Source organism: Brachypodium distachyon, chromosome 1, assembly GCF_000005505.3.
Source record: "Brachypodium distachyon strain Bd21 chromosome 1, Brachypodium_distachyon_v3.0, whole genome shotgun sequence".
NCBI lineage: Eukaryota > Viridiplantae > Streptophyta > Magnoliopsida > Poales > Poaceae > Brachypodium > Brachypodium distachyon.
In genome coordinates, this window is record NC_016131.3 from 5,254,862 (window position 1) to 5,496,297 (window position 241,436).

Below are 241,436 nucleotides of genomic sequence, written 5' to 3' on the forward strand. Positions count from 1 at the left end.
TATTCATAAAAAACGTTTAGATACATGTAATATTTCGACAAGAATTATGAAATGGATGGAGTAGAACACACACGCACACGAAAAAAAATGTTTCAGTAGAACAGGTCTGCTGTTTGATACTCCGTATTTTGGAGTATCAAATCAAATCTAGTCTTCGACTGAGATTGTGTTCCGCACGTGTAAGAACGAAATCCACGTATCTATGCAGCCAGAAGGTGAAAGCAACCACAATTAGAAAAGCCGGGCAACCCACTTGATTTTGTATCACCGTTTCAGGCCAAACATCAAACCCACGCTTACTGAACATACTGACCACATTCAGTCGTCACAGCGATTGATCAATGGTTAGTTGAGTGAAAACCGAAAAATAAATAAAGAAGAAGAAGAAGATCAACTAATCCTTTTGTAACAGGTATTTCAGGCTCACTTCTTCTGGATGCTCCATGCCCCAATCATGCCTGCCAAGCGAGATGTCCAGGTTCGGTGCACAAGTGTCGTCCGCAAGCAATTCGAAACTTGCGAGGGATGGAGATGAGCTTGGAGGGCTCGTAGAGATCGCCTCAATGCTCCCATGTACGCCCATCGGCAGGCGACAGGTTACCTCTTCTCGAACTGCCTATTCATGATAAAGTGCACATGAAAAATATTAGTACTACTTACATTACATGCATTGTTTCTCTTTCTGAAGGAATATGCACACGAATGAATAATGCTATGTCTTCCGTCCTAAAATAAGTGACATGGTTTATACAAATCCAAATCACTTGTTCTGTGACAGAGGGAGTATATTATATCGTAGTACGTGTGCTGAGTAGTACTGTTCCATGGCCTACATAAATAGCTAGCTTGTACTGCAAAGTCCATTGAAGTTCAACAGAAGTGATGTATGTCATATGTGGCCTGGTGGAATTAACAGGAGTACTGTATTCTTCTCATTTATGCCTGTGATCTCATAGAAGATGTGTACCTGAGTATCTTGAAGCACTGCAGAGAAATTAAGTTTCTGACACCGGTGCAATGAATCAACAATCACAACGCCCTTTTCGAGTACCCCTGGTGCGAGGTCAGTCCTCCTGTACTCAAGAAATTAAGAGAGTCCTTATCATTTACTGCAGGGTGCTAATATAAATGAGATCGACAATTTAATCCATGATCGGAAACGCAGGGTATGCCATACCAGTACTATTGCAGGAAGATTAAAACCTACAGCAAGCAAAAACAACACTAGAGGCCTGAGTTTGTGAAAAAACTATGTCTACCTCCGGGTCACACAAAGTCATTTCAGATAGAGCAGACTCAAGAAAAAAAAAGATTCAGACTCACTTAACAGTAATTTAACTTACAGAGTGCACTCACTTTGGTTTTTTCACCTACGGAAATGCTCGTTTATCCACCGAACTTCGTAAAATAGGTCCAATATTATCCAAAATCGGTCAGAGCCTTGCCAAACATGACAAGTTTTGGACCTCTTTACCAAATTCAGTAGGCTAGATGGCTTAAGAATTGGATTTCATGGAAAAGAAGAATATTTTGATTTGGACACTCACTTCGGTTATTCCACTCTGAAAATGCTCATATATCCATTGGACTTGGTAATTAAAATAGGTCACATTTTGCCCATGTGAAAATCCTAATCAGCGTGCCCTCCTCACTTTGTCTCCCAAACTAAAGGATGCCAAACAGTTTATTGGACCTCTTTACCAAGAAATATGTTAATATTTGGGGACCAAAGTGAGTGCGTCGCAGAAGTCGAGTGGCCAAGAACGAGTTTGATTTACTCTCTTTCAAACATTAGTATATATGTTTCAAAATAAAACTTTTAAAGGCTACTAATTTACGGAAGAATATATTTTTTAAATAGAACGAAATACACATCATGCATAAAAAAACATATTTATGGCACATCCAGTCATTTCAGTATTATAGATGTTGGTATTTCCTCTTCTATACTTATGGTCAATTTTTTCCAACTATCATAGATTCTTAATCAACCTACATTTTGACAAAGAAAAAGCTAGTAACACATACCCATCACTGCATGCAAGTCAATTATTTTTGCGAGTAAATAACTAGTTGTCCTTCACATGATAGTATAAGTACACGCTTAATCATTATTGCAGACAATGCACCATCACGCTTCCATATCTCCTTGTTGCCTTGCTCGATGGATCAGCACGTACTGTTTAATCTTGTGATCACGTGCACAGTAACGGCCTTGGGGCGTTGCCCCGCATATGGGGACACATGCTTGCCCTCATTTGTCCCTACGCCCAACCTACATGCCGTTCGATCGAGCCACGGTTCGCACGGACAACCTGCTGGAATACAGACGACTTTACCTTAGCTAAGCTTAACCGATCCATGCATGCATGCATGCATGAGCAGACTGACCAAAAACCAGCGCTTGTAATTGCAGGATCTCCTTTAGAATTAATCATGATCGCGTCGACGACCAGAAGCCCGGAGAGATCGACCGGCCGGCCGGAAGAGCGGATCATGGCAGAGAGCATGCAAGTGGACAAGGGGAAGCGTACTGCATGGGAGCGTGGCGACACGCGGAAGAGGGTCGGCAGGGGGAGACATAGGCGATACAGCGGAAACACTAGTTGTCGCGCGGCTTCAGAAAAAGAAATGGGGGAAAAAAAATGAACCAGTCGTCGGGCAGTGCGTGTCTGGCCGGCCTGTCATCACCCGCTATAGTAGTACGTACTGTGCTCTGGATTTTATCAGCAAGGGAAGTGGGAGAGCTGAAGAAAAACTGCATGCAGGATCAGGTGAGATGTACTCCAATAAAGGTAGGTGGCCATTTTTCGTCTAGGAATTATTGGCGAGCTAGCTAGCTCCAGAGATTGGACGACCGATCGACCCTGTGCGTTTCGTACTGGGAAAAACATTTGGTGAGTACTTTTTCTTTACTTATTCGAAAATATTGGGAGTTTGTTCTAGGAAAAACAACGTCATAGAGAATTAGAGGGTATTGCACTATACTGTCAGTACTCAGATGCGCTCTAAAATTTACATGATACTGCTATCAAAGCTCCTTTAGCTAGAGCTTCTTCTTTTTTTTACCCGCGAAAAATATATATACTGGAGAGTAGCATATTTTAGAGTCGGTTTAACTATAAATGCAGTATCACTGCTCTGAATTTTATCAGTAACGGAGTGGGGGAGCTGAAGAAACAGGATCAGTTGATATAATAAGGAGGCCATTTTCTTGTAAACTTAAACGGTTTTTATCACTGACGTGGAAGTTTGGACAAAAAACTTGTCATAAAGACAAATGTTGACCATTGACCAATGTTATGTCATCTGCGTGCCTATAGTCAGTTCAGCACTTAGAAAGCCCCACTCCAAATAGGAAATACGATGCTAAATAGGTTTTTAAATCATTAGGATCTAACTTCACCATTAGAGGAGCTAGTCAAAGAGAGTGAGGTATTTCAAGTCTTCGCTGACTGGGAAGTTGAGTTGGCATTGGTCAGTGGTCAACATTTTGCAATGATGCAAGTTTTCATGAAACCACATAAGTTGGAGGAAGGGATGAAACTTTACGACATTAACATTTTTGATGGGCTAGGTTTCCCTGATTATAGAGTTGGGGGGCCAAAACTACACTTTTGTGATAGTTGAGAGATGACAAAAATATTTTCTCCACTGATAAAACAGCTAGGATAAATTATTATGTTTTGAACTCGATCATTTTCTATTGAGAGGGATATCAACCCATTTTATTCTGACGCCAATGTGAGATTTATGTATTGGGAAGCTGACTAAATGTAAGAAAGCAAATAATTCTACTCATATTCCAGGTCAGTTGCTAATACACTTGGACAGATAATCCCTTCTGTCGTTTCTACAAAAAATTGTTTAATGGGAACCATTGCACGTTTTTCATGGATGCTGTGTTGTCGTAAATTTTGCAGGAAATGCTCAAACATGTAAGCACATTTCATGCACATGATGTCCTTTTCCTGTTGTCACTTGTCAGTAGCTATATATATAGGTTTGTCATTGTAAAAACATGGAGAGAGAGAGAGAGAGAGAACTAGTGTGCCAAGCTAGAGTGCAAAAACCACATTACTGCTACTGCGCGAGAGAAATAACCTTTCAATGTATGAAAATGAAACTAAGAACTGTGCCCAGAATGATGGTTTTATGCACTTTTGAAAAATGCATTAATTTCAAGTGCAGTGTGCAAGGACGAAAGCATGTATGCATACATATCAAGGTTAACTCGGATGAAACCTCGTGCATACGTATTAATTTGACTACTGACGTACTCGTATATAGCTCTACTGTAAAAAAATAAATATGTTCTAATTAGAATCAGGAATGGGGTGTGTAATGCCCACGGAGAAAAAGCAACGGGACAGATCAATAAGTGTTGGATGAGGCCGACGCCAGCCCGACATACCTCGGGGGGATGATCGGTGGAGGAGGAGGCGATGGTACGAGTGCCGCCAGTGGAGCAGCTGCTGACGCACAGAGGAAACGAGCAGCTGAACTAGTCGTCGCGGCAGGCGGCGCAGAGGCCGCTGCTCCAGGCAGTACGCTGCAGATCATCCCAGCAGCCATGTCGATGTCACACGGCAGTATCGCTGCTGCCACCCCACCACCTCCTCCTCTTCCTCCTCCTCCTCCTCCTGCTGCGTCCATAGCCATCTCAATTCCTGTCGCCGTCCTCTGCTGCTGCTGCTGAAGCTGCGCCTCGCCTGCGAAACGGGCCCTTCATTCGATCTACGGTCATGGAATTAATAGGACACGGGCGTCTCCATCTGCTTCGTACTTTGGAATGGAGGATGAGATTTCGGGGGAATTAAAGATGCATGTGTACTCGTACCTGTGGCGATGGGCGGCGATCTGTCTGTGCCCTTCACTGTCCTATACATCTGCAGATTATCAAACCCAAGGAAACTGACAAATCAGGTGCATGCTTGTGTTACACGATGTGATTATTTTAGATACGTACTCAAGCATATGCGGAGGTGGTGTGAAAGTGAAATCGAGCAGTAGTACTGGATTAGCAATTGCTAGCGAGCTATAGATGCCGTTTGTTTGTCACGTAGTACTTGACCAGGATTCGCGCCAGAGACAAAGTACATTTGTAGCTACCAATAGTAAGAACACACACCCCCGCAAAGGTGGTGAAAAGAAAAACAAAAAAAGATTCGCCATGTTTTTTCTTCCCCTTGTTGCATGGGCGTGGTAGCTTCTTCCTCTTCTCTTTTTAACCCTTTCTTTCCTACACGGCTACACACGCGCGTTCGTACCTGCAGGTGGCTCTTGACGTGCGCCAGCGTCAGATCCTTGACGTTCATCAGCTCCAGCACCGACTTGGGCGTCGCTCCTGCCGAGATCGAGTTGAGCAGCCATCGGCTAATGCGACTCAGTCAACTTGGACAAAACTAAAAGAAGAGGATAATATATAGCGCTATACAAACATGATCGAGCTCACGGCAAAGGGGTTTTGCTTACTCTCATGGCCTCCGAGGAGCTGCACGGCGTGCATGAAGCGCGCGTGGAGCGCCGTGGTCCACCGCATCCGCGGCGCCCGGACGCTCCTCTTCGAGCTGCCGCCCGCCCTGGCCGCGCCCGCGCGCTTGAAAGACGCCCCCTGCAAGTGGTGGCCATGGCGGCCGCCTGCGTCGGCGGGCACCGTGGAAGACGTCGTCCCGAGCCCCAGGCTCAGGCCCGGGGGCTCGGCGCCGGAGCCGGAGCCGGGGCTAGGGTTTGCAAAGAACCCCACCTCGCCGCTTCCTTCTGCGTTTGGTTCCGCCAGCTGCGGTGGCTTCGCGGCGGTCGCGGGCGGGTCAGATAAGGACGTCATCGCCGACGAGACGGCCGGCGGACTTATCCGGAGGGAGAGATTTGGCAGGCTCCTTTGCAACATTGCAAGACGAAACTGTGGGGGGGACTAGCTGAAGTTACAGTTCAACGATCAAATGGAAGACTACAAATTAAAGGTAGCCACGACCGGGTCAATCTTGCTACTACTCTCCGAATCAAACGATCACTGCATATGATTCTTGACAGACGTGGAAGAGGATGAGTTATAGCTAGAGCGGTGGTGGTTACTTCTAGGTGATCGAGGAAGAAGAAGAGGAAAGAAGAGAGCTAGAGGAGAGGGGGAGATCGAAAAGGATATGTGGCAAAAAAGGCAGCGGGGACAGTGGAACAGTCACTGAGAAAGAGAGAGGTGTTGGGGTGCAGTGGTGGATTTGAGCAAGGTGGCAGCAGCGGTGAAAAGGAGTGTGCGTGAGTGACAAGAGGGGGAAAGGAGAGGCTTGGAGCCGGAGCCTGGGGTGTAGTGATGAGAGGGGGAGAAAAAGATGTGGTGATTAGGTCATGAGTGGTTTATGATTTGGCCCCTTGGGAATGCTGCTTAAAGAGAGGAGAGGAGTGTGTATGGGAACTTTAGAGGGCAGGGTGTATTGGCCGAAGGTACTGGTACTTGAAGGCCATAATTGAGGTACAGTTGCTGTTGCTGGTCTATTCATGTGCAAGCTGACAAGTAAACGTATATACTATACATGTATCTGAAATGCGTGGTCGATCTAAACGTTCAAAACCTACAACTAGTTTATCTGTACGACAGTACAATTTCAGATGCATAAATTTCGTCAGTTGTTTTATACAGTATTCAATTCGTTCCAAATACTCCATCATCATGTTAATTGTGTGATAAGCATAACCATAGTAAGTAGTTTTGGATACAAATACAACGATATCAATTATATGTCGCATAAATTATGGCCATTTAACAAACTAATTGTTGGTCAAAGCTATGGCCAAAGGAAACGGAATACATCTTATATTTTGGAACAGGAGGAGAGGATGCAAATGCTTGCCTACATTAAAAAAGAGAGTGGCGTTCATGATGTATAGCAAGACCATATAAGTTGGACCAAAATTACTTTGTAGTTTGAACGCATATATATATATATAAATGCCGAGAAAATGTACATGTGAGCGAGTGGTTGAGCTTAACATTGCATCTTAAAAAATCACCAGACCAAAGATGTGCATCATATTAGAATATGTCCAACTGCAAAACGAACAAGCAAAAATATGATCCAGTGTGTCCTATAATAAAAGACAACTGCTTTTATTTGCATTAGTTGTTAAAAAATAACTTGAATATTATAACATGGTTCATACATCTATGTGCATGTTTAGTTCAAAACCACATCTTGCCAAAATGTGTCACAAGTGTGGCAGAAGATTGCTAGGCTAGCTACTATCTGGCTCATTGCCACAATGTACTCATAACAGCTTGTCCCACCTGTCATAGGTTCATGCTTTTGTCAAACTTAATTGTGGCAAGCAATTTCGTCTAGCCACACTTTTTATCGCTTGCCACAATTTAATAAAAAAGGTGTGGCAGGGTATGTGACTCTGAACAAATCGTTAGTTGGCATATGAATGCCTGAACTCTATACTTAAGCTAGAATTTTCCCTTGCATGTACAAAATCCACTCTAAGAAATGATATGGTGTGTCTTAATTTCGAATTATTGGAAACAATATGGGTGAATAAACATAAGGAACCCCACCAAGATGGACATGAGTTTCATAGGAGACACCTGCTCACGTAGTTAATTGCAGTTGTTACCAACTCCAACTCTCCAAGAGTGAGCGAGCGAAACTCTATGAATTCAACGATTTATGATTACGGAATGCTACCATCCTAGTACCACTACCAAATATTTTACGACTAGTCTCTAACACAATGATGTAGCTCAGATCTTTAGAGACTACTTCCTCCGTTCCTAAAACAACGACAAGTATTTAGAAAAGTACATATCTCGCACTTGGGGTCGACGCATAGAGATGGTTTCTGACTGGGCGAGTGGCCCGGCCAATATGAAACATGGTAGGGACTTCCTCACAATCCAAGCCAGCCAGGTCTACTAGCTGGGTTTGCTGCAAAGCTAGCTAGCTTTTGATCCGAAGGGCAGCAGAGGTCTGCGGGCAGGGGCAGGACCAACGGGGGGCGCGTGAGATAGGGCTGACAGCCTCTTTGGAGGTGCACGTTTTCAGCAAAGCAGAGGTATAACGCCCCCCAAGCGGGGGCGCCCGGGATCTTTCCATATTCATGAAAGGATGAAAGGGTTTTGCGTTATGCGACGACGATGGAAGACGTTGCAGGTCGCAATGAATGCAGCGGAATGTGACAACACGGTATGGGCCGGGCGTGCACTAGCTAGCAGCTAGCTGTGGTACGAGAGACCGATGAGAGAGTGAGAGTGACATGAGTGTTGAATCCACGAGGATATATGGCAGGATGTTCAGGACATGATCGATCGACTGTAAAGGTGACCAGAATCGGAGCTGCTAGGTAGCTAGCCTTGACTCCTCTCGAGCTAATTCACAGGATCGTGCGTCTAAGTCGTGTCCTCTGTGATCCATGATATGATAATGATCAAATGAAGTACATATATATTGCAATTGCACATTCTTTAATTACATGTTTACCCTGCAAAAGTACAGCCAGCTAGCTGTGGTTCGACACTCAGAACAAGCGTGGAATTTAACCCTGCAATTATCATCCGGTTCAATTTTGGCCGAATCAGCACGCACGTGTGTTCGTCACGTGACCCCGGACGGTCTCGGGGAGGGACTAATCGATAGATTAGTGCCTATCGAGCTCCGAGGAGCAGTACTAGGCCGGCCACCAGGACGGCCAGGGGGGCAAAAGTACGAACCCTATAACATTCCGATCTCGTCGTCTTCGGCTCTTCCCACGACACAATCTTAAATCTAATCCCCGGAATCAACCAAAGCCTCGAAAAGGAGCGGCACCCATGCGTGAGATGGCAACAAAAACTCCCGCGGCAAAGGGTAAAGGCAAGCTAGCGGAGCGTACGGCGGTTTCGACCGAGCACTGCTTGTCATGTTAGCGGCTGGGGAGATGCGAACAAGGGAGAAGAACTTCTCGAGGCGCACTAAACTATTCTGAACCCCTGGCCGGCTTGTTTACGTACGCTAAACTGATCTCTGCAGGTCAGCGGCTAACGCGGCGGGTTCCTCGCGAAACAAGCATGCATATATGCGCGACTTTGCTCGATCCGGCTCGCTTATTCCCATGCATGCATGCGAGGAGAGAATTAATGGGTGTGTACGTATACGTGCGTGCTGATCGATATGATCTTAATTGGCCTGGGGCTGCGTTGGGTTTGGTGATTTCCTGGTCCGGTTTTGGGTTGTTTATAATCTTTGTTGGGGGAGTTGGTAGCTAGCCCGGTCGGTCGGTCGGTCGGTCGGTCTGTCTGTCTGTCTTTGTTCCTGTACTCCATTGTTGCTGCGGTCTTTTAATTACGGTAACAGTCTTCATTTGTGATCGATCTATAATTAACTCTTTCATTTGTGATCGATACGTACAGTACATAACTTTCTCTTTCTCCCTCACGAGCTCTGCCTGGTAGATGGGGATGAGACCAGGACATGATGTCTGTACGTATGTGGCACAGGCATCATGCTTTCTCCTCTTAAAAAAAATCGCCAATGGGTCTACATCGATCTAGTTACTGCAGGGATCAACATGTCCGGAGCAAACGGCATTATTCCCATGTCTTAGCTAGCTTAGACCAAACGTCCCGCCACTGAAAAGCACGACACGGAATTCGCGGGGCCAATGAGATGAGACTGGCCGGCTAGCTGCGCGCTTAACAGCGAAATTAGCTTTATCCATGGGAAGAAGCTAGCGTGTACCCGCGCGCGGGCGCAGGGTCGACACTATACAGCATGTCATGTCATACGCGAATTGAACCCTGATGTGCTACTACTATATACGTACAGGGCGTGGGAGGACGACGACGACCTCTGCCCACGTCTAAATCGCCAATAGCTTGTGTCGGGCATGCAGTTAATTGGCAGTCCACCAAAGCCAGCCCGTGTCTCTAGTGTGGTGGGAGGCTCAAAATCAGAGAGGAAACAGTTTCGCATGACTGAACAATTGTTGTGCGCTCCTGCGTACATTGATTCGACATTAATTAATACTTCACAAATTTGTCCAAAATATGCATGTATCTATGTCAAAAAATGTTTAAATACATTAATAAAAATTCAGACGGAGGAAGTAACTCACGTGAGAGAGTTTTTAGCAGCTGATACGTGCGCGTCCAATGCCTTGCGTGCAACTTTGCACCTCCATCATTCCATGCATGTACAGACGTGCTATAGCTACCCCTGTGTGTCTGTCCCTATAGAATATTTCTCCGCATGCATTGACATCGATCGAACACGTACGTACGAACATACAGTGTACAATCACATCGTTGGATGCGCTTGTCGCACGCTTCCAATATTCCATGCACGGAGTCGGTTAACCCAGCACGGCGCGCGTCCTAGCTGCGTCGTGTTTGTCTATACATGATGTCGTCTTCGTCTCCGAGCCCGGCCGCGCGCGCGTGTGCAGTGCAGAACGTACTCGATGGATGGTCGACCGATGGCGTGTGTGGACCTGGGAACATTGTGGTCTCCCTGACCGAGTCCTTCCTTTTCCTTTCTTTCTTCCAAAGGCGTCAGTGGCCGTAGTGGTCGGTGCTGCGCAGTGTGGGCACCGATGGATCGACCCAGACGGACGTGGTCCGGCCGCGTAAAGCTGCCGCGCCGCGGGCATGTGCACCACCACGCTTCGGCGCATGGATGCATGATTGATCGACCCAGCCCGGCCTTGCTAAGCTACAGAATAGGGCCCAGCGTGGCCCACCTTAATTCGCGCCGTTGCCCAACACGGCTGGCGCCTGGCCGTATCCCGCGCGTCGCGGAAGCGTCCAAGGCCGGCGCGGCCCCCCCACCCCCCAGTCCGGCTGGGTATGCCCCCTTTCCGCATGCCTTTTTCCGCGCGATTATTGCCCTACCTTTTGCCGGCTCCTCCCAGCGCGTTCGTATTTGATACTCCGGACTGGAGCTGCAAAATTTTGACCCTTTGACCATTCTTAGTTCAATCAAATTTTTGAAAAACTAGTTCATTTGTTTGAACTAAGAAGGGTCAAAGGGTATCCTGAGGGTCAAAAATTTGCAGCTCTACCCTGTCTTGCAGTTGGTTGCGGTGGGCGGGTGCTCGATTGATTGACTGATGGGGGTGATCGATCGATGGGCGGATCGCGAGCGGCTACTGACACAGGGTTTTGGTTACCGAACGGTAATTTTGATTACCCCCCGGTAACAGCTTTATCACCCCCCCTCCCCCACGGTAAATGGTGTCACCGTGCAATTCCTAGATGGTCGCCCAATTGCATGGGGAGGTCACAATCGCATCGGGAGGTCACAGGTTTGATCCCCTTGGCACCGGTTTTTTTTCGCAATGGCCGCCCAATCGCACGGGGAGGTCACAGGTTCGATCCCCCAGGCACCATTTTTTTGCGAACTCGGGACTTGGCAGAGCAGCGTAGCGTCCCATGGAGCCTTGCCGTTGAGGTAGAAGAGCGGTTGTGATAAACAGACAACTCAGATTCTATGCATTTCTACAAATAATATTTGAATTCAAATACTCCGATCGATATTACTTGTCCCAAATTTGCTCAAATATGGATGTATCTATGTGTAAAAAGTGTCTAGATACATGTAAAATTTCGACAAGTAATTCCGGCCGGAGGGCATATTTAATTTATATTTTCCCGGTAACCATTCGGTAAATTATTGGTTACCGTGGTAACCGCGTTTACCGGTCTCCCCCGGTAAAAATACTCAGCTCGGTAGCCAAAACCTTGCTACTGATATCCATGGCGAACTCCTCGCTTCTGTTCCCTCTCCCCTAGCTACCCACCTGACCGTTTACCCGTGCCTGCAGGTTGTTGATCTATCGACCGATATGAAATCTAGAAGCGCAGAAGGCCATCTTGAGCGTAGTAGACGCTTCTTTAGATGTTCATTATGGAGAGAGAATGGATGTCGGATCACCTTACGTCTCTTGCGCAAATGTCCCTGGTCTCCCTGCCTTCAGCGCAAACTACTCTCTTCGGACGCTTGGATTGTTAGAAAAACGGCGGAAACACACCTAAGCGTCTATTGACTCCACTATTCTCTCCGGCATGTTATATTCAAGTGTCGCCTGACTTTTAGTTAAATATCAGTTTATTGTTGAGCTATTGGGTCTAGTTTGTGTTTTAAGATTCGGGATGAAACGATGGAGGGGAGCAATATGGATGGCACAATTCTAATCCAATGGATCGATCTAGTATAGCCGATTGAGATTAAGCCTTTTGCTTAAAAATCAGGCGCCCGAGATATCGCCACACCCCTATACTCTTGGGTTTGCTATCCAATGCCTACAACCCAAATGCTTGACATTGTTCATTGAAAAATTTCTCTATCCGTTAAGAAAGTCCTAGGTTTGTTCTAAGCCAAATTTCTCAAATTATGACCAAATTTATAGAAAAATCTACCAACAACCACAACTCTAAATTAGTTTTATTAAATACATCATGATGTATTTTATAGTTTATTCACTTAATATTATAGATCTTAGTACATTTTTCTATAAATTTGATTAAATTCTTAAAAGTTTAACTTAGAACAAAGTTAAGACTTTTTATATTTAGAAACAGAGGTAATATTACATTTAAATTTTTCATCAAACATAAAAGAAGGTAACGAACTCTTAGAAGACTTTTGTATGCTTTTTTACAGTAGGTTGCATTTGTCATCTTAGTCTCGGTTTAGAGTTGCCGAATTGCAGTACACACGTGTAGACTCACCGGGCGCTGCACCAACGCTTGTCGCGTGGAGAATGTGGGCTTGTTTGGTTTGAGGCCCAATCTGCCCCATCAAATTTTTGACAAATATTGACATGACCAAAACAAGGGCATGACTAATATTTTGGCAAATATGTGTTGTTTGGTTTGCATCCAAATTTTTTGGGGCATTCTTTTAGGTTTGCAACTAACTTTGTGCTCAAACATTTAACTTGATCTATTTCTCGGTTCACGAGGCAGTAAACAAGATTTAGAGGTAAATCATGGATTAAAAATAAACAAAAATGAAAAAGATGCTGGACTTTTCCACCACTGGATTGAGAAGAGAGAGAAGGTGTAGATATCGATGCTATGCTTCCATGAATAGCCAGAAAACGGAAGAAAAAAAAGGAATAAAAAAACGCTGGGGCCCAGTAAAGATTAGAGGTTGAACAGCGTTGCCAATTCGTTGGCGAGAGTTTTCGCCGCCCTCGTTTCACCGACGCTCTCGCTGGAATAGCGCCGGCACGCCCGCGACGGGCTGGCCAAGCCAATTTTTTGGCCTCAATCCAAATAGCAACCAAGTACTGTGGGCAAACCAATTTTTTGGTATGGCTCATTTTGGTTGCAAACCAAACAGAACCCAGTGGTCTAACATACACCGTTTAAACTTTTTTTTTTCCGGAAGTACGTTTCACTTAGGCCCATCTGCCTATCGGCAATTTAGGCCCATGTTTCTATCGATAAGGGCAAAGCCCAGTAAGGCAGTAACCAGTCCACGTGGCCCGATATTTTTACTCGGCTCGATCGGATCCAACTCCAGCCCAAGTACCGACCTGCATATAGAAACGGACGCGCAGGAGCGGCATCGGGCAATTCGAGACATCCCGTAGCTCAGACGCCGGAGACGACGACTGCGAGGAAGAGATGACGGTATTCCACTTCCTGAACTGCGCCATCCTCACCTTCGGGCCGCACGCCGTCTACTACTCCGCCACCCCTCTGTAAGCGAACTCCCCCATCTCCCTCTATCTTCCTATGCACACGAGATCCGTGTCCCGAACGCGTTAGATCTGAGGCTGTTAAGCGGTCCAGTGTTTGCCTGGTTTCGTGATCTGGGTACGGTGGGAGGAGGAACGGCTGACGCTGTCTGTTCTATGTGTGATTTGGCTTGTGGGACTGGAATGGCGTTTAGGCCAGTGCAGTTCCAGCGAATTTTGCTCATCTGAGTTGGATCCGCAGGGGACTGGTTTAGCGTGTGGCAGCGGCGAATGTTTACTGAACTTTTCATTGTGTGCGATTTGGCTTGTGGGACTGGAATGGCGTTTTGGCAGTGTAGTTCCAGCGAATTTAGCTCATCTGAGTTGGATCGCAGGGAACTGGTTTAGCGTGCGGCAGCGGATGTTTACTGAATTTTTCGTTGGGTTTTGGGGATTTATGAGTGAACTATATTCTTCGAATTGTCTGATCAGCTTAGTCATAATTAGTGTGGTATGTGTATACCTGAGTGGCTGAGTGTCAAGTAAGTTAAGAGCATAGCTCCACTGCGTAAGTTGGAGGGGAAGATGATATGGTATAAGATTTGCCTGTGAGCTGTACTTTGAAAGCATGAAGTGCTGCATGCCTGCAAGTAGGCAACTTGAATCTCGTCAAGAACTTGATGTTAGTGAAACAGGACAATGTATGCTGATTATATCCATGTGCTCAATAAAAGATGACCTTTATGAATATATAACTTTATTTAAGTATGCAGGGTGATTTTGGTATAACACAAATCACGCTAATTGTGACTAAGCCAATCAGATTAAATTCAGACAGCATAATTCACCAACAAAATCACCAAATCAATGAAAAATGCAATATACATATCCAAATGATAGGGGTAACTTAAGTAGGCAAGTGATTTGGTAACATTGCTTGTTCCTTCTAGCATGTTCATTTTTTCCCCCAGCAGGTCTTATCTCGCGCAACAGTTGTGTCCAGTTCAAATAAAACCAATTTGTGCTTGAGTTGGGATCTATTCAAGCATTGTGCATGTATCCCTGGAACATATGAATTAGCTCTATGAATTCTGGAGCCTAGTTTGATCTGAATAGCTAGCTACTTATTTGACCCGTGAGATGACTGAGTACATCTACAGGTTTAATTAGGACATTTATAGTTTACTTTCCCTCAACTCCAATTTTGTCCACCTGTAGCTAAATTACTATTGGTGACGCTTTGCATACATCTGTTGTGTTTTTTTCTTGCAAGTGTTACAACTTCATACTTCCATATACATGGAGGCTAATCTATTGCTACCTGACCTTTTCTTAATTTGATTTTTTTTCCTCTGATAGAGGTACTAATTCTGTACAAAGGGCAAGTTAGGATTACCGTCTGGAACAAGTCTCTGCCTTTAGTTCTTTGGGATGGATTTAGAAGGCCCTTTCTGCTTTCTGGACAAGCTAGCTAGTATACACCTGAGATATTTTTGCTCTTACTTCCACTTTTTGTTACAAAACTCCAAATATATGCAACTAGAATATGCACGCATTCTATTTAAACACCTTTGCATAGCTCCAAAGTTTGCATTCTACCTTATTTAAGAAAATACAAACCACCAATATCACCCACTTGAGAACGATCCCTTGGCATAATGGTTAAGGGAACAACTCTAGTAGCACTCCTCAGGTCCTGAGTTCAACTCCCCATGGGAGCGAATTTCAGGCTGGGGTTGAAAAATCCCCGTCTGTTCCACACCTTAAGCACAGACCTAAGGCCCGCCCAGTCTCACATGGGCTTGTTTGCCCTCCTTGCCGTTTAGCCAGTGCTTCTATGTCAACCACCAATCTAAAGCACTTCCCACTAATGATGCAAATGGTTACCATGGATCTGTGTAGGCAGGATATGGTGCAGGCATTCAGCATGGACATGGATGGTTACACAACAGTGGACATGTGGGAGCCAATGTGTTTCCTGTGGCAACTGTGTTGCATGCAGGTCCAGGACATGATGCCATACTACTCTGGTGCCAGCTACCAGATGTTGCTCAACATGTATCAGGATGTTAGTGCATACTATGACGGAGTTGAGGAACAGCAGATGATAGTGATGGAGGAGATGATGGACAGCATGTACCAACCTACTTTCATCTCTTCCCATGTGGTGGTGGTTGATGAAACAATGGACTATATAAGTCACACATACTATGATGTGTGATTTTTTAGAAATAGCAATCAGCAATAAAGGCAAAAATAAGAACCATCGAATAAGAAATTGATCAGCTGTCCTATGCTATCCAATGTTCTGTCTTCTATCCGGTTGTTTGCAACGATGTTTTTTACAATATAACATGTATCATCTCTACAGGAAATTAAGACTTTATTTCCACTTGTTCTCAGCTTCTTGTAGAGATGATACATCTTATATTTCATTCCATGCGGGTTTGGAACTTGTGCAAAGAATATATTTAGTCTGCTGTGGGGCATTCATTTCATTTCAGGCTGGTTTCTCACAGGTTCGAGCTGTATCCTAGTTCCCACATGTTATTTTCACACCGTAGCATCATACCTTCTCTTTAAACCAGCTCTACATTGAAGCACTTAGTAGTATGTGCTAAAATTAACCTACTAATAGATAGTGCAAGGATGAAATCACACATTAATAATATCCTTGAGTTATTGCCATGGACGTACATCTCTATAGGGGACGCAGCCCTCGGTATCCAAATACGGCGATGTCAAATTAGTATCTTCTAGATTAGTTAGGCAAGAGATTAGATATGAATATTAAGATATAGTTTGTTAGGAAAGTAGAGATTAGTTTCTTGGATGTCCAGTTGAGTCTTCCGTATAAGGATAAATCAATCTAGTTATCCCGTCCACTTCCTCCCTGCCCTTGAGGTGTGGCTACCTTCATGGAGCTGCGGCGCCTCTTGGGTCCAGCATAGTTTGTGACAATTTGGTATCACAGTAGTCGATCTCCACTGCGCATTATGCCATTGAGTTCTCTCCTTTCACCAAGATTGAAGCACATGACAAGATTCAAGCTACATTTGACAAGCTACAAGAAAGCCGTTTCTCCAAGTTTGAAGGTACGCTTGAAAGTTACAAGCAATCTATGAGCAGCAAAAAGCCCCTTGGCCACCCAACAGCAGGGAAGAAGCGTCTCTCAGGGCCGGCGGCAGGGAGGCGATGTCACTCGGCACAGGCAAAATGCAGTGATACGTACGGAAGCAACATGGAGGTTCCTGGCCCCAGGCGCAAGGGAGAATCCACTTCCAAAAGCAGCAGGCAGGGGCATCGGTGTGTCCTGTGCTGCCCAACAATGACGGCCATGTCCAACCATCAGCTTGGGGCCTTGGAATTCAGCTGTGCAGAGGTGGTCCTGAGATTTAGGGCCCCCGTGCGAACTCCAAACATGGGCCTAGCGACTCTACTGGGCCCAACAGATGTATACGGTAGCTATATATACATATACACTGCGTCGAGGCCCCTATTTAGGCTGGACCCCAGGCTGTCGGCCCTCTTGCCCTGGCCCAGGGCCGGCTCTGCAACCATGGCCTCGAGCTGCTAAAAAGGTGTGTGATGTCATGGGTGTACCTATAGGGGGCGCAACCCTAGGTGTCCAGATACGGGACGATATCACATTGGTACCTTCTAAATTAGTTAGGCAAGATTTTTTTTCCTCACGATCACATGATCGGATTCCACTATCAACAGATAACGGAATACAGAGTTCAACTTAGTTAGGCAAGATATTAGATACGAATACTAAGATATGGTTTTTAGGAAAGTAGAGATTAGTTTCTTGGATGTCATGTTGAATCTTCCCTATAAAAGGGTCCCCTGTAATCGTTATGAGGCAGTCAAGTATAAATCAATCTAGATCCCGTCCACTCCCTCCCCTCCCTCCCCTCCCTTGAGGTGCGGCTACCTTCATGGAGCTGACATGCCCCTTGGGTCCGGGGTTACCCCGTACAAGACCTAGAGCCATTAGCCCTCCTATTGTGAACCTAGTTCATGACAGTAATACTATATTAGCCCTCCTATATTGTTATAACAATGTGGTGCCCCTCTAGGCTGTGTCATGTTGGGCCTCATGATAGAAGCTGGTCTGGGGCATCCGCTATCTTGTCCATATCGCAAGGCTCACATCACTATACCTGATTTGCGACACCACGCACAGGGCTTAGCAGGCACGCAGGGAGAAGTAATGGGCCCAGGAAGGAAAAGCTGGGTCGCGCCCGGGCAGGAGGGAAAAGGAGTCGCGCACCTTCTCCCTTGAACGTGTAAGCCGAGCAGGAGAGAGAGAGAGGATTTGGGAAACCCAGTTGTCGGCGGCGCCTTCTCCCGCTGCTCCGAGGTGCGGCATCTTCTGCTGCTCCGAGCTGCGGCGCCTCAAGATCTGTGTGAGTGCGCCGACTCTGGCCTCATCAGCAGCAGATATTCCTCTTCCACCTCCCTGCCAGCATCTCCTCGAGCTTGTGCTCTTATGTTTGCAGCTTTGCCACCTTCCTGAGTTGATCTGTTCTGTATTGTCTATTCTCTCTCTCTCTCTCTCTCCCCTTCAATTGATGCATCGTTCAGGCAGAGAATGGTGTTTTGAAGAAAGAAAGAGATGATGTTCATCCGAGAAGGCACGGGTGACGGGATTAGACTAGTATAGTGAGGAAGAGTTCGCAGGCTGTGCTTTTGCATCGTGCTCTTCTTTTATGTTTTCTTTTCTTTTTTCCATTTTGTGTGAGGCTGAGAATTTCTGTGGTTGTTTTCTATGTATGTGCACAGGGTTATACTAGGCTAAGTTGTGTGTTGTGACTTAATTTGGTAGCGAGTGTGTCTGTGTGTGCTGTGATTAATCTGCCATCATACTAAGTTGGTGTCGTGATTTAATTTGCCTGCCATACAAAGTTAGTATGTCTATGAAGTCGTCTCGACACACGCAATAAGTGTTATAATGTTGTGAAAGGGGGGTTGGTCCCTTTTGTGCTACTTTGATTGTGGTTGTTGCAAAGTGACTGGTAATAAGTTGAGTGAAAATAAATACGAAGTAGGTGGTATTGATAATAAGAGAGTTTGAAGATGGTCAGTTGTAGGAGATGCTAAAGTGGCGTTGTTTGTGTGCATGATTACATGGAGCTTGGTCTTTCATCTAGGGTTGGGGGTGGTTGCAGATTGTTTATTACATCAAGGAGGGTTGGCCTCAGATGCTGAGCAAGAACTGAAAGTAGCTGAAATTTTAAATTTTTGGATAAAAATCTTAATCTACATTTCTATGTCAAGAGATTCCTCGGGCTGCACTTATCCAAATATTTTTTTGCAGGTCAGAGTATGACACGATTGGCACTAGTGTAAAAGCAGCTGTTGTTTATCTTGGAGCAGCACTTGTAAAGGTCAGTAAGTCTTTCGGGATTATTTTGCAAAACATAGTGGTAAAATTGACAAGTGCGGTGATTCACAGGCTCAAACCATCTGCCATTCATTGATCTGCCATTGATAGATAAACTTGTTGTTTGATTGAGTACTTGATTTAGACAATTATGTTCTTTGGAATAGCCTTCCAGTTACTCTTTTACTTTATCAACATGCATGTACCAGTTTTAAGAGCAAAGTGATTACTAGTATGTGGAGAAAGAATGCTCAATCTCATCAATAGTTACAGGTTCTCCAATAGCTTGTTACAAACATTGTTACCAAAATTGAGAAAAGGTATGTTGGTGTACGAGAGGATGTACACCACGAAGCATGCTTTTTTAGTAACAACCAATAATGATTTTTCCAATTGATCATTTGCTTGTTATAGTGCCAAGGTACAAGAGCCAGATTGTTTACTCCTAGGTTAACAATCACACTCTTCCTCTCCCCCCTCAATTCCACATCACCCAAAATCATACGTGGCACAAGTTTAGGAACATGACGTGGACTTTTAAGAATTTGAGATGCTCTGGTTGTTTAATGACATATTGACATGCAGCAGGTTACTTTTTTTCTTTAGTTTGTGAAAAATCCTATGAGTCATTGAAAGGTTGCCAAATGTCCTATTATCTCATTATACATGGTTTACTTGTCATCTTTCCCGTTATACAGTCTAATTTTTTTTCCTTACATCATCGAGTTGAAGATCTATCATCCGATATTTTCAGCTTAGCTTTATTTGTTATTCTTATTCCTTTTACTTATGTTAACAATATTCTGTATATTCCTTCGGCATATTGCACAGCTATAGTTTTCTGCACTTATTTCTAACCAGTTGCTATGAGCTCAGCTACATAAAATAGATTTGTGGGATTGCTAACAATTCCTATTTTACGCCGGCAGCTTGTGTGTTTGGCAACATTGCTCAAAGTACCTGATGCGAATGATAGCTTTGATCCCTATCAGGTACATTTTCTGCACATTTTCAAACAAAATATGCTTGGAGCCACGTTTGTCAGTGCTCATATGCTTGGAGCCACGTTTCTCAGTGCTCATCTAATCTACCAATTATTTTCTATCTGCAGGAATTAATGAAAATCCTAATTGGGTTTATAGATGTTGCTGGCCTTTATTTTGCTTTGACACAGCTGACCCACAGAAACATCTCCCAGAACCACAAGTTCCAGGCTGTTGGCCTTGGTGAGTACATATTTGTCCTTGCCCACTTTGTGACCTAATGCTTTTAACTGAACTTTGTTTTGTCAATTGTCATATTTGAACCCATGTTGTCATGTTTGCTTCGATCTTATTTTTCATTTCCATTCTGTATGTTAACCTGCTTTACTGCACTTTCAAATTGTTAGTTTTCCCTTCCATACTGTGTGCTAATACCTGGTCAGCGTTTTTCTATACGAAATGAACTAGCAGGGTGACCCGCACATTTAGGTGGCCATTCTGTACATATTGATGTGCGTGCTATTTTAAATTTTGACACAGCCTCCAGACACCACTTTGACCATGAATATTTGATTGTATGACAGCATAATAATTGATAGTATTGAGGAAAAAAAATCCATGACAGATAAAATGATGCTTTCATTACTTGTCCAGTCTAAATGTTCTTTTGTGTGTACCAAAGTTAGAAAAGCTTCACTACACACATTCTTCTCAATCTATGCTTTTATGCTTCATTGTGGATAGGTAATTAGAAACCAAAGAAGGAACACATCAGGCGTTTCTTCTAGATCTTGTAGAGCATTTTCAAGAATTAAATCTGCGTATTGAAGGTTCTATGTTATTCTATTAGTTCCATGTCATGCATCTAATGCCTTCATACATCGTCATCTTACTCTTACTTCTTATGTCTCCTGTCCATCTAATGCAATGTATCCGTTGGTGTATACTCATCAAAAGTTGCTAAAACATTCTCTCTCTGTAACTCTTGTCAGAGCTTGTCTGTTTCAGATCGTTCCCATGTTGTTTGCATATTTGGTTGTGCAAGTATTTTAGCTCCACTGAAGTTTGTTTTCGTGTTCATGGTTTTGCCATTCATACAATTGAAAGAACAGTAACATGCTTTTTTTGGTTACTGGTATTGTTTCTCAGGAAATCGAATGTTTTTCAAACTGTTATAAATTGGATTCTATCTGCTTAATTTATAATAAGGAAATGGTGCTATACTTTGACCTATTTCCATCTGCAATAGAACTATACTTGACTATCATTAATGTATTGGATATTTTGGGGTTTCAGGCTGGGCTTTTGCTGACTCAGTTCTGCACCGGCTGGCACCTCTCTGGATTGGGGCAAGAGGACTTGAATTTACTTGGGAGTACATATTTCAAGGACTTGAAGCAAATGCCAATCTTGTAAGTTACTCAATGTAATGTTTAAAACATAATGTCAGGTTCCTTGTTTTGGTTACCATGATCCCAGAAGACTCGCTTTTGTACTTCTGCAGGTGATGACCCTCTCCCTTGCTGCATTAGGATCCTTGATGTGGCTAAGGAAGAACAAACCTAGGACATTAATTCCAATAATTTATGCATGTGCCCTGCTTCTGGCAACAATGCCATCTATCACCAGGTTATTCCTTTCTATCAAACTGCAGTATTCCTCAAAAGTAAAAAAGAAGAAGTTGTCTGCATATTTTCATGTTATTCTTTCCTACTAAGTACTCCCTCCATCCCTATTTAGAGGTTGTTTTAGCAAAAACTCTAATACAAAGCGGCAGTTAAAGCACTGGAAAGTAGAGTTAATGCCGTCCTGAAACACTCCGTTTTAGTAAAGCACGCAAATCAGCCAACATGCCTTAATTAGCTGCATGAAACGAATCAGCACATCCTGCATTCCTACCCAGCGCTGCATGCAACGAATCAGCACATCCTGCATTCCTACCCAGTGCTGCATGCAGTTTCTTTGAGCCTGAGGAGGAATTTATGCGCTGGGAGAGCTGTGGAGCTTTTCCACGCAACACTGAGATGACACTTAATCTGGGAAAAAAAATAGAAAACCTAAAACGACCTCTAAATTAGGATGGAGGGAGTATAATGTCAGCTTGAGAAACAGTTCTTGGTAAATCTACAACCATCCTGTTAAGTTTAATGTCGGCGCAGTTCTCCTATGGAAATTTCAGACAAGTTGTCACGGAACCTTTTATTTTTGTCCCTTTTGAACCACTGAAATTTTACTGCACACACCATTGGAACTTGAGTAATATTATTTGGGATGTAGTATTTCCTCTTGTTTGCCAAGTTGCCAGGACAGGTTCTTTTATGAATTATCTCACACAGGCTTACTTAGAGCATCTCCACTCGTCCCCCCCATAAATCGTCCGGCGCATGGCCATATGGGGGGTGCCGGCGCAAGCAATTCGTTTGGGGTGAAGCCGGCACACCCAGCCGCACCCCCCAAACGTCGGCCCCCCAAATTTGGTTTGTCTCACAAACAGTGGTGGCCTGTGCTGCTTTTCAGCTTTAGCCGGCGCCCCCGCTAGCCCCCCTGTGAGTAGGGAGTGGCCTGGGGGCGCCGGCTACTTTTTGGATTTAGGGGGGTGGGGTGGGTGGGTTTGTCAGCACCGGCGTCCCCATTTGGCGTTTGAGGGGCCTTTAGGGGGGCCGGCTGGAGATGCTCTTATGTTGCAACTTTTTGGTGTAGAGGATCATTCTACACTCATCCTAATAAGTGCAGTGTCGGCACAATTTTCCTGGCCATGGAAAGTTCTTAGTTACAAGTTGTACTGGAACCTATTCTTTTAGTCCGTGTGAACCATTGAAATTTGAGAGTAGACACACAAACGTTTAAAGATATCCAAAGAAAAAGCTTTTTCTTTTGCTGCACAATAGCATAGATACGGAATATCACGAACCATCGGAAGTAGTATCTCCTCTTGTTGCCAAGTTATTGTGACAGGTTCTTCGATACTACACAGGCTTACTTTTGTTGCAACTTTTTTGGTGACGTTGTACTAGAAGATTTTGATATCATATGATTTGTACTCGTTTTCACCTGGAATATCGTTCTGTCTTCATCACCATTTGGTTTGATTGTTTATTTGCTGCACTAGGGCTCATGTTCTTCGATTTTCCTGTTTTCTTTTTCACGTGGCTAAACATGGTAAACAATATTGCAGTTACTTGAGGAGATCATTAGAGTGGCAGACTCCCAAGGTGGTTGGATTCGAGCTATTTTCCTCACTGGTTATGGCTTTCATCAGCTGGCAGCTGTTCTCGGCTTGTCAGAGACCTATGTAACGACGTGCAAAAGTGCAGGAAAATTTACCGAAGATTTTATGCTCCTGAGATGCCTTGTTGTAATTTGGCAAAACCATAGGTGTGCGATGACAATTCTTGGGGAGGTGCAACTTCAGAACAATTTACTTAGAATTATTTCTTTGTCGGCTATTTAGTGCAGAAACACATGATCCTATGAGCGCTACTGTAACAGATGTTCTTGTAGTGATTGAGCAAAAAACGTAGTACCTTCTCCCCTCTTGCACATCAAATTCTGCCCAATGACATTGCACCATCTAGACTGAAGCTAAGACATTCGCTTATGTCGTCAGATTGTAAAAATGCATCCTTGCATATATGCACCGTTATACGAACTATTGACTGATTGTCTTGCAAAACCATTTTCCTTCGAAGTGAATTCTCCTAAAGAAGAACTAGACAGCCTGTGAACAATTGAGAGACAGACTGCAGAACTTGCCTCCAAAATGTGTCTCCAAGGTATTCATCAATTGTCATTGATACAAAACCAAAGTAAATAGCATACATCACGTTTATATATCACGACTTACGGCGCCAACAGCTGAGAGTGGCTGGGCGAGGGTCTATTCATCTCACTCCTCCGACTCCTCGTAGGCTGCCTCCGCCCGGAGCAGCACGAACCCGACGGCAACGCCGACGAGCGTGAGCAAGTTCATGACGACGGCGATCCTGAAGATCTCCCCGGCGGCGTTGCACTGCGCCCCGAACGTGCCCCCGCGCCTCTTCCCGGCGGGGCTCAGGGACGCGACGATCCTGGCAAACTTGTAGTCGGCGCTCTTGCGCACGCCCAGCATGGTCACCTTGTTGAGCCCCTTGAGGCCGCTGTAGGCGTTCATGCCTTCCACGTACGTCACGCCGGACCTCTTCTTCGCCGCCGCCGGGGCGGTCAGCTGCGGGAGCGTGGCCACGGAGAGGGACGCCATTAAACTCGCCTGAACCTGCAACTTCACAAAGACGAGCGAGAATTTGTATGATCAGCAACAATGCGTGGTGAATTGAGATCGGATATGGGAATGTGGCATGGTTACTCACCTCTTGTGGTTCTTGAGTTCCTGGCGCTGGGAAGAGTGTGGCCAGCTGTGGTGCTGCTATACGAGTGGGTCAGATCAGGAGGAGGGAAGAAGGGAGTGGTTTTGTACGGGAGATCGGGGGAGGATAAGGTGCGGAAGGGAATGGACGGTGGCGGGAGGGGAGTTTATCCTTGCTAAAGGTCCAATTGGTGGCCAGATGGATCCTCATTGGCCAGAGGTGGTCCACAAGTAGACGTTCAGCTCCGTGTTGTTTCGAGAGGTGTATCGTGGAGTGCACACGCTGGCCTAGTAGCAGTACAATTTACTTCCGTCTGTACTGCTTTTTTCTTCCAGGAACATTGTACTTTTACTTTTGTGGTAGTACTATGCTAGGCGGAGCTAGCCTAAAACTATAGCCTGGACACTTAAACTTAATCTTCAGGGTTACTGTCATCTAAAGCTATTACATGTCTTTGATTCTATTTGGATGAGCCGCTGGGGAGCCCGGGCACATGCCCGTGGTGCCCCCACGGTGGATCCGTCGTCTATGCAAAAAGAATTGGTGTGTTACCGATTAGCGTCGTTAAGCAAAGGACTATTGCTCTACGATTCTTATGAAATACATTACTCCCTGGGTCATCGGGTACTCGGGCAGTGAAAGTTAGGCACCCCGAGTGACAGCTATGGTCATGCCGGGGACAGGACGATTGCAGAGAACCGATCACCCAAGCAGACAAGAATGCAGAAGTGAAAATACATCGGATTTGTGGGTTGCCGGTAGCCATTGCCATTAGGACTATCGTACCACTGTTGCATTTCTATCTCATATATCCATTGTTGGCCGTATTGTGTTGTTAGTACCTTACTTTGGTAGGCAGGAAATATGTTCCGCGCATCGTCTCATGATGACCCTGAGTTTTTTTTGGGACATGCCCAGGCTCCGGTGCCGAGACTCAAGGAGATCACATCAAGATCTAGTAGTAAGGGGACTCCTAGACAGTTGTAGTCCTCCTGGAAGCATCCAAATCTTGTGAATTTTCACCGGAGAAGTTTGTGAAGGTTTGGAGATCACCCCCAAAATCAACCACACGGTGATTGAGCTGCTACAGATCTAAAATGTTTCGCGAAGCTTAGGGAGAAGAAGGTGAGCCATATCAAGGCTATTCAGGTCACCTTTGTGAAGCTCGCACCTCTCCGACAATGATTAGCTTTCCCAAAGAAGTGAACATCAGAATAAAACTTCATCTCCATGTGCCTCGATTATTTCTATATCCAAGTTTTTTTTTACTTTTGTGCTTATATTTTGATTTACCTTTGCTTATTCATTGTATCATCTTTGTTTTTTTTTCACCTAGTTGCATTTAGAGAACCTTTATTTCCGTTGTGCGTAATTTGCAAAAGAAGTTCAAATTTATATGGAAAAGAAGTGAAAATTTTACTCACAAAAAAAGGAGAAATGAAAACTTATAGTTTCCTATTCACCCACCCGCTCTAGTCAACCATACTGATCCTGCAAACACACAACATGTTTACACCTTGTATACTCCAAACTATCTATTGTGTTACACCCCAAGCTTAACAATCTTGTACTTTACAAATGCGTGCTAGATATTATAGGCTCTAGAACACTATACTTAGGTATTTAGATACAAGGATATTGTGAATAAAAATATGCAAACACCATACTCCATTGATAATGAAAAATTATTGGTGGTGGATTTTGATGAGGGTTAGGGTAAATTCATTGTAACAAAACAATTCATTAAATGTCTCAAACTATCAACTAATATTGAAGTTAAATATGTTTTTTGTTGAGCAAAAAAGATATGCATTGATAAATAGTAGAACTATAATACAAAAATCGATCACTTATCATACTTATTATGACATCTACGTGGTTAATTATGATGAATGTAATAAAAAAGAAATGTATTAAATAATATATGTAACAAATAGATGTGTACAATGAACAAATGAGTTATGAAAAAGTTAAAAATAAAATAAAAATAAGTCAAAACTAGTGGAGATAACTTGGTCAATCCACACAAATGGTAGATCTAGAAAAAATAAGTTTATATGATGGTTCTACTAGCATAACGTCGATGACGGAAATAATTTTCATCTTCAACGTTGTTGTGGTTACATGACAACAAAATCACCAACATGGTTAACGTTCATCGACATATTTCCAACATAGTCATTGTAATCGACCATACCAACCACATTTGTATCTATTGTACCGGAATCTGTAACTACAGTTTCAATGATGTCGGCATTCGTGTTGTCATCGCTTTATTAGCTGATGCGACGAGTTTTTGACGATGATGAGTTTGTCATGCTGATTCTCACCATGGCTGCCAATAGCTTAGTGCAAAGTGAACAATTTATTGCATGCCTTGCATTTTAACACTTTTAGTTGATCTAGGCAAATTGTAACCTTTATCGCTTTATGGATGCCTAAGAGCAAAATATATTCTTATTTATGGTCCAACCAAAAATACAACATCGAGATATGAATTTGCTACATGAAAAATCTGTAGAGTAATTAGAGAAAGAAAACGAAGAGATCCGTAATATTATGAATATAAATTTGAGAGGAATAAGATAAATATCACTTTCATTTAAGGATTAGAAAAATCATATGAGTCAAAGTGATGTAAAAATCCCAAATATGAAAGTATTTATTATCTCCTCTCATTAGGATTAGAAAAATCATATGACTCCCAATGTCCACTCTCTATTAGGATTAATATGGATAATGTTATCACATATTTTGGGATTAGCTAATTTAATACGAAGTGAGAAATGAAATGAGGAGATTGTTTTTCTAATAAATTTGTAACAACTCACCGTCTTAACAGACTACTATACTATTTTTCGAATTTCAAATATATGCTTTATAGCGTCATTGAGGTGTAATGGATCAAATTTTCCATGTTTGCTAAGATAATTTTTTTATATGATTTGAATAATTTCACGTCACGTCTTTAGTACATTGTTAGTGCTTTTGGTTGTAGTCAAATATTTTTCTTTGAAGCATTCGTCTTAAACTCACCAAAGCAAACCTATTGAATATTGATTATCTATCAATGTTGGAAACCAACTATACAAAGTGAAGTTTGTTTTCTTGCCCCATTGTTATTAGTTCATTCTATCTATCCCCTAACCTCGGTCGTGTCAAATTGTTGTGGAATGGTTATGAAGGGGTCTAGAGGCGCCAAGAATAGGCAGGTCAAATTGATTCAAGAATAACTCGAGGAAGATCGTTGAGTTAGTAGATTTAGGATAATAAAGATCACTTTTTTACTTCTAGTTTGATTTTAGCATGTTGCTAAATTGGATAAAATTATCGTGATTAGCGTTGCTACAAGCAAAGTTTTCTCATTTATGTTTTTGCGCATGAATTGGACCCAATTAAATAAAAGAAAAATAGCAAGTGAGTTTTCATAGAAAACAGCGTCAACGAGCAGAAGATGGGCCACGCAGACCAATCAAAGGGGTGGCGTGCCATGGGACCCACCTGGCTCAGCTTTTTTGCCGCCCTTCGACCTATTATCCTCTCCAGAAGTAAATCTAGGGAGGGGGGGGGGTTTAAGAAACCCCATTTTATAGAAGCCACGTCTCCTCCAAGCTACGGTCAAGATTTGGAGGCCTATCAGATCTCCTCTCCAACGAGCAGAGGGGAATTTCTACCACCATCAACCATGCCTTCCTCCATCTCCATGCCATCATCTCCCCCTCTCATGTGGTGGGTAACCCACTTAAAGTGTCCCTTGTGGGTTTGGATGTGTGATGGAAAACGGTAAGGAACCATTTTATTGAGTATTGTGATAGTTAGGTCCCAAGAAGATTTGTGTGGATATGCTTGGTGACCCCTCAAAAGAAAGGATAAAGTTGGTTTTCTTTACGTACTCTCTATTTGATATGGTGAAAACAATTTGAATCATGGGGAAGATGTAATATGTATTATGAATGGCTATGAAGAATGGACAAAGCAAAGCTTGAGCATCGACCCAAATCTTATACCATGTAGCTTAGGCCAAAGAAAGCACTAGCCCCGGACATTGCTTAAATCCATATTTGTGAGTCAAATTGTTTCGAGGCTCAATTTGAGAGTCGGCTATTTAAGCTATTTTACCCTTTTCCTCACTTGTCTCCCTAACTTATTTTGTTTGTATAAGACTGTATATACTGATAAAAAGAAATGAAAGAAGGTCAAATAGCACATGTCCTCCTAGCTTGTTTTGTGTGTAAGAGACCGCATAGTCAATATACAGGTAAAAGGAAACGGAAGAGTTAAATATATGCCCTTCAGTCCGTCGATCTTCACGTTGCAAAATCAAACAGGGGCTATAGGTCTTGTGACCTAAAGCTTTCCCTAAAAAAAAAGTCCAACAGGGTTCATCTAAGAAAGAAAATCCGACAGGGTTGACTAGAAAACTAAAACTAGAAATCCGGACGTCTGCCTTTTCGCTTTTGTCATGGTTTGGTGCCACAGTACGTCCAAGCCAGTCCGCTAGCCGTCTGTTTCTGAATCCTGTGGCCTGCTCCCATCTGGTTACCGCGAGCAGCAGTCATCAGATCAGATCTCCCCAGCCGTTGCCTGCGTGCGTGGGCTCCGGTACGTAGCGGCACGGCCAAATAGCTACAGCGCCTGGAGCCAGGGCCAAATAGTTTTCCTGTTTCCCGCTGCCCCCTGCACTGTCGATTCGTCGCTCCCGCGAGGCACCGCATAGCCCTCGATTGATCCAAATCATCCAGGCAAAGAAAGGAGCCACGAGTGGCTCGGGTCGCTGCTGCTGTCAAACCGCGCTGGATTTCCACTCGGGGCAGCGTAGGGAGGGGGTTGTTGACATGACCCCAACGGCAGCGGGAGAGAGGCGAAAGAGTCATGGAGTGGAATTAAGTGCGCGTGTGAAAGTGTTTGATTCGTGACCGGACGGACTATCGGACTGGCCCTTTTGAGCCTTTGACCGGATAGGTGTTACGCCAGAAGAAGAAAAAAAGGTAGATTACTTCGTGAGCAGATCAGCAGAACAGGTGGGATTTCAGCTGAGTTGCACAATGTTTTACATGTAACTCGTATTCTGAAGTTTGCCTGGGTCTCCAGGTTAGCTTACCAGTTTAGTGTTCATGCTGTAAAAACGATTTGGGGACCATTCATGGATAAGCAGCTGTAGAATCTCAAGATCAACAGATGAACTAGAAACTTATCCTGTTGGCTTTCAACCACACATTCCAGTCAGAACAACCATACATACATTCCGAATCTGCAGGTAATCATTGGAGGCCGGCCACCAAAGTGCCAAACACATCTTCTGCTTGGTAATAACTGGAACCCAGCTTCGCCGAGCCGGAAACGGTGTCTTTAATCAGATGCTGAGTAAGTGCGCAACGCTGTACACCAAAACCTACCAGCTTAACGACCCCGTCGATAAGCTTTTCAAGTGACCACCACTAGAAAACTTGCTAGAACAGCAACAAGCAAAAGCCACGCTGGGAGGCAGGCCGTTCTGGTCAGCAGGATCCAGCTTATAACAGGACATGAGTATCCTAGTTGGTAGTTTAGTGCAAGCAGTAGAGCTAAAGGTAGGAACACAGAAGCAGTTGGAATGAAAACACTGTAGCTAGTAGCCTGAATATTACTTGTAGTGCCTGGGTGCTCATGCACAGGATCACTGTTTATAGCTCAGACTATCATGTACCAATGGATTCGCCACAACTTATCAGATACAACATGAAGACCTCATTGACCACTAAGTCACATTGATAAAAAGATGATAACGGGACAGAAAATGATTTCAAGTTCGACCAGAGAACTGAAAAAAAGGCTGAATCACCTATCATCATGATATTCATGATGCAAGAATCGTACATGCAAACATACTTCATGGCTAATGGAGCCACTTTACAAAACAAGTACATGGAAATGATGCTCATCAAATAATTAGGTGATACATGTGAATCTGGAACAAAATCTACAAGCAAAAAAGTCGCATGCCTAAAAAAGGGGGAAAAGAAGAATGAAGAAATATACCAGCCGCACCACCAAGTATTGCCCCTTTATGCCAAGTGGAGACATTTTGGGTTATAAAAGCTACAAGCAAAAGCGCTTGATATCTCTTCTTCTACCCTCCTCACAATCTTACACTGGCGCCACCACCTTCTCTTTTTGTATTTATAAAATTGCTGCAATAGACACAACTGACTTCTCTAACTGCTGCAAAAGCCACAACAGAAATCCTCTATACTATCTTTCTGCATCCTCAGGAATTGATGATAGCCTCTCTTGCTCAAGAAATGACGAGTCCAGAAATTTTGCAACAAATGCCCACAACCTGTAGACATCCTCAAAGTTCGTAAGGAACCCAAGGGAAGCAGTAACCACTTCAATCCCAACTAAAGCATTTTTGCTATTTTTCTTCTCATGGCGGCTGTTTGATGTAGGCCGACAAAGGGAAGAACTGAGCCCCACATCAACCACCCCATGTTTCTGGTTATCCATGATGCGTATATGACTGAGAAAACCGACGCCCACAGAGAGCCCTTCTTTCTCTGCTAGTTTCTGAACCATTTCAGGATTTATCAGTGAAGTTCCGGTGTTGCAGTCCTTTATATTGAATGCAACTGCCGCCCCTCGTTCATATTTGATCTTCGGGCCATAGATATAAACAAGGGGTACCCCGTCACCGTCTCCTGAATCAGGCAGCCGAAGCTGTAGTAGTGAGGTCACCAACCAATTGATCAGGTAACGCAACCTTAGTGTGGTCTTACTAAGACCCAGCATGTTCACATGATCAAGATGCCTGCAGATAATTTCAGGTTCTTTCCTTCCATCCTGAATCTCATCATAGTCACTGTATGCATCATCATCGTCATCTTCGGCCACTGCATATCCAGATGTCTCTCCAGCATCTGCATTGCGACACAGCCTGCTATCCTCCATGCTGAATGATACCTTGCGCCCCATACTTGACACTTCTGCTTCTTCCACTCCAATGAGCCTGCCACCATTGAATCTGCTATTGGGTACCTCCCTCCTTCCCAGGAGACGGAAATCTCCCTCTGTTTCCCTTCTAATGGCACTATCTTTAGCTTCTACTTGGCTTTCTGAGCAAATCTCCGATGTGGAGCCATTCCCATTGGCAGCACAACCCCCAAAAACAGATACCGAACTGCCTTCTGTGGGGCCATTGGCACAAGAGAACTTTACAAACCTCCTGTTTTCTTTACCTTCTTGATATTCTTCAATTTCACTGACCTTGCCATTGTGTGAACAATCTTCCTCTGAGATTTCCTTCACATGATCTAGCTCTTGTGACACCGACCTCACAGCTGCATCGAAGGATACTACATGGTTATCATAAATAGGGCTCCTTGCCAGTTTGGATGGCACCTTTGGCGATGTCTTCCTGGCATTCTTCTTACCAGAAAACCAGGACGCTGGCAATGGAGATCCCAATTTCCCCTTGCTTGACTGTTCCGAATGGTCTGAACCAAGTGGACTGTGGCCCAAATCAACCCAGAAAGAGCTCTCGGATAACTCATCCTCGCTGAACACTGGGCTCTTCATGACCTCCCCAACAGAAACACTCTCATTCTCCTCATAAATCGTGCTGGAAGCATCCCTATCTGAGCTGTCCTGGTCCATTTCGCATTCAATCACCTCCCTGACCTGAGCTGATGAATATGCGCCCGAGAATGCAGGTAATTGGGATGCATGGTGACTGTCCGATGCTGACTCCTCTTCGATAGGAATGATCATATCATCCTCAAGGCCATCCGTGACACCATCAAACCCATCAACCGAATCACTCAAATACTGCGGAAAGACCGGCACAATTCGCACCATCCCTGCTCCAGTCCCACCATGCGGGCTCTGCAAGGATGACATCACTGACTTCTTGATCAGCAAGCAACCAAAACCCGTCGGATCAGCTCCAAACACCCTATAAAACGATGTGATGATGAAGTCTGGCCGGAACAAGGACAGCCCAAGCGAGTCCATGTCCTTAGGCCCCAATGCCCCAGCATCCAGCAGGACATGCCAGTGATTCTGCTGCGCCAATGCCATCCACTGATACGAGTACTTTGCCCCTGTCACCCTCGACTGCACTGGGAACACGAACAGCCCAGTAGCGGAGTCCTTCTTGCGTCGCCGCTTCTTGGTGGATATCTGTTTTCGGAGCTCGGTGGAACAGATCTTGAGGGTGGGCCACTTGAACCAGGCGGAGTAGGCCTTTGCCCCTTTGTCCCGCGCAGACTGCGCCATCCAATTCACGGACTGGGACTCGTGGTCGAACATGGTGAGCAGCCGCTTGTTGGTTCCAAAGGGATAGCACTCGGCGAGCAGCCGGAACGCCGAGCCACGGCTGACCGTGAAGACAAGGCAGTACTCTGACTCTGGGATGTTGAGGTAGTCCATGATGCGATTTTTGATATCGTGCTCGGCGGTGCCCTTCTCAGCGCCGCCGTAAAGGGCGTGGTTGCTGAGGTTGGCGGTGATCTCCGAGAGCGTAAACGACACGGAGGAGTCGGCAAGGTTGCAGCTTTGGAGGTAGGAGAAGAGTCCAAAGCCGCAGTAGTCAAGGCATACCTTGTCCAGGTGCGGGTACTCGTCGGCGCGGAGGCGGTCCACGTCCCCCGAGGACGAGTACTTGGGGTACATGGAGAGGAACGTCGCGAGCGCCTCCGCGAGCGCCGGGAGCGCGTCCGACGACAGGAACGCGCGCTCGGCAGCCACCGCCGTAGCGCGCAGGAACTCGCGCTGCGCGTTCAGCCGCGCCAGCGACCGCGACCGCCCCACGGAACCCCCTTCCTCCCCGCCGTCTCCGCCGTCGAGGAGCGCGGCGTCGCGGGACTTGGTAAGGCACCCGTCCTCGGACGCCTCCTCTAGCGCCTCCCGCAGCTTGCTCTCCTGCAGCCTCCGCCCGCTGCCCGACCCCGCCCCCGGCCCCGCCGGCGGCGGCCGCGGCGGCCGGTGCTTCTTGTCCAGGAGCAGCGCCGCGCAGTGGGACAGCGGCTTCCACAGCGAGAGATGCATGGCTGGCCGCGAAGAAGAGACTTCTACACCATCCGATTCGCCCTCGCCCGCCGCGCGAATTCTCGGGATCAAATCAAAACGAACCCCTGATCGAATTCGCCGCGGAGCAGAATTCCTTCTAGGGTTTCGGCGGATCGGCGGCGCCGAACGATTCGGAGTAGCAGCGCGTGCCCGTACGAAATCTAGATCAAGGAATGGTTCCTTCCAGCAGAGCAACGGGGGAGAGAGAGGGGGGAAGGGGAGGAGTGAGGGGGAGGAAGAGGAGAGGAGGGGAGGAGTTAATTGGAACACACCAACTCGCCTGCGCGGAATTAAAAGCACGGGTCCATCCATCCATAGCATTAATGGCGATTCCATATTTTCTTGCTGTATTTTTGCAAAGTTTCGGTTTTTATTAATACACACAATTTATATCACAAATTTTCCTAAATCTTTTTTAAATGTAGACCTATGCAATCTTTACTGTAGTTATTACTCCCACTGGAAATCTGCATTTCAGCCCCGTTAGTATGATTTTGTTTACTTTTAACAAAAAATAGAGGCCATTGCATCCATACCCCTACTAATATTCTTTTTTGACATTAGGTGTCTACTAATATTGACAGTGTTGAATACTACTATTCTATACTGAGTAATATGGTTTGAATAATGAAAGGTTTGGTTTGGAGAGAAAGATGGAGTGGAAATATGAAGGCTCGTGGTCATTGACTTCTTCCCTGAGATATTCTTCATGGGGGAGAGGGATCTTTCACTGTAGTCCTTTGCAAATGCAGGTTTTACCATACGGCCTTGGTTCAGACAAGTCCACTTTCAGCAACCCAGGTGCATCTCCAAATGTTTCCCGATCTAATTGCGATGGTGATTGAAACTCCGCCATAACCCCCACATGCTAATTTTCAGACCAAATGATTAATGATGCCTACATTAATTTTCCTTCCTCGGGACCGTACAGGTTATGAAAAATAATCTCCACCCATAATATATGGCTTGTTACTCCTAGCTATTGTCTTTACGTACTATTCCCATTTTTCTAATGTATGTATAAACAAAGAAGAAAACGAGCATAATAAGGACCAATACACTAAAATTTTGAAAAGAAATGTGGGCACAAGTCCAATAAAATAGGTGAGGAAGTAGCTAGCCAACCAATAATATAACTTTGTTCTAGTCTGGAAGAAGAGTTCCTCGTGGTAACACGGGATCATCGACATGTGGGGGCCCACAAGTCAGTGACTCTATGTTACCCCACCGCACATTAGAGGATCATGATCCTTGCTAATCGGTAATGACAATTTGAATTTTGTAATTGAATCCATAAAATATGTGCAAATATAAGATGCGGAGAGTACATAGATTTGCGTGAGAGTACACAGATTTGCATGCAGTATTTTTTTTGCGTCTATTTATTTGAGCGATTTGTAGGAGTTCTGAATTTTTATTCGGTAGAAAACAATAATTACCTAATTAAAGCATACATCCTGATCTCTACGCTTATTTTGGTACAGTAGCATTGTGATTTATCGACTTACGTTACATCTAGCGATACATCATGATCTCTACGCTTATTTTGGTACGGTGGTATTATATTTATCGACTTACGTTACATCTAGTGATACATCCTGATCTCTCTACGCTTATTTTGGTACGATGTCATTGTGATTTATGGACTTGTGTTACATCTAGTGGTACATCCCGATCTCTACGTTTATTTTGGTACGGTGGCATTGTGATTTATCGACTTACGTTACATCTAGTGATACATCCTGATCTCTACGCTTATTTTGGTACGGTGAAATTGTGATTTATCGACCTATGTTACATCTAGGGATACATCTTGATCTCTACGCTTATTTTGGTACGGTGGCATTGTGATTTATCGACCTACGTTACATCTAGCGATACATCATGATCTATACGCTTATTTTGGTACGGTGGCATTGTCATTTATTGACTTACATCTAGTGACATATATCCTGATCTACATGCTTCTTTTGGTACTGTGACATTGTTGATTTGTTGATACATCCAGGGATGCCACATAAAGAGTTCAAACTCTCAGCCGTTGTATACTAGATGCACATAGCCCAACTTTTTTTATCACGGTTTTATTTTATTGAGATAAGTTTATAATCTTGAACGAGCCGGCGAGTTTAAATTACCCCTGGACTCCAATACCGATTAGAACACAAACTCCAGTTGTCCATACTGCTTAAGTTACCCCCTTGACTCGGCCATAAGTTGGTTTTTGCATAGCAGCTGTAGGTTTGACCGAGTCAGCTAATGTTGCCAAGTCTAGAAAAATCTCAAAAAAGGCAGAAACTCAAAATTTCTGTTTACAATCTGCTATTGAAATTCAGCTTCATTAGGAAAAAGGATCGGTATAAAATAACGTATTTTGTTCGTGGCTCAAATTTTGAATTAAAAACAGAAGCTACTAAAAATAAAATCATAACCATTGTCATGTGTAAAAGTGTTCAAAATTGATCTCATTCTAGCAAAGGATTGATAGAAAATGACATAATTTATTCATGGCTCAAATTTCAAACTGAAAACCTGAAGTCATTTGAAAAAATTATAAAAAATCATAAATGTGTACATTGAGTAAATTGTTCAAACTTCATCTCATCCCAGCAAAGGGTTGACTAGAAAATGATGTATCTTGTTCACGGCTCAAATTTCAAAAAACAATTACAGAAACCATAATTGTTGTCATGAGCCTATTGTAAAATTTCAGTGCATTTCAAGTAAGGATTGAGGAGAAAATAACTTGTGTGAAAATTCCAGCGCATTTTGCATGTATGATGTGGGAGTCAACTCAGTCAAAACATGTTAGTAAGTGAAAACCAGTTTTTGGTTGGGTCGGAATAGTTAGAGGTTGGAGCTCTTCAAGGGTCGTATCATGGACTCGACAGGGTTTAATCACAGACATATCTCTATTTTCTTTTTTTTCTTGTTAATACCCTCTCCGTATCATATTAAGCAGCGACTTTATATTACATATATCTAAACTAGATATGTTTAGATTTGAGCAAATTTGAGTCATTTAACGATACGGCATCACAGCACGTGACCAGCCATGCAACTGCAAACTATCCCAGCACTAACATTACAGAGATAATTATCTCAACGATACTTGTCAGAAAGGTCGACCTGGTTGTCGTGCTCCTGGCTAAATACGAGGGCGTCTCGTTCTGGGCTCCGGAACCACGACCTCGACGAGATCGATCGGAGCCACAGAGGCAGCAGTAATAATACTAATTATCAACCAACTTGCCATCATGGAGTCGTACTCTTACACCGGTGGCGGCGATTAGGGGCTTAATTAGGACTGATGAACTGGGGTTAGCGTCGCGACGCACGCCAACCATGCATCAGGCGATCTCCATTATTTTTCTTTGCAGCAAATAAGCGTTGTAAGTACATTTGTACATGACAGCAACGTGCGTCCCCCGAAACGGAGTAGCGTGTTCGTGCGAGGGGCAGGGAGGGGTGATCAGTTCTGTTCAGCGGCTTTCTCCGTGTTTCTTGCAATGGCAGCGCAGCAAAAGCGGCTCCGTTATTTTACGGTTGCAGTCAGCTTTATGTGCAAGCATCCAAAATCATGCTTTTCTGCTCGTGCGTAGATAACGTTGTTAACCTGTACTATGTTAGTACGGTAATACCAAACTAGCAGAATGTCATGATTATCAATTGTTCTTCTTGGAAGTTGAGCTAGGAGTAGTTGAAATTTAGTAGTACCATCCAAAAGTCTGTCTCAGTTGCTGAATTGTGACGTGTCATATATATATATATTTTTAAGAGATACACATGAAAAAAAAGAAAGGAAAATTTAGCTACACAAACAATAGAATAGAAAAAAGACTGGCCGCAGCAAACGGCACTTTGAGAGTCTACCGTAATGTGCGACAAAGTCCAATTGCATTCGTGGTCTTCCAAAGTAATTCTATCTCTACACTTAGCCCATAGCTCGCTTCTTCCATGATATCGACTCCCTTACTTATTTATTTCTAGTTTCGCAGACGATGCATGCATACATATTTCTGCAATTTTAATGATGCCAGGAGGCTAATTTTTTTTTAAAAGGAGGATAGAAGGCCAAAACTATGTATGTGAATTCCAGAAAAGATAAAAGTATATTTTCCGTATCTCAAATGTCACAAAACTAAGTATAGTTTTAGAAGCTCACATACAAAATTGAGGAATAGTCTGCCAACTGTCGGTGCCCTGTTATACTCTCTCGGATGTTTGTAGCATTTTTCCTCACCCAAACTTAAGCTACTACGTATCTGACATGATCCTTTTTTCTCTTGAACTACCGCAACATCTAACCAGTTGGCCCGAGACTTAAAACCCGCACGCTTTCTCACTTGCTTGTGCATCATGACACACATATTCACACATAGGGAACACATGTTTGACCATTGTCTTGAAAATCCACTATCTCTAGCTTGCTCGTTGACAAGACAGATGGTGTGGCGTTGGCCAACTGTCAACATTTTGCCACGGTAGCAAGTTTTTGTATAAACTTGTCATGTCAATGGTTTTTTTGTCCAAGCTTGTCACCGTAAAACCACTTTAAGTTATGGCCAGGGATAAAAATTATACGGTATGGACGGTGGGATATCGACGTACCCAAAAGAGCTATACGAGGCACGGTACCTCCCCGCTCAAATATCTAAATTGTAACAAACCGTTTTTTGTATTTTTATAAGAAAAAAATCGGTAGCGTGCATGCATGTGATGGCAAAAATGGCCGTTCGGGTTCAGTTCCTGAAGCTGTCTCTCTAGACCGTGTCGAATCTTGTAACGACTCTTGTTACAATTAATACACACCCTTCTTTAAAAAAAAACTTTATACTTCCAAAGAGAAGTAGTTTCTTCGATTTATAAAAAGTGTACGTCGTCCATTTAGTACAAAATTTGTACTAATTTAATACAAAATGAGCGACGTTTTTTATAAATCAGACGAGTAAATATCTCGATTGACTTTAGGTCACCGAAGGTTCGCATATCAGCGTCTCTGTTCGTACACCAATTCGTACGCATAGAACCATTCGAACAACACCACTGCTCAGGGGAAGTCAAAACGCTCGAAGGGGGATGTCTTGTGCCAGGTCGGTCTCATGCCCACGTCCCGTCTCCTTCCATGGCTCCATGGACTTGCGCGCACGTGTTTTCCAGGCCAGGACACGCGCGTCGCTGCTCCGGGGTGCGTTGTGCCGTTGTGAGGACTGAGGAGCCCTCTGGACCGGGAGGGAGGAGCGTGTGCACGAATTAATCCGTGCTGTTCCGTTCTGCAGGAGCAGGATGTTCGGAGACGGGCCTCGAGCGTGTCTGGTCATTCTCCTGTCGAAGCTTCAGGTAAAGCCATGAACCCATGATCGATCCCTTGGGTCTTTTTTGAATCGATCTCGGATCTTGCGAGCCTAGATGGCCAAAAAGAAGAAGAAGAGAGAGAGAGTCAGAGCTGAGAAGTCGGTGGAAGATCCCATTCACATAGATCGTTTTAGCCTTCGCCTGTTCTTCGTTCCAATACGAATGGATTTTCAATACAACGGGCCCGTGCCACGCAATCATATCTAATATCTCCATCAAAAAGACTGCGTGGGAGACCTTTTGGCACCGAAGTTTGATTTCCAACTGCCTCTCGCCTAGTCGCCTGTCCATCGTTGAAACTTGAAACTGTACATAGCTACCACGGGCAGGTGAGAAAGCATGGATATCCGTCCGATCGACCAACAGACGGCTCATGTCCCACCAACCCCAACTATGGTTAACTAGTCTTATAGAATCCAAAAATTTGTTTGATACATGCAACAGCGACATACTGATCATATCAATTGTCTACAAATCCTCCGGAACTTCTCTGCCCTCCAGTTGTTAGACCGCTGACAAAAAGAAAGGGGTTGCGATTGCGTAAGCACATTTGGATTATGTGTCGAGTACAATCAACCGGTCCAAGGTCAGTCTGAAAGCCCGGTTGTTTTGTATTTTAACGTTAAGCTGACATTGATCTAAAAAAGAAAACTTGATGTTGTCATTTAGTTGGGCAGAGTTTGGACGCTATCCACTGCACATATGCCTGGAATTTCTTAGTCCGACTCTCCGGTGGGCGGTAGCCTGTGCAATGGTCGATAAGATTAACTGTTTTTTATGTGTTCCACTTCATCTATAAAAGACAATGAACATGTTCTTTCTTAATGCCATATTCACAATTAATTTTTATATAACTAAAGTAATTAAATAAATGTTAAGAAAGGTGAAATCTAGTGTATAAGGAAATTTGTCTTGTATTTGTCGTATACTTTTTGTGAAGAGATCCATCTTTTAATGAAAAAAGGCTCATGATTTTTTTCATTCATCTGTTACACATTAGCAATTATCGTAAGCAACATCTTAAAAAAAACTGACATCATCCAATTGTACACACGCTAAACAGGGGGAAAAGAGCTTCCAAGTCGAATGTGTAGCGTCGATCGAACCGTCTTAGGCGTGCGTATGAACATTGAACGGCGAGGATACTCAAATAGTAGGCCAGATCGAACTTCTCGATCTACTCCTAGGCTATTCTAAGCCGAATCTCGCCAAGATCGGAGAAACATTTTACCAGTACTATGCAGCAGGTCAACGCTGGCGACCATGGCTGCTACCCATAAATATACTCGAAACATCAGGAGGTCATCATCTTCTCGACTCTTTATTTCCTTTCTTTAGCCTGATGGAGCACTGACACCTTCGTCAACCGAGCGGGGTAAACACGTGGGTCCTACCGTAGTGCCGGCGAAGTTTATGCTGCCAGCAGTCGTACGAACTGTTCAAGATCAGATAGTTTTAATTAGGGATATATGAAATTAATGGCAGAATTTGTTGGATTAGTCATGAGATGAGATGCTAATTGTCCACTGTGATAGAGCCCCTTTTAGTTTTTCTACTTTATTTATTTTGGGCCAATACGTAGAGCAGGTAATGGGTCAAACTAGTAATACAAAAACATGTATGCATGGTCTGACTTGGATCATTATATCCAATCATAGCGTTCGTGTACTCGGTGTCATGACTGATGATGCTCGAGATAGCAACATTATTGCAGATGGACAAAGCCAACAAAGCATGCATAACCATGCCCCAAAAGAACATTATTGTGAAGGATGGAGTATAATAAAACAGTGCCACCCAGAATAATTTAGGTCAATGCTCATGGATAACAACATTTTTGTCTTAATCTGTTTTTTTTTTCAAAACAAAAAAACTATGAGGTGGTGGGACTATAGGTGCATGACGATCCACGTACTTGGGTTTTTAACCTCACCTCTATTTCTACAAGCACATGAGACTAACTTATAGGAGAGCTTTGTGACATCGTTGATCTCTTTCAGTGCATCTTATTCGCGCATGTGCCTCTTCCATATGTTTTTATTGATGTGCTTGATTTTAGTCCGAGTAAGCCATGGCAAAATCAAGGATACAATATTTTTGTCGATGTCCTGTGTGTTTCATGATTTGCTATACAAAAAAAAAACAGCTAGAGTGAGCAAAATGTCATGAGCATCTGTACCAATAAATCGGCAGCCATGGAACAAGGACTAAAGCTTATATTGTTCATGACAAATAAAATAATTATGGTCACAAAATAGACTTTTTCAAAAGATTAAATAATTATGGAACAAGGACCACCGCCACAACATCGTGACACACGTATTGAATCAGTTTATAGTTTCTATTCTTATACTCCGTATGATGTAATAAGTCAGCACTTTCGTATTTTGTGGCTGTGTTAGTTCTGTGTGCAGGAACTGGGAGTTTGGTACTCTGCGGTTTTGTTGCTCGATGTGTCGTTGAAATCAACAGACTTCTATTTTTGAAAAAAATATTGGCTATGCGCGCTACAAAAAATAAACCTACGGAAAATGATTGCGAACCCAAATCAAACATACTCCAGTACAGAGAAGGTGTCGCTGCATTTTAGAAGCGGAAAAAATATTATTAGACCACAACTTTGTACTAAATCTCCGACACTTGTTATGGATCAAAAGAAGCACCTGCCTCGTACATTTCATCCCATAATTAAGATGCACCGGACTGGTGCTTGGACGCCTGGTATTCAGAGGTCACAACTCACAACCCATGGTCGGTTGCAGCAAAGTGCAGGAAAAAGCAGCTAGAGTCAAAAGCTAAAGTCCATCTTTATTTGCAGCAGTCAACACCACGGGACTTCCCATCACTTGTTTCAATTGTCATTGTTGTTGTGTTCTTCCCCCCCACGACCAAAAGGTTCCTCCTTGTCACACAGCTCACCAAAAGCTCCAAGTAGCCCAAAGCATGTATGTTTACCTAACTAGGCTGCTTTCCACGCCTTCCCATTCTTGCAGGGGTCGATCGACGGTCCAGCTTCCAAGTTCCAAATGGAGTGGTCTCTTTGGGAAAGGCGGCCCATCCATTCCTTCTCCATCCCTCGACGCAACAATAACAATCGAAGCCCTGCAACTTTTTCTGTACACACATCTGGAGGCTGCAGTCGTTCTTTTGTTCCAGACTGGAGCATGATTGGAGCATAGTGTTGTGGTCATGCAGATCATTTCATGGCCACGTGAAGGCCGCTCTTTTGAAATTAGTTTCTCACCACCACCAGTTGGTGGTAGAGAACCGCTTGATGTCTAGGTGAGGACAAGGGCAGGTAGATCTCCATGTCTGGGGGATCTTGGGCCCTGAATCTGTTGCCTGAGCAAGCTGTTAGTTTAAGGCGGTCAAATAGCTGCCACTTGCAGCTGATCCCTTGCGATTTCAGCTAAAAAGAAATTGAAAAGAAGAAGAGAGGAGACCTCATACATGGGCCGATGGGCCCGTCATTGGTCGATTAACCAATGAATGTTAAGACAGGGACGAGTTACCCCGGCCCAAATCTGTAGCTGAATGGGCCACGGCTGCCTCGCTAAGCTTACATGGACTGGATCTTACCAGGCCACGGGGCTCGGGTTCTGACGATGAACAGGGTGCGCCGCGAGCTGTGCTGTGCGCAGCGCAGAGCGTTTTTCGGTTACTTTTGTGCTGCCTCCTTGTCGTGACAAGTATTTAGTAACAGAGTGGTAGTTTTTTCCGTAAACCGGGTGGTGTCCTCCTGGTGGCTTCGGCGCTGGTAAAGCGGCGCCTGCCGGTATTGCATCGGCGGCTCACCCAGACACTCACCCGCGCAAGCAAGGGTATTTGGGTCTTTGGAATATAATTGCAGATAGAGTTGCAAAACCGTCTGCCTGGCTGGCGCGCTTGCCACTTGACATTGACAAGCCAGATGTCCAATACCGGGTGCGACGCTGGAGGAAAACAAAGGGAGAGGAAAGATCTATACATACATCTCGAGATATTTTTATTCTCGATGATTCCGCTGCTGACGACGATCTGGAAAGACCGGTATTTACAATCTACACCCTAATGTCCTACGGAATTAAGAGTGTCCAGAAGTTGCAACTAACAAAAACGTTTCCATGATGCACACACCTACTTACATGACTTGGTGTCGCCGATTTTGCTCGACATAATTCGGTAATGGAAGATTCGGCAAAATGGTGTTGGGTATTTATTCATCTTCTTTTAAGGGTTTGGTTGTATTTGATATTATCATGTCAAATAGACCTGAGGTTTATGGATTAGAGATTTGGAATGCAACTAATAAGGGCCCGTATGTTAAAAAATTCTGTATTAGAAGGTTATATTGCAAGAGGGCAAAAAGATACTTATCCTTATCCGTTCTGCTCTTCTGTATTGTCACTGCTGCTGCTTTATTAACGAGAGAAATCGTCGCTTCTAGCCTATCCACATCTCCCAAACTAACCGACGACACAAGGCCGAAACAGCAAACAAATGCTACCCTACACCGCACTCCGGCCGCTGTCACCGGCGACGACGCCGGCCGCGTACCCCGCCGCCGCCGCCTCGCCCTCGGCTTGGCGGCGCGCGGTGGTGGTGCGCGCGCTGCGGGACTACGACTCGATCCCGAAGCGGGAGCCCTTCAGCTCGAGCCGCAGCATCCTCGACGAGTTCTTCAGGCTGGAGAAGCCTCTCGTCCAGCGCACCAAAGACCAGATCACAGGTACCCTGCTCCGTTAACCCCCTCTAATTCCTCTTCAGCACCATGGTTTTGGATGGATCTGTTTTCCCCCTGAAATTTTTAATGTGTGACGGCGTGACGCGGCTTCCTGCCGAGGTTAGCGTTGGTTTCGGTTCTTTTTTTTCCGGAAAAGTTCCAGATCCTGTTTAGTGCATAGTTACCGGATTCGCTAAGAGAGGCGTCGAATTCCGATCTAGTTCGAGCGAACTGGAGTAGTGTGGAGTACGAATTCGCCCGGTTCGGTCGGAAATGGCGGCCTGATTCATCGTACTCAGGTCGAACAAGAAAAACGGACTTGATGGCTAACCTGATGCAGGCCTGCGCAGCTCGGCCCTTGTAGTGACGACCAGGCGGCCAGCGGGCGAAGTAACCGCGGCGATTGGACGGCGGCGCAGACATGGTGGCAGGAGCGGCGGCGACTACAAGTCGCCTCCGTGCAGAAGCTCGGCGGGTCGCCTCCGTCGCGGGCGCCAGCGCCGCCTTCGTGTCCCTCTCATAGTTAATCGTTTTATGCTGCCTTCAAAGCTCGGGGAGGATTGGAGAATCGAGGCCTGGGGCAGAGGCGGCGGCGGTACCAGGAGGAGGAAGAGAAGACGATAGGTCGCTGGGCTAGGAGGAGGAAGAGAATCGCTATGACATGGCTGGGCTCTGGGCTAGGCCGGCCCAGCAACCTGCTGATCATTTCTTTTTGTTTTTTTAATATTCTTTCCACTTATTTGCTACGTGAAACTGGAAATAGTAATGCTAGGCAAAACTCTCTCTTCGTACTAGTAATGCAACACAAAACTACATCGTGATTTATGAATTAACATCGTCGAATTCACGAATTGGAGTCGGTGGATTCATGAATGGGACGACAACTATGGTCTAGTGGTTCGTGGGCCTCATTTTGGGATCGTACTGTACTTTGACGAAATCTTGTTTAGGTTTGGTGTAAATCTGAGTGCTGATTTCAGGGTGGTAGTGCTACGTAGTTCGCAAATACAGAGTGCCATCAAGTTACATACATTTCAGTTCAGTTTAATTAGCCTCAGATGTGACTTCTGACATTCACAGTTACTATTCCATTTTAAGAAATATTTTGTCTGCCGAATCGACCGGACAAACCAGAGTTTGACACTTGAACTATGGTTCTTCTTAACACAGTTCTAGGCTATACTCCTAAGAAGTTACTGAATCAGAGTGAGGTTTAACACTGACTCTTCTTACCTGGGTACAGATTACTGCACGACCCTTGAAGGCGATGAATGTTGCAGCTGCTGGGACGCCTACTTTGAACTCAATAAACTTGAGGTATGCACCAAACCAAATACGCTTATACGCCGCTCATAAAATTACTGAAGAGATCTAGTCAGTTCTTCATGCTACATGCGCTCATCCAACTAACTGCACTTCTCCATGTGTGTAACCCAGCAAGAGCTACCCAAAGAGGAAATCGCAAGCATGGTGAAGGAATCGCAGGCAGATCCGAGGTACCTTATCAGCAGCATCCACCACCGTTCGGAGTCGCGGAAGAAGATGGCCGAGAAAGCTCGCAGCTCGGTGCCATCGAGCTCGCTGGGTCAAACGGCGAAGCCGAGGCCTTTCCCGATCCCCGATGGATTGCCGAAGACGCAAGAGGAGATTGACGAGGAGGAGGAGGCTCTCATGCCGGAGTCTCCCTACACGAGGCTGTTGAGAAGAATGGGGAGATATCCCGACTGGTACACCCCTCGCCCGGACCATGAAACTGACTGAATCATGACATTAAGCGCCCAAATGAGGTAGAAGCTCTGTCTGTCGGCCATGAATGGCTGAAGGAATGAACTATGTAACGGTTCCCTTCAGGGTTGAGATAACTGTTCTCCGCGTGTTGTGCACGTATCTGCTAAGGTGTCTGTATATACCTTTGTCTGGGATGAACCTCGTTTGGGAATAGCTTACCCCGTCTGACACGTCGTAGTATCTCTGCATATACTTGTTTGTCCCGTCACCTGTTTCGCTGTTAAAGAGAGTAATAAATGCTTCTTGGCTTCGATCCGATAAGAATTTTTGTGATTGGATTTTTTCGATTATTTCCCAAAACTTGCGATATCCAGAGGCGATATGGTACAAACATGACGACCCATCCTCAAAGTAGCAGGAGCCTGAGCTAGATTGTGGGCTTCAAAATTATGTTCTCTTTTCTCATGGCTCATGCGTGCATCTAACACACTGTCTTGCTTCTTTTTGTGTTCACTAGTACAGTGCCAACGGTCTCTTTTTTTCCGTTAAATATAATGCACACAAAAATTCATGTTTATAAAAAAGAAAACAACATAACTTGAATTCAATCAAAATGAAGGGAGCAATGGGTATTAATCAAAATGTCTTTTAATTTACTCCTAATTGCCATGCCGCATAGACGGTGTTCATTCCCCACTTGTATTTAATCAAAGGTTCTTACGGACCCTTCAAAATTGGTTTTATTAATTGTGTGTAGTAATTTATCAACCTGGAATTAGTTTAAAAAAACACTGCTTGTAGTTTGAGTGATCTTATTCATCAGGTTAAAAACCTGTGAAACAACTGAACCTATTTATTCATGTTGCTTATAATTTGAGTAGATCTTTTCATCAGGTTAACTCAACGTAAAGACTCTATAATCTGCACTATCCATTGAACGAAGAAATTACCACTCCGCGACGGCCATGCTGCATCCCTATCTCACACAAAACGTAGCTTGGAACAGAAAAATAATAATTTCAGGTTAAAATTAAGAAGAAAAAACTTGCATTGCTCTAATGTATCGGTCAGCCTCAAATCTCTACTCGCACCTAATAATAAGATGACGCATCCGCTGGCCTCCCGCACCTCCGCTGGTGCTGCCTCCCGCGCCCGCCGCAGCCTGCGGCTACCACGCACCTACTCGCTGGTATAAGGAAAAAAGAAAACCACTAACACACTAATATTCAGAAGAAACTTACTGACATGGATGGAACACGATAAAGAAAGCTCTCCAAACATGTGATTATGAACATTTTTGTTCCATTAATAATCCAGACATAAGAGCAATCAAGTTCTGTATTATTTCAGTTAGAAGTGCTCGCAACTCACGATCGCCTGATCTAATAATGCACTTGTATAGTGTACTTAATTTTGTTGGTTCTATCGATGGGAATTGTCAAAAGTACACTCTATATCCATGTGATCTTTGGTTTCAATCCTGTAACTCCTTTGTCCCTCCCTTAATTTGCTCCCATAAGCCCTTCCTTAGCAGCAGATTTGTTTAAAAGTGCTCATGTGTTTCTCACCGTCTAATTCAGCGTCAGTTGGAAAATTATCAGAGCTTATAGCTCTTCTCTCGGGTTCAAAACAAATCGGAAGCACGAGACCATCAATTGGAACTTCTCCTTCTGATTATATTTTTTCACAAAATAAATGTTTTTCTGTTATCTTGCATGCATATGATTGTATTTATCCCCGGTTCACTTGTTTCTAGCCACTCCGTGGTAGTATCTTCCTGCAGTAGTATTTCTTTCAACAACGGTGCCTCAACGGCTGCGTGCTGAAGCTGAGAGGCATGGCGAGCAAGTCAGACTTTCATAGGCGACGCTGGACTACGTGCTGGTGCCGCTGGGGATGGTGCTGCTAATGGTGGGGAACCACCTGTGGCTCCTCCGCTCCTCCTCAACATCCGGTGCCGCCCATCCACCACCATCATCGGCATCAACCGCCGCATCTGGGTCCACCGTCCCGCCCCTCCCTCCCGGGACGCCGTCGCCATGGAGATCGCCACTTGTGGTGGTCGTGGTGGAGGGATCAGGGAGGGAGATGAGCTGCCGCGGCAGAGGAGAAGGGGAAGAGCAGTTGCGGGTTTTTTTCACGGACCGGTTGGTTTTCTTTACATGTGTGCGGGAGCTTGTGGTGGTCGCGGTTTGAGTTGGGTTTTTTACCGTGTGTGACGGACGACGACGATGGAAGCTTTTCCTCCCTTTATTATTTGGGTAGGTAGATAGATAGATAGATGATGCGATTGAATGCCGTCGTCCAAATCCAACTATACTAAACTTTGTAGGCCCTATTTGGACCGGGCCTTGTTGAATTTGGACCATCCAAAATGAAAAGATCACAAAAGGAGATCCACAACCCTGTCATGAAACAGAACTACTACACCTGATTAGCTGACCACCCAAGTTATGCTTGGTTCTCTAGAATCCTAACATTAACTGTGCAATTGCCACTTAAGGGCATAGGCACAATCAAAACTTAAGACAATGCATACTAAGTATTTTAGGACACTTTCCTATGTTAAGCGAGTATCTAGAGATACATATCACAATCATAAATACTAATACTCCCTATTTAGCCATAGGGAAACTCGGAGTGACTGTTGAGCTACCCGTGGTCTCGCGCGACTAACCCTTGTGCTTGGTTCGAATTGTTGAACTTGAGGCACATACGGAGGGTAACCTTGTTACCTCTTGTCTCTGTTGGTTACCAACTTCAAGGCCTAAGACACATCCTGAGATGCATGTTTGACTTGACCAAACATCACGGCTTCTAGAATGCTGATTGGGTTACAAGCAGTTCCACTATACAAATATACAGTATGATTTGTGTAACGTGGTTTTTAAATAGCGTGCTATTACATTTAGCGTCGGTATTCTTTAGATGCTATACACGCTATATAGCGTGTGTTATTTCAAATAGCATTTTGCAAAAAAAAGTAAATCCAATATGCTCCGAAATTAGAGGTTTCAGCATTATAACGTACTTTTTTCATTCGTTTACAAGACCAAATTCATGGCATAAAACATAGATATGTGGCATATTTAAAGGACTAAATAGTTTTAAGGAAGCAAAGTGCGTAACATCCCCAACCCACGAGGCAACAACATAACATAAAATACTCATTATGAACTAGATGAACATAAAAAAAATAGCGTTTATCGCCATGTAGCGTGTTAATAGCGAGAATAGCGGCATAGCGAGAAAAAAGTTTAAACATAACGGCAGGTCTTCGTATATGCTTAAGGGGCGCTGTAGAGAGGAAATAACTAGCTTAGATTTGCTCTCAGCCAAGTCGATTCTACGTGTGACTAGAAATGCGTCTCGCGTGTGCAGGCCAAAGTTAAACGACACCAGTCTCCACTCTCCAGTCCTCCACCACACAGTCCCCACAAAACCCACTCCGCCGTTGAAACCAAACGTCGAACACCTGCCGCTCGCTATGTCGTCCGCCATGCCGGAGGAGCCACGGCCGGTGCGCTTCGGCATCATGGGCTGCGCCACCATCGCGCGCAAGGTGGCTCGCGCCATGCTGCTTGCGCCCGCCGCCAACGTCGCCGCCGTCGGTAGCCGCTCTGAGGAGAAGGCACGCGCCTTCGCGGCAGACAACGGCCTCCCCGCCGGTGTCCGCCTCCACGGCTCTTACGAGGGGCTAGTCGACGACCCCGACCTTGACGCCGTCTACATCCCGCTCCCCACCAGCCTTCACGTCAAGTGGGCCGCCGCGGCCGCCGCGCGGGGCAAGCACGTGCTCCTCGAGAAGCCCACCGCTCTCTGCGCCGCCGACCTCGATGCCATCCTCGCCGCCTGCGAGTCCAACCGCGTCCAGTTCATGGACTCTACCATGTGGATGCACCACCCCCGCACCGCCAAGATGCGCGAGCTCGTCGCCAACAAGGGCACCATCGGCGACGTCAGAGTGGTAAATTATTGAGAAATTTCTTGCTACATTTCGCTAGAAACTGGAATAGTTTAGTCAACACTGGAATCTAGGTTTTCTCCGTGAACATTGTGAACTCCGAACTGTCTTGGTGTTACTCATCCCATTTTGTGGTAGTAAATTGTTTTTTCATTACTTTAGGATGTCGTGTCAGGTTGCCTTAATCTATTCCACATGCTGAAGCGTAAAATACTGTATTCTCTAGTGATCTCTTCCCCGGAAAATGCAGATTCTCTATTGAACTGTGAACGTATCCGGTCTAATTGCAGATTGTCGTTCTGTCCAGCAAAGGGCTATTTTCTGTTGATAGCTACCGCCGACCCGGAACAGCTATATTTGACTGCTAGCAGTTGGAACTACCAAAAACCTTGAAGACATTAGTCTTTTTGTACTACGAAGCAATAAATTGGCGAAACTGTTATTAATATGAAATCTATCCAAGTTTCTGCCTCTCCTTTTGCTTAGGTTACATGCAGGAACAGAGATATCTTGTTCCTTGCAACTTGGAGTCTTGAACTACTGTTTTGATTGAGTTATAAAGCTTGTTTGTTCTGCTTGTTCCTCGAAAACTCCTTGTAGTTCCATCAGTATTCATCTGAAAAACATCGACTATCAGCATATGATTGGCCGGTGTAGATATTATGGTTTTTATTTTCTATCACATCTTTCATCTTTATAAAAACTATCCTCCAAATGCACCACTCTCCTAGTTCGGTCACTTGTGCTGGTTTTGTTTCTTACCTTCCTTGAGGAATCTGCGAGAGTTCTTCGAAGTTCCATGCAATTTAGAAATTAGAGTTACTACTGTAGTAGTTAAGACATTGTTCTTCGTATATAACATTCTTTTCCTTCATTGTAATTTAAGTTCCCAAAGAGTTCTGTCTGGTCACGTAATCCAACTTCTTTTTTAACGGAACATCTACTGGTGTTTTTTTGACAGTCAGTATCCAACAGACTGAACCGAGAACCTGACATGTTTTTGCTTTGATAATATTTGCAAGGGTCTGACCTACACATGAACCTGAACATGGTGTTGCTTTAATAATTTTTTCACAACTTACTCTCCATAAACATATATTCTTTAAGGGCACCGAATGAGATGCAATCCACCCTTAAGTTGTTACCAAGTTACCCCCTGTCATTTGAGGCACCAAATCAACATAAAATTTTCCAAAAACAAATCCACATGTATTTTTTATTCTACTTTATCCATGTTTGTAATGTCAAGTTCAAATTCATTGTGTTAAGAGTAACAAACATGGAAAAAAAATCTGAGGTGATAAATCTATAGGATAATCAAAAAGAGAAAAAAGGCCACAAGAAACACAAACTTTTTGTTTCTTCTGACAGACTTCCTAGTTTGAAGTGTTTAAGGGTGCTAGAGCACTCAGTAGAAAATATAAAAGGTTTTTCATGTTAGAAGCTATATAGCCAGACCGCACGATTAGATCCTCAGCCCTGAGGGTTGGTTGTACATGCACCTGATATTTCGCTCGTGATATGCATTTCTAGGGGTTCTAGCATTAACATATTCAGTGTTAATTGTTAAAGAATGCTATAATGTGTTAACGCATCTTTTTGTTCCCACCTGTGGACATTCTTTGGGTGTCTGAACAATCCAATCCTAATGTTACTGGGCAGTTCTAGGTGGTTACTAACTGTTTGTTTGACATGGACACTTGTCATTGCGAAATCAAAAGCAGCCAAACATTGTGCGATGAAGTCAAAGAAAATTGAATAGAGGAAACTCCTGGATATACAGATCAGTGTATAGATATACTCCCTCCATCTGGAAATAAGTGACTTGGATTTGTATAGATTTTTATACAAATCCGCGTCACTTATTTCGGGACGGAGGGAGTACATAAATGAAGCAAGTATAAATTATGTTCATGTTCCTTGTGTGAGCAATAAATTGGTGACTACTACTAGAGAAAAAATGATTGAATTTACTCATGCTGTACAGGCAGCTTTACACTTTGGATATCACATTTATATTGCTGGAAGCGTTTAATCTAAGGGTTAAATGGTAAAACTGAAGTTGATTTTCTCTTTTTCAGTGGCCACATACCACTTGAGCTTTTCTTCCAAAATTTCGTACCCCTGATATATGGGTTGAGTAAGGAGAAGACAATGGAACAGTGAAAATGATTTTATTCTGTTCAAGCTTCGCTATTTCTATATGAAACACCAAATTTCAACTGTCATAACACACATGCATCTTGTTTTGTATGTTATTCCTCCGGAAAGCATCTTAGATAGACAGTTTGCTACAGTTCTCCTACTATGGAAGAACAAAATAGCGTACTATTGATTCTACTAGTAGATTTTTGCTAGGGAGAAGTTTTGGCACCATTAGTAACAGAGTGAGAAATGGTTAGCCACATGAATCCATAGCACATACATGGAATCTGAAATGCTTATGGAATGATCTCTTTTGATTCTGCATGCATCAAGTGTTTTGCAGTTCAGTGTTATTATCTCTTTCGTGATATGCTTCTCATTATTTATATCCACTTAATCTCGACACTTTCTGGAAACGTCATAGTTTGATCGTTAAGCTAAATCAATGTTTTTTCTTCTGTTGCTTCAGATAAACACCGTGTTCAGCTTTCAAGCAGATGAAGATTTTCTCCACAATGACATCAGGGTAAAGCCAGACCTTGATGCCCTCGGTGCACTTGGCGATGTCGGGTGGTACTGCATCCGTGCAATCTTGTGGGCTGTTGACTATGAGCTGCCCAAGAGTGTGGCCGCTTTCCGTAACCCAGTGAAGAACCAAGCTGGCGTGCTCCTTGCCTGTGGCGCAACGCTCTACTGGGCCGATGGCAAGATTGCCACCTTCCACTGTTCTTTCCTTACCAACCTCACCATGGACATCACCGTCGTTGGCACAAACGGTAATCTTCATGTCACTGATTTCGTCATCCCATATGAAGAGAAATCTGCCCCATTCAGCGTGGCCTCCAAGTCAAGCTTTGCCGAACTACATACTGGATGGGATCCACATCCAAGCAAGCATGTTGTCACGACAGACCTGCCACAGGAGGCACTCATGGTCCAGGAGTTCTCTAGGCTGGTGCAGAGCGTCCGAGATGCTGGTAGCAAGCCTGAGAGGAACTGGCCAGCCATCACCCGGAAGACACAGATTGTGATGGATGCAGTGAAAACTTCTATTGACAGTGAAAGTGAGCCGGTTAATGTTGCCAGCTAAATACAGAACACAACTGGCTATTTCGATGACATGTCTTCGAGAGCATGGCCGCTCTTATATTTGCTCAAATACTTTATGCTGCACGAAACAATTCATCATTCTGATCATACTGAGGACAATGTTACAATCATAAAATAAAATGTTACCACGAATAAATTATGTATATGTAAGCTTTGGTATTGGTCATCACTTGTTCTTCTAAACTTTCCAAACCAAACCAGCATGGTGGTTTTGCGATCAATCATCGCAGACACTATGTCCAAACCAAATCCAATTGCGCAGGCAAGTCGGTCCACTCTACATTGCATGCACTCTAAATGCCAAAATGAAGGCTATTCAATTGCAGAGTTAGTGCCCTCTTTGGATTGTATATTTGTATGGTTTGTAGTGGAATTTTAGAGGATTCTAATCCCTATGAATTTTTCCTAAATAACCCTTTGGATCATAGGAATGAGGTTGGATAAATCCTATGGAATCCATTCATTTGGCCTCAATTCCATATAAATTCTAACATGAAATCGAATCTCATTCTTCTTTTCCTTTGAAAACTTCAATGCATCTTGTCTCTATGTCTCTCTACTCTCTCTCTCTCTCTCCCCTAAGGGCAGTCATCACCCGGAAGACACAGATTGTGATGGATGTAGTGAAAACTTCTATCGACAGTGGAAGTGAGCCGGTTAATGTTGCCAGCTAAATACAGAACATTTGACTGGCTATTTCGATGACATGTCTTCCAGAGCATGGCCGGTCGTATATTTGCTCAAATACTTTATGCTGCACGAAACAATTCATCATTCTGATCATATTGAGGACAATGTTACAACTACTTACAATCATAAAATAAAATGTTACCACGAATAAATTATGTAATATGTAACCTTTGGTATTGGTCATTGTTGAGAAATAGCAATGCATACTTGAGAATATTCTGAAACACTCTAGATAATTGGAGAGTGTTGGAAATTAGTTATGCATATTTGAGAAAATTCTAAAATACTTTGGATAATTGGAGGAGAAGATATTTATAAGGAGCCTTCTAGTGAATATGAGAAGATTGGAATATTCTAGAAGGATTAAGAGGTTGCTTGAAGAGGGTTGCTATTTACCATGGAAAGGTCTTAGAGTAACTTTCAAGAATGGGTGTTAGGGTCGTCGCCTTAAAATCTCTACAGTTGGTATCAAAGCAGGTTGGTCGGGACCATTCAGGGAGGAGTCTTTAGTAAGTGCGGGGCACTTACATCAGCCGGTGCAGTGGTAAGCGTAGGGCGTTTACATAGCTCAGTGTGGTACTGAAAAGGCGCTAAGGAGAGATTCTGCCGGAGCAGACTGTGGAGATCACTGGTCTGGGACCAAGTGAAGTGGACGCGGGGCGTCAATCGAGATGGCGGATCTAATGACCGCAGGCAATGGCATGTGGAGGCTCAATAGTCATAACTATGGCTATTGGCAGACCTGCATGGAGTCCTACCTGCAAGGTCATGACCTATGGGAGGTCATTGCGGGCACCGAGACAACTCCTCCAGAGAATGCAGAAGCTTTGCGGAAGTGGCGCATCAAGGTAGGCAAAGCTATGTTCATGTTAAAGACACCGAAGGAGGCTTGGGACACATTGGCGAAGTTGTTCTCAAGGAAGAACGAAGCACGACTTCAGCTCCTAGAAAATGAGCTCGCAGGTATCTCACAAGGCACTTTAACTATTAGTCAGTACTTTACAAAAGTGAAAAATATTTGTCGTGAGATATCCCAATTTGCCCCGGATGAGAAGGTGAGTGAGGCTCGGATGAGGAGAATCATCATCCATGGTCTTAGACTCGAATACAATGGGTTCATAGCTGCGGTGATGGGATGGCCTACTCAACCTAAGTAGTGGAGCTGGAGAATTTATTGGCTAATCAAGAGGAGCTAGCCAAGCAGATGGGCAGTATCACCCTTAAAGAAAGAGATGAAGAGGATGCGCTCTTCACCTATAGGAAGAAGAGTCCACTAAGGAGCCGAGAAGCGGTGAAGGAGAAGTGGACGAAAGATGAGAGGTGGTGCCCAAGGGAGAGCAGCTATTCAGGGGGAGCTCAAAGAAGAAAAGAAGATCAGCGAAAGCTGATATATGAAAGGAGAAAGAAAGGTGAGTGTTTTAATTGTGGCACGAGTGGCCATCTTGCTAGGGATTGTTGGAGTCCAAAGAAGCACTCAGAGAAAGAAGTGGTGACTATGGCGGATGTGGTCTTAGAGGAGGAAGAGTGGGATGCTCAAGAAGGATTAAGCATGATGGAAGACGAAGTCTATTTTGTTGAAGACCTAACTGAAGGTAAGCATCCATCAATCCAAAGTGTGGCTCTAGAAGAATCTAGAGAGGAAGAGAATGAGGATGAAGAGGAATGGGATGCTGAAGGTGGCTCCTTCACAGAGGATCTAGAAGAATCTGGAGAAGAAGAGAATGATAAAGAAGAAGAATGGAATGCTGAAGGTGGCTTCTTCATGGAGGATCTAGAAGAATCCAGAGAAGAGGAGAATGATGATGAAGAAGAATGTGATATAAAAAATGGCTTTTCCACCGAGGTGAGAAATCTAGAACCCATGCATGAGCTTTCAGTGTTTGGATATGACAGTGACGATGGAGACTTGGATGATCATGAGAATAAGCCACAGAAATCTAAGTATAACGGAAATGGTGATGGAGCATTAGTCATGCAAGATGATCCATCAATGAAGGTAATGGAGAAAATTGTATGGATCAACATAGAGTCAAGGAACCCCAACGGAGTCAACAGGAGGTCAAGAAACATGAAGTATGGAGGATAAAGCCACTAGATCTGAGGTATGTTCGTGGTTTCCTTTCTCAAGTTTCTTCATACATGGAAATAGCAAAAGGTCAAGTTTGTATAAGGACAAAGAAGAGAACTGAGCTGCGAGAATGCAATGAGGTTAAGAAAAACTCAATGCACGAAGAAAAGAAGAAAGTCCGCAATGGAAGAGCTCAGAAGACCCAAGGACATCATTGAAGAGATGATTGGGAGTCAAGTATGCATTGAGGGGGAGTGTTGAGAAATAGCAATGCATACTTGAGAATATTCTGGAACACTCTGGATAATTGGAGAGTGTTGGGAATTAGTTATGCATTTTTGAGAAAATTCTAGAATACTTTACTTAATTGGAGGAGAATATATTTACAAGGAGCCTTCTAGTGAATATGAGAAGATTGGAATATTCTAAAAGGCTTGAGAGGTTGTTTGAAGAGGGTTGCTATTTACCATGGAAAGGTCTTAGGGTAACTTTCAAGAGTGGGTGTTAGGGTCGTCGCCCGTAAAATCTCTACAGTCATCACTTGTTCTTCTAAATTTTCCAAACAAAACCAGCATGATGGTTTTGCGAGGGCCACATGCCCGGTGGTTTTGCGATCAATCATCACAGACACTGTGTCCAAACCAAATCCAATTGCGCAGACAAATAAGTCCACTCTACATTGCATGCACTCTAAATGCCAAAAAGAAGGCTATGCGAGTTAAGGCCCTCTTTGAATTGTGGGGTTTGTAGTGGAATTTTAGAGGATTCTAATCCCTATGAATTTTTCCTAAATGAGTCCTTTGGATCATATGAATGAGGTTGGCAAAATCCTATGGAATCCATTCATTTGGCCTCAATTCCATAGGAATTCTAACATGAGATCAAATCTCATTCTTTTTTTTCATTTGAAAACTTTAATGCATCTTGTCTCTATGTCTCTCCTAATTTCTCTAATATACGCATGTTCATTTCGTATGCAACATCTAAAGACATCACTACAGACATCTCCGTGTTTTGAAATCCTGTAGGAATCCAATATACTCCCTTAGTACCAAAATAAGTGACGTGGATTTGTATAGATTCTTATACAAATTCACGTCATTTATTTCCAGACGGAGGGAGTACGTGACATTTCAATCCCGCGTTTTTCATGTTCATATGTTTTCTAATTCCTGCAATTCAAAGAAATCCTAAAATTTTACTACCTCCGATCCTAAAATCCCGCGTCTTTATACTAAATTCAAAACAATTATTATGAATCAGAGGGAGTAACAAAAGATAGAGCATCAAATTTTCAAGTATTTCTCCAAGTGTAATAGTGATACTCCCTCCAATCCAATAGGGATCCGGGCATCCTCGTTTCACACGAAATATGGAAGAACACTGTAGAGGCATTGTTCGTGCATTTGGTTCATATGGATGGATCACAGGAAAAGTATATGGAAATTTCCTTTGTTACCTCTTTCAGGAAAAAAACACAGGAATTTTAACATCCTTTCAGATCTCATTTTTGAATTTCTCTGATTTGCGATCCTCTGTTTAATAAGCCGGAGTATCAAATTTCAAGTACCCACGGCCCACCGATAATGAAAGTTCGGAAGCCAAAGCAGCCATCCCCAATGGCCTGATCAATAAACCCCTGGATATACCCACATTTCACCGGAACCCCGTCGAACCCACCACCGCCTCTCTCGCAATTCACCTCCCTCCGGAGGCGCAAACCAGTTCATCACCCGCCCCATCTTCTGGGAAGGAAACCGCCACCGGCGCGTGCCGCGGATGGACCTGAACATCGACCTGGACGCCGTCGCAAGGCGCCTCAGCTTCAGCGCCGCCTCCCTCTCCCCCTCCCCGCGGCCGACTCGGCATGGAAGGTTCCTTGTGACGCCGGCTCTCTCGCCGATAGCGGAGGACCCAAGGGAGCAGCAGGCGGCGGCCACGCAGACGCCAGCTCCGCCCCCGCCATGGGCTTCGTCGTCTCCGTGGTTCCCGCCGTCGTCTCCTGCGCCTCACACGATGACGCCCCAGACGCCCGTGACGTCCTGCCCGCCCGTCGCGCCGTCGCAGGTTGTTCCTGCGTCTCCCAGTCCGCCCTCGGTAACGTCGCCTCGGCGCCAGCAGTCGCTTGCGGAGGCATTAGAGGAATTGGAGCGAGCGCGCCGAGCGGGGTTGGAGCAGGCGCTGGTGGCAGAGTATCAGCTGAAGGCGCTTGCGGCGGCGTTCGTGGAACGTGGGGAGCAGGCACGTCAAGCGGCGCTGCAGCAGGCGTGGGCGGCACTGCAGCCGCAGCCGAGGCTGTATCTGTACACGGTGGAAGGGAATCCCGCGGGCTACAAGACGAAGTGGGAGGAGCTCCATCCGGTGTCGCAGGAGTTTCTTCTACAGATCGAGTAGGGTTCCCTCTGCAATTTTTTATAAATAAGGGAATTCGCTCCGCATTCTTGCTCGTCGATTGAGGAATTGGGGAGAGGGCATTTCTTTGCTGTGTTAAGAGGGCGGAGTTGGGGTTTGATCGGAGGTTTCTTTGTGTTCTTAATTTCTGTAAGGTGAAGGGAGGGCGCAATTATTATGATCTGGACTGTCATTTTATTGGTCATATTGCGTTCTTATTAGCGTCCGTCTTTCTTGTCGAATTTGGTTCTCGTGGTTAATTGGCTTCTTCCGCTCGGATGTTCTGGGGGTTTTCTGGTGGTGATTGGTGAATGCTACAGGTTTGGGGGATTCGAGGAGTTCTCTGTGTTTTTATGTTTGTAATGGCGTTTCCTTGGATTAATTTGTACTTTTCCCTGTTTAAAATGTTTTAAGCTCATTTGTCTCCGATCATCAGTTCATCACCTGGTTCATATGTCATTTTGCAGGGAGAAGATAGGGGAGAATAGGCATGCCAGTGAGCAGTTAGATCAGTGCAGCCGCCTCTACGACCGGTCACTATCCTACAGGGGCTTTGAACTCGATTCTAGTCAGATTGCCCAGGTTTGGTTTTACCTCTTGGTTTGCTCGTGATGTTTATCTGCAGTGCATGTTTGGTAACAATTTCAGCCTTGACAGATTGTGTGGTACCATTGGTCGAAAAAAAAACCCAGAAGATAACTAATGTAGTACCAGATTATAATGAACACTGTCAGGCATATTTGTTTGCATTGCACGTTTGTTTATCACTTCGGTAATATCAGTGTTTAACAGGCTACAATGTTAAATTATATACCTAATTGCCGCACCATATAGTATGGTACTTATATTTATATCTGATAACAGAGTAATCTATTGGTAGAGTTGTTCTTACTTCGTCCAAAGGTTTCAAATGCTGCCTTTGTGATGTTCTCCGCAAGATATAGAGTTCTTTTTCTGAGGTCAGGGCAATATTGGAAACTGTTAGCCTCATATAGCTGGTGTGACATGTTGTATGCATGTAAGGTACTCAAAATACAAGATGACATCTGTGCAATGCAAAAACAAATATTGATCTCTTCAGGCTCGCTGTTAAATAGACTGCTTTCTGTGGTTTTAACTTCAAAATGAAAAGGCGTTAGAACTACTTGGCCAAATGTTTCACATAATACAGGAATCCAGCTAGGTCAAAAGAAAACACCTTCGAGTTTTTTTTTTTTTGCGAGTAAGAAACACCTTCGAGTTGAATAACTGTTTGTGATGGAAGGATTTTTTTTTCACCCTGTAACAGGATATTGGGTCAATCTCCACCATCTTCGAGAGGGAGAAGGCTTCCATTCAGAGCTTAAATGCTGTTGTCGAAGAAATGATGCGTTACACAGAATTCGCTATATCTTTATTTGTAAAGTTGAGGCCAGGGTTCGTCAAGAGAGGTGCTGGAATTGCAAATGCTGGTTTTGCAAATCGTGCCGGATCTTCAGGTGCTCCTGCTGAGAACAACCAACCCTTGACCTTGGCACAAACCACTCATTCATATTGTGGTTTTGTGAGGCGGCCTTCTTTCTTTATGCAACACACTGTTGACAGGTTTGAGGAGAAGGTTGAAGAGTGTTGCAAATGTATTGAAGAGCTAGAGCAGTTTATTGAAATGAAGAATGATAAATCCTATGCAGCTTCTTTGGAATCTCTTCCGAAAGTTATGTCTAATACGCATGACTATTTTATCCATGTTGCATCCAAGGTAATATCTGGTACATAACATTCTTGTTTGGATACTATAGTTTGATGCTTTCAGAGTAATAGCGCTTCTCTGACATCTTTGTTTGTGCAGGTGGAAAGTCTTCATCAGTATGCTGAAACAATGAGAACTCGGTCTCTGAACAGTCAGCGTAACAGGGGTAGCTGCAATGATCCTTTTCTGGAGGCAAATAGAAAAGATGCACCTAAACAAGAATCCGGAGCTAGAATAGTTCATCCAAAGTGCCCGTGAGTAAACCTTGAACTTTCTGTAGCAGTTTTCAGAAATGAAATCTCATGTAGTCAGGTTAATAAACCTTCACTTTTATGTATCAGTTCTGAGAGCTAACATCTGGTCATGTCAAACTTTGTTTTTCATCCTATCCTTGACAGAAGATGGCTGCAACCCAAAACAGGCTCCAGATGAATCAGTTTCAAATCAGTCATTTGTCTTGTACGTCCTTTTGACTCCATCCCTCTTCCCTCCTTTTCCTTTTAAGGAAGCTTATGATTAACTTGTTTACTGAGCAACTATAATGAACTTGTCTGACACTATATTTTTCTTCAGATGTAAAAGTATATGGTACCGTGACCTATAAGACTCACATGACAAATCAATGGCTAAGAACACTTCAGTTTTCTCCCTTTTTAAGGCAAATTGCTTCAGTAGTTTGGTTCATTTAAATTAAAACGCTGACATCAACTTCTGTAAATCCGTCCTCATTGTTGCCCCTTAGTGATGAATCCTTTGAGTCATCCAACAAGTTCTGAAGTTACTTATTGGACCAAGCTACTTATTAATCCATTTCATTTTTTACTTTTGTCATAAAATTTGTCTTCGTTGCAGAGCTTTTATACTTGAAGCATCGATTAACCAGTTATGCATTTAAGTTTTGAGCTGGAAACATGTGGTTCCATGTGATTGTGAGAATTTCCTACTGTCTGATTATAATTGTCACAACCTAGAACAGTGAAGGATTTTTTTTTGGTTGAAGAAAATTTTGGACTAGAAGGTGGCTTGCTATTTTTCGACACAGCAACTACTTGGATAAATATTATCAACAGATGCATCTGCGGCCACATCCCACATCCTCTGTTTTATCTTTGCTGTGTACATAATTTTTGGCATGCACGAGGTACTTGACACTTCCTTTTACTCTTTTGCCACATAAGTACAGTATCTTGTCATGGAATACACTGGGGTTATGGCACATGTCATATTTCACTATCAAATTCTTGTGGGTTGTCCAGTCTAGCTGCCCTCTTGGCAGTCCTGCCTCTTGGTTTGTCATTGCCTCCTTCGCTATATATTAATACTATTGCCTCGTTGCCCGGAGGAACGTAAGCGCTGACGGCAGTTCATACGTCAGATACCCCAAAAATAATCAGAACTTTAGCTGTTGACATTTTGCTATTTGATGATTTCTGTCTCATGGTTGCATGGCAAAGCCATAGATGTCATTGACCCACCGTCCCAATGCCCGTTCCAACCTACTCAGCTTTATTGCAATCGTGGCTTGTTCGACTTCGAGATGAATCTAACTGTATTCCTTGAATTCTTCTTGCAGTTTGGAGATCCGATGACGAGTCGCTCGTCGGCGGCAACCTCGCGCGTCATCTGTGACCTTTGCTGCGACAGGGGAAGCTGCGGAGAAGCAACGCCCCCGGCAACCACTTGGGACTGGTCAACTTTAGCTTGGTTTGCTTTTAGGAGTAGGAAATGGTGGCACTTATTCTGGTGTAAATATGCGTCAGGTCGTTGTCCACGTTCGGTGCGATTCAGTCAGGTCATACAGCTTCCTGGCTAGTGCGACAAATAGCAATAGGCAGCCCAATTTGCTAACGCTTCTTTCCTATGGTGTGGGGTTCTCTGATTTTGGCTCTACCCCTTTCTCTCCCATTTCATTGCAGTGCAGTTTTTCCGGTCGTGGGAATCATGTACATGTATAGCTGCGATTACTGGTTAGATAGGAAAAATGCATAGCTACAGAAGTTGCAGGGAACTAACCCCATAAAAAAGTATGGGAGTGGTTTTCAGCTGTTAATACAACTCGTTTGATCTTGGTTTCTGAAATATATTTTTTTGTGTGTGTGTGGAAGCGAGTCGTGTGATAAATTCGATTTGTATTTTTGTATGGTCAGCACAGTGGGTACTGATTAGTAGCTGCAGCTTTCTGAACGAAATAAAAAGGAAGGGGCGAAAGAAGAATCATAATCGCACGTGAAGGTGCAATACGACACATGTACAAACAGCTTTCACCCAATTAATAACAGGCACAAAAAAGAGCAAAGGAACCTCAGTAAAGCACCGCTTTTTCCCCGCTGTTTTCAAATATTTTGATTTCAAAACTTGCGACATCCAAAGTTATGAGATCTCCAAAGTTATCGGCCCGTCACGCTCCAACCTAGTTGGGGCGAAACGTGAAAAAAAAAATCTCCCCAGATCCGAACGGCCCCCAGGCATCCACGCCAACCGAACATAAAGAAGCCGCCGCTCACCTCCCCTTCCTCTTCCATCGATCTCCCACTTCTTCTCCCACCTAGCCGCCTCCGTCATTGACCTCGTCGGCTCCGCCGCCGGCGAGGCCCCGTATAGCCGTAGACCTGTCGCCCATGCATCCTCTCATCCCGAATCTACCCTTCGTCCTGCCGACGAACCGTGTAGCGGCCGCTTCCTGACGGTCCTCAGAACCCTAGATCCCCGCCGACACCCCGTGCTCCCCCCTCCCCTCCCCTCCCATCTTCCGGCGTCGTCCCGTCGCCGCCAGGGAAATGCCCCGCTGTCTCCGGTAAGATCCAGCCACAAAGACTCCAGCTTTCCGAGGGTGCCGCGACGTGATGGCGATCCGCATGACCGTCTCCTACTCCGGCTACGTGGCGCACAGCCTGGCCTCGTCGTTCGGCCTGCGCTGCACCACCGCCGCCGCCGCCGGGACAGGGGCGGCGCCGGGCGCCGGGTGCCGCTTCCTCCAGGACGCGCTCTCCCGTCCCTTCTGCCTCTTCGCCTCCTCCCGTCGTGTCGATCAACCACATGACGGCGAAGACCACAACCACCCGAAGCCCAAGCCCCCCAAGACAAAGGCTCTTCCGGCCACGGGAGGCAGCCATTCGGCCAAGGCTCTGCCTGCAGCTGGAGGCCGTCACTCGGTCAAGGCTCTGCCTGCCGCCGGAGACAGCTACATGCTGTTTGCCTCGTCTAAGGCGCCGGTGAATGATCCGCCGGCGTCGCTGGCGGTGGGGTTGCTGTCAGTGCTTGTGTCCGGGATGGGTTCGACCACTGGCATCGGGGGCACATCGTCGCTCTTGGCATCGCCGTCGATATCATCCGGGTTGAACCCTGCCGCACTCCTACCATTCTTGCAGGCGACCAAGTGGCTTCCTTGTAGCGACATCATCACTGGTGCGCCACCCCGCAGGTCGGTACGCCCAGCCGAAGTGACAGTAGCACCCTCACCTGTGCCTTCACGTGGCCCTTTGCCTGTACCCTCACCTGCGGTGGCTGCTCCTTCCAAGATGGGTGTGAAGGCTTTGCTTGGCAGTAGCGGTGCGGTAGGCGTCGCTTCCAAGGTGGGCGCAACGGCATTAGTTGGTAGTGGTGCAGTAAGCTCTGGGGCTGCTGGAATGGTGAGAAATAGCAGTGCTGCTCTTGGTGGTGGTTCAGGAGTGAGCAGGAGGAACAACTGGCTGTCAAGGTTGATGACCTCCTGCTCGGATGATGCAAAGACTGCCTTTGCTGCAGTTACTGTACCTCTGCTCTATAGATCATCCCTAGCTGAGCCGAGGTCCATTCCTTCGAAGTCGATGTACCCAACATTTGATGTTGGTGATCGGATTCTTGCTGAGAAGGTATAATTAACTCCTGCTGTTCTATGTGTAGTTGTCAACTGTGATTTTTGTTTGCTAACATTGCAAACTTGCAATTGTAGGTTTCATACATTTTCCGAGAGCCTGAAATTTTGGACATCGTGATCTTCCGTGCACCTCTAGTCCTTCAGGTATAATATTTTCTTCTTTTTCTCTCTGGTTCTGTGGTTCAGATATCTTATGATTAGAGCATCCTTTCTGCAGGCATTGGGCTACAGCTCAAGTGATGTGTTCATCAAGAGAGTTGTGGCCAAGGGCGGGGACGTCGTTCAAGTAAGATTTTATCCCAATGGTAGTGGCTTCTAACTGTTTTTATTTTCCCCTCTGTTTGTTGTGTCTTTGGTTATTGGCATGAGTTATAACTTACAACCATCTATATTCTTTTTCTTTAATAGGTGATTGATGGTGAATTATTGGTCAATGGAATAGTCCAGGATGAAGAATTCGTGCTTGAGCCACCCAACTATGAAATGGATCCAGTGGTACAATATCTTCTCTTACCTCACCTCATATTAAGTCCGAACTGTTGCAATTTGACATTTTTTACTTATTTGCCTTCACTTAGACAACAATGTTATAGTTATATGACATTAGTTCTACGATTAAACTGTTGAATCCGTTAGAGCTCATGTTAAGGTGTTATGTCCTGATACGAACATCAAATGTGGTGCTTCTTTTATTATATTGACCTGAAAGTCACCCCAGCCAGTAGGTTGATTGCTTGTTCTTATGGGCCAACACGAATTGATCACGTATAATGCTAGTATGTCCATTTTATCACATATTGATCAGTTAGTTGCTTTTTCCAGAGTATACCTGAAGGCTATGTGTTTGTGCTCGGGGACAACAGAAACAACAGCTTCGATTCTCATAACTGGTATGCTAATTCTCTATTAGAGAATACCTGCTTCAGTTCTTAATCCTAATCTCCATGACGTGTAGCTCATGTGCTATCTTTGTTATTATAGGGGACCACTACCTGTGAAGAACATTCTTGGGAGATCTGTACTTCGGTACTGGCCACCATCGAGAATAACAGATACGATATATGACCATGATATGATTCATGGCACAGCAGGCATCTCCTGAGATGTAGTTCCTGTGGCAATGCGAAACCAACCTATTTTTTGGCAGAGCTTCACTGATGAGCTCAGCCACATTTTTTTGCCCCTCTAGCTATTTATTCGATCGATGTCGCCTTGCACGTAATGCCCTCTGGTTGCTTGGCTGACTCGGTTTTTCCCTGCCCTACTAGCAGATGCTTGTTTAAGGTCAACAATTCTTGTACTGTAACCAAAGAAAGGAGTCACCTGTGCACCAGAAAAAAACCCAGATCAGTGGGCATCCATGGCATGGATCTCGGCTTAGAACCGCATGGAAATTTTGTCCTGTTTCTGATCTTATTAATCTAAAAGAAAGATCAGTGGGCATCCATGGCATGGCTCTAGGCTTAGAACCGCATTGGAAATTTTGTCCTGTTTCCGATCTTTATCTAAAAGATATTTTTAGCATGACATTTGTTCATCATGTTCCTTCTGTAGCTTTGTTGTTCTCTTTGTGATCCTGTATCTCGGATGAAATTACCCATGACCAATTGTAAAGATCGTTTCACTTTCATGAATTTTAATGAAGAAATCGGTACTCCCTCCATTTCAAAACCCAACTCTCATATAGATTTTTCTCATTTGTTTCGAAACACACCTCATTTTTTTCTTCGTATCCGCACTTGGTCAATAACTACTCACGTATCCATTTATTATTTCATTTATTATTAATCTAATATGAGTGGTCAGGCACTAGAAACGAGAGCTGCCTTGATTCAAGCTCACAAATCTATATGCCTTGATTCAAGCTCACAGATCTATACGAGTTATGTTTTAAAACGGAGTAAGTAGTTCGGATCTTTCGGCTGCTTCTGTGGCTGTGAATTTCGATTGCGTACTGATTCTTGTAATTATGAATTTTAAGGTAAAAATGGGGATGCTCCTGTGGTTGTGAATTTCGATTCTGTATTGATTCTTGCAATTATGTATTGAAGGAAGAAAAACCGGGAATTCAGATCTTCCGGCTGCTTCTGTGGTTGTGAATTTCGATTCTGTATTGATTCTTGCAATTATGTATTGAAGGAAGAAAAACCGGGAATTCAGATCTTCCGGCTGCTTCTGTGGTTGTGAATTTCGTTCCAATAATCGTGCGGTTCTTGCACTCCTGATTTCTCCCGAAGAAATCGGGAATCCAGATCTAGTATCTGACACACTTCCATCCTTTTTTCAAAGCCGTATACTCTGTAGTGTCATCTGTCAAATTTTCCCCGTGTGAACATATATTCCTCTACACAGAATGTTCGTTGCCACATTATACAGAAGTGTCGTAAAAACATACAGATATATACAATTGATCAACCCAGCAATCCAGCATGGTCCATATGAAAGACAGAGCAATACAAAATCTCAGCATCGTGTTGCAGGCAAACCCCATTTCCAGGTACGCTTCCGGATTCTGGCCCAGTCAAATTATACACAAAATTGATGTATATGTGCAATTTACTATCAGCCCTATCCTATCAGAAGATAGCAAGAAAAGCTGTCACCACTTAACATCCAGTGATAACGGATCAGGCGGCAGAACAAAAGACATGAAGTCGGTGAAGGAAACGTTCGAAGTCAAGCTGCTCCAAGAGGTAGCATCCACTATTGGAAAAGGTTTCCTAACCTTCTTCACTGACATAGCCTTCAGTCTTCCCTCTTCTTCCACCCTAGCAATAATGTCAAGCATGACTCGCTGGACCACAGGTAAAGTTTTCCACTCTGGTACATCTTCCCAGATGCCATCCTCTTCAGTAATGTCCCTCTCAAGCTCCAAACGGAATTTGACCAAAGGTATTGATGACACTTTGGCTTCAATGAAGTTCATTGATCTATTGAACTCATTCCTCTTGCTAAACCAAGTCTTCAGGAGTTTCTCAAGCTTTGGCAGTCTTGGGCTAATTGCGCAGAACACGCATGCTGATATCAACCGATCTGACATGTCCACTTCAAACTTGTCTGATAATAACTCCATAGTGTCATGAGAACTCAAAGAAGGTCTCATGGCGCCTCCAGAGACGTCAATTTCATGTGCGACCATTATAACTGACCCTAAAACACTTACATGAAGAATTGGAGCACATGTTGAGCGGCTAAGAGGCAAGATCTGGCTTAGTCCCTTGTGACTAGCCAATAAGCTTCCATTTGCCAAAAGACCTATGCTGTGAGGATGGCTGAATTGAACTTTCTGCGCACCAGTAATCTTTAATGCAATGCCAGCACCAACAAGTACCCTCCTCAGTCCTGTATACGCGGCATTCAACTGCATATGAGAGGCACAACATAAGATTTTACGGCAGTCGAGGGGATATTGCAGGAATCAAACGTTCCTGAAACATATACTGCATGAAACACAAAGAAAATTTCAAGCATTGTGAATTCAATCTACAAAGCCTCTACCAACCAGAATAACACATTGTCACAATGTCAAGCACATTATGCTGCTATCAATTACACAAGCAAATTTTGCTGCTATCAATTTATATCGTATTCATGTACCTTTCCTTTCCTCCCCTGGCCCGAGCCTTGTCTGCATTTTATGACAAACCAAAATAAAAATGTGTGTACTTCTTGCTTGGATCTGGCTGGTGGAGCTAAGCTAAATACCAGTTCCAACATTCAGGATGTTACATTAAGTCAACTACATAGCACCGTTGGAGTAATTAGCATTCGGACACCACAACACAGAAATCAATTCAAAATCACGAGCAAAAAATGGGGGGAAGAGATAGACAGATGCTTGATAATCTATCAATTAAACTATTCACTTAATCTTAGAAGCCTAAAAACTTCAATTCCCTATAACTATCAAACCCTAGCATGCAAGCAACCGTAAGCAAAATCTGACGCAACATCAAATTAAAGTCTCACCGTCGGCAACTGGAGCTCTCCGTCCGCGCCACCGGCGACCCTCACCTCCACCGGCCCAACCATGTCAACGTCCCTCACGCCCGGGCGGAACCCCTCGGCGCCATCGCCCGCGACGATGTCGACTCCGTCGGGGCCATGCACCTCATCCACCGCCTGCGCGTCGGGGCGCCTCCACTTCACGCTCTCGTCGGAGAGACGCACCAGCGCCACCGACGAGCCCGCCCGGGCGCGGAGTTCGTAGCGCTGCGCGGCGCCGACCAGTGCCGCATCGGGGTCGAGCGGCCAGACCCGGACTTCCGCATCGGGATCCCAGTCGTACTTCTCCGAGACGACGTCAATGACCTCGTCGAGGAAGGTAGGATCCAGGGCGGAGATCGGGTCGCTCTCTGCGAAGACGTAGGCAGAGGCGTTCGAGGAAGCGCCAAGCAGGGAGAGCGAGGCGGAACGCGAGGGAGAGGGGGTTAGGGCGAGGAGCAGGAAGAGGAGGAGGAGGAAGGGCAGGGCCGAGGAAGCCATGGTGGCGGAAGGATCCAGAAGGGTCGTTGGCCGGTTTGGCGAGAAGTAGGTGTCGAGTAGAGGCGAGGCTTCCTTGGACCAAGGATCCCCTTCTCGGCTTCTCGGAGGGGAAGACGCAAGACGGGGACGACACCGATGCTCGGATATGGCGCTCGTGGGTGGTTAAAAGCGTAAGGAGAGACTGACTGGTAGGCCCGTAGAACTTGATTTGGGGGAGATTCCCGGTGCGATTACCATTCCTGAGCACCGCTCCAAAATTCCTCAAGATGATTTCGAGGCAGAGCTTCTCTGGTTTGTAAGATTTCAAATATATTTTACAGGATTTTCAGCCTTAGGATTTGTTTTGTTTTTCATATAAGGGCCTTCTATATGACCGGAATAGCTATACTAATAGGAATTCAAACAAGAGCTCAAGTTTTTTTGTTTTTTTTACTTTGAGAAGTCACATATATCATGTTTCTAGTTTGTACATCTATCTACTCTCTTTTCTAATTCCTATAAAATACTCATGTTTATTTCTTATGCACATTCCAAAGACACCACTATAAAAGAAGAATTCTGTTTAAATTTCTGTATGAATTTACTGTGGATGGCATTTCAATACTGTATTCTTTTCATGTTCCTGCGTTTTTCAATTCCTACTATCCAAAGAAGCCCTGAATAAAACCATGTCAACTTTTAGCACAAATTTAGACTTAGCAGTACGGAATGGTCATCAGTGATGTGGTTGCAATACAGATAAGCGGTCAGCTTATTTAGAACAGTGGTGATGAGAACTCTGCAACTACAGCCATACATTGCAATATCACAGGTCATTGATCCAATGATCCACCCCCAAGAGGGTATTACTAGCAGGTTAAGAAAATATCTGGAGAGAGTAGTACTTTAGCCGAGCAAGAAAGAAAGGCACAATTTGTCAATTACTAGTATACATGCTCTAACTGTTCAATTTATGTAGGCCATGTTGGCAAACAAGTACTTCGCCATAATCCAAGCCCGCCTCCCAACGGCAAGAATACCCTGTGAAGAAAATCAATAAAACAATTAGGAAACATAAGTTTGCCATTATGTGCACTCTCCACAACCTAAATAAAAATGCTTTCGGTATGGTGAAAGAAAAATATAACCATTTTGGTAGAGCAAAGAGAAGAATAATTCCTTCAAAAAAGAGAGAAGAATTGCTTCGCCGACAACTGTAGTAGCCCATTGTTGAATTTTATATACAAAAAACAATAGCAAACACAGGCTACCGACTTGCGGATCATTCAACATCCAATCCAAGACTCGTATACAATTCTGGCACACACAAGACTACAAATGTCCACAGCATTTCTGACCTGATCACCTAAGCCAATATGCAGGAGGATATTTAGAAAGGAGAAAAATCTTGCCGCTTATTAGATTCCTCGTCTCTTGTAAATTCCTTCTAGTGCAACAGAAAATAGTGCAGCTACCATTTCAAAAACGGTTGGAAACATGCCTAACCGTTTTCCATCAGTAAGGCTGGGAGTTGGCTACAGAACCAAAATTATGGACCAAAATTCAGTTATCTCCCATTTTTCCTTGCATGCTTGAAGTTTTACAGAATCTAGAATTCAAACAACAAATAACAAGAGGATTCAACAGCACACTAACTGACATACCCTAGCCAGCAGAAATGTAGCTCCAGCCATTATCAGAAAATCAGTAGTAAGAATGTAAGGGCGTTAAACAGGCAATGCAAATTGATTAAAGGATGTTTGCACTATTTTTCTGACAAGGTAACCTAGCTGGGTACGAAAATATATTACCACATACGAATGGATACTTGCTGAGACATATTTGACTCTTGGGTATGCATTTTCCAAGTGAATTATTCAGGTATATAGAACATATGTCAATTCCCTAGAACGTTAAATTTATTCCTCAACCTTATCTCAGGTTCAGAACATAATTATAGGTTGACCACTGTTCCGATTGAGAATGCATATTCAATTAGCGTTTTTGTGGAACACATACATTGACTTGCTGAAGAGCTTATGCATGAGATTTTAGCTCAATGCAACTCCCTGAAGGTTCTGCATTCTTTACAATCCATGGATGCTTCAAAATATCATCAAGAGAAAGCCTCTTGCTTGAATCCTTCACTAGCAGCTGCATGCAAAATTCACATTTTTCAACTTCCTCACTTCACAGGATATAACCAAAAAAATTGGATGTTACCTTGGAAATGAGATCTTTGGCCTGTGCAGATATGTTATGAGTTGAAGGGAACAGCAAGTCCACTTTAACAATCCTGCTCAAAATTCATGTTGCAGAGAATGTATTGAAGTAAGATTGGGAAATTACAGATATTGCAAGTCTTACCTCCTCAGGGTATCATGCTGTTCTGCAGCTTCAAAAGGAGGTGCGCCATATAAAAACTCATAGCAGAGGATTCCTAAAGTCCAGTTGTCAACAGCATAATCATGAGCCTTTTTCTCTACCATCTCTGGCGCCAGGTAATCTATTGTACCACATAGCGTGTGACGTTTAGCATTTGATCGAACCGCCCATCCAAAATCTGCAATTTTAAGTCGGCCCTGCAAAATAGAAGTTAACTTAAAACAATCCGGGCATCGTATGCAGAGAGACAGAGTTAAAGTGGCAACAGCAATCAGCTCTTATATAATAGCAATGTGGACAGCCCAACTAATGATGCTCTTTACTACTTTCTCACTCATATGGATGTGGACAGCCCAACAAATAATATGTCTGCCAGCATTTGATTATCTTCATTTCGACAGAAGTACCTCTTCAGTAATCTCTAGAATGTTATACAATCAGTACTAACTAATCAGGTGTTCACGATCATATACAGTATGCAAGTGCAAAGCAACATATTGTTCAGCACAAAGAGGCATGGTATGACCACTTGACCAGCACTGCTTACATGCAAGATGTGTAGAATTATTCACACATATGGTATCCTCCAAGTGTAGTACTGGACAATGCATTCGAGTTTTAGAACTTTGGGAACTGAAATTTTTCACTGCACTATTTTACGTGTAAAATAACTCGGCAAACTATCAGTGTGCAATACTGCAATGCGAATAAAGAATAATGTACCACTTTATTTTACCTCTCTTATAAAGCTGATTGAAAAATACAAGCTATGTGTGGCATAATAAAAAAGTTCTCTGCCACTGGATTGATCATCCAATGGTCATAAGTTCCCAACACATGCCATGTATAGTGCTTCAATTCAAAATGTATAGCTCCTGGAGTCTTCCACATATATCATGGTAAATGTTCAATCTAGGATAACTTGATAGTTTATATTTGCAGCAAGACCAAAACATATAAGATAGTTTGTCTCTTTCATTTGATCATTTCATTTGATTATTTGATTATTTCACAAGTAATTTCTTAGAATTCATTTGTAAATTTCACGTATCAATCATGTCGATTATCCTAAAAGGGAGCTTACCACAATGCAGTACATGTATTCTGTAAACAAGTTATATATTCTAAAGCACAAATGGTATTAAAATTACCACAGAAACATGTCTGCCCATTTTTCCGTGAAGAAATTTACAGTAGTTATGTTGTTAACAATAATGGAAAATGTACAAAGAAATAGTTCATTAAATTCACTTGCATATCGAAATATTGCCCCTTGTAAATGATCAAAAAGAACATTTTGGTAGGATAACACGTAACAGTACCAGAGGTGCAGCAATTGCATACAGGAGAACAAACCTCGATATCAAGGAGCAGATTTTCTGGCTTGATGTCCCTGTGAATTACCTGCTTTTTGTGACAGTATGCCAGCGCACCAGCAAGGCTTGCAACATACTAAAACAAAAGATGTACTGAATTAACAGAAAAACCTAGTGCAAAGAATGGTAATCAGAAGAAAAATGATATATGTTCATCATGTTCTACTGCCTGATGTGGCAAGGAAGCATTAGCTCTTGGCTTGGGTTGTAGTATTTCACAAACTGAGTACATGTCCTGCTAAGTTTGTTCATGTTCAGGAAACATGATTCCTTGTATTTCTTTGATGTTTGGATCTTTGTGTTGGATGGTTTAGATCTGAGACTGCTGCAAGTCTCAGCCTTGAGGTGGGTTTTTGTGTTCTGTAAATGCTTAGGTTTTGTTTCACTCTCGTCTATGAACGAGCGGAACCTTTTGCCTTGTGTTTCTAACGATGTTATAATTATAAAGTCTTTAAGAAGTTCTTCACCTTGCAGTGAGATACAGATATCCATCAAACCAAATGAAATGAATAGCTTATAACAAAATTGTTAAAGATAAGACAATATACTACTCCAAAACTCAAACAATGCAAATAAACTGGCATAACTAGATACATGTAGTTTTAGAAGTTAGAACACCTACAAACTACACATATGAAGGTACTAAGAACCAGCTGGGCTATTTCGAGGGATCGTCCTGGCTCTCACGACTTCAATGGAGTAATACTTCACCAGGGAACAGTTAGAAAAGGTCCTCTGTCGAATTTTGCAGTTTTTTCTGGAGCAGTCAGACTTAAAACCTGCCAGCTTCATTGTAGGTTCAAATTTCATATGGAGTCCACAAACGATAGCAAATAACAACTGGCCTAATCCAATTAATGCCACCCAGTTGGGGGAAACTAACACGGCAGCCGTCAGGAAGTGGATGAGTTCAAAAGAAAGAAGAAGAAAACACAGCACGAAAGGGGGATGCTCACTGTGGCGGCGGTCCGCTCCGAGAAGTGGCCGACACTGCGGAGGAGCTTGTAGAGCTCTCCGCGGGCGGCGTACTCGAGGACGAGCACGACTCTCTCGGCATCGTGGAACCAGGCGAAGAGGCGGAGCACGTTGGGGTGGTCGAGGCCGTGCTGGATCTCGATCTCCCGCCGCAGGTGCGCGTGGAACCGGTACTTCTCCAGCTTCGTCTTGAATATGATCTTGAGCGCCACCACGTATCCGCTCTGGATCGCCGCAGTTCACCGGCGCGTTAGCTTCTAGGTGAATTTATTTTGGGGGGAAATCGAAGTTTTGGGGGCTAGGGTTTGGAGGTCGGACCTGCTTCTCACGGCCAAGATAGACCTTGCCGAACTTGCCCTCGCCGATGAACTTTCCGATTTCGAAGTCCGAGAGGCTCCACTCCGGCCGCTCCATCGGAGGAGAGGGGGGGAGGGTGGAGGCGGTGCTGGTGGTGGAGAGACGTTGGGAGTTCGAAATGGAGCTTGCCTCTGTCTGCGGATCGGAACTGTTTTTATTTGTTTATTTTTTAGAGGATTATGTTTTTATTCTTTAGAAAGCGGAAACTACTTGGGCCAGATTTTTTTATTAGAATGCGGAAACGAATTGGGCTGCCAGATTACGTGAAGAACAAAACCAGGCAGCGGCCATCTTCGCCATGAACCCATCCGCAGCCCTCTTTGGTGTGTGTTTGTCCGCTCAAAAGAACCCATCTGCAGCTCTAAAGATCCACCCGGCCCTCCTAGGTGGCGCGCATGTCGGAGGTTCGTTGAACCCCGTTTGAACGTGATTTTTTTTTTGAAAGTTTGGTTTCGAGTTCCATGTGTGAGTCGTCGACTCAAAAAGTTGAAAATAGGAGCTAAAAGTTTCGGAAAACATCCTCTGAAATGTGTTCAACGTAACATACACCCTCCAATTCATAATAAGTGTCGATGATTTAGAACAACTTTCATACTAAATCAATTACTCTTATTATGCATCGAAGAAAAAAATAAATTCCTTCATGTACCTCATTCGGTGCTTCTTTTCACATTTTGTAACCCTATTTTTGTGTAAAATCGGATAGGTGGGCTTTGGTGGTCTGGCTAAGATGGACAGCTATTGCACGCCATGCCGAGTACATCCAGGTGATTTGCATTTACATTGTGGACTAAGTGATTACCAGTAGCGACCAAACCATCACGCTTCGGTGTTCTTTGTGTAGATCGGGCAACCTAAACTGAGCACAGCTACCATGCCCCCACCACCTAGAGCATGACACCCACTCGCATGGCTGCCACCGTTCCCTCCTTGAGCACGATGTCCACATGCATGGCTACCAGTCCCCCCTCGAACACGACATCTACTTGCATGGCTACCAGTTCCCCACTCGAAGACGACATCCACTCGCATGGCAACCCACGACGTCCACATGCATGGTTACATTGAGCACACCTACCAGGTCCCCCTCTTGGTACATCGACACAAAGGGCTATCACCTTCCTTGAGTACGTTACACGTCAGCCTCCACTACAGCCTAGTGTTCGCGACGCAACACGCTCCATGGCACCGTCTATGGGCTCTTTGTATCTTTGGCTTCCTGTCTGGGTGGCACTTCTATTGCATGCGACAGTCATGTTACTATGTGTTATGGTCTTATCCTATGACACTACTATTTACTCCGTATCTTTTACTCCAAGCCAGATCCTATATGCAACCGTAATGATCGATACAACACATACCGCACTGCATAGTTCCCATCCTTTCCGAAAAGAAGTATAAATTCGCAATTTCTATGCCTTTCGCATCGACATAAAACAAAACACGGTACAGTTTGTAAACGTGGCTTTTGGAAGTTCATAGAAATCGCAAAGGACTTGAAGAAAGGGAATATGCGAGACACACACAACAAAAATCGATCATACGATATCTGACCGGTATGAAACGGGGTTGTATAGACGGGGGGGGGGGGGGGGGGTGGGGTGGGGGGGTGTATAGACTTAGGCGGACAACATCTCCACAATCCCATTCGTTTAATTGGTCCAACGAACCTCTTGGAAATCCTTCGTGTGAAAAGCGTTCTATTGAAACATTTCGTTCAGAACAGTTTGTCTCGATGTATGCTCCTCAATCCTTACTCACATCCTCTGCTAATATCTGGTCATCCTACTTTATCGATTCTTCCACCTGCGACCGACAAGAATGATAGCGCTGGCTGATCTAGCGAGGATCGGGGCAGAAACAGACAAAAACCCCAAACACCTCCTCAAGACAGAGTGAGACAGGATAAAAACTAGCGGGTTCTATTCTGGAGTAGCAGCACAGTCGGAAACCACAGGCAGCGTGCTCCTCGATGCAGGCGAATCGAGACGGAATATTTACACGCGTGTTCCGAGGACACACCACCCCCGTGCATCTCTCCCTCTGCTGGCTGCAGACGCCTACTCGGCTTGCGCTCTCTCTCTTGCTCTAGAGAGTCTAGAGTCTAGACTGCGTATGTGTGTCGCGTGGCAGTGCATTGCGAGTAGTAGGACACTGTTGTTTGCTTGGTCAGGCGATGGATGGACGGATCGATGCATGCATGCATGTTGCGCGGGAGGCAGCGACAAAACAAAAGGGGGCTATAGCTAGTACGTGTAGCTCTCCTGCTCTCTATAGCTTGCCCGTCTCTCCTGGGCTCTCGCTCTCCACCACCAACCCCAGGCCAAGCACCACACCAACATAAGGCTGCACCTGGCAGTACGTACTCAGTGGCAGGAGCCCAGCCATTGGTTGGGCACTGTGATGGGAGAATCGAATCCACCTGCCGTTTCAGCTGCTATAGCCAGACCCAGGCCACGCTACTGTATTGTGCGCGCACCTTCCTAAAGGCTGCATGCTCCCCATCTCTCACAATACACAGTCTTGCACAGTGATCCGGTGAATGTATCGGGCTGCTTTGGCGTGCCATGCATGTCTTCTCTCTGCACGCTTGACTGCGCCGGTGTAGTCTCCTCTGCGTGCGTGCTCCGTTCCAGCCTGAAAAACCCAGAGACTGCCTGCCAGGAGCCCGGCCGGCCGGCTGGCTCTATCTTCTCCTGTAAGGCAGAAGCTAATTAAAGGGGAGGAAACAAATTTGAAGGGGAATCATTCAAAGGAAAAAGTTGGAGCAGAGGGGGAGTACGTACGTACGTAGGGCTGTGCTCTGGAAGGCTCAGAGACAAAGTTTGAACGAGCAAACGTATGCAGCATGACATGCATGCATATGGTCCCGTTTTTTAGTGCCCATCATGGCCCAATCATGAATTGTTTTATGTGGATAATCATGCTGTGTACTGGAGTACAAGTACTACTGGAGTACAAGTACTACTGGAGCTTGTGCATCGATGGATGGTGAATTACCAAATTTATCTATGAACGAATGATGGATATATATGTGCCATGTGCATACTATCTTGTGTTTTTTACTCGGAAGAGAATAAACGCGTGCTGGTATCTGTACGTACTAATTTGCCCAATTTGGCGTATGTATAATCAGCTTTGCCTAATTTGAGGCCCAATTGAAACCAAGACTTTCTATCCCTTTTGAACCCCAGTTTTCAACATATATACTTGAATGTCCATCATTGCTAGAATATTTAAATCTAATATTTGTAGTAGCTATTATGATCATGACGTTCCCCTGAATTAGCTGAAGTTAACACACACACAAAACTCAGAAAGTAATTTAAAGTGGGACTGGCCGTATGGATGGTTCACTGATTTACAGAAGCATCAATGCACGGTCCAAATCTGAAACCCAAATTAATCAGGGACTGCACAGTAGAAAGCAAACAAAGGGGCCGATCCAGCCTTTCGTAGTACGTACTTGCGTGAGGCACACAAGCCTGTGTACTTTTGCATTTTCTGATCGAGTGGAAAGTGAGATTTCCAGCTAAACAAGTACAACAACTTGCAGGAAATGATAGGAGTACCATCTTACAAGCACACACTGAATGAAACCGATCGACATCTTCTTAAACTACAACGTAAACCCCCGCCGCCTATGCCATTGATCTTGATCTACTTAACACTATACCAGCACCACCAATTACTCTTAGAGAAAAAACTAAGTAGAGACTAAGGTTACTCATCAACCCCCACACACCCACTGATTAACAAAAACACCAGCAACTACGGGAAAAAAAAACTTGGTTAAACCTCCCTCCCGAGTAGTTCATCAAACACCTTGGAAAAAAGATGAAAAAGCCCCCACACGATCGAGCTACGCTAAACTGACAGAGCCACACTATTAGTGTCATGCATGTAATGGAACGCCGTCGCCGTCGATCCGATACAATCTCATTCTCATGGGAATGCGCCGTTGAGAGCGGGCAGGTCGGGCCACGCCGCCATGGACATCGCCGCGGGGCCGCTGTTCCAGTACTGCATCTCCTGCGCGGCGAGCGACGACGACGTCGACACGGGTGGCTGCTGCTGATCCATCCCGACGGTGAGGCCGCTGGAGACGGTCGACGAGGCCGCGGGGAGAGACGCCATCGTGGTGGCGCAAGAGTAGGACGACGGGGACTCGTACGCGTTGGGGCGCCCGGCGCCGCCCCCGCCGTTGCTCACAACCGCGTTCAGCTGGTCGTTGTAGTAGCTCGCGGCCGGCGCCAGCGAGGATGACGAGGGCGGCTTGAGCCCGAGGTTCGAGAACAGGTCGCTGTGGCCGCCCAGGCCCAGGCCTAGCGGGCCGGCCATGTCGAGATGCATCGGCGGAGGCGGCGGCATCGGCCTGTGCGCGACCGGCGGCCACATGGCGTTGTTGGGCGAGTGGCCCGGCAGGACCTGGAGCTGGCCCATGGTGTCCAGCCCAAGAAGCCGGTGAACGTTGTTGCCGCCTCCGCCGTGCCCGTGCCCTTGCCCCCCGTGATGCAGGCCTTGCATGGCCCTGGTGCTGTTGAGAAGTGCCATGAGCTGCTGCGGCGCCCAGGACGACATGGCCGGGCCGACGCCGAGGCCGAGGGGCGGCGGCGCCATGCCGATGCCGGTGCCGGACAAGGCGGACTTGCACGAGGCCGCGGGCACCACGGTACTCTGCTTGGCGACGGGGGCCGGCATGGGCCGCGGCTTGCGGCATCCGCCGCCGATGGGCACGTTGCGGAGCGCGCCGCCCTTGGTCCAGTAGCGGCGGCACGTCTTGCAGAAGTGCCGGGGCTGGGTGAGGTTGTAGTTGTTGTAGTAGCAGAATTTGGTGTTGGAGGAGTTGCACCGCGGGCACCGCAGCGGCGCCTGCTCGGGGCCCTGCTGCTGCCCCTGCCCTTGCGGCGACGACGTGGCCGACGGCGACCGCTGCGTGGACGAGCGGGACGACGTCGAGGAAGATGTCGGCGACGGGTTGGCGGAGATGGGCTGCAGCACCATGGGGAGCGACGACACGTGGTGGTGTGCCATAGCGTTGGTGGCGCTCTTGATCTGCTGGTGGTGGTGGTGCTGGTCCATGGGTGTCCCTCCGAGGAGTTCTTGGATCATTGTGATGATGGGGGAAACTCGTCGGAATCAAAAAAGGCTTCTTGGAGCAGAAGAGGGCTACTAGTTCTGTTCTTGGAGAGGGCAAGCAAAGGAGGGAATGGTGGCTTTCAGGAGCTTTGTGGATCAGATCATGAGGGTTGGGTGGGGCAGTGGTACTGGGGGCGGGGTGGTTTATAAAGAGTGTGCGGGAGGTTGGGGATGGACTGATCGAGCAGCGGCCGCTAGCTAGGGCTAGCTGTGCTTTCTTTCTGTGCCTTTGTCTCTGTTCGGAGGCTTAGCTTTGTCTTGATTTGTAATTACCTTGTACATTTTGCTGTCGGGGTGGAGCATTAGGATTTGAGGCATATGTGTCTGCAGGCTAGAGTGTGTAGGGGCCGGTTATCGATCGGTTCATTGGAATGAGGAAACGGTGGGGTTGTACAGTTTCACGCTGTCATGTTGTTTGTCTATTTATTTACTCGACAAAACTTCCCCAGCCTTGGTATCTAAAGAGATGAACAGAAGCAAAAATATCTCTGAGCGAACTCAGTGACAGTTTTAAGCTTTCAGGTTTTCCATACAAATTTTTAAAAATTTCAAAAATAAATCAGTCACAACATAATCATATAGATTTGTGCACAAAACTTATGAATTTTGGACTGGCAAATTTAGCGTGACAAATACATGTAATTAATAATACACTCAGGAGTACTGGCGATCCCCTTTAGAAAATTTGAGAAACTATTGTAGAACCATTCGGTGGCCGGTATGGGAGGTTTATCCGCCACTGAAGGGTTATGGACTAAATTTTAAAAAGAGGCCAGGGTCTAGATCTCGTTAATTAACATGTCATTTTTGTTCATTTTTTTTTCTAATTCTGCGACATCTGGGGAAAAAATCAATCTTCCAATCATGACGCAGGCACCTCAAGGCCACACAAGCAAATCAAATTAAACTTTAGAAACTGACATATCGTTTTTGTTCAATCTTTTCTGGAAGAACAGAGCTACATGTAAAGGTACAAAGTTGTTTTTTACTATTTCTCATATGCGTAAAGAAAATTGGTTTCATGATTTCATTCAACCAGAAATGTCTTCATCATTTAATTTTAATTAATGTGAGGATTATACATAATATGATATTATGGTTTTTATGTTTTTTCAATGCTATAGTCTTGTCGTGAGATGGAATAAGATCATGCCATACTATAGATAGGTTGTGCTTAAGTATTGAGTGAACCCATCCCCATTTGCAAAAATTTCTAGCTCCTGCAATAGATATATAAGTAGGGTGTGTGCATTTCTCAGTCGATGATCAGAGCTATTCAGTTAAGATTAGTTTTACTATAATTTGTACTTGTATGAATTTTTCACAAATCTCAATAATTGGATCCAACAGTTATTAGCATCGACTTAGAAATTGCTATTTTCAGTCAATTTAGAAATAGCAAAACGGATATAAGTACGTAGCCAACTTGTATATGCAAGAGATGGAGCCCATGCTGTCACATTCTTCACGTAGCGTCGTGGTCAGTAAACTCCGGGCTTGGTAGGGCCATCCCACACAGCGTGTGATCATGGCAGCCACCTCAGAAGACATCAAATCATCACGTACAGAATTTCCTCTAAAGCCGAAAGTGAGAAGAGAAAGGAACATCCTAGTGAAACAGCAATACTATAGGGATCTGTGATCATATCAGGGGAATCTCCATTAATTCTCCAATCATGCATGCAGTCACCGGAAGGGCATATATGTGTACGTCGTCGCTCTAGCAGCTAAGGTCGCTTTGGCTTGTCAGGAAGCCATGCAATGCAAGTAGCCTCTGTTCAAAGAAGCGCCTGTGCATGCATGATGATATATGGGCTTAACTTGAGAATTCCGACCTGTAGAAAGCTAGCTAGCTGTAAGACTGGCCTTATCACGAAACACCATGCAGTTTGGTTTGAACAAGATTGATGTCAGTCTGAGGATGTGTGCCCTCGCTTTCAGACATAAGTCCCTGATCACCGCCGCATGATTGCAATACAAGCGCTTTGTCATGATAAGGCGAACATGGAACATGCACACATTCTAAACGGTCTGCATGTTCAGCAAAAAAAGAAATTGCCCGCTATGACCGTGAGATTCACCGCATGGTTTCATGATTTGAGGTGAAAGGGACAAATATACTGCAGATTAACATCGATCGTGTCAAAAAGCTTGCAGCAGTTTGAGCCCTTCTTCTTTCTTTTCATCTTGATCGGTGTCTAATCATCAGTACTGATCACGCCGTAGAACACCCGTACCGTCCAAGCATATGCACTCGACCGGTTCATCCCACAGCTCCGAAATGCCTGGACGTATGTGTGCGAGGCCAGGATTCTTGTTTTACTTTACAGTACTTCGCAAGGAGCGTACAAAACAGGGTATGGCCCTTGTCTGAACGTGGGAAACGCGTGCACGGTAGTTTCGCTAGACACTGCCCGCGCGTGCAGTACTAGCTAGCTACTACACTCCTAGTGCGTCCTCTTCTTCTCAGCTAGCCTGCCGGCCCATGCATGCTGCATGTGTAACGTACACCGAGGGAACTTAACGGAGAGATTGCCGTCGTCGCCCTCCGGTTTTTCTCCTCCCTCCCTGCAAAAAGTGCAAAACAACGAGCATCCCAGACCGGCCGGTCGGTCGCCCGGAACTCGGGTCAGACGACGTGCCCCCCGGCCTGGTCGAGACGATAGACACGCGGTACTGGCCCGTCCCGCAACGGCGTGCTCCCCAGTCCCCACAGTACCCAGTTCCCACCACATCCACGCCAGCATGCATGCAACACGTACGTACATAACACAGCTCGCGGTTGTCGTCACGGCCATATCCTTCCACTCCACACAGAATGCTAGCTGTTATAACTAAAGTTTGTTACAGTATAAACCTCGAGTTTTGTACAATTGGTTGAAATCGAACGTCCATCTAATGATCCTTGAAATCAACATCATGATCTTTTTATTCTCGGTCGTTACTGACCTGAAGAAGGTATACAAACAGGGATTGATGGCGTGTACACGGTAATAGCCTTGGATCGCTAAACGACTACTGTCAATAAATCTTGAGCTTGTAATCCTGTTGAAATCGAACATCCACCTCCCAATCCCCGAAATTAACACCCTGGCCTTACTGTTCTTGGTCATTAGTGATCGACCTTGAGAACATATACAAGCGGCGTGGTCGCGATCAAACCTAGAATCGTTGACTAATTGTTGCCAAATTGACGGTTTATGCTTCAATTAGTTTAATTAAATAACTTATATTTCAGTTGCAATCTAGGTCACTCCGGTTAATCATATGAACAAGATGTTGAGTGTGAGATTTCCTTCTCTAACACTCCCGATTCACTAATGGCTTTCCGTAGGCAAAATAAGTTAGCGTCAGACCACGTTACTAGACTTGACCGTGAGTTTGTGACCATGTCAGCAATTTGGGGCTGTAAATCTTCTTACGAGCAATATTGACCGGGAATAGTAAACTTCGGTTGCTGATTTCAGAAATTAAAAAGTGCGGTCCGATATCGACCGGCCCTACAAGTTTAAGGTTCGAAATATATAGACTCCACTCTCGAGTACTTACTTGCGCATAAGTTGCAGTCCTGCCCACGGTTCACACTTGCTTTCCTTACCTCAGGTTAGTTAATTAACATGCCGGGCATTGCAGCACGTGGCTGGAGTAATCAATCGATCATTAATTACGTTAACCAGGAATGCCTGATCAAGGCCGTGCCCGCGCACTCACTTGGTCGCGACGAATATGATTAGCCCACTAGCTCGCACCGTCCAGTCAAACTATTCCGCGACACCAAAGAAAACGGGCGCGCGCAGGAGAGGGGTGCATGCCGTGCCGGCGAGAGACACGGCATGCATATGTACATTGCAGCCGCGCGCGGCCGACAGGCGGCCGTACCCGGCGGCGAAAACGACCGCAACAGCGTGCAGAATTGTTGCAGATGCATGGCAAGATTCCCCCGAGCCGCGCCGCGACGGGTCAGTGACTCACACACAGAAACACAAACACTGGGCCGATGGCGTGAGGAGAAGGGTCTCCCTTCTTTGGGGCCGACCCCGTTCAAAGGCATCAGAGGTGCAGGGAAACAAAGCGCCAGCTAAAGTGACAGCCAGCCCTACGCGGTCACCAGACAGTAAAAGGCCGAGGCTATAGCCTACAGCTTAGCTAGGAATAGTAGTCAGTAGTGGTACTGGGTGCGTTTGTGTGTTGTGCCGATTGACTCCTAGAAACCCGGGCTGCCCTCTGTGTTTGTTCTTGCCCCGCCCCTGCCGCCCCCCCGCGCGCTGCTTCTCTTCGCCCGGACATGCGTGACGACCGGTCATGGAGATGCGTACGTACGTACATAAAGATTCTTCTCTCTCTGCTCCCTCGTCCGTCTCTCTATATTCCCTGTAATGATCGTAGCAGTACTATCTATAGACTGATGAGATGAGCTAGCTAGGCAGGCTGTAGAGTGGCACTGCTCATTATATCCTGGTTACGGGAAACACTGTTGGCGTATATTGTTCCGTGTTCCCTTGTCCACGTCGGAAAACCGACCGAGGCAAGGAAAATACCCCCCTTTTTACGCTAGGGATAACAAGGCAAGGGGGTCTTAATTACTTGCGGTGGCTGTGTAGAAATACGCAGCGTATGTTTTTCTTTTTTCGAAAATGACGTAGCGTATGTACGTGTAGTAGAAGAAAGGAATAATCTTGTGCGTGGATCAGGACACGCGAAGTTTCCAAAGCAGCAGCAGAAAACAACAAATGGTGCATATATCGACCATAAGTATGGACGGATGGATGAAAAGATGTGTCTTGTGCGACCAGCAAGCTGTTTTATCAGAGTCTGGGCACGCTGAAACCTGAATCAACGAGCGGCAGGCCTGGCAACTACACATTGGCGATCGCCGCGGTTACTCATTGTGTCTGCCGAGAGCACTTTCGGAGAGCTCGGGAAAGATGCATGAATAGATAGAATGAACGGACGGATTGGACCGGCCGACTTGACGGGTGCGGGCAGCAAGCAAGCAAGCAAGCAGCAGGTATGCGTAGCGTAGAGAGCGTGACTGACTGACGGACTGGACGCGACACGAGGAAACAAACTCTTGTACCGTCCGATGCTTTTCCTTTTCTCCCCCCCTGCGTCCGTCCTTCTTCGTCTTCCATCGTCTGGGCGCATGCAGCGCAGGTCTCGATGCATCCTCGTCGGGGGGAATATCGGTTCTGTGGCCTAGCTTGTGGGGCACCCCTGCCTTTTTCTTGCCGAGTCGGATGGAAGGAGCCCGCGCTGCGAAAGGCGGAAACGAGACTGGACTGCAGATTTTCAAGATTTAGCCGGGGAGATGAGTTTTTAGGTGTGGTCCTAGTGGCAGCAGGACTAGTAAGCGTGATGATGGGTCAATCCGGGGGATTCGTGCCCCTGCCTGCCCCTCTGCCGGAACGAACCTGTGTTCCCAAAAAGGCGCAACCCCGCAAAGGCACGCGCGCCGTAAAAATCGCTTCCGGCAACTGTTCGCCGGCCAATCGATCCAAAGCAGGCTTGGACGGACCCGCGCGCTGGGAGGAATTTTTTTGCCCGTTTTGCTCTGTTTGAATTATTTTTTTACCTCCACGGTTGGATGATCGCACACGAATTTTGATCTTTTTTTCTGCAGCGTTCGAAAGAGCAGCACTAATTTCCATGGCTTTGTTGTGCTGTGTTGTACTGCATCTACGGCTCGATGAATTCCAGAATTGTCTTCTCGGCTGACGGGCCCGGGAATATAGAATATACTACAGCACGTCGAATTAAACAATTGGCGCTGGGGGATACGTCATGGCAAGCTTTATCAATCAGATCGCTTTATTCCTCGGAATCCATGGCAAAGGACGTACTAGTACATCGCCCGGGGAAGAGGAGCACGACAGTAAAAAACAAAACTTGGTGTTTCCAATCCATCACCGGATCGATCGGAGGGGGCCGGGCGCGCTGCCAGAGGAGGCGAAACAAAGATTCGATCGGGAGAGTAGAGACCGCCATCATGACGGAGCACCTGCTCTACACTACAGCAGAGTAGCTGATCCGGGTCACTTCAAAATGCCCTGAAATGTACAAAAATTGCCTAAAAACTTGTAAGGGCAGTTTAAATAGTGCTGCATTTACTCATGTTCTAAAAGTATTCGGGGCACTTTTAAAAGGTGCCCCTAACAGTGGAGGCACCATTTCAAATATGCCCTAAATTTAATTTTGATGCACTATGAAATATGCCCACAAAACAAATGGAAGCAATTTGAAACTGCACCTTAAAAATCAATTGGATGCACTTTGAAATTTGCCCTTAAACAAATCAGATGCAATTCAGTAAACTGCCCCCAAAATATCACATATACCAGTATTCAAATAGTGTGCCCCAACAGTGCATTATCACCCATAAATTGTATCTTCAACAGCTCTAAAGTACCAGAGTTGCATCCAAAAAGATTCAGCAGTTCACTCTGCCCATCATTCAGATTACAACTACTACAACATCGGAAGACTGCTACCAGCAGAAACAACCCGGATCAACGACAATATCAAAATATTCCACTGTCACTCTCAATTACATTGCTGCAACTAGTGCATTCTGCATCGAGGCATTAGCTTGTGAGTCCTTTTTCGAACTTGATTTCCTTGTAGTCGGATTGGAAGTTCTTCTTCTCTTGGTTGGCTTTTTTTGTCCAGTTTGTGAATCTCCATTGTTACTACTTCGTTTGCGAATTAACCTACATCACATCAGCACATTCAAATTTGGCCCAAAATTCAAACTTCTCAGAAAAACTTCACACAAGCACGGTTTAATAGTCACAGGTTCACAAGCACGACGGAAACTTAAGGCCCCTGAAAAAAAAGAATCAAACCAGTTCTGCACCTTTTCTCTTGTAGTCTCTCTACAATCTAGCAAGCATGTGCATAAAACCAAGGGAGAATCAAAACAAAAATAAACCAGCTGGTGCATGTTTCTTGTAGTGTGCTTGTCTGGGTAGAATAACACTGTAGAATCCCTATAGAAAATCCTGATAGAAATCTGACCAAATAAATCATTGGGCATAGACTGAATCTGAGGACATGAGACAAAACTGAAATTGATGATTACCATTGTGCAAAGATTGAAACTGAATCTAAAATTGAAATTGATGATTATCATTCCGCAATATGTCGTCTGCTCATCTTCCATGCAAAATTTGTAGCTAATTTGCGAGAAGAAAATTTATCAAGTTTCCCAAATGTCAAGTTTTCTTAGATTGATTGTGGTCTTTCTTGTGTAGTATAGAGCCAGCTGCTACTGAAGGACAATCTTCCAAGAAAAAGAAACCCGTTGTACTTATTTATGTTAGTTTCCCAACTTGCAGTAGAACCACGTGCCATTGGGTGAGACTGATTTTATTTTGTTTCTAGTTGGTGCCATTCATCAGGTATGTACATGTGTGTACGGCAAAATAATCTTATACATGTGTGTATGGCAAAATAAAAAGACATCAGACGGAACACCGTACATGTATAGACTGAAGACTAGACTGAATAATGTACAGTAAATTCAGTAAACGAATATCAAACAGAGTGGTCTGTAAACTAAACTCATTACACTAAGACTGAGATTAAAACTGAAACTGTAAAACAAGAAAGAAATATTGACATTACCATCTTTCCTGCAAAATAGGCATCCACAGGCTCTCCTTTCTTGTTGGTATGGACAACACAATATAGCTCTGATCGAGACGCAATTCTTCCTTCTTTAATTTCCTGTAACAGTATATATGATGATTAACAAATGCAACGCAAAGTTTATTGTTTAAATTCCTCAAACGCACCATCTGATCTTGAATAACCGCAAAACTTCTTGAACCTGCAGCATGGCAACAATTCTCCTGATATCCCCTTGTTTCTTTTTTCTTAGTTGGAATTGCCTGCATATAGAAAATGTTAGTAAACTACGAACATGAGTTAATTCAGTCTCATCATTTCTAGCGGCCATATCAATAAAACCTCTTGTCACAGGAGTCACCACAACACACCAATCTAACTCAATTGGATCTTGTACATAATAAATCTGCTTAGCTTCGCTTACTAGAATAAATGGATTTGCTATTATGTCGTCTCTCTTTCGAAGATGATTGAAATTAACATGAGTTATTCTGAAATTATCTACTCTAACTCAAGTACTTTTAACCCAATCTCATTTAAATAATACTACATGGCCATCATTTGAGTAATTAATGTAGTATAGATCCAGGCTCTCGAAGGCCCCCGCGTCGCTCGCATCGGGCGACTCGGGAGGCGACCCCGTCGCCCTAACTCTCGGCCGCTGCCTCCCATCTCCACCCCCTCTCCGCCGCCGGTGGTCGCCACCAGGCAAAGCCTGCGCGGGGACAGCGGCGGCAGGGCCTCGTTCGAGGCGTCGTCGTCTCCTCTGCGCCCTCCTTCGCAGCCCAGCCCCTTCGAGCTCGGGGGTGGCCGGCAGCGCCGGTTCTGCGGCCTTTGGCGCTGGATCCATGGGGGGCCGCCGGATCCATGGAGGGGGAGGCCGGATCCGGTGCGGGTCCTCGCCTGCTGCGGCGCGGCAGGGCGTCGGGCCGACGGTGCCCGATTTGCGTGCTTCGGCGGTGTCTGTGCCGGATCTTTGGCCGGAGCAGCTTGCTCCGTCTGTGGTGGTGCCGGATCCGTGGTTGCTGATGCTGGATCCGACATGGCGCAGCTTACTGTGGAGTTTCCCGGCGGTGGTGGCCGTCACGGCTCCGTGGGGTGGCGCGTGAAGGCCGCCGGTGCAGGACGGTGCGCTGCGGCGTGTGGGCGCAGATCTGCTAGCGTGGTGGCTGCGTGCGTGGTGCGGTGCTGCGTCTTGGCGGCGGCGGGGGGCCGCGTGGTGGTGCTCGGCCGCCGTAGGCGGCGTTGTGGGCCAGATCCGGTGCATGGGGCGGTTGCGGCGCCTTGGCCGTTGCCCGTTTGGTGGTTTGGCGCGTGGCGTTCGGTGGGCTTCGCCGGCGCTCGTTGTGGTGTGGCGGCTCTGGCCAGGTCCTTGGCCGTCGGGCTTGCTGCGGAGCTGTCCGTGGTGGGTGCGGCGGTTGCGGGTGAAAACCCTGCATCGATGTTGTCGGTGCCGGCGACGGTGGCGTTCCTGGACGTCGTTTCCTTCATGAGGGCGTCGTTGTGTAGCTCCGCCACATCCCACCCTTCGCAAACGAGGTGCCTCCGAGCGAAAGTTCTGATTCGGTGTCCGGGTTGGGTAACGGCGGCGTCCTTAGACGTCGTATCCTCCTTGGAGGCGTTGCATTCGGAGCCCTCGTTTGGCAGTGAAGCATGTTTCGCTAGGGGGCCTGACTGGGATCCTGGCCAGGGAGGACCTTGTGCTGCGCGGACTTGCTGTTGTGCGAGTCGTTCTCGTCGGGGCAACCTCTTCTTGCTCCGGTCGTCGAAAAAGCACAGTTATGCCTACCTTCTTCTGGCGCAAGGAGCTGCTCCCTGTTCGGCGTCGTTGGAGCGGAAGAGGTCTCGTCTTTGCGTTAGCGGCTTGCTCTTTCGGTTTCGTCTTCTGTATGCTCTTTGTCAGGGTTTTTCGCATGGCTTTCTTGCAATAAGCCGTGCATTGTATCGGTTTTCAGCCCCGGTTTTTCTTATAAATGAGGCCAACTCTTTCTTCTGATCGAATAGCGGGATCGACCGGTTGCGTCCTCAAAAAATCATTTGAGTAATTCAGTTCCACTGTCTCAACTATTCTACCATAGCTATTATATTTCCGAAGCATGTAGCAGCTACCCCGGCCCGCTAGCTGCTGCCTATCACTATCAGCATGCATCGCCACCCAAGAACATTCTCACGCATCAGATCTTTGCCCGATCTTTTTGTTTAATCGATCGGTCCGCCTGCGTTGTAGCTTAGGGCCCTGTGCTGTGGCAGGGGAATCAAAGACCGGCCCAGATCGGGCCGATGGATGCCGCGGTGTACAGTGTTGCTGCTGCGAAAGCTACTCACTCCATGGAGTACAGTATAATCTGTCTTGGACGGCACAAGGGGAAAAACATTATGCTATGCCTATGCCAGTAGTGTAATCGAACGTACTCCATGCCGTCACGGTGGCCAAGGATGGGATCCTGCTGGTGTATATACAGTAGTGCTCGTACTCCATCAGGAGCATATTGTTCTATAGATATGCTCGATTGCCTCGGCGTTGTGTCATTCACGAGGTGCGATAAAGAACGGAGATCGAGACCGTACCTCCGGAACGCATGATGATTATGTTCTGCAGCGCGTGTTATGAAGTTGGTGCTGGACTAGCCACGTTCCAGTTGGAGTACGCCCCGACGATCACACGGAAACAATCTGTTGTTAGTCTGTTATTTCCAAGAAGTAAGGCAACACTTTATCTCAAAATCCGTCTGACGACATTTTCAATTGGTCATTAAGAGTTGCTACTGGAACAGAAGGCGATGTATTTAGTGAAAATCCTCATCTAATGTAAATGCAAACGATCGTTAGGCCTTTAGACAGAGAACGTAGTACTGTTTAGATCAACAATATATTTCTCACATGTTTTCTTTTCTTTTTTGTTATTTGGATAGTACTTTTTCTATATTTCTCACAATAGATTATAAGATACGGAGTAAGTTTCATATTTTTTCACAACAGCTTGTGATATAAGTTCAGCAACCACAAATTGACCCTTGCATTACCTGGTTGTAATTACGGTACATAGATAGAATAATATGCACAAATAAAGCTCTCCTGTATTGATTTTTTTTTTCTAGATTCAACTTCGCCTGTAAATTTTGGCAGACTGACCCAAACAAGAAGCTATTACCTATACAGAAACTAAAAACCTCAAGTTGAGTCACGGAGTCGCACATTGACATGAGTTTGAGTACATACTACCAGCACATGTGTAGCAGATTAATTAACATGAAGAGAAAGGATGGTTTCCGAGGACTAATCCCAGTACACAGAACAAGACACTAAGCAAAATACAGGACTTCCAACAGAACGCTGCCAGTTCTTTGACAAGGTACAACATCAGGTCAGGCTGTGCCCTCCAGCTGATTCTATGGTTCCTCGATAAGGTAGCAGCAGCTTGAGATGCCTCACATAGCATACACAATCTCTCCACTGCTATCGATATCAAGATCCGAGTCCGATTCAAGATCATCCATGTCATCGTCCATGTCGAGTCCGCCAGTTAGGATGCGGTTCATACGAGAGCAAGCAGGCGGTATGGTGGCCTCCGTTAAAATTTGCATGATCTGGTCCATCGTTTGCATTGGCTGATCAGGCTCCTCATATTGGCTGCTCATACTATCATCATCCATAAGATCAGCCGGAAGGTTCTTTAAGAACCAGCCATGGTTCCGTATTTCAGGGATGGTTATCCTCTGCATTTATCATCACAAGATGTTTCATGAAAATGATACACAAGTATGATGAAATACAAGTTATTTCTGAATTTTATGATGACCAAAAATGCTATCAAGCCTTAGGTATGAGTATGTCAAACCAAATGAAAGGATAATATAATAACAGGGGCGTTTCCTGTGGAAAGGGACACTTAGAAATAACGAAAATAACATTTCGTTAGCAACCAACCATGGTTCCGTATTTCAGGGATGGTTATCCTCTGCATTTATCATCACAAGATGTTTCATGAAAATGATACACAAGTATGATGAAATACAAGTTATTTCTGAATTTTATGATGACCAAAAATGCTATGGAGCCTTAGGTATGAGTATGTCAAACCAAATGAAAGGATAATATAATAACAGGGGCGTTTCCTGTGGAAAGGGACACTTAGAAATAACGAAAATACCATTTCATTAGCAACCAAACAATTCTAAAATTTTCTCGAAATAATTGTACTACCAGGAAAGATTGCATGCGAATTTTTAACTTCAGAAATGTTCCCATTTGTGAGATAGAAAAAAGATAAAATTGACTGTCACTAGTGTCAAAACTTAGTTTACTGTGTAGTTCACAAATCACAACTCAGGCAATTGTGTCTTTGTTGTACCTCATGGAGTACAGTAGTGCATTTATTTTGATAGTTTTTTAAAACTTATGCTTGTGTTGTTCAAATGGTACATATTTTTAAAAAGATGCCCATTTCGACATTGCCTAACTCTTAGCAATGTAGACTACAGGCAGATAAGATACCCATATTGAAGCTGTCCTATAATGCACTATTTTTTGTTGACCTGATGACTAGACACATACCTTCTAGAAATCTAGGTCATTTTAAAGAAGCTATAGTGCGCCAAAGAGTTATATCAGTAGCCTAAACCATAGTTGCCAAGAACTGGGGTCGTTCGGGTCACAGAACAGGGTCAGAAGCAAAATAATGATTTCTGACAAACACAATATAACTGCAAAACTAGAATGATTAAATCAGAAATACGACATACCAAGTTAATAATGAGATAAACAAATGCACACCACCACATATACCTGAGCAGCATTCGAAGAAAATAAGATTTTCTGAACTTAAGAGGCGTAATTCGCTACTGCATGGTAAAGCTCAAGCTGTCTGACCCTAGCTTATGGGCTCAAGCCTCTACAAAGAGGCTGTTAGCCCTTACCAATTGAAGATTTAGCTGACAGATGAAGCTCAGAGCAAAACAGGAAGAACGTAGTAAAGAGGCGCAGTGCACAAACATCACATGATACAGGATATGATAGCAAAGCCTAGTTTCTAGAATTGACTCCCAAGGACTCACCAAAGCAGGATCCCCAACAAAAATCCTCGAAATTAGATGCCTGCACTCTGGAGATATGTCCACGTTATCTGGAATTGAATACTGAACACTCAAGATACGCTGCAAGATGATTTCACAATATTAGCTTTTAGTTTGAGGAATGCGTAGGTTGAAACAGAGAGAAACTTGGAAGTAGCGAAAATGTAAGGGGGAAAGAAACCAAGATTAACCTGAATTGTCTTCCGAAAGTTTTTAGGCTCTTCTGGATCCTCAAAAGGATATGCACCAACAACCATGACATAAAGTGTCACACCACATGACCATACATCAGCAATCTGTTTTTGTAGTATAATAAATCAGCACGAAGAACAGTTCCTCATCTTGGGAGGTAACAAATCAACTAACACAAGTGACTTGAAATCCTGACTGGGTCAAGTCCTTAAGAAATAAGAGAGGGCCATATCTAGATTCTAGAGCCAAGTTTATCTTTGTAAACCTTACTCTGAGCTCTGACAAACATGTGTCTATCCTGGCTAAGTTTGTTTGAATATTTTTAAATATAAGCATGAGAGATGATATTATTTCAAAATGTTAGGGTGAAACTGGAACACTCACCAACGCAACCAAGTTCTCGAAAGTCAGAAACCACTCAAAGTAGCTAATTTCTGGATAGCTCCCAGCCAGGTCACTGGCTGTCAAAGTTCCTCTTCAGTGTTTAGGTCAAATTACCACGATTAACCAGTACTGATCAATGACCAGTTGACAACTAAGAGGTAACAAGCCTTGTACTAAATGCACTTGGATGTATAGCATTTCTACACGACTCGAAAGAGACAGACCAGGGTAGGGCACCATAAACACATCAAGCGATGGTCCCAGAAAAATGGACCAGCATATCAAGTACAACAGGGGGAAAACAGTCACTGGATAGCTAGAATATTTTCCTTCAAAACTGGGGAACAATATCACCATAATACACTTCACTGTATAATACTGTAGACAGGGATAGATTTTCTCAACCTAAAGGAGAACATCTAAGGGGCTGCCTGTAATCTACAATATACAGTAAGTTACACATACAGTAAATACACAGTATAGAAATTAGGGCATCAAACAACAAGACCTTTTGCCAGTTTGTCCCTCAAAGCAAGTTACACATACGGTAAACTATATATAGTACACACCTCGCAAAGATTAATATAGCGCGAGAAGTTACGTACCTTGCCATCATATTCTTTCTTCAAAAGAACTTCAGGTGCAATATAAGCAGGTGTTCCGACAGTTGATTTTGGTTGTGAATGGAGAACTGAAGACTGCAGAAAATGATGAATGTCTGTCATGGTTCATCAGAAAGAACCCATGAACACAACAGGCTCATAGGACTATATTGGTTCTACTGAATTGTAAACACAAAGCCACAAAACTATTCAATTTCCATGTAATCGCTTGAGCCCATGATGGCTTCTGAACCATTTTGAAATCAGCCATATGAAATACTTCCTCCGATCCATAATAAGTGTCGGGTATTTAGTAAAAATTTGCACCAACTTTGTACTAAATCCCCGACACTTATTATGGATTGGAGGGAGTATATTTACAGAAACATTATTGAGAACAAAAAAAATCAGATCATGTATGCACCTTAGAATAGCCAAAATCACATATCTTCAAGCGAGGAGCAGGACTACCATCCAACAGTGTGTTCTCCAGCTTCAAGTCACGGTGACATACTTGCTTGAAAATAAGGATAAAATGAGACAGTTCAACAAGCTGCAACATATGAACGCATAGTAACAATAGAGTGAAAGATAAGTACTGTAACTAGTACCATTGAATGGCAGTAGCTCACTCCAGATATAAGCTGCTGGAAGAAGTAGCGAGCCTAAGAAAAGACATGCCTTTAGTCCCACCAATGTTTCGTGCAAAAAAATATGTCAAGAAAAAGTTCCACCAGAGAGCAGATACAGACCTCATCTTCACCGAATCGTACATTTTTACATATTCTCTCAAAAAGCTCGCCACCAGATGCATATTCCATGACAATAGCAAGATGAGTCGGAGTTAAAATAACCTACAAATAAATTTCGGATAAGTTATTTTGTCAGCTTTTGTCTCTTCTCGTTTTTTGAAGAATTGGTGAACTAGAGAACAAGCATCACGACTATCCTGGCTTACCTCCTTAAACCTAATGATGTTGGGATGCTTCAGTGATCTATGGTTGATTATCTCACGCTGGACATTCTCATCTATCTGCACAACAGAACAAATAATATATATGATAAACAGGGAACCAGATAGTCACAACCTTTAAGTATTTATAAAAAAAATATCAAAATAATTATACATGGAGGGAACATGTTCATGCTTGCATCCCACAAACTCACCATCTGAAGTTTCCATCTATATATGGAGCTCAACTGACATGACTATTGATAGTGTGGATCACAAATAATATTGGCTCCTGTACCATGTGCTCGCATCAGAGCTATTATGGACAGAAAAACCAAGAAAACAAGGAAATGAACCGTCCCATCTGTTCAAATGTCCTTTAAGAAAATCAATGGATTTTTGCTGACCAAATATACCGCAAAGAATTATTTAAAATAATTATAACCTTCCAATAAATGATTGCGGTGGTATGAAATGCGTTGTTCACCACAAAAGCACTCTCAGCAAGCTCACTCCAAGCGTATAAGGGAATCAAGCTTGGGCATTTGTACCAATACAAGCAGCAGATTCTGAACTTACAGCAGGGTTAGATTCTGAAATCAAGAGTATTAAGTGCTGTTTTAGGTGGGAGTGTTAACAGGCTTGTCTAGTGATCTTCCCAAACTTAGAACACTACAACCTCTTTCAGCAAGCAACTAAAGCCATGTCATGTGAAAGATACAGGATATGGGCAAGAATTGATTGAGATTTGAGAACCATTCCACATTCCAATCCACACGATGGTACTTAAAAGAGTAACTTAAGTAGCCGCTGGAACCCAATTGTGTTAGCTATTCCTCCTACTACTACTACAAATGTGTACTATTTTGGGAAAAGTTTATTGTGCCGATTGCCTAAAACAATGGTTTTCTGTCCCTCAATAAATGTTGCTCCCAAAATTAAGGATGGCATACAGGGATAACTAGATTGACTTACAGATTGAAGTAGCAGTGGTAGTTCATAGTGGCAAGAGTTGCATAGGGTCATTCACCGATTTGGGCATTAACTAATTAACTGGACCAGAAAACACTTGACGTGCTCCCTATATCAGTCAAATACACTTGGCATTAATCTCAACTGGGTCAATAGTGGACACAGGATAGTGGTAGTGATTCTAGGTCAGAATTGGAAAAGGTCACATCAAGTCCTGTCGTGTTTTTTTATGGTAATAAATCCTACTGTTAGCCATTAACTTTAGAAAATGAAAAATAGTATGAACGAGCTAGTTCTCTGGCCAAAAGATCCGATCAAATCTCAATACTTGTTTTGGCCGGATAAATGAGCGGTGGTAGCTGGCAGGTGAGCCTGACAGCAACGATCAGCGGAGCAGAGTGGGGCAAGCTGGTCGGGGAATGACAAACTTGTTCACGACGGCGGCATTCGGTCGATCGTGACGAGATCTTGTGCGATCATACATGATTGGGCTGAATGGCCACAACCAGCCCTCTCAATTACCCAAAGATTACCAGAGTACTTGCAAAACAATTGGAAGGAGCAAGTCTAAAATGCCCCACAAATCATTGTATGGATAAAATTAATACTACTCTCTTCCCTATGGGTCGTAAAAGGTACCGTAAAAATTCTCTTGCACATATGACGGTATTTTGGAAGGGGCTTGAGAAATAGCCAATACAACTCCTCAACATGCAACCCCAGCTCTCACTCATGGCTGAAGACTCAACAGGTACGCCCTCTACCACTGGGAAAATCCACGCGTGTTGGTGAGGAACACAAAGTCGATCCCAGGGATCGATCCCTGCCCAACAGGCAGTACGGCCACACCAGTGATCAGTCGAGCAGTGCTCTGACGCAACCAGTGGAGATTAATTTGCTCCATTTCAAAGGTGATTTTGGAAATTATGGCCGGGGCTGCAATTTATGAATAGAAATGAGTCACCCGGTATTCCATCTAGGAAGGATCGAACCCGGGCGGGCGGCATGCACACCTGCATGACCAGCCACCTGTGCTACAGCTCGATATGTTACCAAGAAATTTATGTCACTCTACTAGTTTAATTTTATTGGTACTTAGTGCAATGCAGCCTGGATTTTTTTTCATTACCCCCAACTATGGCATATCTAAATAATATCGAGAATATAAACCATATTACATGAAATGAACAGAAATTTCTACATCCAATAATCACAAGCGATGAAATAAACCTAAAAGTTAAGCTAGCAATTCAGTCACTAAAACAGAAACATGGTCCCTAATGCACGAAGTGAGCACGGCGTCACATCAAATGATTCAGCACTGAAACAGAACGGCCGGAATCGAACAGGTCCGAATCAGCTAGAACCTGAATCGGTCGCGTTTCAGCACATGAGGGCAACTAAGCTGGTCAAACAGCGCCGAATCGATTCGAGGAGGAAAGGAAGGTACTGAAAAAAGCAGGTGAATCAGCGGCCTACCTTCTCCCCGCGCTCGATGTACTTGACGGCGACGAGCTCCATGGTGCCGCGGTCCCGCATGAGGCGGGCGACGCCGAAGTTGCCGGAGCCGATATCGCGCACCAGCTCGTACCGGTCGCTGTCGTGCATGATCGGCATGTCCATGCCCGGTCCAACCGTCAGCGCCGCCCGATCCGGCGCTGCTGCCCCTGCCATGGCCGGCGTCGACGGCGGTCGATAGGGGCTGCGGCTGTTAGGGTTTGGTTCACCGAGCTGGGCGCTCCCCGCTACACCTCCTCCCCCTTCTCCTTCCCCCTCCTCGAATCGACGAAGAGCTCAATCTCTTCCTCCCCCTCGAACCTTGACGAGTTCGTGTCACTGGCCGACCGAGAGAGAGAGAAAGGGTAAAACGCACACTCAATCACTCTCCCCTCCTGTTCTTCTCGCCTTGTTATTGCCGGGTTTGGTGCCTGATGCGAGGATTGTTTTTATTTCGACGTCATCTTTTGGCATTTGCGTCATAAATAATATAGAGGAGCAGTAGGGTTATGTTGATTTAATGCGAATAAAATAGTATGATTTGATTTTAAGGACATTAATTAAGACAACAAAGTGGCGGTAAAAATGGAAAATATCGCATCTTCCCGTTGCTATTTTCTTGATATTGTTCTGTTTTAAAACAAGTCAATTCACGCTTATTTCTTTCGTCTCTCATTTAATGGAAAATTGTGTGCACGTCATACTATGTGCGTCCTACCTCTCACCGATATGTAAACTATGCGCGTCTTACGTCGAGCGAAAAGAGACACATGCCACGTCCTTGATTACGTTGCATTGCTCCACCTCTTGTTATCTTCTTATCTCTATCCGTTACTTCTTGGGTCTCTCGAACTCTCGAGGAGTCTCTTGTCCACTATATCTCTATCTCACCGCTTTAGGCCACGCATCCTAATTCACTGAGCCTCGACTGACAAGTGGTGCCGACAAAAGTGAGAGCTCTACACGTGAATCTATATATCGTGCGTTCTCTTTCTTTTGTGTTTGTATGTGTTCCTATGATATTTTGCAACGCACAATTTTTCAATGTTGCATTGTGATTTACTCTGTGTTTGACGAATTAATAATCAATGTTTGTGCCTTGTTTTTAGCACATATTACCACAAGCTCTCAAATTTTTTGCCCATTGCACATATATAAAAAAAAACAGTGGCATACGTCATTGTTGGATGTGTTGTGCTCCATCTTTTTTTCTAAAAGAGCGCATATTGGTTTTGTCATATGATAAATACACTTGAAAACATATTTCATGGTGGATATATTAGTAATGATTTGGTGCCGTAAATTTTATTTTATTTACAAACTTGGTCAAACTTAAGGAAAAAAAGACTTGGCGAAAAACTAACATGCCCTCCTCTAGGAAACAGTGGCAGGAGACAACGTCAACATTGACACAGTTCAATTTTCTGATGTTGTGATTAGTTGCTTTTTTGGTTCGTTAATTTCATGTAATATTTCCTGATTGATTCTAAGAGTATTAATTAAGAAAAAAAAGGCAGTGTTATGGAATATTCCTACATTGTATCTTCCCACTTCTATCCTCTTGATATAAAGCATGACTTAATTATGCCAACTCGTATTCTTTTGTTTTAAAACCAGAAAATTCACTATTATTTTTGTCATCTATCGTTTTGTCAAAGTTGACCATTCTAGGAAATTGTGTGCATCATACACTGACGGGATTGAAAAACCGTGTGTGTCTGGCATCTGATGGATATGTAAAACTATGTGCGTCTTATTTCCAACGGAAATGGGCGCACCACGCACTTGACCATGTGGGCGTTATTGCTCCACCTCTCATTATCTTCTTATCTCTATATCCGGTACTTTTCTGGGTCTCTCGAACTCTCCAAGAGACTCTTGTTCGCTCTACCTCTATCTCTCTGCCTTACGCCACGCATCCTAATTCAATGAGATATCAACTGACGAGAAACGTCAAACTTGTCGTGCTCCCCTTTCCTATTTTATTTCTTGTGCCTTTGTTCCTCTCATGTTTTGCAACACACATTTTTCCAATGTATCATTGTGATTTACTCCGTGCTTAACCAACTAATAAAATTAGTGTTTGTGCTTTCTTCTCAACCCATATTGCCACATAATTTTATTAGTGTTGTGATGAGACTTTTTTTGCCCATTACACTTGCCAAAAAGTTGTGGCTAGTAGTTGTTCTATATGTTGTACCCCTTCTCTCTTCTAATTGTTTATGGGTTCAATTCCCTAATGTTTTGATTAGGTACTGTTTTCCATTGTTGCAAATTGAGTTGTTAGATGATGTGGTGCACTATTGTATTGTTGCACCGATATAGTTTCTTGGTATGAAATCTACGCGATATTGTAAGTGTTTCTAGTGTTACCATCGTTCTTCCATTGCCTTTTCTGGTCCTTGTAGATGACTCCTGTGACGCAGATGCTCGACAAGATCGCCGGCCACAAAACGAATTACCTCAACGGGAAAGAATCAAGCTAGAGCATGTTCGGCAGGATCACCCCTTGAGCCAAAGGCCGCCAACCAATGCCAAGCATATACTTTGCTTGTCTGAACATAGCGCCGACGTCCAGCACCACAGGTGATAGAAGTCATAACACGTTGGAGCATCTGACAATCAGTCTCCACCAGAATCCTTCCCATATCCAGGTGCTCAGCATACAAAATTGTACGAAAGGGCTCCAAGGGGCCTAAAAAAAAGAGGGCTTCAAGGGAGCCTTTTTTTCCTTTTGGAGGGGATTGATACTACTCCTTCCGATCCATATTTTTTGTCACACATTTTCATAAATATGGATATATGTATATCTAAAAAATGTCTAGTTACATTTAATACTTTGACAACTAATACGGGTTGGAGAGAGTAGCAAATAAGAGTGCACGCATCACATATCGTGTTGCAGGCCAAATCCTTTCAGATCTCGCTTGGGTGGGCCAAATCATTTCTCAGCCCAACTCACTCTATCTTCGCCCCAGCCCCCAGGTACACCAAGGAATCGGCCCATCTCGCTCAAAAAAGAAAAAACCAAGTCTCTTTTGTTCTCAAAAGGAAAAAAAACAAGTCTCTCTCTCTCTACCAAGCCACACCTGTCTTGTTTCCTAAAAAAAATGTCTTTTCTCTCTCGCTCGCTAAAAATCGCGACCCGTCTTCTAGCGTAACGTGCCGAAATGGGACAAGATGAACGTACCCTTTTTTCCTTAGGTATCCACAAAAAAGAGTAATTAGTCGTTTTATTATTGCATAAAAAAGGAAATCTATCAATTTCTTGCTTCTCCAGAGCTGTCCCAGAGTAAGCACCGGCACCGCCAGAAAAAGGATCACCAGATTTGCTTTCCCGATCAATAATCGATCGAGCGACGGCCAAAAAGAATCAGGATATTCATCATCCAGGTCACCGTGCGTTCATGAGGGGATCATCAACAGCTGACCAATGACAGCCAAACCGACGCCTTAAATTAATACTAGCAGTATAAGCTTATCACGACCCCCAAAGGCCAAAACACCTCATCACGCAGCGAAAAGGACGCACCAGACGGATGGAGAAGACGACGACGACGACGCTGCAAGCAACAGCCAGAATATTCGCATGCAGGCCAAGAAGACGAAGAAAGCTTCTTGTGACCAAAGCGACCGGCGCATCGGCCAGCATCAGAATAATCCGGGAGTATATCTTTACAGTTGATTTTCATGCAAGAAATGGGGAGGGAACGCATTTTAATTATGTGGGGATAATCTCAGACAGAACCAGAGCCAGTTCATCTAATCTCACACATGTCCAAAGGCCAAAGCAGTCGACCAGCTTGCGAATGAGTGGGATGGAACTTGGAATACCGGAGATTATACTAAGCTGTGGATAAGCACGGACTGGTCAGAGATTGGTGGTAGTAGTTAACAGTTGCTGACTCGCAGCAGAGATGACGAATTAACAATGGTAAGCAGCGCACGCGGAGAAAAGAAAACGACGTGCAGCTTATCGTTCGGGGAATCAGTGCAGCGCTGGTACCCTGGCTCATCATTCATGATGGAGATTCCAGAACTTGCCATGGTTTTTCTTTCCTTCTTTCTTCAGGAAAGATGCTGCTTTCCTTTCTTTCTTCACGAACCATGCTGCTTTGGTCCATGAGTTGCTTTTGGTTCAGGGAACCTTCGTCTGTTGCAACGGTGTTCCCCGTGGAATTTCAGCAACAGCGGAGTAGGGATCGGAACCAACAACTCCTGCTGGCAAAGCAAGGACAACGGTTGCAATTTTCATCTGATCAGAGAACCAGTTTGGTGAACCTGCTACTGCAATATACATAAACTTGATCTGGAACCATATGCAAGATGGGCTGCGTGCGTCTTCCAATAATGCAGAGCACGGGGGAGTTTTCTCCTCCGTTGTCTTGAAACAAAAATGTATGCGAGAACTTAACTGCAAATAACAACATGTTTATCCGACTTGGCACGGAAGCTCTCCGACACTTTCGATCGGCAACATAAACATCAAAACTTTGATCTCATATATATATGTATGTAATTCTCGGGGCGAAAATTGGTGGTCTGCCCGAAACGGTTTGGCGAACAACAAGCCTCACGGGAGCCGGTAACAGCTCTCCTACCTCATGTACATCACAAGAGCCAGGCCATGATCAGTTCATCTTTCGAGCGCTGGACAGCGCCCAATATCTCTGGATCCATGGCCTGCACTGAACTCTACGCCCTCTCGATCGAGAGAGCACCTGAATCCATTATTGCCATCGACACGCAAAGCCGCAAAATTAAGCTATCTCATCTCTGCCTCTCTCGGAGGTAAATCTTCATGACCGCAAAAGCCTTCCAGTCATTTCCGGCTATGGCCATCTGACCTGTCATCTTCCTCAGAACTGTCGCTGACGGTGGCTGCCGAGACGGCTACCCCTGAACTAGAGAATTGAAGGGGGCCTTCAGCTTCAGGGGACCTGGACTGGGAGCTGCTTTGTTCCTGAGGAGGCCAGTGATCGCCAACCAGCACAATAGAATGGCTCGACGAAGAAGAGCCAGACGACCTTTGGTTGTGCAGCCGGTATTTCTGAACATGAAGACGATTCAAATTAACCTCCAATATCTAGTACTAGTAACATATCTATGCAGCATGAAAGTGGTAATTGTCCACAAAAGGTTTGCAGGAAAGGAGAGAACTGTTGCTCACCTGAAGATGGCTTTTCACTTCGTCGTTGGTGAGCCCATCAACCTTCATCACCTCCCTGATTTGCTTTGGAGTAGCAACTGCAAACATGATGGAAAAAATTTGTGAGGACCAACTCGAATGTTGTTTGAATGTTCCTGATAGCATCTACAGCCAACAATTCCATAAACGAAGGTGAACTATATGATCTGTCAGGTACCTTGAGGGCCACCAAGTTGACGCAAGGCAGCAACAAACTGCCGGTGAAGCTCCGGCGACCAGCACCGCCTTGTCTTCCTTGCTTGCTGCTCCTGAGACTGCAAGCTAAGCGCCGGAGGTGGCATGATGGTTGCAAATTTTGCAGAGGGAGCAGGACGACGGTCATCAACGCCGGGAGAAAACGGTCTCTTCAAAACCGGAGACATCATCGGCAGAGCAGGCAGGCCTTCTGTACTAGCAGCAACCTTGTCCTCTCTGCTGAAGTATTGAGAAGAAGGCGGCGCCGGCGGCGGCATTGCGCCGAAGCCGACCGCCATCAACGGCGCCGGCGCACCACCGGCACCGCCGAGCAACATCGGCTTGGGCAAGGTGGTCTCCTTCTTCTGCTCCTTCTGAACCTACACGAAATGGGTTCGTTTCGGTTAAATTTTTTAACTTTCCATCGTAGTACTAGTAACAACTAATAGCGAAAATAAAATAAAGATGGAACCAGAACGAACAAAAATAGCAGCATGACAGGAATCACGGACGGCGATGTGCGTACCACGGAATCGGAGTCGCTGCCGCGGTTGTCGACCCAAAGCTGCGCCGTGCTCATCCATTTCCTCTTGTCGTTGTCTTCCGCCTTGGCCTCCGCGTCCCGGACTTCGCTCCTCTTCCCCGCCTGCTCCTTCATCATCTCGATCACTACACAAGGGAGCGTACGCCAAGCCGCATCAGAGAACCGCAATTTTAACCCGCAGGGAACAAAATCGAAACAGAAAAGAAAATCCCGTTTAATTATATAATTAAGATGCCCTCACCTTCGGCGAGGAGGCGGACGCAGAGCGGCAGCTCGCGCCTGAAGACCTCGATCTTGCGGCGCTCCTCCTCGAGGCCCCTGATGCAGGCGTCCATCGACGGCGCCTCCTTGGCGGCCGCCAGCCGGCCGGCGGTCCGCGCGACGAACAGCTTCAGGTCCAGGCCCAAGTCCAGGGGCGCCCCGATCTCCCCAACATCCAGCCCCATGCACACACACAAACAACAACAACAACTCTCACGCCACCTCTCTCAGGTCCGGAATCTTTGCAGAAGGGAAGGAAGCAGCGGGCCAAGAAAGCCAAGAACTCTAGGGGGAGGAGATAGGGAACGATGGGGAAGAGAGGGTGGGTGGGGGATCTGGAGGTGCCCGCATATATAGACCGGGGGGCGAGGGAATCTGCGAGCTGGACCGCAGGATTTGTTCCTCACCACCAGCCAGGGGCAGAGAGAGAGAGAGGGGAAGAGAGAAGACGTGATGCGGCGCGTGGGGGCTGGGTTTGGCGTTCTCGCGTTGCCGATTCCTCACGTCGCGGCCAGCAGCGCGAGGAACCCGCACTCGATCTCGAGCTACCGCTTCTCACGCACCAAATTCGCACACACCCCTGCCGCTTTCGCGCACAGCACCTCGAATCTTTCCGGGGGCAGCGGTGCGGTCCTTTGCGTCTCGTAATTAGCTTGCCAGCGTCTGCCAGGGTAGGAGGAGGAGTATAGCAGTAACTGACAGATGCGTTCCCTTTTTTGTTGTCCTTTGTGGTGAGCTTGTGTGTCACGGCGCAATCTTTTGGTGGATCCTTTCTTCTCTCCCCCACCGCCGCCGATCTCGAGGGCCCGCAAGATAATGGATTTGGTGAGTGGTTAGTTTTGTGATGATTTTTTTTTGGAGGGCTGCATTTTTTCTTATGGACTTGTGGTTGTGGTGTACCGTTTTTTTATCCTTTTCCCTTTCATTCATAGAACGCTCCAAAAACTGATGGACATGTCACTTTTTACACTTGTCCTGGCGCAATGGGGATGCTCTGGTGTATCGTTGCTAATTTGGACAGATGATGCACATCTCTTTTGAAGATCTTTAGCATTTTCATCTTTTAGGAATCACCCGATTAGTGCAAGTAGGATCCCGTGAACAGCGCACTTTCGGTTAAATTCTTGATACTTCAATTTAAATTATCCATCAATGGGAAACACCTTCGTCCTCCCTTGCCCTCTAGCTAGTTCAATCATCACTAATTTTGAACCTTTCCACCTAAAAATTTGTAAGGATTCATTTGGATGTACATATTCAGGGGCTTGGAATTGAATTGGGCTGAATACCAATTCTCCCAGGAAACTGAATTGGATCTCAATTCGAGTTCTGTTGTTTGTCTGCGCATTGAATTGGCTCATGGAATCCAATGAGAAACCAATTCTGAATTTTGTTTTTTTGTTTGGATGGACAACGCCTGGAATTGTATATTTAGTATGAAAATTTACTTTGTTTTACATGTATCAAAATGAAGTTTTCACAACATGTACGTGCGTGTATCTCTGTGCTTATATATCAATTGACGAGCAACACTTCAAAATATCCTGCAAATGGAACCAACACTGATTAGAAGCCGCTGTTGCGTATAGAGAGGGAAGAGAAAATAATTGGGTTTTAAAAAAAAACAGAAGAAAAAAGGGCGGGCAAGTTGTGGCCGCTGTTGTGTACAGGGAGGCGGCTTGTCAGGAGAGAAGGACGCATCTGCTGGGGAGAGAGAGATGCAGCTACAGGGGAGAGACGGAGATGGAGGAGGATCTTTGTGAGGGGCGGGATCTGGCCGGGAGAGAAAACGGCAGCAAATCTGCATGGGCGATGGAGCGAGAGGGGCAGCACAGGTGGCGGTGGAGCTCTGTTGTGTGCAAGGAGATGCGGCGGCGCACTGCGTGCTAGGAGAGACGGCGGAGCTCTTCGTGATGGGAGATGGGGCGGCGACAGAGCTCTGCTGCGTGTAGGGAGAGACGGCGGCGCGCTGCGTGCAGAGGAAGGGACAAACTGTGGTAAGCGACTTGCTGGATTGAAGGTCCGCTGAATTCTCCTTAATACGGAGACAAGGGGCTCTAAATTGGTAAAGGAAGACGACACATGCCCTTGATGCCATTTGGAATTCACCCGAATTCGACCTGCAAATTCTGTAACCATCCAGACGCTGGAATTGAAGCCTGGCCAATACCAATTCCCAATTCCATGCTTGAATATCTACATTCAAACATAGTGTAAAACTATTTCTCGGAAACCAAGCGAAACTGAATGTCATTGGGTCCGAAGCTATGGAATTATAATACTCTAGCTATTTGTCTCGAAAATGTTGACAATACACCACAATTTTTGTAATTGCAGGGATGCAAGCGAGATCCCGCTTAAATTCCGCTTTTAATTCATTTTCTAAATCCTCTAGTCAAAATTTAGCTCAAAAGCTTAAATTTTAACCAGAAAAATTAATAATCGGACTAGAAGCGGAACATTTGCGACACCCCCGCCTGCATCGCATCTATTTGTATCAGATACTCTACTCAGCTAGTACCATCTCAAATCGAGAAAAACATACTCCAATCAATGGAAATATTTGCTACCGAGGGAAACGCAGGAATGCTCCGAGACCGAGACAGATGCTTCGATCGGTTAACCAATCTCGTTGTGGGCGACTGGGCGGCCAGCGGCTCCCGCACCAAGATGACGCGCCAGACGTTTTCGATCCCGGCCGCGCTAGCGGCCACTTTGTTGGACCTGGACTCGCTAGTTACATATACCGACGACTGTGCGTACCGTGTCAAGCAGCTAGACGCACTACGTACCCAGCTGTTTAGTACAGTCTATACACAGTAGTCCTGTACAGTTGTACTCCCCACGACACGAAGCGGCCCCGGGGAGACGACACGGCTGCACAGTGGGCCCCTTGCGAGCCATGAAAGGAGTTATGCGTGTAGCCCGACGGAACGGACCCCCCGACTGCTCCCTGAGAATATTCGGCGTACGTACGTACACGCGCGCGGCCGCCGCGTGTACAACACTACAACGTATGTATCCTGGGTACCGTAGCTAGCCTGCTCCCTAGCTAGCGGACCCATGAATATAATTGAGCGCCGCCTGCGCCCAGCCGGCCACCGTTCTAGCTTATCCACCTCCTACTGGCTGCTACTACTACTACCATCGATCGGTCCCAGAGTCGACCCCCAGGAAAGGACGACAGGTGCTTTTCCAACGGGGTTAACATAAACAAATGAATTCTTGCTTACTCTGTCTCATTTTCTTTTTCCGGGAAGGATGAGAAGAGAGAAGCAACCGCAGCCGTCCACTTCCAACTCCCAGCCGTCCGTTCACGCGCGCGTGGGCCCGAGGCGTACGTCCGCTTGTCGGGTCGTTCGGATGTGGGGTGTGACGCGGCAAACACTCACCGCGGCACGGAATCGATTCGCCGCATCCTCTATCTCTCTCTCTCTCTCGTGCGCGCGCTTACCGGGTCACAGTGCGCCGCAAAAGCAAACACGTAGAGTACTCATCCTTGGTTCCGGCCTCCCTTTTTCCTTCTTCACCTGCAACGGAATGGAATGCAGGCTGGAAGTGGAAACTGCACGGCCATTGGTTCTTCTGCCCTTCGTCTCGTCTCTGACCCATCATTATCTTGGTAAAGATTGCAGGGCTAGTTAACAAACAATTTATTCCTGAGACTAATTTGACACATCGATCTCCCCCCGGGTCTCTTTTGCCCTGCTTGTGTTGAAGAAACGGACCAGACTCTTCCTTTCTTTTCTCGGCCGGGCGCTGGTTTTGCACTGTTCGAGATAGGGCATGGATCTATTGGAGTACTACATCAACTAGTAGTACGGCGCTTTATCTGCAGGTGGACAAGTTCGGCACGATTGGTGCAATGACCGGACAACCAGATCTCATCTCATCTCAACTCAACGGTTGTACGTAGCTTATCTCATGGCACTCGCCGTTCGCAAATCGCAGCAGGGAGTATTATATTGTCTGACTAGCTAAGGATCGATAAAATGTCGATGTCTCTTAGCCCTTGGAGGAGCTGTGATAGGACGCGGACGGCCGCAAAGTAACCACGAACCCGTGGTACTCGATCCAATCATAACCAAGCCGTATAACGTGGATTACATGATATATTTGGTCCGGAACAGTTTCGAAGGAACTCCAACTTAGAAAAGAAAAAAAAAAGAGATGTCAAACGTATGACACTTTAAGAGTTTAATTTCATCATTTTTTGTCCAACATTCCATATCGCACCGTCCATGTCGAACAGTCGAAGGCTAAAGTGTAACACACGGTTAGATTAGCCATTGTATCAACATTGGACGACCAACTGGCCTATTTAGCTGCTCCACGAATGTCCACTTGGTTGTAGTACTAGCTTTGTCCTATTTTTTCTTCTTAAATTTAATAATTCCTCCGTACATATGACGAGCTAAGGTCAAATATAGAGAAAATGATTGGACACGTATAGGCTTATTTCACACCGTCTAGAGAATTGTTTTTGTAGTTTCAAATTTCTTACGATTGGTTCATGTTTTTTGACAAATTTTCGCTGCCTTAAAATTGTACTCGCTGCCTTAAAATTGTACTCGCTCCGTACCAAAAATACTGACGCGGCCACGTTATCAAGACAACTTTACAATTAAGTCCTTCAGTTTCCAAAATATTACAATTACACTCAGCAATGACAGTCCTGCAACCGTGATTAAAATCGCAGAGTTACAGACGCAATTGCAAATCGCCGCCAGATGCCGTCGCCCACCGCCAGATGCTATCGCACGCCTCCCTCACCCCTTTCCTGCCGTCGCCTGTAGCATCTCCATCGCCCGCCGGCCTCTGCCTTCACGGGCTCCCCTACCATCCGGGAGCCTCCACCCTCGCCGCCGCCGGATCCGTCCACTACGCCGTCAGATCCGTCCTCTCCGCCACCACAGGATCCGGCCTCTCTGCCACCGGAGCTGGCCTCGCCGCCACCGGATTCTTCGCGAGGGGGAGCGCAACACAAGGGAGGGAAGCTGGAGCGCAGCAAGAGGGGAGGTGGACGAGCGCGGCGGCAGCGACCAGAGAGAAGATGCGGAGGCACGGCGGAGAGGAGAAGACGAGCAGAGATGAGAGGAGACGAGCAGGGGAGGAAAACGAGGGTCGAGGGGATTCAGGTACTTCAAGTTTTGCAGCGTGGGTTGATTCGAAGAAAATGCAGGGGCATTTTTGCAAAAAGTCCGGCCTCGCCGGTCTTTTCGGTACGGAGGGAATAGGCTCTTGGACACAATTTTGGGTTGAATACAATTTGCCAGCTTAGCACAAAATAGCTTATGCAAACTTATTTGTCCTAAAATCTAGTATGCTATTTTTTGTAATAACAAAACGCGTAATAAATTTGTGTAACTTATCCCGGACAAAACTATGCTCTGGTAAAATTTCGGTGGAATCTTAGACGCAAAACCAAAATGGTTACCCAAATTTTGAAATTCGCTCATGTTGGTTTGTACCGTGATTTTATCAAAATAAAAATTAAACCTTGTTTAGAGTACCTTAAAAATAGGATATAACTATTCTAATAGTGATAATGTAGCATGGGTATGACCGTACCCGGTTTACGATGTGTTTTTCTGTGGGCATAATCTTTGCTATTGGGCGAAATATGATGCAGAAAACCTAGATGCCGGACTCGGCGAAGAGAGAACCCCGATGACCATATTTAACACTGGATTCAAAAGCGAGTAAACAAAAGGTGCGCACCGAGGAATCCTCCTGTTTTCCACGCCAGTGCCACCACCACCTCAGAGAAAGAACACAAGTTATAGGCCAAGAAAGGTGCCCAGAGCTACTAGACAATATGGGCTCTCCCCAACCCGAAAGAAAGCATTATTAGTGCTGGATGGGATTCCTCGACCACCTAAGTGCTCTTTCACTCTTGAGTCTTGTCCAGTTGCACGATGCCTCTTTCGTGTGATTGCTACCTGGCCAGCTATCTAGGTACCTCACCTGGCCAACATTGCAAAGTCTTCACATTCCCCACAGAATGGCCTCTTAAAAACTTGCATATTTCTCTTGCTCCGTCGAGAAATGAACCGATTCCTACGAAGTTCTAGCGTTCGAAATGAGCCACTAATGAGTAACCAGCAACATTTCATTTCCTAGCGATTCAGGGATTCAGATGCACGGGCCAGACCGGGAGCTGGAGCCTGACCCCATGAACCAACGGAGGTTGCGAAGGCGAACTTGCGCTCTCAATCCTACGGGCAGAAACAATGGCGCGCCGTCAAACGGCTCTCGTTGCCGCGAGGAGGCAAAGGAATCTACTAGAACAGAGTACGGCCAACATGGCCGTTCCTAATCTTCGCTACGTGTTCTCCTTGACAGCTTGATCCCAACGTCCGCGCCGGCCGGTATCCAAGAGAGGAATAAACGCATTTCTTTAGCAGCCATTTCTGGTGGTGGTGTTTGATTGGCCTTTGGCTCGATCAGATGCTGAAACCCTCTGACCTGGATAAGGGGGTAGAGCTAGTTTTCAACGTAAGGTTCTTCTTGGGCTTGACAGTGGCATTATGTTATTGCGGACACACACGGAATCTGTGAGAACATATCCACAAGATTCGCCAGCAAACGATGGAAGATAGGCAGGACATGATAACATATACAACGTCAGATCCTTTTGACTAAGTACGTGTGCGCATTATTCTAGATCCAAAGGGCATACACGTTCTTCTTGTAGTACAAATAGGGATAAGGGTGTACTGTCAGACTATCAGTTGAAAACAGGCAGCTACTGTCACAACAAAATTTAATCGCTAGTACTAGGAGTAGTAGCTTACTTGGTATATACTCGACTCGATCAACATGCAGTAGATGTTCTGAATTTTTATAGCCATTTCCCAATCCATGCCATTCCGGTGCCCCAAAGCCAGAACCATCCATGTTTCATGCGATCGACATCTACTAGTATGCCGCTTCAACATAACAAGAAATGTTTGACCTGAATTTTCCATCACACGGCTACTACACCAGTGCACCTAGTATAGAGCTGGTGCTGCAAGCCAACAAGGACCGATAAAAGGAGAGCGGATTTTTTTTTGCTCCGGGTGGCAATCACACCCGAAATGAGCCGTTCACCTTATATTTGAGATCTGTGCCCCTGATTTTCGCTTTCCAAAATACATTTACAATACATGACAGTGGCGTACGTGGGGACCACGCATGTGGGATTCCAACCCTTTTCTTCTTTCTTCTGTCTGCCCTCTCCACAGCAATGTCGCCTCCCTCCCCCCCCCTTCTCTCTCTCACCCAACAGCCCATGGCGGCCGGAACGGGGACCTCGACCGGTGCGGGACGATGGCGTAGCCGGAGATGGAGGCGGCCATGCGCGTGTCCAGTTCGACATCGAACGCGCCCTGGCTGGGTATTCTCTCCCCCCGGCCATCATGTTCGAGCAAGAACTCGAGGGCGGCGGGACGGGGCAATAAATCGAGTTGCAAATCGTCGGAGCAGAGGGAGGGCCGCCCGAGTTCCGAGCTCGGCCACGGCGTGGTCATGATCCGTTGTCGCAGTTCGGAGCTCGTTCACGGCGTGGCCACGGTCAGTAGGACGCGGACGCGTGGTGCCGCCCCCCATGCCTGGGCACGAAAAAGCCGCCGGGGTGCCGCCACCCCCACGCCCGGGCACGGCCGCGCCGCGCCGCCGCTAGCCCGCACCAGCCGCTCGCGTCCCCCCCCTCTCTCTCTCATGGCGGAGCTCGTCCATGGCGCCGCTGACATCTTCACCGAGTTCATCTTCACGGGGTCCGGCTACGACAACGTCCAACCGCAGTGTCTTCCCCAACTCCGGCATCCAGCCGCCGGAATCTCGAGAACGTTCTGGAACCGGCCGAACCCCAACAACATCCATGGCGCAGGAGGAGCAGGCGGACGGGTTCTTCTAGTCGAAATAGACAAGGGCAGAGCTGGCAGCGAACGGGAGCAGCAATTGGCGCACCGTCGGACGGGAGCAGGGGAGAGAAAAGTGAGAGAGAAAGGCGATAGCGTTGGGGGAGGTGGGGGCAGAGAAATCGGGTGGTGGTGGAAGGGAAGCAAAGCACATGGTGGGCCCAGCACTGTTGAAGAATACAAAATTAAAATGGACATACGGATCCAAATACATATAGGAGGAAGATAGCGTTTACGAATCTCAACGTGTTTTGTAAGGTGCAGATTCAGGATGCGGTCGCACCCAGTTGCAAGAGGACATTTTCCCGATAAAAGTGGCATACTGGCATATCATAAAAGTCTTTGCTCAGCCAGTTGCCAGTTTAAAGCCCTTTTTCTTCCTCCTTTAAGTGTAAACTGGCTTTGACTTTTGCAGGGTGCATGGAGCTACTGAGAGCTATTGGAGCAAGCCGGCAAACGCCTTCGAATCTCCACGGCGCACACCAACGCAACGCATCGATGGAGCTGCGCTTTAACCATATCTATCCGCCTAAAGATGTTTGCTTTGACCTTCGTTCCTTCCTGTCTGGTCCCAACAGTTGCACAGTTGCACTAGTTGGCACAAAGTCACCGAGAAAAAGGAATTGACATGAATCGAGCCCATTGACAGCCGATGGCAAACAATATGCTACCATTCCATAGATTATTTTATAGTACATTCCATTGAAGATATTATAAGAAGCAGATTCTAACGAATATCAGAGGATATAGATTGATTTTGACAGTAACATTTCACTGAAGATATTGTAAGAAGCAGATTCTAAGGATGTTAGAGGACATAAGAAGCATATTATAACTGTAGTATTCCATTAATAGAAAATCAAGTTACATGGACAGAAATGAGAAAACATACTGGGAGAAAAATAGTTGTCCCGAAAATTTATAGAAAAAAAACCACGGATAGAAAAATACAAAACATCCCTCGGTTCCTGCACTCGCCGAAGCCAGCGACCGCCGCCAACCTCCAACACCGTCCAGAAGCACGATGGAAGAGACGATGAGTCTCCGCCATTGCCAAAGCCAAAGAAGCATCATCGCCAGCAAGACTTTATGAGTCGATAGGCACATGTCCATGTGGCACGTCGATCAGGGAACGTCCCCATGCTACCCTGGACCCAGATCTGCGTATCCCATGTAGAGTTCATATTTGATCGTACAAATGAACAAATTTGACAGTCTGATCTACTGTTTCTGTCTCTGTGTTGATTTTCGACGAGCAAAAAAAGACGCCGCGGCAAGATGATTAACGGGGGCAGGAGCGTTTTTTTTAGTTTTTTTAGGGAAAACAGTAGATCAACAGATCTACTGACATTATATTAAACAAAAAGCAAGGCGCTGTACATGAGGATAATCATTTTCTACTGACATTATATTAAACAAAAAGCAAGGCGCTGTACATGAGGATAATCAAAATGATTATCCAGCCCCCTAAAGGACAAAGAAAGGGAAATACAAAAATCTATTTATCCAATCTTTAAGGCCAATATGGGACTTTCTTTTAGCTCTCTGAAAAACCAAGTTCATCTCCTCAATAAATTTTTTTCTGCATCTATAGAGAGATGGCTGAACCCTGTTGAAAACACTTGAGAGCCCCTGGGCCTTGGCCAAAGGCTAACGAGCGATCGAGCAAATCGGAGACCATCCGCGAGACAGGGACACGACCACGGGTCACACGGCACTCGGCACCAATCTTCGCCAGATCTTTCTCTTTCCCCCTGCACACATGATCCGCGCCCGGCTCCGTCGTTTGGCCCCAAAATCTTTGGCGATACGGACGCCAACCACAGCCCGTGGCCGTGTGCTCTTACAGCTGTGACTCCGACTGCGACGTCGGCGATGCTTTTACTGCCTGCTCCTCGCAGTATATCAGTTTTCACGTAGTAAGCAACTTCGGGGGTGGTCACCAGCAAAACGCCACTGGGATTCAACAGCTGAAACCCAACGTTTTTCTCCAGGTTTATGGCGCCCCTCTGCACAATTCTGATTTGTGAATTGCGATCGGGTCATGGTGCAACTGCGAGTTGCAGGGGAACTGGGGGGAGAACAGAAGCATATGGTTCCGTCAGAGACCCCCGCTTCACATGGCCGGATACCCTGCAGTAGCCATCACCAAACGCTGACGGCGACAATGCCACAAATACAATCCAGCAGGTGGATTGGATTCCACTGGGAGCTGACAGGATTCACGTAGGACCAATGTATTATTGTGCATACAGAAAGGAATCTCCAAGGCAAAGCCGAGACGAAGCACTGTTGCTGTACAGAACAAGAACAGCACTACGAAATTTTACATGTATCTAGACATTTTTTAGGAATAGATACATCTATTTTTAGACAAATTTGAGACAAAAATTATGGAATGGAGTGAGTAGAAAGCTACGGAGTACATACACTACTGCTGCAAACTTATCCATATCAGGAGCTGAAAAGGTTGAACATTCACAAACAAAGTAGGAGAACCCCATTCACAGCGACACAGCCCCTTGAGATCTTTTTGGCGCCATAAGTCAATTGAGGAGACAACCAATCTTATCCTCACCCCGAAGCATAAATACGGAGGACCATATCCCAGCAAAAGGACCACATTTTCTAGGAGAGCGCGAAAGAGTTAGCCCGCAGATGCGGAATTCGCTTGGCATTGAAAACCCTACTAGTATTGATAATGGGAGAACAGTGCCACCCAGAATTCAGACAAGTTAAAATTCCACATTTCTATATAGATCCTAAATGTTCCATGGTTACACATTCTGCAAAAACACAAAATCACCCATCCTTTTGGGTCCAGCAGATCTGGATGATCCAGGTCCCTATTTTGTCTTTGTAAAATGGGGACTAAGCAGCTTTGAAACCGTGAATCCTGTGAATGAGTCAACTTGGAATAGATTCTTCAGCTTCTCGTCGCAGATTATTTTTCTCCGGTCAGAAGGATCCTTCAACACCAAAAAGAACGAACGCAATTAAGTTTTGATGTTTGTTGCAGCCTAGTACTGAAATTTCAGATGATCAATTTCCACATATCTATACTACAAAGAGTTGCTGGATGCATGCAAACATATGAAGAAAATGCCAGAGTTTGACAAAAACAGTTTGTAGAATGTAAAATTGCTTGCCCTATATGGTTCATCTCGATCAATACCTACATTTTCTATAAAAAAAAACAATCCTACAGAAATTTGTATTTAGGGCTTTGGCAATTGATTGAATGAGATGATAAGAAATACGCACGAGACTACATAGGCATAATATGATTTAGCTACAAAAGCATTGTAAATACTTAAGATTTTCCATGGCTATTTGACAAGACAAGGAAAAGTTCACGATAGATATATAAAGGGCAACATTTCTGTAGTCTACACCTGGCGTTACAACATGCTTATCTGAATTATACAATATTGGGATGTTTATTACTTATTAGGCCTGAGGACACAGGATAGAACTGCAGGTTTGCAGCTAACAATAGATTGCCATATATCTCAGATTATCACTCTATCAGGTAACTTGGAAATCTGCAAGATAGCTTACAAGCATTGCCGTGGGAATAAGAATGCGGTAGATAAGCTTGGTATGCTTGTGTATCCCTCTGCCCGCATATATATAGGTGTGGTTAAGAAAGGCGTTAACCAACAATGACTCCGTTGGTATGTATTTTATGTAACACAAAATTGTTGTCATTGGGTTCGTATTTATTTATACTTATGATTTTAGGAGGTGATTCTTACAGAGAAAATCCTATTAAATGCAACTATGAGGGAGCGAGTCTTGTAGTTTCTGTGACAAAGACATGACCACTCAGCACCTTCTTTTCGATTGCCAGGTCGCCTGCTTTCCATGGGGGGTAACACAGATAGCTTTTAATCAACCTCCACCAACAAGCATTTCTCATTTGTTGGGTTGTTGGTTAGATGGGCTGCAGAAGGGGGTATGATGTGTCAGATATTTGTTGGGCCATGCTCGATGCCGGGCTATTTGGTTCTGCCATAACAACCATAAAATTGCTTTGTCATCCAAATCAGGTGGTCTTCAGGCGTGGGAGCTTGTTGTGGTCTCGGGCACCCTTGCAGAAGCTGGAGTGAAGGACCAGTATGATAATCCCTCCTTCCCAGTTTATTCGTCGTATTAGCATCATCACAATAACCAAGGAATCCATCTACGCATGCAAACCGGCTGAAATCACAGTTAATTATGGCTTTTCGAATCCAGCGCGTGCTCCTTTCCCACGGCTAGCCATCAGCCCACCAGTGCATGCCCATGCATGCGTGCATGCTGGCCCACAGCAGCATGTGCTGCCTGTGTTTCTCCCGGAGTCTACGCTTGCGGAGTGAGCTGCATTAGTTACCAACCTTAGACGACATTTTTTCTGGGAAAAAATAAAAAGCTAAGGCGACAAGTAAATTGGGAAGGAGGGAGTAACGAGCAAATGCTGGAGGCCAAAGTGATGGCATTGTTTGCTAATAGTTGGTGGTGTACTTGTAGACGACTGGGTGACGTCATTTCTACTTCGATCGCCTTAATTTGCCCGGCTAATTGAATATCGGCCAGCACTGTTTATTCTCATCAAACGCTGTAATAATCGAACTATGTAGGCTGTGTGCATCCTCTGGATGCGTTGGCAAGGAGAGTAACAAATCTTGCTTAAAAGAAAATTATGGCTGTTATTTTGAATCGCATAAACCACTTACTTATGGAGTAATCATTGGTCAAAGTCTTGAACACCAATCAAAATACTCATATATATCTGGACAGAGGGAGTGCCTAGTAGTTGCTAGTAGGATAGTAACTATCCTTGCATAACATAATTTCTCCAGCTCATATGCTTAACCATTGTTTGGTCTTGAAGTATCCAGAAGGTACTAGCCAGATGACTTATATAGCAGTCAGTCCAGATAAAAAACAATCCAAGACGATGATAACTACGTAACATGTGGGTACAATAACACAGTAGATCAGATCATATGCACATCCAAATTTGGAGATAAGCCTTAACACACACCAACAAAATTCTGGCATGCACAATTATATGTGCCATTCGATCATCCAATAGCTAAACAACTGAGCATTCTAATTCTAATCGATATTTATCACAAACACCAATGCAATATACAGGGAAAGAACATTTACCTGCAAGTTATTCTCTTTTATATAATCCCACATTATTTTCACGACATCAGATCGTGACAACATACTCTCACCAGTGCCGATGAAATTCGCTAAATCGTCGGAAAGTTGGAGAGGCGCATTAAGACCAGTTCCAGGCCTAGAAGATCCAACCTTTTGCTTCTTTCCTGTAAAAGGACATTTCAGCAACAGACTTGGAAGAACAGACACTTTTGTTGTAGGACTATTTTCTAACCTTCATTTTTCTCTCGCTTTTGAGGCTTCTCTTTGGGTGTTGATTTCTTAGGGGAGGCAGGACCTGACATATCACAGACAATAAGTACCTGGGAGTTAAGTTAGGTGGACGGTGGTAAATTAGATATCGGCTAGCCATATCAATCAATGGAGTGTAAGGCATGGAACTAACTGCATCATTTACTCTTGTGCATACATGTTCAATAGCAAAGGCCTATCTAACCTAGGTAATAAGCACAAGCTGATTAGGAAATAAGCCAACATTTTAAGTCCATATAACAAGTTCCAAGTAAACATAAGCTAACAAAGCTTATACAGCCATAAAAAATAAACATAAGCGAAAATAAAATATGAATTGCGGCATGAGGACGAATGACCGCAACGGATAAATTATTATAAAATAAACTGCAGCTTTTCTGTCCCTTTTCTTTTGCCGTCACAGCAAACAACTCTCTTAGCTGAGCATGATGCTCCAGGGCACATATTATGCTACAACTTTGATGTGCAAATGTTATGTTCTAAGTCAGCACTCAGAAATTATGGAAACAATTTTGCCAGTAGAACATTAAAATAACATTAAAAAGCATCAACTTAATGGATGCCTTTTTTTAGCAGGCGGACATGAGTGTTTTACCACATTATGGATCTTTTTATAATGATATGTGCATTCCTCATGTGGAGAGAGAGAGAGATAGATAGATAGATAGATAGATAGATAGATAGATAGATAGATAGATAGATAGATAGATACCCTCAGAATTCAATGGCCAGATATGCTTGGTCAAAGCTTTATTCATTTGGAACATATCTATTGAATTGACCTTAAAGAGCTTCTTCAAGGTCTCGTCACAAAGAATCTTCCTCTTATTGCTTGGGTCTTGCAAATTATTTTCTCGGATATATGCCCAAAGCTTCTTGACAACCTGAAAGGCACAACATGAAACGAGACAAAGAAGGATTTCATGATCAACTAGTCTATCGTTCATCTGATATGAGATTTAGGAATGACAATAATTAGGAAATGATGTTACCTCTGTCCTGGCTAACTCAGATGCACCGACAAACTCTTGAAGTGTCGGGGAAATGCTGCATAATTTAGTAAAGCCACCACCCTTTCTCTTGCCGTCACTATTACCTTTATCCAACCTATGACATTGATAAGATAAAAGAAACTTATTGGGTACAGTATGGCCATCCTGATGGAATAAAGATTACCAAATACAGAAGTTGTGCAAATGTTTAACAGAGCTAATAAACCTGTTTAATAACCCAAACACACCAACAGAAATATCACACAGATAAATACATGCTATGGAAATAAGTCAGTTTGCTGCTCAATCTCATGAATCATGCAGAAGTACAGTCCCAAAGTAACAATAGACAAACAGCAGAAAAAAAACAATAGCACCATCTGTACACTTTCAGAAGATGGAATGAGAACAGCTCCTCTATAATAAACCCAACAGTATTGGAACTAATAAAAATGCGAAGCAGCAGTACCAGCTGACTACAGCTATCATCTTTCCACATATATAACGAGTGGATTTTTTACCATATTAAGTTGTCCACGACATTTCATTATAAACTAAATTACCACCAGGTCAACCACAGGTTGTAGCTGCACTGCTGAAATTGAGTGTAAACTTTAATTGATTTTGGAAAACCACGTGCTTAACGGAATTAAATTGACTAGTACATAACTGTAACATCTTCCATGATGTCCAACCCAAGTAGCTAATTTTTCACCTTTCAAAATATGCTTAAAGAACTTGAATAATAAAAAGAAATTCCCAACTGGAAAAGCAATAAATCTAAACAGTATAAAAGAAATATCACCAACAATCATCAAGCAAAAGGTACATGAAAACCCCAAAACATACAACAATAATGAATCCATCCAGGAAATTTCATCTATGTACAAAAATATAAGTGTCTTATCCACCACCGAATTTGATCAGTGGAATAGCATATCGAACAACCAGGCACATGATAACAGAAACACAACTGTCGGGTAATTGTGCTGTCGTAAGAGGTACACTATTGAGTACACATGTATGTTGCTTTTCCATATGTTTAGATGGTACAGTGATGGTGTGTGCACACTATAAGCACGTAATCAATCGTAAAATGTAATCACAAAATCACCAACCCATTTGACAGTCCTTGAGTTGGTTAGAGAACATAATGCTGAGGTGTAAAAAACCGCAGCATCTCTGCTAATTGGGGATATTTTTTCCAAGCAACTAGCAAATCTCCCCCTAATTTTAGCACAACTAAACATTATAATCTCCAGTGCATGAAACATCAAAAAGCATGAAAGGTGGAAAGCACAATTGTATTGAAGTCACAAAAGTTCCGTCTAATTACCCTATAAGACTCGCAAATATTATCAACAAATTTACGCACTAGACCATCCTAAGGCCTTGTCCAATGGGGGCGCTAATCTACAAGGACTAGGATATAAATATCAGCTGTTTTGCCAGTTTGAACATCGTTCCTAGCCTTTATTTTGGCATAGCTGCTTAGTGAGGAGTCGGGCGCTTGAAAAATGCCGACAAAATACAATTCCTAACTTACCAATACCTTTCTAATTGGTCCAAATTTACACGAAAAGGATAAACCAGACGTCATTTTCCTATCAGCTTTACAGTTATAACAGCCTAAACGCAGCAAAGAATGCAACCCCAGAACCCTCCAAGGACGTCAAGTGAAACCCCTGAATCCTTAATACTATTCGCACAAAAAATCACACGCTAACGCACAGTGCTGCCACATATCCTGACAGATCGACGAAACAGAGCACCCAATGAACCCTAAACGAAGTCGCAAATGCAGCGAATAGAGAAAAAAGCAAAAGCCCTTCACCTCCGCTTCCTCTTGTGGCCGCCGCTACTATCCCCATCTTCTTCATCCTCATCCTCTTCCTCCTCCACCTCCTCCGGCTCTTCCTCCTCTTCCCCGTCCACGCCACTACCCTCTCCTCCCTCAGGCTCCGGCACCCGCTCCTCCGGTTCCTCCTCCTCGGGCGCAGCGACGTCCTCCTGCTCGGCCTTGTCGGAGAACTCGGAGAGCAAGATGTCGACCTGTTCCCGAACGAAGGCCTTCTTGTCGGAGAGGTCGACGCCGAAGTCCTCCTCGAGGCGGCGGCGCAGGGCGCCGGTGGTGGTTGTGGTGAGGTCCGAGTCCTTCAGCACCTCCCGCAGCCGCTCCACCAGCTCCGAGTCCGACACCATCGCCGCCTGGTCGGTTTGGTTCTCTCGCCTCTGGCTCTGGGGGAGCGTGGCCGTGGCACACGGGTGGAGGCAGGCACTCGCAGGCAGGGGCTCGCTCGGCTCGCTGCTAGTGCTTCCCTTTGGTTTGGTTTTGCTTGGGCTGAAATGCGGTTTTCTCTTCCTGACCTGACCTGGGGGCGTTTGGCCCAGATACCATACAACGTCACGTTTTTTTTTAAGGGCCACAACGTCACGTTTTCCCCCGGAGGTTTTGCCGTTCTGATGACGCGATTGCGTGACGATCGTCAGTGCTCCAGTGGATGTCCAGGATAAAATGTTTGCAGCGAGTGCAAAATTTGACGTGGGTAGTAAATATCTATCGGATTTGCTGCAAATCATTTGCAAGCTATAGTAGAGACCAAGCGATTCCGTGTTTTTCGAGTCTCATGTAAGGTTTGCAAGTGTGTAATATTCAACTCTTTCCAAGTTATAAGTTGTCTTAGATAATTAGTCGTGTAATTTACTATTTACTCCCGCGGCGCAAGAAAATTAGGACAAACTCTTTGTAACTGCCACCCCGCAGCCCGCGCTAGGCAGGGAATTAGTAGTACCGCTACCGCACATCTTTCTGCGTCATCTCATTCCTCTGCAGCCATATGTGAAACCTGAAACATTAATTGTGGAGGGTATTACGGGGGCTTTTTAGCGTAGAAGATGGAAACTGAAGCGTTACTTCGATGTGTGAACTAATTTCTAAAAAAACTTCAATCTTAAAGAAGAAGAAGAAAATCTAGAAGATTGTGACCTCATTTACACAAGCACCGTGTATGAGTGATCTTTTAAAGTTTGAACACAGTATCACAAATTGCGTTGTATTTTTTGTTGTTGAGAAAACGCTATGTCCACGTTGCACCGTCACGTCTATGATTTTCTTTTCTTTTTTCAAATTGAGGAACTCAGCTCCCGATTTCATTAACGAAACCACATCCACAAAAAGTCTTCACGTTCATAATCATTTCATGTTTCAATAACACAGTACTATCTTTAACATTTGTTGCAACATAGTGTATTTGTGTTAATTCTATCTATTTCTCTGCAGATCGTTTGTGCCACACAATGCGAGGGAGCAAGAAATGGTGGTTTCAATGTCAACAAAAACGACGTGCTAAGTAATACTCCATTTTGTTTCGAATTGTAAGATGTTCTAACTTTGTACTACGACAAACTTCTCAAAATTTGACTAAGGTCATGGAAAATATGCTAGTCTTCTACAATACCACAGGAAGTATACTGTGAAAAAAATATGATGGGTTTGATAAAATAAATTTAAAGTTGCAGATGTTGATAGATTTTGCAGACATGATCAAATTTTAAGAAATTAATTTAGAACAAAACCAGAACATGTTATAGTTCAGATTAGATAGATGATCAAATTAGATACATTTTTATTGAATTCATTTCCATGGAATACATGCATACATTTGTATTCGTCAAATAGAACGGGTCCAGCCAATAGATATATGTGCCGATACAATACAATGTACTCCGTCCATGGCATTGGTAGTTGGTGCCAAGCAAAATTATTGTTTCGACATGGCGGAGTAGGTCAAAAAGATGACGTAATCTTAGATGGACCAATTGTCGTGAAAGTCAAAATAGGCGATGCAATGTGATGCGCAATGTTTGCTCTAATACCGGAATGTATCTTAGATGGAGTAGATGTTTCTTGCAGGCTTGTAGCTCAAAACCGAATGCACGACTCTCTCAAGGGGAAAACCCAACGCACGTACGACGATGTAAAAAGTAATTCTAAGAAAAGACCATCGTGGCAAGAAATTCACGAACTAAGCAGCAGAGACCACAGACGAAGGACCGAAGCGAAGGAAGTGAAGGAAAACACGGAGAAGAAGAAGGGAACGGAAAGGGAAGCTGCATACAGTGTATGACGTGTAACTGGAGACATTGACTCGCTGGACTTCCTCGCCAAGCCGCGTGGCCCCGGATTGGTCGAACCAGCAGGGAGAGAAAAAAAAGAGTACAGCAAACCAACTCCCGAGAAGCCGAGCGGGGAAAGAGAAAACAAAGCCCAAATGGCGGAGCGGAGGTCGTCGTCTCCACCGATCCCCTCCCTTCCTCCACGGCGCCATTACCACTGTGATCACTAGGGTTTCGTGCTCCACCATAAGCCCCTACCCTTCCCGATGCCCTGGTGGAAGCGCTCCGCCTACCACCACACAACCTCCGCCTCCACGCCCGCGTCCCCCGCCCGCGCCTCCACCTCCCGCATCCCGCGCCGCTATGGCGGCGACCTCGGCGGCGGGGGCTCGGACCCTCAGCCCCGGCTTACCAGGCAGCGGCGGCTGCGCCACGTCGACGACATCGAGGTCGGGGGCGTATCCGCGCTCTCCCTGGACGACTCGCCCGCCGCGGCGTCTTCTTCTTCCTACCCCGCCAGGAGGGACACGGTCTGGCTCGGGCTTGCTACCGCGAGCTCCACGCCGATCTCGAGGTCTCCCAGTAACATGGAGGTGACGCCGCCGAGGTCTTCGTCGACGCCCATGCTGCTGCCCCATCCTCTGCCGCTGCCCCACGAGGATGACTCGCCGTGCCGCGCGTCTGGGAGGCCGCTCCCCTCGCCGAGGCTGATCGACGGGATTTGGGACGGTTCGACTGAGGCCATGGGGGTTGCGGCGGTGAATGGAAGTGAGAGGTCGTCGACCTTTCCAAGGTGATGGATTTTTGTTTCTACGTTACCACTAGTTTAGAAGTCAATTAGTTTTGTTTTAGAAGTGCCCGAGTGAGTTTGAGGTTACCAACAATCTGGATGAGAACAGTACTTGACATTACAGAATTACCAGGGATCTGGGCTTTCAGACACACGTTGCTGCGTAGTCGAACTCTACCAAGACGATTCTGTGTTTTCTGTGAACTTATTAGCTTATGACCAGGAGATCATGGCATCTTAGGAAAATTAGGGTGGTATGTCACCGAGTTATTGTGCTTTTGAACAATGTTTTTGACAAGACAATTTGCTGTAATTATGAATTGGACATTTATAATATCCCATAACATTTACACATCATGATGACTGCTGAAGCTGCTTCCCAATATATTAGATCTTGACATGATAAAAACAAACTTGTTAGGATTTTGAATTGTGATTTTAACTGATGAGGGACTGAAGTTGTTTCAGTATTGGAGCCAGTAAAGTGTAATTTGTTTTGGTTGAACTGAATTTCATGAAGCTGCCAGTAAAATAGGTTCAACATGCACACGATTGTTAAACAAAAACTTCTACTGTCATATTTCAGACCAAATATACTTTATACTGTTACAACAACTAACTAAAAATTCCAATACTGCATCCTCTATATTTTTTGGGCTTCCTTTTGCCTGCTTTTTTTCCATTGTGTGAATTTCCATGGCACACTGATCATATTAACTCCATTCCAACTATGTTTTATGTTGTAATCCTGCATTACATCACTGCTAGTAATTCTGATTTTGCAATTTCTCTGATGATAGGTTTATGCCCCACACGGCGCAAAAGATTCCCGAGCACAACGACGTACGGTCAACTGGCACAAATGGGGCCACCTGTGGTCAACGGAGAAAGGCATTTAAAGAGAAATTCCAGGATAGCTCAGCTGAAACTTTGAACTTCAGGTTGAATATTCCTGCTAAAAGTGCTCCGAGCAGTGGGTTTTCGAGTCCCGTACAGAGTCCTCGAAGATTAATTAATGTAGACTTCTCATCTACTGCAATCTCCATCCAAGGTAGCAATGTATTATCAGCACAGCCAGCCTGGTCTTCAGATCTATTCGGATCTTCACCGCCTTGTACCTCACCCGAAAAATTCGTGTGTGGCCAGGAGCGATCTCCTCGCTCCAGTCCATTGAGAAGTCCTGTTCTTAGATCAAGGTACCCAAGTGCACCTCCCTCGCCAATGCATCCGAACTTGTTCTCAGATAACCATGCTTCTCGTCCTGAGGGCAATGGGAGTGTCAATTATCATCCATTACCTCTCCCTCCCCCTTCTGTGAGCCCAAAACAAACAAATTTTAGTCACCAGTCAGTACCGAAAATTGAGATGCCCTCGATGACTGGTCAATGGCAAAAAAGGAAGCTCATTGGCAGTGGCACATATGGATGTGTATACGAAGCCACCAATAGGTATGGTAATTTCGTATTGCATTACAACTATTGCTTCATTTTAAATTTTGAACAACTCCTCACATCAATGTGCAGGCATACTGGAGCTCTTTGTGCCATGAAAGAGGTCAACATAATTCCCGACGATGCTAAATCAGTCGAGTCTATGAAGCAATTGGACCAGGTTCTCTCATAGTTATGTTTGATGTTGTTTATTTTGGCATTACGATGTTCAGAAATATTTTATTCTTGTACTATGTGTCAGTCTCCCATAAAAAATGTGTGCTCTCATCGAGGAGTAAGCAACATATTTTTTGCTTATGCTCATATTTGGTGCGTGTGCCTTGCTTTTACTACTATTACAATACTTCTCAGGTTATGTAAAACTCTGAGCATACTAGCGTATAATTTTTCTGGAACCTAGTTGGATAATAACTGTGCAGCAATACTCTCTTATCTATCTAAAGATAATGCAAATCTCGCACTTGCTCTGACCCCCCCCCCCCCCCCCCTTACTTTTTTGCAGGAAATAAAATTTCTGAGCCAATTTAAGCATGAAAATATAGTGCAGTATTACGGCAGTGAAACTGTAAGTTCTCCTTGGTTACACAGAAAGGAATTACCGTGCTGCTATATAATTGCTATCTAATGGTCATTTGAATACCTTGCAGATTGATGATCGATTCTACATATATCTAGAATATGTTCATCCCGGTTCAATTAATAAGTACATTAATCAACATTGTGGTGCAATGACAGAATCTGTCGTCCGCAACTTCACTCGCCATATCCTTAAGGGTCTTGCTTTCCTACATAGCCAAAAAATTATGCATAGGTAATGTTTCTCGTTCATTGTTTCGATTTTTTTATTTGATAATGGTTTACCATTGACTGTATTTTAACTTTCTGAACCTAACCGTTCTGTTCGGCTCTTTTTGTTCAATATTATTTCCACGTAAGGATTGACATATTTCTGTTTCTCTTCCTATTTTGCCCGTCTGACTTTTTTTTTCTTGAGTATTCAGTTCATTGTGTTTTCATGAACTTGGTGTATTGCTTAGTTCTACCTAGCACCTTCATCTTGAGGGCTGATTTTGATTGCAGGGATATTAAAGGGGCAAATTTGCTTGTTGATGTCAATGGTGTAGTCAAATTGGCTGACTTTGGGATGGCTAAGCATGTGAGTTTTTTTTCACTTTGCTTCTGGGACTATAGTTATCTACTAGCACTATGGCACGCAAGTACTCAGTAGTCATTGCTGCTCAATTTTGTTTGTATAAGTTATAAGCGTATTGTTTAGTCTGTAACCATGCTTTGTCAAATGTTAGGCAGACAAGTTTGTCAAGTGTTTGGTTAACTTCGTTAGCTTCTTACCCTACATGTGTCATATACTCGTTTGCTAGCAACTTTTGCCACAAGTGTGGCGACCAATTTGTCCGCCACAAAAACTGTGCCTTGCAACATTTGTGGCACAAAAATGTGGTGAAGTGTGGAGAGCAACCAAACATGCCCTTAGAGACATTTCTGTCTTTTATGTACGTTGCATTATGAGAAGGAGAGCATTGTGTAATTTTGTGCTATAAATTTTCAGCATAATTTGATATTCGATATAAATGCTTAGCCGAACATTTCAATCATCATTGGATGCATTATTTTACTGAGAAGTGAGAACTAGTTCGATATGACACTAACTTTGGTATTCCATTTATCACCATGGAGTTTATTTGTCCTTATTTGTTACCTTTCTAATTAATTTTCTTTCACTGCTTCTTGTTTTCAGTTGAGTACTGCAGCTCCAAATCTTTCTTTGAAGGGAACACCATACTGGATGGCCCCTGAGGTGCGAGCTGGTTCTAGATATCAATCATATTTTCCTTTTTTTCTCCTCCTGATTGCATCAGAAATTACTGTTGGTGCATAAAATAGTTGCTTTTGCTATTCTGGTTTGTTTCTGCCAGCCAAAGTAAAATGCATCACGTCTTCCTTGTCTACAATGCATGCATTAATCCACTGCATTGCTGTTTCAGATGACTCAGGAAAACACATAAAGTAGTTAAGCTTGTTTTTGGCCAGGCTCCTTCAGTCCTGCTCGTCCAATGCTTCCAAGTTGGGTCTGGAGCTATTAGGCAGAACATGATCAGCGTTACCTCCACCCTCAGGCTTCTTCAGCTAGTAGGAGCTAGAGCATTTTTTTAATACCAAAACACATCTAGGGGCCTTCAATCATTCCATTTTTTTTTCACATCTCGTTGATAGAGAAGAACTATCAGAAGGTAACATTCTTCAGTGGTCACGCCCGACTGGACACCCTAATAAAGTCTATCTCATCCTTCTATAACCTGCGATGGGCTTTGTCCTTTATAGATTCGCTCCATTCCTAGTGCTCATGGCAACTCACAACTTGATGGTGAGGGCAGTGTGCTCCTTGGTGTTTGCTGCCTCCCCCCTAGCCCCCAGGCCAGCCATGTAGGATCGACAGTTCAACACGCCTACTACATTCCTCAAGTCTGATCTCACACATCGTTGTGGCTGGTTCCAAGGATGATTAATCAGATCAGGCACCACCATGGCCACCTAGACAGTCATCTATTGTATAATCAAAACAGAAGGACCATGTACAAGCAATTACATTCGTCCACACAGGCTGAAATATAATAACCGTCGATATAAAATTTCACGATCGAGATTTAAAGATCTAAGGACCATGTACGATCATAGTCATGCTGTCATGCACTATAAGATAAAGTATATCATTGGAAAGTCAAGTCAACCATATGTCCGTGTATGAGTAGAGGTGCAACATGGTGACCCTCAGGGTACCCTTTGACACTCCTTAGTTCAAACAAATGATCTAGTTTTCCAAAAAGTTGTGTCATTTTGAAATTTTAGTTCATTTGGTTGAACTAAGGAGGGTCAAAGGGTACCCTGAGGGTCACAATTTTGCAGCTCTATGTATGAGAAGAACATCACAAGCTGGATGTGCAGTTAGCATCCGACGCAAATTCTGCCAAGAGAATCTCCACAAGCCAACTAGGCATAATACAACATGCAAAGATAGGAATAATCAGACTCACATACAAAATCTACACGGACTCTCGCGATCGGCAAAGCCAGTTAAAAAAATACTCATGCCACGCCCCAATTTATGGACTCCACTGCCTGAGTTCTTCCTCACGTAAATTATGTCTAGCAATTAATTAATATAGCAAAGTAAAGTTGCAGGGTGTTGCAGGTTATTTTGGCCTTTCTTCCAATCCGGTTAATTAAATGTTGGTTTCGACCAGATGAGAAAGATTTTTTTTCTCAAAAAGAAAACCAGACCCATCCGACCTCTACCTGCATCATTGATGCATACAACCATTATTTTATCGCAACGTGTCATAAAAAACATTCAGCATTCAGAATCACAAGCCAACAATGATTATCTCATACATCACTAAGCCTGTAGCTAGGTCACCACCCAAACCGATTGAATAAATCCCGTGTGGCAGTCTCTAGCCGGTTGCACCCAATCTATGGAAGCCCGCGTCTCCATTTTATTTAACAGAGACCATGTATGAATCTCTTGTGATACTTGATTGATAACCTGCAAACAAATTAGAATTTTTTTCCTTTTTAGAAACAAGATCACTACGAAAGTTCCATATAGACCCAACTTAATTCAGTTTCCCGTAGATATATATTGACCATGAGCTATCCTATAATTTCAAATCCCTTTTATGTAAGGACACAAATAAAAAACAAAGTAGCACAGAAAATATCAATACAAAATATATGACATAAAATTAGTCTAGCCGCGCAAATGCGCAGGTCACAGTGCTAGTTCTTTGGATATTAGGCACACTATTTCCCCCAATTGGAGCTTCCAACATCCTGCTATGCTGTAGGCTCTTGCGTCTCTTTCCCACACTCCCTCGGTCTTGAGTTCACCCATGCATCATCCCAATTCCAATGTCTCCTAACCTGCCGAAACAGAAAACTAGCTCAAAACCTCCTGCAACTTGGTTGGAACGTTTTGAAACCTACATTATAGATCAATCCCTGGGATCATAAATAAAGCCACATAAGACTTGCCACCCTGTTGTAAAACCCACGTTTTGAAATGTTGTAGCTCCGAAACCTGAAACATTGTTTTGACACTAAAGTGAAACTGGAAACTTGAGTATTGATAAAACAGGCTGCTGAAACTGAACTGTTACTGAACCATGAAGCTTCAGTTCTGAAGGGACGAAGCTTCAGTGTAGTCCACTAGCATGAGGAAGACTAGGATGGTTATAGCCAGCACCGGTGTGGTGATCCTAACGAGGTCCTAACTCTCGGCTGCTAGAGGTAGGCATCACACTGACAATGCCAGTGAGGGCTTAAAGTGCTTGCGCCTGCATGGAGGCCATGGCAAGTTCTCAATTGTTATGCTTGCAGGTGGAGGAAGTAGACTGTTCGCATGCGTGAGGAGCCAGAAGAGCTAAAGGATGATTTTTGCACACACACAGAAAGCACTTGAGATGGTGTAGGCTGGGTCATCCTGTAGGCATGATCAAGCGGCTGTTACCTGTCACATCTTGCTGCATCAATAATTTAACATTTTAGATTTAAAATTGCATTGGGATAAATGTTAAATCATGATTTTCAATGAGAAAAGCTGTAGTTTCCGTTCAACCCAGATGCTCTTGTTGTTCTAACATGACGGCTTTATTTTCTCATGGGAGCTGGAGTTGCATGCTTCTGGTTTTTACCTGCCGTAAGAGCTGGGACAGGAAGAACCTTGGTAGGCCAAATAAGTTGGCCAAAAGTGCATTAAGTGATCAGGAAGAATAAATAAGAACCTTAGTAGGCCAGCCAGGATTTTCCAAAGTTTCTTCTTATTTGTGCTGGTAGCATGATGGCGCTTCATTATATATACTGCAGTTTGCTGTAAATGGGTGGAAACAGATGCTTACCTGTGCTCAGAACTAAATAAATATATAAAACACACTGTTCCAAATGCTCGAAAGTGATTCTGCATTCAATGGAACTTCCTTTTCATGCAATGTATTTTTGATGTCTATTTTTTTATAAAATCATGCAGATAAGTTTAAACATGTGTTGATATTCTCAGAGGATGTTCAACTCCATTAATTTTCACCTAGATTGGATATTTTGACGGCCTTTACTAACTGTACATACTCTTCAATTAATAGCTCTGGTTTGCAATTTTGCTCGTTATGAAATCATTTAGTTTGGAAGGGATGTTTTACTGCAGAACCACATCATTAGGCATGCTCATTATAGCGGGGTTCATCTGCGTTGGCATTTATATTTACAAATTCATCGTTTTTGCGTTTTGGCTTATTTTGTAGAGCTGTAAGTTGTAAATCGTTTATATATGGCGCATTCACACTTCCACATTTTTTATATCCCAGGTTGTTCAGGCTACACTTGTCAAAGATGTAGGTTATGATCTTGCTGTTGATATCTGGAGCCTTGGTTGCACAATTATTGAGATGTTCACTGGCAAGCCTCCTTGGAGTGGTCTTGAAGGGGTAATTAATCGGAACCTTTCCCCTTTTTATGTTAGCAAAATTAAGATGTATATTGTATGAGTTGGACTTAAGCATTTAGGGTAGCTCTCTTCTCACTACCTAGGTTTATCAATTAATGATCATGATTGTCTACATTGCCACCTTGGCCTAATTAAAATTGTGATTTCAACATTCGGGTACTTTCATGTCTTGGGATTCTAAAGCATGGAATTTGCATTTCTGTTGTGCAACAGCCTGCTGCAATGTTTAAGGTGTTGAATAAAGACCCATCAGTTCCCGATAATTTATCCCCAGAAGGGAAGGATTTTCTGAGAGGCTGCTTCAAGAGAAACCCGTCTGAGAGACCTACAGCAAGCAAGCTGCTGGAACATCCATTCGTCCAAAATTCAAATCACTTCAGCCAGCACACTTCTATACATTCCCCTGCAGGAATGAAATCCCCAGTAAGTCTCCCCTACCTCCTCACTATCCCCCATGCCCGTGGGCATGGGCAAAATGGCACTCCCTCACACGCTCCGGCACTGTATCTTGAGTTTGAAGTTTTTCATGCACGTATATGATTTTGGTGGTTAATGACAGGATGGTGGACACTGTGCAAGTGATAAGAAGTCCTGGAAGACCGAATCTTGCATGAGAGGGAAACATACAAATACTATTGGGTGTGTACTGTCTTCACATTTTTCTGTCTGTTGTGTTCATGTTTGATCTGTTGATGAACACTATTAGAGATCTTGATCCTTCATTTCTTTAATCCTTTTCCTAACAGTGAAACAAGCAGCTCTAGATGTTCTGGGTCATTGGCTCATCGTTTGACAGCCCCACCCAACTTGGAAACTCATACTACACCGAACAGTATTTATAGCTTATCCCCTCCGCCAACCAGTTACAAGTCAAGTCCTGGTTCTGCAGCTCATAATACACCGAACAGTATGCATTTTTCAATTGCATACCCTCAGCCTAGTCCATTGCCAAAGCCTAATGGAAAGGAAGCAAATATGTTTTCATATTGAAGATGGTGTGCCATTTAGGTGAGCAAACACACGCGACATCTGTCCCCAAAACCACATAAAGAAACATGGTCGGAGATTGCTTCTCACTTATCAGCCTGTTAGATGCGTCTACCGTTGATGTAAAGGATACCCCACGGTATGATCAAGCGGAATACAAGGGGAGCTCTGTGAAGCCTGTAATGTTATTTTGTGGGGGAAACATGTCGTTTCCTTTGTAGCATATTGTTTAGGATCAGTGTAGGTAAAGCTAATGTCCTGATTGTTGCCAACACATAGGACACTAGGTTGTAGCTGTAGCTTGTGTGTTGTTCATGTTGTTGTGACCATGCCTCGATGTAATCATTGTTGATGATTTTTATCCGGGTCAAGTAATAATACACGTGAATTGCAAAGGGATTGAGATGTACACAATGGAAGCACCGTGAGTTCAAAATTGAAATACATGCATTGTTTTATGGTGCCAGTGCTTTGCTCATCTGATCTTGGTCAGAGTCCTTGCTTGTTATTTGTCGCGTAACATTCTGCCTAGCTGGGGGCTGGGGTGGTCCAAGTTGGATCACTGACGTGACTAACAAATGGGCAAGCCTAACAGCTGCTGCTATTTATTTTTGTTTCGAATAACGCTGCTGGTATAGCTGACATGTGGCTTCTGTCCTAAAGTTGACACGGAAATGGTATGGCCGCGTAATATTATTGTGTTGATTGGAAGAGAGTATAAAGGTGGGGTGCGTACTGAGTAGTGGGCGCCTGGGCGGGCAGTGGCGATGCGGCGTTAGTTTTTTCTTTTCTTAAATAAACAGTGTTCTGTGCTTTCCCACTTCTGGCAATTGGTCTATAGGTTTCTTCTACTTCTGGCAAATGTTTTCAAAATATTACTCCACTAAGTTTTCCTAGTCAGTTTTTTATCATTAAGTAATGATATGGGCTTTGGGATCAACTAGTAGATGGCTCACAACAAACTGAGGGTACCATAAATGTCATCGGACGAACACATAAAGACACGAATGCACGCAAGCTGCGAGTTTTTTCTCTTTACAAACTAAAGGTCCAGGATTACAGTTAAGCCTTAGCTTCAGACGGGGGCCGTACAGCTGTCATTAAACTGAGAGCTGCCAATTTAAGTCTCAATTAACAATGCTTAATGCTGTCAATATAAAAATTGCTTAATGCTGGCATGTCATTGCTGCTAGTAATCTAAATTTGGGCGAGACTGGAGTGCTTAACACTGAAATTTCAGCTTTGAGTTACGATTGATGTGGGAGCCTTATAGTTCGCAGCTCTTCTGAACTTGTTTATTTTCTCCTGGAAGTTGTCGCGACTAGCAGGCGCGTTATTCAGGTCGTTCAGCTTTGTTAATGCTACATACTCAGCTGTGGGCGTTGCAAGCACGTCCACATGCTGACAGTCTTGCAAGCTGCAACGCTGGAGACTGCGTAGCTATCACAAGATGTGATTTGCTTACCCCCTTTTGTTTTCCGATTTGTCATTTGCTGCGGCCACCAGCGTTACTGGCACGCATGTATCTAGAATTATACTCCGTATGCTGCACCAGCCAAGCAACTTACATACAGAACCGCGTATACCTTCTATACTCTGCCATTGCAGATTGCACGAAATAGGATCTGGATGCTTGCCCAGTTCCGTCAAGAAAAGAATGCTTGCCTAATCTGCAATGCCAATGATCATCGACCAGCCCTACCTCTCGCGGTCGGGCCGCACGCAACAGAGAGAAGTAATCATGTTGGGCCAAACTCTGGGCTGATCCGCTTGCTTTTCCAGCTCTTCCACGCCAGAGAGACAGCGCTACATGTAATCAGTAATCACAGTCTACGTCACGACAGCAGTGGCATGGCACCGGAACAAAAGCGCAGATAGAGAAGTTCCTAATCCTGTTATACACAGAGGGTAGGGTTAGGTAGATATGCTTTATGTATCAGTATCAAGCCTAATCAATTATACTACTACTAGATCACCAGCCACTCGCCAACCAGGGCAGGGAGGGAGGGTTACAAGCACATCCGTCGTCGTCGTGGCCGCTCGTGGCGACAGACACCCATCAAGCACATCCGTCGGCCGCGGCATCCACGCAGCGGCATGCAGCCACTACTAGCCCACTAGCTTTGCCAGCCAGCCAGCGCCCAACGATGAACAACAAAGAGTTGAACAAACAACCACGGCACGGCAGGCGCGAGTGGTTAGGCTGGCCACTCACTCCACGACCTCCTCACTCTCTGCCCGCCCACCAATCACTGGTTAGGCGGGCCTCCCTGTGCCCTGTGCGTGCGTGCTACGCGCGAACGACCCGATCGCGACGACGACAGGGAAGAAGGGGCTTTTGTTAGCACAGGGAACACGTGGGGAATGGGGAAAAAAATGGGCACGCATCATATGCTCTCGGTGACGTGTGGCTTGTGGAAAAGTCCATGTGCGCACGGAGCTCAGCCAACCGAACGGAAGGAAGGAAGAATCGCCCCGGCCGTACGGAGAGCCCAATCAGGGGCAAGGCCAGCAGAGATTAGAAGGGTTACTTTACCTGCCTCCTAGTACTACGTGGGCGTTGCGTGACTTGCGTCGGCCAGATTATCTACTAATTTCAGACGCCGAGTTTCGTCCAGGCAAAGCGACCGACGTGTCTGCTGGGTTTGGTCTTGCGACGCGGCGCGTGACGCACCAGGTGACACAGAGCTTGCGATCGTACCGAGGGTGTGTGTGTGTGTGTGTGTGAATGTGTGTGATAAGATCAGGGTGCCATGTTGATACGTCAACGCATAAATGGTATGCGACTTACTACTTTATTAGCCATAGATGACCATCCCTGCACGCCGGGTTAGTACTAGTACCACACAAGCGGTCCGTCCTGGCATGCTTCTTTCCTGACAGAAACTGTTAAACTAAACGTGGAATGCAAATTAGTTTCCCCTCCCCTGCCCAAAACAAAATAGCCCTAAAACCCTACAACAAAGTCTTCCTTGTTCTGTAAAAACTGTACTGCCTGAATAGTGTCAGGCTGTTTGTCAAACTGGGCAGGTATGTACTGTACCAGTGCTAACTTTTTTTTTTTTGGCGAGAACAGTGCTAACTGATGCTAACAAAGCGAAGATCCATCTTGCCGAGGAGTAGGCCACTTGAGCCGACGGAAGCTCAGAGGCAACCGCTCAGCTATTTTAATTGACCCCGAGGTGACCAGAGCGTTGGAATCTTCCGAGCACGCATTTCCGGACCCATCTCGAAAGCGTTCTCCGAGTCTGACTTGTTTACCGGGTCGATCTGCGAGCTCGAAGTGGATACTCACCTCACGGATTCTCGGAGCCGTCTCTCCCTGCCAGGAGCACGAGGGCGAAGACCATGTCGGCCTTGATTTGTTCACGCATGTGGCAAACGCTTTTAGTAATTTGCAGCCCTTTGCATCACCACTTTGACCCACTGTAACTTACGGGGTAGCACCACTAGCGACCTGAACAAACAGACCATGAAATATGTACGCAACCAAAGTAGCAGGGGTTAGAAAGTTAAACTTGTGAAGACAAGAACAATCTGGGCATTGCTTTTACCCAAAAGGCAGGCCGCGTAGGAGCTAGCTACTACTAGTGGCTTTTAGAATGCTCTTTTGATATAATCGAACCGTCCAATCAGTGTGAGGGCTCCAACTTCGTCGGCTCAGTAAACAAATACACAGAGGAGACGCCGTCGCCGTTACCGGGCCGGGCCGGGTCGGCTTTCGCCACCGGTCAGCCATCGGCAACCGATGCACTACTACTACGACCGCTTCCCACAGTCCATCCACACGGAAGCGCCAGCGCGGCTGCCTCCCTCCTCGACGGTTCGATCAGTCCTCACTCTCCACACTGCTCTCTAGCTGCCACTTGCGCTTCCAACTTCTTCCACGGCCGTGTCTTGGCCTCCACGTTGACCACGACTCCTTCGTTGCATTGCAGTTGCAGCCCCCTCCACCACCCACCCCCCCAAGTGACCCACAGCCCGACGCATCGTCCACCCGCTCGATCCTCCCTGCTGCTGCTGCTTCGCCGCCACTCCACCGGCTCCTAACTAACCCGTCCCCGCTCGTCAGCCTCCCACCGTCCCGGCTCCTAACTACCTTCAGCTAGCTCCTCACTTGGCTTGGCTTCACCCACCTGCGACGCAACTTCCCCACGCCGCCCCCCTCGATCACTCCCTCCCGCTTTAAAACCCATCTCACTCCCACCACTCCTCACACCACATCACACCACACCAAGCTCCAGAGCGAGACACCCAAGCAACCAGCCACCGCAAACAAACGCAGCCAGAGAAAGAAGAACAAGTCTTACGAGAAGGAGCCAGATCCATCATCATGTCGTCTATGGCCAGGGAAGCGCTGCAGGCCGTGATCCACAAGGAGGAGGAGGCGGTGGCCGTGGCGGCGACGAGCAGCAGTGAGGAGAGCGGCGCACACGGCGGGGTGCTGCAGGGGTGGGCCAAGAGGAAGCGCTCGCGCCCGCGGCAGCGATCCGAGGAGGAGAACCTCGCGCTCTGCCTCCTCATGCTCTCCCGCGGCGGTGGCCAGCACCGGGTCCAGGCGCCACAGCCGTCGTCCTCGTCCCCGGTGACTCTCACGGCCGCCGAGTTCAAGTGCTCCGTCTGCGGCAGGTCCTTCGGCTCCTACCAGGCGCTCGGAGGCCACAAGACGAGCCACCGCGTCAAGCAGCCTTCTCCCCCTCCTCCTCCTCCCACCGCTCCAGTACTCGTGGCTCCGGCCCCCGCTGCCATCCCGACCACACCGGCAGAACCAGCCACGTCATCAACCGACGCTGCCGGCGCTCCCGCCACATCCAACAGAGTCCACAGGTGCTCCATCTGCCACAAGGAGTTCCCCACCGGGCAGGCGCTGGGCGGGCACAAGAGGAAGCACTACGACGGGGTCATCGGCAGCGCCGCGGCCGCCGCCTCGTCCACCGAGCTTCTGGCAACCGCCGCCGCCGCCGAGTCCGAGGTGGGGAGCACCGGCACCGGCGCCGCCGCCAGGGCGTTCGACCTCAACATCCCGGCCGTGCCGGAGTTCGTGTGGCGGCCGTGCCTCAAGGGCAGCAGCGGCAAGATGATGTGGGAGGACGACGAGGAGGTGCAGAGCCCGCTCGCCTTCAAGAAGCCCCGCCTCCTCACCGCCTGATTCAACTGAGCAGCAGCTATGGATGGATGGGATCCGATCGGAGCCGATCCGATCCGAAGTTTTTTGGTCGATCCAGTGGGGTGGAATCATGCAATTCAGTCAGTCCGGTGTCAACGATATTCGTTCATTCGTTTGGTTTAATTTGTTGTTCCTGCTCCTGTACAGATTGAGTGAGTGATACATGCAGTCATATACACACATAGATCAGGCAGTGATTGATATAGGTCTTGTTGGTTCTTTGTAAGATGGAGGAGCACTTGTGTCTTCCATTCTCATTGGTTCTGTCTGTAGCCGTCAGTACGCATATTGTAGTGCATAGTTCATACATACTCCTGCAGAGATTGATCATGAACTAGCAGTAGTACCCTGTAACATACACATGAATGGAGATTGAGATTTATTTATTTGAAAAATTCGCGTTCCTTGCTCAATCTTTGGTTCATTGCCTTGGGTCAAAGGAATTAGTTCATGTTCTGCCACACTGCCACGTCGGTTACCGTTGCTTACAACACTGTAATAACTTGTACTCGCCTCAAAGGAACCACTCAACTTGGACGAAAAGAAAAGGGCAACCCCCTCCTCTGCTTCCGTTCACGGCGCGAGAAGAGTAAAACTAGAAGTGTACTCAACGCCCGCCTAGCTACTCGCTAGTAGCTAGCAAAGACCGTTCTTCACGTTGGTACGTGCGTGTTCCGTGACGTGATTACATATTCCCGGTTAATTAATCAATCAATACAATTCCCACCGCCCGTGTTAGTTGGCCGGGGCGATTGCCGCACGCATGACACTAGTGTATACCAGATACCGGCGGCCTCGATCTGCAAGTGGAAACAACAAAATTGGCCGGTACTACTTCGCGGCTTCGGGAACGTCGACCGGCCGGCGGGCGGCAGGCGGCACCCACTTGCCGTGAAAAAGGCCGGGCGACTCCTCCGCGACAGCGACGTCGATCGCCACCCGCCGGCCCGGGTCGATAAGTTCGTGCCGACCTGCAGCTCAGCTCAGCTCGATCGCTTTCGACGCAAACAGGTGGCAAAATAGCAAAGCCAGCGCCGCGGCCACCACCACACGGGGCGGACAGCCCAGCAGTCACCGGCCGGCCCGCCGCTCGCGTTGTAGGGAGAAAATTTTAGTTGCCGCGCCTTCGTGACGGGAACAGATGTTTCGCGGCACTTACGCGGGAGATTAGCGTGTGCGTGACTGCGTTGAAGCGTCCACGAGGCGGGAGGATGGTCGCCGTACGTGTTTCGCGTGGCGGCGGTGGTGACGATGGTTCTTTCTTTCCGCGTCGGTAGACCGGGCACCTTCAACCGGGTCTGCGACGGTGCAGACACTTCTTGGGGGGGAGTTTGGCGCGTCTTGTGTTCTTCTGGATAGGCTTGCGCCTGCCGATTTGCAATGGTTTTGGGCTTCTGTTTGGCATCTCGGAATCCTCGATCACGCCACGTTTGCTTAATGGGTAAAAAAAGCCTGGATTAGCCTCTGATTTCACGTAAAAAAATCCATAAAATGCTTGGGCTTACATAAGTTGGACCTTCCCTCCGTCGTGGCGGGCAGACTACAGCATATGATGGGTGTGTGGCCATCTTTAAGTCATCTGTTCTTTAACAAATGTCTTAAATATCAGTCGACGTTTTAAAACCGTTGGATTAAAATCTTGTCGAGATTAGAGGATATCAAGGTAATCTGAAATTATTTAGCAATGGAATCAAAAGTAACATTCAGCACCACTCAAACTAATCCATGGATCGAGTACTCGTCACGGCAAGGAAATATATGGAGAAACTGCTCACGCTATATCTTAGACATATCTGAGCTCTTGTGTGAGACTCTGAACTGCAGTAGCAAGCACATTGGACTGCGGTCTAAAAAGCGCTGAACTGCAGCAGCAAACATCAACACATGAACACCAGATTTTTACGTGGAAAACCCCTCAAAGCAAGGGAAAAACCAGGGGCCGAAGCCACCCAAATCTTCTTCCACTATTATTAGGAGTGGGATTCACAAGTTCTTCTCTAAACAATGCTAGAGGCTCTCATATAACAAGATTGGTGCTCAAGATATAGGGATGGAACAATCTCACCAAAGGATGGCGGAACACAGCTTGAAGGAGAAAAAGAGGTGGATTTGAACTTCACTTTCTTGGGGAGTGACTCCCTTTGCTTGATGCAAACTTCTTCCTTCAATCTTCCTATTCCCTACTCTCTTGGTTTTTCTTCTTTCTTCTCCCTTCTCTCTTGGAAGCTATGGAGGCTAACCTGAGATTTTTCGTCCACACAGGTTGTGGCTGCTAGATGGAGGAGGGTAAGACATCCCCATACACTCATGTACAAAATCCGAAATTTTCTTAGGTCAAGACCTTAATGGGTAGTTGGCTCTTGCACATGTTTAGGCTGCCTAAAAAGGCATAAATGGTCATCTCCTCATAGCCCACATGAGGAGGATTTCCCAACAGATCTCCCCTCTGACTCATGAGGGGGGGCACTACCATGCCTGCTACCTTGCAACATGCATGTATCCATTTATATTTTTTTCATTATTCTATCAATTCAATCATTGATGCGTCCTCCATTTTGAAGTGTTTGTACTGGCTGGCCGCCAGAGCGCCTCCTTCACTTTCGCCCGACGTTGATGCGTCGCCTCCGTTCCAAAGTGAAGCGGACGAGGTTGGTTGTCCACGTGAGAGCTTGTGGCTGCCGGCGATCGAGCTGGCAACTAGTAACACACAGTATCATAAAAACCTTCGTCCTCCATTTGAAGGTAACCTTGTTATATTTATATTCATAACATTCTACCTTCATACTCATGTTGTGCTAATCTTTGCCATATTTTTGCAGGACCACAAAGGTGATGCCAGTTCTACTTAAACACCCCTATTGAGCACTATAATGCTATGGCAACAATTTTTGGAGCATCTATGGTAACGGGTAAGTTTGCCAAGTCTGGAAATGATCCTATTGTTGTTGAAGTGCTTGAGGTTGAAGACGATCAGGACATATCCAATGAAAGTGCTAGTGAGGTTAACATGTCGCTGAATATTGGTGAGTCTGCTCATGCAAATGCTGGAGAGTCATCACATAACAAACCACCACCACGAAAGAAGGCAAAGGTTGAAGCAAAAGACGAAGATCCGTTGCTGTCCACACTCAAGTTTGGCCTTGAAAGTTGTTGTAGCTCTTGAGAAGGGTGGTGGTGGTGGTGGTGAAATACCAAACGGTCTTTGGGATGAGTTGGAAAGCCTTCTTGGATTTGAGGAGGGCCATCTTTGTCACTATTATGCTCATCTCGTGGAGAATCCATCGACTGCAAAGGCTTTTGTCACGCTTAGTTTTTCTAACAAGTTGATTTGGGTAACTAGGTATGTCACGAAGAATTTCGGTCCAATCAGATGATTGGATGCTTATGAAGGCTTATTATGGTTTGTAGGCTGACATATTTTGGTGTTGTATGGACTCCTCTAATGTTCTCTACTAGTTGTATGAACTCCAAATAACTACTCTAATAGTCTAGTACTATGCTTTATGTGATGCATTTTGAACTTGTAATGTGATCGATTGTATGGACCATATATGTGATGTATGGATCTGATGCTTCATCTAGTACTATGTTTTATCCGTTTAAGCTTCATCCGTACTATGTTTTATTCTAAACTTTCTATGAGAGAAAATACAAACAAAGTGCTACCAATTTTTTTTCCTCATGTTTACAAATAATGAAGAGTAGATTAGCTCATGTTCATTACTCCTGGAGGTAGGCGAGTACATTCTCCTTATCTCGTTCCATCTCCCAAACCAAACACAAAATGAACCATTCCATTACATCATATTCCATAGACCAAACAAAATCTATAACCGTTTCATTTTTCAAACCAAACAACATACTAGAACCATTCCATTTTCGTTGAAATGGAGTGAAGTGGTTCCATTTCATTCTACCTCACTCCCGATTCTCGTTGGAATGGAGTGGAGTGGTTCCATTCCATTCTACCTCACTCCCGGACCAAACACCGCCTAAAATTATCCGAGCTGACAAATGATCATGTCCCACCAACCCGTTGATAATAGTACTATGCACGCGGGAAAAAAATCAGCTACAGAAAATCACAAACCGTTGACAATAGTACTATGCTCGCGGGAAAAAAAATCAGCTACAGAAAATCAACAACGTATACACACATACCACTTTTCTACAATAAAACAGTTTCATGTTGCAAGGCAAACCCTATTTTGAACAAATAAACTTTGTATGGCACTAATGCTGCCAGATCTCGTGATATCCAAAGGGCAACCAATCATTTTCCATGGTCAAAAAATTCCCGTGAGCAAAAACTCCTTCTCTGCAGTGTACAAGAGAATGCTCTGAAACTCTACCGTAACTGATCATAAATAATTTTAGAACATCTCTAATAGCATATCCATATTTGAAAAGAACGCCTAAAAACTGAAATAATTTTGGCAAAAAAAACTGCTCCAACGGCATACCCATATTTGTTGGATACCCATACTTTTTTTCACAGCTAACCATATTTTTTAGCTCTCAATACCAAATATGGCTATTCCCCTGTAGAGCACCCAAACGACCCAAACACGAACGCGAGAACCCAACCGACCCGACCCGGAACTTTCAGCGCCCACCCCGTAGCCGACCCCCGCGCGCCGGCGCCGAATCCAGCGGCCGTACCACGCCGCCGGTCGGTCCTCCCCGACCCCACCGTCGGCTGCCAAGGTCCTCCCTAGCCGCCGGCACCGTCGTGCACGGCGTCGCCGCCCCCTCTGCTGCCTCCGGCTGGCTTCTCACATCTCCTCCAAACTCCTCCGCACGCAACCCCCACTCCCGGACAGCAGTAGGTGGAGCTCGGCCCGAAGTCCCGCCGGACCTCAAGAATCCGGCCACCGGGTCCAAATCCCGGCCGCCCACCCCCACACCCACCCACTCTCTTTTCTAGTCGAGGAGCCCCCTCCCCGCTGCCTCCCAATGCCGGAATTGGGGCCCAATCTCGCCGGAGTTGGATTGCAAGCTTGGCGCCCGCCACGTTGTTCAACGAAATTCCAGCAATTTGAGTTCATTCAATCTCTTTGAATCAAATTGCAAATTGGTTTCCATCAGTGGCGGAGGCAGGGACCAGGCCAGCCCTGGCCCTGCCGCCGCCGCCGCCGCCAACACCACCACCCCCCACCCCCACCCCCACCCCCACCCCACAATATGATTTGGTATTTTTACTTAAGTCCTCGTATAATCTTTGCAATTTCATAATATGAGCTTCATATTCTTATGCTTTGGCCCTTCCTAATAAATCATCCTTCTATTTTGGCCTTCCCTATGTTATTTTTCTGCCTCCGCCCCTGGTTTCCATGAGTAATATGTGAGTGGTGGGAGATGCTTATGTGTGTAGATGGATTGGTTACTTGAAAATTTCGTCGAATGGAGAACAAGGCAACTAGTTTATCTACGTTGCATCATATTTATCTATGTTTTGAACTTTGTGTTGTGAGACATTCATAAATGTTTGTGTTCAATTCGGTTCTTAAAATTTGTGATATTAATGCACTATTTGGATTCTATTTTATGATGTTCAGATTTCATATGCACTAGTTTAATTCTTATATAGTTTGGATTGGATATGCAAGTAGATGAGAAGGGGAGAAGAAACAAATATGGGTATTCAGTTTTGGGCTGGAAAAGTTGGAGTCATTTTGAGTACTCATATTTTCTCTCTCCACCACCCATAATGGTTTTGGGTACTATGAACAGTTCGCTCATGAAGCACGTAGGCTGAGATCCTTCAATTGCTGAGGATCCACAGGAGATGACGCTTTGGTGAGTGAACATTGAGCAGTCGTGGTCTTGGGGAAAGCTATCACGTCCCGGATTGAACTTTCACGAGCCAAAAGCATCACCAACCGGTCCAACCCATAAGCAATTCCTCCTGCCAAAGGATGAGGATGGAGGTGACATTTCTGTTTAACATTCTACTTCTAGTTTAGTAAAAGCAAAACAAAAACAACAAATACGATACAAGATAACGCACCATAAATAAGTATGCACTAGTCTTTATTCAAGCAGCTTAGATCCAGAAATTATATAATGGCATGGATATAGCAAGGAACAAGATTGTTTCACTTTAAGAGACAGAAAACGTAGAAGCAAGATTGCTTCAGAAAGCTGCTCCTGTTTGAGAAACAGCAGTTTAATAAAAAACATAGAAGAAGCATAAAAAAAGGAAAGTTCAGCTGCTAGCTCAAATGCACTAAAGAACATAATACATCGAGAGGAATGTGGTTTAAGACATCAGACCATGCGGAGGAGCACCCATGTCGAAACACTCCAAAAGGTAACCAAATTTTTCCTCTGCCTGCATTGCAGATTTGGGTTATGAAGTTTGTCCCCCAGCAAAAGAGCAGTACTAAATACAGCATGTTGGCAGAACGAGCAACGATGGACGTAATGTGGATAAAGACCGATATCTTACAGAGAATTCCAAGTTCACACATTATAACTCTCTACAGTGTTATCACTTCTATAATTTTTATAACTCTCTACAGTGTTATCACTTCTATAATTTTGCTCACGTTGTAACAAGCATGCAAAATTTATCAGCATAGAACAAACATTTTTGAATCTTGACATCAATTTTCAATTTGATTGACATTGCTAAGAGAGTACATTCAGATCATATGAAGCACGAGCCAGAACAAAAAGTCACACCTGTTCAGGTGAGATGCCGAGGATCTCGAAAATTCTTTGTTGCACATCACTTTTGTAGATCCTCAAACTGCCCCCTCCAATCTATCAATAACAGGACACAGAACATCAGATGAACATCACGATTTCAACTATGTTTCTACATCATAGCTCATTGCAACTTGCATAGGTGGCATTAATACATGCAGATATATGCAGCTAAACTTATTATTGATATATCAGTTTAAGATTTGACACTTAGCAGAATTAGTCATTTATAAAAGAAAAGGACATTAACTCAAGCAACCAGCTTTATGAGCATTTTTATTGTCCAAACCTGTCAGGACCAATATGGTAAGAGTATTTAGCATCTTAAATTCTCAACCATATGCCAATACAAATATAACGATTGCACGCCAGCGGACAAATTCCTTCATGCATAGTATGGAAACTCTTTAGGTGAGCTCGGTAACAGATTTGAACTTCAGTGTAGATTCAAACATATTGAAACATCAAAACAGTCAGGGGCGGAGGCAGGAAAATATCATAAGGAAGACCGAAATAGAGAATACAAAAATATATGACTTAGAGGCTTAGAGCACAAAAACTTAAGGAGGGCTGAAAACAGTGCATTAAGCTCAACTTGAGTACACACTTCAGAATATAATAAGTACCTCCACCCCATTGTAAATCATATCATAAGCCAAGGCACGAGCTGATGGTAGATCATTCATATCTTCAGGATTTGGTGCAGTGAAAGGATGGTGTAGAGCCTGTCGATCGAAAGGGGGCGGGGGATACCCATTTTCGATGCTGTAAAAGTAGAGAAGAATATATACCTCCTATACTTTTTGGGTACAAAACTGAAAGGTTTACCTCATATCTCTCCTCATCACTGTTCCATTCAAACATTGGAAAATCCGTCACCCAAAGAATTGAGTGTGCTGTCTGGCATAAAAGAAAGAAAATTCAAAGGGTGATAAAGAACAAATAAAACAGAAACCAATATATATATCTATATAACCTATAAAGTTGATCCCCACTAAGTGTAATTAATATTTGCAAGCTTCACATGCAAGGTGTCCACATCATGTGTTGTATTACACTAGGAATCTATTTTAGTGGTCCATTTGAATTAAATATTTTGATACCTAGGATTTTTTCATCTTCACGTTGCATATAAATATTTCACCAAACACACATATATTCATAATATGCATATCATTTTTTCTAAGATATGCAAATATTCATGTTGACGAAACTTCACTTTTCGGTTTCTTCGAATTGTTAATGTTCATGCACATCAAAATTACACCTATTGTTTTATTGAATAGGTGTTATGAATGATAAAGTCGTTTTGTCCTACAATATTCATATTTATTTTACATTAAATCATATTATTATCATTTGTTTCTAAAATCATATCCAGACGTGCATATAGAATTTTCCGCGGCAACGTGTGGGGAATCACCTAGTGTGTGTGTGTGTCTATATATATATATATATAGGGAAAACAAATAAAACAGAAACAGACAATATTCACGGTGTCTCATCAATATGCCATTAAGGACAATTGTACAGAATATGTTGGCAGTACAAGAATGAACATTCTTTGTTTAGGAGACTCACCGTGTCTATCACTTCCAACTTATGAGCAATAAATAATCTTAACCTGCCAAGAATTTGATTAGCTGTTGAATGCTCTCCCAGGGCAAACAGGATAAGGTCACCTGCTTTTGCGTCCATAAGTTCCAATAGCTGCTCTTTCTTTTCAGGTTTCAGAGTTGACACCAGCGGACCAATTCCTTCAAGCTCCCCTGTTGCAGAACAAAAAGGATAGAAGATATAATATTTGCTGCCAGATGAAAACTTTGTCTATAAGAGGGATTGTTTTGACTTTTACCATTATCCATAACTTTGAGGAAAGGCAGGCCCTTAGCTCCAGCTTTGGATGCTTCAGTGTAAACAGTTCCCTTCTTTAGGTCAGTGTTCGAAAAAACTTTGGCACCACCAGGCACACACAATGCCTTTATTACACCACCATTTTCTAATGTATCGGCAAAAACCTTGAAGCTACTGCCCAAAAATACATCACTAGCCTGCATTTGACAGAACAACATTGAAGGCAGACAATATGAAACTAATAAACCTAGAAAGGAGTTTGTGGCATTTATTACGCATGCAAACTGCAATGCAGAAGAAGCATCTAAATCGAACCCCACTAAGAAACACAAAGGAAATACAGTACTAGATGTGAATTTATGATAGCTTTTGTTTATAATATACAAAATGGACGGGGACAAGCCCCTTGCTCAAAAATAATTTGGCAAGTTGTGATAGTAACTAGAACAATTACTTAGGTCATTCTCGGAAATTTCAAGGTCCTTACATCTTTTAGCTCCCAATCAAACCGAAGGTCAGGCCTGTCTGTGCCATAACGATTCATTGCCTCCACATAGGTAAGCCTTGGAAAATATTTTGGAAGCTTGATATCTCCCACCTCTTGAAATATCTGCGGTATAAATGTACCGTAGCTCAATGCCTCAATCAACCATGAAGGAAAGAGGACTTACTTTCTGAACAATGAACTAAGAGCTTTTTTTTTTTGCAGATAACAATGAACTAAGAGCCTGACTACTACTAATGATATATTGTTCGGTAACTAAACTACAAAATGAGCATACAGTTGCAGTTTGTACAACCTCTTTAGAATTATTAAAAAAAAAAGGGTACTGAATTGTGTTACCTCTAAACCTAGGCATTTCACTTACAAATAAGGATGAGAAGATGTGTTCCAAGAAGAGAAAGAGACAAAACCAACATACATGTGTCATCAACTCTTCATTAAACTTCAACATATCCTCCATTGATGTAAAGGCAATCTCCATATCGAGTTGCGTAAATTCTTGTTGCCTATCTGCACGAAGATCTTCGTCCCGGAAGCATCTGTCATCAAGCAGCTAAGCGAAAAAAGTATAATAGTAAATTGATTCAAGAATAGTATAATAGTATATCCCAGATGTAGATGACACAATGCTTGTGCTCTTGCAGATTCGTAATTAACTATATACATGTAAAAATGGGGAAAACTAAGAATTCAGCTAAGCTACAAAAATAAAGACGATTCGTTACTGGTATAGGATTTTTTTTGTTGCATCAGATAATATAATCCATGCATAGTGTAAAAACACAAAGTATATCTGTGAAATAACACCCAGGCTTTTAAACATGCTACACACTTGCCTTGCGATCTGAAAATATTTTTCAAAGCCGGAGGCCATCAACATTTGCTTGAACAGCTGAGGGCTTTGAGGAAGAGCAAAGCATGTTCCTGGCTTCATAAATCACATTGGAGGAAATCAGAGGGACAGGAAGAACTTATTTGGAAAAGTTATAAACCTTCTTGCGTAGTTATTACTTATTAAGCTGTCATACCTACCACTAAGGGACTGAGAAGCAATCACAACATAACTCTAGTGCATAATAAGGCTGCACCTCCATAAACATCTTTTTATACATAAATGGAACAGGGGTGTGTTAAGTATGTAAGGACAAAACTAGAGAACATTGCATGTCGAATCTACACACAATAAAACAGGGGTGTGTTAAGTATGTAAGGACAAAACTAGAGAACGTTGCATGTCGAATCTACACACAATAAACGGGAACAAGGTCAGTCCTCCAAGGTAGCTCTCGCACATATGTCTACTGCAACTTTTAAAAGCTAAGTAGCCAGTTCAACTCAAAAGTAACTTTCCTTTCAGAAAAATCAGCCATCAACAAGAAATAACTAACTACAAAGCACTCAAATTTGACTGCAGTAGTCATTAGATCTTCCGTAGTCAAATTGAGTAAGAGAATGGTGTGTTACAGCAGAGGAAACAGCCATGTTATATAATTGTCTGTGAAAAGAGGTGGGTCCGGGGGGGGGGGGGGGGGGGATACAGAGGTTATTCACCTGAACTCTAGAAGGTACAAGAGATAGTCCCGAGCACCTTCTGGTGTAGACTTGGATAAAATTGGAGTCTCAATCTACCTTGGAACATGTAGTAACTTTAGATGAAACATAATAGAAATGATAAGTTGAGAGATGTATATACACTCTAGAAATTGCAAAAGGAGATATACTAATGTCATTGCAATGTCTTAAATCTTCCCAACTCCTTGCATCTATTTGACTGATTCACGCAATTCCCACTAACCAAATGTGCTACTGGTGACAACATGATAATCATCTTTATGTACCCAGTAAATAAAACAGATAATTCACTAAAATTCGTGCTGCTAGACCTTGGAGAATTAGCACCCCCTACGTATAAGTAGACCTCTTGGCCCTATACTACGATTTTTCTGTTGTGCTTGATTTTAAGAATAGGACCACCAATATACTACATGTCAAAATGATAACGACAAGCATGTAAAGTAGGACATGTTGGTGCAAAACCACAGCATAAAACAACCAGATAACCAGCATGCGTCAACAAAATCATGTCTATCCTCTAAGTAGAAAACGACAATCATATAAAGTAAAAAGGACATGTTGCAACGAAACCACAGCATGAAATTGTCAGTAGATATAACGAGCCTACCTCAACAAAATCATGTCTATCCTCCAAGTAGCGACGAACGTGCTTAATTACTTTATGGCGCAGCCTCAAGTTTGACTGCATTTGTGGTCGACGCAAGTCCAGCACCCTAAATCTAAAATATTTAAGGACGGCAGTTACACAAAAAGACCGTCATTACTTAAAATGATAGCAGCTGAACATGTCCTTAAAATAAATTCAAGCATAACAGACTTGAGGTAAATTGGTAAGCTAAAGCAGTGAACAGATAAAGGCACAAGAAAAGGGAAATAACTTTCAGAAATAGGAGTAGTTGTATCTTCTGGCAGGAATAATTCTCTGGAGAGAAGCCATGGTTCAAAACATGGAATCATTACATGCAATGAGAAATTTATAATGTAGTATATAACACTGCAATAAAAGTCATTGTCCAGCAGATATGAAAGGGCGATTTGACAGACTACAGTATGACATTCAAATAAACTGTCACAAGTTAGCTTGATCCATATGATCACAAAAAATTATCAACAGAGCTGAATCCGAAACCATGGTATCAATGATGTAGCACTCTAATGAGAGATACTGAAAGAACAAGGATCCACAAATTATAGCAATAGACATAGTAAGTGACTATTAGTAACAGAGCTAAATACTATGTCATCACAAAGTGAGTGATAAATCTTCATGCCTTGCCAGGAGAATTAATGCCTTCTCAAGTTATATGTTCCCAAGTCCCAATAGTCAAGTGTCATATATGGCAAAAGCATTGGCAATGCCTAAGCTCCCCAAGCGCTATCTTCACTCCTCAAAGTATTATATGTAACTGTAGATGTGCCATCTAATTGCATTACAGCACAAACTAGATAAGTCTAAGCACTTGTTAGCTAATAACCACCAGCTAGATTTTTTATAGATTCAACAGAAAATTCTTCCAAGGGCTTGACAATATGCCAACGACAAAATATGCAGAGAGAGCTGATTGTGCTTGTCTTACCTCAACCTGACTTCTTCCGGAAATTTATCTTTTACAGCATCAGCAGTAGTGATTGGAAACTGTAGTGAACGAGCTACAGAGTTGAGCACCAGTATATGATCTGCAGCAACCTTCAAGGTTGGAGCATGAAAACATAGTTAGAAAAGCATGTTGCCTTCTGAAGAACACAAAACAAAGATAGAAAAGCTCATGACAGTTAAAGGAAACAATTACTAAATGCTAATTACTAGAACAGTAAAACTATAAATGTTGCATATGCCATTCCTCTCTTTTGTGTTCCTGAAAGCTCTAATACATCCGCATGTTCGGCCCTCATGCCAGTTCCATTATTATCAACAGATGTAGCAATGCCATACAACTTGGAATAGAAAGACGAGAATTGTTGCACAAACAGATTTAGGAGAAAAACCTACTTCCTACGGCTGATCTCTAATAGCAGCTTATAGCATTTCTATACTAGATGGTGTAAATTTTAAATTCTAACCATGTTAAGTCACTCTAGCTCCTGCCACCCTAAAAAAGATTAAAGAAAGAAACATAACACCAATCAATACCTCTATAGCCCCAGTCTTCATCTCTGCATTGAAGGCTTCTGTTGGGCGTGGGCGCACCACCCCCTCGACAACAACCACTGATTCCACTCTCAGCTTGTTCACAACAGTGTAAACTTCAGGGTATTCTGGCAAAGTTGTCACCTACAGGCAGAGTAGAATAACCACTGGGATTGAGATTGCTCAACAGCGAACAATAATGACAGTAAACATTTTTTTTCTCGAACACGCCGAGCGGCGTGTCATTTTCATTAAGAAGGCGCAAGAAGCGCAAGTACAAAGGCAGCCCGAAGAGCAAAAATGCTCAAAAACAGCGAAAAGAAAATAAAAGAAAGAAGAAGAAGAGGAGGAGGAAAAAGCAGGGTGGGCTCCAGGCCCCTATACAGAAAGACTAAGCCCTACATCGGGGGGCTGGGAGTGAAGGGGGAGGCGGTCAAGCTGCCGAGCGCCGGCAGCCCGCCAAAGGTCCGCCTCCACGAAGATATCCTCAACGAGACGAGCGACCACCGGAGAGACCCCCTCGAAGACGCAAGCGTTACGGAGCTTCCAAATCCGCCAGAGGGAGAGGTTGATTAACGTCCTGATTGCCTTCACGTTCCTCCGGAGCCTACGAGCCCCATCTGAAAGCCAAGCAACCAGGCTTTCCGAGGGGCGAGGTAAACAACAAAGAGCCGCAACTCTCGACAGGACAGCATGGAGAATTGCCTTCGAGAAGGAGCAGTCAAGGAGAAGATGGGCCATGGATTCCGGCACCTGATCACAAAGAGGGCATTGCACATTAGAGGGAAGGTCGCGATGCTCGAGGCGATCAGCAGTCCAACAGCGATTGGCACAAGCGAGCCAAACCCAGATGCGACACTTCAGGGGCGACCAACATCACCAAATTTGCGACCAAGGGGCGAAGCTCGGGCTATCGGCAAAGAAGTGAAGAAATGCCGATTTAGCAGAATAAACACCCGCCGACGACCAGGTCCAACGGAGAACATCCTCCTGACCGGGATGGAGAGATACCGACGCGAGAGAATCAGCCAGGCGGAGAAATTCAGCCAAGCCTTGGGCATTAAGGGGGCCCGAAATGTCCTGAATCCAGGCACTCCCCGCAAGGCCGTCAGCCACCGTGCGGGAGCGGGAGGCCCGGTGACCGACCGCGGCAAAGACGACCGGGGCGAGGGACATAATCGACCGGCCATTGATCCAGCAATCCGTCCAAAAGAAAGTAGAACGACCGTCTCCCACAATCGAGCAACAAGCTGCCCTGAAGAGGGAGAGAATCTGCGACCGAAACCGGATGCGGAAGGAGGCCCAAGGCTTATCCATCGCGGTGCGTTGGAGGCAAGGCCATCGGAGCTGAAGAGCAGTGCTCACGAGGTTGGCATCCCGAACACCAAGACCCCCCAGCCGGATAGGGAGGCAAACCTTGGCCAAAGCCACGGCACAATGGCCCCGCCGAGAATCAATCCGCCCCTTCCAGAAAAAACTCCGTTGCTTGCGGTTGATGGCATCACCAAACCACTTGGGCGTGTAGCCAGCAAAGTGTGCCCAGGGATGGCCGAGAGGACCGACTTGACAAGCACCAGCCTTCCCCCACGAGAGAGCATCCCAGCACGCCAACCCGCAAGTTTGCGGTCCATCTTATCCAGAATAGGCTGGAAATCCTGGCGGCGCAGCTTAGAGATGGAGAGAGGGGCTCCCAGGTAGGGGATCGGGAACTCCTGCAAGGGGCAAGCCAGGTAGTGGAGAACGACCTGGATCTCCTCGGGGGAGCAACGAATCGGGGTAGCCAAACTCTTAAGAATATCCGTGCGAAGGCCCGAGGCCTCACCGAAGATCTCAAGGAGGTCCAGCAAAGTGGTGCAGTCCTCCACCCTGGGACGGATGAAGACCACCACGTCGTCAGCGTAGAAGGAGGCAAGGCATCCCGAGGGAGTGGAGCGGAACTGGGATATAAGGCGGTCCCGAGAGGCCGCAAGGAATAGGCTGTTGAAAGCATCCATCACGATGACAAAGAGCATGGGGGACAAGGGATCCCCTTGTCTCAAGCCACGATGATGAACCACCTCACGGCTAAGACGACCATTGACGATGATCTGAGTGCTCAAGGTGGAGAGCAACAAACAGATCAAGTCACACCACATACGACCAAAGCCAAGGTGGCGCAGGAGATCCATGAGAAAAGCCCAGGAAACAGAATCAAAAGCACGCGCAATGTCTAGCTTGAAGAGCACCGCGGATTGCTGGGAGATGTGTAACGACCTAGCCATTTACTTCACAAGCATGAAGTTATCGTGGATGGCACGACCGCGGATGAAGGCGCACTGGTTGGGCGAAACCATGGTCGGCAAGAGCGGGGTGAGCCGAAGAGACAGCACCTTCGCGACCAACTTAGCAACCCCGTGAATCAAGCTAATAGGCCTGAAGTCACGAACCTTAGTGGGACAGTTCTTCTTGGGGATCAGGGTGAGAAGGGCACGGTTCAGATTATGAAACCCGCCCCCCGCCCCCCCCCCCCCCCGATGGAGCCAATGAAAAAGCTCAACGACCTCCCCCTTGATGATGGGCCAGCAGGAGGAAAAGAAGAGACCGGTAAAGCCATCAGGACCAGGAGCACGGTCATGCGGCATAGTCCGGATAGCAGCCCAAATCTCCTCCTCCGAGAACGGAACCTCAAGAGCGTGCAAATCAAGACGCGGGATCTGGAGGAAGTCAAAGTCCAAAGAGCGCGACCGGGAATTAGGGGAATCAAAAACTTCCTCAAAGAAGGAAGTGATCGCCTCCATGATATCCTCCTGATCGACCACATCCTGACCGCCATGGTGGAGCGGCACAATGAAGTTGCGCTTCCGACGAGCCCCGGCGTGGAAATGGAAGTAGGAGGTATTGGCGTCCCCATCCTGCAGCCAAGTGATCCGAGCCCGATGACGAGCAATAGTTCGTTGCAACGAACAAAGAGCCAAATACTTGAGCTTAAGGCTTCTGCGAAGCCAGGATTCCAGCGGGGAGAGGGGGCGACGCTCCTGAGCGACCTCGAGCCGGAAGATGAGCTCAACGGCACAATCAATCTGCAGCCGAATGTCACCGACCTTCTTGGCACTCCAGGACTGCAGATGACGGCACACCTGCCGGAGCTTGGCGTTCAAAACGAAAGCCGGGGAGGAACCCGGGGTGGGGACGGCCCAAGCCGCAGAAACAACCTCCAGGAAGCCTTCCAACTTCGGCCGCAAAGAATTTTCCCCAATGAACCAGATGCTGCAAAGAATTATCACTCTACCAGATGCTGCAAAGAATTTTCCCCGATGAACCACAACAGAATGGTAATAACAATCACTAGTAATAATACTAATGAGATTGTATATATATTTTTAGCCCGTGAAAGTTACCTGATCTCTCAACATCAGTAAATAGGGCATTTATGTTTGTGAAAACAAAATATTCAGGACAACTGATACTGCATCAGTATTGAGTACCACCACTCCATCGCCATTTGTTGAGGACAAACATTATACAAAATCACCCCACAGAACAGTAGCTAGTTATAGCGCTATGATATAGTAGACCACTAACTTGTCGATACAACAAAACACTCCAAATGACACAAATTGAGCAACGGAAGCTTAAGTGAAAAATATGCTATCATGAATATTCTTCTATATCTAAGATATCTCTACATAAGCAGGAACTACATTGCTGTAATCATGAATTAACGAGTAGGGGATCATGAAAAATCAACATTTGTCATCAATCAGTCCAACAATAGGTCCAAGGCAGCTAATAGCATGACAACCAAAGCAGGGAACAGGTAATGGTTAATTATTAACGCCACCAACGGCATTAAAACACAAATGGATCACCTGAACCATTGCCGGAGGAATCACGGAGGGTGAGGAAAGTGAGGCCAGCGTGGGTGCGTCGGAGAGCGACCCAGCCGCAGAGCCGAACCCGGTGCCCGGCATCGCCCGCGGAAATCTCGCCGCACAGCGCGTCCCGCCGAGGCCACTGCAGAGGCAGCATCCTCTCCAGCTTGGCCTCCGCCGCGGGAAGCGCCGCCTCCTCAGGTATGGTCGCCGCATCGGTGGCTAGGGTTCGGAGCGTGGGCGGAGAGCAGGAGGCCGAGGTGGAGCCGGAGAGAAGGAGGAGGTGCGGGGAGGGAGGCCTGCGGCTGAGCGGCCTCAGGCGGGAGAGGAGGGAGAGAGGCGAGGCGCGGAGGAGGGATGAAGCCATTGGAGGCGATCGGAAGAACCACTTTCTTCGCGTCCCCTCCCTCCCCCGTCCTCCCAGGGCTGAAACCCTAATCAGCATGCCACCATTCGAGCAGCCAGACGACCACGACTTCAGCCAGCTGACCATCGATGGCGGCGAGGGCAGTTGGGATCCATCTCTTAGCAGACATGCCGCTGCACTTCATGTTTCTCGTTGATTGCGAGAGGGTGATCTTCCCGTCTGTCGATGTTCGAGGGAACCACAAGCAGACCGATCCTTACTACCGCCTGCCGACGTTCCTAGCCGGTCGAGCCATGGCCGATGGCTTCTTTGGCATAGGGCCACTCATGTCCGTCAACTGTTCCGGCGAGAACTACTACTGCTAAAACAACCTTGTCCCCAACGGGCCGTACAAAAGCATCGAGGAACTCAACGAGGCAACATGTGCCGTATAGGGACATCACCCCATCCTTGATGTTTCTACCTTTGATAAAAGTATTTTGATAAGGGGTTATGAGTTTGGACATCAAAGGGCCTAGCCCCAGAGTCATCCCTTTTGTAAACATTTTGAAAATAAGTTTCAGAAGGCAGATAGGTCGGTATTTTTGGATTACATCTCACCTCTAGGTTTCAAGGATATCACCTCATAGTTTACTCTACTTAAGTCAAGTGTGCCCTTATGATTACTATCATGAACTACATATTGCTCTACACAGTTATATACAAAACCAGAGCAGACGGCGGCTATGTATGGTTCTTTTGGCTAACTTTACGAGCTCACGGGAGATCACACTATCTTATCTCTTTGCACGAGGATACGAGACACATAGGAGGGCACTTCCCAAGTCGTTGGTTTCTTGATGGTTGAAGGCGTTGTCACTATTCTGTCTGCACTAGATGCTGGCTAGTAGGGGTAGGCACTTTGCCACCGAACATCAAAATCCGAAACCGAGCCGATCCGAATCAACCGATAGTCCATAAATTCGGTGTAGGTTCAGTGATCACGAACAGAGAACAAACCCAACTCATCGAATATCGATCTACTTTTTTTTTAGAATGACCTGTCTGAGAATGGATAGAAAGTCGGGAATCTTTCCCTTTTTTATCCCTACAGGCTCCGATGCGAGGACAGCAGGAGATTCCTGGCAGCGCCGCGGTGCTCCTGGATGTGGCGGCTTGACGCGGGGGGCACAGAAGTGGAGAGCGTGGAGGCGGCGGCGCTCCGGCGGTGACAGGGAAGAGGAAGCGGGACACAGTAGAGCGAGCTCGCTGGAGTTGGGGAGGAGACGACTTCGGGCGGGGGAAAAGACGGGAAATAGGAGAGGGCGGGAAGAAATGAGGGGAGGGGGAGTCCGCGGGGAGGAGATAGCCTGGACAGGACGGGCGGAGCAGTGCAATAAGGAGGACCGGAGATGGGGAAGAAGAAGAGAAAGAGGAGAGGGGTCATGGGGAAGAGAAGAGAGGGAGGCACGGGTTTATTTGCAAAAACCAGTCCACGTTGGCACCTAATGAGTGGGCCCGAAGAGCCACGTAGGCCGGTGGCACGCGTCAGAGCCAGTACAGGACCTGAGATGAACCACTTATGAAACAATTAGGAATCAAACGTGCAGTTTCAAAGAATTAAGACTAGTTTGGGACCTTTACGAAAAAATTAGGACCTCTGATGCATTTTACTCTTTAATATATGGGGGTGGATATATCCAAGTTGCCTGATTTTTAAGCAAAATATTTAAATCTAAGTTAATTGACGGATCAAATCAGTTGGATTAGTATCTAGATCTCATTTTATCCTTCTTTTTTCATCATCTGTTTTGAATCTTATAGCATAAATCATATCCAACGGATGAGGAATCAACTCATCTCCAACTAAGAATCATACAAACTTAGATTTAGCAAACCCCTTAATCTATTGTCAAATTTTGTAACATCAAAATCCAATACGATTGGCAGTACACTGATGTATAGTTACGTCAATTTTCTTTGACAGCTTGTTACGTCAGATTCAGTCCTTGAAAATTTCGCATCAACGGCCACACTGCTTCCATACACCATGTGGAACTGTTGTTGCAATTCCAAGACAGAGAAAAGTACTCTACTACTGTAACGAGAATGGATCGGCGAGCTAGCGAAGGAATAATGCAGTTGGTTTGAGGCGCTCGTGGGCTAAACTCGCTCATACACTGCACAGTGATTTCACCGCATCGATTTGACTCATAGCACTGTTAAACGATCGAATCGGATGCGAGTTACATGCAGATTCTAATAAGTACGTGGCCCCCTATTTGTGGCGATTGCACCATCAACGCCACCGAGTTCTTGGTTCTCATTTTCTGCTGAGAGCGTCAGTCGATCCCGAGTAAATGGCAATGGGACCAGGATTTGCTAAACCACACGTCCTTGGCCGGTTGATGTTGACAAAATCCGGTTAATTCCTCTTCCATCCTTTCATATGCCAAGCTTGGTAGGAGTATCTCACCAAGTCCGGAACGTTCTCGGTGCAATCCGCTTACTATGCTGAATGGGAATCCCAACATGGGAGAAAATTTACGACGCACATATATAGTATGAGCTCTTCTTCTGAACATCCGTTCTAGGAAGTGATTAATTTGAAAACTGTGTGTGCCGACGAAAATTAAGATATTCCTCTGGAAATATTTACATGGCACTCTCCTGTGCCGTGTGGTACTCACGAACAGGCATCTCAAGGTTAAAGTCCAGACGTCCAGTGCCGCTTATCGGCTTATGCGATCAAGGACCGGAGGACCTTGCCCATTTCTTTTTCGTTTTTCCAGTGTGGTCGGGCCACATATATTTTGCGATAGTTGGGACTATTTATAAGAGGCATGTCTGACCGATCGAGTTCTTACGTTGTTAGAAAACAGTTCCTACATCCGCCACTGATCACACACCACTCTTCGAGTTGGCGATTCTGACTTCACCGCAAATGGCCACCAACAAATCGCTCACCGTGATAGCGACACGAAGCCCATGTCAGCCTATGCCAAACAATCGATCCAAGGCGGCAAGGACAGACGATGTTGGGAATAGCCATCTCTTGATAGTTCGAGAAGTACCAAAATGTTTTCTTTTCTGAACTCGACCACGGGGTAATGTTTGCCGAACCAGCTTATCCTCTCACTAGGCTCAAATTTATGAGTCTGTCTAGTTACAAATTTTATTCTAAATCATCATTTTGAGCGTGGATTTCCTGCTTGTATCCGTTGGACGAACGCAAGAGTCAACTGGCCGTTAGTTACTCTACTCCTCCATTGCTCTCATCCTTCTGTTGTACTATTAGGTCCTAGAAACACCGCCATATGCTCATTTGGGATGGTGAAATTTCACAAGAAAAATACAGGAAAGTACTAAGAATTCTATCAAAATTCTGTTTGCACGCAGTGCCTTGCTGACCCTTCCCCACACACACACACCACGAATAACCAGTCCCGGTGCGCCGAGAGACACGGGATTAAGCCGTGCCCTATTAGGGGTCGTTTGGAACACGGGATTTTTGAAGGAGATTTGGAGGAAAAGATTCCTGTAGAAATAATCCCTATAGCACCCTTTGGAACGTAGGAATCAACCACAGGAAATGTAAAGGAAATTTTCCTATACCAGCGTTTTCAAAGGAAAACCACAGGAACTAACAAATCCACCGAGACCTCTTTTTTCCTTTCCTTTGCGTGGATCGAGGAAAATGGTGCAGCTGCAGAACGTGTGGCGCTGCTGTCAATCTAGCTTAGGGTGCCAACATCGTTTGCTAACTTCTTAATCACAAAGTTCTTTGTTTTTCCATTCCTATGTTCCAAACGGCTTCTTATAAATTTTTCCTGTGTTTTTTATTTCTTTGTTTTGTATGTGCAATCCATTCCAATTCTTATGTTTCTTCGTATTCCTATATTTTGCAATCCTGCGTTTCAAACGGGGCCTTACCGTTAATTAGAGTCAACAAACATATCAAATCAACCTCTTTGTTTTCGTTTGGGTTACCGGGCTAGCCAAGATGCTGTAGAAAAAACAGCCCCTCACATCTGAGGTCATCACATCACCTGCAAGTTACATCATGCTACTCCTCTGTGTTGCCAGTAAGCAGTGGGCCTCGTGGTTCAGAGCCTCATGTGCCCATGGCGAAGAGCAAGGTCCGTCCTCCCTTGACTTTGATCAGAGCTCGCCGTTTTGTCAGCGGATCACGAAAACGTCTCCAGGTCCCCACAGACGTACATCACTCTTGTGATTCTCGAAACACCGTTGCTGGGCAGTGCAGCGTCTAGCCAAGCTAGATAGGCCACAATAGGATCGACGAACCGGCCGAGTGGATAAACGCTGGCTGCACTTTCAATACGGCGTCGTGACGCGAGGACAACGGCGTAAATTCAGAGGCGGCTGTGTCGGCAGCCGTGTCCACGTCGGACGGCAGCCGGGGCGCCGTGAATGAAGGCCATCGACAAGCATGTCGCGACGTGACAGGATGGTATCGCTGCGCAAATGGAGTACTCCGTATCTATACAATATATTAAATTGGAGTTGTCGGTGATGGTACGACCGCCGCCGTACGTCATGTCATCAAAATTACGGTCAATAAGCCACCGCTCGTTATTTCTCTCGACCCGGACGCCCCCAGCGCCCACCCTGCTCGACCCCCTCCCGACGCCCCACCCAACCTGCTCCATTGCCCCTGCCGCCGCAGCCCCCTTTCTCTCTGGCTACCCCCCCTCCCACCCGCCTCCCTTCTCTCCCCCAACCTCATGCTCCTTCCTTCACCTGGACATCACTGCTTTTCTCGCTGCAGTTCGCGGCCTGGCCACTCCAAGCATACTGACCCCACGTGAGATCCATCCGAAAACCGTTATCCACAGTCCCAACGCGTGATCCAGAAAGTGGCAGCCATCCACGCATGAGATCCAGTAGGTGGCCGGCCATAGCTCAACCATCCGGCGAGTCTTTGTTGTTTTCGTTTGTTGTGGTGCTTTGCACTAATCGACGAATAATTCGATAACTAATTTGTTGTGATGCTTTGCACTCCCAACCTGGTTGATGGTAGTTGCTATGGATAATAGATATATTAGTGTTCTACCATGCACCGAATGATTACCATGTGCATGCTGTGACCGGAAATTAGCATCTACTGATAGTTCGACTGCATGCTTGAAAATTAGCATCTTCTTTCTATGGGTTCTAGACTTTTGGATGTATACAAATTTGCTCTATGTTTTGAACTTTTGTATTTGATCTTTTCTTGTTAGAATGTGAAAATGTGGTACAGAATTTGAATGATGATTTATTAGTGCACGGGATCATCTTTTAAAGTGATCGTGACGTGTGCGTTGAACCGTGGCAGCGGACATTTCCACCACTGCACACAGTGGAGCAGCAGATGATTAGAGCCCAATTTCCTGTTCGTCGTCTTTTGTCCCAAACTTTCTCGGAAAATTTTGGGAGATCAACCCACACACGAATCACACGATGGCTAGTACGGTACACTAGCTAGCACTCCGTACCACGGTTTAATAAGATCAGAAGGAATTAAAAGTACACGTGCCACAGTAGAGATGGTCGTCGACCCCACCATTTGCAAGTGATTAGCACTGTAATACCAGTAGTGCTATCGAATGAATTAATGTGGGAGTAGGATGTACGAGTCCTTGTTGTACGTGTCAAGTTGCTGTGGATTGTACGTACGAGAAGTCGACAACCCATCATTACAAAGGGTACGCGCAGCCTGCCAGCAATGATTTGCCACTTGATTTTACTCTCGGGATGTTCTGATTCTAGCATCAGTGACTTCCTAAAGAAACCGAGCCTACTTTTCTCGATTCCAGGTGGTCGAGACAGAAAGCAAAATCGAATTTCAACCCACTAGCATATGTCTCGGGCGATCCGATGTAGTAGTATCTCGACAAGTCTCCAACGGGAACAACCAGATATCCGGCGAGCATCGAACCAAATCCCTCAATCGCTCAGCGAGGAAAGAAGAATCCCGAAGGCGGCACCGGCCCGGCACTTGGGCAGCATCTGCAGAGTGCGGGGCAGAGCACATATATCCTCCTATCCCCTCCCAACAAAAGTGGCAAGCAAATCTAGGAAGCGGAGCGCGCCAACTTTCTAGCCGTAACGCCACGGATCAAAATTCAAAAGGCTACTACATGTCAGTACCCCCAAAACAAAAAGCAACCTGGTTCCCCACTCCGGTCTGCTCGTAGAGTCTAGTGACAAAGTTGCAACGATGCAGCTCACATTTGCACTCACTCCATTCATCAGGTCTAAACGTAAAGAAGATGAAACAAAGGAGATCCGCCGAAATGCAATGCACGACATCCTTCGAAATGCTTGAAACGCGGAATGTTCAGGAGGGATCACTTGTCTGAGGAAAGCAGCAGGCCGTCGCATGCGAGCGACACAGATCAGACGGACGGGAAAAACAAAAACCTAGCTAATGGTGGTGGACTAAGGAAAATGGAAGCCAACTAAACTAAAACTCTCTGGGGTCGACGAAGATGGAACGCCCGGGCGGCGCCTTGGTCCAGTCGCCGAGCGTGCCACCGCCGTGCGCGTACCCGTCCGCGAGCCGCTTGATGCACCAGAGGTCCTCGGCGCCGAGGCGCGCCCACCGCGGCACCCCGGCGCGGACGGGGTCCCGGGCGCCCACCTCCGTGGCCACCACGCCGAACCCGCCGCGCCGCCGGGCCACGTTGTGCGCGTGCCGGCACAGCGCGCGCACGAGCCCCGGCGCGCCCGGCCCGGCCCCGCCCACGCCGTACATGAAGCAGACCCCGAACGGCCTGAACAGGTCCGGCACCGAAGGAATGCCAAGCCACGGCGCCGTCCGGTCCACGAGCCGGGTCGCCCCCGCCGCGGCGCGCATCAGCCGCGTCGCGCCCCGCACCTCGAGCCGGAACGCGTCCGCGCAGTTCCACACGCTCACCACCGCCCACGACGACGCCGGGGGGCTCTCGATGCCGTCCCACGGCCTCGTGCCGGCCGGCAGGGCGAGGAAGGTGCCGAGAGAGAGCGCGTTGGAGAGCACGGCGTCGATGTCGGCGGGGAAGAACTCGACGCTGGCGAAATGCCGGCGGTAGAGGCGCTCGGCGTCGCGCGTGTCGAGGCGGGAGATGGAGGCGCGGCGGGAGGGCGGCAGGGCGTGGCCGGGGAACACCGGGTGCACGAGCACGGAGGGCGTGCGGAACTTGGCGTAGCCGCATCGGCCCGTGAAGAGGCGCACCGACGCCTCGTTGTCCTGCTCCGTCGCCATGTACGAGTACTCGGCGCCCTTCTCGCGGAACCACTCCTCCATCCGCTCCACCAGCTTCTTCCCCACACCTCTCCTCCTGCATGTCATGGCAATAGCCTCTCCACTTATTAGTTACAGTACGTAGTACTTCATCGAAAATGCATTGGAATTGATCCAATGAATTTTAGTTGCATGCGTACCGATGGTTGGGCGAGACACGGAGGCCGAGGATGTACGCGACCTTGGTGTAGATGGGGTCCTGATTGCTGGGCTGCGTGCTACAGGCGCCGGAGACGACGGACTTGACGCAGCCGCGGACGAGGCCGATGATCTCCGTGCCGCCGCCGCCGGTTGCTGTAGTCTCGGCGACCTTTCCATATCCGGGCGGTTCAAACATGCGTTTCGAGCGAGCAGTCCACTAATTAGTTGTCGAGACGGGACCCACGGAAATCGAAACGGGAGAAAAAAAAGCAAAAGCCCACGAGCATCCACAGACCACATACACCGGTCAGTCAGTCACGTTCACGTAGCACGTACCAGCATGAGGTAGGCCGGCGAGTTGCGAATGCGAGCGAGGGGATCGCCGAGGAGGTCAGTGAAAAGGCGCATCTTGCCGGAGCGGCCGCCGGATCCGGAGGAGCCCACCTCGCACTCCCGTTCCACCTCCTCCACGCCGCGCCGGTCGCGCTCGCCGTCGTACTCACGCACCACCACCACCACCGCCTCCCAATGATCCTCTTGTTCCTCCTCCACTACTGCAGCTACCGCCTCAACCATGATCATGAGAGGGAGAGAGCCGGCTGGGATTTTATGGATTGGATATATAGCTAGAGGCCGGCCGGTTGGGAGGACGTAGTAGCACGAGAGTATGAATCACGTGAGGGAGTGGGGGGAGGCGAGAGTAGTGTTCTTTCGCGTGCCTGCCGCCTGCAATTACTCTTCTCTACACCACTCGCACGCACACAAGCAGAAAAGGCTGAGGCGCGCCGCCCACCACCGAGACGCGAACCAGCGCAGCAAGATCTAGCACGATATACCCAGCGCAATAACTGGCCAGAGAGAGAGAGAGAGAGGGGCCGATTATTAGGAGGCTATATAGCCACTAGCCGCTTCTTTAATTGTGGAAGCGACGAGTTTAATTGGAGTTAATTGGAGTAAGCAAGGCTGTGGACAGTGGAGCTCAGAGCGGAGCGCTTCGGGGCCGTGGACTTGCAACGACGAAGACGGGCCTGATCGGAGGACGCTGCTGCAGTACACAGGAGGATCGGACATCCTATTGCCGTGAATGGATGTGGTGTGTGTAGTGGTAGCTCACACAAACACGGACGAGACGAGCTCACTTTCTTTTTTCTTTTGGGTATGGCTAATTTTAAATCGTCTGATTTTTAAGAAACGAGTCTCAATCGATGTTTCAGAATCGTTGGATTAAGATCCGATGATTAGCATGTCGATTGATCTCTAACTAAAAAATAGGTGGCTTCTCAGCAGCAAAACTGTTTTCTTTTTTCTTTCTTTTCGAGACGTACTGCACGCTTCATGTTGCTCAGGTGGATGCCAGCAGAACCGAACCCGCAAAAAAAAAAAGTTGCTCCAGCGATTCAAGGAACAAGGCTCAGCTTGAGCTTTTGTCGAGTTCGGTCAAGCTCGAAGAGCCCCATGATGATAGGTCACTACCATGCGAGCCAAGCTTCGCCATCAGGCGGTAAGGGTAGATCGAAGCAGCAAGTGGAAGCGGAAGTAGCGGAAAACTGTTGAAGGCGCAGGAAGAGGAAGAGGGCGACGGCACCAGTGTGCTCAAGGAAAGGAAGAGGACGTTGGGTCATCACCCATCGCGACTGTGTTGCCTCATGCCGCACGGTGTCGTCTTCTCCGTCCGGTGGAGAGTGGCGCCACAACCACTAAAGAGGGAAGGGGGGCGGGGACCTAACAAACGAGTCGTGGATGGATAGTGACTGGGCTGGGATGAAACCTTTTCGGGCTTTGGGCTGGCTGAGTAGCCCGAGCCGCCCAAGCCTGGGTTCAGCCTGAAGTGAAAATGAGCCCAACATGCAGGCTTGGCTCTAAACTATAGATTTACGGGCCGAGCTCGAGATCTTCCGAGTCCAAAAGATCGGCCCTGATTTCCAGGCTGAAATGTTGCTACTTCTTGCTCTGGCCTTTGGACAAATTTGAAATCAAAGCAGTACTTTCTAAAGTAGACGAAGATGCATGAATATTTAAAATGAGAAACTGCTATTTTTGTTTGTGAAATATCATCAACACTTAGGATACATAGAAGAATCTGCTATTTTTTTAATTTTTTTTGTCTGTTTTGGTGGAGAAGACAATAGGTCGGTATAGAGCGGTTTATGCAGATGTTGGATACCCTTTGCTTCGCTCCTTGTGTTAAAGTGTTCTTAAAATATAGAGCTGTAATTTTTTTTGGGTTCATGCCATCTTTTAAATGTGGGTTGTTTATTTGCAGGTCTGAACGTCATGAAGCTGCCGCCCCGTACCGAAAATATGTATGCACTGATCATGGAGCAGGATGGGGGGAATAGGTATGATGATGTGCAAAGAAAAACAGAAGTGGCATGCCATATCGCCGTCATTATTGTCGACCATTCCACTCCGACCCGTTGCCGCGTTATGATTGATATAGATCATAATTCTTTTTTAAACGTGTCGAATTAGTTTCTATTTAAAGTTGTTCAACACAGGTCGTAAGTGGTTTCTCATGCTCCGACTAGGAAACGTGGTCGTTTGGCCCACATGTCGGGAGACAAGCTCGACATAATTTGCCAAAGAAAACTGCCTTCTTCTCATGTATATTTACATGTTGATTTCATTGAGTGTTCAACTTTAAATCATGCATCTAACAGAAAAAAGTTTTGTATGCAGTTTTTTTGACAAATTAAGTCTAGCTTGTCACCCGACATGTGGGCCCAAACGGTCACGTCACCCCGTCAGAGCACGAGACACACACTTAAGACCTTTATTGAACAACTTAAAATAGATTTATGACCTCAACGTGCATTTCCGAAGTATAGGAACTAACTTGGCATATTTAAAAAAGAATTATGACCTCCAGCTGTTACTCATTGATGAATGATATGCACTCACAGAAATTTATTACCGCACCATCTATCTAATCACCACTTTAATTTATTTACTCTTTCCTACAGATGCCTTTATAGTACTCATTCACTAATTAGCCTAGTAACTGAAGTTGTGGAGAACTCCACACAAAGTGGCCGATAGCATAACAGCATCTGCATGCGGCAAGCAGCCACGCACAGTGTAGTGTCGCGCAAATTTTCTTGGCCCAATAATGGTCTGCATCTTTTTTTGAAAAAGAATAATGGTCTGCATCTGTATATATGGAGGGCATTACTCGGTTTTAGGCAGGTCGTTTTCTTGGACGGGACTTGACAAAGATTGATACTGGATAGCAGTATATATAATGCCATCAATTTCCATCCCTATTCTCCTTAAAAAAAGAATCCATCCCTATTTCATACTATGATGGAACTCGTACATGAGATTAACTTGTGATGCTACGGCGCTTGCTATAGATTGCCTCTGGTGCAACTGGATTTCTTCCATTAGCTTTTGACCAATGAGAAAAATCTACTCCCTCCGTTTCATAATTCTTGTCTCAGTGTCGGAAAATATATGTATCTATTCTTATAAAACGTCTAGATACATGTAATATTTCGACAAGAATTATGGAACGGAGAGAGTAGTACATTTACTACTGTATAGTATATAATTGGCATTATTATTATCTTAAACTTGTGGTAGATACCATCTCTAACTGTCATGTCCTATAGTCTCTGGACAGGGTACATTCTTCTTCTTTTTTTGCACAGTACATTCTTGTATATAGTGTGAGAGGTGCTTTTGCTTTCCAGTGGTTATGTGCGAGGCGCTGTGGCAGTATGGCTGATGGATCATGACAATCATTTGCCATCTCTTTCGTTGACAGTTTACTCCTGCACGTAAGCTTTTGTGATCTCTCAAAAAGGGAGGTCCAGTTTCCGTCTGGACTTGTGAGGAGGAAGAGAGAAAATGTTCACTGGCAGCGAGATACTATCCGAGTGCTCCAGTGGCGTAGGAAATTTTCCAATCATCTATAAGACGGCCACCTTGAAATTTTCCAATCATCTATATAACATAAAAAAAATCAAAATAAAGAAATATGTATGAATATTTTCACCATTGGACCATCCTAAAAATTTTAGTCGGTTGCGCCATTGGAGTGCTCCTTTGTCCTGTCTGAAGTTACGAGAACTCTCAAGCCTGAAGCCAACCTTTGCCGCTGGGGTTTGTGAAGGACACGGAGTAATGTTTCTCGGCCGCCCGGGCGACCGTTATCTGGGCCATTATTTCGGGCCTCGCAACGGCACCGCGGTGGGCCATGAAAATAAAGTCGTTGACGTTCCTCTGTAAAATGATGTATACTCTTCGGTGTAATGGCCTAGTAACGCGTACGATAAGGTGACTTGTACAGGGCCAAAACATCGCCTATGCAGTACTGTATTCGGGACCAATCTTTATTTCAGGAAATGTATTTTCTTAGGAAAAAAAGGTATCTTACGAAAAAACAGTAGGAAAACAAGTGGCAATGGAATTGCGGGCCCAGCCCACCAAACACCCACCGTGGGAATTTTCGATCGGCAGCATGCGGCCACCTTGAGCCGGTCGGATCGGACATATTCCACTCGGACGACTCCGATCCGTTCCGGATCCACATCAAACGCGGTGATTAGGAGTACCAGCCGATACCAAGCCTACAAAATCGCCTCAAGAAGAAGAAGAAGAAGAAGAAGAAGAAGAAGAAGAAGAAGAAGAAGAAGAAGAAGAAGAAGAAGAAACTACCTCTCTAGGGGCCATTGATCGAATAGGACAAGCAAGCAGATCAGCAGCGTAGATCGATCGATTGATCCATGGCGTCGACTGATCCGCAGCAATGTCCTCCGTGGGCGCACCTTCTGCCGAAGCTCCTAGGACGGGTCATCGTCCGCGTCCCCCACCCCGCTGACCGTGCCCGCTTCCGTGCCGTGTGCCGTTCATGGTCTCGGCCCTACGCGACCACGGCCCCCCACTGTTACCGTGGATTGTCCACGCCGATGGTACCTTCGTCACCCTCCCCGATGGTGGCTTCCACCGCGGCCTCACTTTCCCCGACAGCGCAAACTTCATTGGTGCTAGTAAAAATTGGCTCGCCTTTTACACCGACAAGATCGACGGATACAAGCGAAGCTATCTTTTGTACAACCCTTTCTTCGGTACGACCGTGCCGCTCCCTGAGCTTGACTCTGTTATCGGCCAGGTCTCCAATTGGTTTGAGATTCGGAAGGTGCTCATGCGGTCGGCCCCCGATGACATTGTCGCTGTCACAACGAACAACTGGAACTACCCAATCATCGTATGCCGTCCTGGAAAGCCCGCCGCCTGGTTTCCCGGGCGCTTGGAGATGCCCTATGCCGCATATTTGACGTTGTGTTTCTCGGGGACAATCTTTATGGGCTTACCGCAGATGAGGACCTCATTGCGATGAATCTTGATGAGGACGAGGATGGTAGGCCCATCACTACATCATTAGGCATGCACAGGGTGGTGATGAGAACGTATATGAAGACGAGGAGGGACAAGACGAGGAAGATGACGACGACGACTTGGAAGTGCTAAGCAATGCAGACGAGGATGATGACCAGGAGGAGAAACACGAGCAGGGCAATGAGGATAGTGGTGACAAGGTCTTGACTTGTGACGACCCCTTGGATGAGTTGCAAGACGGTGATGACAAGGTCCCAAATGGCATAGAATATGTCGACGATTGCAACGAAGAGAATAGTGATCCCTGCGAACCTAAAGATTCCATTAGGATCAGCCGATATTTGAGGCAGCAGCGACACATATCACCCTACTTTCGAGCCTATAATGTGAAAGTTGAGATATTGAATGTGGATATGGAGGCCTGCTCTTGGAACCCGGTCGTTGCCGACGACGGGAGATGTGCGCTCTTCGTCAGTGATCGATTCTCTGAATCAGCTTTCGTGGGTGTGAAAGCTGGGAAGGGTTACACTTGTTACTTTGTCGACGATCACGACGTTACGAACCGATCTCAGAGCTTTGACAAGATTATTGGGAGAAAGTCTACTTGGTTCTTCACTTACGAGTTTGTAGTTTAGTACCCGCTCCGACCCATATTATTTGTCTCAAATTTGTCCAAGTATATATGTATCTATGTTTAAAAAGCGTCTAGATACATGTAATATTTTGACAAGTAATTCCGACCAGAGGGAGTAGTACTTTTTCCGTCCAACAAAAGATGTCTCAACTTTGATTAAATTTGAATGCATTTAGACACTAGGTTATGTCTGGATACATCAAATTTTGACAAATTTGAGACATCTTTTGTTAAACGGAGGGAGTACTAGATTTTGGCGGAGATAGGAATTTTGTCCAGGATGGGGCACCTATACATGATTTCTTCTCTAACGGCGTAAATTTAAAGTGCCATTCATAACAGAAAATCTATTATATACTAAAAACAATATAAGGAATACCGAGGGGAGGCACCACGTTAATCCACGTCACTTTTATTATTTTAACCGTTGGATCTAAAATGTGAGGGATCTAAATTAAGCTTCGGTACGTATTTTTTCTTACGGTAAAAAAAAGGGCACGGCCGCACGTCCAGGCGTGGGCGCGCGATTTGCGTGCGGGCGCAACTGGCCGTTCACGCGATGTCTAGCTGAAAAGTCGCACGCGCGGTTGCATGCAAACCCAGAAAAGTCAGCCCTTGAATGCATGCACGCTCACTGAGAGAAGTCAGTTCGGTACATCCTGAAAAGCTTGCGTTAATACCAGAGCATGAATTTTTTTGACAGCATATCAGAGCTGGAGTTTACATGCCTTAAAAAGAAAAACTGAGGGAGTACTACCTTGGCCAATATTTTTTTGCTAAAACGGAACCGGAACCAAATCGTATGTTCGTCAGGACCGAATCCCACGTACGTTAGCTTTTGGCTTAAGTCCTTTTGTGTGGGTTTCAATACCAGATCGACCCGCGTTCTACAAATCAGCAGATCAGTTATGATTTTTTTTTCACGCTGCATCTAACTAACCAGCAATGTTTTTTTAAAGCTTTATTTAATTTAATTAACGAACAAAGTACAATTGATCGAAACAACAAGAATAACAACAGTGATTCCAGATAAACCTAAATTACATTAAAAAAAACTTTGAAGACAACGCCATACGCATCTTGATATTCTGCAAATATCTGGTAAGAAAACATCAGAAGACCAAACCTGCATAAACTTTGCTGCCACTTTAGGTTTTACTGAGACGCATAAGCAACCCCCCCTCCCCAAACGGTTGAGAACTTGAGATCATTGAACGCGCGGTGGCCGAGACACATCTCTCGCAAGAAAGGTTGGCAGACCGTTGAAACACCGCCAAACCGATGAGGAAGAAGACCAAAATCACGAGCCGTGAGATACATAAACTTCATGAAGTAGACCATGATAGCCACACCAGAATGATGATGGAGTTGAGAGACATTTAATCCGTGAATTGCCGTTTCCATCGTCAAGAGCGCCGTCGCGAAGGACACATGAAATCTTATAAAGAAGGTACTAATATAATGGCCAGGCGTTGATCCGTGGTCTACCACACATCCAGACGCCCAATTGGCTATAGGAGACAAGGGAAACCAATGAAGATGGAAACCTGGTCAAGATTTTAGAAGGATGACAATTTGATTTGATTGATGTGAACATCACCTGATGATATATTTGATTTAATTGATGGGCTAGAATTAAACATCCCATAGGGCCATTACAAATTGATAAACAGGTGCAAGATAGTTGCCTGACATGATTTGTAATTGGAGCTATATGCTCACGTGAATCACGTCTGACATGATTTTCAAGATATTTTTTCTACAAACATTTTTGATAATAGGTTTCTGAAAAATAAAATTACCAAATCAATAACAATTAATGTTTTCAAGATGCATTTTTTTTAACGATGGGACCATGATTTGTGCCAGGGAAACATTCTGCTCAATCGATAAAAGGAGACATTTTGCTTGATCGCTAGAAGCATATTTTCTTGACACTAACATAAACAAAATTTCACAGTACCGAAAACAATGTTTTTGTGTAATAGATAAAGAATCATCGATACAAATTCATTTTTTTGTTTGAGAAAGGCAAATCCTCATATATTAAAACAACCAGCTCTTACGGTGATATATATATTCAATTAAACAAAAATAAAATTGCACAACTTGTTGAGGGAAAACGACTTCGGACTTCCAAACTACGTTGGAGTTAGGACAATGTTTTTGATGTAGCAACCGGGAAGAAAATGAGCTAGAAGACGCCTGCAATATTGATTTGAGAAGCAGACCGTCATCCCAAAGGCGACGACGAGGTCTGGATGATCTCATGATCATCATAGGTTCGACCAAACCGATTCGTCGAGACGTAACCTTACTAGCCCCGGGGTGAAGCCGAAGTTTGCCCAACTTTGCCGATTAAAAAAAAAGTACAAACAAGAAGTGTATCTGCAAAACACGAAGACATGGAACCGAATCGACTATTACAGAAGAGTCGCCGCCGACGAGATCATCACCGATGAGGTGGATCATTAGTCGAGAAAACCTTAATCTTAAACCACGTACGCGGCACCCCCATAGCGTCGTAGCCGAGGAACCAAAACTAACTCTAATAAACCTAACTACCACCCCTCAACGCAGGTGAGAGTCCAACCCCTCCTGGCAATCTTCCATAGCGGCAAACAGGGGAGGAGCGTACCTTCGCAACGCCCGCGGTAAGCAGTGGAGCGGAAATACTCTTTTGGAACAGAAGCGGCTAGGGTTTCAGGAGATAAATACCTTTTTATTTTGACGAGTTACGAAAACCTTAGGCAAGACATCATGTCAACGATATATGCTGAAGAGTTCACCGAAATGCATGGAGGCTATATTGACTTCACACATGACAAACACCTATCATTCATCAGTGTTTTTAAAATAATATAGCAAAATATATATAAGGTAAAAACGTAAAATGTTATAAAGACGTTTCCCGCGCAATTGCGCGGGACACCGTGCTAGTTTGAATTAATTTGTTACTCAGATAATAGTAACTTTCCTTTTGCCTAGATGCCATAGGTTGTTATGTGCCATGATTTGAGATGTCAATGTGAATGAGGGTTTTTTAATCTCAAGTGTCAGATAGCTAACGAATGTGCTTCCGACATTGGATCCACGGGGATAATGCTTAAACAATAATCTTGATGAACTCTATAGACATAAAAAAGACACCTTGTTCGGACTGAAGTAAATTGTTCATACTGTGCGTTTGCTCATGCAATTTCAGCGCACCTTCTTGTTTTTTGAACGCACCTTCTTGTTCATGTACCTTCTTGTTTCTGTGCCTTCTTGTTGCTGTACTTTCTTGTTCCCGTACTTCATCGCTTTGAGCTGGATCGCGAAAGCATCACATTCTTGGGCAACTTGTTCAGAACAATCCGCAACGAAAGGATCGTGAGGAATGTTTATCTATTGAGCTCTTTTACGGTGATTGTCGAGTACTTCTCAGTACTTTTCAGTGCTCCCGCATGAATTAATTCTGTCCGTTGATCTGTACTCAAGGTTTTTTTTTCCTCATGGGCCCTAACTGGTCAATGGGCTCGTTTCCCTGGCCCATTGCCGGCTTCTCTCTTGCGGCGCTTGTCCTTGGCACTGGCATCTTCCTCGATCCCAAGCTTCGGCCGCCTGAGCCCTTCTCGTCGACCGCCGGCAAAGCTAATGACCTTGAGGGCATTATTTCCAGAAAAGGCCCGAGAGCATTATCCAGAATGAGGCTGAGAGCATTATCCTCTAAAATCTGTGCTGTCCATCTCGTAATCCGTTGGGCACAATACTCTATTCCATTTGCCACGGCATTGTCCTCTTCACGAGCAGAGCTAGCTAACTACCTACTAGCTGCCGGTGCCCGTTGAGGTGATCGGTTGAAGTCGGCGATGGCGAACGACGGCAAGTCCGGCGAGCAGATCCTCCAAGAGCTCGACGTGCTAAGCCACACCATGTACCAGGCGCACGGCAACCGGCCGTTCCTGCTCTCCGTGGTCGCCGTCGACGCGCCCGAGCTCGACCTCGTACGGAGTGCCGTGAACCCGAGCCTCCTCGTGAAGGAGTCCACGGAGAAGAGCCAGCAAGGGGAGCGCGTCCGGCAGTGGGACATGGCGTTCCCGCTCGCTGGCAAGGCCAAGGGTGGTGAGCTCGTTGTCAAGCTCGCGTTCCAGATCATGGAGGATGGCCGCGACCGCCAACGGAGCACACGGAAGAGATTAGGCGAATTTTTTTAGTAAAAACTAAATCGACAATTTTGGTACTTCTCGGTGGTACTTTTGTTTTACTATTTTTCAGTACTTCCTGTTTCTCCACTGTTTGATCAATTAGGTTGGACGGTTTCTAAAATCGCCAACCATTGTTTTTTTTTAAGGAATCAACCGGGGGGGGGGGAGTCTCCCCACCTGAATATATTACTCAAACACGCCCGAGGAGCAATACAGCTTGTCGGAGCAAGTACAATGGAAACACAAAAACCAAGTACAAGATTACAACAACAGCCTCCTAAACATCAATTGATTGAGTGTAGGCGAATGCCAAACGCAGCACAGGTCGTGTCATAACCATGAACATGGTAGCACTAGCAAAAAGAGAGTTGGTTGTCGATGGCAGCACAAATGCCAGAAGACAACACAAATGAGCACAAACAAGGGCTACACCATGAGAGCTCAAGAGTAGCAACACAGAACCGACAGACAAGCCCGTCACCCCACACCGAACAAAGAAACTGCACTATCTACGACTTCACACCTTCAGAGCTCGCCAACAAAGGACAGCTTAGTCCGATGGAGATGTGGGAGCCGAAGAACAGGAGAGGGATCAAGGTCATCAATCATGGACAAGCACACAAATTCTCCACCGAAAGGGTGGTTATAGCCCAAGAAATTTGGGGAGAAGAAGGTACAAGAAAGTGTCATGATCAGAAGAGAGCACCACTAGTGATAATATCTCCCAGAGTGGAGGTTTTAGCCACCGTGGAGTGTAAGTGAAGGGTACCATACAACGACGAGTTGATGGGGGCAACAGCAACCGGACACCAATTCGGCGAAGATCATGAGGAGCAACATGGATGAGTGGAGGCTAGGGAGGTCGAAGAGGCGGACACTCATAACCAAACGGAGAACTTATGATCGGCACACACACCCTCTATCACGGCCATCTCCGGTAGGAGGATGCCGCCTCCATGGCCGCCATCAGTAAACCATGGATCCTGGAGCACCGCATCACAGGTTGTATAGAGACTTCCAAGTCCGATCCACGACACCAGCCGTTAGGCGGTGCCGCCACCACAGCTGCCATCTGGAGACAGTGATTACCGAAGGCCATGGCAATGCCAGAACGGACGAAGGGAGGGACTGGACAAAATAGGAGTGCACAGTGCATTTCCCAAATCAGCATGTATTACAAAAATGTCTTCATAGGATCTGAGGGGGGTTGGCTCGGTGGTGGTGTGTAGTGGCTGGGGAGGGATTGGGCTGGGTTGCGGGGCAGAGGATGAGGCCGGCGAATGGAGGTGTGGACCTGCAGTGAGTGGTTGTGGCGGACGAGGCTGAGGAGGGCGACGAAAGTGGGAGGCGAAGCCGGACGGCTGGGCGACGGCGATGAAGTATGTGGACGACGAGCGCAGAGCCGCAGACGCAGGCGGACAGGGCCACACATCCCTAGGCGGCATCACCGGGAGAGCCGGATCCGGGCGACCGGCCAGCAACGGCGAGGAGGATGGGTGGCCGGAGGCAGGAGTGCATGGCAGGGGAGCTCCTCCAGGTGACAGGAGGGATGAAATGCGACGGCGCCTCCCGAATCTGACCGAGGCACGCCGAAGCGGGCCGGATCCGGTCGAGACAGGCGAGCAGCCGCCGGAGTAGGGGAAGAACGGGCGGAGTAGCTTCGGGGCGCGCGAGAGGACGACGGCTGGCGGCGCCGACCGGAGGCAGACCAGGAGGATCTCGCTGGCTGATGCACGGATCTCGCGGCCCAAACGCGGATCTCGCCGGCCAAATGCCTCGCCGCCACCTTCATAGGCGATGCCCCGGGCTTGCCGGCGGCTGCCCCCGGCAGCGGCAAGGGAAGAGCGAGGATGGGGGAGTGGCGGCGACGGGCGCTAGGGTTCGCCCCCGAGAGGAGACGACGCGGGGGGGGGGCGGGGGGAACCATTGTAAAAACATGAAGGATTGACACAGGAGAAGAACAGTCCGGTGACGGAATGGTGGGTCAACTCTCGACCAAAGGTCCATTGCGCTCATGGGCTCATCTCAGCCCGCGATCGTCAAATACCCACCAACTTGGGATCTCCAAATGGTGCCCAATTCTGTCATCTCCACCTCGTTCGGCGTTTCATGCCCCTCGACCTCTTTCCCTCGGATCTGAGCGGTGTCTCCACGTTCATCGCGATTACCTCCATCCTGCGTGTGCGTGGTGGCGCCGAAGGTTTGACCCTCAGATCCTGGAAGCCTTGACGGGCTCTTTCAGGCGCCGCCGGCGCGACGCACGGCACGTTCATGCGGACGAAGGCAGCGGCCGCGTCGTCCAGGATGCGGTCCGGGATCGAAATCCCCGGCGTGCTCATCCTTTGCCCTCTTATTTTGCGGATTCTGTTTTCTAGAGCAGCAAATTTGCCAGATCTTTGCCATCTATCGTTTGCTCGTCTGATATGTTATTTCTTTGATGGATTTTGCTATCCTTGAAGAAGGGAGCACTAGGCATATCATGCTCCCGGCAGGCGATAGAGTTCTGGGCTAGGCGTCAAGGACGGATGGCAAGGACGCAGATTGATTTTATCACACCCAATTAAATGTGCCTTGGGGCTGATTATAGCGACCTCGTTGTAAATCTTGGGGTTAATTCTTTGTATGCCCCTGCAAAGTTGAAAAAAACACCTCCTGTGTCTACACGTGAGCCTAGACGCATATGGATTTAATTATTTTCAATAAGGGCATACAAGAATTCAGCCTTGTATGAATTTATTTACACACGCTGGTGCTCCATGATTGTGGGCGGTAGGGAGCGGAAGCGCAAGCTCTTACGTCCGTCGGTGGTATTGCTTCATTGTTTGTGGTGTTCGTATTCTCATCTGACTAGTTTTTGCAGGTAGGTACATTTATATGGAAAAATTGGACATAGCCGTATGCTCTTTTTATTTTTACTTTTACTTTTACTCACTCTTTTTCGGTTTATGCGGCATGCGAGCTGCAAGCATGCCTAGATCATCAATTCAACCGGTGAAATAAGTTCTACAGCATGCAATGTATATCATAGTTTCTAACAGTATACTATTTTTGTGGCATATCACTCATAATTCATTCGTCCAATCGACCCACGTATGTCTGTGTGCTTTATAAACTGTTATGTACTGAAAAGGAGGAGCGAGTATAATGCATGCTTAGATGACTCATAGTTGGATATTTATCTGTTTGGTTTGTTGGTTGGACATACAGCACGCTGTGAGTACAATGCATGCACTAGGGCTTTTTCATTTGCAGGAATCCAAAAACACAATGATAAATTAAGCAAGATTGCAGTATCACGACAATTGAATCATATGATTGAATTCCAAAAATATATGTGCGCAAAATTTAGTATTCTCTCCGTCCAACAAAAGATGTCTCAAGTTTCAAGATTTGGATGTATCTAGACATGACTTAGTGTATAGATGCATTCAAATTTAGTCAAAGTTGAGACATCCTTTGTTGTTGGACGGAGGAAGTATGATTTCACCATACACGAATCTTTTCAAAACGTTAGTCAATAAATATTTTCTATGAAATGTAGTTCGGAGGAATGCTTCGAAAAAACTCTACGGAGTCTAGTCCTACAAATCAAACAACCTAAATGAGACTAAGATCCTCTAAAGTTTCTGTGAGGTAGCCCTCGGATGTTATTTCCTGCATAATATCTCCTAATATCTCTACTGTCTAAGCTTTGTATTCTTGATTTAAATATACAACAGGCAAAAATTTAACGTAGAAGGCACTCATCTAGACTACAGGAATGGTCAACTACAATATTCATTTCGAGCTTATCATTCAAACACGAGGAAATTTCAAGGGCTCTTCTGATATATGCTCAGAACTCTAATTGTCTGTTCATAGGATAGGAATCATGTGGTATATTTATAATTATGTGGTTCGCAATACACACATGAAGAAATAACATATAATTTCTCGCCTATGAATCACAACAATTGAATCATATGATAGAATCCCACAAAAATGTGCACCAAACGTTGTATGATTTAACCATGGAAAAATCAGAGGAATCTTCTAAAACCGTTAGTCAATTAATATTTTCTATGAAATGTAGTGCTATAGCATGCTTCAAAAAAAGTCTATGGACTCTAGGGAAGGTTTGGATTGAGCCCACACTTGCCATATCAAAATTTGACATGCCAAATAATTGATTGTATTTTTGGTTGCTAAAATCGAATTAGAGTTGGCTAAAGGAGTAGTTGGCAATCATTCAAATAACTACCATTTGGTCAATGACCAAATTTTTTGGCACGGCACATCTTGGCACCATACATGTACACCCCTAGTCTCTCAACTGTCTAAGACTCTAAGCTTTGTCTTTAATTTACATGTGCCACAGGCAAGAGTTTAACATAGAAGGCGCTCATCTACGCTACAGGCATGTCAGTTACACGAATATTCAGTTCGACCTTATCATTCAAACACGAGGAAATTTCAATGTCACTTCTGCTATATACTCAGACCTCTCTGTCTGTGTGGTTCGCAAAACACATGAAAATGGAACAAACCGGAATTTCTCGATCCACTGCAAAATTGAAATAACAATGCAATGAATGGTCATGCTCATGTCATGCACCCGCGAATTTGTCGATCCACTGCAATAGCAACGCGAGGGATAACCATGCCAACAGAAAAACAAATGCAAGGAATAATCATGGACATGCTGCACCGGCGAATATATCGATGCACACTGCGGGCAATTGATTTATCGTTGCTGCAAAACGGTGACGGCGACTTAAACCAATCACATCAGGCAGAATAAGGTCATCATAAGCCCCCACACCTCCGCTTCTGGTCTCTCTCTCGCGCGGCGGTCGCGTGGAATGGTGTCTCTGCTTTTTGTTTTGACAGCCGTGTCTCACTTTTCTTAACTGATTTGATTCGGATACTCTAAACTATTAAACCCCAGCTGATAGGTACTGGTTACATCCGGTATCTGGAGTAAAGTACATTACTAATGAGGCTCGCGAATTTCTCGGGTTCTTTTCCTGACAAAGCGAGAAAAGGGATGAGATTATTCTTATTTCGCTTTTTTTTTGTCAGCCGTGTCTCACTTTTCTAAACCGCCTGATGGGTGCTGGTTACGTCCGGAATCGGGACTAACAATTTGTTGTACAGCACATCACTATTGAGGCCTGCGAATTTCTTTCTTTTTTCTGACAAAAGGCAAAAATGGACGAGAGAGAATTTTTTTTCTATTCTTTCTTTTATTTTTTAAACAACAGTTATTGCATTTCTTCCTTTTTTTAACATCTGTTTTAAGAAAACCAAATAGAAGTGTGCATCGACATACTGATTTTAATGATCTATAGATCGCGTACAAAGTGTTACGAAAAGGAGACAGAGGAAACTCTAGGCGGTGGCTAGGTTTTCACGCCGCTGGCCACCCCGCCTTTGATAGCCCTCCTGGCCTTGGAGGTGCGGCGGATCTTGGCCGCTTACTGGCGAAAAGTTCTCTTGTTTCTTGTTTTAGGTTTTTTCAATGTTTTTTTCTAGTTAGCGAGGCGGCGGCGACATCTTGCAGTCAGAACAAGGTCCTCCCCACCTTGTCCTCACTCCGATGGTGCGCATAGCACTGGTGGAGGGCGTTGGAGTTATGTACCTGGCGGATCTCTTGGGATCCGGCCGGTTTTCTAGGTTTCTGGCGATTCCCTTGTGATCCGGTCGGCTTACGTGTTTGTTCGTGTGGTTTCAGACTTGGCTCATCCGATCTATGGTTCTCATCTTTGACGATGGTTGTTGCCCTTTGTGGCCTTAGCACGACGACTACCTCGCCATATACTATCACAAGCTTTCCTTTGTCAAGTTTTGCTCTACTCCGGTGATGGAGGGACGTACAAAGATCAGGATGTGCATTCGGTTTTTCTGTTTGGTTTGGTTTATACGGTTTCTTGGTAAATACGGTCCGTATACTTTGGTTAATTCGTTTTCATACTAAATTATGGTTCGATTTCGGTTATAACCATTTTATTTTGGTTCGGTTTTGGTTATAACCAAATTAATCAAAGTTGACGCGAACTTTTGAGAAACACATGATTCAATGTTTTAATTTGGTCTATGAAAAGATAATCAAATATTCGATTGTGTAGTATATACTAAGACACGCTAAATAAACAGTGCGTCTTGGTTGGCCCAAAAATTACTACCTCCGTCTCATAATTCTTGTCGTTGTTGTAGTTTAAATTTGTATTAAGATAGCGACGAGAATTATGAAAGGGAGGAGTATGTTTATTTCTTCTCCATGCTCCGGCCGGTAGGCAAAGTAAGAGATCGATTTACGTACTGCGGTACTGACTTGCCAAAAATGATTCTCATACCATGCACGTAGTAGTACAGAACTGAATCCCAAGGCCACGCAAACACAACACACCCATACAGTCCATCCTGAATTCCTGATGCAATCAAGCCTTCATTTTGGACACGATCGGTCGCAATCCATCCATGGGACAACGCAGCAGCCACGTTGCAGCAGAGCCACGTTTCGAGAAATTAGGCAGGTCCAGCACTAAGGTATCATTTCAGGCCCCCTTCCATTTATAGGGATTACATCCAACGTTGCAGGCGCAAAGCCCTCCAGTAAAATATAGCACCGAGATTGCTTTTCAGCCCCAATTTCAGTTTACCTATACATACATATAGGAGGAGGAGCACGTACTCTCGCTCACCCAGTCACTCCGCTTATTGCAACACGTAATTAGGCAGGTCAGAGTAAGATTAGAAAAAAAAGGGTTAGCTAATTGAGCAGCGAGATGGAGCTCAAAGTTTACATACAAACATCGCGCCTGCGCACAGCCACGAACCTCCACTACGCTTTGTGCAGTTGCCTTGTGCATCTACGCATGCTAGCAATGGCTACTCATAGATCTATCCACTATCACGGGGCGGTGGTGGAGGGTAAAAACTGGACTACTTTGTCTTAGTGTGCCTGTGCCTTCCTCCCTGCTCAGCTTGCTTTGTTTCCCCCCTTGTTTTCCTTCGTTAAACCTCTTTTTGTTCGCATGCATGTATTTTACCAAGGAAAAGCATTACTTATCTTTCTTTTTGAATATAATTAGCCTTTTCTGTTTGTAGCTTGCATAGATCACACCAAATGGGTGAACGGTAAAAATAAATAAATAAAATGTCGAAACGATCGACGCACGTATGTACGGCGTAGTCCAAATCTTTAACATGCAAGCTTATGTAAACTCTCGTGCCGTGGAACAAAAATACATTCTTGTACATAGAAAATAAGTGCGCCAAGAAAACAATTATTTCCGAGCACTAAAACATGTTTTAGCTCTCCCACCGGCTGCAAAATTCAATCCATAAAAAATTGCAAGCACATGTGTTTTTTGCACACCCCGGATCGAGTATAGAAATAAAATAATGGGCACCTTGGCTGCAGAAAGTTTGTCTTATCTTAGCTCTAGCCTCTAGCACGCGTTGCCACTTTGAGCACGGGATAAGGTGTATCTCTCACGGACCGATCGAGCACTCTGGTCTGTGGTACATGCATATAACATAACTAACATTACGGGGAGATCAGAAACGCGCCCTGCTGCTACTGCTAGCCTAGGTAGTGCACTTAGCATCACAGCCCACCAAAGGAAGGAGGCACCACCATGGACGATCTCACGCATGCACGGCCACACATCTGCCACGTACGCGCGGCATATCCATCGGCCGATCGAGCACTGATCGATGTGCTCATGTCCGTGCGCCTATAAAATGATCACGGCCTCAATGGGGTCATGGCATCCAGTGCAGATTGCAAGACACAACAGCTAAACTGACCAACAGGCAGTAATTAAGCAGTGCACACACACTACTGTCGATCATGTGGGTTCCGCTGATCTGCTTCGTCGTTGTTGCTCTGCTCGCCACCGCCGGCACCGGTGTCGTCGATGCCGCGGCGGGCCGGCGCGAGGTGTACGTGGTGTACATGGGCGCCGTGCCGCCGCGAACCCCGCCCAGCTTCCTCCAGGAGACCCACCTCCGTCTCGTCGGCTCCGTCCTCAAGTAATTTATCACGTCCATAAGCCTTCCACAAGCAAGAGTGCGTCTGAGCCGAACAGTGCAGAATCACAATACTCCCTCCGTGTTCAACGAAAGATGTATCAAGTTCGTCAAAATTTAAATGTATAATTTAGTGTATAGGTGCATTCAAATTTAGTCAGAGACATTTTTTATCGGACGCAGGAAATACTACTCTCTGCAATCCCAGGCGTGCAAACAAAAAGGGCGCCTTTTATTTTACTTTTCGGACCCACTAATTAACCAACCCGTCCATGCATGCACTGATATATGCACACACGTCATATCTCACCAGGGGCCAAGTGGCGAGGAACGTAGTGGTGCAGCAATACAATCACGGGTTCTCGGGGTTCGCGGCACGGCTGTCCAAGGAGGAGGCGGCGGCGCTGAGGCGGAAGCCCGGCGTGGTCTCCGTGTTCCCCGACCCAGTGTACCAGCTCCACACAACCAGATCCTGGGATTTCCTGCAGCAGCAGCAACAGACGGACGTCGTCGTCAAGATCGGCTCATCGGCTAAGTCCCGTCACTCGCCGAATAAACCCTCTGCGGCCTCCTCATCATCGTCAGCAACGACGGCCGGCGACACCATCATCGGGCTCCTGGATTCCGGCATCTGGCCCGAGTCCCCCAGCTTCGACGACGCCGGCTTCGGGCCCGTCCCGGCCCGCTGGAAGGGCACCTGCATGTCCGGCGACGACTTCAACTCTTCCAACTGCAACAAGTGAGCAAGCAACTATTAGTAATTAACATGATGATACATCGATTTTAAACTCTTCAGCTTGCAATTTTTATAAGTTGTCACATGAGATGCTGCAGGAAGCTGATCGGAGCAAGGTACTACGACGTGGGCGAGGTAACGAGGGGCGGCGGCGTGCGCAGGAGCGGCTCGGCGCGTGACCAAGCCGGGCACGGCACGCACACGTCGTCAACGGCAGCGGGGAACGCGGTGGCCGGGGCCTCGTACTACGGCCTGGCTTCAGGGACGGCGAAAGGCGGTTCCGCGGCGTCGAGGCTGGCCATGTACCGCGTGTGCTCGGAGGAAGGCTGCGCCGGGTCGGCCATCCTGGCGGGGTTCGACGACGCCATCGGGGACGGCGTGGACGTCATCTCCGTCTCCCTGGGCGCGTCGCCTTACTTCAGCCCGGACTTCTCCGAGGACCCCATCGCCATCGGCGCCTTCCACGCCGTGGCCAAGGGGGTCACCGTGGCCTGCTCCGCCGGCAACGCCGGGCCCGGGAGCTCCACGGTGGTTAACGCGGCGCCATGGATCATGACCGTCGCCGCCGCCACCATCGACCGCGACTTCGAGTCCGACGTCGTGCTCGGTGGCGGAAATAGCAGCGCTGTCAAAGTATGTGCATTCCATGTTTGTCTTGATTAGTTTGCATGCAGGAGAGGCGTTTCTTGGTTTACTCTGTTTTTTTTCTGATCGTTCGTGTCGACGCGTGCAGGGTGGAGCCATAAACTTCTCCAACCTGGACAAATCACCGAAATACCCGTTGATCACTGGTGAATCGGCAAAGTCTAGTTCAGTTTCTGATAATAAATCGGCAAGGTACATCCGTACATATATTGAATCTCTGATACTACTAAAAATGAAATAAAATGCAACGTTGTGAAGTCTGAATCTGTCTGCAACATTTCTGACGTGTATATATGGCCCTGTACATGTGTTTGTGCAGTCATTGTGAGCCCGGCACGCTGGATGCCGGCAAGATCAAAGGGAAGATCGTGCTGTGCCACCACTCGCAGAGCGACACGTCCAAGATGGTGAAGGTGGACGAGCTCAAGAGCGGCGGGGCAGTGGGGTCCATCCTGGTCAACGACGTCGAGAGGTCCGTCACGACCGCCTACTTGGACTTCCCCGTCACGGAGGTCACCAGCGCCGCCGCGGCTAACCTTCACAAGTACATCGCCTCCACCAGGTACGAATGGGATTAGTATGATCTCGATCGATCTTCCAAGCTCACTCTGCATGGATGTCGGTCTAGCAAAACAGAAAGCCCTTAACGAGCTGATGATCGATCTCGTTTTATGTTATGGAATTAATTAGCGAGCCTGTGGCCACAATCACGCCGTCGATTACCGTGACGGAGTTCAAGCCGGCGCCCGTCGTGGCCTACTTCTCGTCTAGGGGCCCGTCGTCGCAGACCGGGAACATTCTCAAGGTAAAATTATATTGAACCGGCCCTCGTTAAACATTAGGGTGTAACAACAGCTCCGTGGATGCAATCAACTAATGCGCCGATCCATGTATGTATCCTTGCTTGTAGCCGGACGTGGCTGCTCCGGGAGTGAACATCCTAGCGGCGTGGATCCCGACGTCGTCGCTTCCGAGCGGTCAGAAGCAGCCCTCGCAGTTCAACCTCATCTCCGGGACGTCCATGTCCTGCCCCCACGTCGCCGGCGCCGCCGCCACCATCAAGGCCTGGAACCCGACATGGAGCCCGGCCGCCATCCGGTCAGCCATCATGACCACAGGTAACTAACTGGTGATCAAATCATCAACTGACAACAGCATCACCCCACTCAATCCTGCATTGGCTTTACCAATCTGATCTACTGTTACATTGCAGCAACTCAGCTGAACAACGACAAGGCTCCGATGACGACGGACGCGGGTTCGGCGGCGACGCCGTTCGACTACGGCGCCGGGCAGGTGAACCCGTCGGGGGCGCTGGACCCGGGGCTGGTGTACGACCTCGCGGAGGAAGACTACCTGCAGTTCCTCTGCAACTACGGCTACGGCGCGTCGCAGATCAAGCTCATCACCAGCTCCCTCCCCAGCGGCTTCAGCTGTGCAGCCAACGCCAGCAAGGACCTCATCTCCGACCTCAACTACCCTTCGATCGCCTTGACGGGACTCGGCAACAGCAGCAGCGGCAGGACAGTGTCGCGTGCCGTCACCAATGTCGGAGCGCAGGAAGAGGCGACCTACACTGTCGCCGTCGCCGCGCCGACGGGGCTCGACGTTAAGGTCGTGCCCAGCGAGCTCCAGTTCACCAAGAGCGTGAAGAAGCTGGGTTTCCAGGTCACCTTCTCCAGCAACAGCACGGCGGCTAAGGGCACCCTGTCTGGCTCCATCACATGGTCTGATGGAAAGCATACTGTTCGTAGCCCGTTCGTAGTCAGCAAATGAAAAGACCTGCAAGTCTAGCATGAAATCTATGTAGTGACACCAAATTGCTGGCTGTTTGGTCAAGCAGTTTCATGATCAGAATATAGTGGATCAAGGGTGTTCATAGCAGCGGGCAAATGTGACCCGGATCTGGGGCAAATTCTGACTTGGACCTGCACTTAGAACTTCAAGCCACTTATCCCTGGATGCATGCTTTGAACTAGTGTTTCCTGGTCTTTTCAGAACCAAAACACACGTACCGGCATACAGGACTTATCAGCACAACATAGACAGAGTTTAACTTCTCCATACTAGCTAGTATGTTTGCAATAACAATATGAATAATATTCATGAAGGATATTCCAAAAATGTATAGAATTCAAAAGTGGGGACAAAGTATAGTAAATCTTAAAGAGTAGAAAAAGCTCAGCGTGCAGAAGAAAAACAAAAAGAACAATGTAAAAAGCTTCATAGCTATATAGTATGCTACAGAAGAGAAATAAAGAGGGCAATGTACAAAGTTTCATAGCTCTATACACCTGACAGCAGCGCAGAGAGCAAAAAAAATCAGAAAAAGAACATAAAACATAATAATTTATTTGACGGCGCAGCAACGCGTGCACGACCATCTAGTTCATGATACTGCCAGAAATATCAGTTCTTCCAGCGAACGTTTACAGGTAGTGCAATTGTAACGTATCTTACATGAAGAATGGGATTACAAAATTGACAATCTTCTCTTTTCTCTCAAACTCGTCCTTTTCAGCGATCTGCTTTAGCGTAGTCCATCCTTTTCTTGCCCGCTTTCTTGAACTACCAGCCATCTGAGAAGAATCACGAGGTGCAGACATAGTATTCTTCCCAGAGTCATTTGAAGTTAACTTAATAGGGGCCTTGCCAGTAACTGAAACACAACTCTCCCCTTTATTGTTCAGTGTACTTCTTTTCTTCAATGGTTCTGCTGAATCTTTAGGGGCAGCCACATCCGCCAGTTTGTTCTTTTGTGGAGTAACAAATTTTGACGTGACACGAAATTCTGCTTGCGAAGTGACATCAGATTCGCATGGTCCAATCTTTTCAGAAGAAACAGGCTGGATATCATTCATATCTTTATTATTTGTTATTTCTACTTTAATTTTCGGTGTGATGTCCACCTGAACAGTTGAAGCTGCTAACTGAGAATGACACACCAATGAAGAAACTATCCCTTCCGCCATACTAGAATCTTCAGGAAGATTGGATTTTGACACACCAACATGATCATACTGTTCGAGAGTAGATTTTTTCAACCTGGATGATTCCACTTGCGCAACTGCTGGAAACGAATGATCAAGCCTGTTTCCTTTCGACATTATGCCGGTTTGGTCCATGTTATATGGCTTCCTTGATGATAACAGGCCTTTCACAATACCCTTTCCACTACCCCGTATCAGGTTTTGGCTTCCACAGAAATGGCACACATAGGCAACGCTATTCTGGCAAGAATTTGACTTCTTGCATCGCTTTGCATTCCTTTTGTTGTTCTTTATGCGGATTGTGCAGTTGAAGCCTGGCTGTAAGACTGATTCACACCTGCAACATTTGAACAATCTTTCTTCAGAAGTCCGTATAGTGATATGTTGTGCCATGCTAAAGTAAGGCTTATTGATATGAATAAAAGTATAAGGTACTACCTCTGTCCTGGTTTAAGAGGCACAAACAGTATTCCTAGATCATCAATTTGATTAACTAAATACGTATTATATTGCACAAAGAGTATACCATTAGATTCGTTATCGACAGAACTTTTTAATGACATAAATTTGTAATCATGTAATTTACATTTTGTGAGTTAAATTGGTAATCTAGGAACACGTGCATGCCTCATAAATCCAGACGGAGGAAGTACATGCACCATGACTAACAAACTACATTGACCATGTACAAGAACTTTGTGCCATGACTAACAAACTACATTGACCATGTACAAGAACTTTGTGCCATGACTAACAAACCACGACACACAAATAACACTAAAATATCTGAGATAAATCAAAGATAAACCAGAAAGACAACTTATGAACTAATGTGTTCTAGCCGAAATATTCTCACAGCATTATCAGCACGACATTTTATTTCTGTTTCTTCTATGGTAGTAACCTCACTTTTAAGCATACAAGAAGCCAACCAGCCTAGGTGCAAAAGCACGACTGGTATTAAGAACTCTGATAAAGAGCCACTGGAATATGCAAAATGTTAGTTCTACACGATGCATCATGTGTTTTCTCACACTTTTGTGTACAACCAATGTATTGAACATGATATATTTAAAAACAATCTGTATTTTCAATCTTTGTTTGGCCTTACGACCACTGGTTTAAAGTTATATGTGTATGGAAACTTGCTCTCATCAAGATAAAACAGGGCACCCAGAAAAAGTTTTAGGGCACCAATAGTTCAAAACAGTTTGTGCTTTGCAAGATGCATTATAGGGCACCACACACATATCAACATATCAAATTTAATACCTTTGCAAGATCATCACAACCTTATCAACAACAAAATAATAACATAGTAAAATAATAATAACAACAAAATTTTAAACTTTGCAAGATCATCACACATATGAAATTATACTTCAAATCCACATAGCATAGCATAGTTCAAAGACCATAGTTTAACACAAACACTACATAGATAATAACTCCGTTTTTTCGGGCACTAGGGCTATTTTACATCATCTATTAGAGATGCTCTAAGTAAAATAGTGATTTGCAAAGCTGTGGGGAAAAATGACTCAGTAACAATGTATGCTGAGAACAGAATATTGAACACTGAAACAAAGTACCACTTAGACAATGCAAGTCGATGAAAACTGTTGATTTGTGAGTGACGTGATTTATGGCTCAAATCCATTGAGAAAGATATGCACAAGTCCAAGCGAACAAGGAACCAAAGAGAAATGTTGCTGCATAGTAATCAAAATACTTCATGTGTACAGCGTTATTAACATTTGATCTGTATAGAAGTTTAATTCATAACACTGAATAAAGCGGAATGCTTTCAAAACGAGCTCCATGCAGGAAGTGAAGAAAAATACCGAGATTGAGATACATCTCATGTACTCACGAATTCTTTTCCAGGTTTGGCTATGAGAACCAAAGAACGAAACTTAGATGATAAGTCCTGAAACTTTCCAGATTCACTCCTATAAAACGGCCAACAGTACAGATACCATTCCAATCTAACTGAGAAGAAATTCACTACTATCTTGCTAGAGGACAGCTGCTATAATGGTTATGTTTCGGGTTGCCACACGTGAATAGACAGACAGGGTACTTAGCTGGCGGACCGAGAATTTGTCTGACAATGATTTGATTGGTAGACAAGTCGAACACAAATAAATCATAATACAGGTTAAATAAAATGTGAGGGAAGGAACAGGTTGATGCCTCCACATTACGTATGCTCTATATTTAGACAAATAATGGGGGCATTTTGAGGTAAAACAGTACGTAAGCTGTTACTCTCACCTCTGGCAAAGGAAGGTGGAGGCGCCTAGGGGAATCCCTGCCGCCTCGGCTTTCGTGGCGAGGCGGTGGCCCAGCAGCGCTCCGACCGGGCTCACCCCTGCCTCCCCGCTAGCCCACGCCGCCAGACGCTGCAGGTGCTGGACCCTCAGCAGGGAGGCCGCGTCGGCCTGCGTCTTCCCGCAGCTCTCCTCACGGAGCGACAGGGCCTGGTTCGTGGCCCTGGATGCCGACGAAGGGGCACTGTTGCCACGCTTCTTTCCCATGTAGATATGGCTACCTGCCGCCGCCGCTTCTTCAATCACCGGTGTTTGCGGAGCCGGGGAGAGGTGTCTCGCGGGCTCGCGGCGACAAGGCGGCGAGAACGATTTCGTCGAGACGAGTTCGATCCTCGCTGGGCTACCCGTGTAATGCTCCCTTCTTTTCAGCTGCAGCTTCTCTAGAAACGAGCTCCTGTTACGAGAATGGGTAGGCAGCAGCGGCGTATCCGGAGCGGTGGGAGGCAGGGCGGCGCCACGAGGTCCGGACGGCCAGCGACGAGCGCTGGTACGAGACTGGGGGAGGCGGCCGCGGATCGATCCAGGCAGGATGGGGGAGGGCAGCGGATCCGGGGGAGATGGGAAAGGCGGCGGACGGAGTGCTAGGTGAGGCTGGCGGACGGCAGAGGGATGGAGGGAGGGGGGGCGGCGACCGGAGAGGAGATGGGGGCAGGGGGCGGCGGCTCTCCTCCCAAGTCCCAAGTCCCAACCATAGCTCCCCATCCGGAGCCTCTACCCTGAGAACACGGGCCGGCCCGGTCCATTTAAGTTTTTTTCTTTTTTTTAAGTTTTCCTATATTTGGCCCATCATCTTTCTAAATTCTGATCCAACCCAGCTTATTTTTTACATTTGGCCCATCATCTCTCGAGTGTTGGCACAATCTAACTTTTTTTAAAAAAATCTTATTTGGGCCATATGCAATGGTGGGCTTTCCTCAGGGCCCGTCGAGCTTGAGGCATGAGGCATTTTGGGGTCGACTCGGCCCGACACCTTTATAACGGGGGCCCAGGCTAGGCCCGTTTAACTAGGGTCGTCCCATCCTGGTGCGCAGCTACGCGGCACACGGGTGCGGGCTTTCAGAGTCGGGGCAGGGTCTGCGTTTGTTTCGTGGTGGCATTCTGCCTGTTATAACGGTTCACTGCAGTAATGAAGGATTTTTTTAAAAAGTAGAGAAGCTCGATTTGACTACAGGAAACTACGTTAGACGACAGTTAGTTTAATTTTCCCTGACATCACCCGTCTAGGGGTTTAGATTCCTCGTCGGAGTTCATCTACTCCCTCCGTTCCATAAAGATTGGCACGGCTTTGAATCTTTAATTTGGATCTCGTAAGTCAGGTGATCCAGGGTAGCTAGCCTACCTGCCTGACCTTGTTGTTATCTCAAAAGTTAGGGGTTTCCGCATTTTTTCTGAAGCGATCTGTCAAGTCTTACTGGATGTGTACCATGGCATCGGCAGCATCGCGTTCGTCCTATGGAAGTGTGGCATAGGGGAGCCAAGGGAAGGGGACGTGTCCCCCTCTGGAAGATCTATTGGACAAGCTTGATCTGCAAGAGGAAGAAGTAGATGATCTGAATTTGATAGAGTTCCCGGATAAAGCAATTGAGTCTGAGTTCATGGCACTCGCTTATGTTCACGTGACCAAACATTTTTAGTAGTAGGGGAGCGTTTATGATGTGATGAGGATGGCGTGGAGCTTGGTGCAATGTGTTAACTTTCATGCGGTGGGACAATTTTTTTTTGTGATCATCGTGCATTGTCTGGGTGACTAGACGATAGTTTAAGAGGGCAGTCCGTGGCTTTTGAGGGATCAAGGGGTCATGATCAAGAAATGCGATGGCTATACAAGGATGAGGTTCCTTTGATGAGATAAACAATGTGGATTCAAAAAGTGGATTTGCCGTCAGGTTTCAGAAAGATTCCGGTAATAACCTCTTTAGTAGGCCGAGTTGGTGAGGTCAAGACGGTGATCTTACACTTACAGCCCAGAGGTGATGGACGTACAGTGAGGGTTAGGGTTTGTCTTGATGTTTCAAAACCTCCAACCAGATTTTTGGCGATCACCAAGGAGAAGGACATTATCAAGTGTTATATGAGAAGGTGCCGGTGTTTAGCTATGTGTGTGTGGTAACAAGCGGCATTTGCATACTAGACATGGCGATGGTAGATTGGTAGACATAAGGACAAAGCTATGAAGTGGGGTGCTTTGATACTTGCACCAAGGCCGGGGCAATCGAAATCCCCGGGTGAATTCACCGGAGGCCAAGGTCGTGGGTTTGATAGACGGGCTGGTGGTAGGTGGCTGCCATGACAACTCTCTGTGAACCGCAAGACGATGACATGGAAGATATCGCTACCGGCCCGAATAAAACGAACAGGAAGTTCTCGTCAGAAATATGCACGTAGCGTGCCCTCGACACCAGAAAAGTACCACACCACAGATAATAACAGAGGGGATTAAAAAAGCATTGCAGAGCCTACTATTCCATCCAAGCAGAAGTCAAAGTCACCCTCGATAGGCACCCCGTGTCAGGTACAACAGAAGTCTCCCATGGCTCTCGCGACAAAACAAAAGGCTACGCTAACGGGACTGCAGAGCCGAAAATAGTTTAACTACCTAAGTAATTACATCAGGATCAGGGAAGGGTGCAGCAGCAGAACCTCTTCGTTTTCCCCCTCATTTTGGCACGAGGATACAACAGACTGAGACACGCTAAGGTGTAAGACATAGCACGGAGACAGACATAGACAAAAAAAATCGAGCCAGAACCACGTAACACCGATGCCCTCCGGTTCCTGGATACAAGAGCGAACAAACATTAGTAACAAGGTATTTCTGTTCATCAGTAAGAAAACCAAACATCAACATGTAGCGAGGTATTTTTCTTTCTCGGTAAGATAACCTAACATCGAGATGGAAGCAGGTAACTTGGTCTTGAAATGGGCAAAAGAAAGGGTGACGGAATAATGCAGTAATCCAGGGGCAATTTGCTAAGAATCAAGTTGAGGCAGAATGTTGGCTGATAGCTACAGAGATCAGATGAAGCATGGAGCACAAATAAAAGTACTCCCTCCGTTTCATAATTCTTGTCTCAAATTTGCTAAAAAATGGATGTATCTATTCCTAAAAAGTGTCTAGATGCATGTAATATCTCGACAAGAATTATGGAACGGAGGGAGTAGTATTTTTATACTAGCAGGAGAGGGTTTTTAATATAGCAGAAATTAATTACAGTAGTAACCCGTAACCCGGGACCTTGAGACATGTGCATATGCATACTGCAATGTGAAACAGAGTGCAGCAATCACCACACCTAGCTTGGGCTGCAAAAATAGCTCAAGTTTGACAACCCATTAGAGCTCAGCTCGATCTAGGGTCAGCGAACCCTAGGCGAGTGAGCTTGCGAGCTAGCTGATCAAGGTCAAATAGCTCGCTTACATGTAATTATGAAATGAGGCACTTATTTTGGTTGCAGAGCTTGAGCTTTGTCGAACTCACAATTTTTCACATATGAGTGAACATCGTGTCTTACGGCCCGCACAAACTTAGTCCAGCTAACTCAATTTCCATATGAACATTGTCTTTTTCCATGGTCCCAAGATTGTCGAGTCAAGCTCTAGCTTACTCAAGTTTTGTCCGAGATTAGCTCGAGCCTAGCAGCAAGCTCAAAGGCCCAACTTAGGCTCGCTCGGCTTGGCTCAAGCTTCTACCAAGTGACGGTTAAAAAAAACGAGAAACAGAAACATAGGCCATAGCTTTTTACTCTGTAACATCTAATGAGAAATATAAAAGACTCAATTGGTGGCAGCGTCCATCACCTTCGGACTCTGTCACTTGTTGATTTGGCATAAATCATTGAGATGAGAACGAGTATGGATTATATCATCTAAAGATATAACAGATAATAGTACACCATTCTCTTTAAACGTGTATATTCTTTAGTCCATAGCAGCGTATGGGTATTATACTAGTCTATTGACAAAAAAGAATGAAATATGAAGCGATGTAGAAAGGAGTTTATCACCTCTAAACAAGCATAACCAGCTGGGAAGCCGACACGTGCATACAGTGATTTTGGGGAAATGAAAACTCATTCACTCAATGCTATGTCTTGACAAAGCTGAGTTGATACACTGGATGTCAGCAGTGTACCACGGAAGCCTTCCTCAGCAGATACATCAGCCTTCTGCTCTGAGATTTCATCTGAAATATCATAGGATAGCTAAACTTAACAATCAACAATCATGTTTTCAGAAATGTTAAAATCATCATAATTGCTACTTCACCTGCTATATCACGGTTCTCAAACATTTCAGAGTCTTTGACCCATAGAACATCCCCAGGGAAAATAGCCTTGTCAGCGAGAGTAGCAAGATCATCTTCAATCTCAACAGAGCCTTTATGAAGCTTCTGGTTCTCCTTAACAATCTAAATACGACAACAGCAATAATATGACTGAAGGAGGCAACCACAATGAAAATCAAACAAAAGAGATTTGCACCTAGACAAAGGACTGAGAGGGAAGTACAGTATCTATGATAACTTCTTGCACTATAAATTCTATACCCCCTTCTTAAGTGAACACCAGGTTATTTGATGATTGACTTGCCAGTACTATGAACTGTTACTAATGCTTGAAACCAGGAAGCCCAATAGAATTCAAATAACGTGAGCAAATGATCAAGCAAGTGCAAATTATATAGCTCCACTATGATGGTATAATGGTATGGTGCACCCTGATAGGCTCAAAAGTTTTAAATAATCACAACTAGGTACAAATTCACCCAAAGCAGGCGTGTTTTGTCAACACTAATCTTAGCCCTTGACAACACCCTGAACAAATGAACACTTTGCAATACCAGGAGCAACTTGTAGGATAGCTGAATTTTACTGATAGTACCTGGCACTCTCTCCGTCCCATATTAAGTGTCTCAAATTTATCTAAATATGGATGTATCTACACACTAAAACGCGTCAAGATACATGTAATATTCCGACACTTAATATGTGACGGAGGGAGTACTTTTAATTGAGACTAATAACATTGGTAATTATCTGTTGCAGCTAACAATGTTAGCTTTAAAATTTAAAGTTCGAAACTACTTTTTGGAGGGTTCAAACTGCTGCAACCGCAAGTATTAGCTGTTGTAGGGAACTAAACACAAGTCTCACAACTTATACTTGCAGTATTTAGCAAATGTTTTTCAGCTGAAACTTTGTAAAGTTCAATCATGATAATCAACAGAAGTTATCTTCTTTAACTTTTTTTTGTGCTTTTCCCTTTTTTATCTGAAATGCAATGAGTAAAATAGTAATGGTGCTTGGCTGCTTGATTAAATTATAGTTTTGATGAACATGACATACCCCTAGAGATTCCCATATCATGAGTTTCAACTGATAGACAGATGTGGAACCAGAGACTTTTAAATTGATCGAGTTCCCCGAGGTTGTTCTCCGGGAACGCTTCGTAGTCCGACGATCTGGAATAGGAAGAGCTGGACATGCCTCTCTAATTGACTTTGGTGCCTCTTTTCCACGCACAAGATAGACATGGATATCTTCGTTCTGGTAGTTGAGTTTCTGCACCAATGCACAGCTCTCTATTTCTCCAATACATTCTTCACAAACCTAGAATACAAATGCACAAGTAGAATTGAGAAAAACGGGGAAAGTTGTTAGTACATTAGTACTCATCACAGATGCCCAAGTATTCGAGTGCTCCAAAGTATTTGATTATCCAGGACGCTGGATTTAAATAAACCACAACATTTACTTTCTGGAAACAGCATTCAGATTCTACAGTTCTTTCCCTCCCGCAATTCTCTCCCTGTAATTCCATCTTGTTGGATGGCTTACACTTTAGAACCACACATTAGGAGGTGAGACGCCAACAACCTAAACGTACAACCTAAGTAGGCTGTCACAGCTGCTATTTTAGATGGATTTACAGGGCAGCTGTTGAAACAGAATTTTGAAGTATCATTGTTTCCATCACATGATACTACACTCGAGGGAGAATTACTTCTACAAAATTAATGGCTGTAACATCATGTCATCAGGACTAACTTGCATGAAAGAACAACGTTGTTGTGCTTTTATTCTTTGATATTGCGTATCGTTGTTTACCTGTTTGCGTTCTTATCTTTTAACTAGTGAAGTGTGCGAGATGACACATTGCCTATAATAGGCTTATTAAATTAAGAATTATGTGGTACAACCATGTAAATCAATAATTGTAAATATCCAGTGATATCTAGCTCTTAGCAGTTACCAGCATATGTTGATTCTAAACATTTAGTTTACCTCAGGATCGGTTCTGATATAGGGTGAACTGTCCTCCAAAGAATTATTTGCATCATTAATAGACTGGTCTGGATCTTCATCCAAAATTATCATCGCTTCAGATGACCCATGCAATTTATCTTGAGAGCTATTGCTACAAATAATTTCAGCAGATGCGCCATTCCCATGTGTTATATTCCACTCTTCAGAGAATAATATCCAATCTGATTCTGAGATGATCGCTAACCCATCAGTCTGAAAACCAAGTAATATAAGTTAGCCATAATATCCAGATTATTTGTTTTCATCTTGCAACACATCAGCGAAACAAGGGCCCAAAATATATATTGTCGGACAATGCAACAGCAATTGAAATCAACTAAAGGCATGAATGATGTGTCGACTCTAGAAATCTGACACATCTAGAAAACACAAAACTGGTGCAGATTACATCATTGCTTAGCATTTACTTTTACGCCCACTAGTCATAAAACTTCTCCCCCAGAACTTGTCATCTTCCTCCCAACTGCTTCTTCCTCCTTGGACGAGAAAGCTCCTATGGCATCCACTCATCCACCGTTTTAGCTGTTTCTACCCCCCAACAGGTTTTTTTTAACCTTTCACATCTCACCAACCATTTTCCTTTCTCTGCTTCTTCAGTTGCTGCCATGCCACGGGCACCTCCATCGCCTGCTTCTGCTCCTCTTGGATGGATGCTGTACTCCTCTTCGAGCCTCTCCACGGCGCGGCTTCCCCCAGGTCTTTGGGATGTGGTGCCGGCGTGATTCAGACAAGGGGAAAGCCGGTGAGGACCACGTCAACATCATCAGTCGAGCACATGCAGATTGGGCGGCAGAGGCCGTGAAGCTTCTCTCGCGCCTCCAATGATTTCAGGGGTGGTAGTGTTGGTGTGGCCAGACGAAAAAAGATGGTAGGCAGCTGAACAGGGATAATCGGAGTGGATAGCCAAGGTGTGGGACCGACAAACAGTTGAGTCAACAATTGCTTGAACCGGTGCCTCAACTTGAGTCGACTCTACGAATATTTTCTTAGCTTTGGGTTGCTGCATGGATTGGAGCCAGCTCCAAGTTCTCTTAGACCCTGGTTTTGACCAACATCATGCCCTACAATACCAATGCGATAGATTCATATTTCCTATCTAGTATCTGTATGGCTTCGTACTCACTAGCTTTGCTGTTCAAGATTCATACAAATTCTATGAAATAAGTAAATGCTAGTTCAGAAACTGATTTGCATTCATATTTGAAAGAGGAAGAGAACATGATAGCAGATATCCACATGTGCTTCTGAACTAAAGGCTCGCGCTCAGGTTTTTCAATCTGGAGATTGTAGTTACCACAGTTGTGGATCAAATTTATCCCCATTAGCAAGTTGGTCCGATGAGAAATACCACTATGGACAGGTTCAACCTTTGAAACAAACAACAAATAAAAAGAAAATCAAACCTCGTTGAGGAACAGCTAACCAAAAAACAGGGTGATATGGGAGGAACTGAGGAACACATCTATAGGTCATGTACTGCACAGGTCACAGTTGTATTGATTTTACAGGAATAAGAGGAGAGAAGGAAGAAAAAATTCTGAAGAAACATGAGCTTACATTTGATGTTTTCTGGGTGATATTCCCACGTTTACAAACTAGATCCAGAGGCCTTTGCAACAATCTTGAATGCTGAAATGTGATCAAAATATTCAACAAGAAATACTCCATTGTTTAAATACCTACTAGATAAAAGAAGAGGTGGCGGTGTTGCAAATTACAGTCAAGAAAACAAACGGAGTTTCCTACAGACTCGTGTAAAAATATGAAAAATGCAAAGCAACAAGGGATCAGTTACCCCCCAGGATATGCATCATATACAAATGGAAATCAAATTAAAAAAAAAACATTTGTTGGTGACCAAACAAAACTTCACAGAATTTTATTAAACCACATATGAAGTAACAAAACTCAATATATTGTGAATTCTTACATCAACTAAGAAAGAGCAGACAACAAGTGCCACACCACAGATCTAAAGGTAGTCATTAACTTGGTTGTGCTCTCTAAGGATAATCATTATCATGTCAAAATTATAACCTTATCTCATTCTTGTGTCTCACTTTGCTTTATTAAAAAAAAACTACATTTCTGAAAAAAAAAATCCCTGGCAACATAAACAACTACCTTATTATGCGCAAAAGTGCAAGTCTTGCCAAATTATTCTGGAAATAAGCTTTGACCATGATTCTATTCTTCAACAAGTCATCATGAATCCACATCATAACCAATGGGTTACAAAAATTACTAATAGTGATCTGCTGCTATCACGATAGGAGAATAGCAAGTTCTGACTTGGACCTACACCTAGAACTCAAGCCACTTATCCCTGAAAGCAAGCTTTGCACTAGTGTTCTAGTCTTTTCAGAACCAAACACACATACCGGCATACAGGACTTGTCAGAAGAACAGGAACAGAGTTAGTTTACCTTCTCACATTTAAGTGAATTGATAACAACTTCAAGACTTTGAGGTTCTGGTAACGACGAAACATTTTTTCCAGTCGCCGTAATGTAAGTTCTCCATTCTGACAACCATGAGGAAGGAACCAAATAATACTTTTGCCCAGGGTGAAGTGCAAAGCCTTTCCCAGATATTAACTTTTCATGTCTCTGTCGTTGCTTGAGTTTTATCGCTCTGAAGAGACAAATACCGTGCCGAAAGAAAATTAATATTAACCCTCCACTTTAAGTGAGTTGTGCATTGTCTAACCTTGAGTATTTCATTGTATTATTATGTTCTAAGCTTACCTAAGATTATCCTCAACAGAAGCAACAACTGACAATTTCTCGCCACAGATTTCGCATGGTTGACAATCTGATGGAAAAGTTGCAATATTGTCAGCTTCCCTTGCATTGACGGTTTCATAGAGAAACAGCCATAGACTCTCTGGCACAGATACACGCTTTGCCCCAGGAGCGTGCTCTGGAAGAAGATCCCCATGGCTGCATCTTAGAGCACTTGTTGGTACATTATCAGGATCAGAAGGGATATCCGCATTTTTTCTTCGCAACCAATGGGTCAACCTGGAAGCAAACAGCGAAATGGATCGGTGTGAGACTGGAGAAGATGGACACAATTTGGTAATATAATCAACTGCTGAGACAACAAAAAGGGACAAAGGATAAAAAAATCTGTGTGAGCACATATCAAGAGAAGCATTCAGTGCAAATTTAATGGAAAACTGCACGGCATACTTAGATTATAACTGGAAACTGTTTGAGGTGCGGAAACATAATGAAGAAACCTGTGATGATTGACCACACCGCAGTAATACATTGTCCGTCTACAAGACAACATATTACCGGGACATAGAATATTATGACATGTCAGACAACGGTTGCAGTATTACAGGAAAAAAGACAATTAACATTGAGCAACAGCCATTAAAAGATAAACACAAAGCACAAACCTTAAATATGACTCTTGTTAGTTGAATACTCCCTCCGATCCATAAAAAGTGTCATTCATTTTGCACTAAGTTAGTACAAATTTTGTACTAAATGGGCGACACTTTTTATGGATCGGAGGGAGTAACAAATAAGGAGATCACTCTAACGAGATTGAAACTTGAAAGTGCTGTAAGCAGAATATTAACAAAGGCAGTACATGAGAATAATCCAAAAGGCATTTTAAAATATTGCTAGCTCCCAGAGGTCACATACAGAACCAGGATCAGAAAATGAGGCAACGATGTCCTTTTCATACCATGTCTTTGAAACAAAGTAAGAAGGTCCTTCTGGGATAATTCCAGCAAGTGCTGCTTCTGCGAGATTTTTCAATGATGCTTTTCGATCACGATAGACATCAGCAGACACTGCAGTTTTTGCTCCATCCTTGAGGCATTCCATGCAGACATCATTACGGCTCAATACTGGTCCTCCTCCATACTAGTATGTTTGCAATAACAATATGAATAATATTAATGAAGAATATTCCAAAAATGTAATAAAATTCATAAGTGGGGACAAAATATAGTAAATCTTAAAAGAGAAATTATCAGGTGGAAAGCAAGCTACGATGAAACTAGGCTTAATAGTTTTCAATAATTCTAGAAAAAAACAGTATGTCGGGATGGTGATGTCCTGTAAACAATTTGGGAGGAGCGTGAAAAAACAACTTCAACATGAATAGTGATGTTTTACTGTTTGCCACTATTCGTTGATTTAATTTTTTTTCCATACCTCCAAAATGAGTTTGAATTTGAACTTCAATTGTTGAGGGAAATAATTCTAAGAAATGAAGAAGTGGAGAAGTTTCTTACTTTGGAAAGTAACTTCTGCCAGGCTTTAGCCGATAATCGCTTCATAGATGTGACTTTAGATGCTGGAACCTTTCCATGTTCACATTGTATTGGACTATTGTCAATCGAACTGCAGAACCAAAATAAGTTGTAATAAGGCTATATGTGGATTCTGGAAGGAATGTCCTAAGGATACACTTATTGAGAAGAATATGTGTAACAAGGAGTACAGACATACAAAAAATCAGCAGGGGAGATCTAAAGAATTGCTCCACATCTAGCACTATCATGGAAAGAACATACATTTCACCAAAACTAGTAAGGATTGTGCCAAACTGGTTCAGATACCAAAAACTGGTATCAGACAACCATTACATTCTGGACTTGAGCTTAATTGCTTTATGATTTCTTCTCCTGACTGATCATGCAGAGTTCTGTAGACATTGATGATGACATGTATTCTACTTGATTTATCAGTCATTTGATAAAATGTGCGCAAGCTCGACATATGATGTTGAAAACTTGAAATTGCGGGAGACAAATCCGTACTAAACCCTGAGATTTAAAAAAGCTAACCACTGCAAAGAAATTGTGGCTAAGTATATATTTCGTGTAAAGAGTATTTGATATAACCTAGAGCTTAAAATAGACAATACTAGCAACCAACAATGTTGAAGTAGATTCTTCTTTTCTCTCAAAAAACCCCTTCCCAAACTGTACAAGCTTCTTCCAAAGCATACGGCTTTCTAGATGTATATGACGATCTCTAGACAGATGGATCTTATATAAATCATATGATGAAGTACCACATGAGTGGATATATAGGAAAGGAATCCAAATCTGCCGAATCGCTCATGTTAGGATCTTCTACATCCTAGGTCCCCGCGTTCCGTCATCTGGCTTATGTTCTTCATGTAGCATTCAGATCGAATGACTCCATGAAATTACGTTGATACTTCCACATATTATGGGTAACGTAGGCTGATGTAGACTGACCAAATAGCTTCTTCCAAATATATGATGCAGACAAAGTTACAGACAAATGATGATGTTACAAGACTTATAACTACATGATGGCTGTTGTGTTAGGACAATAAATCAATGCAATGGATGTACTCAGATATATGACGGCTTATGATACAAATTGCAGCATTATATGCATTTAACATCCAGCTCCTATTATTTATCACAACACAGCTGTGCAGGCCCTGATAACTAACAGTACAATAGTACAAAGTCAGCAGCAAGAAGCTACGAATTTCTACAGAACCGAGATCGGCGACATTTGCATAGATTGTTTGCAGAACTGCGGCACAAAATAATGATCGTTTAAATGTAAAGGGGAGAAGAAGAAATAAATAAACAAACAAGCTCTCTAGGAAACTCACGATGGAGGGTTGGCATTATCCGCCCATTGGCGAAGCCAGTCTGCTGAAATCCAAAAATATGAATCATCGTCTGGGGGAGCAGGTGCTTCTGTAAGAACAGCTCTTACTTCATCACGCCTCTCTTGTATGGACGCCAAAAGTTTATCTTTCTTACTTTCATACTCCTCACATTCCTTTACATATAATGCATTCAATTCATTAATCTCATCCGCAAAATGGCGTGGAAGCGAACTATTATTGGCTTCCATGATATTATTGCTCTCGGTACCGTTCTCATCCTTGCTGGATCGTTTGTACATCAGCATGTAAGCATCTGTAGAAGAGAACATCGGTCCCATAGTACAACTCGGTTTAGCCTCATGATAGCTACTTTTATTACCATTTGCAACAGAACCTTCCGAAGAAGTAACTTCAGATTTCTGATCAACTTTATCAGATGACTTGCTTGGTTTTTCACCAAAGGGGTGAAAACCAAGTTTGGATACACACTCATCATCAAACTCCCACCACTGACAGCTGCTTTCGTCCTTTATATGTGCCACATAGTGCCCACTATTAGCAGCACTACCCTTGTGAATCAAAATAGCAGCCAGATCATAAGTGTAACTAGATGAAGGGTTTGATAACCGCTTTCCCATATCTAGTTGTGCCGGAAAACTGAATGCTGAAGAGATCTTTTTCTTTGTTGTTGTCTGTGGAGAAAATAAGTTAGACAAACTTCTAGCACAAACAGCGAAAGTACACAGAAGACAGAAGTGGAAGAATGTATAGCAACAAAAATATGGACTTGCTTGAGATCAGAACATATCACCTTTGGTAGGAATACATAACGCTTGAGCTGAAAATTAACAACAGGAGGAAGCGAACGAAGTTTTATACAACGAGTCGCATCTACCCTTTTCTGACATGACTCACAGGAGTACTGGTTCTCCCCGTTCAGTGCCTCCACACTCAAGTAGTCATCCAAACTTTCTTCTAAATTATTTAGACCTTTAATGTTTAGCTCCAGTTCATAGAAGTCTTCCATCTTTGAAGATGCTTCAGAATCCCTTCCACATGATGAGCACCTTAAGCATATGATGACTAACATTAGTTCTCCAAAAAATTAACTAGTACTATGAACTAAGCATATAATTTTTTCCATTGATATATGCAGTCTTTGTGGATCAGAAATTGTGAATGCACCATGATGCTACGGTACATAGAAAGCAAAGATCTTATATCTGAAAGCCTGTGTCCACTTTATCTCTTCCTAACTAAGTATCTGAGCAATCAACCAATTACAAAATCAAAGATACCTGCCTGAGCACGTAGCATGTCTAAGCACCAGATCCAGTAAAATACGACTCAAGTTCAAAATACTTCATATCTGGTTAACTATTTTTTGTGGTTTGACAAGCTAGCCAGCTGGTGTACTAGATTAACAAACTAACATATACTACCTTCTCCTTAAAATAATCTGTATTAGGTTTCCTTACGACAAGACTTTGAGCAAGAATTACTATGTTATTATGCCATTTATATGACATGAAAATATGAAATTGGTATCACTAGATTCATTTTTCAAAAGTACTTGCTGATGATTGTGATTTTGTATCATACAAATCTTGAAAAAATTTGGACCTTCTAGAAACTAGAAGTTCAGTTCCCTTCCATTTCCAAATTAAATCTTGAAACCCCTAATAAACTCTGCATTTTAAATGCTTTTGGTATTTACCTACCGAGTCACATGTGACACACTCCCGCGGAACAAATGTTGCACAATAGTTTTAGCACCGGAGACTTTGGAGTGGCTTAATGAACGCTCGAGCAGAGACAAAAACAAGGTGAGAAATTCATGACTGTCCTGCTGGACGCCGTTGTCTAGTTCCAATGTCTTGATAAAAGGTGCTGAATCAATGAAAGCCATTTTGCTGGAGTGTAGCTGCACAAATAACCGAGCCAGCTGATCAATAACAGGGTGCTTCTTCAAGATGTCTGGCTCCAGAGAGAAAATGCCCGAACGGAAGTAAGTATTCATATAGAGGCACTGCAGTATGCTGTTTGCATAACATGTCGCGCCTAGATTAGTCAATCCAGCAGGCGTCTCCATGGAATCACGGAGGTCGGCAGACGGGTTAGGACCGAGGCTACGGACATGCTCGCTATTTTTCTGCCACAGGCCAGTCTTCCTCGCTCCATTGGCATTGGGGACCAAACCACAGAAACAATTGGGCGAGTCCTTGGTATTCCCATGGCAGCCCTGGCAAACCGGCTTCCACACGCTATAAAGCTGCCGGATATCGCCTTCCGTGATCGTGCCCGTGGAATGTATCTTCCTGCATAACAGGGAGCAGCCCAAGCAAAAACAAATCAGCAACAAAAACATCGAAACCCCACCTTTCACCCTATCGAAACTTGATAGAGTTCCTGACAAAGGAAGGAGGCAATGCATACATACTTCAGAACAGCATAGGACGGGCTCGCGGACTCATCGGCCCGCGGCCTCTTGTTCTTATTGCGTGTGTTGTGCCTGCTCATTGTCAGGCACGGGCGGAGGACCCAGTAGGGCAAGGTAGGGTTACGAATTGGGGGAGATCAAGGAGATGGAACGGGGAGCTAAAAGGGCGGAATCGGTCCGTGGAGTGATTGGAGGAGAAACGGTCGGCGGCGAGAGAATCGAAGGGGGAGATCAACCGGCGGCGGCGGCGCTTGCGCAACTGGAATCCAGTCGTGCGCGAGGTGGAAGGCGAGCGAGGGGGCTGGGGCGCTCGGCAGCGAGATGGCCGAGGCCCGACAGGGTGGTGCGGTGCGGCTCAGGAAGGGCGAAAAAGGAAAGATAGATGGGCTTCGGCCCAGGGAAATGATAGATGGGCCAAAGTATTGCAGTCAACTGTGCCTAAGTGGCTAACTCGGTCTCCTAATAATCTTATCCACTTTGTTCTCAAAAAGAAAATTCTTATCCACTTTCACAAGGGCCGAGTCCTCGTTTACGGATCAACATTTGACGTGGTTTTAGTACTCCCTCCGACCAATATTATTTGTCGCAGATTCAGTACAAAATTGCACTAAATCAACGACAAGTAATATGAAAGTAAATCCGCGACAAGTAATATGGGTCGGAAGGAGTACCTCATTTTGTGTGTCTTTGGAGGCAGCGTCCTGACAGCGGAGGCGATGACATGCGGATAAAGGTTTTCCGGCCCCATTCCCGTTCTGGTGTGGCTATCATGGTCTATTTCATGGAGTTTGTGATCTCGCGGCTCGTAATTTCGTGATTTTGGTCATCTTCTTCATCGGTTCGGTGATGATTCAATGGTTCGACAACCTGTCTTGCGAGGGGTGTGTCCACGACCACCGCGCGTTCAATGATCTTAAGTTCTCACCCGCTGGGGTGGGCGGCTCATGCGGCTCAGTGAAATCCTACAAGATTTTCTCTTATACTGTTTCATCACCAGAGATTTGAAGAAATGTCAAGATGCGATTGGCGCATCTAGAGAAGTTGGCTTGAAAGATGTAATTTTTTGTTTATCTGAAATTTTTGTTGTCGTTTTAGTTTTTTCTATCAGTTGTACTAAGTTCGTTGAATAAATAAAGCCAGATCGTTGTTCTAAATGTTAGCTAGTACTCTATCTGCATCACGTGCTCATATGGTAGTACCTCATATTATTACAATGGGGGCAAGTGACACCAATGATGGTTTTGTCCAGCTTCGCCCCTGTTGGTACATGCTTATAGCCAACTATTATACTTCAACGTGATAGTTATTGCACTACCTATACATCACATGTCAACAAGTCATAGCTAACTTACTATTGGCTGTACATTGTTCTTGCTCTTATTCCTCTCCCATATCCTTTTTTTGATTTGGAGAGTCAATTGCCCGGTCAATTCTACAAATAATTACGGAGTATTTCTCAATCAACGTCGACGGTTTGTCGGATTATATAAGATATTCCCCTCTCTATTTGTAGTCGCACGAATCTCTGCTAGCTCAAATAATTTTTATGGTTGAATTAGGGTGGAGCTAGGTGGATTGTGATAATTAAGCTTTCCCAACCAGCTTTCGACTATTTTCTTTCTCGGTTGACGAGCCATACGTGGGCGCGTGCTCGCTACTTGCCTTTTTTTTAGAGGAACAACCGAAGCTTTATTATATCACAATGTTTACAGGGATACAAATTCCTTCTGTAGGAGAAACCAGCCACACGTAACGACCTGGTCCCATCGATGTGGCCAAGCGAGCTAATCTATGTGCCTCCCCGTTTGCTTCGCGTCGTTCATGACCGAACATGGTCTCGTGAAATTGAAGTCTTCTAGTAGCAATGCCTCTGATAATGGTAGCATGTTGACTGAAGGAGTGATTCCCGTTGATCTCCTTGATGATAGGAAGGCAATCCGAAGCAAACTTCATGCGTTGTGAGTTCACATCCATCGTCATAGAAAGCGCTTCATCACACGCATGGGCTTCAAGAGCAGATGGATCGGAGAGGCCGTCCACAACCACAGCACTCGCACCAACAAAAGCCCCAAGTTCATCTCTACATACAGCAGCAAAAGCTCCCTTCGGTTGCCCCCCTAACCACAGCAGCATCAACGTTGATCTTATGACAACTTTCCGGTGGTGGAATCCACATAGGCGAATGAGTTTTCGTCCCACCCGTGGAGACATGAGTCGGCCCCGAGCTTAAACCAAGCTCCTCCAAGTATTTGCATATAAAAGCATGGGTAGACAGAGGGCTTTGGAATTCCTCTTCGTGGATTGCCCGCCTCCTTGCCCACCAAATAGCCCACAACGTCGCTAAGACAGTGATGAAATCCTTCTGACTCAAAGTGCAGCAAAGAGATAACAACCACACCTTTGGATCATCGATCAGATCACCAAACGGTGGAAGAAGCAATGTCATCATCCCTCATCACCCACACACACTTCGCCATATTATAGTCCAGAAGAGAGTGTCTCCAAGAATCGGTAGCAGCATTGCACAACACACACAGGAGATGTGGCCATATGACGACGCAACCTCTCCTGTCCTGTAGGAAGAGATGATCTAGCCAACCTCCAGGCAAACATGCGAATCTTGGATGGAACCTTCACACCCCACAACTTCTTCCAATCCTTCTCCTGCCCTTCGACATTTGAACCTTCTGACGCACTCTCAAGCCACGCAAAGCGCCTATGCTTCGTCTCAGCAAGCATTCTGTACGCCGAGCGAACAGTAAACAGACCCGACTTCTCATAATGCCATGCCCAAAAATCAGACTGTCTTGTGTTGCTGATCGGGATCTGTCTCACGGTTTCCACGGCCATCGGCAGCAGGTCAGCCTTCAACATATCAACATCCCAGGTCGTCGTCGCCGAACAGATAAAATCTAAAACCCTTGCCGGAGGATCCTGAGACACCGCACCAAAAGCTCAAAGTTTGAAATCCCTAGGAATCCAATTGTCATTCCATATATCTGTAGATTCACCGTCGCAAATTCTGCAGATCAGCCCCAGTTTTAGAATATCCTTCCCTTCACAGATCGCCCGCTAGCGTGCTCGCTACTTGCCGTGCGATCAGAGGTTGTTTGTGATTAAATTTATTTTGGGCTAATCTAAGCCTGCTAGCCATTTTAGGCTGAGTTGGGCCTGCTACTTTTCCGGGTTTGGGCTGATCTGGATGCGGTAGTTTCTAGGAGGAATGGATTTGCTAAAAAGTAATCGCAACTAAACATGCACAGCTCAAAATCCAATCCGCACCAACCATCACTCAGCTGGGCAACAATATCAAATATTTTCAAAATCATGGAATAATCATTAACACTAACTTGCAGTTGCAAAAAAATTGCATGCAAAAGTTCGCCTGTAATTACGAAAAAACATCAAGTTGCAGCTGCAAAAAAGAAGCACAAACTTAAAATTATTGAAGAAAATAGGCACAAAAACTACACTTACAATTACTAAAGATACTCCTAGGTTGCAATAGCAAAAGTCCTGTGCATGGATTTTGGTTCTATATCGAAGGACTTGTATTCCAATAATCCCATGTACGGCTCGTCAACTAATCTCGTGGACCGTGAAATTTGAATTTCTCAGCCGACTGAGATCTAGCAAAACTGTATTTTTTTTTACCCGAACTATGGCAGGCCTAGGCCAGCCTGCACAACTTTATTAACCAAAAAAAAACGAGCTTTACAAGAAGAATATACAGGAGGTGGAGGGGAGTGAGCGAGGAGGGTCAGAGTTTCGGAGTTACAAGTGAGAGGTTAGATGCGACAACATGATGTCCCAATCGTTTTCAGTTTGCCTAACTAATTTCTCTCTGCTTTTGTGTGTATTTTTCACAACGAATTATAAAATAAGTTAAACACAATACAGTTCAGCAATGTCAAACTAAGCCTTCAAAGTGATGAAAATATTTCTCGGTCGTGGAAATAGCTGGAGTAACAGTTTCCCCTTTTTGCTGATATAATCTTGTTGCCGTGGAGGTGGCCGCGTTGCCGCATTCCGCACCATGCATGCATGTACGTACTGGCAACTTTTCTACTGTAGTGTCGATATTACACTAGCTAAAAGCTGATAGTACTGCGATCTGAAGCGAGTGCATGCATGCATGCCGCTGTAATCCTTTCTTCTTTTCTTGATGTGAGAGATCGAAGGGTCTAATCGGAGTTAGCGTGGATTAGGTGCCCTGTTGGGATCAGAGCAATGAACGCACGACTGATTACTCGTCTATAAGCTTAGACATTGTCTCATGAGACGCACGTGTTACTGTCACGCATGACAAAACAGCGATCGATCCATCGAGGTCCCAGTAGTCGTCGCGCATCGACGACAAGGCGATGTGATGCCTAGTGTCTTCGTGTTGGCCGCTCTTCTTCTTCTACATTCAAACGTATACTTGATACAAATCACTTATTTTGAAACGGAGCGTGTAGTGTATTTTCATTAAGACGTGTGATCAGCAGCACGTGCGGAATTCAGTGACGTGCTGCTGCATGCGGTTTTGTCACAAGTACCGATCGAGAGTAGCCCTAGCTGTGTGCCAATCCTTCTACCGCTGTCAAAACTATCCTCAAAAACTATAGAGTGAGATCGAGTATATACTCGATCGAGCTGACTGTAAGAACTGAAAACGTTAGAGCTAGCTAGCTATATTTAGGACTTTTTTTTAATTCTCATGACCCCGCGGTTTCCTTTTTCAGTCCAGAAAAGCCCCAACAGAAGAAACAGTCAATTTACCATATCTGATCGGCACATCCGAGTAGACTAAAAGAAGTTCAATGGTAAACTTCCGAAAGAAATTTTAAAGAGACAGAAAGCGGCCTTTCTAACTAGCTAGATTGCTAGAGTACTCTCTACATGTCGTGGTGGTGTCACGACAGATATCATAGGATGGCTTATGTTTGGGCCGATGGATGAAGGAGGAACCGGAGGAGGAAGGACGTGATGAGAACCACGCACAAACACAAGAACACGCACACGGTTTACCCAGGTTCGGAGCCCTCTTGTTGAGGTAAAACTCCTACTCCTGCATTGTAGTACTTGTCGAGATACCGAGATCTACAATGATGCTCCTTGAGCAGTTTTCTTGAGAAAGAAGAAGAAAAAGAGAAAACTCTAGATGACCAAGTGAAGGACCCCTCTCCTGGAAAGGGTAATGCTCCTATTTATAGGCCGTCAATGTCACACTGACATGTGGACCAAAAGCTAACCCTATCTTCTATGGGCCCCGCCGGGCACGCCCCTTGGTTCCCTCCGGGTGGCACGACAGGGGACAAGATAGCTTTACTTTTCCTGGCGTCTGGCAACACGTACTGTAGCCACGCGCCGGCTTTCGTCATTGGTTTTCTTTCGGTGCTTCTTTGCACAGTCGCCTGGCACCGGAGCGTAAGCAACGACTGCCCTCCCGTGATAAAGAGGGCGTTGCTTTACTTTGCGCCAAGTGATAAGGATAAGACCGTTAACGCGTCTCGACGCCGGCCGAGATTGGACTGCTCGTACTTGTCCTGCAATCACATAAGACAAGATAGATGTGCCGGCATATCCTTGGTATGCCCGGCCTGTTAGCAATGCGGCTTATGGATGCCGGCGTAGTTGCCTGTGCCGATTTTGCCTCCGTTATCTCAGTTAATATGTGTCGTCATGAGTCTACCCGGGTCATCCCCCGACAGTAAATACATGGCCTGCATGCATGATATGCATGTGCTTCGACCCTTTCCTTTTGATTGAGTTTTTGACTGTTAATCAGTTCCAAGTGCATATGGCAAAAAGGCCGGCACATTGCCAAAAGTGTACGAAGTGAGAAAACGATGCGTTCTGAAAGTGGAGACAGAAAAACTTGCTAGGCGAATTGTTTACGGAACTTCGATCAGTACCTAATACACTTTGGTCGGGTGTACGCGCTTGTAACGATAAGTACAAAAATACACATTTTTTTATAAGAACTATCCAGCTGCGAGCTTCTTTATCAAGCGCTGTTCACCGTGGCAGTACCCTCAGTACGTGTAGGGTTCTGACAACGACAACTTAAATACGGAGTACAAAGAAAATCCGACTAATTAATATGGTGGCAAAAGGCAACGAATTCTTTTTCATGGATTCTAGCTAGTCGGTGTCTATAAATAGATCGAGATACATGCTAGACAAGCCAACGATGAACAGTTCAAAGACGAAAGAAGTGTTGCATCGAAAATATAAAGGGCACACAGCTAAAGAATGCATATCATACTTTTTGCACGGAGTTGACAGAAGGCATGGTCTTGTACTATTACGATACGCATTTTACTGCTCTGTACAAATTTTAGTCATTTATTTTGGGACTGAGAAAATACTATAATCTGCGGCGTGGAGGAAACCTGAATCAAACCTATGGCATGTGTCTCAATTCTCATGGATGGTCCCAAGTTGACCCTATAGGCCAGCCTAAATAACTCGTCCACGACAAGAGACAGCGGGCTGTAGCTAGCTAGCCTGCTGTCGTGGGGTTGTGGCAAAAGACACTTTTAACTTGATACGGATCATACACGACAGAACCATGCCCGTAATCACGGGATTTCAGTGTATTTAACCACGTGCGTGCTGCCACAAAACAAACCATGGACAGACGATCCGTTTCTGCCTAAACATGGAATTTGGTCGGAGCCAGAACATGGACTCGATCAGCGGGAACATCACAGAGAAATTTACGACGACGACGAGCTTTCTACACGGCGTGCGCGCGGACCGCCGGCCTGGATCGGTCGGTTCGGCCGCGCGCGCGCGCGCCCGAACGTACGTAGGGGATCCGGCTTTACCGTGACAGGAGGTGAGACACCGGCGAGCGGGGAGTTCGATCCATGCGACTTCCGGGGCGGTGTGCTGCGGCTTAATTCACGTCGTGTAGGCCAGGGACCATGAGGCAGCACCAGTACCCCGTCGGTCGCCGGCCCATTACCGGTTTTGTTGGCGCGCTTCTCTCCCGGCCGGGCGGGTCTCGTTCGACGAGGGAGTCTCCACGGTGAGCCTCAAAAGGATGTACTCTCTCCATCAAAACAATGAAAAGTATTTAAAAATAAAGAGAGTACTACCGTGTAGAATGCAAATGTTTCATCTCTAGCTTAGCTTAGTTCTCAAATCCTTCTACTCCCTCCGTCCTGAAATAAGTGACGTGAACCACGCCACTTATTTTCAGATAGAAAAAGTATAATTTGAATCGTACAAGTGGACAGTGTCGAGTCCAACAACACACGGATTTGACCACCTTCATTTTAGGCTCAACCGTTGTCTTAAGATCAGATTTCGTCTCAACCGATGCATGCAATCACCAATTATTGTTTAAAGTTGGTGTATGGAATGAAGCAGTTAATAGACACACACTATACAATTTATATAACGGTATCACTTAACGTATTGCTAATTTGTTGCGATGCCACGGAAACTAGGTATAGATAAATATCTTGTCTCGGTGCACTGCAGTGGGCGTATCAAGTATGGATCCAACGTGTAGGAAAAACTTAATAGCCAACAAAAGGATCAGGACCTTGTGTTTCTTGAAAACATTATCATCATGATAGTGCCATATCGATCAACATACAACACCAACAAGAGTAAGCTTCCTTGAAGATGTATTTAGCCCCCGGACCAATTCCTAAACAAATTAATTAGAGAAGCTCGCAGGAGGTGGAAGTTTGGAAGTATGGGCAAATGGACGTTGAAGAAAAGATGTTGAATCCATTCTTTGTCAATACAAAAGCAGCATGGTTCCATCGGTGCTTCATTGGATTTTCCCTTCATGAGATTACGACCCCTCTACATAGGTACCACACACAAATACATTAATGCTTAAGGGGGTTTACAGTTTCCAAAATAACCCCCTTTGCAAAAAAAAAAGGTTCCAAACTTACTTTGTTCTGAAATCTATAACAGTACAATCACTATGCACTATACCACATCGGCATACATTGACTTCACCGAGATCATCACAGATCTGTGCAGAATCCAAATAGAACAAATCTGCTTGGTGGTTCCAATTAACATTGGCAACCTGGTCTATCAAGTTGTCGTTGGGTTCCTTCTCTTTGTGTAGTACAAATGCTCTGAGTTACAGTAATGGAATTATGACGTAAAGAACATAAGAGGCATAGAGCGTGCAATACTTATGCCTCATTTGGTGAACTTAGGGTTAGGAGTTTTCAACAAAGTGAAAACATGAGTGTTTTTAGTCAAGGTTAAGTTAACCTGATCAAAGCCACCGGACCTAAAACAAATTGTGGTGACTTAGTCAATCTTCCGTTTCACGACTGTAGCCTTCAATTAGTAGTCCAATGTGTGTATGCATGTGTTTATACATATTAATTGTACTCGATGTTCTTTTTAAATTCTACAAAATACAGGGTGGAAAGCACGGATCAATTTGTAAGGTACTTTTCAAAGAGTTCCGCAAACAACTTCAAAATCAATTAATTGTCACAGATCAGTAGCAGTTCATTCGGTCCTTAATTAGTTTCGTGGCAATTGGGAATAGCAAGTTTTTAAGGCACCCACGGTTACTTATTTCGATACTACTATATCTTTTCATGTCAACAAATTTAGCTTGCGCTTTTGTTTGATCCTAAAAGATGGCAATGTCATGCGATTTCCAATCTCTTGCTCAAAACAAAAAAAACCTCCAAAATGTTAGTATCATACCAAATCTACCAAAATGTTTTTTTCAAGAGAAAGGGCCAAAATAGCAATTCATAACCAACTATAACTGCGACCAGCATTTTTTTTTTGGAAGGAAACGCGACGGGCATTGACTTACACCAAATCGTTGCCTGGCTAAAGTGTGGATATGACAAAACCTTTGGCTTTTGCAACATAAATTTGGCAGCAAACTGTACAGGCCCCAGATTCGTGTGCGGCTCCTTACCTGGCAGCCGGAAAGGCATCTCTCGCCAATCGTTGGTGCGCGTTAATGCGCGCGGCGGCCGGGCCGACGTTTCGATCAGCCGTCGCCAAAACCACTATATATATGAGTGGAAAAAGGGAGCGGCCGGCGCCTGCAGATATCGTGGAGCGGCTTTCTCCTTCTTCTTCTTCCCTGCCTCCCTCTTCAGTTCCTCGTGTTGAGCAGTGACAGATAGAGAGAGCACGAAATAGATTGTGGAGAGTGCATGGGAGACGAAGGGATGGCGGCGGCTGTGGTTATCCGGGAGTACGACCCGGCGACGGACCGGGCCGGCACGGAGGCCGTGGATCGAGAGTGCGAGGTCGGGCCGGCCGGCGGGATGTCGCTCCACGCCGACCTGCTCGGCGACCCCCTCGCTCGCGTTCGACACTCGCCGGCTTACCTCATGCTGGTACGTACATATCTGCCCACGTCATGTTAGAAGTAGCGAACCATGCAACGTTTTGCGAGTGCAGTTCGATCTCATCGTTTGAGATTATTCCTTTGCTCGATCGATCGAGCTCGTCGTCTAATATTGTTGGATTGCGTTTGGTTAATTGGGACATGGAAGGTGGCTGAAGCAGCTGGTGGGCAGATCGTGGGCCTCATCCGCGGCACCGTGAAGTCGGTGGCCACCGCCGGCGCAACGACAAGCTCCCCCGCCTCGGCCAGCGTCGGCTACATCCTCGGCCTCCGCGTCTCGCCTTCCCACAGGTGCGTGTCAATTAATCGCTCGTCAATTTCGTACTGCTGGCATAGCAGTAAATTAATAACACACGGCTGGTGACATGCACTGTCGCCGGCCAGCATATCGATATCATTACGCAATCAATGAGCGCGGCACGCACGCATGCATATTGCAGGCGGATGGGCGTCGCGCTGCGGCTGGTGCGGCGGCTGGAGCAGTGGTTCGAGCGGACTGGCGCCGCGTACGCGTATATGGCGACGGACAAGTCCAACGAGCCCTCGCTGCGGCTCTTCACGGGCCGCTGCGGCTACTCCAAGTTCCGCACGCCGTCGCTCCTCGTGCACCCCGTGCACGCCCACCGCCTCCGTGGCCCGCGCCGGGCAGCGGTCCACCGCCTCGCCCCGCGCGACGCCGAGCGCCTGTACCGCGCCCGGCTCGCGCGCGTCGAGTTCTTCCCCGCCGACATCGGCGCCGTCCTCGGCAACCCGCTCTCCCTCGGCACCTTCGTCTCGATCGTAGATGATTACGAGTGGCGCGGGGTCGAGGCGTTCCTGGCGTCGCCGCCGGCGTCGTGGGCCGTGGCGAGCCTGTGGGACTGCGGGGGCGCGTTCCGGCTCGAGGTGCGCGGGGCGTCGCGCGCCCGGCGCGCCGCTGCCGCGGCCAGCCGCGCCCTGGACGCGCGCGCCAAGTGGATGCGCGTGCCGTCCGTGCCCGACTTCTTCCGGCCGTTCGTGGCGTGGTTCGTCTACGGGCTCGGGGGAGGCGGCGACGACGGCAGCACGCGGGCTGCGGAGGCGCTGTTCGTGGCGTTCGTGAACATGGCGCGGGGGAGGGCCGCGGCCGTGGCCGTGGAGGTGGCCGCGTGCGACCCGCTCCGGCGGCGCATCCCGCACTGGCGCAGCCTCTCGTGCGAGGAAGACCTCTGGTGCATGAAGCGGCTGGGCAGCGGCGGCGATGTGGAAGGCTGGGATTGGGCCAGATCAGCGCCTGGACAGTCCATCTTCGTGGACCCAAGAGAGGTTTAGGTTGACTCCGGAGCGACCGTTCAGGACTTTTGTTTGGTTCTGGCCTTTGTTAGCCTTTTCCTTCATGTATTTTTTTTTCAGTTTTGTTAGAACGTTTTTTTCCTAAAGATCCAACTTTAGAGATCTCCCAACTTTACTGATTAGTTAAACAATTAAATTAGATAAAGAAACTGAAAAAACAAGTACTGTACTAACTATTCTCGATAAAATTGAAAGTCGATGCTGAAAAAACGAAGAAGATGGAACATGCATCGCGAGCGGGAGTTGACCTCTGAGGTTTAGAATAGCCTGGGTCGTCCACCTTGACATGTGAAAACCTAAAATCATTTAAGGTATAATTGTGGCCCGTGCAAGATATAATGTTGATTTGTCGCCGTACAGCCATGAAAGAAATGGGAACGAAGGAACGAAAAACATAAACTTGCTTCGCCATCACGACCACCACCATCGAGTTATGTTGAAATTAATAAGAGTACCATAATACAATCGGCCTTTCAATTTGGGAGACCAAAAGTCTTGTTTTTGTAATTCTACTTTGGCGTCATAATCACCAAGTGTACACACAAGATTAACTAAAGTCGAAAGTTGAGCTTCACTCTGAATATTGATCCATGGAACATCGGAAGGCTATGTGGTTTCTTCTTTCTTGCCTCCGCTCTCACCTATTTTGTTGAAACTAGCGGGGTGACCCGCGCAAATTGCGCGGCTAGATTTGTATAATGCTTTACGTTTTCGTTCTCTAAGAGATTCATTTTGCATTCAATTTAGACCTATTGTATTTGGAACTGTTCATTGAATTTTTTTGGAAAATTTGCTTATTTCTTTTGTTTTACCTACCAAAATATATAGTTCTTTACTTGTTTTTGCTGATATATATGTTCGGATGATAAGACGAAGGTTACAAATGCGCATATGAGCTTAGATTCATAATACAATATATTGTACATTAGATACTCACTACATGTTTTACTGAGAGAGTTTTAGTTTATTAACGTCGTGTGCAATAAAAACGTGTTGAGCTTATATTGGAACATGTGTGCTTTTAGTTGTGTTACAATCTGCATGTCAAATTTTCATCTTAGATATTTCAAAATTTTCATTTTAGACATATTGATTGACGTTTAGATTTTTTGTGGATATTGCAGTATGCACTGATTTTTATCTACCCAATTTCTATCTATTAGGACCATCATCCAGTGGCATTTATGACTTTTCCGATGGGTTTTCGTTTGACATGAAAATCCTCCTTATTTTGTCATATTGTCTCTCGTATTAATTTTTTTTTGCTTTCGACGGCCGATAGCGATAGATGTTCGACTTTAGTTGTCTGATATGCAATCATGGGTTTGGGTGCGCTTATGGTAAACTGCCTTCTAACTTGCGTTTTCGTTGCAAACGTGCTACCACCAGCTTGCAGATGTTGACACATGCATGGATTCGGCAACGGTGCATATGTTGATATATGGAAGCTAAATGTGTTGGCTAGTCATGTTTTTTCATCAGATACATATAACATTTACGCCATGTTGTTTCATTTTTAAAATTTGTCCCCATTCAATATCAAGTCATTTTACTAAACATTGCATATGACTATATGAGGTATGCTTGTCGCATGACAGACCGTCACCAACAGTTGGAGTAGTTGGTTCTAGCTTGTCTTTTTCACTCTAGTCTTAAGGTCTCAAACATATGATAAATTTGCATAAATTCCAACTCTCCTCTTTTTTTTTTCTTCAACATTGTTTAAATTGGTTCATAGATTTGAAATATGGGTTTGTTTGCTCTGCACTTGGTTTCACAACTACAACCTAAAAGCCACGTACTGGCGCCCGATACGGTCGATCCGAATACGGCGTTACGCCTGGTTATGGATAATACTCCCTCCATCCCATATTAAGTGACGAAATATTTCATGTATCTAGACGCTTTTTGGATATAGATACATCCATATTTAGGCAAATTTGAGTCACTTAATATATGGGACGGAGGGAGTACATTTTTGCTTGTACCCGATTAGCGTCACATAGTCCACATCGGCACCGTTTTAGATCGGTACGTTTATTTTAAATCTGAGCAGTTCCAATTTAAATCATTTATACAATCAAGGGACTCCGTACAATCAATGGATTAAATAATTTAGACAAATAAGTATTTTCTTTTTTTACTGGTGAATCGTTTTTCTTTGGCCGTAATCCTTGCTAATCGGGGGTTGAGTACGGGTTTTTATGTAAGATTGTGTTCAAGCGATGGGTTTGATTTACTCTCGGCCGTACGATAACTTTGAAACAATCTATATCATAGAATTTCAGCTACTTTAATTAGCTAATTAGCTAACAACAGTCTGATCCAATCACTGAGATTCATGCAAGATTTATATAAGTACAAATGATGAGAAAAATCTTAATTGGATGACGATGATCGTCGACTGGAAATACCTATTTATAAGTCGACCGACTATTTACCATATAAATGCAGATACTTTGATAATTGTAATAAATAGACATAGTTTAGTGGATTTGGTAGATAGGTGCAGCAATCGGAAAACCGGTATAATTGCAGACGAATAGAGAATGATTTCACTTTTTTTTTGGCAAAAGGAGATTTTATTACTTCATAAACATGTCACTAACAACAATGTGCAAACCTGCACACTTAGAGAGCTGACAACAGCTTTTACAGAGCAAGATGATGAATTATGTGCTAACCCTGCACAACTAGAAAAGCAAGCTTGAACATTATGGAGCTTGTAAGCATCCTGGCCTGTGAGCTATCTTGTTGTTTTCTCTTCTAATTTTGATAACTCTTGCATCCAAATTTTGAATATATGAGAGAATCTGGTGTAGATTTGGCCTTATAGACCAATGTCCCGAATGCTTGATTGGGTCTCTCTTTACCACAGCTTCAGCGAGAACATTGCTATCAGTTAAGAAATTAGGTTGATGTACTCACATGGCTGTTCCAATCTGTGCTGCTAGCTCCAGAGCTTGAGCCTCCGCTTCAAGTGCTGAACCTGCAAATGAGGAAGCCTCCACAAAACAGAATACTTTTGTTCTCCAATCCGATGATTTCACTACGCACCGACACCGCCGTTGATGCCACGCCGTCCGGAGGGGTCGCCATGAGCTAACGTGATTTCTTTGAGCCTGATTACCGGACCCATCCTCCATGCATGGTGTGTACATCGCGTATAGAAGGCGTTGTTCCAACAAACAATCTCGCTCGACGTAAGAAGCCAAAGTATATATATGTTAAGATTATCCTAGATTGATCGATTCGTTTTGGCTTAGAGTCCGGCCGGGCATGGCTTCGAGTCCGATTAGAGTTCTAGTTAAATCAATGCGCAGGTTTCCATATTTAGACCAATAAGTAGATTTATTCTCAGCCGTACGATAACTTTGAAACAATCTACAACATAAAATTTCTGCTACTTTAATTAGATATTACACTTCTGGAATATATTTGTAATCATGGGTCAAATTGCCGGGACGGATTTTAATCCACGATGGCGCCGTCAAATATCATCACCCCATCGGCCATTAATTCCCAGCCCATGGCCGTCACAAATTCATAATTAAGTGCATGGCATGATGATGTCCTTACAAATTCTGATTATTAGTCTGCTGGTCACGGCAGCTAGTAACTGAACCATGACGTCCATGCAAAGTGTCTGTTTTTAGCATCAGCTGCTAGCGGCCTTTCACGTTATAGTGATGCGTACGCAAATGGAGTAGAGCCCTAATTGATTCCTTTCCTATGAAAGTTGATCTTGGATTTAACAAATACGTACTTCAGATTAACTTTAATTGCGTCTATATATACACACATGATTGACACGGCCGGGCTCCTTTCTTGGACTGGGACATTCATGACGTACTGATCGATGATGCTATATCGATAAACTGATATGATAGCAGTGTATAATCTCATTAATTCCCACGCACATCTATATCCCTACTCGAATACTACATCATGGACTTCTCTGTGTCCCCATGGATCACTTTTGTTGCGGTTGGACTTTTCCAGTCCAGTGGAACCGACCAGCGTAGGTACTGCTGCTGTCCGATCATCTTTTGGCCACGTCGTCCATCTAAACTCGCATGTCTTGCGATATACTCCGTCCAATCCCAAATATTATATATATATATATAGACGTACAATTTTTGTTGACTGTTAAATTTTATGAAGTTTAATCAAGCTTATAGCCAAAAACATCAACTCTATTGTGCCAAATCAAAATTAGTAGATCCATCATAACATATACTTTCATGGTATATTGATTTGATACTATGGATGTTAATATAAGCTTGGTCACGATAAAAAATCGTACTAAGATCATCTCCTATGCATAGCGACACTATTAAGATCATCTCCAAAACCGTCAGGTCTCAAATATGGATGTATCTATTTTTAAAAAGCATCCAGATACATGTAATATTTCGATAACAATTTAGAATCGGAGGGAGTATATAAAAGCGACACCTATGATGCTTGGAGTATATATAATGCTGAATTAACTGCTAGTGCTAAAAAAATAACGACCCTTTCTGTTAATTGACAGTTGTTGTCTTATGATGCATACTTACATGGTAAAGTAAAAACGAAAGGTCTCGAGTTGCGACCCATTTCTGTCTTGGATCAGTTACATGTAAATTAGCAAATCGAGGGGCGCGCGAGGCCGATCGAGATGCTCGATCACAACACACATAGAAACACTGGACAAGCCCAAGACAAAACCGCGCGCCTTGGTCGGTCCATCCGGCAAAAGCTAGATTCTGCTTGATTTTCTAATCAGACTTGCCAGTAAACCGTTAGTGAGTTTCCAGACACGAGGCCGGGAGCTGCCATCGCTGTCGTGCCGGAAATGAAGCCTCGATCACTCACTCACTCCCTCCGGAAGAAAAGTCCATCGATCACAGAGTCGCGTGCATGCATGCATGGACCATATGAACCCCACATGCATCGTCCTCCGAGAAAGCATCGGGCGGGCGCCAGTAGGCAGAGCTTAGCCAGCTGGGGAAGAAGCAGGCTCGCGCTAATCCTGGATTAGTGTCCCAGCTAAATGCTAATCTCGTGGGTTAAATTAGCCCGGTCAAAGTTATTCCACACTGGTTGAGTACTGGCCATCTAGTGTGTGCACTGGTTCTTGAATTTGGCTCCACAATCCATATACACACAGCGTGCTTAAGCTATCTAGCTAGTGGCATATATGGAGAAGTGGGCAAAGGTAGGCAACTTTTTAAAGTGGCTCGATCGATTCGAGGCGTTCACGTACTATTGAGATTAAAATCATGCCGTGCAGATTGGGGTCCCAGGTTTCATGCAGTAGCTTAGATCCTCCTTGATCGACTTGGTCGCGGCAAGCCGATCAATACTAGCTATAGGCCTGGCCTAAAGTACACTGCCCCAAGCGTCCTGGACCACCGGCAACGCGCTGCACTTGGCTGGATAGGACGTCTCATCGAGCATCGAGAACAAGAGCCGAAATTTGACCTTGGAGCCGATCGACTCGACTCGATCGACCGGCCGACGATTGCCATCAGGACCTGCAACACGCGAATTAATTAAAGTACGACGATGACAACCGTATTTCTGGGCTTGGTCGGTCCGCACCAACACAAGCAAGTTTTCTTTACTGCGTTGCATGCACTACGTACTGTACTCTCCTTAATTTGATTGTAGAACCGGAACCCTAGGCTAATTAAGCAGCGGCGTACACTGTTAACGGAGTGCACGCAATTAAGCAGCAGAACATGCATGCAACATCTACGCGTACAGCTAGCCGTACACACACATGCTGTATCATATACGATTCGTACGTACAGTACCGTTGTAATATAAGCCTGGCAGGTGGATACGATCCGATTTGTGCCGGTCGATCCTCGGACAGCATCGCGGATAATGGCGCACTTTGGCACCCTTGCATATGCAGGTGGTTTTGCAGGCCTCGTGCCAGCGCCACCTAGTTAGCCACGGTTCTTATTCGTGGTGTTTCACCTATCTCGTTGCAGCACATTATCTATATAAGAACCGTGGCCAGCTAATAAACTCTGGTCATCTTATCTCGTTGCTGCACATTATTCTGCACCTAGCTAGCGCGCGCGCGGTCTGCGTGTGGAAATAAAACAATTTTGCTGCCACGAGGCGCAGAGTACATCTGAAGCCACGAAAGCAAATTGACCTCTATGTGATTCAATGGGCCCCCCCGTCGCGTGTTAAGATCGTGAGAGCAATTAATGAACCAAATAACAATGGGAGTGTCTATCTCTCGCTTGTCTAAGAAATAGTTATTTCTCAGTCAACAATCGTGAAGACTTTTTTATCCATCGGACATACATAATCTTACACACGAATCTTGATGGTTGAATCAAATGGTTGCTATCGTCGACCTAGAAATAAATTAAGTACGTCAGGAATCACGTACTAGAGAAAGTCTCCTCCGGCTATATATGCATGCGAGTATGCGACGCACGTCGTCCTGTCACGCAATTAAGAGAGTTGGATTGAGATCGGTCGAGGTAAGTATGATGTATCACATGGCCGGCCTTCGATGCACGTACTAGGACTAGGGCCAGATTATGCGCCCGTACGATATCCCTCTCCATCGGAGGTTCGACCCCTCGCCTGCAGCGACCGGCCGGCATGTATATAGGGCCGGGCCGGTCGATTAATTGGAACGTACCGGATTACCGGTAGAGCTCTTATTTAAAGCTGATGTGCCGACCACCATCCATGCATGCATGCATGCATCAACCTTGCAGGACAGAAAAGACCTTCTACAGTACTCCATATCATGAAAACGAAGGAAAGAACCATCTTACCATATACGGTCAACCTATAGCTAGAAATAGTTTGACCGGAGTAGACGACGAACCTAGCTATGGCTATAGAGATGCATGCATGTGCCAGTACTAGTAGACCAGATTGTTTGACCTTTTGACTTGTGATGATCAGTTGCACAAGAGACAAAACGCAGGCCTCGCCATGCATGCAAATTGCAAGTCCATTTCAGGACTTGCTTTGCAAGTGCATGCCCACACAGCATGCGTAGGCTTCTGAAATCAGAAGAGAGAGAATCTAATACTCAGTATATCATGCTTCCTCCGTCCCATAATACGAGGCATGCCCGCATTCATCGATCGTCAATTTGATTAATTTTGTATGTTTGTTAACAAAATAAACACCATTAGATTCGATAAAATATACACCATTAGATTCGTTATCGAAAAAACTTTTTAAGTACTACGGTACTGTACTTGCGTTTATGGCGTTAGGCCAGGGACCAGGCGGCTGCGTGCATGCAGGCTAGAGGGCACCGGCCCACGCCGAGATGGCCGAGTTTAATTAGTTGGGCGCGCTTTTGCACCGGGACGAGCGACCAGGCGCCACTCGCGCTGGCTGATTGATTCTTTTGATCCCACGCTTGACACCGGTTGGAGTGTTGGACTGCTCACTGACAACTTCAACTCACGCATACACGACGCTCGGTTTTGTCGAATGCGTACTACCAAAGAACATTGTGGCCGGGAACAGTGTCCAGCCCAAAACTTTACTTCGTGGCACCGTATGAAGAAAGCCAGGTTCCTCCGTCGAAACAGTATGCCAGAAAGTATTTTTCAGTTCCTAGAACATGGGGATTCAGTGCAATGCAGCTCAAAGGTTCGGTTCTGACAAGTCGCCTAGGACCCCGTCGTGCACTGTGCGAGCAATACCACGTAAAGATCAGTTGACTCCTGAGGAAACCTCATACTGCTGGGAGGAATCCTATCGGGACGCACGTCCTGGTATGCACAACTGCACACAAAAAAAGAATCCAAACTACCTGCCTGTGATATCCTGCACAATAAAGTATCTCTTGTTTTCTTCAGGTAAGTTCATGAAGTGTGGTGGCAACTTGAAAACTCACCGCAGGATATCTGGTGTTTACACACTCAAAATACCTGGTGCTACCCGATCGAAAAGAAAGCACAAACCAAAAGCAATCTAGACTGACACCAAACTACCAGCGTATACGAAAACAATGTAGACTGACACCAAGGTACCAGCGTATATACAGGACATAAAGAAAGAACATCTGGGCAATCAAGTTGGGAAGAATGGTGGCCCAGAATTTCTAGCATGTGACAGGCATATTCAAGCAAAAGGTGAGATATATTCTTATTGATAAAACTGAACTTCAGAACGGAACAATCAGCATGAAAAAAGAATTAATTCAAGTAAAACAATGATGTGACAGTTACATGCCGGTCAAGGCGTTATCTGGACAAAGCCTGGAACCACACGGATTGAAAATAAAAAAGTCTCACTCTTAGTCATGCCTCAACTCATGTGCGAAAAAGACTAAACTGCCTTTGCATGGTACTCCGTTTGGACGGATGAGTAATAGGTACCATAAAATTTGCCCTATATATATCTGTCATGCAGTTTCAAAATTTTGAAAAATTGTCAAATATGTCATGTTCCTGGCGTCACAGTGCAAATACCAGATAGGGATGCACTACTGAACACTCCGGCTGCTTTCAGTGCTTCTTACTGGATTGAAATAGGGATGAGCCTGCACACGGCAAAATTGGTACATTTTTAGTGTAAAACAATTTGGAAATTATATGTTCTATCGATTTCACATAGTGCTTCTTGGGTATTGAAATCGAGAAATACCATGGCTTCCTTTGCTGTAGGCCTTTCCTGGTGATCATAGCGGAGCAGCTTGTCTAGAAAATCGATAGCCTACAAAAATACCAACATGTGAGGAATATATCGAAAGATGAATATGACTCAGGTTGATTGAAAGGCACTGTCAATCACCTCAGGGCTCACTAGGTGTCTGTTCCCTGAGTCAACAAACTTTAACCATGCCTTCCTTCGATGTCTGCAGCCAAAAATATATAGTTAGATCATGCTATTGTGTTGAACTGTTGATTACTGTTATGTAATGATTGCCCCGAGGATTATCCAAAGCAGTAAATGACCTTCCAACAAGCATTTCAAGCTTTGGGTCAAGCTCAAGACCATATTTTTCAAGGTAGCTGTAGAAATCTTCTGTCCCGAGAACCTACAGCAGCAGCATGTAGTTCATAATTTACTCGCAACAAACAGAATCGAGTTATATTTTTAATCGTTCCACTCAGAAAAATGCACTGCAGAAAGCATTGATTCTACAGAACAAGAGAAGCAAGCATTAAACATATAATTCGCTTTCGGTGAGCAGGGAAATCGAGCTAAAATCCTTGCTCATCCAACAGGATCGGTCTACTTCAATAAATCCCTATCTGTCCAAACAGGCCTTAGAAGAAGTTAGCACTCTTGAGTATAAGGCATAGTTATGATGGTCCAAAGGTATGTCCCAAAGATAAAAGATGTCGCTTAACCAAGTATATTGCAGCCTATAGGATGTGGAGATACAGTTTGAACTTTCCATTAACAGCTCTAGCTGGATATCAAAGCTGAGATATTTCACTAAATTGGTAAAACACATGAAATTGCACATAAATAAACAACCATGTAAATATTGCAGTTTTAACTGGCGGAATCAAAACTATGGGTATTTACATATATTTAATCAATTTACAGTTCACAACTTCACATGGCGCGCAATTCAAGATGGTATTTAATTTAGAGCATAAAAGTAAATGCCATTCAGAGATAATAGGTCAGGAAGTGGGCACTTAAGAAGCTCCGAACATACCTTGGTTATTTTAGCTAACTGATCGTGGTTATCCTGACCATGAAAGAAAGGGTCCACTCGGAATATCTGTCAAAGTATCCGAATACATATCACTAAAAGACAGTTAAATATAAATGATTAGCTGATCATAAACCTGCCACTTACCATTGCAGCAAACATGCAGCCAAGGCTCCACAGATCTAACGAATAATCATAGTCTAACAAATCCACAAGTAATTCAGGGCCCTTATAGCATCTGTCAACAGCACAGGACGCAGAAAACAATGAATGAGCAGAAGAGGAGTGCTAGAGAATATCAACCCGCAGGAGCAGCTATACACTACTGTAACAAAACAGTTGGCACAAATAAATATATGGTCATGATACAGTAATGGCATAAAGTATAGTGAATTATAGGCCCTACACGGCTCTTTCCTCTGTGCCAGGTAGAAGGTAAATTTGAAGTTCATATGAATAAACACAATACTAGACTAATATACACAGGTAGTACCTTAGGAAGCCAACAAGTGTATATAGTGCTCAAATTTTACATGCATAAGTCATAAGTGGACTTAAAATACCCCTACTAACAATCTGCAAAAGTCCAAGTACATCCAATTTGCAGAGCTAGTTGAACTAACCTTGAAGCAACTCTAACATTATATTCCATCCCGGGATGATAAAACTCTGCAAGACCCCAATCAATAAGACGAAGCTGGCGTTTCTCATGATCAATCATGATGTTGTGGGGTTTGATATCTCGGTGCATGATACCCCGTGAGTGACAATAATCCAATGCCTACACAAACACCTGGAAAAGTTAAAGACCATCAAATTAAATGTAGTCTAAAGAACAGAATGTTCGGTATGTTGCATCCATATTGCTGGCCGTTGAAATATTGTGAACTTTGGCAAAGAGATTTGTCTGGCAAAAGTCTGCCGATAACATGGTAGATGTGTTACTGTAGGTCATGTGCAAAAGTACATATTTATTTGATTTACTGCAGTTGAAATCTCGTGTTGATTTCATTGATCCAAATTCATTACAATTTACAACTCATGACTCCGTTAGACATGTTATTCAAACAGGCATTATTAACCTTGAGACAGCTTCAGAGTTGATGGCCTAGATAGATATACCGATCAGCCGATATCATGCAGGCAACACATCTTCCAGATTTGGTCAAAATTGTAACATATGACGCAATTCAACTTTATTAACAAATGAGATTCTGCGAACCCAAGCAATACCAAAGGAAAGAAGCTAAGGTATGCTATCAACTCTTATTCAGTGTAGAATGATATATCACCTTAGGCGTATCGTAAACAGTAAACATTTTTAATACAGCTACAAAAGTAGGACCAGGAAGGCAACAATCATGAAATTCTACATCACACTACAGATAAAGAGAGTTCATGCATTGGAGAAACATTATTAGAATCAAACAAGCCACAATAATATGCAACCTGTATTATTAAGTTCACAAGAAGACAATAGAAAACTAAATTAATATTATCCACACAGGGTGTACTTTCACAGTTTAGATTCTTGCCTTCAACAACTCAAAAATATAGTATCTGATATCATAATCCGATAGTGTGGGGTAGAGCACTCTGAAGTCAGTATTGTTAACATGTTCAAAGATCAGACTAGGTGTCTTTGAATCATCATCTCTGACAATATCGAGTAGCTTTATAATGTTTGGTCCGCCATATAAGTTTTGAAGTATCTTTATTTCCCTCTTTATCTGCATCACCATAAATAAATAACTCAATAGCGGTTGCTATAAGACACATAAAAAACATCACAAGATGCAGTGGCAACACTCTTCAATGAAGCATGTACATAAACAAACAAATTAACATAGAGAGTGCATCATTGAATTGTACTTGATACTGAAGTTTAGACGAGGCATATGCTAGCTCATTATTAGCTAGTAACAATAAACCTAGAAAGAACCAAAGCAATCAGTAATCATAGTAGTCTGCCCAAGTGTACCCACGGGAAGAAACTGAGTTGGAGGTAAGCATCGCAGCACGATTACATGAGAAACAACCAATTCCAATATTGTTTTCTTTAATACTCAACGGTGGGGGTTAACCGCAACTGAAATTAAAATTGATAAAATAATCAATGGTTTATAAGGGACTAGAGTAGAGTCAAGAGTCAAGACTCTTGGGCGTGACCTGCCTACTTGCAGGCAACATGGGGAAAAGGTCTCTGAGATGGCTACAAGGTGAAGCTACAAGGGCTACAATAAGTCAATAACAAAGGGCACAAAATATCCTATGGACTTAGTGCCTTTACAAAAGAGAGAACATAACAGAGTGAGAATTCTCACACAAAAGGGTTAACAAAAAATCAACAACAGTCCGCTACAGAATGGATGCTGCGTGCTGGTGTGGCTAGTCAGAACCCAAGAAACAATTAAGCTTGCTGAGCGCTGACTCATGGGGGACATTGTGTTTGTTGTTGCCCATCCATGTCTAACCGACGCACATAATAGCTCATTGACCCATGGTGCCGCAAAACACGAGGAGATGCACAAAGGATCACAAGGACAGAGTGACAGATACAATTTTGGGGGAAACAATGTGACATTAACAAGGAGAGAAGAGTGAGGGGATGCCTAGAGGGCCCTTGCCTCTTGGCACCCAGGACAATTCTGATAGAGGCAACAAGGAACACTTTACGAAAACCAGATGCGAGCGAGAGTGGGGAGGGGCGGTTGCTGCTATTGAACACTACATCACCGCCCGTGGCCATGGGGGAAGTGGGGGCTCTCAGAACTTGGCACTAGCGATCTATCAAGTATTTCAAATGAGTCTGCTTTTGCATGGTTAAATTTTAGAATGGGATACGTTTTTGTTTGTTTCACGTAAAATCGTTCAACAAACAAGATAATACAATAGTTCCATGGAGCCACATTATCACCAATCCCACAACCTCCTGTAGTTGTTATGAAATCACATTGGCCAACGCTAAGATTAAGTAGCTATTCATACGAAATTAAACCTGTACTGTCCGACAAAAGGATCTTACTATATGGCACTCTTCAGATTTAAACATTCCAACAATAGCAAATAATCAATAAGAACACAGCAACCAGAGCAATTAAGCATTGCAATCATGGAGTCCTTTTTCCTTAAAAAAAACATTGCAATCATGGAGCAATACCTTCTTCTTCCTGACGGGCTTGAGGATCTTAATGACGCACCTCTCTTCGCTCGCGGTCCGGAAGCCTTCGAACACCTCGCTGTACTTCCCCTTCCCTACCTTCCGCAGCACCTCGTACCCATCCTGCTCCCTGCACGCAAGCACGCACATGGGTCAGCCACATCAGAGCACAAACCCTAGCCAGCACAAAATCTGCAGGTTACGCATGAGCTCCCACCCCCACTCGATGTCGAGCGACTCGTAGTCCCAGTACTCCTTGGGCCGCTGCGAGTTGACATCGGCGTAGACGCGCGCGATGGAGGTGGCACCCTCGGGGTGACGCGTGGCGCGGCCGACAGGCGGCATCGGGCGCGGCGCCTCGGCGGCCGGGGGCGCGGCAGCGTAGGAGGTGGGGAAGAGGCGGCGGCGGCGGCGGTGGTGGTGATGTGAGTGGCGCGGGGCCGCGGTGGAGAGGAGGCAGAGCAGGAGCCGGTGGGGCGTGGCGGCGGCGTGGGGGAAGTCCGGGAGCAGGCGGCTGCGCAGGGCGCACCAGGCCATGTAGCAATTTGACGGCGCGAGAGGATGGATTGGTCACGCGCTGCGGCAACTGAAGCTGGAGCTGAGGCCAGCTCGAGCTCGAGCTGGCGCGCCGCACGGCACGGACCGAAGAGTCCGTGGAAAATCTCTCGTCGTCCCGGCCCGGCACGGCCCACCCTAGCCTACGATGTCTATGCCTATGTATGTGGGCCGGTTGGGGCCCAACCTGGGGCGTTTTTCCTTTATCCGGAGCCGGAGAGCAACTAACCGCCGGCTTCGCCTCCCCAACCTGCTACACGCCGCCGGCTTCGCCTCTCGCCTCCGACTCCCAGAAGAGACGGGAAAACTACGGGAAGTAGGCAAAAGTCCCGCCGGCGAGCGCGCAGCCATGGACGCTTCTTGGGGAGCTTAGCGGAATCTCAGCGACGCAACGCCCCGAGCGCTGGTCAAACCCTAGCTCTTTGCCTCCCTCTAATGAAATGTAAGGCCCGGAAGGCATTTTGATGTGAGTTTTGGCCATTTCTGCGAGTAGCTTCATTGTGATTTCAGTGTGTGGTAGATAGGTAAATGCGTGCGGCTCGGGGAGACCAGGAGGCCTTTCGCATGATAGTATTCACTGTTCACACAGCTCACAGCATAGTGTGGTACGTTTTAGATTACTATGTATTAGTAGTATGTAGTTAGTTTCGCAGTGTGGAATCCACCAAGGCGCACAAATGCTTGGCACCTCAGCACGGTCATTTACATATTCTTGTGGCCGGAGCTTGTGGCTTAAGCATGGGTTTCAGATGCACGGCGACCTGTTCCCCTAATCGGCACTTGGCTTAGTTTGTGGCTTAAGTAAGCCTGAGGCACTCTTCCATGTCATATTTGTGTAGCCGCTCATGCTAGTGTAAGTGTTGTAAGTTACTCTGCATCAGCATTTATCACATACAAAATATTATACTGCATATGTGAACTGATAAGCCAGTCCTCTGTTATACATTATCTAAAAAAAATGTGAACTGATAAGCCAGTCCGCTGTTGGTCATTGTTGTTCTTTTGGTTAGGCATATAGTCACAGCTAACATTTTCCACTCGCTGTAGATGGAGCAGACCATGGATCCTGGTCCTTTTAATAAATCAGTCCTTGTGGAGCAGGAGCTTCACAAATCTGAAGCAATATTTGTTGGGAAGGTAACCGTGTAGTTTTTTTCCTCATGTTTTTCAATGTAGATGCTGGAGTATCATCTGTTGACCTCTATTTGTTCTAACCCACTTTGCTTTAAAAAATGCAGGTCTACAAGCCTATTAGATTTATCGAACATGGCACAAGACTTAACCAATGGGAGGTGAAGCATGTGGGAATGCTTGCACTATTGCAGCGAGCTGGATTTTATCACCTGTCTTTCTTGAAGAGGGTTCAGTTGGACCATGCTTTGTTAAATGCTTTGGTCGAAAGGTGGCGGCGTGAAACGCAGACCTTCCACTTGCGATTCGGTGAGATGGCAGTGCTCTTGAAGGATGTGGCAATTCTTACTGGACTTCGTGTACATGGTACTCCCGTCACTGGTGCAACAGGCTGTCGTTGGGAACAATTGTGCCTAGAGCTGCTAGGCCAAGAACCTCCACAGATAAAAGGTGGTTCTATCAATATTGCATGGCTGTATGACACTTTTAGGAACTTGCCAGAAGGTGCAAATCAGTTAGAAATTGAGCATGCTACAAGAGCCTACATAATGTACCAAATTGGCTGCAGCTTATTTCCTGATCCTAGTGGAACTCGGGTGCACTTAAGGTACCTGGCACTGCTTGGTGATTTTGATGCCTCAGGGGAGATGGCATGGGGTGCTGCTGTTCTTGCTCACCTCTACAGAGAACTTGGAAAGGCCAGCATGAAGGGCAAGGCTAACTGCTGCGCGTTTCTCACTCTTCTTCAGGTAGTATATTTCCCCAACCATGCAGCAGCAGTACTTTTGCATAATACAGCACCAGCAACTAATGTCAAATCAATACACATTGTAGTTATGGGCATGGGAGCATATCCAGATAGGTCGTCCTGAGCGACTGGAGAATAAGGCTCTAACCAGTGATCAGCCCCTTGGATGCAGGTTCTTTTGAGCTCAGATTGTTTTGTGAACACTTCCCTTTATTCCTATTATTCTCCCTGAAATGAACATCGTTCTACAATTAGATGGGACGTATCCTTCAAGAACCGTGAAAATGTCCGGTCCATGGACCATGAATTTTACAGACATGGGCTCGATACTATAGAAGATTGTCAGGTATGACTTTGATAACTACACAAAAAGTCCATTTCTTCTATCATGTGCACATTACAAGAAGCATAGTGCTATAGCTCATAGCTGTATCTTTGGATGTTCTCTAGATTACATGGGATCCGTATACGCCAAGTCTGATCGGTGGCCTGCCTGTTCTATGCACACTTGGATCTGCAGTCTGGCGATCAAGGACTCCATTAATCTGCTTCCAAATAGTGGAAATGCATGTGCCTGATCGTGTCTTACTACAATTTGGAATGGTGCAGCACATTCCAGACCCAGTTGAGGCAGTTGAGCGTGTTACGATGCAGGGTAAAACAGATGAGGATTGGTCTGCTTATCATGAGAAGTACATTAAGCAATGGGATAATAGTCTCCTTTCAGTTGCTGGCCAGCAGAATACCGTGAGTTCAGATCCTACTCATGCAAGGAATTGTTACTTAGAATGGTACTGGCAAATTACACGTCGATGGATCTCCACTCCAGTTGAGTGTCCAGTCATATCCTATTCCTATCAATTATCTGGGCACAGTGAGAAAGCTCTGGTAAGAAATTTAGAATAAACTTTGCGATCTTTCTGTTTGTATTGTATGTTTCTGACAAATTATTTGACCATCAACAGATAGATCTGCTAAGTACGGTGCAGGGACGAATTAGAGCATTGTTATCAGGTGAAATCAATGGGCAGAGGGTCAAAGAATCACTTGATGATATTGATATGTATATTACTGCTGAAATGGAGAAGGCGCAGTTTGCTGTCACACCATGCACTAGTGAACCAAGCCACCTGACCTACAAGCGGCAACACATGGTTCTGTCCTCAACTCCATTGCAGGTTATGCAAACTGATGTTCCATTTGAAATGGAAAATGGGACTGTTAAATCAGCCACAGCCACGACCTGTTCAACTTCTGTTGATTCTGTTCAAGCTACTGTTACAAAGGTGGAACGAGTTACTGATGATTACGTGGAGGGAAATACCATACTGCAATTGGACGAAATGAGGGGAATTCAACCTGCAGCAGGAACACCTGTAGGGTCTTCTCCAACAGGAGATGGCACCAGCAACTGGACTGAGGATGTGCATCTGCAAGACGATCCCCTTGCTGTGCACATGACAGAAGTCAATCTGCGGGACATCATCAGCACGCCTGTAGAGGATGCTGCAACTGAAATTATGAGTACGTCTGCAGAGGATGCTATGCTGGATGAGACTTCAGATGCAGGAATGAAGACGGGAGAAGGTCATCGCCTAACTGCCTATCTGCCCACTGAAACTGTGGAAATGCTGGAGGGTCTTGAACCTATGGATAACAATAAGATCCAGAAGAAGGTTAATCATGACCCACAGGAGAGAGCTGATGCACCTGTGATTAACAATGTAGTTGAAGAGACCGATCATGTATTCATGAAGGATAATGACATGGAGGCCATTCGTATTAATACTGATAGCATTGCAGGACAGGGAACTGTGATCGAACCATCCGATACTGCAGAACTTTACAAGATTGGTGTATCTTCACATGATGATGTGGAGGATGATAAAATCGATGACATTGTGAACATCATATCAGACAATAGAGGTCAGGGGGAGGGTCTTGGTCAGGGGGCGATTGGTGAGCCTTTGAATGCCACTGGATTTGGAGATACCTTGAGTCCATATGTGAACAATTTAAGTTCGATGCAAGGAGATGCTGAACCTCCATCAGGTTCTGAACATGAAGAACCAGCTGTTGCAGTGCCAGGGTGCAGTGAGCTGCAAGATTCTGTTCGGTTACAGCCTAAAGACGAAGTTGTTCAGAACAGAGTTGATGAAGCACAAAACCTTATCTCGGGAGAGAATGTTGCTGGCCAAATTGAGAATGTCACTTTGGACCCTGTGGTTCTGCAAAAAATTGTTGACATGCCTGCACATATCACTATAGTTGGAGAGAAGCATGTTAATTTAGTCGCTGGAGAAGCAACCGATACACTGGTGAAAGAGCAATCCCCTGGTGATTGTTACCCAGATCAGGCGGAAATACCCAAAAGGAGGAAATTGACCGTGCAGGAAAATGCGGAGGCTCCACTAACCACAGAGATCACCAAAATTGTTGGAAATGCAAAAACTGAGGAGCAAAGTTGTCAGTATGTTAGGAGTGGCCGTGGCCAGTTGATAGCATTCACAAGAAGGAAGAAAGCAACTGTCCAGCCATCTCCTGATCTCCATGACTCCTGATCCTGTTATTTATTTGAAGTACTAATATTTTTGGAGGTTGGTTTTATTTATGTCTGGTTTGGTGTAGAGATCCATATGGATTATGGAAACTATTTTGTTACCATATTTGTAATACTAAAATGTACTAATATGTACAATATTCTCTATTATTGGTCCTTCCTGCCTGTCAAGTGTATGATGTCATTTGTTTACTGTTCGGAGTTCTCGGCCCACAAACACTCCTATGTGCGCTTTAATAATCAGTACTCCGTTCTCTTAGGCCCTGTTTGGATAATAGGATTTCTAGAGGAAAAACGGGAAACAGTGATCAAAAGGAATTGGTCCTATTCGTTCGTTTGGAACATGGGAATGAGACAAAGGAATACTGCAGCAATCCTATGAAAATGGAGAAATTCATGGGAATCAAAACATCCACTCTAACCTCTTTTTTTCTTTCCTTTGCATCAAACGAGACAAATAAGTGAACAACAAAAAATTCGTATGTTTTACCCATTCCTGCATTCCAAACACCTTGTTGTCAAATTTCCTCGTGGTTTTCAATCCTCTGTTCTTTTACGTAAGTTCCTTTCGTATTCATGTGTTTATTACTTCTCCTATGTTTTGTATTACTGCGTTCTAGACAGGGCCTTGTTTCTCATGTAATCCCGCAATCGAGTGCGAGTTCTGAATAGCATTTAGGTAGCTTCTAAGAGAGAGCTGGTATTCAAGTAACTCCTGAACCCTGACCCCATTCACCTTCCAGGATTCAGAGGCGCAACCTACAGTACAAGAACATGGCACTTTGCCATGGTCCCTGGCGCCGCGCGTGGCGAAGCTCCGCTGATGTTTACCGTGCGTGCGTACCCAACGGCATGGGGTCATGGGGAGATCTCAGATTCTCAGGTGGGCACGCCAGGTACTGTCGTGATCGTAATGGTTGCTGCCCATCCTCATGCCCGTGAGCGCAGTCAAGTACAATAGTTATGTTGCTACGAGACATAAATGAAGTTAGTTTTGTATGATTATCAGTACTGTATCCTCCCATTGTTGCAGCCCTTCGTGCAACGGCCGTATTTCTTCAGTTAACCCATCTTAGCCATAACATGGAACTAGCACTTTACTCGCTCTGGCTCCCAGTTGTTTCGTACTGGAACTGAAGATTCCACTGGGGTCGAGACGTCTACCTGGGGCACAATCTGGTGCATCGGCAATAATAATTACACCGTGTTCGATTTTTTTTCCAAGGTGTAGAAAAAGAAGACGACGAATTGAGTACCAACAGAAAGATATATTGCATTGCCATGGCGCAGAAGGTCATCTGACGAACAAGGAAGAACCCAATCTAACTAGCTAGCTAGTATTAGACCTAATGCTCATCTAAAACCAAGAAAAGCAACTACAGCTATATATACACGTCGTACTTCATCTGTTTTGCATAGATTAGGCCTTAGCTTGGTTACATTCAGCGATCAGAACCTAGCGAGCCCCAACCTTGACAAGAGCACTGGAACTTGATTAGACTGCATTGACCGGCCGATCCAACTTCTTCAAAAGAGTCGTGTCGCTCAGTGGGCACCCAGCAAGCCATTAGATTTAGCAACTGCGCCTACGCTCTCTGGTTAGTGAGTTAAGAGTAGTCTGTCTACTAGGAATGCTTGAGCCTCCTGTGGGTGAGGTAGTGTCAACTAGGAATGCTTGAGCCTCCTGTGACTTGTCTGTACTCGCTGCCCTTGTAGGCTACAGTATTTGACCTGTTTTAGAATAATTGAGAGGTACAAATAGAGGTGTTAAAATAGTTGCACATGAATTGGAATTGGAATTGGAATTGAACCCAAGCAGATTGTACACTACTACTACTTACGTGCATTGATGCAACTGTGGACAGCAATTCCCTGGACTGATCCATTAGCAAACGTTCTTGCATAGCAATTTTTGCAAGGTCAGACACCAAAATACTTGTCCCAGATAGCTGCAGAATGACATATTAGTTTAGCCAAATGAAAGGATCAATGCATTGCCATATAACATAACTTTCACCGAATAGTCTATCGGGACTGCTCTCTAGACTCTATTTACTCACCTCCCTGATCTTCTAAAAAAATATTCTAGTTCCTACTGACTATGAAATCTTTCACAATGCCTGCTCTCTAGAATCTATTTACTCAACTCCCTGATCTTCTAAAAAACATTCTAGTAACTACTGACTATGAAATCTTTCACAATGCCTGCTCTCTAGACTCTATTCCTCACATCCCTGACCTTCTATAAAGAGAATATTGTTTGCAGATGCTTTTAGCTGTGAAATGGTATGAATTTGTCACATCTCCAATGTAACTCAACTGTAGAATAAGCCAACACAAACATGCACATATCCTAGGGCTAGACCATCAAGAACGGGTAAAACTATGTGAGAAACTTGCATGCTTAAGAAGCTTGTCAATGACATCTGATCTGGGAGATGGTTGGCCAGGATCAGCTTAATTGACACAAACAGTTGACACCTGATACTCTCAAGCCATTTCAACCATAAACTCCAGACGACATGACTTGTACTATAGTTACTAATTTGTAAAACCTTCCAATACTTCCTAGGGGAGAAATCTCCCCATACATTTTTATCCATCAGCAAAAGGGGTCATAAGGTATCTGTAGACCAGGTAACTCATGTACGACTGTAGGTAATGCAATCATTATTGTGAGGAAACGTTTTAAATAAGCAACTGTCAAAAAGGAAAACGAATAAAAGAAGAATTTGAGGTAAACAGTACCTTAGCCAGTAAAGTACATATTGAATTTCCTATTGTCTGCATGATATCAACTGCAGAGCCAACAGAATTTTTCACATCTTGGATATCAGCCTGCAAATTGCAAGGTAATACACAAGAGTGTGATTCAATAAATAAAAACACGCGAGAAAAAGTTAGCAATAGTGTGCTAATTCCAACCTTTGCTCCATCGGTAACAGGAAGGCAAAGAATGGTAGCAGTTAGAGCATCCACAATTCCAGATAAAGAATCTGCATAGTCCGGCTCTAATGAAGGCCACTCCTCCAGATACGCCATCTATGTCAATCAAACTATCAGATTTCCAGATTCATCCAAAATTGATAATGAACTTGGAAGCTATTACTGTCACAAGCAAAGGAGTATACTTCTAATATATAAAACGGTCGGATGGTCATGGACTCAATGTGATCTAAGAAGCTGCTTATGACCAGCAAATACTGACAATTGTTAAGCAGCGTAGTTATGTACTGCATTTTGATGTCCCGCTGCAGATGCTATATGCTGATCTCGTTTTCTTTTCAACATTACAATAAAGGGCCATGAGATTTACTGAACAGAGGAAATAAGCATCAAGATGACCTAGTCTGGCACCATTATACGAAGAGGCTCTAACTGGATCAATTGTGCAAGCTGCAAATATGGGAAATTTGTATCCAGATGGTCCTAGCAGTCAATTGTGCTGGGCATATCAAGATAATGGGATGAATTATCAGAACTATCAAAATGAACCAAAAAAATAGTTATATGAAGTAGTGGAACCTAAAACGATGTGCACAGATCAAACCAAAATATGGTTCTTACCTGCCCCTTCAGAACTGTCATGAGTTTCCAATTGTTTCGGAATAATTGTAGCTGAAACCTTTTAAGAGCAACAGATTTACGCATGCCTAGGGTAGTAATCCATGCATCACACAAGTCTTTCTGGAAAAAAAGGAAGAAAGAAAGGTTACAAAGTGAAACAGAGCAGAGAAGGTAACGTTGACTAAAAAGTAATCTGGTCAAGATGAACTTTCTTTTGCCTAGATGTGATTTTTATTGGGAAATAGTGATGCGCGCCTTCAGCTAAGCATTCAGATAATAAATTCAGATTTTTCTTGTCATGTACGAATACGAAAGCATTACGCTTTCAGCACTAAATATGAATATATGATAGACACGATACATGTTCAGCAGTTTAAGTGTACAGTGTAGTATGTTAATATGTGTTCTATTTCTGGCTCAAACATACCAAGGATTTCCAAAGCTTTGCTCTTTCATTTATCTATAAAGTTTCCTACAGATTTGGTGCTAGAACTGTACTTCAGTTGCATATATTTGATAAGATGCTTTATATCTTAATGATAGTCGCACATAAATTGCCTGCTTATTCTTTACTGTGGGAGCTGGTTCCAAGAAATTACGAACTCTTACAAATAAAAGATGAATTCTAAACTGTATATTAATATCTTACATAAGGAGAAAATGACAGATAGACACTTTGTATACCCAGACGGTTCATTATTTTGTCAATCAAGAGACATGCTCACCTCCGCAGTCATCTTCTGTGAAGCAAGTGCAGCATCTGCCTGCGCATTTACACACCGCCACTGCAAATGTCGATTGCACAAAACTCTCAAAAGGTGCTCCCCATCAACCTTGCTACCCCCAAGCCACCTTCTCCTTGCTTGGCCATCAATACCGTAACCAGACGAGCTTCTTCCCTGTTGATCTCCCAGTGATGCGCTCGCGCCTACAGAGTTCCTCGCACGTGATGGACTTGACATTCTCCTGGATGAATTGCCCACAAGCTTACTTGGTGAAGACTGCCTGACAGGTCTGTTCAGTGGAGACGAAGCAAACCCATTCAGCAGTGATTTCTTCACAGGGGCTGTCCGAGGCGATGATGCCAGCCCAGAATTATGGGTCACATATGGTGTGCCTGGGTCGGCAAACCGATGCAACCTGCTGCCCGCAGCATCCTGCAAGAACCGTGCGGGCACACTCATCCCCTTTGGCGACCGACGTGCTCTGTTGGCAATACCATTGCCGGCATCCTGGGACCCAGAATTGCTCCCTGACGACAAGCTCTCTGTGTCTGATGACATCAAGTAATCCCCACCATCAAACGAAGGGCGTCGCACCCCCTCGTCGAACGCCATCGACTGCCGCAACGAACGGACAGCAGCCAGGACAGCAGCACCCCTCTTGTCCAAAGAGCAGTCCAAGCTCTTGGTAAGTGGATTCCCTTCAAACCCATGTGCCGACATTGGCCACCTCTGGTGGCTATGGCCTCCTTCGAACCCCTTCCCCCTCTCTGGCACCGTACCCACAGAAGGCCTCCTCCGTTCCGGCGTGGTGGAAGCAGCCGAGGTCACCACAGGCCGACGCACAGGCGAAGGGGACGAGGCAGGCTTCGCCTTGCTGGTCTCCAGGAAGTAGGACCGGCCCTGGAAGGCGACGGAGAGGCTCCTCGTAGTCGTAGTGGTAGCCCCATTGAGCCCCGCGGCCTCGCCAGCGGCGGCATTGCCCGCAGGGCGCGACCGGTCGACGGACGCGGACCGCCTCGGCAGCGGCGACGCGAAGCGGCGGGAGGGCGTGGAGGCCGATGTCGAGGTCGAGGAGGAGGTGGTGGTGGTCGAGGTCGAGGTGGAAGTTGAGGTCGATTTGGAGGAGGGCGCGAGGAGGTAGCGGGACGGGACGGCCTTGGCCTTGGGCTTGCTGCTCCTGGCGTCGGCATTGCCGTTGGTGGATTTGGACGGGGAGAGCGCGGAGGCGGCGCGGCGGCGGTGCGGCGACGGGGAAGGGTTCGGCCGGGGCGCCGCGGCCCCGGCAGCCACCATGGCGGCGGGATCTCGCGGAATCTCGGTCGGGACGGGGGACGGGTTCGGCGTGGGTTGGGGGGTTTGGGGTTTCAAGATGGGATGAGCAGCGGCAGCAAGAGCATCCGAGCCGCTTCGGGGAGTGAACTCGTGAAAGTTGAAACAGGAAGGGGGAAGGCGAGAGGGGTGAGAAGGGTAAAAAGGGAAAAGCGTCCTACAGGGGTGGGGACGGAATAAAAGGTTGCGTGGCGTGGTGGTGGGCCTGGCCGACTGGGCCGGCCGGACGTAACGGCGGCGGCAACGGGGGCGATGAGATGGGCGGCCATGCCGGTGACGGCGGCGTCAATCCCGTTCCGTCCTCTCGGCTGCTCTTTCCGTCCTTTTGCTACTAGGGCATGGCGCAGGACAGAACGGGAACGTTTGTTGATTTGTCTTCTTCTTTTCTTTTAGGCTGTTGGGATGGAGGACAAGATGTGTTGCAAATCCTCTATGCCCAGAAATGCATAGATCTACTTGGATTTCCATGATCCCGTGCAATTTTGGCGGAGGAATAGGGCCTTGCATTTGTGGTGGATTATGACAGTCTCTCTCTTGGTTAAACAGAATTTTCATATTTTCATCCGAGTAAAATACACCGTTAGTCCATGAACTCGGCAAAAAAAAAACATTTTAGTCCACGAACTCGAAAAACGCACACTTAGACCCCTAAACTGGGACTACTGGGACACTTTAGTCCAAAAAACGGTTCGGCGAGGCTTAATCCCGCCACGTCGGCTTCGGCGACCCCTTCATCGGCATTCTCTCGTCAAAATTGAGCATTGTGGTCTTGATAGCAACCTTAGGGGAGGCGACGGCTGCAACGACGTGGTTATCAGGGCCCTAGGATCCCCGTATGGTGGCGTCCGCCTTGCCCCTCGCGAGCGGCTCGGGCATGGTGATTTTGCAAAAAAAATCTTGAGAAAATCGAGTAGCAACCCGCAGCCCTGGCCGAAGCTGACGTGGTGGCCACGTGGCGTATTTAAGCCTCGACGAACCGTTTTTGGACTAAAGTGATACAGTAGCCCCAGTTTAGGAGTTTAAGTGTGCGTTTTCCGAGTTCGTGGACTAAAGTGTTCATTTTTGCCGAGTTCATGTACTAGTGATGTATTTTATTCTTTTTATCATTTCGTTATCCACTTTGGTTTAATTTGCAAAATATAGCTGGTCTGAGAGGATGATCAGCCACACTGGGACTGAGACACGGCCCAGACTCCTACGGGAGGTAGCAGTGGGGAATTTTCCGCGATGGGCGAAAGCCTGACGGAGCAATGCCGCGTGGAGGTGGAAGGCCTACGGGTCGTCAACTTCTTTTCTCGGAGAATAAACAATGACGGTATCTGAGGAATAAGCATCGGCTAACTCTGTGCCAGCAATCGCGGTAAGACAGAGGATGCAAGCGTTATCCGGAATGATTGGGCGTAAAGCGTCTGTAGCTGGCTTTTCAAGTCCGCCGTCAAATCCCAGGGCTCAACCCTGGACAGGCAGTGGAAACTACCAAGCTGGAGTACGGTAGGGGCAGAGGGAATTTCTGGTGGAGCGGTGAAATGCATTGAGATCGGAAAGAACACCAACGGCGAAAGCACTCTCCTGGGCCGACATCAATATAGCATACTCCCTAGACAACAGAAAAATAGATTGAATACTAACAACATTGTACTAGAAGCAAATATGTGGCTTGGGCTCAGTTCTTCTGTTCCCCTTATCGATTTTGTGATGAAACTTGCGTAATATAAGGCATTGTTTGGTGTTAGTGTATTTTTTAGCCGCTAGTGTTTGATTATTTGAGGGGTTTGGGTGTTCAACCAAAACTCCCAAAAACTCAAAACACTAGTGCCTTTTTTTAGAAAAACACCAGTATGAAAGTGTTTTAATTTGGCTTAAAAATGGATTACTTTGTGGGGAAAAACTAGGAATAATCACTTCTAAACCCTTTCTACCAAACAATCATTTGAGGTTTCTAGTGTTTTTCGATCATTTTTGAGTGGATAATACCCAAAACACACCAAAAACTTTAGTACGAAACAAGGCCTAAAGTGTTTCTATTCAGGTCCACTTTTCGTGCATGACCATTTCTTCACAACAGTTTTATTAAAAAAGTATTCAGCATATGACAACGTAGATACGCAAACCCAGAATTCTATTTAAAATATTATTTTTCTATTTTCGCCTTAACAAAACGCTCGTGGCTCGAGTTTGCCTACGATCATTATTAACCACCTCTGGAGACGGCCTGACACTATCATTTTCTTCCACAACGCGAGGGTTTTAAGCTTCAACCGAGGCAGGCTGGTCACAGTGGAAAGTAATTTAGAATATATGTTACTAGTCTAAGTTATTACCTCCACAGTGGTAGTAACATATATGTGGTGTCATATATGTTAAACAAACGTGTGCCAAGGGAATTAGGGAAATGTGCTCCTTTTCCATAGTTTGTACGTGTCCTGTGTCGTTGCTTGACTGGCCTCGTAGTACGCGCTAGCCTTGGAGAAATGGAGTTCCATGATTTGGATAGATCCTATCCTACCTCGGCAATCCGCACGATACGAGAGATCCGTCCATGAGCCTAAGATTTTGCAGCGACCGTTCCGGCTGCGAAAATGATTATAATCGTAGATTGATTACATGGCATTCAGCCATTCACATATGGATTAGATGTGCGACGTGGATGATTCATACAAGAAAGGAGATTAGATGTGGACGATTCACACACTACAGGAAAAAGTGGCTTTGCAGCCGTCGGCAAAGGCCCAACACGTGGCACGCCGCGACCCGGCCGCGCGTGCCACAGTGTGGCCCACATGTCAGGCCTTTGCCGGCGGCCAGGGAAAAAGCCGGCGGCAAAGGGTGGGCACGTGGCACGATCTGGTGCGTGCCCGCGCTCAGCTTTTGCCGGCGGCCAGGCCTTTGGCCGTCGACATAGGGTATTTTTTTTGTTTTTTTTATCGCAGCAATTTGAAATATTTTCATAGCACATACACACACATATATATTCATCCACATCACAGCAATACATTCACACAAAATCATCGACGCATTCACATCACAAGCATATATATAAACATCTCATGAAAGTCCGAAAACATCACATATGTCACAACAAAAGTATTACAAGTGTTCATCACATGCATGGTAGCAACATATTACAAGCTAGCTAGTGTTCATACACGACAAGATGGTGACTCGGACACCTTCAACATCCACCACCCATTGCACCAGTAGAAACCTATGAAATAGAGTTGTAATAGCATAATTAGATATAAAGAAAGGAATTGAAGTGACAATTGTAGTATTTGAAGCGGAACTTAGCCATTTGTCTCAAAAATGGCATCAAGACACCATTTTGGAGCCAAATGAGTCATATTGGCTCCAACAGGGTGCCTTGGTGCATTTGGCTCCAAAATGGTGTCTTGGTGCCATTTTTAGGCCATTTGGCTCCAAAAATGCCACCAAGTCACAATTTTGGATCCAAATGACCCCTAAATGCTCTAAAACGGCACGATGGCACCATTTTGGAGCGAATATGACTTATTTGGCTCCAAGATGGTGCCTTGGTCGCAAAATATGTCAAATGGCACAAAAATGGCACCAATGCACCATTTTGGCTACAAAACGAGCCATTTCGGTCCATTATGCCACCATAATGGAGCCAACATGGCTCATTTGGCTCCAAAATGGTGGCATTTTGGACCATTTTGGAGCCAAATGGCCCAAAAATGTTGGAGCCAATATTGCTCATTTGGCTCCAAAAGGGTGCCCTGGTGACATTTTGGAGCCAATATGGCCAAAAAATGGCACCACGGCACCCTGTTGGAACCAATATGACTCATCACCAAGACACCATGTTGGAGCCAATATGACTCATTTGGCTCTAAAATGGTGTCTTCGTGCCATTTTCGGACCATTTGGCTCCAAAATGGTGCTAACATGGCCATATTTGCCACCAAGTGCAACCTCAGATACTTGGATTGTGTTTTCCTCTAAACACCATCTTTATGAACTCATCTGATGACATCATCCAAGATTTCAAGTTCTCTGGATTCTTGCGGGCCTCGTGGCGTCTACGGGGTAACTTTTCACCAAAACATTGGTTTTCCTGATGTTTTTCTATTACTTAGTGTTCTATTGCAACATGGGCACATGTAAAACAAAAAATCTATCCCAAGCCCTCACAGAATTCTTCTCCCTCGGTCCGAAATGCGTGTTTTCCTCACTTTAGGGCTTGGGTTTGAATGTTCCTTAGTGTTTTGTTACTAGCTTTTCACCAAAACTTGGGTTTCCATATCACTTTACTATATCATAGTGTTGTATTAGGACATGTCAACATAAAAAAGCAAACATCTATCCAAGTTCTCAACGGATTCGGCTCCGTCCGTCCGAATTGCGACTTTTCCCCCTCTAATTCCAGAACGTCCGTGCGGGTTAGTCTAGTTTGTGAAGGATGTGCAACATTAGATACTTGGATTGTGTTTTCCTCTTAACACCTTATTTATGTACCCATTTGATGATATCATCGAAGATTTCAAGTTCTCTAGACCATCCGTTGTGTGATTTGAGGCATCGCCCCCTCCTGTGGGCCTCGTGGCGTCTACGAGGTAGCTTTTCACTAAAACTTGTGTTCTCAAGTCACTTTACTCTACGTTTGTGTTGTACTAGCACATGGGGACATGAAAAACCAAAAGGCTACCCAAGTCATCAAAGGATTCTGCTCCGTCCGTCCGAATTGCGACTTTTCCCCCTAAGTCTGGAACTTCCGTGCGGGTTCGTCTAGTTTATGAAGGAAGTGCAACATCGGATACTTGGATTGTGTTTTCTTCTTAACACCATCTTTATGTACACATTTTATGACATAATCCAAGATTCCAAGTTCTCTAGACCATTCGTCGTGTGATTTGAGGCATCGCCCCCTCTTGCGGGCCTTGTGGCGTCTACGGGGTAGCTTTTCACCAAAACTTGTGTTCTCAAGTCACTTTACTCTACGTTTGTGTTGTACTAGCACATGGGGACATGAAAAACCAAAAAGCTACCCAAGTCATCAAAGGATTCTTCTCCCTCGGTCCGAATTACGTGTTTTCCTCACTCTAGGGCTTGGGTTTGAATGTTCCTTAGTTTTTTGTTACTAGCTTTTCACCAAAACGGCTGCCGACAATGAGTAATTAGTTTTCTTTATTTTATAAGTGCAAATTGGGTTCAATCTAAAGAACAATATATATCGCTATGTGTGTTTACAATATGGTTGATTTACATCACAAAACAAACAAAAAAGGAAAAAAAAAAAAGCTTTGTCGGCGGCTATTATGTGGGCCTTCGGCAAAGCCACCTTTGCCGGCTGCTATTTTTCGGGGCCGCCGGCAAAGGGTTAATTTTTTTTTTCTTCGGTTCAATTCGAACGGGGGACGTTTGAGAAAAAAAAAAGGCTTTTGCCGACGGCCTTTTCTCGGGGCCGCCGGCAAAGGGTTATTTTTTTTTCTTCCCGGTTCAATTCGAAGGGGGGACATTTGGGAAAAAAATAAAAAAATAATAACCCTTTGCCGGATGCCTTTTCTCGAGGCCGCCGGCAAAGGGTTATTAAAAATAATAATAACCCTTTGCGGGCGGCCTTTTCTCGGGGCCGCCGGCAAAGGGTTATTTCTATTTTTTTTAAACTCATGTGCGCGCGTCCAAATTTGAACGGATTGTCGCAGGAAAAACGAATCTCTTTGCCGGCGGTTTTTTTTGTGGCTGCCGACAAAGATAGTTTTTTTTCTCCCCCCACCGGCCGTTTCGCCCGCCGTTAACCTCGCACGCGGGCCCACGTGCAGGGTGTCTTTGCCGGCGGCCGCCCTTTGCCGACGGCGTTTCGGAAAATTTGCCGGCGGCCGACCCTATGCCGTGGGATTTTCGGCCGGCCCCACGGCATAGGGCCTCTTTGCCGGCGGCCCGGTAGAAAGCCGCCGGCACAGGCCAGTTTTCCCGTAGTGACACAAGAAAGGAGATTAGATATGGACGAGAGAAACTAATGCAAATAGATTCGATCTAGTAATTTATTTTAGATTAAGTCGTAGGTCTCGTTTGACCTGTGAAAGACTTCCTTAAATAAAAGGAAAAGGACTTTCCACTTTCCTAAACTAAGGCTGGGAAGGAAGAAGGCGAGCATATACTATAAATTAATCATACTCAACTCAGCCCTTCCTGGGTGGGATATTGTGTGTCTCGATAAATAAAAAATTCCCTTCATTGTGTACGCAAATCAGATATGTATATGTACTTTTTGTTATGTATGACACGTAGCAGAGAAAACCACGCGTGCATCAACAGTGGATTAACTGGTGAAACGAGCAGCGATGGTACGTGACAACAGATACGGCGGACGCAGGTGTCCGGCGTGCAAATTCATGCAGATGCCTGCGCCAGCTGGGTGGAATAACTGAATACTATACGCCTGCTGTGTGGACTACGGTACCACTGTAGTAGAAGCTATGTACAGTTCTTAATCCCTTGGTTTAATCTCATCGAGGCGAGCCCTGATTGTTTAACATGTTGATGCGTGGTTACGCTGTTTTGTTGTGTTTAAGAACGTCACGGCGAGTCAAACACGGTCAGATTCTGCCCGTGATCTCTGCGTGCAGAAAATATACAAGTTGCACTGTTCTCCCTATACTGTCCTCTTCCTGCATTATATATGCTGGCTTTTATTTATTTGCTTTCCTCGTCTCTGCGCAGCTTAATATCATTTCAACACTCGCAGTTCAGTGCTAGGATTTGCATGTTACTTGCAGCTTAGTCACCGTGCTGTGATAGTATTATAGAGCCCGTGTTGAGTACTCCATTACTAGGTAGGCACTGTTGATCAGTACTTAAGATTATCTTTTTCTTAAACGAGTGTAGGTACCTCGTGCGACCAAGATCAACATGATGGAGCATCCGTAAGGGTACGTTTCTAACCACCAAATCTCGCCATGAAAGGATCGAGAAAGGGCCAGAAGTAGTACGCTAGCAGTACAAGAGTCAAGTCGAGATCCAGGGAGATAGTACTCTCCGTACTCGTTCACCGCTCCGTTATATAGACCGGTTGATTGTTCTGTTTCTCCCGCTGTCGATTATAGAAAGTGATATTTTTAGTTCGGTCAGTTCTTCCATCAGTGTCACAAATTTGCGTTTTGTCTTGAACGGCAATAGATCCTACCTATCCGCAAAAAAAGGCAGTAGATTCTACCTGCTGGTGGAGCTGCATGTTGTCGACTTTTTTGTGACAGATGAAGGTTTGGATAATTAACAAGCCCCCAGAAAATAGACTCGACACCAATCGATCGGTTAATTGAGCCATCAGATGTAGTACAAGATGACCAACATGAGTTTTCTTTGTTCTGTTTAATGAAAAAAGGAAACATAATTAGATTGCTCTGCTGTTGAGACTGCGAGTGATGAGCAAGCGGTCTCCATTCACAATCACGTAACCAACCCGAGAAGAAAAGAAAAGAGAGAGCAACCAAAGGTTGACGTGCATGGGGGCATCAAAACGAGTTAGTATATGACCCATGGCCATGTGTGGTAGCAGTACGACGTTGTCCCATCCCCGATCGGCCACTTTCTTTTCCCGCGACGTACGTATGATGAGCAGTCTCGGATCTCCTCCCCGGTGCTTTCCGTCAAACTGCTTTCTCGTCGCGCAGGAGCCTTTGCTCCCCGCGCTCGTGATACGCACTGGCCTCAAGCCCTCAATCTCCTTTATCCTTGTACACGGCTTTACCCGACGTTTCTAATCGGCCGGCCGCCGTCGCGGGCCCCTGGATGCCGGCGCGCGGCAGAAGAACCCCCGGGAGGCCAGGATACTCTGGTGCTGCGTGGCGTGGCTGTACGTATCGCGCGCCGCCTTGTGTCCGTCAGACAAAAAAACGGCCGATCGATTGGCTCCGATCGCTCTGTACTCTGTCGTCTTCAACGTCTGTATCGCCCTGCGTAAGCTGCGAGGAGTATGATGTTTCGAGTCGCAATTGGCCGCCGCGCGCCTGCCTGGCCGGCTGGGGAATGGATGGGACTTGCACTGAATTAAGCCAGCCGGAATCGTACGTACTGGCCGGCCAAGCGGGTGCCAGCCGATTCTAAGATTCGGATTCTAACTCGCCGCCCAATCGTGTGCTTGCGCATTTCATGGTACCAGTTGAGAGGTGAGCTACATCAAACGCACACGCACGCGAGGTACCGCTTCTATCGTGATTCATGCACGTACGAGCTGCGTACGTGTGACGTATGACAACAAGGTTGCGGAGTCAAAAATTTCTTGACGTTGTAACGCATCGCCTTACCCTGGCAATCTAGTCTAGTGATGAAAATGACAAGCATTTAAGTGCCATCCGATTGGTGGTTGGACAAGCCGGCCTTCCCGTGACAGTGCGAAAGAAACGTCAGATCTAGCCGTCAAAATACGAAAGCGTGCCTATCCATGTATCGTGAAGAGAAGTACTAACCTTTTTGCGTTAAGCTTGCATAAGAAGGCTGGTGTACAGCATGCACTTTGGAAGATCAGTTGCACAGTTTGTGCTTGTCATAATTACTCTTGACTTTCCAGCGCCGTTTAGTTTGTAGCGGAAGGAATGCGGTCGCCAATCAACGATACGATATGATTAACTGGTTAACTACGATTATGCTGTCTGAGTAACACTGGTGATACCATTTTTAGTTTTGGAGCACAATTTCTTTTTTGGAGAATCGCATAACTGGTGATACCAGTTGAGAAGAAAGCGTGATCAAAACAAAAAGAAGTCGAGAAGAAAGCATCGTCTGGGCTACTTGGGCTGTACCTACGAGCGGGCCTCAAGCAGTCATTGGGTCGTAAACAAAAGCGAAGCACTTTGCAAGGCCGCAAGCTGGGCCAGTTGCGGTGGACGACTGGAGCCTGGAGCAGTGGAGCATGTGTACACGTTGTTTTTTAGGGAATGGAGCATATACACGTAGACCACGCAAAGTCGACGAGTTGCATAGAGGGAGGCTAATCGGGCTTGCACGTTAGTTAGTTTTTTTTTCTAAATGCTTGTTCCATAGTAAATTTTTTTAGAATCTCAGATTCAACATCCATTACATTACAGGTACAATGATTTGGATAAAAACCAAAAAACTACAAAGTTACTCTTATAACTAAAAATTACATTGAAGTCTTTCAAATAACTCTTCTTCATGGTATCAATCTTCGCAACACGAAGTACTGCCAAAGTTTCAGTAAAGATACTGCAATCAGACTGGAGCAACGACACCCCTACTGTAGCATCCCAAAAATTTCAAAACTCTCCATATGCATCGCATTTCATATGCAACATGTCATCCTTGCATTTAATCACTTTTAAAACCCCAAAGTTAATCCAGAAAACCCTTCTACAAAAGTGCTCTTATTTGAATTTGGGTTTTGTTCTTACTTTTGAATAATTGCATTTTAACCCATGAGGGTTTTGGCATAAAAAGGGATTTAATGCATATATAAAGCTATCCCATAATTTGGCTTTTGAGTTGGTTTTGAAAAAAAACAAATTATTTTGATAGTTTAAAGAGCCCTAAAAGCCACTTTATAGGCAAATGTATTTTTTAATATTTTATTTTGAGAAAATTCTTGTTCCAAAAGTTAGATCATATGGAAATATGATTTTATAAATTTTGTTGCATTTTATTTGGAGTGATTTGGAGCTTTGAATCAATTTTGAAGTTCAAAAACGGAAAATAGAAAAAGAAAAAGGAAAAAAGAAGAAGAGAAAACCAAGGCCGGCCCGGCCTAATGGGCCAAACCAGACCGGCCCGGCACCGAGCCGCTCGGCCGCTGACCCGCGCCCCCCCCCCCCCCTTCTTCTCCAACTGCCGCCCAGAGTCCACGCCACGCACTAGCCTGAAACCGCGCACGACGCCACCTCCGCCTTGATCGCGCACGCAGCTCCATAGCCAAAACCCCACGCGTCAGTTTGAAGCTCTCGGCCGCCTCTCTCTTTTCCCCAAACTCCCTCGCCCAATTTCTCTCGCTCCACACTTTAATTTCTCGC

General features: G+C 45.2%; 25 protein-coding genes, 1 long non-coding RNA gene and 1 pseudogene across 37 annotated transcripts; 10 read left to right on the forward strand and 17 right to left on the reverse strand.

The window, feature by feature from the left end:
* Nucleotides 1-216: 216 nt before the first annotated feature.
* On the reverse strand, nt 217-6,380 carry LOC100840568. The gene is made up of 6 exons (XM_003559345.4): nt 5,476-6,380; nt 5,271-5,347; nt 4,841-4,889; nt 4,415-4,712; nt 968-1,073; nt 217-616 (listed from the first exon to the last, which is right to left on the reverse strand). Exons 1-6 carry the CDS (start codon nt 5,888-5,890, stop codon nt 395-397), a joined length of 1,167 nt encoding a protein of 388 aa, XP_003559393.1. The 5' UTR covers nt 5,891-6,380; the 3' UTR covers nt 217-394.
* A 7,143-nt stretch (nt 6,381-13,523) lies between these two features.
* LOC100833523 (transmembrane protein 147) lies at nt 13,524-23,701 on the forward strand. The gene is made up of 7 exons (XM_003558868.4): nt 13,524-13,680; nt 18,980-19,049; nt 19,975-20,037; nt 20,157-20,271; nt 21,325-21,440; nt 21,533-21,657; nt 23,204-23,701. Exons 1-7 carry the CDS (start codon nt 13,604-13,606, stop codon nt 23,322-23,324), a joined length of 687 nt encoding a protein of 228 aa, XP_003558916.1. The 5' UTR covers nt 13,524-13,603; the 3' UTR covers nt 23,325-23,701.
* Nucleotides 23,694-24,536, reverse strand: LOC100835051. Of its 2 annotated transcripts, none has more exons than XM_010231032.3 (2): nt 24,375-24,536; nt 23,694-24,280 (listed from the first exon to the last, which is right to left on the reverse strand). In XM_010231032.3, the coding sequence occupies exon 2, from the start codon at nt 24,263-24,265 to the stop codon at nt 23,915-23,917; it is 351 nt and encodes a 116-aa protein (XP_010229334.1). In that variant the 5' UTR covers nt 24,266-24,280; nt 24,375-24,536; the 3' UTR covers nt 23,694-23,914. The 2 variants fall into 2 exon arrangements, with proteins under 2 accessions (XP_010229334.1, XP_003558921.1); XM_003558873.4 differs by having other exon boundaries at nt 23,694-24,286; nt 24,375-24,535.
* A 5,612-nt stretch (nt 24,537-30,148) lies between these two features.
* LOC100837825 lies at nt 30,149-33,677 on the reverse strand. The gene has a single exon (XM_003558882.4). It carries the CDS (start codon nt 33,393-33,395, stop codon nt 30,603-30,605), a length of 2,793 nt encoding a protein of 930 aa, XP_003558930.1. The 5' UTR covers nt 33,396-33,677; the 3' UTR covers nt 30,149-30,602.
* A 7,678-nt stretch (nt 33,678-41,355) lies between these two features.
* LOC112269961 lies at nt 41,356-42,951 on the reverse strand. The gene is made up of 2 exons (XR_002962238.1): nt 42,215-42,951; nt 41,356-42,122 (listed from the first exon to the last, which is right to left on the reverse strand). It is a non-coding gene; the product is annotated as an uncharacterized LOC112269961 (long non-coding RNA).
* A 213-nt stretch (nt 42,952-43,164) lies between these two features.
* On the forward strand, nt 43,165-45,522 carry LOC100839950 (CCG-binding protein 1). Its single transcript, XM_003558889.4, has 3 exons — nt 43,165-43,479; nt 44,717-44,790; nt 44,911-45,522. The coding sequence occupies exons 1-3, from the start codon at nt 43,251-43,253 to the stop codon at nt 45,232-45,234; spliced, it is 627 nt and encodes a 208-aa protein (XP_003558937.1). The 5' UTR covers nt 43,165-43,250; the 3' UTR covers nt 45,235-45,522.
* Nucleotides 45,523-48,589: 3,067 nt separating this feature from the next.
* Nucleotides 48,590-52,587, forward strand: LOC100842383 (uncharacterized oxidoreductase At4g09670). The gene is made up of 2 exons (XM_003558897.4): nt 48,590-49,168; nt 51,780-52,587. Exons 1-2 carry the CDS (start codon nt 48,689-48,691, stop codon nt 52,398-52,400), a joined length of 1,101 nt encoding a protein of 366 aa, XP_003558945.1. The 5' UTR covers nt 48,590-48,688; the 3' UTR covers nt 52,401-52,587.
* A 4,055-nt stretch (nt 52,588-56,642) lies between these two features.
* LOC100840866 (nuclear pore complex protein NUP58) lies at nt 56,643-61,402 on the forward strand. 6 transcript variants are annotated; one of them, XM_014896843.2, is made up of 6 exons: nt 56,648-57,568; nt 58,037-58,151; nt 58,858-59,307; nt 59,398-59,552; nt 59,700-59,757; nt 60,872-61,402. In XM_014896843.2, the coding sequence occupies exons 1-5, from the start codon at nt 56,958-56,960 to the stop codon at nt 59,728-59,730; spliced, it is 1,362 nt and encodes a 453-aa protein (XP_014752329.1). In that variant the 5' UTR covers nt 56,648-56,957; the 3' UTR covers nt 59,731-59,757; nt 60,872-61,402. The 6 variants fall into 6 exon arrangements, 4 of the variants coding, with proteins under 4 accessions (XP_014752329.1, XP_024317614.1, XP_024317613.1 ...); XR_002965178.1 differs by having other exon boundaries at nt 56,650-57,568; nt 59,697-60,439; XM_024461845.1 differs by having other exon boundaries at nt 56,650-57,568; nt 59,697-59,757; nt 60,299-61,402.
* Nucleotides 61,403-61,753: 351 nt separating this feature from the next.
* On the forward strand, nt 61,754-64,817 carry LOC100845632. 2 transcript variants are annotated; one of them, XR_730135.3, is made up of 6 exons: nt 61,754-63,149; nt 63,230-63,298; nt 63,372-63,459; nt 63,563-63,649; nt 63,977-64,044; nt 64,136-64,817. XR_730135.3 is itself a non-coding variant. In XM_003558908.4 (6 exons), exons 1-6 carry the CDS (start codon nt 62,142-62,144, stop codon nt 64,254-64,256), a joined length of 1,422 nt encoding a protein of 473 aa, XP_003558956.1. In that variant the 5' UTR covers nt 61,763-62,141; the 3' UTR covers nt 64,257-64,817. The 2 variants fall into 2 exon arrangements, 1 of the variants encoding a protein (XP_003558956.1); XM_003558908.4 differs by having other exon boundaries at nt 61,763-63,149; nt 63,372-63,440.
* Nucleotides 64,818-65,460: 643 nt separating this feature from the next.
* On the reverse strand, nt 65,461-67,768 carry LOC100823712. The gene is made up of 2 exons (XM_003558922.4): nt 67,124-67,768; nt 65,461-66,515 (listed from the first exon to the last, which is right to left on the reverse strand). The coding sequence occupies exons 1-2, from the start codon at nt 67,637-67,639 to the stop codon at nt 65,754-65,756; spliced, it is 1,278 nt and encodes a 425-aa protein (XP_003558970.1). The 5' UTR covers nt 67,640-67,768; the 3' UTR covers nt 65,461-65,753.
* A 559-nt stretch (nt 67,769-68,327) lies between these two features.
* LOC100822167 (serine/threonine-protein kinase Aurora-3) lies at nt 68,328-72,873 on the reverse strand. Of its 2 annotated transcripts, XM_014896845.2 has the most exons (7): nt 72,673-72,872; nt 72,336-72,578; nt 71,360-71,455; nt 69,986-70,200; nt 69,842-69,914; nt 69,638-69,772; nt 68,328-68,659 (listed from the first exon to the last, which is right to left on the reverse strand). In XM_014896845.2, the coding sequence occupies exons 1-6, from the start codon at nt 72,766-72,768 to the stop codon at nt 69,656-69,658; spliced, it is 840 nt and encodes a 279-aa protein (XP_014752331.1). In that variant the 5' UTR covers nt 72,769-72,872; the 3' UTR covers nt 68,328-68,659; nt 69,638-69,655. The 2 variants fall into 2 exon arrangements, with proteins under 2 accessions (XP_014752331.1, XP_024317627.1); XM_024461859.1 differs by lacking the exon at nt 71,360-71,455 and having other exon boundaries at nt 72,673-72,873.
* A 3,259-nt stretch (nt 72,874-76,132) lies between these two features.
* LOC100841172 (dof zinc finger protein DOF3.2) lies at nt 76,133-77,986 on the reverse strand. Its single transcript, XM_003559347.3, has one exon. It carries the CDS (start codon nt 77,821-77,823, stop codon nt 76,657-76,659), a length of 1,167 nt encoding a protein of 388 aa, XP_003559395.1. The 5' UTR covers nt 77,824-77,986; the 3' UTR covers nt 76,133-76,656.
* Nucleotides 77,987-84,387: 6,401 nt separating this feature from the next.
* LOC104581907 lies at nt 84,388-85,761 on the reverse strand. Its single transcript, XM_024457399.1, has 3 exons — nt 85,644-85,761; nt 85,474-85,575; nt 84,388-84,557 (listed from the first exon to the last, which is right to left on the reverse strand). Exons 1-3 carry the CDS (start codon nt 85,685-85,687, stop codon nt 84,395-84,397), a joined length of 309 nt encoding a protein of 102 aa, XP_024313167.1. The 5' UTR covers nt 85,688-85,761; the 3' UTR covers nt 84,388-84,394.
* A 2,713-nt stretch (nt 85,762-88,474) lies between these two features.
* Nucleotides 88,475-95,531, reverse strand: LOC100827011 (serine/threonine-protein kinase SAPK8). 3 transcript variants are annotated; one of them, XM_024460201.1, is made up of 9 exons: nt 92,894-92,913; nt 92,685-92,759; nt 92,479-92,580; nt 92,338-92,391; nt 92,151-92,243; nt 91,730-91,822; nt 90,740-90,844; nt 90,531-90,629; nt 88,475-89,192 (listed from the first exon to the last, which is right to left on the reverse strand). In XM_024460201.1, exons 1-9 carry the CDS (start codon nt 92,894-92,896, stop codon nt 88,905-88,907), a joined length of 912 nt encoding a protein of 303 aa, XP_024315969.1. In that variant the 5' UTR covers nt 92,897-92,913; the 3' UTR covers nt 88,475-88,904. The 3 variants fall into 3 exon arrangements, with proteins under 3 accessions (XP_024315969.1, NP_001304799.1, XP_014752853.1); NM_001317870.1 differs by lacking the exon at nt 92,894-92,913 and adding an exon at nt 95,130-95,324 and having other exon boundaries at nt 88,905-89,192; XM_014897367.2 differs by lacking the exons at nt 88,475-89,192; nt 92,894-92,913 and adding exons at nt 89,217-89,434; nt 95,130-95,531.
* Nucleotides 95,532-99,619: 4,088 nt separating this feature from the next.
* Nucleotides 99,620-101,731, reverse strand: LOC100829239 (transcription factor HHO5). The gene is made up of 5 exons (XM_010231075.3): nt 101,316-101,731; nt 101,057-101,199; nt 100,514-100,910; nt 100,318-100,394; nt 99,620-100,197 (listed from the first exon to the last, which is right to left on the reverse strand). The coding sequence occupies exons 1-5, from the start codon at nt 101,518-101,520 to the stop codon at nt 99,970-99,972; spliced, it is 1,050 nt and encodes a 349-aa protein (XP_010229377.1). The 5' UTR covers nt 101,521-101,731; the 3' UTR covers nt 99,620-99,969.
* A 10,155-nt stretch (nt 101,732-111,886) lies between these two features.
* Nucleotides 111,887-118,013, reverse strand: LOC100831587 (upstream activation factor subunit spp27). Its single transcript, XM_003558949.4, has 6 exons — nt 117,493-118,013; nt 115,659-115,773; nt 115,379-115,550; nt 114,629-114,691; nt 114,397-114,560; nt 111,887-112,208 (listed from the first exon to the last, which is right to left on the reverse strand). The coding sequence occupies exons 1-6, from the start codon at nt 117,858-117,860 to the stop codon at nt 112,086-112,088; spliced, it is 1,005 nt and encodes a 334-aa protein (XP_003558997.1). The 5' UTR covers nt 117,861-118,013; the 3' UTR covers nt 111,887-112,085.
* A 1,865-nt stretch (nt 118,014-119,878) lies between these two features.
* LOC100833316 (mitogen-activated protein kinase kinase kinase 5) lies at nt 119,879-128,983 on the forward strand. Its single transcript, XM_003558955.4, has 11 exons — nt 119,879-120,567; nt 121,365-122,012; nt 122,088-122,175; nt 122,518-122,580; nt 122,663-122,826; nt 123,096-123,171; nt 123,772-123,831; nt 127,391-127,510; nt 127,744-127,953; nt 128,090-128,169; nt 128,277-128,983. The coding sequence occupies exons 1-11, from the start codon at nt 120,041-120,043 to the stop codon at nt 128,518-128,520; spliced, it is 2,280 nt and encodes a 759-aa protein (XP_003559003.1). The 5' UTR covers nt 119,879-120,040; the 3' UTR covers nt 128,521-128,983.
* A 3,725-nt stretch (nt 128,984-132,708) lies between these two features.
* On the forward strand, nt 132,709-134,088 carry LOC100835463 (zinc finger protein 1). The gene has a single exon (XM_003558962.4). The coding sequence runs from the start codon at nt 132,851-132,853 to the stop codon at nt 133,664-133,666; it is 816 nt and encodes a 271-aa protein (XP_003559010.1). The 5' UTR covers nt 132,709-132,850; the 3' UTR covers nt 133,667-134,088.
* Nucleotides 134,089-139,280: 5,192 nt separating this feature from the next.
* Nucleotides 139,281-150,901, reverse strand: LOC100838226 (annotated as a pseudogene).
* Nucleotides 150,902-156,869: 5,968 nt separating this feature from the next.
* On the reverse strand, nt 156,870-159,256 carry LOC100841477 (probable N-acetyltransferase HLS1). The gene is made up of 3 exons (XM_014903321.2): nt 158,420-159,256; nt 158,083-158,252; nt 156,870-157,979 (listed from the first exon to the last, which is right to left on the reverse strand). The coding sequence occupies exons 1-3, from the start codon at nt 158,663-158,665 to the stop codon at nt 157,124-157,126; spliced, it is 1,272 nt and encodes a 423-aa protein (XP_014758807.2). The 5' UTR covers nt 158,666-159,256; the 3' UTR covers nt 156,870-157,123.
* Nucleotides 159,257-175,985: 16,729 nt separating this feature from the next.
* LOC100841780 (CO(2)-response secreted protease) lies at nt 175,986-179,647 on the forward strand. Its single transcript, XM_010231120.3, has 8 exons — nt 175,986-176,263; nt 176,574-176,999; nt 177,095-177,629; nt 177,730-177,833; nt 177,961-178,203; nt 178,332-178,446; nt 178,552-178,759; nt 178,855-179,647. Exons 1-8 carry the CDS (start codon nt 176,082-176,084, stop codon nt 179,415-179,417), a joined length of 2,376 nt encoding a protein of 791 aa, XP_010229422.2. The 5' UTR covers nt 175,986-176,081; the 3' UTR covers nt 179,418-179,647.
* Nucleotides 179,648-179,843: 196 nt separating this feature from the next.
* Nucleotides 179,844-183,644, reverse strand: LOC100844619. Its single transcript, XM_003558992.4, has 2 exons — nt 182,909-183,644; nt 179,844-180,968 (listed from the first exon to the last, which is right to left on the reverse strand). The coding sequence occupies exons 1-2, from the start codon at nt 183,169-183,171 to the stop codon at nt 180,098-180,100; spliced, it is 1,134 nt and encodes a 377-aa protein (XP_003559040.1). The 5' UTR covers nt 183,172-183,644; the 3' UTR covers nt 179,844-180,097.
* A 1,756-nt stretch (nt 183,645-185,400) lies between these two features.
* Nucleotides 185,401-197,705, reverse strand: LOC100842178 (ubiquitin carboxyl-terminal hydrolase 26). 2 transcript variants are annotated; one of them, XM_003558984.4, is made up of 14 exons: nt 197,358-197,704; nt 196,639-197,235; nt 195,729-195,984; nt 194,918-195,609; nt 193,551-193,659; nt 192,995-193,176; nt 192,037-192,312; nt 191,716-191,923; nt 190,847-190,918; nt 189,248-189,481; nt 188,309-188,572; nt 187,231-187,372; nt 186,969-187,147; nt 185,401-185,739 (listed from the first exon to the last, which is right to left on the reverse strand). In XM_003558984.4, exons 1-13 carry the CDS (start codon nt 197,435-197,437, stop codon nt 187,035-187,037), a joined length of 3,225 nt encoding a protein of 1,074 aa, XP_003559032.1. In that variant the 5' UTR covers nt 197,438-197,704; the 3' UTR covers nt 185,401-185,739; nt 186,969-187,034. The 2 variants fall into 2 exon arrangements, with proteins under 2 accessions (XP_003559032.1, XP_014752892.1); XM_014897406.2 differs by lacking the exon at nt 190,847-190,918 and having other exon boundaries at nt 197,358-197,705.
* Nucleotides 197,706-206,412: 8,707 nt separating this feature from the next.
* Nucleotides 206,413-208,117, forward strand: LOC100842388 (probable N-acetyltransferase HLS1-like). The gene is made up of 3 exons (XM_003559351.3): nt 206,413-206,701; nt 206,861-207,003; nt 207,153-208,117. Exons 1-3 carry the CDS (start codon nt 206,516-206,518, stop codon nt 208,000-208,002), a joined length of 1,179 nt encoding a protein of 392 aa, XP_003559399.2. The 5' UTR covers nt 206,413-206,515; the 3' UTR covers nt 208,003-208,117.
* An 8,014-nt stretch (nt 208,118-216,131) lies between these two features.
* LOC100822483 (casein kinase II subunit alpha) lies at nt 216,132-221,441 on the reverse strand. Its single transcript, XM_003559005.4, has 10 exons — nt 221,059-221,441; nt 220,842-220,971; nt 219,217-219,411; nt 218,305-218,462; nt 217,829-217,919; nt 217,685-217,750; nt 216,969-217,051; nt 216,805-216,868; nt 216,658-216,726; nt 216,132-216,553 (listed from the first exon to the last, which is right to left on the reverse strand). Exons 1-10 carry the CDS (start codon nt 221,376-221,378, stop codon nt 216,497-216,499), a joined length of 1,233 nt encoding a protein of 410 aa, XP_003559053.1. The 5' UTR covers nt 221,379-221,441; the 3' UTR covers nt 216,132-216,496.
* Nucleotides 221,442-221,982: 541 nt separating this feature from the next.
* On the forward strand, nt 221,983-226,014 carry LOC104581950. Its single transcript, XM_024455643.1, has 7 exons — nt 221,983-222,001; nt 222,444-222,533; nt 222,635-223,276; nt 223,362-223,447; nt 223,531-223,621; nt 223,726-224,163; nt 224,241-226,014. The coding sequence occupies exons 2-7, from the start codon at nt 222,444-222,446 to the stop codon at nt 225,834-225,836; spliced, it is 2,943 nt and encodes a 980-aa protein (XP_024311411.1). The 5' UTR covers nt 221,983-222,001; the 3' UTR covers nt 225,837-226,014.
* A 1,069-nt stretch (nt 226,015-227,083) lies between these two features.
* LOC100842694 (QWRF motif-containing protein 2) lies at nt 227,084-231,548 on the reverse strand. Its single transcript, XM_010231158.3, has 6 exons — nt 230,128-231,548; nt 229,403-229,522; nt 228,761-228,877; nt 228,584-228,673; nt 227,677-227,784; nt 227,084-227,566 (listed from the first exon to the last, which is right to left on the reverse strand). The coding sequence occupies exons 1-6, from the start codon at nt 231,418-231,420 to the stop codon at nt 227,501-227,503; spliced, it is 1,794 nt and encodes a 597-aa protein (XP_010229460.1). The 5' UTR covers nt 231,421-231,548; the 3' UTR covers nt 227,084-227,500.
* Between the last annotated feature and the right edge of the window lie 9,888 nt (nt 231,549-241,436).

What these genes read in the sequence shown, in the direction of transcription:
- LOC100839950 (XM_003558889.4), top strand. Translation starts at nt 43,251, where the DNA reads ATGCTACCCTACACCGCACTCCGGCCGCTGTCACCGGCGACGACGCCG. An exon ending in CACCAAAGACCAGATCACAG is followed by an intron (nt 43,480 to 44,716) that starts GTACCCTGCTCC and finishes ACCTGGGTACAG; the next exon opens with ATTACTGCACGACCCTTGAA. An exon ending in TTGAACTCAATAAACTTGAG is followed by an intron (nt 44,791 to 44,910) that starts GTATGCACCAAA and finishes TGTGTAACCCAG; the next exon opens with CAAGAGCTACCCAAAGAGGA.
- LOC100835463 (XM_003558962.4), top strand. Translation starts at nt 132,851, where the DNA reads ATGTCGTCTATGGCCAGGGAAGCGCTGCAGGCCGTGATCCACAAGGAG.
- LOC100840568 (XM_003559345.4), bottom strand. Translation starts at nt 5,890, where the DNA reads ATGTTGCAAAGGAGCCTGCCAAATCTCTCCCTCCGGATAAGTCCGCCG. An exon ending in ATCGCCGCCCATCGCCACAG is followed by an intron (nt 4,713 to 4,840) that starts GTACGAGTACAC and finishes CCCGTTTCGCAG; the next exon opens with GCGAGGCGCAGCTTCAGCAG. An exon ending in CCACCGATCATCCCCCCGAG is followed by an intron (nt 1,074 to 4,414) that starts GTATGTCGGGCT and finishes TCTTGAGTACAG; the next exon opens with GAGGACTGACCTCGCACCAG.
- LOC100841172 (XM_003559347.3), bottom strand. Translation starts at nt 77,823, where the DNA reads ATGATCCAAGAACTCCTCGGAGGGACACCCATGGACCAGCACCACCAC.
- LOC100842178 (XM_003558984.4), bottom strand. Translation starts at nt 197,437, where the DNA reads ATGAGCAGGCACAACACACGCAATAAGAACAAGAGGCCGCGGGCCGAT. An exon ending in TCTGTTGAGGATAATCTTAG is followed by an intron (nt 191,924 to 192,036) that starts GTAAGCTTAGAA and finishes TTGTCTCTTCAG; the next exon opens with AGCGATAAAACTCAAGCAAC. An exon ending in TCACCCAGAAAACATCAAAT is followed by an intron (nt 189,482 to 190,846) that starts GTAAGCTCATGT and finishes CTTGGTTTTCAG; the next exon opens with ACTGATGGGTTAGCGATCAT.
- LOC100842694 (XM_010231158.3), bottom strand. Translation starts at nt 231,420, where the DNA reads ATGGTGGCTGCCGGGGCCGCGGCGCCCCGGCCGAACCCTTCCCCGTCG. An exon ending in TGACAGTTCTGAAGGGGCAG is followed by an intron (nt 228,878 to 229,402) that starts GTAAGAACCATA and finishes TGATTGACATAG; the next exon opens with ATGGCGTATCTGGAGGAGTG. An exon ending in CTGTTACCGATGGAGCAAAG is followed by an intron (nt 228,674 to 228,760) that starts GTTGGAATTAGC and finishes TGCAATTTGCAG; the next exon opens with GCTGATATCCAAGATGTGAA.
- LOC100844619 (XM_003558992.4), bottom strand. Translation starts at nt 183,171, where the DNA reads ATGGGAAAGAAGCGTGGCAACAGTGCCCCTTCGTCGGCATCCAGGGCC. An exon ending in TCCACCTTCCTTTGCCAGAG is followed by an intron (nt 180,969 to 182,908) that starts GTGAGAGTAACA and finishes CAAATGTTGCAG; the next exon opens with GTGTGAATCAGTCTTACAGC.
- LOC100829239 (XM_010231075.3), bottom strand. Translation starts at nt 101,520, where the DNA reads ATGGGGCTGGATGTTGGGGAGATCGGGGCGCCCCTGGACTTGGGCCTG. An exon ending in GCAGCGACTCCGATTCCGTG is followed by an intron (nt 100,911 to 101,056) that starts GTACGCACATCG and finishes CATTTCGTGTAG; the next exon opens with GTTCAGAAGGAGCAGAAGAA. An exon ending in TCAACTTGGTGGCCCTCAAG is followed by an intron (nt 100,395 to 100,513) that starts GTACCTGACAGA and finishes TCATGTTTGCAG; the next exon opens with TTGCTACTCCAAAGCAAATC.
- LOC100842383 (XM_003558897.4), top strand. Translation starts at nt 48,689, where the DNA reads ATGTCGTCCGCCATGCCGGAGGAGCCACGGCCGGTGCGCTTCGGCATC. An exon ending in CCATCGGCGACGTCAGAGTG is followed by an intron (nt 49,169 to 51,779) that starts GTAAATTATTGA and finishes CTGTTGCTTCAG; the next exon opens with ATAAACACCGTGTTCAGCTT.
- LOC100831587 (XM_003558949.4), bottom strand. Translation starts at nt 117,860, where the DNA reads ATGGTGTCGGACTCGGAGCTGGTGGAGCGGCTGCGGGAGGTGCTGAAG. An exon ending in AAAGCGAGAGAAAAATGAAG is followed by an intron (nt 114,561 to 114,628) that starts GTTAGAAAATAG and finishes GTCCTTTTACAG; the next exon opens with GAAAGAAGCAAAAGGTTGGA. An exon ending in TAAAAGAGAATAACTTGCAG is followed by an intron (nt 112,209 to 114,396) that starts GTAAATGTTCTT and finishes TTGGTGTTGAAG; the next exon opens with GATCCTTCTGACCGGAGAAA.
- LOC100827011 (NM_001317870.1), bottom strand. Translation starts at nt 95,324, where the DNA reads ATGGCAGGGGCAGCAGCGCCGGATCGGGCGGCGCTGACGGTTGGACCG. An exon ending in TACGATTCGGTGAAGATGAG is followed by an intron (nt 92,392 to 92,478) that starts GTCTGTATCTGC and finishes GTCTTTTCTTAG; the next exon opens with GCTCGCTACTTCTTCCAGCA. An exon ending in TGAGCTACTGCCATTCAATG is followed by an intron (nt 92,244 to 92,337) that starts GTACTAGTTACA and finishes CTTATTTTCAAG; the next exon opens with CAAGTATGTCACCGTGACTT.
- LOC100842388 (XM_003559351.3), top strand. Translation starts at nt 206,516, where the DNA reads ATGGGAGACGAAGGGATGGCGGCGGCTGTGGTTATCCGGGAGTACGAC. An exon ending in CGCCGGCTTACCTCATGCTG is followed by an intron (nt 206,702 to 206,860) that starts GTACGTACATAT and finishes GGGACATGGAAG; the next exon opens with GTGGCTGAAGCAGCTGGTGG. An exon ending in CGCGTCTCGCCTTCCCACAG is followed by an intron (nt 207,004 to 207,152) that starts GTGCGTGTCAAT and finishes TGCATATTGCAG; the next exon opens with GCGGATGGGCGTCGCGCTGC.
- LOC100822167 (XM_014896845.2), bottom strand. Translation starts at nt 72,768, where the DNA reads ATGGAGCGGCCGGAGTGGAGCCTCTCGGACTTCGAAATCGGAAAGTTC. An exon ending in ATCTGCTCCTTGATATCGAG is followed by an intron (nt 70,201 to 71,359) that starts GTTTGTTCTCCT and finishes TCTATTTTGCAG; the next exon opens with GGCCGACTTAAAATTGCAGA. An exon ending in CCAAAGATCTCATTTCCAAG is followed by an intron (nt 69,773 to 69,841) that starts GTAACATCCAAT and finishes TTTTGCATGCAG; the next exon opens with CTGCTAGTGAAGGATTCAAG.
- LOC100823712 (XM_003558922.4), bottom strand. Translation starts at nt 67,639, where the DNA reads ATGGCTTCCTCGGCCCTGCCCTTCCTCCTCCTCCTCTTCCTGCTCCTC. An exon ending in GAGAGCTCCAGTTGCCGACG is followed by an intron (nt 66,516 to 67,123) that starts GTGAGACTTTAA and finishes TCTCATATGCAG; the next exon opens with TTGAATGCCGCGTATACAGG.
- LOC100840866 (XM_024461845.1), top strand. Translation starts at nt 56,958, where the DNA reads ATGGACCTGAACATCGACCTGGACGCCGTCGCAAGGCGCCTCAGCTTC. An exon ending in GAGTTTCTTCTACAGATCGA is followed by an intron (nt 57,569 to 58,036) that starts GTAGGGTTCCCT and finishes GTCATTTTGCAG; the next exon opens with GGAGAAGATAGGGGAGAATA. An exon ending in TTATCCATGTTGCATCCAAG is followed by an intron (nt 59,308 to 59,397) that starts GTAATATCTGGT and finishes TTGTTTGTGCAG; the next exon opens with GTGGAAAGTCTTCATCAGTA.
- LOC100841477 (XM_014903321.2), bottom strand. Translation starts at nt 158,665, where the DNA reads ATGATCATGGTTGAGGCGGTAGCTGCAGTAGTGGAGGAGGAACAAGAG. An exon ending in CGCCGGCCTACCTCATGCTG is followed by an intron (nt 158,253 to 158,419) that starts GTACGTGCTACG and finishes GGATATGGAAAG; the next exon opens with GTCGCCGAGACTACAGCAAC. An exon ending in CGTGTCTCGCCCAACCATCG is followed by an intron (nt 157,980 to 158,082) that starts GTACGCATGCAA and finishes CATGACATGCAG; the next exon opens with GAGGAGAGGTGTGGGGAAGA.
- LOC100841780 (XM_010231120.3), top strand. Translation starts at nt 176,082, where the DNA reads ATGTGGGTTCCGCTGATCTGCTTCGTCGTTGTTGCTCTGCTCGCCACC. An exon ending in AGACCGGGAACATTCTCAAG is followed by an intron (nt 178,447 to 178,551) that starts GTAAAATTATAT and finishes CCTTGCTTGTAG; the next exon opens with CCGGACGTGGCTGCTCCGGG. An exon ending in GTCAGCCATCATGACCACAG is followed by an intron (nt 178,760 to 178,854) that starts GTAACTAACTGG and finishes GTTACATTGCAG; the next exon opens with CAACTCAGCTGAACAACGAC.
- LOC104581907 (XM_024457399.1), bottom strand. Translation starts at nt 85,687, where the DNA reads ATGCTGCAGGTTCAAGAAGTTTTGCGGTTATTCAAGATCAGATG. An exon ending in CGGTTATTCAAGATCAGATG is followed by an intron (nt 85,576 to 85,643) that starts GTGCGTTTGAGG and finishes ATACTGTTACAG; the next exon opens with GAAATTAAAGAAGGAAGAAT. An exon ending in CCTATTTTGCAGGAAAGATG is followed by an intron (nt 84,558 to 85,473) that starts GTAATGTCAATA and finishes GATGTGATGTAG; the next exon opens with GTTAATTCGCAAACGAAGTA.
- LOC100833316 (XM_003558955.4), top strand. Translation starts at nt 120,041, where the DNA reads ATGCCCTGGTGGAAGCGCTCCGCCTACCACCACACAACCTCCGCCTCC. An exon ending in AGGTCGTCGACCTTTCCAAG is followed by an intron (nt 120,568 to 121,364) that starts GTGATGGATTTT and finishes CTCTGATGATAG; the next exon opens with GTTTATGCCCCACACGGCGC. An exon ending in AGTATTACGGCAGTGAAACT is followed by an intron (nt 122,581 to 122,662) that starts GTAAGTTCTCCT and finishes AATACCTTGCAG; the next exon opens with ATTGATGATCGATTCTACAT.
- LOC100837825 (XM_003558882.4), bottom strand. Translation starts at nt 33,395, where the DNA reads ATGCATCTCTCGCTGTGGAAGCCGCTGTCCCACTGCGCGGCGCTGCTC.
- LOC100845632 (XM_003558908.4), top strand. Translation starts at nt 62,142, where the DNA reads ATGGCGATCCGCATGACCGTCTCCTACTCCGGCTACGTGGCGCACAGC. An exon ending in ATCGGATTCTTGCTGAGAAG is followed by an intron (nt 63,150 to 63,229) that starts GTATAATTAACT and finishes TTGCAATTGTAG; the next exon opens with GTTTCATACATTTTCCGAGA. An exon ending in GTGCACCTCTAGTCCTTCAG is followed by an intron (nt 63,299 to 63,371) that starts GTATAATATTTT and finishes TCCTTTCTGCAG; the next exon opens with GCATTGGGCTACAGCTCAAG.
- LOC100833523 (XM_003558868.4), top strand. Translation starts at nt 13,604, where the DNA reads ATGACGGTATTCCACTTCCTGAACTGCGCCATCCTCACCTTCGGGCCG. An exon ending in ATAGCTTTGATCCCTATCAG is followed by an intron (nt 20,038 to 20,156) that starts GTACATTTTCTG and finishes TTCTATCTGCAG; the next exon opens with GAATTAATGAAAATCCTAAT. An exon ending in ACAATGCCATCTATCACCAG is followed by an intron (nt 21,658 to 23,203) that starts GTTATTCCTTTC and finishes ACAATATTGCAG; the next exon opens with TTACTTGAGGAGATCATTAG.
- LOC100822483 (XM_003559005.4), bottom strand. Translation starts at nt 221,378, where the DNA reads ATGGCCTGGTGCGCCCTGCGCAGCCGCCTGCTCCCGGACTTCCCCCAC. An exon ending in AGCCCGTCAGGAAGAAGAAG is followed by an intron (nt 219,412 to 220,841) that starts GTATTGCTCCAT and finishes ATGGTGATGCAG; the next exon opens with ATAAAGAGGGAAATAAAGAT. An exon ending in ATATTTTTGAGTTGTTGAAG is followed by an intron (nt 218,463 to 219,216) that starts GCAAGAATCTAA and finishes GTGTTTGTGTAG; the next exon opens with GCATTGGATTATTGTCACTC.
- LOC100835051 (XM_010231032.3), bottom strand. Translation starts at nt 24,265, where the DNA reads ATGGCGTCCCTCTCCGTGGCCACGCTCCCGCAGCTGACCGCCCCGGCG.
- LOC104581950 (XM_024455643.1), top strand. Translation starts at nt 222,444, where the DNA reads ATGGAGCAGACCATGGATCCTGGTCCTTTTAATAAATCAGTCCTTGTG. An exon ending in CGTTTCTCACTCTTCTTCAG is followed by an intron (nt 223,277 to 223,361) that starts GTAGTATATTTC and finishes TACACATTGTAG; the next exon opens with TTATGGGCATGGGAGCATAT. An exon ending in GGCACAGTGAGAAAGCTCTG is followed by an intron (nt 224,164 to 224,240) that starts GTAAGAAATTTA and finishes GACCATCAACAG; the next exon opens with ATAGATCTGCTAAGTACGGT.